We start from the raw sequence: 253,903 nt of genomic DNA, 5'->3' as shown, positions 1-253,903 counted from the left end.
CCTCCATCCACCTTCTCTCCCAGGACGGCAACAAGGAGGGAAAATGAAAGCATGTTGAGCGACAGGCAATGCTGCACTCCAAGAATGAGAGGCATGTCCTGAAATCTACTTTAATTAACCTCTGAACAACAAACCCCTCTGTACACACACACACGTGCCTTTTTGTATAGGCCTGTAGGGTGTAGCAACATTATTAACCATTTAATTACACTATATAAACAGCATGTAACATGTTAATTAATGACATTTAGCCATTTTTAAGGTTGACATTTTTTTAACCTTTAGACCAGAGATACTCAACTTGCTTTGCTTGGTGGCCACTTTTGCAAAATGACAGGAGGCCAGGGGCCAGTCACAGCAGCTCCATACATGCTTCCAGGATCTCAGGACATTTCTAGGATTTAAGGACATTTCTAGGATTTCAGGATGTTTCTGGGACTTCAGGACATAAGGGCCTTATCTAGCACCTCTGTCTGGGGGTGCAGGAAGCTCTGTTTTGATGCTGTTTATGCACTCTGGCACCTTATGTATACTAAAAGTATAAGCCAGATTTAGCCTGCGGGCCGTAAGTTAAGTATCACTGCTTTTGACAAACCAGGGCTAGCTGTTTCCCCCCGTTTCCAGTCTTTGTGCGGAGCTAGTTTCACAAAATGTTGAAGTTTTTCTTCAGCAGTTTAATGTCTTACAGACCAGAACAGGTGGGGTATCTTATTCACGAGGAATTAAAGATCTAGTGTGTAGGATTTAGTGGCATCTAACAGCACATTCATTTCCAGTTTGCTTGTCTGACAATAGTCCTGAAGTACAATGAGACCTGGCAAGAGTAAGCCTCATCATACATGGCATTGTCTTTAAGAAGACGACCAACAATAGCCATATCAACAGCATATTTGAACAGCTTGAAATTACTGGCCATTTTATATGTGTAAAAGGAAAACAACAGTGGTGACAGTACAGAGCCTTGAGGTGCCCCAGTATTCAAAACAAGCTCTTCTGAGTACACTCTGTTCATTAAAGCTTAAATACAATGTAAGAGGCTACCTTTCACATTCATCTTTAAAAGTTGTTCTAAAAAGTTTCGATTTGTATAGTATTAACAGTTTAAATCAGAGAAAAGCAGCAAATTCTCATATTTTAGTAGCTTGAATCAGCAAATGCTTGGTGTTCTTAAATAATAAATAACTTAAAATGATTCACTGATTATCAAAATAAAATAAAAAGTAGATTTTTCCTACTCACATTGTTTCCTTAGAAGGATTTTTAGAGGCCTGGAGGGATGAATAACACAAGTTAAATCAACTAACTTTTTCAGCTCATCAACATAGATGAAACTTACTGTGAGCACTACATTCAACTAATTAAGGGCTGTTTTTGCCATGAAGCATGTTATTCCTCTGCTCTCCCATCAGCTAGTTTATTTTCTCTGAAATCCCCAGCAGACACAGGCTCTGCTCAGTCAGGAGAGTACTTTTGTGTGTTTGTCTTGCCAGTAAAAGAGGGTTAATGAGATCCTCTACGAGTGTATGCATGTGTGAATAACCTCGCATGCATATGTGCATATATCAAATCAGATCAGGCAGAGTTCTCCCTCTCTCTCTCACTCTCTCTCTGCATACTTTAGAGCATCTGAGCGACTCCCATTTGATGCATGCTGACGAGGTGGGTGTATCCAGCCCAGCCGCTCTGATGTTAGGAGGCAGCAACTCCTTCATCCTACTCAGTCTGCTCTCTACTCTCCCTGCTCTCCTGTTTCAGCCAGTCTGTCTGCCCTCTAGCGTAGTACTCTCCTTTCACTCACCGCTATTCATCACCATCCAGGATACATTTACACAAACCCACGCAGGTAGACAGAGCATTGTCCCAGTGGACTGAAGAGTTTGGCTGATAGATAACAGATATATTTACATTACCCTGGAAAGAATTAGAAAGTGGGGATCTGTAGCATTGCAGTTGAAGCTGAAGTTTGCTCCCCACTACGTTTTTTTTTTTTTTTTTGTCCTAAAGGATATCACACACAGCTGCAGAGGTAAGGGAAGAATAGATACAGTATGCACTTTTTTGCTGTTTTTTTCTATTTATTCCACTGTTTTGCTCTCATTTCTCCTTTCTCAGCTGTTTCTTGTGTGCCTCTCATGCTCTATTTTCATAATGCATCTGCTGTCAGTTATTGATTCATCATGTTTCGTTATTCTTTTTACTGTCTCTTTTTTTTCCATTTTTACAACTTTTCCTATTTATTATGCTTCTATCTGGTGCTCTATTTTGCTTTCTTTCTTCTTCTCCATCTCAATGCAGTTCATTTACAGGTCCCATATTGTAAGAGTAAGACTTCCATATCTCTATTTATAATAAAACGGGTATAGGTGCTATAAAAATACAGCGGAAGTATCAAAATGCTTAATCCACAGAGGATTGTACATGGTCTACATTTAGATTGTGCCCTTAAACAAGCCGTCAGGACTTCCGTGAAGTTATGATGTCACAACTACACTACATAAAAGTGGAAATGCTGACCAATCAAAGCAGACTGGGCTTTTTCAGGGGACGGGCTTAAAGAGACAAGCGCTAAAATGGAGCATTTTAGACAGAGAGTGTATAGATGTATATTCAAGCAGACAGTGTGAGGAAAATTAAGGTTTTTTTTTAAAAAAAAATTAAAGCATGTAAATATGTTCTAGTAGAAACCCCAAATACTAGTTTGAACCTGAAAATTAGCATCACATGGGATCTTTAAAATGTTTTTTTAAGCTGAATCTACAGTTTTTCAAACCAGCATACATTTATTTACATTCCAGCCATGCTGTGAAGACTTTTTATCATCTTTCTCTCTCTGTATGCTGATGTTTGTTTTTTTGCACTAAGCTTTGGAATCTTCTTGCATCCGTGTGGTTATCAGATGCTGGATGCTAGACATGCACATACATATTTGTGCACAATATGTACAAACAGACTGACAAAGGGAGTCTCTCTCTTTAAAATTATCTGCCTATTTGTCTTTTATGTCTATCAATACCAGTTGATCCCCTCCCTGAGGCAATTCGTCAGCTGGACCAGGTTTCACTAAAATTCCCCTCCGTCCTAAAAGACTAATGTCTTTCAGCTGGAGCCTGACACGTGCACATATGCATACAGTTACAATACACACGTTGTAGAAAAGCACGCTAACCAGGCAGTGGATGGAGCTGAGAAGGAATAGCAAGTGATGGCTGTTGTTTAGAATGATCATATATGCAACTTTTGCACGGTTGCTTCATAGCGATCTGCATGCATTCACGCTGCATCGATGCCTTCTCTCTCTTTCTAATGCAAAACCTCCCTGTCTCTCTCTATCTCTGCTATTTTCTGGTCTGTATGTATTCTCAGTTAGTCTTGGTCACTGCTTTGCTTGCCTGCCACAGAGCATTGTCCATGGTTGGTTGGTTAACCGCAGCTACACAACATTAAAAAGGCAAAGCGTCCCTGTTACATGGGGCATGTTTACAGGCTGTCACATTGTGTGTGACTGTGTTTTATGCTGCATTCACTGACATTAAGAACTCCCCATCCATACCCAGGTTAAAGGCCACATTGTTATTTACTCACACACACACACACACACACACACACACACACACACACAAACAGCCACAGTCTTCTGAGATATTGCTGACCCGCATTAGTGTACAGTCTCTAGCTGTGTGTGTGTGTTTATTTTTGTATATGTGTGTGTGCGTGTCTGCGTGATTTCCTCTGAGGTGCAGTGAGGTGACTCATAGCGGCTCACATGCTGGTGGCTGTTAGATGCATTCACTGTAATGATGCCATGATGTGTTATTTGCAAATAGGCACTGTCTGATGAAACAGTTTATCCGTAAAATGTCAACTTTTCAGGAAATGAAAACAAGCAAAATAGCCCTTTTTTCACTATCCATGAATTTTTAAGGATGGGTGTGCAATCTGAGAAGATTTTGTAATCCTAAATCTCAAATATTTTACTTAATACATAGCAGAGCTTGTAATGCTTTAATTACAGTTAAAAACACACAGGACACAGGATAAGTTTTAGTTCTGCAACCTCACTTCTGGATGCCACTAAATCCTATACGTTGAAAAGTGGCTCCGGGGACGGCAATGTCCGCCAGTTGGTCTGTCACTTTAGTCCAGACTGAAAGATCTCAACAACTGTTGAATGGATTAGCATTTAATTTGGGACACACATACATGGTCCGCAGAGGATGAGTCCTACTGACTGATGAATCCTGCTCTAGCTCCACTAGCACGTTGACATTTGTGGTTTTGAGTGAAACACATTCTCATGCTAACTCATCGTATATCACTACTTGTTCAGTGTCCTCCTGCATTTGTTGTTGACGTTCTGAGACGGTGTTTCAGTTCATGCCTGTTAACTGAATTGTGTCCTTTTCAAAATACTCTTCCCTTTTCACAGGAAATGTCCAGTTTCTGAATGTTAGATACATACAGTCTTTTTCAAAATACAAGCATGTGGTTAGGTTAAAGCAACAAAAGCACATGGTTAGGTTTAGAAAAAAACATCATGGTTTGGCTCAACATTCACAGAGGAAGCGAACAGCAGGCTCCTATGTGAAGGTCTGGGTTTTGTTGGACCCATCCACAGCCGTGAATGGTGGCTTTTGGCTTTGGTGTCTGGCACCAAATTCACTGACCAAGTGGTGATATAAGACGTGTTAGGAATGACAAAGGGCTGAAATGTCTCAACAAGTATTGGTATTAACATTCATGTCGTACTCAAACTGAACTAAAGTAACTTTAGATATCCCTGACTTTTCATCTTGTTCCATTGGATCAACTATTTAATTTGTCCAGTGGTTCATGAGCGAATCAGAATACTATTAACATTCCCATCAGCCTCAGTTGTATGTTAAATGCTTATCAGTAAATGTTAGTATGCCAACATGCTAAACTAAGACATTGTAGCTGTTAAACATCAGTATTTAGCATTGTTAGTGTGAGCATGTGAGGACCCTGATGTTAGCATTTATCTAAAAGCATCACTGTTCACATTACCTACAAGAGGGAAAACAAACAAGATTTTCTGGGGTAAACTATATATCATGAATAGTAAAGTAGTCCACTTTGGTCCTGCAGTGGAAACCAGACCATTAGGGACCAGGCCTTAGGTAGAACTGTATAGGAAAGGCTTAGCAGCTTAATCTGATGGAAAGTGTATTGAAGCACAGATACAGACAGACACACAAACACACACACACACACACGCACGCACGCACACACACACTGGGCCCACCCAGAGTCTGCAGCCACTCCAGTGAGCATCTTGGGATGACTGCTCTTATACAGAGTAGAGCACAGAACACTTGCTTCACTCTGAATAACTAAACACGCTGTGCCGTCACACTGAATAAACACGCCATGCTCTGCTCGTGTTTTCTGAGTTTGTGCGATTGTCACGATGCTAATTATTCTTACTCTAACGTCAGTTGTCGGCTAAGAAACAAACCACGTGGCACACGAAACGATTCCTTCACACACACATTGCAGTGATGCGTGTGTGTCTGGTGTGTCTAGAGCAGTCTGTTGCAGGTTGTTTTCTCACCAAGCAAGATGGGCAGTAATGTGTAATGTGCATGGTGTGTGTGTGTGTGTGTGTGTGTGTGTGTGTGTGTGAAGTTGGCTAGTGCTAGTCAATGCCAGCCTGTGCTCTGTCTGGACTGGCCACGTGCCCGGCGCTCCCATGTGGTTCTTATTCTCCAGACTTTCACATCCACTGACTCCTCCTAAGGCTTCTCTGAACCTGTAAATGCCTTTGTTGGCCCACACAGCGGGAGTGTGTTTGCGCACAAATGTGTGTGCCTAGCTGATTGCTGAAAGGGATAAAGGTGTTTGGTTTCTTACTGAACCAAATAACCCACTACAAAGACAAAACAAAACTAAAAAAGGAATGAATCTGTGAGGGTGTGTGAGTTTTCAAAAACACTACTTTGCAAGTGTGCATGAAATCGAGCCATGTAGGGCAACAATAGTTGGATTTTTTTTTTTTTTTATTGTTTTATCTCCACAGTTTAAAAAAAAAAGAGATGTTCTTTCACTGAACAAGTGGCAGAGCCTTGGCTAAGGAGCTTTAGGGCTTCTTAGCTGTGCTGTGGGAGGGAGAGGGACTCCCTAAACTCTCTGTCTGTGTCAGTCAAAGAAGCCAAAAACCCCTCGCTGTGAACACACACAGATACATGAGAGCCACGAGTCAGCAGGCTCGCACTCACACACACCAGCTGAGTGAACGCCTAGGGATAGCACTACTAATCTCATTCTCTGTTGACACACTATTCCTCAGCTGTGCCGTGCTTTCACAGCTCTCTCTCCCTCTCTCTCCATGTCGGTATCCTAAAGCTAGAGGTGTGCTCCTTCCTATCACTGTCAGCAGAAGGGTGAGTTCGCACAGTGCCGGTGGTGTGTGTGTGTGTGTGTGTGTGTGTGTGTGTGTGTGTGTGTGTGTGTGTGTGTGTGTGTGTGTGTGTGTGTGTGTGTGTGTGTGTGTATGCTTTGTGCCTGCAGCACATCTGCTCTCCAAACTACAGCTTCCCACAGAGTGCACGACTTTAAAAAACAGTGGGACTTTGCAAAAGTTCAACTTAAGTGGCTCTGTGGTCCTCAGGTGGTTTCCTGAGGATGGGTAGAAGTGAGAGGAGAAATTCTCAAAGTAGTTTCATTTATTGAATTCGCCAAATTCTGCGAATACATTCAAAACAAATCCATTTCAATCCACTTTATTAACTTTATGTTATAGCTTTTTCTTTCTGTCTTTATTCTTTCTTTTCCATCGATCATATGGTTTAAAGTATAAAATTAGAAATGTATGAATTCAGACAAATTGCAAAACTTACTGTAACTTTAATAAGAGATTGTCAACATCAGCACTTTGGCCCTTGACAATTCATGAGTTTGTTGTGGATGATGTTGATCCAGCCCATTTTTGGACAGCAGCCAACCAGCACTGAAGTCATTGCCAAGGTAGGCAGATTTCTTTCTTTGCCCTGAAAGCACATTTTGTGTTTAGAGGAATGTCGGCTGGCTTGGCTCTGTACACAGCACAGTCCTACTACAGTCTCTTTACCAATATAAGTCATTTAATTTAGTGTCACTCAAATGACCAACTGACTGATGACATGACATGTGACATCCCAGGGACCTTGCATTACTGTCCACAGTGTCTAACAACTACTGTGCAAGTTAAAGTTGATGATTTAACTTAATTTATTTTAGTTGCCTGAAAAGGAGCAGATTACTAATGATGGCAATTAACCTTTGACTGACGGTCCAAAATAATGCAATTCACCTGCTTTGTCACTGCGCTCAGAGTCACTCACAGACACCATCCATTGTATTAAATTTTTAATACAATAATGAGTCATCTCTTTTTGCTCACAGGCTTAGTTGTGTTTGGCTACAGGGCTAAATATATTCCTCCTGATCAACATCCCCCCATCAACCACTGGATTACCAAGCCTTTCAAAGGTACAGAGTGGTACAGGAATGAGTCCTAAAACCCAGAAATTTGTTTGAATATTAGCACTTCGCATTCCCTCATCTCGAAGTCAGTGTTTTTTTTTTTTGAATGGGTTTGTTGTAAGATACATGAAATAAAGTCTGTGGATAACATAAGCTTAAGCGGTGGACATTTTACGACATAAAATCCATCTGTAAATCCCCCACTTGTAAATTTTAAGCCTTTACATGTTGTGCAAGAAGACACTCCCTAAATGGGGCTACAGAGCGCCATCATATCAAACACAGCTTTACAGCCTCGTTATGGAGGTGACGTTGAAGGAATGCGGCCGCATTGTAGTACGTTTATAGCCGTTAGCTTTTTACTTTTAGCGATTGCATTTATGCTTTAAAATTCATAAAAGTGGAGTTTATTTTGAAGATTATCTTGCTGAACAAAATGTGCAACTGTCATAAACATTTGTTTACCACAAATCTTATTTCTGCAATAATCCAAAATATAAAGGAACAATCCCATACGCTGTTTGATGAGGAAACCAATGCAGCAACGCTAAGTTCTGCATTGGCCTACAAAAAACCCCCCAAAAAACATAATCCCTGCAGCACTCTAGACTACGGAAATATAGACTTATACAAAAGCAATTCCTCTCAGTCATCACCTATTTGCAGAGACCCTGACCTGCACCTGTATTTTCTCATTCTCTACGTATTTTTCTATGTCAGGGACGTTTCCAGCAAAGCGTGCAAGTGAGGTTGGGACTTTATAAAAAGGTGGCGAGGTGACAAACCATAAGCAGCATGCATCCAAAACAATGCTACGAAAATAATGGATACAGCAATGAAAAAAAGCAATTATCAGAAGAGGAATGCCGAGTTAACAAATTCTCATTCTCATTCCAAGCTCATTCCAAATCTATAGTGAATCTGAGGTTGGCTTCACTTTCTCCCATGCTGGCAGTACAGTTTTTAAACAGTAGCCATAATTCCTGCAAACTGGAGCTTTAAGCAGAATTTCTAAACACACCATATTGTATCCCTGGAAAGGCCCCAGCAGAGCACTACAGGTGGGCCATCAGTGAATAAAACCCCATTTTTTTCTGTTGTGTTGCACCGTGCCTTTGTTGTGTCCCATTTGTTGTATTGAACAGTGATGAGGAAGAGATGCAAAGCCTTTTTTTGTGATCTAGAGCCAAAAACTCCATCATTTCTTTCACATATTCTTTAAAACAACATTTCTCCTATTTTCTTGTTAGTGATGGAGATGATGTTGGAAACATCCTTCTTTATGATGTGACAGCAGCCTTGTGGAATTGGAAAAGAATGCTTTTAGTATTTCTTGTGTGACATCTTCTTTCACTTCCTTGTCAGAACAATACTGGAATGTCCCGCTGTGATCTGAAGGTGCTTCCAACTTTAGTTGAAATGTGGAAAAGGGGGTGTTACCGTGACAGTCAACAAACACCTCAAAGATGAACAGCATGTGAAATCGTCTTGTGACATCAGTCCAGTCTTTGAAAAACAGTTGGCTACGCTGTTTCCATTGTTACTGAGCTCAACAATAGTATGTGTGTTTTTGTGGAATGTCCATGGCGGATGCATGAGTGGGTGAGTGTAGCTCGACAAGGGTCACTGAGGTGGGCTGCAGTTCAACGCTGAGGGGAACTATAGCGATCAGAGGAACAAAACAAGCTGTTAGTGTTTCCCATGTTCTTAGACCTCTGGTAGGGTGGGGGAATCAAGCCTGGTTTTCACTTTCTAACAAAACCATATATTCAAAACTTTCCTCTCTTTTTAAGGCTGCAACAGTGATTTTGCAGGTTTAGGCCATTAACAATTCATCGTATATTTTTCACAATGCTGCCAGCCATTTCCCAAAGCATGCAAGTTTTCCTCTATTACCTTTTCATGGTAGGATTAAAACCCTTAAAACAGTATCTGGTGACAGCTAATGCTTGGATGCCGGGGGTATCCTTCAATGCATCAAAATAAGACAATTGTTAACATTCCCAAAACTGTCCAACCATGATGATTACATAATTAACTCCAGTATGGCCCTTTAAAGGACAGGGGTCAGATGCAGTTTCCAGTGAGTTCATATCTGAGTTCAGATCAGAGGCATCATTTAAACAACAATTTCTTCACGTAGAATTTAAAACAAAGTCCTGAACTGCAGCTGAGCCTGAAATTAGGAACCACAACCGGACGTTTCTCAAGTAGCAACGGTGAGGAACAATGGCTAGGTCCATCCTCACATTGTTTACCTACGTTGTATCCCCACCACTGCTCCTTAATGGGTTCCTGGCATTGACAGGCAGGAAAAAACAGAGTCTGTCGTGTGAGGAGTCGAGAGTGCACAGGGGAACGTGGGACTTCCTAATGGAACCTTCATCACCAAATACTGTCTTGTAATTGGCTGGCTGAACGTGAACTTCCTGTCTGAGTGTTGTTAGAAGTGACCACTCCCTGCAAAAAAGTCAAAAGATGTATTGAGTGAGTGAGAGTGTGTGTGTGTGTGTGTGTGTGAGAGAGAAACTGTTGTGTGTTTTGAACCTGAAATAACCTCTGGCTCTCTGAGTGTATATTTGAATATTTGAGATGCTTGTGTGTATATAAATATCGAATGCGGATACAGTGTTGTGCTCTTCTTACGAAGGTTGTGGAAGTGCTATTTCCTTGGCAGACTCCTCGAGTTCCTCTTCTAAACTCAACTCTTCTAAACATACTTTACTCACTGAAACATGTTGGATATCTGCTGCACTTTTATTGCACTGCAGTCTATTTATGAACGCTATTTTCCCACACTGCCTCACTGCTCAGTTTGCAAACACTCCTCTCCCTTTTTCTGCTGCTGGTCAGTATTACAGCATTTCACGTCCTGCTTTGACCTCAGCTTCCACCTGCAGGGTCTGATTATAAGTTTTCCCAATTGGTTTATTATCTTCACTCCCCCAGTCTCCACTGCGTTGCACTTTGGGGTGACAAGACCAGAGCCTAAACCTCAATTATCAACACTGTACATACTCCCCGTCCACATTATAAGTCTGTTCCATGTGAGTTTACTGACAGAAACACAAGTACACACACACTCAGTGACTGTTGCTTACTATCGGTATTGCCTCCTACTGCTCTTGCTGACAGCATGAGTGGCAAGGAGAGATTGTCGGTAAACCACAACTATGTGAGAGTGTAGAGGACTATGATTGTTGCTGTGGCTGCTGGACGACAGTGGGATGTCTGAGGAATTTAACAGTTGTATCAAACCATGTAGGTTTTGAAAATAGATCTTTTAGGACTGTAGTTCTTAAATTTGGTTAACAGACCAACCAAAGTAAAATAGCAGAGGGGACACATTAGGGCTGAAATAATCAGTCTGTTAATAGAATAGAAAATTAATCCGGCTTTTTTTTTGGATAACTAATTCATCATGTACGATGTTTCCCAAACATTTATTTATGGCAGTTGGCCACGATAACATCTGCCATCATGTATTAATTTGTTATTTTGGGAGCTTGACCATTGATTAGCAGTGGTACTGGGATATACAGTATACCGTACTGCACAACACTCTGGGAGCACAGAGTGTGCTCTGGGGCCAGATGGAGCAGCAGAACACCATGCGCTGTAAAAGTTAAACTTAATTGTGTTTGACGCCGGGTCTAAACGTTTTTTTCACTCGCCTCTGCAGCAGCTGCTCCTCTCATCTATCTGATCTGATCACCTCTGATTGGATGGATTGATAAATTATCCACCCTGTGACTTATACTTCATAAACTGCTGCTGAGGAAAAAAAAGAAATCATGAGACACATAATGATAAAAGGGACACTCACACAGAAAAACTACAACAAAAAACAAAATGGAAAATTTGCTGATCCCCACCTCCACCCCCACCATCAGCTATCACCAAACAAACTTTCAAATTCTGTGAGAAACACTGATGCAAGTTATATCTTCAGCAAAAGAATCAGAAATCAGAATCAGAAAAAGATTTATTGCCAGTTATAGTTAACACAATACGAGGAATTTGTTTTGGTGGGTTGGTGCAACATAAATATAGAGAAAGAAAACAGATAAAATAGAAGATACAAATATAAAATATAAAATATAAAAAGTACGAGTCTTACAGTGCAAAACAAAACAAGTAACACAAGTAACAGTTTAACAGTGCAAGAAACAGAACCATGGAATTAAAGTATATACAAGAATGGTTGGAGTGCAAGATATATATTGATATTTACATTGAAATTCACATTTATATAGGTTTGAGTGCATATGCCATATATTTGCTGTCAGGATATGATGAAAGTTTCAGCAGATATGACAAAACCTTATTTTTTTTATAAAAGTTACCTACAGCAGCTTTAAATGTTTCAGGAAAACTGCATGGATGGACAAGTAAGAGAAACAATTGACATCCTTTAGGAGGTTGGTAGAGCAAGTCAAAGATGTCTTAAGACAAATTTCTCAGGTGTATGAGTACTGAGTGTGTGATTAAACAAACAGAACTCACACACACGGGCACAGAAGCACAGAACTGTCCCTGAGAGCAGCCCAAATCTAAACAACCATCACCTGCAGAGCTGCAGCGCCAGCAGACTTGTGCTTCCTATCAGCAAGAGGCAAAACAGCAGCAGCTGTGTAGAATTGCAAATGTAGACATGTCGATGTGTGTGTCTCTTTCCTTAGCGCATGCATGTGTGTGTGTTTGAGGACTTAAGATTTTACATTTTAAACCTCTGAACTTCTGATGAGTCACGCACTGTTTCCATGTGCTGCTCCACATCGAAACTTCCTTGGTCTTCCTCTCAGAAAAGATTTAAACTATGACACCATTCATTTAAAGGTCATTTGAGATCCTGTTAGCTACTGGTGCTGAAGATTTGGCAATATTAATTCTTCTTGCGTGTGCATGTTTTTAAGTTGTTCTGAGAGGTTTTTTTTTTTTTTTAATTTATCAAAAGGCAAAATTTAAAGTTCTAATGTCTTCAAATTGTATTTGAGAATTGTGTCATCCTGATGGGCTTGTGTTTGGGCCTCTGGACACACTTGGTTGCACTTAGTGATGGTTTTTTATGCTTGTCTCTCACTCCAGCCCCCTTGAACTCATTCACAAGACAACGTCAACACATGCTTTCTCTATCTGACAACTCTTTTTTTTCCTATGAAATTTTTATGCCTCCCATCTGCGAGCCAAAGAGAAAATTGACTTCATGGCACTCTTCTCTGTCTCACACACACACACACACACACACTCACCTCTGTTGCTTCTAAGGTAGTTATTGCCTTCCCAGAGGTTAAAGCACACACATTTAAGATGTTAGAAGTAAAGAAGAGTACAAGAAAGGCAGAGATGAAACACAGATGAAAAGGAAGAAAAAAGATGATGAGATGACTGAGAGTGAGTGAAGGGGAGATAAAACATTTTTTTTGTCTAAAAGAGTGCATTTGTGCATGTGTGTGTTTGCATATGTGTGTGCAAAGCTTGTTTGATGTCCTTCTCATCTTTCAAACTGGCGGTGGTGAGATGGCTTGCACTAATGGGTTGCATGAAGCTCAGGAATGTAGATCAACAGATGAATGCCTCACTGCTGCGTATGACTGTGTGTCTGTGTGCTTGTGGTGTGAGAGTGAAAGCACACTGCACACGTATGCAGTGTTGGTGCACACACACACACAGACACACAAAAAGTTGCTTGTAAACTACCAGATTATGAGCTCTCAGAGGTGTGTGTGTGTGTGTGTGTGTGTGTGCGCGCATGTGTGCGTGCATGCCTGTGCGTGCGTGCGTGCACGTGTTTGCCTCAGTAAGAACCTTTCTCGTGTGAGTTGCAGAGTGTTTGGCCTCAGTGGAACTGCTGCCTGACCGAGATTTAATGAGCCCTGAACCTTGTCTGCTCCTCCACCTGTGAGTGTGTGTTTGTGCATTTCAGTTTCTCGCAGCTTGTTGTTGGAGCTTCTAAAACATTCGTTTCCCACCAGGGACCAGGCGGAATCTTTCTGAGTGTTTGCCCAGTGATTTTTGTTATGTACACACACACACACGCACATATCAGCAGTATTTCCAGTGACTGAATGTTGAGGAAACCCAATGTAATTATACCAGACAGGTAGAGTTTACGTAATTTTGTGTAAGAAATATGCTGCAGCAAATATGCTTAACAAGCAAAAAGTGGCAAAATATAAGATCATTAAAATATTTACATATACCAGGTGTGTCAATGGGAAAAATGTGTTAAACACAGTTTTAGGGAATAACTGTCTCTCTGTGGACAAATATTACAAAGTCTGTTTGCTTATAGATAGAAAGGCATTAGCTCACAACTGGGTTCTGCTGGCAGCAGGCGATAGGATCCAAATGTTAGTAAAAAGGCAGTTTACGGAGGGTAACACTTGGTGACAGGCAGTCAAGATCAGGCAAACAAACACAGCAGACTTGGCAGGCAGAACATACACAGCTGGCAGGCAACAGGTAAGACACAGGCAAACAAACAGAAATTGCTTGAAATCCAACAAAACCTGCTACTGTAGCAACATCAGCAAAATTTGACAATCTGTCAGTAGCTGAAAAGTTAAATCCATAACTGCGTTCTAATTGCTTCCTTTAAAATGTGCATTTCAAGAATGAATACATTACACAAGGCTGTCCCCCTTCAAGCAAATTTGAGAAATCTTCGCTGCATCCTTTTTAGCAACCCCAAATCCACTGTGCATCCTTTTGATGGAAGCAGCTCCTGACTACTACAGAGACTCAGAAAAAAAAGAGTCAGAGCTATAAGAGGAGAGAGAGGGAAGGCGCAGGTGTCATTGTGACACAATCAGACTAGATTGCAGCACTTGAACTGGCACACCCACCATGAATGACTCCAATCAGCAAGATTGTATCATCAGGGAGGCCTCTTGTGACTGTCAATCAGGGCCCGGCGTTTGAAGCCGTTCTTTTGAAACGCAGTTCCTGAACTGAATTATTGATGTTGCAAAACTGCTTTTAAGTATGTTGTTTTTTATTCCCCGACAGTGCGTCAAATGAATGCAAAGGGAATAATTGTACATTAAAAGATTTCCATTACAGTGAGCAATAATATGAAGAAAATGGGTATATTTTGGACTGGGTGAGTAGTTTAGAAGTAAGTCCATGGTATATATTCAAAAGTGTTTTATTAGGTGTACTCTCTTTTTTTAAGCCAACTGAAGATGATGCACTCTTGTTAATATTAATTTCATTATAAGATTATTTTACTTTTTAGTTTTTTAATTTGTAATATGGTTTTAAAATTGAGTACAAATTAATTCAATGTATTCTACCCAACACTGGGACCCATGGGCTTCTTCTTGTAAGGGCCCTGACACACCGAGCCGAAGTTCTTGTAAGGGCCCTAACCCATCAATGTCCCACCATCTGTGAGCATCTGCACTAGTTGGTCCTTGTGGGCTGTTTTTGGCCAATTCAGCACAATGAAAAACAGCTACAGTCAAGAGGTGTGAGATGGAGAAAACTTGTTATATTAAGTTGGATTTGAGCTCTTTAGCTAAAACGGTTCTTAATCATTTGTGATATTGTTCACTAGCACAATTCCATTATGTTGTGTTGTTAATGTAGAAACTGGCTAATAATGTCTTGAATCTGTCCTGATGGTCTTCCAGTGTTCCTTTTTGAATTACAAATAGAGACTACCACTGCTTGCTGGTACAAAGATTTATTTGCTATCATGCAGGTGCAGAATGTACATGCTAGTTTGCTGTTGGCTGTAAATTCATTGTAAATGGACCTGTACTTGTATCGCGACTTTCTAATCCTCCGACCACTCAAAGCGCTTTAACATGTCACGTTTACCCAGTCACACACTTTCACTGACGTCTGAGAAACCATACAATGTGCCACCTGCTACATGCGCTCACAGCAGCAATTTGGGATTCAGATACAGTATTTCAAATAATGGACAACCTGCTCTAGCCCTAGTCTTTGAGGTGTGTTCAAGTGCAACATTTTTGCCGACACACGCAACATGAGGCAACACAATACAGCAGCTTGCACACTTCATAAATGAGTGAAATTTGTGCTTTAAATTGTGGCAATACAGTAGTTGTAACAGCAGGCAGCTGTGCTGCAGTGCCATAGCAACAACAATGTCAGCGTCAACACCACAAGCATGCAAGATGCAGAAGTTCAGTGAGGTTGCCATCACATGTTGCTCACACATGCAGTGTGGCCCAGGCATTATGTTTGTAGAGCCTGGTCATACTGTCCAGAAGATGATTCCTTTAGTATGGTTATGAAGAATAAAGATTAAAATACAAAAATACAAAAACTGTGACAAAACCTCAGACTGGCCATCCTATCTACTTTCTATCTTCTTCTGGCCCCTGCAGCTCCAGAAGTTGCTGACACAGTGCCATTATCTCCCTGTTCTCCCCGGTAACTAAAATCCACAGACAGCTCTCCATGTCAGCCAATCAGATAACAGATAGCCCCTAATTTCTAGTCAGTGCTGCATGCCTTTCATCCCACTGCTAGAAAGCATTTTGCCAGACAGATAGGATCCCGCGGAGTGTTTACTGTGTGCAGCATCTGAGAAACGGACATAAGGAGGAAGAAGAAACAGAGGGACGATCTTGGGCTTGATTTTAAGGATGAAGAAATGAATGGAGGAGAAAATGAGTGAGGTAGGGAGAGAGATGAAAGCAGGAAAACAAATAATAAAGGATGGAGGGATGATGGAAGCAGAGAGACAGAAACCCTCTTTCAGCTCACCTCTCCCATGTCAGTTATAGGAAGGCCTGGTAGAGAGACATTAAATTAATGATTTAGTTTGAGCAGGAGAGAGAGAATGTCAGCAGGCATTCCAGAGGCCATGTTTCCCCCCCGCTATCTATCTTTCTGCCTGCATGTCTGCTCCCCAATCAGATATTTCTATCAGTCAGCAGTGGGTTCCTGAAACACTAAGCCATCTCTTTTCGCATCCAGCAAATCAGATGCAGAGAGATGGAGGAAGGGAATGCGGAGGGACAGGGAAAGATTGAGGGTAGAAAGGGGAAGAAAAAAAGCAAGATGGGAAGAAGATGAGAGGAGGCAGCAGTGATGGGCGAGAGGGGAGCAAGAATCTGCTAGAGCAGAATCTGCATCCCTGATATAATTGGCATCTCAAAAGAGGGTTTCGGTAGCAACACTACACTCACTCTTTGGAACGGATTTCATTGCACCGCAGTCATATTTCCTTAGCAACATTAGTGTCTTAATGAAATTCTGGTCTGAGCCCAGGCCAAGCCTCAGAGCAAATGAGTTTCTCCACCGCTACAATTTCTAGTTGTAGCCCACCACACATTTACAAACGGACAGAGAGGGTTTTCCTGTTCAAATTAGCCTGCTTGGTCAGCTGTCACTGTGAATTATGTTAACCATCGAGTGTAATAAATGTTTCCGATTTTCGTGGCAAGGGTGCAGATGTATTTGCAGTCTCATAGTGACTGGATGCATACAATAGCAACACAACAGAAAAGGGCAGTCACTGCAGAGCTCAATAAATATATAATCAATATTCAGCTCTGAAAGCAGTTTGGCTGCAATAAATAAAAAGCAATGAAGAAGTCAAAGTCAGGTCTACTGTAACTACTTTTACTGGATGTAAAAACTGAAAGCACTGAATTTATATGTCAGCTTGTCAAGATAATGCAGTTGGGAAGTTATTGCTTTTGAGCTTTGCAAAGACTACATACCTTTACATCTTTTTAAAATCCATTTAACCAATTTAACCAATTACATTGATGGCTTTTTTTGAGTAGTTTTGCAACTACTGGATGGATTGCTATGAAATTTGATAGACACTCATGTCCCCTTCAGGATAAATTGTAATGAGTACCAGGTCAAAATTTTGGTTTGTCCAATACTTCCCTTTAAAGACAAAGTAATCTGCAAAACTAACGCCATCCCCATCAGCCTCAGCTGTATTTTGTGTTTAGTGCTTATTAGACAATTTAGGCATGCTTACACGCTTTACTACAATGGTGAAAGTGGTAAACATTCAACATATCCTCATACAACTGTTACTATGATATGTAATGAATTAGTGCTCCACGACTGACGTAACATACTGTCCAGTACAGTTGCGTAGGTTCGGGGTTACGTTCAGGGAAAGAAACATGGTGATGATGTAGCTGAATACAATTCAAAGTTCACTTGGTTTCACACCAAACACCCATCTCCTGGGGAAAGGTCCTGTTGTTGTGGGACCCGACCCCTAACTCCTTACATTGACTTTCGGTCTTTATACTACTTCCTGCTTTACTGCCATCAGAGCATTGGTCATGTAATCGCAGCCTTCCTGATTCTATTGGTTATTTATGAACAACTGGCTCATAATTATGTGGGTTATATATGAATTGTGGTGTGTTTTATAGATACGTGTTCAAACAAAGCAATGTGGACTTGTTTTAAAATAACTGAGTATTTAGACAGTGACACATTTTTATTGTGTTGTCTCTACTAATCTGAATGGAAGAATTACTGTAAGGTCAACATTTAGCTTTAATATGAGTATGTTTACAATCATATTTGGGTGAATGGGGTGCGACTGTCCGAAATTTGGGGTCTGTGGATAAAAATGTGCATGATGGCTACTATCTAAAACCATTTAAACTGCTTTAAATAGGACTGCAGAGCCAAAAAGATACAAAACGTCACTATTCAAACATTACATATTGCACCGTATATTGCACCTGTCAACATAAACAACTGAAAAAACTTAAGAAATGTGAAAAATGGCTGTGGGCGCCATCAGGCCTGAGTGCATCACACTTTGCTCCTGCTGTGTGGTCATGCCTTCTCCCAGTAGAAAGCAAAAGCCAACACATGCTTTGCCAGCCTGCATCGTTGCACAAACACAAACCAATAGTGACCCACTGACGCTTTGTTTTTCTGTGTCATGATGCCACCGCTGTGCATTGTCTTGCAGCTGACTAAGCCGCTTCAGAGCTCTCTATGCAATGCGGCAATTTGGCGACAACCCAGAGCCCCAGATTTGTCCTAAACCATTTCAGTTAGGATGTTCATGCCAACTGTGGTTTAATACAGAGAGAAATAACTAGCCTGCATAACAAACCCAATTTTTGTCACCAGGATCAAGCAGATGGGTTGTGTTTAGTATGTCTTGTTTGGTCAAGTCCTGTTGTCTCTTTATCTGACTGTCTCACTGTTTTGCGCACTTATCTGGCACATCATCGTAGGTGACCATCTGTTTGTTTACTGGGAAAAGATGTAGGCTTTTTGAACAACCTGCAGCTCTATGTCTTCTGATCTGCCAGTAGATTTATGGTTAGTTTGGATCTTGTAAAAGGTATCAGTACAGTAAGTGTATGTTAAATCTGATGCTGAAAACATGATTCTCTCCCTCCTCCTCCTCCCTCTGAGCTCTAACATTATGCACATATACAGTACATGCATGCACAAATGGATGGAGAGCAGTCTACAGAAAAAAATCTCTCCCTGGCTCTTAGGTTATTTTTATCCTGACTGCTCGTAAGCAGTGTGTCTTCCATTTTACGTACCTCTGTCCCTTAGTGACTTTTCTTTTAAATCTCTCTCCCCTCTCTCTCTCTCTATCCGTCCATTCATCTGAGCTGTGTGAGAGTGAAGCTATGAGGGAAGAGATAAAAGCGGGATGTTTTCATCATAGACACACAGACATGCAGCTCTCTTAATGTAGTTTGTGTTTGTACAGTAGGCTACTGCCCTGAATGCACATGTTACTGTGTGTTTCTCTTGCATTCTGGCATTCACATGTTCCACCTCCTGATTAAACGCTGGTGAAAATAAAAGGCTTAATGTGCTGCCTACACTGGGAGAATTTCTAAATGTAAAAGTTGTGTTATTTATATGTGTGTGTGTGTGTGTGTGTGTGTGTGTGTGTGTGGGTGGTTGCATGCATGCGTATTACTGGATGTGAGTAAGAACATGAATACACTTTTTTTTTTTTTTTTTTTTTCAGCACCAAGCGGCACCTCTGAGGCTGAGAAATAAAGCCAACGCAAGGTGCCAAAAACTGCAGTTCCACTAATGGCCACTTGAGGGTGGCTCCAAGAGCAAGTCATTCCCCATAGATCCCCATGTTAAAATGCCAATTTTAAACAGAAATAAACATGCCTGTTTTCATCTCTATAGCTAAATTCTGCATTTATGACAACTGCATGTAAAGTTAACATATTTAAGGGCGGGGCCACTTGAGTGACAGGCTGTCTGCAAAGCATCGCTGCAGTCTGTGAGTCAGATCCACCACTTGCTCACCTATAGTTCCATCCTCTCTTTCAAATATGAGCACTTCTGGCTTCAGAAAGAAAACAAGATGATGACAGACAAAATGCTGTACTTGAGGATTAAAAATGCTAGTCCACAAAAAAATGGGTGACGTCACAATAGCTAAGTCCATTATTTTATACAGTCTATGGCTAGCACATGCACACACACACACACACACACACACACACACACACACACACACACACAGACAGACTACTAGACAATCAAGCCCTCTGCATTAGGGAGGACATATATTATAGTCTATAAAATGTCTGAAAACTGTTTTCAGCCAACTGAACTAATTGTTCAGCCAACAGTATTTTGGCAAGTTTGCTAGATGAATGATTAATTAAATATTGTCATCCATTGTTGTTTCAGTTAATCAACAAATTGATCGGCCGACTATTGGTTTTAACCATGCTATAAACAGCTCTTTTGTTTACTCATTTTATGGATACAAAGCTAATCACTATGGCAGCATTGGTTACAACAGCCAAAAATGTAAATGCTATTGTTATTTTTAAGATTAAAATGCATTGTCAGAATTAATTTGCTTTGTCAATGAGAAAATCCTGTCTGCAGCATCTTGAAACTGAATGAATTGTTGGAGGACTGGATGCAGTGCTGCTGAGTGGGGAGCGCGACGTCTCCAGGCCGAAGCCCAGTTGACTCTTGACATACAGCTTTGTACGGGGGGTTTAACGCAGTGTTGAATGGGAAGAGCGTAAACTGACAGGCAGAAAGAGCCCTCCTTTGATGGGATTAGCACAGTGGCAGACAGGGACTAGTGCTTTAGATTGATTAAAGTGTAATCCTGGTGGATAATCATGCCTCCTGATGTGACATGTGTGGCCAGCACCCTTCTGCAGCAGCTCTTTCTATCTTACACGCGTAAACATAAACAAATTGCGTCGTCATTCTGGCGCATTTGCCAGAATAAATGATGAAACTGTACATTTCTGTAAAGCAAGGATATGCAACATTTATACATTGTTATGTAACATGCGGTCAATGTGGTTATGTTGAGGCAAAAAAATTACTTGTTTATGGTTCAAAAGATTAGGTTTTGGCTTTGAGGTTCAGTGTGATGGATCTAGGGTGATATATTGGTAGAAATGGAATATAATATAATGAGTATGTTTTCTTTGGTATATAATCGCTTGTAAATAAGAATCATTGTGTTTTCATTACCTTGAAATAAGCAGTTCATATCTGCATAGTGGATAATTCAGCTCCTTGTAAAAACCTCCTGAACAATGAACACTGAAGGAATTCTAACCAAGAGTTCACAGATGGCACGTGGAAGACGTTTCAGCTGGTTGCAATTGGCAGTTCTCGCTACTTGATGCCATTAAATCCAACACACAGATGATTTAATATACTCATTTTTTTGGGGCACAATTGCTGCTGGAGACACAGCAACATTTTGCTAAAAACATTCACTGTTGGGGTATTGTTGGTCTTGAACAGCGGTCTATAGCCGTCTGCAGCCACCTCTCAATGACAAAGTCAGCTCATATACGCAATAGAACTATGTCCCTTTTGAAACATTGATATAATACTTACGAAATGTACAAATGTAATTTATCCATGGTTTGCAGAAATGCCCAATGCCAACATTTTCCTCTGGTGACTGGGCTGCTCGTGCTCACTGTGCTCACTCCATCTTATTTCTTTCTGATAATGTCTTTCCTTGACTGTAGCATCTTTGAAAAGGTCAGGAGGAATGGAGAGGAGATGGCAATGATGGGAAATGAACACTCTAGCTGTCATGTCATCTGTGTCTCATTGAAGATGTATTCGGAAGGTGTAAGGGTTGGTGTCGAGTCTTCACCATAGTGGATAAATAGGTCTCCTTCACTCCATGTTACTGTTTTGCCTTTTGTGTGAGTGACTCGCTGACTAACATAGAGAGACGCTTCATCCAAAATAACACTTTGAACATGTAATAGTTTACAGTGGATGGCAGTTTTTTATTTCAGACAGTCATGTGTCATTATCATCTTGCGCATTGACTGGCAGATGCATAATTTACACATCTACTAAAGGCAAAGAACTGTAGGATTTTCAGCAAAAAGGCTGTATACATGCTCAAGACATGATTATTCATTCAATTGTAAAAAATATTGAGAGAATGTCTTACATTGTCTTCGCATTTAAAATATTTTTTTCTTTTTGGCCATTATCTTCAACATGGTTTTTAGATTTTAATAAATCCCTTTTTATAAAGTCTGGTGGAAATCTGCAGCAGATTCAATTGTGTTCTCCAAGTGCAAGATTTTGGTCCAAATTTGGCTCATGACTATTGCTGCTTTTCACACACACCTCTCTTAACCCAACTTGAAATAGCAGAAATACATATGTTTTGGCCGATGGTGTCCACAGACCTCACGTCTGAACTTCTGCCTAAGTCTCGGATTTAAATCGTGAGACAAAATGGCAATCTAGACGAGAGGTCTGCAACCTGACCTGAGCGCTACGGATGCGGGTCGGGCTTTGTTTTTACATAATTAGGGCTCAGGCTCTGTGCTCTTTTTTTGGCTGCTCTAAAGTCTATGCTCCTTGCTGAAGCTCTGACCAAGTCATGTGACACACACACACATCCCGCCCTCATCAGTCCTGAGCTGTCAATCAGGTCGTACACACACAAAACACACACACACTTCCCTCTGCTTGTGACTTGTTGCAGTGTCAGCCATGGAAGAACTGAGGCACAAGAGAGAGAAAGGGGAGCTAATTAAAATCCCAAACGAGAGTGGGAAGGCTAGTCTGTGGGCGTACTTTGATGTGATTGTTAAGAGTGAGACCCGAGAGTACACAAGGAATGTGCATTGTCGCAGCTGCAATACGAATTTCAAATATGATAGCAAGAAGATCGGGACAAAATAAAATAAGCCGGTTTAGCTGCTGCTGCTACCGTGTGTGTGTGTGTGTGTGTGTGTGTGTGTGTGTGTGTGTGTGCGTGCGAATGCGTGTGTGTATCATTATTTCGTATATTCCGGTTTAGACTCGGGCGCCGACTTCAAATGTTGCATTACAGTCAGGTTTATTGTCGGGTTGGGCGTGTATGTCATGAGCAATTCATGGGCTCAAGCTTAATTTTCAAGCCTGTGCAAACCACTAAACTAGACTGTTTATCAGACTAGGAATTAAGCAGCAATATTTCTGTCACAACAAGCCAGTAAATACACAAAAATCATAATTAATACTGTTTATGCAGTGACAGCAAGCGGCAAACTCTGGGGCTGAAAAATGAAGCTGATACAGAAGTGTTAAAAACTGCAGTTTCTCAAATGGCCACTTGAGGCTGGCCCTTAAACTGAGTAAATCGTATGTTAAAATGCCAAACTTTGTGCAAAAATAAACATGTTTAAAGGGTGGTGCTAAAATGATTTTGGTCTCTTTAGCTAATTTCCCATGACAATTGTACAGGGGGTGCCATTAAATATAACTAAATAGGTGAGAAACTAGATTAATAAAGCTCTTGTTTTATTAAGGCTTAAAGTTATGCATAATTAAGGTTGCATATGCTTTGAGGGAGAGGTTGTCTGCATGGCATTACCAGTCTATGAGTCAGATCCTCTCCTCCTTTTTTGATAACTCCATCCTCTTATTTAAATACAGTCACCTTGAGTCAGTACTAGTTCCAAAAAATTGAGAGAGTGATGGCCAAAATGCCAAACTTGTGGCTTCAAAACAGGAGTCGACAAACTTGTACGTCTATTATTTTCATATAGTCTATGGGTGACAGTAATGCTGAAACTATTACTTAGTTAAGTTCAGTGTGTTAGTGTTTGAACATTAATCCATGACAACTTTAATAATCAATCAAAATTCCATTGATTTATCAGCAAAATTGCACCACAATTGCAGGTCTTCTTAGATGTTAGCATAAAATAGCATCAGGATTTGCTGTTTCATAAGAAACCTATTGTTGCTGTTTTATAAAACTGGTAAATATTTAGGGGTGATTAGTGAAAACAAACTATTGAAATTAATGTAATGAGCTTTTTCACTATTTCTGCCATCTAATAGACTTAATGATAAACTGATTAACCAAAAACAACCAGCAGATGCACTAATATTGAAAATGATCCTTAGTTTCAGTCCTAGGTGATAATAAATGACCTATTCAGGGTCTGCCCCAGCTGAGCAGTTTCTATTAGCACTAGCACAGTAAGGTTTGCAACTAAGGACACAGGATTCTTTCCAGTTATCCAAGCTTTGTTTCCGGATGTGTGAATCATGGGAACATTGTGCATGAGGGGCACTGACAGTATGGAAGTGAGGTCAACTCTCAGTACTTATTCAGGCATTATCATGATGGGAAATATAAGCTCTGAGCTCTGTAGAGTCTCTGAGATAGTCTGGAGTATGGGAACTCGCCTGCAGCTCAACAGAGAAGAGGGCTATTTATTTTAGATTCATATACCACATCCATGGTCTGGGTAAAGTCAGCTGTAATGTATTCGTCATGTTCTGAGGGAGATTAAAATGTGATTATGCTGGGTTTTGTGGCAACTGTGTAGTTTAGTTTTGAGTATGGGAACGCAGTTAGCAGTCTATAACGTAAGGTCTTTTATTCTCTTAATTGTTTATACTGGAATTTATGTGGTGGGTTGAAAGAGGCAACAGAAGAAATTGTAACAAAGTGGATTGTGAGAGAATAACAAAGAACAAAGAGTGGTAGTACATACTAGCAATTAGGAGAGGAAAAGCAAGGCGGAAGTACATAATACAACACCCAGGCTGTTTATTGCTGCCTCGCACAACAATCTCACAAACGTACTGGGTGTTTTTCATCTCACCTGTTCAAGCTGTTTCTCTCCCCGCTTTCTTTTTGCTCAAGGATTTCATAATACTCAAGTGGTGACATCTTATCCTGGCAGACAAAGCAGGGGACAGGAAAGGAAATCAATATTGAGAGAATAATACAAAGCCAAAGATACGGAATGATGCATGCTGGTATGTGTCAAGAGGAAGCAATAGAGATGTGGTTGACCCCGATTCTGCTGCTTTTCTGTGTTCACCGTGGAGAAAGATTTGGCCCTCTTGAGGCATATTTTGCGTGGTAACATATGGAGGCTTGTCAGCATGTCTACTGGTAGGTAGGTGGGTCTGTGGGGCTGTAGCAGTCTATTTGCTATTGCTTTTTCTTTCTTTTTGCATCACTTGCTGAAATTGTCCATCTTTAGATTTGTTTAACACTTGCTTTTTAAGGTTTTCTGTATCTCAAACTCATTTGCTGCATCTGTCTTTATCCCTCTTTTGGACACCCTGGTCTCACACATAGACAGAGTTCATCTTAAGCCATCTGCACTGCATGTCTCTGACCATCTGCTCTCTCAACCTCTTGACAGTGGTCTAAATGTTACTCTGTGCTTTCGATGGAGAGGCGCGCAGATTAAGCTTTTTTGACTTTGTTTTTTTTCCCCCCACGCATCACTCACAGTGTGTGGTGGTAAGAGACCACAAAGTAACAGATGGTTTTTCTCACATCAGCATCATGGAAAGAAGAGCAGAGTTTGATTTGAAGGGCACTTCCCTCAAGGTGATTTTCAAATAAACATACAGAGCAGGGATTTTATTGGCATGCTAATCCGTTGCATCCCGTGCTACAATTGACACACTGCACACTGCTGACTTAATAATGATTGATTTTGGGAAATCATGTCAGCCCTGTGATGGACTGGTCGCTTGTCCAGAGTGTCCTCGTTTCTCGCCCCCGAAGACCTTAAACAATGTGATCCATCCATCTGTACCCAGTTTTATATGATGGCTGTATAGATTGATGAGTGTGTCACATTGCTGTGCCCTGCTATCGTCACGATAAGACTGGATTTTGGGCACTACATTTTTATTTTCTGTGTGTCATATAGAGCAGTTTTTAATCATATAATGGCCTCTCATCTTTCGCTTTTTCTACATCTATCATAGTTATTATTGATTTGAACTTCATTGTTTCCGCATCATTTTATTTGGGTGGCATGATGTTGGTCACTTTCACTTTAGCAAGAGTTCAGCACTTTGGGGAATATGCTAATTCACCTCCTCTCTGAGAATTAGTTGATAAGATCATTATGCACTTTTACAGGCAACAACAGCTGGCCACAGACAGCGACTTCCTGGAAGCTTGTTGTAACATCCATGTTGCCACATTTTTGTGCCTGTGCTCATTAACCATATCTGGCAACACGGACTACAGCAAGATATGTTATAGAAGTGTTGGGTGGAAGGATAAAATGCTGTCCTTTACATTTCTGTTTGTCTATGGATTCGACAAACATCAGATACAATGTGTTGATTAGCAAACTTTAAAGGAACCATTTGTAAGATTTTTGGAAATTTAGCAACACGTTGTGAGGACTACCAGTTGCAACCAGGAGCTTCTCTCAGTTCAAATGAATTTAGTGTCCATTGTTCTGGAGATTTTAGAGCCAAATTATCTGCAGATGTCTCTTCCTCTCCAAAACAAATAGACCAGGTGATTTAAACTGGTAAAAACATGGATTACAGAAGTTTCATGTTACAAATCAGTGCTTCTCCAACACTGGTCATAAACGGGCAGCTAGCCTCACACTTGCTCATGTGTGCTCATCCTTTTTTCTCTAATAATTTAAGATAAAGACGTCCAGGAGGTTTTTAGCAGGAGCCTAATTATCTGCACGTCTCTTCCTCTGGTAAAACTGGTAAAACCCCTTAATAAAGTGCTTTTCCAAAGCTCTCATCAGAGAGGGGCCTCTAACTACAAAAAGACCCTGTCTAGAGTCAGTGTTTGGTTTGTCGGTTCTGTGCTCCTATAGAAACATGGTTGTGCGACATGGCGAGGACCTGCTTCCTATGTAGATATAAATGGTTCATAGATAATGAAAACACAATGAACCTGCTTTTTAGGTGATTATACACCAAAGAAAACATACTAAATATATTCAATTTATGCCGATATATATTCCACCAAATCCTTTATTCTGGACCTTTGAGAGGTCCTGGTAGACTGATTTTTGAATGCTGGACAGAGCCAGGCTAGCTGTTTTCCCCTGCCTCCAGCCTTTAAGATAAACCACTCTATTCACTTCCTGGCTCTAATTCTGTACTTCATGCACAGACATGAGATAACTTTAATTTCCTAAAATGTTGAACTACTTCTTTAAGACTGTCAGGTAATCCTATAAGTCCAGCAATAAATGCAAAATGGTTGTCCCTGCAGTCTCAAACGTTCTAAGATTTGTGTGCTTCTCTTCATTTCGAATCAAATTAAATACCTAATTGGAAGACATCACTTTGGGCTACAGGGAGCTGTGATGGGCACTTGTCATTGTATGACATTTTATAAGCTAAACAATTAATCAATTAGTTCCTTGCTGCGCAGATTGATTAAAATTTGGTTGAAGTAGTCTCACTGTGAGCTGGTATTAACTATACACTATTTTTGGCTATAGTGGAAATGGGAATAATTGGACATCCGTCTTTTTGATTTATTTAAATCTTTTTTAAACTCTCATGTTTCAAGATTCGATCTCCCTTGACTCCCTTGTCCCCTTCACTTATTCTCTTCATCCTGACAAGTGTGAAGGCCCAGAAAAAGCTCTCAGCTCTGCAACCAGCCCTCCCTGATGTAGGTGGCATCCTTATTTTCACTGGCTTGCAAAGCTGTGATTTCAAAGTGGCTCTTACATCTCTGGCAAGTTGACAGCCAATCCATGTATTTCCCAAGTCAGTAGTTCAGCACGGAAGGAGAACGAGAGCTGAACAGCATGAAGTTGTCATGGTGTTGTGGCCACAGTGAGAGAGAGGAGCAGCAGGTAAAGAGCTGAGGCTGAAAGCAAAAAGAGCAAGTGTACACTCAGCTCAGGAGCTAAAATAAGACAGGCAGGAAACAAACATGGCTTTATTCCATCAACTGAAGAGAGACTTTCAGTTATGGACCTTTGAAGAGCAGGGGAATCCCACTGAGGTGACCAGCTCCCAGAATCTCTGGTTCTGCCAGTTTCCTGTTTGTGGTTTCTCTTCCCTCTACCGTATGATCATGACCTTAGAACACGCTCTTTGACAAACAGAAAACCATCCAGAATACACTTTGGTAGAGACAAAAACAAGTTGAGGAAATAACTTAAGCTCTGTAGTCCATTGAGAACTGCCACTAAGTTGCTCTTGAGCTAAGACCTTAAATCCTAGCTGTACCAGCAAAGCTGTCCATTGACCAAACTGTAGAACGCTGTGGTTTTACTGGAAAGCATCCAGGTATATATGACTGAAATAGTATGACTATTTAAAGACATATTTCACTGCTGGAAAAATGGTATTTTCATGAAACTAAGCTGTGTATGGAGTAGAAAGATGCAAGTACTTTTGAAATTGATGCTATATGACCAGAGAAAACAGAGAAAAAGGGCTGTTGCCCTTCACTTTTGTCCAAAAGAGTGGAAAACTTGCAAATTCCAGAATGTGCTGCACCCCGACATGACAAAAATTGCTTTTGCTGATAGGTGACATAATACGAGCATGGCCACTTTAAAACAGGAAACAATATGGTGGGCAGCTGTAAACAAACAGTCTTGAATTACAGTTTAACAGAGATGCATCTCTGAATACATCTTTTTTTTATCCATCAATTTTACAATATAGGGAACACTTTGTTGGCTGCTTCTTGTTCACAAATTCTTGTATTACAGCCAAACAGTGCACTAAAAGATGTTCAGAAGACATTTTAGGCAGAAAATAGACAATAGAGTAACAGAATCTTGGTTTATATTTGATCAGTATTCCCTAGTTTCACAGTTTAATCATAGTTTAGTCAGAGTTTGAGAGGAAAAAGAAAGGGGCATCCTTTTCTCAAGCTCTTCTCAAGTTCGAACAACATCCATTGTGTGTCATCCAGCAGATTTGAGCTAAGAGATGGAACAGGGAGATCTGGGCGCTGGTAACACAGAAGGAAGTTTACTCTAGTTCATTTACACGTACTGCCCAAATTCTTATGATACAAAGCTGGTTGGGAATCTGTAAAGCATCTCTTTGACTGTCCAGTGAGGTAGAAAGCATACATGTTTAGCCAAAACCCTGCATTATGAATTTACATTGATTTTCTTCACATTTGCACTTATTTTTCACATTTTGTCCTGCACTCTCAGACACTTGAAGTCCCATTAAATCCATGCTAGAATTTCTCATTTGAATAATCTTGATTTTTGGTAATACAAAATACCCTAGAGCAAATGAAATTCAAATCAGGGAGGAACACGCATGAGCGAATGCTCCGAGCCAGCACAGAGGGTTGTCCAAACACAGCCAAGTTTTCACAGAGCATGGCCTGTTCTTTTCCCATTTGAGTGCCTTCTGCCACTGCCTCTTTTTGGAAAGCAAAATGACTTCATCAGTCTTCTCCTTGGCTGCCAGAACTCTATAATTTCAACTGTATAAAATGGTCGTTTCCTTGCACATATAAAAGTTACGTTTTAAGATGGGTTATCAAAGCTAAGGCCGGTGTGTTACTTTCTCTTTGTTGGAATTAGCAAGTACATCAGGAATCAGTGAAATGTTTTAGATATAATCACCTAACCAAGGCACTACATATATATTTATTAGCTCTGTTTACTTCAATGCAAGGATGTCAAATTATAAAATGTTCTTCCTCACATCCAATTCCCCTCGTCTTTCATCTACATCTTTCATAAACATCTGAAGTGCCTTGAAGCGGTGTGTCTGCCAGCCAGCCTTTTATTTAAGAGTCCTCTCTGTTGCCCAAACAAAGTCTGTGTTTTTAAATGAGTTTCCTCCGGGCCAAACCCTATTGTGTTCTCTCCATTTGAATTTTCTAGCTTTCATTCTGTGTCAATGTACAGTCGACTGACCCAGTGCCTGTGCCCTGGTCTGACTGTGGCCTTCTTCAGGATAGTCTTACAAAACAGTCTTACAAAACACATCTTCTGTTCTCTCTCTCTCTCCCTCTCTCTCTCTCTCTCTCTATATATATATATATATATATATATATATACATTACATACAGTTATATATTTTAATGTGTGAGTATGTGAGTGTGTTTGAGAAAGTTGGAAAGTTTTTTGTTATTGAGAGACAGCAAATCTTGTATGTGGACATGCAATGGCAATAAAGGCATTAATTCATTCATTTTTAGTGGTTACAGTCACAGCAGCTGAATGAATGGAAATCATGAATGGAATGAATATATATATATATATATATATTTATATTATATTTTTTTTTTTTTTTTTTATTTATATTTTTATTTTATTTATTTATTTATTTTTTTTCCAGAATGGGGGCTTGATTCTCAGACGTTCCAATCGATTGCACTCCACCCCATTCGCCCAATTTCAAATTCTTTGTCTCCAAACAAGTGGTAAATCTAACTGCAGACTTCAGAACATCCCTTCAGGATGAGAAACATCAAAGAGGCTACCTCACTGTTTTTTACAGTCAGTGTTGCAGGATTCCCTCTTGGGATCCAGCAGCAGTGAGGCAGTGTTGCAAACATGTAAGAAGTCGCTGAATCTTCACATCAAGTACGCGTCTGTGTCACTTTTGAATCTTTCCCCTTTGTCCCACAGTGAACCTAAATACATTTCCATTTCATTTCACCAGAGAGCTGTTTAAACCTATTTCAAGAAGCTGGTAATTTGGGAAGCTTTGGAAACAAAACGATGCTTGGGAAAGGAGTTTTTTCACTCTGCTCTCTCTCTCACTGGTTTTGACTGGCTGACACAGATATCTGTGCAGCTGAGGTGACGAGGAGGGATTGGAAGATGTAGGTGTCTGTCTTTTTTCTCTCACATGGAGAAAGCATTAGGGTATTAGGAACACAACATTTATGAAGTCACTAAACTTTATAGTAGTAGTGTAAAGCCCCTTTCCCAATTCACAAAAATCTACTAACATCTGGCTTTTTAATGTAATGGGAAAGATTGTAACTGGCATTCACACCCGGGTCAAATGACTGCTATAGTCACAGGTAGTAATGGAAACACAACATCTGGGTGAATGTGCTAATTGAAACACCTTTGCCAGCTATTTGAAATGACACACCGCCAAAAAATACCACCCATCTCTGTCCAAGCAGAGTCCGTGCCAAATTTGAAAGAGACTGAATAAGCAAGAGATACATATCAAGAAGTAACCACAGTTAAGTTTCCAAAGGCCTCCATGCTGCTGTATACTGTTTACTAACCAGTTTTCCAGCTGGCCAAGCCATCAAACTTGAAAAGAAAGAAAAAAAAATAGGACACACAGAAAGGCATACTCGCCTGCTTCAGAAGCCTGTACACAGCTCTAGTTTACTGGCAATGGGAAAGGACCAAATAGGACATATTTAGCAGGTTCACCCACATCTAAGAAACTTGCATATATGTACTAATTTTGGTAGAAAAGGGACTGGTTTACCATTAATATGCACAAAAAAGACACAGTATCAAATTCTATACAGAGTTTCTCCCACACTTTAAAATATAAATATAAAATAATGTGTATACAGTTTTACATTCTTGAACCGTCCTCTGCAGCCATCTTTGCATTGACTTTTAACCTTTGTCCTGATGCTTTGTGTTTTGACTTCCTGCGCTGTGTGATTGTACTGTCACACTGTTTGCTCCAAGTGATTAATTCTCAAATTGCCCATCATAATGTTATACTGAAAGAATATGTAAAATTGAATAATGCTTAGATAAAATGACAATTAGATGGACTAAATTATGTTAAACAACAAAAATCTACTTAGATTGGGGGTCTTTATTTTGATATGCATGTCGTTTTTTGCATCATTAATGTTAAATGTCCTGCCCAAATGGTCTTACGAGACAGATTATCAGTTTCCATTGTAGTCTATAAAGGTGAGAAACTAAGTTACAAGAAAACATGGAAAGAAAACATATGCTGTATGCCTTCATACTTGTAGGATGTATTAAACAGTCTAGTCTGCCTAATTTTCCAAGCTTTAGAAGTAAATTCAGCCCATACTTTGCCACTCAGTCTAACATCTTGTTTTCATCAGAACGAAATAATTCAGGATTTTTCATCATATAAGTATGGACGTACACTCAGAGCACAGACTAAGATGGTCATGAAGCTTGCAGAAGCGTGCACTGCTATGTCCTGCAAAACCACGCCCATCTGGGTGAAACCACATGTTTTTAGGGAGTTCCAAATCTTGATAGTAACTTGACCCTTGTTTCTTTCTGGCGAATCTTTTAATTCGACACTGACATAATTTATGTTTAAAATCCCTCATGTTGCTCTCTGTAAAGAAACACAGTATCCTCATGAGTATCTTCAGGATGTGTGTGTGTGTGTGTGTGTGTGTGTGTGTGTGTGTGTAGCAACCCAGAGATTAGTCACATGACCACTGCAGTGAATAATTAAGCAGGACTTCCATCATCAGGGTAAATGATGTACCCTCCATCCTCTGAGAACATACATTTATGTGTTTATACTTAATTGTGTGTGTGTGTGTGTGTGTGTGTGTGTGTGTCTGTGTGTCTGTTTGTCTGTGGATGAGTAAGAGGGAGAGAGAAAGAGAGAATGAAAGTGACCTTGGCAATCCTTTCTTTTCCCTATGTCTTATTTCTCCTTGAAGGAGGCGGTAAGTAGAGGAGTGGGAGACGGATTTCATTTGATATCTCCCCCCTGCTCAGGGAATACACCCTCCTTCCTCTCTCAGTCCGGCTATCTGTGAGTCTTTCTCTTTGGTTTACTGCAGAATAAAAGCTGCCCTTGGAATTAATGACTTGGATCTTCGTCTCCATTAACATGGAATTTACACATGATCTGCTCAGGGATCATGAATGGATTTTATGTGACTGTGTGACCTCTATGAAACCTTAAATTAGAATCAAGCAGAGATTAGTGCACTAAATTATATAATGACTTAGCATAATTTATATAAAAGTATACAAACCCTAATGCCTTGTCTAGCATGTTAAGAGCTGCTTTCCACTGGTGTATTCTCCTTGTTAACACAAACAGTAGAAATGCTTCAAGGAGACTTTCAACATCTTCCAAACTTCTTGATACTAATACTGTTGTTGGCTTTGACTGAGCTCGCCGCACCACTGGTGTTAAGAAAGCACAGATCAATATTTCCCCTTCTCTTCTTGTAGCTCTGACCAGGAGATAAGTTGGCTAGAAGCTAAGCCAGCCTGAACAAATTTGGGCCTCTCTCAGTGGTATAACTGCACCACGAACTTGTAATGCTGTGTGTCTCCATGTGATCAAATGAGTCAGAAATACCCAACCAATAATTATGAGATTAAGTGAATGTTCTGAGCCGTATATAAGCGGATCAGAAAAAATATTCCTTGTCTTGTTTTTGTGTTTCCGAACGGCATTATTTAACTGGTATTTTGCAGTTTTGTCCCTTTCTTCACTCAAGCGTTTCAAGTCTGAACCAGCAATTAGCTCAACAAGCACCACCTGTGCCAGCGAGTGTGACCCATTTAAAGGCCCCGCAGACCTACACAGGTGTTTTCATTTATTCTGGCTGATTAGACCTCTGCTCAGGTGGACATTGGGAAGAGCCAGGCTGGTATGTGAGGTCACCAAACTCCATTGCCTAATTAAAAAGGATGACAAGGCATGTGAAGAAAAGAGGTGATCTTTACAGGGCTAACGATTGTGCAAGCAGGTTTTGGTTCAGTGTTAGATTAAATGTTAAAATATAGTGTTTTAAAAACATATTTTAGTGTTGTTAATCTTTGGGAAGGTTATTGTGCACATTAGTAAATATAATATGGAAACACTAAGAGATTAGGTAGGGCAGGAATGGAGTTAAAAAGGATACATATATAGGTCAAGGACCAAGGAATTCAGAAGGGGGTTGATGTCATAGAGAGAGGATTAGGAAATTTAATGTCATAAATTAACCCACTCCGATACAGCAGAAAGATGACAATATGGATATTGTATAATCTCAGAGTAAACAGAAAAATAAAGAGAAGGTGTGGCCTAGATTATTCTTTCCACTAATTTTCATGGGAATTGACAGTTTGACATGTATTGTGTTTATAATCATGTGTTTCTAACTACATTATGGTGACAGAGATTAATGACAGTAAAGACGCTAAATAATTTATTGTTTCTAGAATGCTGCTGTTACCCTGCTAACATTGCTTCATCTCACAGTTTATGTTTACAAACCCCGTCCATGCTGTTTTAAGTCAAACCATGCAAGTGGATTTCATCCGGTCTGACCACACCATGATAAAAAATGCTAAAGGCATGATTTGCCCTGCCCAACAGGTGAAGCAAAACAGTTGGCTATCAATCACAGTCAGTACACAACCATGCTGTCCTCAAAAGATGTTTACTCTTACATAATCAGTGAAAACACCTGTGTGGGTGCAACATGGCTGTTTACAATCAAGATTTAAGATCAAGTGTTTTATTATTTAACTATCAGCAGTACGTGAGATACTTGTATTTAAAAGACAAAATGTTAAAAACCACTATAGATTTGTTGACCAAAGGCGTTATATTTTAATTTTGCATACTTTGTGTGACTGTGATTTGTCGATTTGTTTTTAGTGTCCTCATAAGACATCTTAAGAATAAATGCCCCTTCTGGTTGGGTTAGGTTTTGGAAAAGAATCTCGGTGTGATCAACGTGATGGTGTGACTTTAAGTAACTCCACATTCACTTGGTTTCAAACGGGACACAATCCTCAGTCTCTTGGGTTAAAATCCTTTGTTTGACTCATCCATCCACCCTGACTATCCTCCATACGCAGACTTTGTCGCTCTTTATGCTATGTAACTTCTTCCTTTGCTCTCAATAGCCTGCAATGCATAGGTCAAATGATCACAACTTCCTGGCTCATGATTATGTGGGTTATATACAAATTATAATGCATTAGGGTGGATGCTGAAATTATTTACTTTTAAAGTTACGCTGGCCCCTGAAACACTGGAGACCTCCTAATGGAAATATAAGAGAGAGTCCATTCCAAAGACAGCTTTAAAAATTTGAAATCACATCTTGTGTCTCTTGAAAGTGGAGGCACCTTCATATTAAATCTGTCCTGCTTAGATATGCACTTGCTCACTCACAAACACCTTAGATCAGTGTTTAGAAACCTTTTTGTAAACCCTTGTTTGACAGTTTCAATCTCTGCTTCTGATAACCTCATCAATCACCCTAATTGCATCCGGACTCTAATATGTAAATCTGTCTGGCAAGGGCTCAGTGTTTAGTTGTTTATCCAGGTTCTCACTAACAGTTGCCCTAAGGCTGTCTTCAACAATGAGAGCGCGTACTAACACATCTGCTGTACATCCATCATCACCATTTGTCCAAAACCCAAGTACCCATACGACAGAAGGTATCACTACAACAAATGACTGACTACGCATCCTTTTTTTTTTTTTTTTTTTTTTACTATGAATGGGGAAAAAGTGTTAAGTCTCCAACATGCCTAAAAGTTGCAAATTGAAAAGAAATATTCCACATCAGGAATAACAAAGTGCAACTAATGCAGCCAGAACCCTCTGACCAACACTTTCTTCATCTCAGTTCAGTGAGATGCAAAAGTGATGGATTATGCCACAGTCGCAACCGAGTGGAAAATCAATTTTTCCCTGAGAAAATGTTTCTCTTACATACATTATCATATTTCACGCTACATGACACAGGCTGAGATGTTTTATTTTCAGATTTTCGATTTCGCTCACGGCAAAGCAGAAACGGGCGCGTGATTAAAAAAGTGGGAGTTGGTTAACGAGGTGAGAAAAAATAGTACTTCAAAGCCACAGCCGGGTGGTACAGAATTGGTAAAGAGGTTTTTTTTCTGCTCATTAGGAAAGAGGGACTGTGAAAGAGAGAAGAGTAAAACTTGGGGTTGTTTACATTTGCACTACACACAGAGTTAGGGCTTCTACCTGGATGTTGAATTACATCAGGGGGTGCTGGTCTGAAATCTGTTTACATTTCCAGAAATGATCTTTTAACAAATATCTCTCAGTGGACATACACAATAATTAATCTCCTTAAAATAGACTAAAATAAGAACCATTTACTCAGTATATGAAGATCTGAAAATCAGGCAATTAGCAAAACAAACCAGCATTGCATTGGCACTGCTTACAAGAAAATATCAGAAACAGATTTAGAGAATGAATCAGTAACAGAAAATAAATTGGAATGAAATGAGAATACTAATTGGCTGAGTGTCTCCATGGAGTCAGAATGGATAAATGCCAGAATCCATAAATAAACTTGTTTTTCTAAGGCTTCCAACCAGATGATGAATGTAATCTCTGTTTTACAGGTGTGGTTAAGAATAAGTACACTATAAGTAATACTTCTTTATTTAAAAAAAAAGTTTTATGCAAATTTTTTGCTATTAATCCTTCTTAGGGTGGGAAATTTGAACTGGCCAACATGTAAAAAATGATGATTTGCTTTAATGATGTGGATTGTTTTTGTTTTTTTGTTTGTTTTTAATATGACCAGCGTGGTGGGGGGTGTGACTCCACTGCTCGCAAAAATAAGTCTGATTGTAAAGAATTCTATGAGAAAATGGCCCTACTTCTCACTGAATTTATTAAGTAAGTGAAAGTATGTTCCCAATGTTTTTATGGTCTCAATCGCTAGGTTCAAGCCTTCATCAATGTAGCATGATGTTAATTTTGTAAATCATGGTCCATTGAGTCTCAAAAAGACAGTGAGGCAGGATATGTTTAAGGCATGGCTACCTTGTAATTGACAATAAGACTTCACTGTGATGTCCTTTGATTTCTAGTCAGATTTAATCCTCGTTCCTCCATAGCTCCACCCTTTCGTCCAAATATGGTCACTTCCTCTACTTCCAAATAAAGAAGACACCAAACTCGAGGCTTCAAAATGGTAGCCCACAAACCAACAGTTGACATCATGTCGCCGTCCTCCACTTCTTTTATACAGTCATTAAAATGAAATGTTAAACAAATACACCTGGAACCAGCAGCTCCTACCAGCAGCGTTCTCATTCCACTGCAATGACTCAACTTCCCAAAAGCAATCACTTTTCAGCTATTATAAACATATATAGAATAAAATAAATTCATGGCATTTTATCCTATCACATATCATACTGTAAGAGCAAACATGTAAAGCATTCCAGGGGCTACAGCACACGTTTGGCAAGCGTCAGTATGCTTCAAGCCCTTAACCTTTATCTAACAGGATATGCATATCCAGCGTGCTTGAGAAAGATAACCTGACATGTTCATTGCTACACAAATGGCAAGGCATTGTCTCAGACGATTGTCTCTGCTGTGAAATATTTACTTTGGCACTGAAGAAACTGGGAGTGCTGGGAGTTTTCCACATAAACATGCAGGGGTTTCTGCCTCAACCCTCTTCTCTCTATGTGTCTTTAAGCAGGGATAAAGTCTTTGGTCTGTTCTCTAGCTGGAATTTTAAGGTACTTATCTATTCCCAGCTCACCCCGTGGTTACTGCAGCGATAGATGGCTTCTGTTAGTCAGTGAGAGACAGAATGAGGTGAGTTGAATGGGGCTTTAGCTACACAGAGGTAGATACCCCCAAAAAGATGTTGTTTTGATAAATCTGGGGTCTATGAGAATTTGGGATGCAGCTGCAGCAAAAAGGGAGATGGGGAGGTTGAAATGATGTCCCCATTGTTCAACTTAGCATGTCCCAGATCTTTAACATCTGTGAGCACATGTGTTTGTTTGTGCATGTACTGTATGCTCTCAAGCTGCGGTAAATGTGGGTTATGTGTGCGCCTCCATGTTTGTGTGCAATTTTTGAAAAACTGTATCCACCCACTCACACGGCATCTGACAGACAGACAGATGGATGCACAGCAGTCGCAGCATCTCTCCAGTATCTCTGGGGAGAGCAAACTACAGTGCTGTTGATATGAAAATCAAGTTGCTACATTTTGCGGCAGGGCTGGGCCAGGACTGAGCAGGACCCAGTGAAAATGCTTACAGCGCAAGATCAAAAGAAAGCACTTAAGAAAAAAACTCTGGTTAATTAAAACGATTGTGGGGACGTGATCAGAAAGACAAAAAGTGTAGCGAAGCGGCACTTTCTACAGAGAAATGAGTCCCCTTGAAATCCTCTAGAAAATAAAAAATATACCTCGCTGACAACCCGGCTAATGATTTATCTTGTCTGGCAGCAAGAGGGAATGAAAATTAAAAGCCCTGTTGTCAAAATGAGTCCAAGCTGTGTACTACAGGCAGGTCCAATAATCAACACCCCCTCATCAGCATCTTGTCTGCCTGTCATTTCTCCTTCCTGTCCCTCTTTAGTATGTGGTTTCATCTCCTCTCTCTTTACTTTGATTTATTTCACTTCTCTTCAAGCTCCTTGTGTTTCCCTATTTTATCTGACTGATGTCCCTTGATACTCTTCTTTCAAAATGTCCTAATTGCTTGCTCACTCATGTTTCCCCATCATCCCTCTCTCTCACTATGGTCTCATTTGAAAGTAGCACAGTGAAGTTCATCAGCACATCTTTGCAAAATAGCAGACAGTCTCACTCCCAGCTCATCAAATACCAAGGCTTGGTCAGTGCCCTGGGCGGCAGACACCAAAGCACAGAAGCACCCTTAGGGGTGGTACTACGTGTAGCGGCTGTTTCTAAAGCTGAGGACAACTACAGTAGCATAAATAATAGAAGCAAAGGGCAGGTGAGAGAGGAGGTGGATGGGTCAAAAAACACTGGACATTCACCAGTGCGTCCGCTGTTCTTTTCTCATGTAAACATGCATACATTGTAGCCAAATCATTAAATCCACTGACAGATGGAAGTGAATAACATTAATCATTTTGTTACAGTGCAATGTTCTGCTGGGAAACCTTGGGTCCAGGCATTCCTGTGCATGCCACATACTGTGCACAACCCATGCAAACACCATTACAGACCAAGTACATCCCCCATCCCTTCATGGAAGCAGCACTCTCTGATAGCAGTTACCCCCGAGCAGGACAATGCAACATGGAAAACTGCAAAAACTGTTAAGGAATGGCCAGACAGAGTTCAAGGTATTGACCTCACCTCACAACCCTCACAAGTCAAAAGATCTGCCGTCAACGCCCTAAGGCCATAAACCCAGAGGTCTTTTGACCATGTCTCGACAGGTCAGAAACCCCATCATAGATGGGACTTGGTTCTGACATGTTGAGGCCCAAATACAGGACCTCTGGGGTACCAGTTTGTCCAACAGATACTGGATCAGATTGAGATCTGGGGAATATGCAAGCCAGATCAACGCCCTGAGCGCTATGTTATGTTCCTTTGAGCCATTCCTGAGCGCTTTCTGTGGTATTCCATGGTGCGTTGGGCCATTGCCATTTAGGAGTGTCATTGCCATTGGCCTGAAAGCATATGGCTGCGTGAAGCATTTCAAGTGGCATCCACATGAGTACAGCTCCCAAGGCTTCCCAGCAGAATATTGCATTGTGACAAGATAATGCTATTCACTTCACCACTCAGTGGTTTTAATGTTTTTGCTGATTGGTGTATGTCATGTGACATTAGATTATGTTAGTGAAAACCATACTTATTTTAGGTCAACCATCATGTTTCTTTCTAAACTTATGCTTTTGTTGTCTTAACTTAAGAAAGTAGACCTAAAAATGAAGTCCTTTACTTGTGTTATAAGTTAATTTTAAAAAGAGACTGCATGCATTTAGTGAGGAGAAACTGTACATTTCCTGTGAAAACAGAATTGTATTTTGAAAAGACATAATGCATGTCACAAGCATGAATTGAAACACTGTCCCTAAACGTCCAAAACTGACACAGGCGGGTACCCTGGGCATCATATTTTGATGTGTAGGGCCATCAACCCTCAGTTTTTGATGTTGGGATGAGAATGTGCTGGAAATAGGCATTGGCTTGTAACATAGGCTTGGTGACTTGCAAAGTACAATGCTGGCCAAATGGGAAGAACAGAGTTAGCAATGTTCACAGATTCTTCTACAAGTAAAATGCTCAATCCCATGGCAACCTTAGTCACACCATAAAAATATCCAAAGTAGCTTATTTTGTTGTGTTAAGTATGTTGTCCTATTTGTAGAAGTTCCTTAACAAGTGACACCAGATCTAAATGGAGAATTGGTTATCTGAAATTAGCTGAATGGATTTTAGTAGAGTTAATATTGCATTTTGTAGCTGCTGGTGATAATGCCTTTGCAGCCATATTGCCTGTGATTTATTGACACTGCGGTAGATCCTTTTTGCCAAGTTAATAAGCTATGATAGCCTCCTCGGTTTTGGACTCTCCAGCTCTCTGTTCCCTTGTAGATCAACCTATTGTGTTTCCCCTTTCCTCTCTTTATTTCAGCTGTTTGATGCTCTCTGCTGGTTTTTCAACCTTTCCTAATTGCTCCTACCTCCTATCATCACCTTCTTGCTCTTTGTCTGCACCTCCTTCTGATGCTCCTTCAGCCTCGCCCATTTCCCTGTTAGCACCATTGTAATATATCTGTACATAAGAATGGCCAGTCAACATCTGCATCACCACATCTATGGTGTTAAACCCAGCAGGGCCTCATTCCTCACACCTGTCCAGTCTCCCGCTGCTACTCTTTGTGCAGTCCTTCTGCCTGCAGCGCTCTGCTGTATTTAGTGTGCTTCCCAGTGTGGCAAGACAGATAATGGAAAAAAGAGAGCAAAAGCGAGAAAGAAATACAGGTGGAGAGAGGAGGAGGCTGAAGAAATGAAAGGGTTCAGCCCCGACTCTCTTCTCTGTAGCCGCAGGCAGCTGTATTGCTCTACAATGCCAATAAACAAACCTCTCCCCTTTGGTCGCACTTCATCTTCAAGATTAGTTTGACACTCCAGCTTTTTTAAGATAGGGAACCATGGAGAGTGTCAGGGAAGATAAGAGAGCGGGTGTGACACACGAAAAAGGGCTGTGAGCCAGACTTGAACCCTTGATTTCACAAGCACATGGTAGAAGCTCAGCCAGCTGATTCACCGGCGCCGCCTCCTTCTACATCTCATACGTGTTTTCTCCAGTTTTTTCCGTCATCGTTCCTGAAAATCTCTCCTCTCCTCTCGCTTCTTAAAAACACTGAGTAGGAGTAAAATGCCTGAGACCACATTCTTTTTGTTTGCTCATAACTGGAACTAGACCAGAAACAAATTCCCTCAAAAGGCAGTTTATTTACCCAAAGAAATTACTTCCATTGTTATCAGCAATTATGCAAATCCCCTAAGCCATTTCCAACATGTGGCCCCAGTTTTAAAAAAGATAAAAAAATCACAGCATTTTGTTTGAATTATAAAGATTTATGTACATGCTATCTTGTGGTTTTCCCTTTTTAACTCAAAGAAAAACATTACACTCAAACAAAGGACTCCCCTAGGGTAGATAAAGATGGCTCTGCTCTGTGTGAGCAGTACTCACTGGTCTGGACTAGGAGAGACATGAGTATGTGTTGTATGAAATAATGTTCATCTTTAAATCTTTTTATGATTAACATCACATCTGAATTATGTGAGACCTTTTTTTGGTGACCGTCACCTTTTGTTGTAGTACATGTCAAATTTTTCCACATGTAATACATTACTCTCACAACAAGATGCCCAACCAAATAGATTTAACCCCTTTAGCATTAAACAGACCTCTGACCCAGGATACCCCCCCACCACTGCCTCCCATTATCACTTATGTAAGGAGAGATTCCTGAGAATTGTTCAGACAAGGTTGTGACCCCATGTAGCTTCCCGTCAGACTCAACAAATTGCCTGTGCTGAGAGAGCCGAGGCAGCCTCCTGGGTAACACTGCTGTTTTCCACTCGTACAGTGTGGCACAGACTGAGCTCAAATGTGCCCACAGACTGTTGGACAAATGTAAAGGAAATCAGAGACAAACATGAAAATTCTTTACATTCCTATTTGGGCTTAACCCAGCAGCTTTGTGTTTGTTGTCCTGTTTTTAATTATTTGAAAGTGAATTTCTTGGGTGTTATGATTTGTATTTGTTATTTCTAACATTTTATAAATGGGTCCAGACCTTTGAATTCACCCACTAAACCAAGTTGACTTATTTGTCTGGCATCATGACATGAAATAGTTGTTCCTTGGTTTAAAATAAAACGATCCAGTGAATGCCGGGGAGGGGCAAACGGTTAGCCAATCAGCGACTCAGGCAGGACTAACACCGCTGTCAAACTGATGTCAAATACTGTCAAGCTTTGTACTGGAACCAGAGATTTAAATGCCACATATAAAAAAAAAAACACTAACCTTTTTATGTCACCTCTCTTCCCTTCTTTTCTTCCTACATCAAAAACAAACACTCTCTGTGGTCTCTCTTATGGGTTGAAAATCTAGCTGTTCCACTTAGTACTCCCCCTAGAGGCCTGGAAGACTTCTGTTGCATTTATTTTAGGGGATTTTGAGTTTTTGACTGTGCATTGTTTCTGTATTTGCAGTGTGTTTGTGATATATTTGTTTTGGCCTTTTTGCAGTCTGTTTTTTCTTCATTTACTGCACCTTTCCCTTTGGTTTATTTGTTTTTAGATTTTGGTATGAGTTTTTGTCAATCCAATCCATGACAAAACTCGACACTAAGAGCAAGTGATGCAGCATAAAGAGCTAGAAAGACTGCCTATGGGTGAGAGTGAGGGCAGGTGGAAGGGTCAAGCAAAACCGGACTTTCTTCCAGTAGATCAAAGTTTGTGTCTAGTGTGAAACTAAAAGTCAATGTTGTTTTAATGTAACATTAGGCACTTAACGCATGGATTGTTGCCCACTGATAACGCTCACATGATGTATTAATGTCGCATTATGTTACATAACAATATTACTTATTTTAACCCAAAACATAATCCTCTTTCAAAACCTAACCTAGATGTTTTGTTAGCTGAACTAAATTGGGACTGTTACATACATACGTAAATCATGTGTTACAGTGTGTTTCTGCTGTGAGCCACATAGATGTGCTAAAGGATGCCCACTATGTCACTCTCAGATGCTGAGGGGGATGACAAAGTGTTGGTAAATGAAGAACTAAGATTGAGAGCAGGTTATTGAAACGTGTTTGCCCCTGCTGGCCACTGTACGGGTCTGCTTGGCAGAGCATTTTCCAAATCTTTACAGTGTATTGTAAGCAATGAGTAAACTGGTATCATACAAACATAAGTTTAACACCCAGGTTAAAAATACAGGAATTTTCTTTCAACCATGCCTATTATCATGAGCATTTCACACTGTTAACACGACTGCCAACCATTTTGCAAAGCATATATTTACAGATTGATTTCCCACCTTCCAGCAGCTTACTTCTATCTCATAAGATTACAAAAATCAATGTACAAAGACTTGAAACCTGCTTTTAATGGTCAATCAATCAAAGCTAGCATTTAGTCAGCTATAGTTATACTATCATCATGCTGCAGCAGGCCTGTTCCGATCTCTCCCATTGCTTCCCATTTCTGCCTGTATATCATTGCATTTGTTTATGCATAGCTTACAACTCTCCCCTTATAGACTGGAGGGTGAGACACATTAGTTGTCTACTCTGGTCGTTGTTTAGGCTTCGGTAGCTTTAGGGTTGATTCATGGTTGGGAATAAACCATGAATAAAGAGAGAAATACGAGATGTACCGTGCCTTTGCGAAGACAATAAAACATAGATAAAATAACAGGCACATAAACATTATCTCTCGCTCTACTTTGTTTCACTCCCTTGCTGCTCTGTAGCTGTGGTTTCTTGGCTGTAGTGATTATTAGTGATATTAGAGTGCAGGCTGTAGTCTGTGTAGTCTCTCGCCCCCACAGGTCAGCACAGTTCAGCCCTACAGGAAGAGGCTGTCTGTGGGAGAGTGCAGACCAAAGCCACAATCAGGTTTTGCTTCGCCATGCTTCACCCACACTTAATGATAAAACTGTTTCTCTCTATCTCTGTCTTTCCTCCCATGCTTTTGTTTAGATGCATTCTCTTTTTTTCCTCGCTTTTCTCTTTCCAAATCAGATCATCACCAGGGAAAGACAGAGATTGAGATCAAACTGAGTGACACTGGCTGATAAATAAAAACAAAATTTGTTTAAGAAGACAATAAGAAACTGATGCTGAAGTTCTACTCTCGCTATCAGCTGCTGGTAAAGTGCCTCCTTCCAAAATCAATGAAAGCTGATCACATTGTGTGCACACTGCAGATGCATTGTTTCACACCTGATGGAAACGTGCATGCTCAAAAATGGGCCAGATTAAATCCCTGAAGACTGCATTTCCACCTCTATCTAGTGCAGCGAACCAACAAGGAAATAGATTTTGTTGTTTTATGGTTTATTGAGTCAAACAAAACAAGTCACAAAAATTCACACAAACTTTCATGCCCACTTACAGACAGGCCTGTGTTTTAAAGTGACAAATCCGATCCAAAGCGCAAATTATTTCAGGCGCCTGAATCAAGTTTGCTATGGCATAACAGTTTCTTGAGCAAAACAAACAGTGAAAAGCACCAAAGCTGTTGTTTTGCACACTATTTGCTATAGTACAGATGCATTTTCCCTCTGCTCTTCTTTCAAGACAAGCTGCTCTGTGGCAGCTAGAATGACACATTGTCACGTTTAGTAGAATTTGTGGGTTACAGTGACTCCTCTGGGGCTCCGATGAGAGTCAGAAATGACAAACCAGGGAAATGTGACAATATGAAATATAAAGGAATGCATCTGGACAAGTCTGAATGCATATTAATCTTGGCATTCATAGGAGAAACTAGAATTAAGTCTCACTGTCTTAAAAGTGTCCACTCTTTTTGTTTCACATTTGTCTGTCTGAGCTTGCAAGTCAACAAGGAGGACTTTGTTCTATACATTCATTTCGCCTGCCTCTCATCCTCCATATTGACATAGTGACTACACCTATATGTCTATATGTAGAGTAGAGAATATAGATGGACAGTGTGTAATTACTGAAGTAGTACAAGTAATATTCCTTTGGTTTTAGGGAAAAGTAAGGACAGCACACATTAGTCTGTGTATACTTTTATAATGCATTTCTCACAACTTAATGTATGCAAACCACAGACTTTAAAAATAATGGATGCGACCACCTCAACATCACTTATTGGTTTGTGGAGCATTTTGAAGTCTTGAGTTCTGCATTTTAATCATAAACATCTTGCTTTTTTTTGCCAAAAGTGACAATATTTAGCTCTGGATGTTGCAGCTTGATGCAAACATACAAAAAATGCTCCAAGTTCTGGATCAATAAGCAGTCTTCCATAGTTAAGACTAAATATTCTTTTTGTCTCACTTTCTCGTGATTTCTATGTTTCTCATGCACACTCAAACACACATACTTGCGCACAGTGTTCACCAAAGCTCAGGTCATTTCTGCTTGAGCTGTGCAGTGAGGTGTGTGCTGTGGTCAGTTCAGTGGGCGTCTGTTTCAACGTATAAACAGTCCTTTCCCTGCCAGAGGCCTTATCAGCAACTGGCCTTCCTCAGGATGTCTGCCAGCCACACACACAAAAATTTACAGTACACACACACACACACACACACACACACACACACACACACACTCAGTGGAAAATCCTGGTCATAGCTTGATTTGCTGTTTTTTCCATCTTAAAACCGTTTTAGTAATGGATATTTGCTGTTACAGTTACAGAGGTATTTCTTGAGAGATCAGGTAAACCCTGAAAATAGTGGATTTAGTCTGGGTCCAATCTCACAGCCATTATGCATCTTGTAGATATTAGGAAAAAAAATATCCCAGAGGAACTGTCAATAGTTTTCTTTTGGATAGTGGGTTGTTTTCTTCCTGCAGTAAATGGAGAAATTCCCATTTACTGCTCAGTCCACATCTCAAATGTCAAAAGTCAAACTTCTACTCCTAACTGAATTTCTGACAAAATTTCAACATTCAGAAAGTTCTAAAGCCATGCCATATTCTTGCTTCTCCATTCCCCATTTGGGATACACAAAGTAACCCACTCTCACATACACACAGCTAAAAATTTGATCCAGGAGAGGCTGTTTTTCAAAGCCTAAATCATGTGAGGAGAACGTGCAGGCAACACTTTTTCAAAGTGTATCTCCGTGTCTGTATATGCATCTTCCTTGCAGGAATGACAAAACCAAGCAATGAAAACAAAGAAAAAATGTAGCACTAGTTCTTTGTTTTGTCAGGGATGATAGCCAATGATATCATGTCTGTCGGTGGTGCAAGGTAAGACTAGACTATATATGGTCTTGAATGTTTAACTTCCAGAAAGAGATATTTGATACCATGTGCATATAAAAGCAATGATGTATTGCCTCAGTAATACACAACCTATGTTTCAAATATTGAAAAAATGATGCCTGTATAAATAAAATCAGTTTTACAGATGTGGTAAGCCAACATATTTGCTTGATAACGTAGATCACCAGAGGAATGTCTGTTCAAAACATATACAGTATTTAGCTTGATGAATGAGGCACACTGTAAAACTATGAAAAGAATGGCAAGCCTAAACATTGATGTATTGCCACATAGGGTTTAACTGAAATGTTATGAAGCCCCAGGCAAAACATGGTCTCATTGATGAATGATTACACATTACTAGTACTAAATGAGGATAGTTTCTAAAAGAAATGCTGAATTTGAGTAAAACTGGATTTTAATTTTTATCTCACCATGTGTGTTTTTTTCAGTTTATTAAACAGGCACTCCCTGATTATGACCTTTCATATTTTAAAAACCCAACTCATAATTTCATTTGGCAAATGGGGGTGCGCAGACAAATCAGAATGCTTGTGCTTTAGTGTATTTAGTTCATTTTGGGAATAAAACTTTTTTTTTCCCAGAAGGCTTCAAGCTGTTGGATTTGATGTTGTTTGAAAGCTGTGAGCTTTGCCAGTAAAAACAGTTTGATTTTTTTCACACTTGCATCCACTCAGACACACTGTACATGTACACACACACACACACACACACACACACACACACACACACACACACACACACCGCAGGCTACACTTGCACAGATAATTGTGTGTTGCAACACTTGGCATAAATCTCAAGCTGCCAGTGAACTTGAAACTGTAACAATAGCACACCAAATTATGTTACCAGACACCGAAGGTATTTAAAATGATTAGTAGGAGAGTATTTCTTTCAGTATTATGAAAGATCAGATTAATTGCTTTTCCAAGAAAAAAGATCATTTGAAAAAAATGCAGGCAAAGTCAAAATATTTGACAACATAACCTGATTTCAGGTGAGTTGAAGAAATAGTAGGAGCAAAACTTAGGCTGATGCTGAGTGATGACGGTCCCTGGCAGTGGCCACAGCCATTTGTTATGATCACATTCTGCATATTACAAATACTTTATTTTCTTTGTACTCCCATGATTATAAAAACAGTCTGCATATGACTTGAAGTTGTTATACTGAAATGTATGTTTATGAGCTGTGGAGTGCTGCAGTTAAACATTTTTAGGTTTTCACACACAGCCAGACACATTCTAACACATGCTTTTGCAGAATCCTGGGGTGCCAGACTTTGCATAACACTGCCTGTTGTTATTTTAACATTTTAACTGTGTTTCTGCCCACAATTGAGCAGTGAGACTGCTGATATACAGCAATACACTTCCAGAGTTAATGTTCTGTTTCAGACAAGCAACAAAAGATCTCTGCCACCAGGATTTCGGACCCTGCCATCCCCGGCCACCTGACTGTCCATACAGTGTACCCTTAGACTTTTTCTTGTAGTTATAACAGGAGCACAGAGAAATCGGGTGGTATTAATATAGACAATATTATAGAGAAAAAAAACATGTACAGATTAAATTTAGGTGGGTGGTCAACAAAATATTGGACTTTAATATGGTAGACAGTTTGTTTTCCATTTCAACCTTGTCTTTTTGTAAGGCACCACAATTGTTCCATAGTCTCAACCATGTGGTTTTTATTGTAACCATGACAGCAAAGGTCTTCTAACCTTAACTTGGTGCTTATTTGAAACCAAAACTGTGATCTTTCCCTAAACCTATATCTAATCAAACCATAGCGACAGAGTTGTCAGCTCAGAAAACATATTTATTTTCCAACAGTGATTTGTAACAGGTTTGAAAGGCGCAGAAAAATTATGCTGTCCTGTTGATGGAGGCATCAGTATGGCAACATGTGGATTCTTTAGCCTACTAAGCACACCAGGTCTAATGAGCCTGGCCACGAGACACTCACTTGCAAGTTCTCCACAAAGGCCTCACTCCCAAAAGGGGGGCCCGATCTCCAGGCAAAGTTACTCTTTCCCAGGTTTTGTAGCTTTGATCACTCTCAGGTCAACAATTAACTTTGGCGAAAGAGCTTGTTGGATGGTCAAATGACATCTGAAACCCCCTCCTCCTACAATTTTTCAGACATTGAAATTGTGCAGGCAGTGTGTATTTTTGTAATTTTCTGAATCTGACAAGTATGCTCACTTTATGCAGTGACTGACCAGCTGAGCAGAGGTGAGAAAGCACACAGGATGTGAACCCAGCTCTGTTTTCCCATTCTTTACATAAATTACTTCCATCACTGTTGGTATGTACAAACATATGCAACGCTATGAATGCCTCTGGGAAAGATGTGTGCTGTCATTCCCATATTCAAATGATTATCTCATCAGTAATGGCCAGCTTTTCACCCTGCCTTCGAGTCCAGCCATTCAGAACAACTGCAAACATTTTCTCCTTCAGGGCCCAAAAAACTCCAAGCTAACAGTCAGCCGGCCATCGGTCAATGCCGGGCCATCATGAGCGTCACCGACAGAACGTAGTGCTTGTCATGTGTCGTGCACTGTTGATCTTTGGCAGCTTTTCTTCAGATGATTTAGTATGTTGAATTGGTATCAGAGACAGCGGAGTCTATCGAAACTTGTCAAACTTGTCCCAATTAGATTATTCTTTTAGTAATTCAGCTCTTAGGCAGAAATGCGGCCAAAAATGAGTTTCCTCCGTAGGGTGGCTGGGCTCTCTCTTAGAGATAGGGTGAGAAGCTCGGTCATTCGGGAGGAGCTCGAGTAGAGCCGCTGCTCCTCCGCGTTGAGAAGAGCCAGATGAGGTGGCTCTGGCATCTAATTAGGATGCCTCCAGGACGCCTCCCTGGTGAGGTGTTCAGGGCACGTCCCACCGGTAGGAGGCCCCGGGGAAGACCCAGGACACGCTGGAGAGACTATGTCTCACAGCTGGCCTGGGAACGCCTCGGGGTCCCCCGGAAAGAGCTGGACGAAGTGGCCGGGGAGAGGTTAAGTCTGGGCTTCCCTGCTTAGGCTGCTGCCCCCGCAACCTGACCCCGGATAAGCGGAAGAAAATGGATGGATGGATTGATGGCAGAAATGCTTCATAATGCTATTGTACCAACAGTAAATATGCTTTGTTCTTTCAACATCAGGCTGTGTTGTTAATGTGCCAACTGGCTAACTAGCATCTTAAATCTGTCCTGCTGGTCTTCCCATTTCCCTTTTGAAAGACTGATACAGACTACTGCTATCTGCTGGCATGGTTAAATTCCTCTCATGCAGTCACATAACGTATATGCTGGTTGGCCGCCGGCTGCAGTCTTGCTAGTTTATTCAAGTGCAACTTTTTGGCTAACTTAGATGCCGTGAGGTGATACAACGGTCGGCTTTTGTTGTCAGTAGTTCTTTGATGTTGGTTTGTTGTGTCTGGACCATAAGATGTGGCCAAAAGACATACTACAAACTACTTCATTTCAAGCCTCACCCAACCTTTAGGCATGTTGCCTTGCCTTGGGAAACCCTTCCAGGAGCTGTTTACCCAAAGGTCTCCAGGGTCATGTGGTCATGTGAATCCCTCCGCCATGATCACTTTCAGTCTAATACCCTGTGGCTGTAGGACCAAACCACCATTCAATTTCATGCTCCATATTCCCGATCTCAAGACAAAGAGATACTTTAGGCAGAATCTTACCCCACACCACTGTTTGATTCAGAGACCACTATTTTGACATTTTCATTCCTTTTAACATAAGAACAAGCAAGACGGGACAGACATTGTCTAACCTCGGCACGCAGGGAAAAAGACAAGAGAAGAGTGAGACTCTAGACATCCTCGGGGTCTGAGGTGCGATCTGATCCCTCCTGACAGGAGACGGTTCATGTGATCGGCAAGAGGGAAGCTTAACCCTCTAGGCCACATTACACCCTCTTTCAGTCCGCTGCTTTAGATGAAAGGATGTGAGCTGATTTTATGCAGAATGTTGGACACATAGGGTTAGGGGAGGATTTAGCCTCAGATGTGAACATTGTCTAAGTTTGTGTCTGACAAGAGGTTCTCTGTGCAAGTCTTCAGAAAGAAAGTAACATCTTCTTTTATCAGTTTTATAATAATGAGCAGGAAGCGTTCTGAAAGCTCCTTCCAAGCTAGTGCTGAAGGACTTTATTTAATTTATGTTCCTCTTATTAAATGTGTATTGGATTCCGTTGTTACTGTACTACAGTCCTATTTATGTGCCATATGGTGTTCGCTCGATCAACCCCACCACACACTCACAGACATCCTCACATGTTCTGCTTCCCGTACTCTTATTTAGCCATTATTACAAACGGCATCATCAAAGTAAACAAAGTAATTTATGACACAATTAAAGTGCAAATTAGCAGTTCGGCTATCAGCAGTGCGAGTGTCAACGTCTCTCTCCTCTGTCTTAATTAAAATGAACCCTGGGGCCTCAGAAACATCCATTCAGATGGGTTTTATTTAGACGCCTGGCATTGCTGCAGCTACACCATATATCTGTGTGAATATTTCATGTGCTCTGTATATCCCTGCACTCACATGGCATGTCAAGCCAAAGTGTGGAGGCTATATTTTAGTGTGCTTTGCTGCCGAGCCATTTAAGGTGGATGTTTGCTTTTAAAATGTGTTCCACACACTCTGAGAGGGGAATTGGCTTTGGTGGTCTGAGGGATCGGTGCAGGAGCAAGATAAGAGATAGGAACTATTAGCCTGGGCAGTTAGCCTATTTAAAGACTGTTAATTATTTACCTCATTTACACTACAGAGCCGAATGGTCCAGCCAGGGTTTACTCATTAGACTGCTTTCTGTTATTGAGATGAACAGAGCTAACTAGGGGGTTTACTCTTTAAATTTCACAGAGATTATACCTCAGTGAAGCTAGTTTTGATGCTTCTAAAAAGCACTTTTGATGTTGTGTGGAGCTCAACCTGGTCAAAGCTGGCCTCATGTGGCCCTGTGGCAGCACAGCGGGGAGCTAACTTAAAGTCCTCCAGTAATAATTAGACTGGTGCATGGTGGGAGTTCACTGCGGGGCAGGTCTCGTGCCTGTGGGCTAAATACACATACACATGCACATACCACAGAAACACAGCAGATGCATGAATGAACACAGGTCTGTGCACAAAAAAGTTTTAATTCACCAGGGTTCCTGCATATTTTGATTACCAAAATTTCAAAACTTGTCCAGGACTTTTCAAGGACCCATAATGCGTTTTATCTTCTTACCCCACTTGCCCAGCATTTTTCAACCAAGCTATTTTCACACATAATTTCAGCTAGCTGACATACATAAAGGGAGAGACGAGCGTAGGGAGAAAATTACCAAACATCTTCAGCTGCAGAAAATACATTTGCAGTTGTGTTACATTTCATGGAAGGTTATCCCCACAGAAGATTACTGTAACAATTACATTACACGCAACAAAATTCCATGACTTTCCCAAGACTTTCAATGTTTTTTACTAGGGCTGTCAGCAGGAACGCATTAATCGCGTTAATCACGCGTTGTGATTAAGGTCTGTAATTAATGTGTTATCTTTTTAAGCGCAATAATTGGGCCGACAATTCCATCTTTAAGAGGCTGTACCAGGCTGAGTTTTAAAGCTAGAGTTAATGATACTGGTGTCATATGACCCAATGAATCCAGTGGTACTAAGAATGTCATACTAGATTCTCAGAAAGGGGTTGAAATTCAAAAGTTAGGGTAAATTTTGGTAATGGAACAATGCGGGTGTCCCTTGACCTCTCACCTTAAGTATCTGAATGAAAATGGGTTCTGTGGGTACCCATGAGTCTCCCCTTCACAGACATGCCCACTTAGTGCCACTCCCATGAAGGTTTTTGCTGTAATTTGATTCCTAATCACTACAATCTGGTAGGAATTACTGTATTCACCAATATGGACTTCAAACTGTTTTGAAATGCAAAATAATGGAATTGAAAACATTAAAAATTAAAAAAATGCTATTTATCACGATTAACAGCTGAAATTCTGTGATGAATCACAAAAAAATAATCTAGTTTAAACTAGTTTTGACTAATTCCATGATTTTTTTTCAGGCCAGGAAAATGTGATTATGAAATTCCATGACTTTTCCAGGTTTTCCATGATGGGGGGAACCCTGATACACACAATTACACACAGGACTGCTTTACTTCAAGTCTCCCTTGTGGTGATTTGCACTTCAGGAAATCTCTTGCTATAGACACGCTCACATCTACAAACTCGAAGCTGCTGCACTATCAACACAGAGAGTGGTTGCTGATTACCATGTTTGTGTGTGCGTTCTCCGATGAGCCCATTTATCTTTTAGGGTGTTATTTTTTTTTCTGGGCCAGTCGGTTGCAGTGGGCAGGCTGGTGAATCTATCATACTAAGAGAGCCAGAGAGCGTCTTTTCTTCCCTCCACCCCTCAGCACCATCTCTGCCAACACCTCCACCCCTTTCCCACCCTCCACCCTCCACCCTCCTCTTTTCATTTTTTTGTCTCTTTCCCTGCTGAGGTTAAAAGAAAGACAGGGTCAGTAGCACTCACAGAAAGAGGAAGGACACGAGGTGAGTGGAGCTGCATGGCAGGTGAGAAGCAAAACACCCTATGAGAATTCACTTATTTTTCTGACTCATCTTCCCATTTTTGCCTTGTTTGCCCGTGTCCTCTCATTATTTTCTTTTTTCTCTCATGAGCAATTTGCTCTCTTTATCCACCATAATTCCATTTTCTTTACCTCCCATTGCTCATCTTCTCTGAACCACCTCACCTCTCTTTTCTCACTCCCTCTTTCCCAGCCTATTTTTGCAGGGTAGAACATGGGTCACATGTTTTTGCCTGGGATGTGTGACATAGAGTGTGAAGAGACAGTGTGTGTGTGTGTTTGCATGAATGTGTAAGTGCATGAGAGAGAGAGAGAGGCAGCATGGTGTTTTTCTATCCGCAGAATGTTAGCACTGCTCACACAGCTTTGGCAGCTGACACAATGCGGGAGGAATAAATGGGCAGGCCAAGTCAATCAGGCAACACACATGCATGCATTCAGACGTTCACACACACACACACACACACACACACACACACACACACACACACATACATGCAACACAGTGAAATGAGTATTGAGCGACTCCGTGGCATTCAGCCAACTCTTTTTTTACAGAAGCGGTATCTGAATGCGTCTGATCTATGTTCTCCTACATGTATGTGTGTTTGTGTGTGTGTGTGTGTGTGTGCACGCGGTGGCGCGAGTGGAAGTTGAGCTGGGTGGCTGTCATCATGTGTAGATCAATAGAGTGTGAATTTAGAAGTGATGATTTCTTCCCAGAGTGGTCCTGCCTGCTCTGCAGACTGTGCTGCACAGCCGTCGCCTGCCTGGCTTCACACTCTGTTGGTGTCAGGCGGGCTCTTTATCACCAGGGGGTGTGTGACTGTGAGGGGGTATAAATTGTGTTTGTGTGTGCCTTCATGCAAAAATGTCTTATTTCATGTTTGCCCGACTCTGTTAGAAATTCCTGATTGCATGTGTGTGTATGTGTGTCATCTGTTTTGGCTGTGTAAGTAGAAAGCAGTAATTAATGAGCAGGGGGACTCAAATTTATTTATAATCCACGTTTCCGTGAGAGTGTTTTGATACATCAGCCAAAACTTTCTGTACATTTAAATATTTTATCCATGTTTGGTGTTTGTGTGTGTGAGTTGTTTTTACCTGTCATGGTGAGGAGAGGGGGATGTAATGTGACATGGCAGCACTGTAAGTGATCTACTTGTTTGTTGCAACGTACAGCACACCTCTCTTTCCCTTCCTTTTTCTCCCCATATCTGCCATCCTTGGCTGCACATCTTCCTCTGCCAATGTCTTGTCTATTTCTCACATTTTTTCACCACCACTTTCTCCTCTTTTTTTCCCTCTATCTCTCTGCCATTCCTTACTCTGCCACCCATCTCCAACTGTCACCGCTCATTTTATCACTTGTCACCACCCTTTTCAACCCATTTTAACATCTGCTAATGTTGACACAGGAATAGTCCGATACCCCCACATGCTAATTAGCGGTAGCAGTTACTTTACCATCCTCATTAACTTCCATGAGCGGAAGTAGCCTTAGTGCTAACGTAGCTGCAGCTAGAAGGGGTTGGCTGTGCGCTCCGATGAATAATAGATGGTGTGTCACTTCCCTTATCGCTAATGAAAGCAGGCAGCTGCTGCTTGTGCTGGAATACCATGAGGGCATGAGGAGAGCCGCCTGAGAAAGGAAGATGCTTTCACTGTGTACGGAGGGATGAAGCGATTGAGCGATAGGCTGATAAGAAAACAGTTGCAGGGAGGGCATGGCATAAGGGTTATCTGTGCTTTGACAGACGAGGCAGAAGCAGGACAAGGGTGGTGACGCTACAGTCATGTCGAAGCTAATGCAGATAAAGTTAAAATCTATTTTAGACTTCAATCTACACTATTTCTACCACCAGGAACAGCCTTTTCAAAACACTCTCCAAAATGATAAAAAAATTTAAAAGAATGTCCACTCCCCTCCAGTGATCACTCACTTTGTATTTAAAAATCGTTCCAACACTTATCCCAGGTTTTATATGACTAAGTATAAAACTGGTGATTTGATTGATGGTTTTTAATGTCCAGATATAGCCACCTCAGTTTGCAGGGACCACTTATGAACCACAGGTAAATCACTGTCTAAAGGCCCAGACTGGGAGATTCATTCAGATTTTAATTTCAATTATGATTTTGGCCCACAATTCTCAAAACAAAATAATGAAAGAGACTCATTGTGTTGTATTGAATTAAATATCTTTGTCATTGGAGTCTGGTTGCTTTAAGGACTGTCTGACAGCAAGATAAAGTTGTAAAAATGGTCTGAATTTAGCAAAGAGATGTTTAGTTGGTATTATTTTTAACTGGCTAAAATATATTTTGCTAATTCTTATGACATAATGTATTTAAAATTTATTTCACTTTTATTTATTTATTCTCATTTATTCCCATGTTTTCCAGGCTAATTGTATTTAATGTTAAAAGAAATTCAGTTCAAAAGAAATACCCCAGTTAGCCAAGGAATAATTGTGTTAAATAATTGTTAAATAATAGGGATATCAATTGAAATAATATTGATTATTACTTTTGCCATGATCGAGTAGTTCTAGCCCAGACACACCAGACCAACATCATAGAAATAGCGGTGAAGAAACCAACTGTTGGGTTGTGTCACGTTGCCTCTGTCTCAACTAAAAAGTTGAACATAAACATACCAAAAAAACACACCGCAAACTACAACTGATGGCCAAATAGCATGTATGTTCTGCATCTGCGTGAGAGGAAATAACTTTCCGTACCAGCAGATGGCGCTACTTGCCATTCAAAAAGGGAAACAGGAGGACTGTCTTGATGCTAGTTGGACAGTTAGTACACTGACAAAAAAATCCAATGTTGAAAGAACGAAGCAGATTAACTGTGCATCAGTGAACAATAACATGAATCATTAGGAGTTGTTTCTGCTAGGGAACTCAATAGCTAAAGAAAAATGATCTTACCTTACATACATGTATGTTAATATACAAGTTTGCCAATCAAAGTAATTTCATCCACCAATGAACTTTCTCCGACACCAATTCAACATGCTGAATCATCAGGAAAAAAACGCCAACAAGGGCCAACGGCGTGGTGCAAATACTAGGGTGACAGATGTTCACCTACGGCCCAATACTGACCGACAGCCCACTGGTGGCTTGGTGTGTCAGAGCCTTTGTGCTCAGCCATACGACAACAAACTCACAGTGTGTCAATGGGAACCCTTGCAGCGTGTGCTCCACAACAATTTATTGAAATACGGAATAAATAATCACAGAAAGGAGCATAACATAACTGTACTCTTTTGAGAAAAAGCAGGGCTTTTGCTTTTCATTCATTTTTATGGCAGTCTTTCACCTTTTAAGCTTCTTATTCAGCTGTAATCTGATAAACACAATTTTGACTGTTAAAGTTTATTTAATTTATCCTAGCAGCAGTGTGGTGTAATTCTGAGCAGTGATCGGTGCCCAGTACAGCCTTGCTGAAAGGTTGAACATCAAGGTGCAAATTGATTTACTGTTGACGTGTGAAGGCCTTTTGTGAACATACCTTGACATATTTAAGCCACCCCAAGTGGTCCAAATGCTGGCCGGATTTAGATGCGGTTCTATTTACACTTGGGTGTCTGTATACACAGTCGTGTGGACAAGAAATTCAGGGGATCAGGTGTATTCAGAGTACGTTCTCAAGGTTATTCTTTCAGAATACCTATCACATCAATGCAAAGCAACAGAATATTTGGCAGCAGTATAACCAGATCCTTCCATGTTGAATCAAAAGGTACATCGAAGGTCACCCTCCACATGCTTCCTGTACATTCTTTGGCATCTTTCTAAATGCAAGTGGAATCCTTGGGTCCTGCAGTGTTTGATGTCCTTACAGCTAATTTCCTTATGTGGCAGCAGAGGAAACTCGCAATTGAATAGAAAGATAGACTTAAAATGCCATCAATTTGTGCCTTTTGGTTTCTTTTTTTGTATAAGCATAGGTTCCTTTTGTTTGCCCTGAGCTTAGAAAGAAAATTCCTATTCAGTAACGGAACATAGTGTTTGATGTAAGCTGAACTAAAGCAGTAATAATAGAGTTTTTCAACACATAGATGACTTTTTTTGTCTCTTTTGGGCTCTACAAATAATTGATAACCAGCAAATGACTAGAGGTAGCCAGCTTTTTACTTTTGCTTTTATTACTATTGTACTTTGAGGACAACATGTGCTTATCACACTTTGATTAAAATTCATTTTCCACTCAAAGATCGGCTCTCTAGAAAAGTATTCAGCACAGCCCATTATCTTAATTTGCAGCTCCTCATGGAAAAAGCAGCCTGAACTGACCTACAATAAAGCAGTAGTCTGCTTGCTTGAGCCCCGCAGGATAATTTTGCCACTGTTTAATGAAGCCCATAGACAGAAGTTCCCTCTCTCATTTTCTCTCTGGGGTTGTTAGCCAGATGTTGTGTAGCAAAAAGGAAACAATCTGGCCCCTTGTGAATACTGGCACTGTCATACTGGACGAGACTAGATCATACTGGATTAGGACTGGAAAGAAAAGGTCTGGATGATGAACCAGAATGAGCTACAGTGAAGAAGATTAAAGCCAAATTGGCCCAGAGGATGTATTATATTAGTACTGTTGTAATGTACTCTACATAGACAGAGATAATCTTAGACTGGAGTGAGACTGTGCTCAAATGTCTTGTAGAGCAGAGGGATTGATCTGTTCCTGCAGAGCACACACAGAATAAGTACTGAGATATCCAATAAATGTCTCCTGGTTCTGTCTGCATGATATGGACAGCAACAGCATAACCCATTTCATCTGGTTCAATCAGAAACTTTCCAGTTCCCAGTTGTCTTGTTAGTGAATTTTCTCAGCTTGCTGCTCTAAAGCATCTCCATGCTGTAGTGTGTCATTATGTAAAATTGTCATCCACACCTGCAACTCACTAGATTGAACTAATTGCACTGTCAGCTGTGGCTCTCACTCCCACTTGTATTATAAGAAATGTGTCTTTAATGGGATCCAGATGAGTACATAATGGATGATAAACATCGGATTTAATGTAACCTCCTGAAAAAAAAGGAACAGCTTTCATGATGTGACACTAAATCCTTTCAAAGAAAAGCTTTACGGAAAATTCTAAAACCTAACAGCAAAAGTACAAGAATATGTACAATGAAAAAATAATAATATAATTCTAAAGCTAGCTAAAATTAGCCACCTTAAACTACTGGTCAAACACAGCAGCTGAGGCTGAAAAATGAAGCCAGTGCCAAATTGCCAAAAACTGCAATTGTTTGACAGGCAACTTGATCTCCATAGGTAATTTGCCCCTTCATGGCAGCTGTACAGCAGGTGAATTATTAAATAACTCAACAGTTTTCATTTTATTAAGGCTTAATGTTAGGCATAATAAAGGACAGGTCGCTTTGAGTGTCAGGCTGTCTGCCAATAATGTCCTCGGCTTCTCAGTTAGATCCACCCCTCGCTCCACCACAGTGCTAGTAACTTCTGGTTCCAAAACACCAAGATGGCATTGGCTGCAATGTAGAACTTTAGGCCTCAGAACAGGAGTCCCCAAACCAGATGGTGACATGCCAGTATTTATACATTTTCTAAATTATGTTCCCAATTTAGAGAAAAATAAATGATAAAGAAGGCTATGCTTTATGGCATAGCTACCTTGTGACTCCCTACCACAGCATAGTATTGCGTATCCTACACAGCTCCACCTATTTGTCCTAATATGGCACTTTTGGCCCCAAAGAAACAAGATAGTGAAGCCCATAAATGCTAAATTTGAGTCTTCAAAAAGGTAGTCCACTTACTAAAGTGTGATGTCATGGTGGCTACATCTACTTCTTTTATACAGTGTGTACGTACACAAGACCAGTAAGGCGCTGCTGCAAAGTGCATTGAATTGAGCAATGGAGCATATTATTGCAGAGTTATTCAAGTAATACTGTGTGGTTTCCTCTTATCAAAGTTGCAAAGTTGTCTTGTTTTAATGTCTTGTTTTAATGGTATGAAATAGCACAGGACAGATTTGGGTTGTGTGCTCCTGAGCAGGTGTATAGAGGTAGGTGTAATCCATGAGATCCTATTTGCACATGCTGCTTGTTTCTGTTTACTGATACACCCCCTTCTCCCATTTAAATGTAGCTGATGAGACTGACAACCAACAACAAAACAAAAAACAAATACAGAACAACCAAAAAACTATCCACTTTACTGTAGTAATGTCAAGAGAGAGGTCTAGGGTAAGGGTTAAGGTTAGAGTGTGAGGGTTAACCCAAGGTCTTGACAACAAACACAGTTGTGATCCTGATTGGCTTTAAACAATTACTCTCCTAATTCGAATGAGGTAAGCCTGCTTAGTGAAAGCTTTTAAATCCTGTAAACTTCCCTGATTCAGTAAATGAATCCGTAATGGATATCAAAACAAAACCAATTCACTGAAGTTAGAAACTGCTGTAAAAACAGCTAAATTTTTTAATCCAGTAACTTTAAATTTAGAAATGTCCTCAAGTAGCTTTAAATGTTAATAAGGCACATTTAAACACCTAAATTAGGTTGCAAAGTAATCTTTGAGTCAGGTGCCCCATGAGATGCTACCTTCCGCTGCTTTCTTGAAATTGCACTCCTGTAAGATTGTGCAGCACAAGGCATTTAACCAAAATGTTCAGTACTTTGCATATGTGTGTGTCTTTATCTGTGTTTGTCCCCACATGTGCTCTTGCTTGAATGTTTCTCTCAGGCTGAGACCCAGCATATTAAGTCCAACTGTTCTGCCTTCGTTCTCAAGGTAGTACATGGGTAAATAGAGATTGCCAGTCCCATGTCAGAGCTGTGATAAGGACTTGGGGACCTGTTATTGTTGCTGTCTTTTCTATTCCTCTCTCCTCTATTGCTGTTTGCAGCTCCCCACTGTTGCTTTCACATCGCTAATGAACACTCATGTTTAGAACGGCAGCCGGTGCACAGTGCTCAAGTGTGTTCGTATGAGAGACTGTAATGCATTCATGCATACCTTTTTTATTTATTTAATGAAATGAGTACGAGACAGAAAATGACAGAATGAGAGCTGGAAGAGAGGGAAACATAACGGCAAAGCTGCTCTGCATGTCTGTGATACGAGTGTGCAGCTGCCACTCCCATCTCTGCCTCTTTTCTTACTTTCTCACCCGCTTTCTCTCTTCCAACCGCCCACCTCCTGTCCCCTGCTCGCGCTCTCCAGTCCTATTTCCTGTTGGCCTGTCTTCTGTGTAAGCCTGCTCTGTGTCACAGTATCAGACTAATTCAATCTCCAGTACACAGGCACTCCAATGTAATGACCCATGACATTCAATTAATGCTTTCCCCCCTTTTCTTGGTAGGTTGGGTCAGCAGTAATTTTCTGAGAATGTGTGTTTGTCTGGTGTGTGTGGGTTTATATATAATTTAAAAATGCTTGGCAGTCAGTGTAACCTTAACTTCTATCGTAACATGCTTGATTTGTACAAATAGCAGTTTTCCCCATTGGCTGTATGACATTTTACAATACCACATTGAGTATTTAGTTGATTCAATGGGTCTCTATTCCAAAAATACCCAAAAAAAAAACAACAACATTACTTAAGCTGAAGTTTCCATGCTGATGACATATGAAAACCCCTGGCTGTCAGTATGAGCTTATTTACTGTACTCTTATTATTCCTGTCTTCCGGGCTTCACATTAACCGATGTCGTCGCCTCTCGACCAGCTGTCATAGTTATTGGATTGCTGATGACAGATTACTGCATGTCCTTTAAGGGGTTATGTCGTGCGTGTGCGAGACTGTTCAAAAACAGTGACTCAACCAGACACACACATACATACTGTAATCACACACACATTAACACTGACAAAGAGAGTGACTAAATGGGTGCTGACACACGCAAACACAGTTTTGGACACACATGCCCGTGGCTTCCTTTTAGCCTTGTTTAGCCTGTGGCAAATACTGTCAATTTGGATTAACAAGGCCTTTATGAGCTTTTAGCTCATAGTCATTATGACTGTAATCCAGTGTGGATCATGCATCACCAAGGGCTTCCAATATTTAATCACCAGCCTAACCTGGATGATCCACTAGTTACCATGCTGCAATAACACTGCATATACAAACTTATGCCTTTGGCAGTAGATGTTTATAGAATGATAATATGGTTAATTTTATAAGGTAATCATCCATATTACCTTGCTGAATATCACCAAATGCAGCATGATTTCTCTGTTGCCCTGAGGCCTTTCATTAGTTATACAAGCATTAAAGCTAAAGTAGGTAGTTTTTGGGGCTTGTGTTGTAAAGGAGCAAGGGGTGGATCTGATTGCAAGCTGAGGACACTTTCTTCAGACAGTCTGTCACTCAAGCCACCCGCCATTAAATATGCGTAAATTATGTCCTTAATAAAATGTAAATGGGTGAGTTATAAAAAATAAAATAAAAAATCACTTCCTGTACAGTTGTCATAAATGTTTAAAACAGCTACAGAGACCAAAAGCATTTTCATACAAACACGTTTATTTCTGCTGTGAAGTTAGGCTCTGATTGGCTGTTTGCATTCAGGCATTGTGGATTCTTGCAAATGCAATTAGGAGCATTAGGAGAAGCCACAGGAACAGGATTTTATGAGACTATGTATCTCAAGACATTTTCAGCAAATAAGTTATTTTTTGTTTTATAAAAGTTACCTAGTGTAAGTTTAAGAGTGACTTCCCCCTAATCAAAGGGGGAAACTTTAAACAATCTTGACAACTGCAGTGTGGGTAAGGCTAGGACTCTTTCCAAGCTGTTCTGATTGTTACTGTGCCATTTTTTTCCCTACAGCATCATCTTTTTTGTTGCTTCGACCCCTACTTGTTACTTTCTATCATACATTTGCCAAACTCAAACCCAAACTTTCATTCATCGTTCTCCACTTATTCTCCACCCTATCTCCATTCTTTATTCTCTCCCCCCTACTTTATATCTCAGCTCCCCCTCTTTCTGTCCCCTCTCCATTCTCTCCTACTCTACCTCTGTCTCTACGTTTCGGTAATGATCTAATTAAGGAGGGTTTTGTTGCCTGCCCACTGTGTATAATTGCCAGCGGGGTCTGCCTGTACTTCACTCAGCAATTACGAGCAGCATTCTTCTGCTCCCAAATCGCCTAATTAAGCCTTAAGGACAGCGGGCCAATCATAGTCACATTAAGCATCAGGAGGAGTCAGGAATGCCTGTGCTCCCCTCACTCCTGGGACATGCAGAAGTAGTGGATTGAAGAATGGTTGCCATGGTTGCAATCACATGGTGTCAGATCCTGTGCCGAGGCTGTCAGTCAGTTGATCTGTTTGCCTCTCGCTCGATGTGTTCTTGTATGTCTGTTCATCTGTAACGGAGACAACATTTGTGCTCCAGGTCACCAGCTCTTTTCATTATTAAGGCTCTATCTATAAAGACGGTATAGGGGCCAAATAGAGCTTGTTATAGTTCCTGTTTGGGCCCTGGGTGGACTGGCTGTCATTTTGATTGATTGCATTGCCAGCTTGTGTATTGCTTGCCTTGCAATATGTCTCCACTCAGCACTGTACAACACAGAGCTTACCTACTGGCCAGGACTATGAACTACAAACTTTTCTATATTAGCAAAGAACTTTACAGTACAAGCACACAAAAATAATGCAATGGATGCCTTATTGCATTCATAATCAATTACAGTAGTTCTCTGTCACTAATATGCTCTCATCCCAAGTTGTCACATATTGCTGCTTTGTTAGCAGACTTTTGCGTTTACATATTACGCTCTAGGTATCTCCTGCATCTGCTGAGGACATTCTGGGACGCTGCAGCCAATGCTAGGATGTCAACAAAAGCACATGGTTAACTTTAGGCAACAAAAGCACATAGTTAAGATTTGGCAAGAAAAGCATACAGCAACCAACGTTGGGATGCAGCAAAAGCATGTAGATAGGATTAGGCAACAAAAGCACGTTATTTGGTTTTGAAAAACACATCACAGTTTGGCCAGACTTTCATACGGGAAGTGAACACTGTCCATTTGTTGGACACAGCCACCGCACCTCCCACCCACCCTATAGCGGTCTTACCAGGAGCATTTCAACCTGACTGCAGCCAGTGGCGTATCATAACACTGCAAAAGGTTCTGTCCAGCTGCGTTCTCAACTAACACCGCCCGTCAGCTTATCTATCAAACTGCCACAAAAGGCAACTTTTGATGTTGTTGTCTGACACCAATATCACTGACAAAGCAAGGATATTTGACTGCTTCGTAATGAGGATGGGCAGTGGTCCCAAGCTTTAGAGTGTGGGTGACTTTTAGAGATCCAGTTTGGTACAGGTTCAGTTGAAAATTGATTCAGAAACGACTGAACTGCTACAAAGAAAAGGCCAACTAGTATGTTCAGTATTTATGCATTAGACTTGTTCTTAGTGTCACAAACTTCTTGTCGGAAGATACAATGTGGAGGTGTGTGTTCCCATTCTTTAGAGACTTCAAAACAGCCATTTCAAATAGGAAAATCGCCTCTGTAGAAACAGTGTTTCCATATTCCCACTAGACCTCTATCATCTTTGAGTGTAAAAAATGGCATCAAAATAGGAGAGCAAATGACATATGACAGAGACAACACCATTAAAGCAATATGACCTGCACTGTTGCAATATTCTATCTATTTGCAGTACAATATAGCATCAGTCATAACAACAGGCACTTGTGCACTAGCAGATATTTTTCTCCAGTGACACAAATCTGCATGGAACTTGCATGAATAATGTGTGCCTATTTGCTAAATAGCCTTAAAGTTGACATTTGTCCGTATGGGCTCAAGTGTTCATTTAATATGGATTTGAGCTGTGCAGCTCACTCAAATCTGGCCAAATTGCCCAGCTTTTATTAGTAGTATTGGATATTTTATTAGGAAGCTTTACATAAGCCCTTAAAAGTTCTGACTCCCCTTGCTGAATTGTTTTCCATCTCACTTAGCTCTACTCCTTAGTAAGCTCATTGTAAAAAAGGGGCGACTGGCTCTGGTTTCTTGGCTTCTCCAAGTGGAACAAATGATACATGGTGGCACCAAATGGAACGTGTTCCCTTCTGTGGGTCTGTCCAGGGTTGTGTTGACTTTAAATGCCTCAGCAAGGCAAATCAAATTAAGTTAATGGACACAATGGAATTACCTTTCCCCTCATTGCACTATTAATATTTACTGTTACTTGGTATACCTTTTTAATGTTGTCTTCAGGAAAGTAGCTGAGCCTGCACAATAATTAAGTGCATATTTACCTCCTTTTTCTATTACATTTAAAGTCACAGCTGCATAGGAGCCAAATAATTGAAATGCCTTTCCACACCCCAGTACAACCATCTGGACTGTTAGTACTGCAGCCCTGCTGTACACGGAACTATTTGTCAGTATACAGTATAAAAATGTGCTGTTTTAACACTGTGTGATTAAAATATTGCTACATGTAAATAATATTTGGTTTATCTAAATACCATTGCAAATTGCTTAAGTTAGTTTTGACAGCAGTCAGCATATTTTGTACAGTTTTTGTCCCCTGGCAATCCAGCAAAGGCCGGAGGATGGTCTTGCATAACTTATTGAATATCTTATCTCAGAGAGGCAAATATTTGCTCTCTTGTTATATGAGTTGTCTTATTTCAGTTGCTGCACTGAACCAATGAAAATATTCAGTGAATCTTTGAGAACAAGAAACTTAAACAAAAGAAACCTTCGGGCTGTTTGAGGCTGCACAATTTTTGGAACCTAATCCGCAAGGACCAGACACTGTTTTCTGATTTCACACATCTGTCATTCTACTGTAAAACATTAGAGTTGGCAGAACGTTGAATACAGTTATGTTCAGAAGACATTGATGGATAATATTTCAGTTTCTCACACATCTCTCTCATTTCTGTTTTATCCAGGCTGCCAGCTCCAACTGTAGCAAACACAAGTCGATGACTGAGAACTCTGTGTCCCATGATGGACAAGAAAAGTGGTGAGTGTCACTAAAAGCGTTTAAACAAACAATCTCCTTGATACTAGCTTCATCTGCCACAAATCAGATTTGTCTTACTTTTCTACAACTCCAAGTACAGCAGTTAATCCTGTACAATCAGACTGTCCATTACACAATACAATAAAGACTTAAAGGGTTAAACATTTAACTTCCTAATCCTCTGTGTGGCCAGAAGCAATGAAGGCTTTATTTCCTTCAGGTGATAACCGTCCCCTGTCTCATACGGTATTCATAAGTTGACACAGCATGAGCAGCGTTTTGCATGCTGATTAGTTTGTTTTGGCGCAATCACTGCATGATAATTACTTCCCAGTAAGTGATATGGTTTTACATAATGAAGCACCATGTGTGAAGCACAGTGCAGCCTGTCTGTACAAGTGATAAAAAGGAGTAACAATGCTGATGATAATCTGTGAATTGGTTCATGTTCATTTTATCAAGCAATTGAATGTCTCAATACATTTTCGTTGTATAATTCCAGCTATTATTATTGTCTTCGTTGTTATTTCTAATAGTAGAAGGAGGAGAAGCATTGATTAACTGATTGATTTTTATGTTAATTCCTTATAGCCAACGGCTTTCAGACCAACGCCAGTGAGGGCGGTGTTCAGAGGAAGCAGCTGCCCTACTCAGTGGAAACTCCCTATGGCTTCCACCTGGACCTTGACTTCCTCAAGTATGTTGACGATATTGAAAAAGGCAATACCATCAAAAGGGTCCACATTCAGCGAAGAGTCAAGGGACCGCCAAAATTCAGCACTCTGCCCAGAAATTTTAGCCTTCCTGGGCATGGGGTTAGGCCGGTACCCAAGGAAAAGGACAGCACATGGTCTGGGACGTCCACCCTGGGGCCCAAGCCGAAATCACGGGTGACAGAAGTCCAACAGATCTTCGACTTTAAGGCAAGTGAAGGGGGAACTCCGAGCCAAAGCAGCAGGGGTACAACCGGTCAAGTAGCTGGCTACGTTTCAGCCAAGCCCAGAGAGGAAGTAGGAGCTGGAGCTCGGGATGTTGAAGACAAAAATGTGGAGAATCAAAGCCGTCCGAATCTGCTACGAGCATCAAGCATGCCCATCACCCTACAGCAACGGAAAGGTTCTGATTCAAGCAGTCCAGACCGTGTTGTGGGAACACCAGAGAGTGGATCAACAGAGAATGTGTTCCGTGCTTCACCGGACATCACAGAGAGACGGTGTGTTCCCCAGGATCGGACGGGGCTTCACCAACAGATTACTGTGGCACTCAAGCGAGTCAGAGAGCTGGAAGAGCAGGTCAAAACCATCCCAGAACTAAAGGCTCAGATCTGCTCACTGAGGGAGGAGAGAGAGAGGCTCCTGCTTCAGCTCCAAGCCCAAGCCAAAGCTCAAGCCCAGGTTTCCACATCCTCCTCTACAACAGCAACACATTCTGACTCTGGGACACGTGTTCAGCCACAAGGACACAGACCCACAGAAGGGCTCAACTTAGCTCTGATGACTCAACCCACTGGAGGTTTAGAAGCTTCAGAGCGTGTGCCAACAAAGCCAGTAACAGAGAAAGGGAGACAAAGTGTTACAGAGAAAAGTAAAGTGTTACAAAAAGAGAGCGGGTTGTCAGAGCAAGAATCGGAGAGACATGCGCAGCTGTCAGAAAAATCAGACAAACAAAAAGAGAGTCCACTGGAGCATGCAGTGAGAAAACTATCACAGGACATTGCAGGGCAGGAATTAACATCACTTAGGGTGGCTATAAAAGACGCAGAGACAAGCAGTATTCAAGATGGTGATGCAGCAAAAGGCGGAAAAGTTGAGGACCCAGACAGTATGCAGAATCTGCAGGAGAAGCTAATGATACTGGAGGCTAAACTTACTCAGGCTAAACAAGACTTGGAGAGAACAAATACTCTTTTGAAAGAGCAAATAAATGAGAACAAGGTAAAAGAGGAAAAAATACTACAACTGAGTGACGGAATGAGAGTGGAGGTGTGTTCTCCAGAGGCACACAGCAGGCCAAGAAGAGAGAGTATTGACACAGGGACAGAGACAGAAAAAGTAGATTTTGCCAATCAGGAGACAGAGACAGAATCGCCTGGTACAGTAGATCAGGGAACCGATACAGATAGAATCTGTATTGAGGTGTGCGTACCCAAACCAATGGCTGGAAGTTCAGATCAAGGCACAGAGGCTAATGAAGTTGACACATATGGACAGGTGACAGAGACGGGAGCAGAGGTAGCTGCTGTGAGCCCACCAAGACCCAGAGCCAACAGCATGGAACGGGGCACAGTAACTGAGAGGATCGCCACTCAAGATCAGATGACCGAGACGCCCCTAGCAGAAAGGGTAAACCAAGTCACAGAAACAGAGGGAGAAACAGTAACAGATCATCCACAGAGACCGAGGGCAAGCAGTGTAGAACGGGGCACAGTGACAGAGAGAGTGGACACTGTGGACAGGGTGACAGAGACATTGGAAGCACAGAGGACAGACCAGCAGACTGAGACAGATGTAGAAAGACGACAAGAAAGCAATCCAGCCAGAGGAGCAGAAGAAGAGAGTGAAATGAGAGAAAGTGTGGACAGTGAAAGAGTAGAGGATGTAAGTACTGTGGTCTGTGAAAGAGTGGAAGATAAGGAAGCAAATGAAAGCATTCAAAGACATAGTGAAGACAGTGGAAGTGTGAAAGTTGTCACACAGGGTACAATTACAGAGAGCAGAGCTGATCAAACTGTAGTTCTGGATATTGTAAGTCAGGGTGAAGGCCGTATCAGTCCACTTGCTGCAGCAGAAGAAAGCACAGAATCGAAGCTTGAAATGGTTACAGCACAGAAAGACTCTGAAAAAAAAGAAACGAAACCCCCAAAAAGTGAAGTAACAGAAATTGTTGAAACCCAGCAGATTGCAGTTGAGACTGTGGAGAAAAAACAAAAAGCAGAAGATGAGACTGTGTGTGCAGCAATCAAAGAAACTGTGGTCACTGACACGGTTGTAGTAACAGCAGCAGCAGATAACACAACTATGAAGACAGTAGCTCCTGTGCGACCCCAGAGAGGCCGAAAGCTCTCAGCAGAGCAGGCGCAGCCATCACCTTCTCAGCTTCAGACTGCACCTGTGCGTCCTCGTAGGGGATCCAGTGAAACTCAAGCCCAGCAGCCCCAGGTGCAGGGTCCACCTGTACCTGCATCTTTTGAGGCCCAAACTCCAACACCTCTCTCTGAACCACAGACAAAACAGCAAGCTCCATCTCTTTCTCAGGTTGAGGACGACACCCTAGCAAAGAGGCCTCCTGGAGAGTCTAGTGAGAAACAGTCTCAATCACAACCTCAGACTGGGACTCAGGGCCCGCCTCCAGGCTCCAGAGAGGTCCAAGCCCGTCCCAAAACTATTCAAGCGCAGTCTCGTTCTCAAAGCACTGCAACTCGGCGGGACTCCAAAGAGCTTAAAGCATCACAGAGAGGATCCAGTGTATCACAACCTCCTAGTCGTGGATCAGGAGAAGTCCAGACCCGCCCAACTCGTCAGGGGTCAAGCGACACCCAACCTCAGTCTCAGGGCTCTCGTAGAAGTTCCAGTGAGACTCAACCCCCTCACAAGGATGCCAGCGAGACACAATCACTGCGTAGAGGCTCCAGTGAAACAGCCCAGCGCCGTGGTTCAAATGAAGCCCAGGCCTCACGGCGGGGCGCTGGTGAGGCTCAGCCTTCTCGCAGAGGCTCCGGTGAAACAGCCCAACGTCGTGATTCAAGCGAAGCCCAGACCTCGCGCCGAGGCTCTAGTGAAGCCCAGGCCTCTCGTCGAGGCTCCAGTGAGTCACCAACATCGCCTGCGGCTTTGGGACAAGTCGTAACACGGTTAACAGGGCTTTTGGGCGAGCAGTGGGCGCAGCTGGGGAGCAGCTCTGGAACTCAACAGACGGCCAGCCAGCAGGAAAGCCCCAACACACAGAAACAGACGGCAGGGAAAAGAGCAGAGGCAGGGAAAGGAGCATCAGCCAAGCCTGCGGGGAAGGCAGTCCCCGCAGCAACGACAGGGAAACCAGCAGGGAAGCCTGGTCCTTCCAAAATGAGCACTATTCAAAGTCAACTGGTCAGCTCCCTCAGTGTCCTCTCTGCCTTCTACTCACCAGGCCAGAAAGCAGCTGCCGCCAGCAAACAGCAAGAACAAGGTAGGCCTGTGGTTCCGTTTGTACCCCACGGTTTATACTGTATACACAATTGTGCATCTGTCTGTCATACACCTGCTTACCTTTTGTAATGGACGCAATGAGCTGAATCCATTCCACTCTATTCACAGCTCCTACTCTCCATGACACTTAATTACAGCATGTTCCTTCTGATCACTGCCAAGAAGTCTCATGATTAATGTGTTCGTATACAACTCAGTAGCCTTGGATATTAATTTCCCCTCCATACTTCTCTCCCTTGAACAAAAAGGCCGACAGGAGCAGTTAAACATTGACAGAATGGTTTGACATATTTCTGTGGTGTCACTTGTGTAGAGCTTTTCATGTAGAACATTTATTCCTGCAAACTTCTCAGCTGATGTAAGACACAAACAATTACAATCAAACTGACAATAAGATGGTGTCATTATTGTTCTTAGTTTATTTCCACTGCAATCTGAAACCACACTGGTCCTGTTCTGTCATTCATAAATATACTACTGATGTGCTTCCAAATCACGCCTTTTGGTGCTTCTTTCAACAGCACTATGTCAAAACAAGGATTATTGTGTATCTGACTCTTAAAATATGCAGTAATAGTATTTAGGTTGATGTACGAGTAAGGGCTCATTTATGCTTAATGTCAGATATGTATAAAGACATGGATGGAGCCTTTTGTCTGTATTCCTCATCCATTTTGTCCAAATCTGTGCGCGTTTTCTTGAAGATTACAGATACAGACCACACAGAGCAGTATCACCAGAGACTGTATGGGCAGTGTCCAAATGAGTTATAAACTATTGGAGATAACGAAGACATTTTAAAAAATGGCAGAACAAAAAAATCTGTTGTAGTGTGTTTACTGCCCTCCCAGTCTACAGCCATCTATAATGCTGTCATTTAAAAGGTATAATAAAACAACATCCTCCACCGTCGCCTCTTTGTTGTTGTCGGAAACTTTTGACACTATCCTTTAGAGCCATCTTTTGACTATACTTGTGCCATCATAAATGACACATAAAAGTATAAGGTCAGTGACATTTGCAACGTTTAAATTGGATGTACGTATTTTCATACGTAAAGGGAGTACAAATGAGCCCTGACGAGTATATCTTTGTAGGATATATCCATCCTTGGACTTGGACACAGTCCCTGTGTCTAGATATCAGTTTGATTCTGCAGTTGAAGTAGAAAAAAGTCAGGAAAAAAGATTTTATTTCCCTCTTGTCAGAAATATAATATCTGCTACTCTTGTAGGTATGTTGGTATTTAATTATTCACTTCTCTGTCGGTAGTCCAATGACTGTGAGTGATATGGACTGTAATTTTGAGCCAATTATTTTTAGTGGACTATTTGAAAAGAAAATGTCTAGTTGGCCCTCTAGTCCATAGTTATATCTACTCTATTCATTATATTTTCTTTTTTGATTACTGTCAATCTGCTGCTATCATCTTCTTTTGAAGCTTCTCTCTAATAGTGATCAAGGTTTAACTGAATGCACCCCGTCAGTACTTCATCATTTGTAGAAATCAGTTTGTTCAGTTTCACTGCACAACACAAGTGTAAGATATTCAAGTAGTGCCCTCTTTTATATTTAAAAATGCTTAGAATTCAATTTCATTTACAAGGTTTCCCACACATTCATTAATTTGTGGCAGCCCACAACGATTAAAATATCTGCCACCACAAATTGATTTGATATTATTGGAGCTGGACCAAAGTGAAACTTAACCGTTGCGCTGAGTCTAAATGCACCTGATCATCAATCTGATCAGCTTTGACCTGATCAACAGATCAATTTTCCACCCCACTAATCTCCTCAAACTCAACTCAAACTCAAAATTAGAAGCATTATCTGTGAAAACTGCAGGACAATATCGTCATCTATGGTGGCAGCACAACACACACTGTGTTTTAAAGATACAGTATATAAGATACAGTATATACTGGCTGTCATATAGTAGGTGGGCAGATAAAGTACTTATTCTTGCTTCACACAGTACAGACAAACACACACCCACACTCATACTGGCAAGTGCACATATATGCATACAAGCACTTACTTACAGTACACAGTCAAATGGACACTCAAGCACAGACCCTCACACACCCTCACACACATCAAACGGACAATTCCTTTCTTCCCCCCTTGATGTCTCACTGCTCTGTTTCTGGCCCAGGAGCTGAAGCACAGAAACCCTCTGCTATCACATCACATATTTTATGTTCCGAGTTCATTTAAAGTTCAGTGTTGGGAGTACAGAATTCTAGATTGGTTTTAAGTTATTTGTGTTTGCATGCATGCCTGGATATATAGTATTCTCTTTGTGGTTTCTCTCTATATCTTTGCCATCTGAGGTTCCCAGCCTGTCTTCCTTAAAATATATCAGTGTTTTACTTCTACAAATATTGGAAACCACCACTGCTGACAACCTTCACTCATCCCAGCCATCAGAGACTTGAGTTGAGCTTTAGAGATTTGTATGGATGAGTGAAGCATCTCAGTATAACTGATAAAGTGAGAGAAGGTTAAATTACACAATTGTTCTATTTTTTAGAAGATGGTAAGAGGATGTATTTAAATGCCAAATATGTTTTAAACTTCCTCTCTCCCAGTCACCACCTCCTGAGAGGAAGAGGATCTAAAAGCATTCTTCTTCTTAGATGGTGGTCGCTTGGATCTTTTCAGTCGGTGGTTTCTGGCTCAAAGCCACATGTGTTATGTCCCTGCATAAAACATTACAGAGCCTCTGCACCATGTCTCGCTGTCAGGCACAACTAAGACAGCCGTACTGGGCTTAGAGCCAAGGAGAGTCAGCAAAGGAGCCCATGCAGAATCGATTATAGGGCAGTTACAAACATAAGCAGGCCTTACAATGTCAAGGTTGTACATTGTCATCATGGCCTTTAATCTTGACTTGTGTACATCACCCTGGAAATGCTTTGTGTGGTCCTGAACAAAGTAAAAATAGATGCAATGGTCAGTTGATTTGATCAGATATATTTCCTTTTTCTTCTTGAGAGTGTAATTGCCATAATTTCTTTCTTGAATGACATAACACATGTGGCTTTGAGCCAGAAACCACCGACTGAAAAGATCCAAGCGACCACCATCTAAGAAGAAGAATGCTTTTAGATGTGTGTGTGTGTGTGTGTGTGTCTGTAGGTTTATATATACACATACATATATATGTCTATTGTATGTCAGTCGATCTTCACTCATAACCCCCCTTTTATCCCCTTTTTAATTTTCTTTTTTTGTTAAATTGTGTTATTGTGTTTTCTCAGTGGTCTGCTGTCTTCACTTTTATTCTATGTCTTCGTGTTACTTTAGATAATCTCTTTTGTCTGTTTATATGTACCTACACTTGCCTTCACTGGTTCTGTTATTACTGCATTTTACAATAAAGGAAAGTAAAACAATAAATGAATAAAAAATAATGACTTCATGGCACTCCTAGTAAGACAAATAATTTTTTGACAACGTCATACCATACACTCACATTGTTTTTACTGTTGTCTGTGTATGGAATATATACATACTTATGTAATCCTTTAAAATGTAATGAGCTCACACTGACAACTCTTTGTGAGACACTCCTAATAAAGAAAAATTGCGTTTCTTGACAGTGTCGTACAGTGTCGCGTGCTCACAAAGCTTGTATAGTCATCTGTTTATGTGGAGTATACAGATGAGGCCCTGCAGCGTCCTTCTTCTCATCATCTGCATTATATGATGAGCTATATTTGCTTGTAATTGCATCCAGAGGTTCTTTAATATCAACCAGCCTTGAATGTTTTCATAGAGAGACACATACATTCACACACTGACACACAGAGGTACACACTGAAACAAGACATACTGTATACATTTGCATAGACATACAGGCAACATGTGCAAACCATTATTGTCTGTAGTCTCATGAGCTACCATTATCAGTGTGATGTATTGCTTTCACTCAGCCTTTAGACTTAAACAGTTACTCTGCTGTTTTCATTGGCTTTGCTGGATATATATGATGGCGAAAAATAGAGCAATTCTTCAGAAATCTTTCATCCCTCTATAGTTGAAAGATTAAGAATTTATTTTGATTTAGGGAAATGTTATATATGACTCTGGCAGTAAATGAGTTTACATAAAATATAGCATTGGTAGGTGTGTAGACAAGTTTTTCTGTAGTCCATTCAATCACAGAGCTTTTTATTGGCATAGTCTTAGAGAGCAGGTAGCATGCTTGAACAAAAATGCAGACAACCAAGAGGCAGCTGGACAAACAAATAAGATACATTTCGAAAAGCTTATATTTCCACAATCAGGCACAGGAAAAAAGGTAACACCACTCAAATCCAAAAATGAAGATGAACTGACAAAGAATTATGGAACTTGGCAGGTGTTAGTAGGGAGACACTAATTAGAGAAGTCAAAACAGATGATTGGACAACAGGACTAGAAAAAAACTGGCGGGAAAACACAAGGAAAGGAGGTGGAGTGATTTTAAATGAGTGACGTGAATAACAAACTAAAACAGGAAACATGACTGAAAGATAGAACTTCAGAAAAAACAGGACCTCAAGAAGAAATCAGGGCAGATCATGACACTTATTGCATTAACTTGACAGCTAGGTAACAACACAAAGTGTTCAGAATGAAGACAACTCACTTTCGGCAATAGTTTCCTGTATCTGTGTTATGTGGTTTCCCAACAATTTGCCCCTTTAGGATACTAGTGGCAAGTCTTGAGTCTATTCCAAATGGGAGAAGTAAATGTGATCCCAGATTATGACCAATTTTTTTAGCCCCATAGTCACAAATGTTAAAATGCAACCATTTTTACAAGCCACATAACTCAATTGAGATGCTAAAATGGCATATTTTAGATGGATAAATCTTTCAAGGCCTGTCTCTTTCTCTGAAAACACTCTTTTGACATATGGCAACAACTGATATGATCTTGTACTGGGCTGATGTCAAATATTAAGCTAACAGATAAAACTGAGCAAGAGAAATAAGAAGCAAACATAAATGCTTGCATCCACACCATGTTCAAAAGTGATGTGGAGGTATGTGGGCGGAGAGATGCCCATGCCCATTTAAGAGACCGGAACTATACCATTTCATACAAATGACACAGCATGTAATGCATCATCTTTTATTATAGACAATCTTTGGTAACAAAGATGTATGTGGAACTCATAAGTTGGTCCAAAATCTCCAGTAGGTGTTCAGTTGGGGTTACAATAGATCTGCTAATTGCAAAGACCATATACGTTTTACATCATTTTCATACATAATATTCCTTTCTCTATTCATTCTTTCGGTTTTTATTCCTAAATTTGTCACCAATCTGCAAGTTCCTTGTTATACAGTCATCAACAGCAAGTGCAAATGTGGTTAAAGTGAGTGCCAAATCATGCCTCTAGCAATGGCTCAAGGTGTCATATCATGATGTCTCTGTAAACTTAATTAAGCAGTTTTATGACGTAAACTTAGTCATGCCTTAAAAACAGGGGTGGTCGATCTTAAATGTACATATGAGCCACTGACAAACAACCTACTGCGTTCTGTGTTTAGGTATGAGAATGTGTCAGAAATGATACAGAATATGAATTTTTACAAACCAAAACAAACAGAAATTCCACAAAGGCTTCATGAATTTTTCCAACCCTCCCTTTTTCTTTCATTTCTGTCTCTCCCTCTCTCTGTCCTCCTCTTCACCAGGTCTCAAATCTATTATGAAGAAAAATGGCGTTGCTGACAAGCAGGGGAACAAGGGAGCCAAGAAAAACCTCAAGTTTGTTGGGGTGAACGGAGGGTAAAAATTTCTTTTTAATCAGCGTCCAATCTCTCTATGTGATTGATATCTTTGTGTGGGTTGCAGTGTGTTTTTGCGCACTTTGATTTGTGTATCTGTGAATGTTTTGTTTCTTTCCTTTGTGGACATTTGTGCAGAATGTAATATTCTATTTTTATCCTGATTTAATTAAAAGGATTCCTTCAAAAACAGGGATTACATATATTCAATTTGCAGAGTTGTCAGATTTAAAGTGTTATATTCTGCAAAGTGGCTTCAGTTGGATTAGCCAGTTAGCCAGAAAACTGTGGAAAATGACTGCAGGTAATCCTTAGAGGACCTGGATTTGGTTTTGTAGAAAAAGCAGAGGATCCAAAAATAAAAACATTAAACAGTATAATGAAAGTAGAGTATACACTTAAACTAAAAATAACGTACATCAAAAATATTTGAAAAATGCTCAGAACTATTGTTCACCTGAGCCTCACTTGTGGAATTTTGTTCTTATTATTCATGGATAATTTTAGCCTGATAAATGTGTTCATTCTTATATTTTAATAATCCACTGGCAGCAGCTTGGATTTTCAAGCAGCACTATCCTCCATCCTGTTATATCCTACCACCTGTCTCAGAAAAAAATTAGTACAAATAAGTTGTAAACTGAGTTGTCTGAGTTTGATCACGGTGGCTATGAACAAAATCCAGCTGTGCCTCACACATCAGCTTCATGCTGTTAACTGTGAAGGCTCATTTGAAGACACTGCCCTGAGTTTGACCTCACCACTGCTACTGGGAGTGTGAATGTGAGTGCGTATGAATATATGTTGTACATTATGTGATGTGTGTGCATATTTTTTGCATTGATGATTCCTCAGTTCTTTGTGCCAGTGTGCTCATGTCAGCAATTGATGGTGCTGGATGCAATGTGTGTGTTTGTGTGTGTGCTCGTAAAAGCTGATGAATTTTAAGTAAGCAGATGGTTGTGGTTGGAAGAACAAAGGTGCGTCTCAAAGCAGGGAGATTATTCTTTCTGGCTGGTGTGATTATAGTTAGCTGTCTAGTGTTACAGTTATAACATGAAGCACCTGTGTACACACAAACACTAACACACACACACACACACACACACACACACACACTTACATAAATGCCCTGAACGCTTACCCTAACCTTAACCATAACTGTTACATGCATGATCTTTACCCCAACGCTAAACCTACAACCAAGTCGAGTCCTGAAATAAAAAATTGGTTAACCTTGTTGGGACCAGATGTCGTCCCCAGATGGAAGTGGGTCCTCACACTGTGACTGTGGAGACAGATTTTTGTCTGGAGTCATATTCATACTAATTACCTCATTTGTGCGTACAACACCCGGCAGTGATCCACTTCTCTGTCAAAGCAGCAGCAGCCAAGACATTTAAGAGCTTGCTGGTTATTTTTCTCTGACTAATTTCGCAGGACAGTTCACCCCCTAATCTTAAATGCATATTTGTCTTCTTGCTTGTAGTGCTATTTGTCAGTCTAAATTGTGTTGGTGTGGGTTGCCAAGTGTGGTAGATATCGGCCATAGGGATGTGTGCCTTGTCTTGAATATAATGGAACTAAATTGCACTTGGCTTGTGGTGCTCAAAGTGCCAAAAAATATTTTTGAAAAACTCAACAGCAGTGTCTCTTTCTAGAAATCATGACCCAATTACTGAAGTTTGTCCGCAGACTTTATTGTGCACAGTTTCATATAGAACCTATTTTATTTCAACCAAACTACACATGCCAACTGTATCAGTGATTTCAAGGCTCATGAAAGCACAGATTGTAAACATTAATGGCACTCTCATTGGCTGAGCTCTAACATTAGCTAGACCTGTGATGTCAGGTGAGCTAGCATAAATGCATGCTTCCTTCTACATGGGGACTGGTTGGCGGCTGAAGTTTGGTAGAAAGAAAATAGTCCCTCAATGAAAGCGCTCACAACAAGGTCTGTGGATTATCTTGAGTAAAAAGGTCATGATTTCTAGGACTAGACATTTTTGTTGAGTTTCTCAAATGTATTTTTGTGTCGTTTTGAGCACCAATAAACAAGTGCAATTTAGTTCCATTACATTTAACAGAGGGCCGACATCTCTACGACTAATATCTCCAACACTCACACACAAGCAACTCACACCACTCTTTAATCCATTTCTTAATGTGTGCTCATTTTGTGTGAGTTCCCAAAGGTGGCAAAGCTATGAAATGAATCATGACAATGACCAAATGTTTGATAATAACACCATGCACATACCTAATGATACATTTGTTTCTCATTATCTCAAAACAATATTTCTATTGTTCTTAATAGCTTGTTTTTGAAAGTCGTATCTACAATGCCTCGGCGGAATTACCTCCTGCATATCAAGGAAATGGTTGCCATTAGGAGATTTGTTTTATTCCTGCTCTTTCATTCCTGAGCTCCACTGTTTTACGACCTGCTCGCCTTTGCTATGTTTTATCAGAACTGTGCTGAGGTCTATTCCTTCCTCCCCGTTTTAGAATTATCTGTAAACATAACCTAAAAGCCAGAACAAATAATAAATTATCATCATGGTACTGTAAGGACCTGCTCCTTATATAACCGTGTATGTATGTAGAAGATGGCAAGTTTGTCTCTTCTGAGTTTTTAACCCCTGATCTAGACAACAAATATCTCTCCATTTCAATGTTACAGATGCTATTTATACAGAAACAAACATGACAGACAACAATATTTTCTTGGGCTATCTTAAGTCTTCTGCCCACACCAGGAAGTGGGCTGCTGTTTGCATTTCTTCTCCTTGGATGGTCTAACCTATCTTTGCTCTCCCTTGAGCTCCTCTGGAATTCAGGGAATGCTGTGGCCCCTGAACGCCTCTTGTGGTGTGGTGTCTCAGTGTGTGTGTGTGTGTGTGTGTGTGTGTGTGTGTCTACAAATAAGAATGAATCCTTGGCATTCAATGTAAGACTTATCTGATCACTGGCCTCACAGAGGGTCCTTCATGATACATCCCAATGATCACACACATGCACACACACACGCACACACCTGCAGCCTCCACTGCTCTAAACATATCAGCCCTTCCTCTCCGAACAAGGATGGGTTTTGTCCAAGGTTGCGTATGAGAGTGTGCAAACATGCCTATGGATTTTCATGTATATGTTTAACTGTGTGAAGGATGTTTTGGATATGTGGGCCAAGGTTGTGTTAGACAAGTATCTTTTTCATGCCAAGCTGGAGGTCCAGAGGGTAACAAGCTGTTAGTATTTATCTAGCTTTAGCCTGTGTTGACTTTACCATTTTCATCTTCATTTTTACCTGCTTAGGGTTTTTCACTGATGTGGCTGCTTCTGTATATATGACATTTCTGTAAACATCTTTATGTCAAATACGTCAAATGTTCCAAAGCCCATAACTAAATATTGTCTGTATTGTGTAATTTAAAAGGTGGAATTCTGTTCAGCTAAAAAGTATTTTCTCACTGTCACTTACAGACATTCACAGGCTAGAGTATTTCATGGTGTTATTATATATGGTGTAATGTGGATGATTTTGGCATTAAAAACTGTCTACTTGACTGTTTCTGCCTTCAGCTATGAGACGACATCCAGCGAGGAGTCCAGTGGAGATGAGAAGTCAAAGGTGGAAGTGGAGGAGGAGGACAGCTCAGAACCAGAGGTAGAGAAGGAGAAGGAGACGGAGCCTCAGCCGACAGAGAAGCCTGAGGAGGAAACGGAGAGTCAGCAGAAGGATGCAGAGGTCGCAGCTGAGGGAGGAGGTGCTGTGGCTGCAGAGAAGGAGGGCGAAAGAGGCTTGCTGGATCCAGAGGGCACCCAGGAGCTCCCAGAACAAGAGGCTGAAGGGTGAGACAGACAGTAAAACTTAATTTGCAGTTGTTGTTGTTGTCAGGGTTGTTGTCAGGGTTTAAACCACTGCTACGCAGAGATGCATGTAGCCGCTGTAGGCTATGCCGTAGAGATATGACATGAGTACCTAATGAACTGTAACTGATCAGCATGGACCGCTTTCTGTTGCTGGTAGAGATTGCTGATGTCATATTCAGTAGCTCATATCATAAAGTAAATTGGAATTACTACCACAGGGGTGTATACGTCTGTGCACCATTGAAGTTGCACATACAGTTTACAACCATGTCTGCCCTCTATGTCTGTAGGATATGAATTTTTGAATTATAGCCAAAAACATGCTTTGTGAGGTCACAATGACCCTGACCTTTGCCCTTTGATCACTGTATCTTACTTAAGTCATTCTTGAGTCTGAGTGATCTTTGTGGCAAATTTAAAGTGAAAGTTTGTGCAGAATTTGAAAAAAAAATCGCTCAAGGTGTTCTTGAGATATCACATTATCAAGAATGGGACAGCTAAGGTCTAGGTGCCCCTGAAATTTAAGCTATGACCACCAAAATTTAAACATTAATTATTGAGTCTAAGACAATGTTTGTGCCAAATTCGAAAAAAATTCTCTCAAGGTGTTTTTGAGATATCACACTCAATTCACAGTGACCTTGACCTTTGACCTATGACCACCAAATTGCATTGAGTCCAAGTGAAAGTTTGCGCCAATTTCCTCAAGGTATTTTTACCATATCGTTTTCACAACACTGGGACAGAGGAACAACCCAAAAACATTTTGCCTATGTCCTCAGCTATCCCCAGCGCAGTGGCACCTTGAATGAATGTAAACACTGTTAATGTAGGGGATATATTCAAAAAATAATCATACAGTCATAGAGATGACAGTTTGACGTGATGTCGGGAAGCACAAGTGAGTGCTTTGTTATATGTCCCACCTACATACTGTGTCTGAGACAGACAGGTGCTGAATGATGCTTCAATATACAGTGGGCCTCGCACGCACACACACACACACACACATACAGAAATCCAATTAAAACATGCCGACTTACACTTTTATATAGTCCTGCTTACCTCTTCATATCTTGCACGCTCACACACTATGAGTCCCACATAAATAAGCTTTGCACAAGCACACACAACTGACACACACTTTGGTATAAGCTGCTGTCAGTCTAATCGAGGTCTCAGACAGACACACAGACACACTTCATTCCCTAAAGTGCCAGTGGTCTGGGACAAAAAGTATATAACCAACAGTGTTGTCCTCCCCTGTCACTGACTGATCACTGTCTCAGGTATGTGGACAGGGCTGAGGGCCTCGGGCTCAGACTGTAGAAGGGGCCCCTGGGAGAAGGCAGGACCTATATTAACCCATCACTCAGCATCTGTCTTATCTTATGGGCTTGTAGGTGTGGAGTATAGAACACAGTGAGAGTGTGATCCGCTCCGGCTTAGTGTAGCTTGAGGTGTAGTATGACTGTGCGTGATAGATGAGCAGCGTTTGCGCTTGGTGGATATTATTGGGCAGTGAATCAGTGTGAACTGTTGCTGTTGAGGATCGCATGTGTCATCAGTATGTCAGACTGTTGACTGATGAGTGTGAGTGCTGCAAAGGCCTGCGAGATATCTTTTATGTTTTGTTTTCACTCCAGACAGAATTTACACAAGAACCAAAGTAGCCGTCTCTTGGCCCTTTGTTACGCAGACACTGAACGTGAAAAAACAGTTAAGAAAACAAATGTGGAATGTGCTGAGTTAAATTTAGATGTTTTTTCACTTCCAAATCTGTTTAAAAGTTCTCCACTAAAAACATATTTTTGAATTGACCTAGGAAGCACCAAGAAAAGATTGTTTCTGATTTTACTATCATTTGGTCTTTGTCTGAAGGGAGAAAGTTGACCAGGGGTTTATAGATGCCTGCCTCTACGTAAAAGACCGCATGGAGGAAGTTTCTTCTCCAGATAAAGAAATGGTAAGAATTTATTTTTCCCAGGTTAGGGGATAGGGGTTGGGGGTAAATTCGTCAACCCTGTGGAATGGTGATTTAGGCAACAAAAGTGGATAGTTAGGTTTAGGCAACAAAAGTGAGTAGTTGAGTTAAAGCCTCTGGGAACCAAAATCACCAAAAACTTTCTTGATATGTAATTTATGGTCTAACATGCATAATAAAAAGCATAAAAAAATATAACACATCAGCCTCAATACAATTTTGAAATATTGTCATTTTAGTTTTTTCATGGTTCCCTGAAGCTGGGTTGATCTGGGTGTGGTTAAAGTATCTGGTTTGGTTTAGGCAACAAAAGTGGGTGGTTTAGGTTAGGGGACGGATGTTAGGGGTTGGGTTTTAATTCATCAAAGCTGTAGATTATCCCATGAGTTTTCTTAAAATCTGACCTGACTGCAAAGTTAAAGCTCATGGTTATTGGTCTGTTCTCTACACTGCACTACAACTATAGGCTTTTGTAATATGTGTTTCTTATTATAAAGCTGCAAAAATGACGCCCACTCCACATTCTAAATTCGGCTTCCAAAACACTGATAAAAATGATCTGTTTAGGGAAAAAGCTTCTGGTTATTTGTTGATGTTCTGCTAGAGCTCTTTGACTCCACGGAGCAGAATAATGTAGCTTACAGTGCCGTTCCTCAGGCTGAAAATGCAAGCTGCTCAGCAGCCCAAACAGTAAAAATGATGTTGAGGGAACAGTAAAACTGCTGCCACAGGCAGCTTTTTCATTTATATCTTTTTCTCTCTCACCGCAGCGTCAGGTTTTAGTGGTGCTCTACCAGGAGTGGTTCAAGATCTCCAGTCAGAAAGACTCTCAGGCCGATACCGTCAGATTATACCTGCGACAAGTGGGCTTGACCACACCCACTCTCCTGCCATATGTAGTTAACTTGACCGACGGCAATGGAAACATGGCCCTCCACTACAGTGTGTCACATTCAAACTTCCCTGTGGTCAAACTGCTGCTTGATACTGGTAAGATGCAAACACACATAGCTGAATGCACAATAGAAGAGCATAAATACAATCAGAAAAACAAAAAGCACAATATGACTTAATAAAATGTTTTGTTTGTGTGTTCAGGTCTATGTGAGACAGACAATGTGAACAAAGCAGGCTATACTCCAGTGATGCTCGCTGCACTGACGGCTGCTGAGAGCCCTGATGAACTGGAGGTGGCACAACAACTGTTGAGACTGGGTGACGTCAATGCGTGCTCCAGACAGGTACTATATATGCTTGCGGGTCCACTAAATTTCCTGCATATCAGAAGATTTGTGTGGTGTTGTTGTTGTACAGAAAGTTGTTTTCTCAGGCGCAGTAAGTCTGGGAATTTAATAAATCCTCATGGGAAATCAAGGCTTGTTAGAAATCTTTTACAAGTGGGTCACTTTACAGGAATAAAAATTGTTTTTTCCTCAGCAGCAAGGCCATCTATAGTGCAAACCGAACTAAATTAATAAATGGGAGTGAACAGCATGTTAGGCTAGGAAAGCTGTTTCCTCCCCCGTCCTCTACCTTGCATCTCTTTATCTCTTTATCTCCCCCTCCTACCTTCCCTCTCACTGTTTAATTCTAATTCCCTGTATCTCTCACTCTTTCTCTAGGCGGGCCAGACGGCACTCATGCTTGCGGTGAGCCATGGCCGCGTTGCCATGGTGAAGCTGCTCCTAGGCTGCGGTACGGATGTAAATGCCCAGGACCGCGAGGGCTCCACGGCCCTGATGTGCGCCTGCGAACACGGACACACGAACATTGCTCGTATGCTGCTGGAGACGGGACGCTGTGACACCAGCCTCACAGATAAGGTACACTGTTCAACTGTAATGTTGAAATTACACCCTCAGCTGGGCTGATGTAAGATTGTTTCACCTCTCATGCCAGACAGTCTCTCTCTAGGATGTCTACATTTTTGTCCTCAGGACTGTCGTTTCTTGTACCTGGACATAAATTGCTGCATTTGTTGTTTACGGCACTTCGAGCATGCAGTCCCTTGGGTGAATTGTTGCCGTAGTGTGTTGCCAGGGTTGAAATATATCACAATGGTGTATATAAATAACAGAATGCAGCTCAGCCCAGACATGTTATGCTTACTTACAGACCTGTATCTTAATACTGCAGAGACAAAAAAGAGGTGTTCTCTGTAAGAAAACACATGGCTTCATAATGGGTTTACATTTAACCCTCACACTAGCATGTGATTATATGTGCAGTGTCAAGAAACTTATCCATACCGAGGGGAAGCTCAAGGCAGAAGCCTGAGACCTCTTTTCTGTGCTTCTGTCTTTAGATTCATTTGGACCACGCTGACTCTTTCATAAGGGCTCATCCTTTACTGAGATGCTAGAGATCACTGCCTCATTTCAACATCTAGTTATTAGCTGCTCGCACTTCATGAATGGTCTTAAGGCTCCTAGTTCCAGGCACATGCATACTGTAGAATATTACAAATACGGGTTTAGCTGGTACCTGGCCCATACCTAGTAGATGGATTTTTTTCTTAAGGTATATTATTGATCTCGCTCTGAATTGATGATTCTCCTCTGCAGTCTGAGGTGTCCTGTCAGAGAATGGCCATATTACAAGTCTTGCACTTGCTCCTTGAAAATGATCTTGTAAACACTGTTGATACACCGCTGCTACTGTTCATGTAACATTTCATAAGCCCCACCTCAACATCTGCATCCAACTGTGGGCTTTGTTTTCAGTTTCCCAAAGGACACAAGTATTGTCACTCCTTATTAAACACAACATGTCGCTGCTTCCACCGTTACTATGACATTACAGCACTATTTTTCCTACCCATTCTCACGGGATGGGACTCAAGAGGACACCTGTCCTCAATGATAAACCAAAATCATGAGGAGTCAGCCGATAGGTTGGTAGGTAGGTAGATATGTAGACAGACAGACAGACAGATAGACGGACAGATAAACAGATAGATAGATAGATAGATAGATAGATAGATAGATAGATAGATAGATAGAAATCAGCTCTATTTGACATTAAGCATATCAATGATTCAGAGTATGGGCAGGGATTGTCTGTACACAGTTCTCAACATGGAGATAGATGAGCCGGCAGCTATCAGCTAACAGTACTAACAGCATGAACAGTGCTAATAACAGCAACAGTGCTGACAAAGCTAATGATGTTACCCTGAAACCAGCTGTGGGGGAGTTCCACCCCAAAACACCTGTCTGACCAATCCCAAGTAGTCCCATTGAATGTGAGCACATGGATTGGCTGTCACAGCTGTCAATCATAGCGGAACATCCCCTTCTTATAGAATTGAATAACTAATTAAAACCAAACTTCTCATAAAAACAATCACTTGAACAAACACCATATCCCCCTCACTAACATGGAGGGGCAGGCTTTATGACCTATATTGCAGTCCCACACCAGGGGGCGATTGAGATTGAGAAGCTACACTTAAGGGGAACTGTCATGTTGTCTATATTTATATATGGTCTATGGTTAAAACAAGCTGTTGTTAACAATACCAGCACTAGGTAAGTTGGCCACTGTTTGCAATATCTATGGATAACAACATTAGAGAGTATGTGGTGCATACAAACATCGCATCAACATGTCCACACATAAAAGTTTGACAGTGCAGTGTGTACGCCTGATTTAATGAGACTGAAATAAGACAGATGTGCTGATAAACAGAATATAATGACAACGTTCACAACTATTAATGTGCGGAACAGGCATATTGGATTTTGAGGTTGATGACATTCATCTGACTTTCAGAAATCAAACTTCAGGGGGCGTTTCAGTAAAATTTCCAACTTCACAGTGAAGACTGAATGCACTTTAAAATAGCCAGTGGGATACACACAGGGAATCACATGTACTACATGCACACGTGGCCAGACTACCAAACAAAACAAAGAGAGGTAAAACAGAGAAGCTCGGATTACAACACACACAAAGGTAGCGTGACTTCATTCTCCACTGAGAACGCCGTTACTCCATAATATCATTAAAAAAGCAAAAGTTATTTGCCGCTATATTAATATTCTGAATGTTATAAAGAGCTCCTTAAGATGTATTTTACTGTACCACTTGTATGATTGAGATGAATCTATATACAGTCATATCCTGCAATCATAACTCAACCATCTGCCTCGGGTAGATAATTTGCTGAGTGGCTCCATGACAACTCATGAGCGCACACTATATTTAGTGGTGGCTGGGGACAAACATAATCTCAAAACTGAGAAAATAAGCAGCTCTGGGAAGCAATTTGAAATCATATGCAAGCAAGTCAAGCAGTTCCACAGGTTTGTGAAATTTACACAAAGTATCATACAGAGCATTCACATTGTTTAGAGACATCTGTGTTCCCAAGAGACATGAGGTCCCTCTTAGTATGCGGCCTTGTCTGTTCCAGTTTGCTGTAATGTGTAGTATCAAGCCTTTGATAAGAAGAATAAATAGGAAACACCAGGGCACTCTGTGAGAATAACGCAGGAAGTTAGAAGCAGCATCACAGAGAACTGCCAGTGCATTCAGCGGAGAAAACATTAAAGGTGCTCCAATTAGGATTTTAGGGTCGACACTGATCACTGATCACAGTCTATTTGAAGCCTTCTATTTTTCATGTAGCACCTTATTTCCTAACAATTCTTAACAAATTCCCAGTAATGTTACTGATTGATGTCTGAATCAAGAACACAACCCATCTTAAACTATATAGACTTGGATGTATTATTCTTATTTTTAATATCTGCTAGTACAGCATGACCTGTTTTTATACACGAGTATCATGGCTTTCATGTGAGACAGCTACACATATCTGAGCTGTAAACAGCAACTGAAAAGCAAACCAACAAACAGCATCGCCAATGCTGGCAAATCTACAGGCAAATATCTACAACACAACCACCGCCACAGTTGTTTTTTGTCAGTCAAAGCAGTGACACCAAAATCATCAGGCTAAAATAGCCAGATCTCTGTAATGCATGTACATCATTTTTTTAATTGGTTGTATATCCTGTATATGAATGTGCAGATGCAACAAATGTTGGTCCACTAAAGCATAATATTTTCTGATTTATACAGGTGTTATTTTTGCAGCATTCGTGTTGGTGCTGGGTAAAGATTTTACAATGTTGTTATATTAAAGTGCCAGAGTTTTTTTTTTTTTACCAATGTTTAGGTCTTGTATGGGATCAGACATTTCCTTAATTTCTCTTTTCATCATACAAAACCTCCCCCGGCTTATTATTTATCCCTGGTTTATTGCACAGGCAATTTCTGCAAAATGTAAAGAAGCTTATCAGAGGATTTTATCATAATCTCTGCAGCACATTTTGATGTGTAATTTGGGAACAAAATTGTTGGATCAGGTTTATAGAAATGTGACAAATCATAATCTCATCTGGCATTTCAAGAAGGAAAAAAAAAGCTAAAAATTATTGCCAGATACTAAACTCAGCTCTTCTAGTGTAGTATTGCCCCAGCATCAGGGCAGGTGCATTTTATATATATATGCACACGCAAATTCAAATTACTAGTGAAAGAGCAACACTGCCACTGTCAGGATACAAGGAGTCACTGCAATGATCTCTGATGTGAATCTGTGACATTTTCTTTCTGTTTCCCCCCAGAATGGACAGACAGCGCTGTCGGTGGCAGAGGCAGCCTCCCACCAAGAAATAGTTGACCTTCTGAAGGCCCACGCTGAGACCCAAGCCTCTGAGCCCTCGTCTATATCAGACCTCCTCTGAGCCAGATCGACCGTGTTTACTGCTTAAAACTGCTCCAGCTTGCCCACCCCAAACCTTCAGTTTTCAACACTCTGCACACCATCAAAGAGAGAAAATGTTAAATTAAAGACATGTTGACACCATGAAAGACGCTGTATGACCAGTGGAAAAAGTGGAACTACATAAAAACTTCTGAGACTGGAGTGTCCAGCAATGTACGCCCACATTTTCTCTTCCACATCTCTGCCAACATGCCCCGTGGGTGTTTATGGATATGCTGCATCAACCACTCAGTGGACAGACAACAAAGGGGCCCCAGTTGGATTGATGATAAGACGTTGCCATGGTGACAAGCTTGATTGACATGATACTACATAGGGGACGGGGTGAGAATATAAAGAAGGAGCAGGGGTGGACAGACAGGCAAGTGGATGAAGAGATACTTTGAAGAACTGCTGCTTCTTACCATCAACTAGCTTTTCAAGCAAAATACTAAGCACATGATCTACCTTTCAAATATATTAGATACATTATTTCTATTTTTTTTTCCGTCATGACATCACGACGTTATTCTTTTCATATGTGGACATAAGCCATTATTGAGAACATAGTATATGTAGAATGTTATTCTAACAGATTATAATCATAAACAAACACAGAAACTGTATTTTCTACTGCACTTTTTTTATTGTGTTTGTGTACAGTAAATAGTCTGCGCAAATATCGATGTCCACAAGAAACTATATATCTCCAAAAGCGTGATTAGAAAATTGAATAATAGAATAGAACTTCCCATCATTCATTGGATATTTGATAATGTTAAATGCATTGTTTTTGCCATAGTAATGATGTTTTTCACATATGGGACATGGGTGAATATCATCTGTGAAATTATTGAAAAACAAATGGCTTAGTTGGAGATAAAATGTTTCTGTTGGACACAAGAGAAATGATTTTTATAACCACAGTATAACCAGATTATTACAGAAAGACAAACGTCTTCTAATGAGAAGATTGTACTGTTCAGAAGGTGCTGCATGCCAATACACAGTTACTCCCCCTACTGGCTGTCTTATAGTACTAAACAACAGTATGTTGTAATACTGTCTGTTCTCATGATTAACATATCTCCCTCTCTTTCTTCGTCCCTCAGTAATATATGTCTTGTTCGCCTGCTCCTTTCAAAGCAAATCCTGTATGCAACTGCTACGAAATGCACAATGAATGTCAGGCTGGCTGTGATACATTCCAAGTAAACTATGTAGCAAGTCTAACTATACTGGCATGGATCAAGGGACTAACAGAAACACAGGCCGTCTGTGAATATGTCAGACATAGAGTCTGGATATTTTTATTATGTGTGACTAAGACACTTAATCTCAAGAACATCTTGATTACAAAGATCTGCCTTTCTTCAAGTTTAACACTTTGGTCTTGTCTCAAGGCACTCGTATTTCAAAAGGGTAAAGATGTTAAAATGGAAAGCAAAGGGTTGTACATGGCTTGCAGTCCTAAAAGAAGCAATATAAATGAAACTCTACCTTTTCAATCAGGAATTAGGTAGGGGGAGTGGCTTTCGTCTAGCCTTAATCAAATGCCAATCCTACATTTTAGAGATGTGTTCCAGGGAGTGTGGTGTTTTTCTTCTGTTCACACCCATATTCCTAAAGTATCTTAAAACAGGAGCACTGGTATGATCAAATGTTTACAACTCAACAGACCCCCTTCAGTGACCCCTGCAGAAATCCCCAAAATGTCCAGCATGTCAGGAAATTTACAGGAAACACAGGGATCAATAGTTTTAACTGCACATGCATCTGGAGGAAAAAGTCGGCACTTAAATGAAAGCTTTAAAGGGGTACTCCAGCAAGTTAGTATTGCACTTATATAATATAAAGGTATGATATAATATACAGGCAGGGGGACCTCAGAGGTCAAAATGGAAGCAGCAGAGGTTGAAATATCCCAACTTTTAGTCCTCTATATGTGTACAGCTCCATAATAACTGGATACTCCGATTCCCATAATGCCTATCTGTGGTGTCACTGTGCTTGACCCCTCTTGCCTGTTAAATACCGATGTCTTTAAAGAGCCATACTCTCAGTTTGTAACACAGGCTTTCTGTTATGAACATAATCTACAACACAAGATAACCCTGATGCATGTTACTTTGTCTGACTTTAGGAAGCTCCTCCAGGGAAGACATAGAGAGGCAAAGCACCTGTCCTCCTGATGTACCCCATGGGACCTTATTTCACAAAAAAATATGTACAGTAGTCATTGGCAAAAGACAAATATATATATATATTTTGAATCACATTTGAACGGTGCCATGAATAACACATATGTCAATTTAAGAGAAAATTTGCAAGTCAAGATAGTCGCAGTCTGAAGTAAGTTTGTTGTGGTACCATTTTGTTTTGTGTGGAACCACATCTCTAATCTCACACAGTATACATCACCAACACCAGCGATGTAAGCTAACATTGCTGACTTGCCAGCTAGCTATGTAGCTTAGCTATGTTTCGCGCACAAATGTCTTGCATAATGTCTCGTATCTACTTTTGCGACTTTTTCTTTTTATCAGTGGGAAGTAAAAGAACGAGCAAAGGTGCTTGTGTAAGTACATTAGGAATCTTCTCAGTCTTACACTTCAACACAGGGCTGGACTGGGAATCTGGCACACCGGGTATTTTCCCGGTGGGCTGACAGACTTTGGAACCAATGCAAATGCATGTATTTTTTGTTTTTTTGTACAAAGACCAGCCCACAACACAGGGGCTGCGGCCCATTGGTGCATTTTCTATACAGACAGTCGGCCGGACCAATCAGAACCTGTTACTAAAGTGTCCTCACACCTCCCCCTGCTGTCCTCTGTATCTCCTGCTAAGAGAATCAGAGTGTGACAGAGTCAGGCGTATGTTGAGAGAGCGAAAAATGGAAAAGCAAAAATGAGAGAAAGGAGACGGATTAAACATAAACACAGAGTATTGGTGGGTTGTGTTCCACCAATTGTGAGGGGCCGGTTCAGGCCCAAACTGCCAGGGCTGATTTTTTGTCCCAGTCCAGCCCTGCTTCAACAGTTTTACTACAAATTGCAACTTTTTTAATTTGCAAAATTATCTGTTATTCATCGCCTCAGCTAGGATAGGCTACAACATCCCTCACGAACCTTACGAGGACAAGCAGTAACGGACAATGAATAAATGAATCTTTTATTCATGGCGCAATTCAAATGGGATCAAAAATTATTTGTATCCCACCATTAACTACCACACATACTTTTTATTTAAAAAAAATAAGGTCCCATTGTGGTCCACTGGAAGGGGAGGGATTTTGCATCTCTATTAGATAATTTTTTCTGTTTCATGGGGTTTGCTAGGGGTAACTGAAGGTGAAACTTAAAGGGGAATACCACTCATTTTAATAACTGCCATATTTGTGGTCTATGATGGTCCAGTCTGCATTTACAGCCAGAAAATAAATAACTTTCTCAAGAGTCAAAATGATGGTCCAAGACTTGGATCACAATGAACTCTGAGAGTCTTCAGTATCTGTTTCTTAGTGACAAATCAAAAGTCTCAGCTCTTATTAGTTTTAGAAAGATGGAATCCAAATTTATTGGTTTACTTCAGTCTTAATAAATTTATATGTATGCCTTCAGTGACTTCTAAGCTAAATTTAACTCTTTTTTCTGAGCTGTGATCTGACCACTGATGCTGCACCAGTGCTCTCTCTTTCCCAGACACTTTATTAATATGGGTGCTAATAAAGGACTATATTGAGTGAAATAAAGACAGACCTCTGATATTAAAAATCTTGAATACATAGTATATATATATATATATATATATATATATATATATACAGTGGCTGTATTATATATATACACAGTGGCTGTATTTACTCAGCAACAATGGGGATTTTTCAACATTGCTCAGTAATCAGATCGTCATGTGCTGAGTCACAAAGTAGCAGAGATTATTTCAACGATGAGGCTGCGCTAACACAGGATCAGAAAGAATTTATTTTAACTCTGCGCAGCACATCTGATCATTATTGGTGGTCTGTATATATTAAGGGGCAGGAATAAGTGTAGCTTTCCACATGTCAGACAGCTAAAGGATGATCCGATCTGTGCTGTGCCAAATATCTGGTATATCTGGTCTTCCGTGCCTGTGTATTAAGTCTTAAAGTAAATCGCATCCATATGTTTAATCCAGTGTGACCCAGATGTAATATGGTTTCACAACTGGCTCAACACCAAAGAAGTGAAATCAGATCTGTTTCACATGGGGTTAAATATATAGTTTTATCTGTTCCTGTAAATTTACCCAAATATGTGTACATACAGTATTGTGAAAAATATATTACAAGTATTGTCTGACAGTTGGCTCTAAAAATGATATAAGTATTTATTCAAAAATGCTATATTTTTTAACACATATAGTATACTTATGTATGCATGGACAAATATTCCAGTGATTTTATTGGAGGGGAATGACTGAAGATTATGCTGAGAGTTTCCCTGATGATGTGATTATTCAGCTTATCTCTGACTGGTTGGGTGGTGTAGTACATGTGTGATTTTGACAAGGTTGTGGATTGTGTCATGTGCCCTTTAATGCTACCTTTGACTTTTGTGAGTGGGGGGGGTGTGAAGCAGATTCGACACTGACTAAAACTATTCAGGCAACGTCTCCTCTTGTTTGGATACCTATCTGCAAATCCAAGTCTAAGTACATGACAGAGTCAAATGTAAAAACCTGTACCTCTCTGTAATATTCCTTGTACAATGGGCTTATATGTTGCAAACCAGAGAACTACTTCTACATAAATAAATAAATATGGAGATTTAAAACTTAGCTCATGTTGTTCTCAATCATTTCTAACAGGAAACAGCAGCTACTGCAACAGAAAGATGTATGTATTAATTTACACATATTTCGCCTTGTCTTTCACTACACAAAATGCTTTAAAGGGATAGCTGTTGTTTTTTTTTTTAATCAGGTCTATATGAGATAGCCTACTTATAGTCACTGTATTACAATTCAATACAACAACTAGAGGCAATTAGCTGTTAAAACTACAAAACAAACCCACACAAAAAACACACATAGCAGCATTCACAACATAGAACCAGGCAAGTGCACCAGGAGCCAAGGATAAGAAAAAAGTGCATACAGTAAAATATAAACCACACCGTACACGGTGTATAACACAGGGAATTTAGAAGTCTTGATGGCTAAAACAGATAAAAGATTTTGAATGGCAGTTTGTTTTGCAAGCAGGTAATGCATAAAGACGCCCTGATGGAAACAGAGAAAACTCTCCTGCAAGAACAGGATTCATCTGGGAGGCCAGGATACTTAGTGCCTTCCTTAGGATTTGATTGTTACATTAGGCAGTGAGGTCTCTCTGTTTCACTCCAAGGATTTTATAACAGATTTTTAAAATACTGTTCAGGCTGTTCCTTTCTTTAACTGTCGGGCTCTGAAACCAGCAAAAAGAAAAACTTAAAAGACTCTCAATAAGAAACTGATAAAAAAAACGACATGGCCCGACAGAGAAGGAGCTTAGTTTGCAGAGAGGATGAATTCTCTGCTGCCAATGCTTTAAAACAGCCTCAGTATTCACATCAAATTTCAGATGGTCATCAAAGAAAGTGTCCAAGTATTAATAAGGCGAGACAATTTCCACCTTTTCACTGTGTATGATGCTCTGTGCTACAGTAAATGGCGGTCGGTGTGCTGCTTGTTTGCAGGAACAGACGGGACCGGCACCCTATATGCTCAGTTATGCACTGTAAAATGTATTTTAGCCACTTAAAATAAGGCTGTTCAAAATATCAGTGTATGGACAAAATGGATTGACTGCATATAAAACTACTATGACAAGACTTCACAAGAGAAACCTGTTCATAATGTAAATTTTGACATTCCTCCCAGTTTGTTTTTGTTCTGTAATGTACTGTATATAGTAATGTTGTTTTTCTTGTTGTTTTTTTAAAGGGATATAGTGTACAATGCTCAAAGCAATAGAAAATTGCATCATAAAAATTCAACCTCTTGAACACTTTTCTAAACCCAGAAAGGAGACTATGTGTCCATATTTTGTGTGACATTACATTTACAAATGTATTGTTTGTAAATTTTTCAAATAGTGTTGTTTGCAAACTAATTTGCTTTTTATTACATACAACGTGTATAGCACTGTTAATTTTTTTTTATATTTTCCTGCACAGGGGTCACAGATGTAAATTAGCAAATTTGCTGACTCTGGCTCAACAGTTGTCTTCTGCATGCATCCTGTTAAATTCACTAATAAACTTTAAAAAAAAAAAAAAAAAAAGGCAGTTCAAACAAAGAAATGAAAACAGCTGTGGCTATTTGCACTCAAGATAAACATCAACACTCCACCTGCAAGACAACTCTGTGTTTGCAGTGAACATTTCTCTCAAGAGGATTATAAGATAAAAACACCGCCAAACAAGCGAAAGAGACACAAAAACAGTGCTTTCCCCGACCGCCTACAAATAAATGAAACAACTAACCAAACAACCAGTGAAGCGTGAAGCGCTGGCATCCTCTCATTCAGAAAAAGATGCGTTTACTATTCACCCTATCATTTTAAATACAGGCCCGAGGAATGGGGAAATTTTAGGGTGGCTCATCCAAAAGTTGGGCTGGTGCCTAGGGATACAGATGAGTTTGAGAAAATGTAAAGGCAAAGAAATGGGCTGTCTGACAGCAAGGTAAATATATATATATATATATATATATATATATATACATACATATGTTGGCCTTTTTATAAATGGTTTAAAATATGTTTTGCTGTCACCCAAGTCCACAGCAAGTGGGCTACACTGACTAGATGAGTACCTCATATGAGTGAGTAATAATACTTCAATAAAGTATTTTTTGGGAGTATGTTGACTTTACACGAGTTTTTATATTTCTGTCAACTTTCACTTTAACTTTTTATTTTCTAAACAAAATGTAAAGGCTGCTTTTTCTCTACTAAGCATTTCAGTTACTACAAAATGAGAAAGGAAGGAAGGAATTGATGGGTGAATGAAGGAATGGGAGGGAAGAAAAAATGGATTTTGATCTTTAAATCCGTATAAAATAAACTTTTACTTCTTCAAGTGTATTATAGGCACCATTTTTTATTTTTTATTTTTTGTCACAAAGGAGTAAATGTCATTCTCAAAATTTTGACTGCTTGCTTTTTTTAACAGCATTGACTAGTACTTTTACTTTCAATACTTAAAGCGATTTAATATTTAAAATGACTTTTGATACTTAACTACAGTAAATATCAGTTATTTTTAAGACATTGACTAAAGTAATATTTTCTAATAGGTGACTTTAACTTCTACCAAAGTCACTTTCTGGTAAGATATCTGTACTTTTACTCATGTGTGGCTTTCAGATACTTCACCCACCACTGCATCATACAACCCTACTTCAAAAAAACCCAATCAGTGGTGAGTATATAGCTCTAATTTACAGTATGGAGACAAAAGTTACTGATTGTTCCTTGAAGCTTTATGCAAAAACTACATGTTAGACTATGCACATTTTTAAGTCAAATGTGTGTGTCAACATTGATTTGAAAAATACCAATAATTGAACATTTGAGAGAAAATAATATCTTGATGTGTGAGATCTAACAAGAACTGAGGTGACATTTAGTGGTTAGTGCCCGTAAATGATTATGTTTAAACTCTGGAAAAGTCTTCTGTCACACTATCTGCTGATATTCCTCAAAACAGCTGTTTTTTCGTAAAAGAGTCCTCTGGATGCTGATGTGCATGTGCACGCTTTGCTCCAAAACCATTTTATGGTGCAATGAAACGCAATGAGCAGCAGATGGTGGTATTACTGTGTGGTAAGAACACCAGCTGAGAATAGCAGTCCTTCTTGTCCTGGATGACTGAGAAGCTTTTTAAACATAAGAACTGAGAACTGCTTCTCAGCCAAGAGTGTATGAAGACAGTAATTAGAAAATATAAGCCCTTAAGCAGAGGCAGAAAGATATTTCATAAGTTTAAGTAGGCTACCAGTGCCACAGTAAAGAAATACCATCACAAGTCAAAGTCCTGTATTAACAGTACACTTCAGTAAAAGTACAAAAGTCCCGACAACAAAGTGTATGTACCAAAAGTAAACGTACTCATACAAAATGCCCTCTGTCAGTATTATTACATTACTGGCAGGGATGGAAAGAAAACTAATATATTGAACTAAAGCAAAAGTACTCCTACTTGTGTTAAAAGGTTCTCAGACAAAAGTAAATATGTATTTCTGGAGTATTTTTTTCAGGGGCTCACAATGATGTGTTACTACTGTTAACGAAAGAACAACTTTCGGTAACATTAAAAATGGCTTGAAATTACAACACACTTTGGAACAACATGATGTCCAAACCAACAGTGAGTTCCTTCTCTGTAGACAAACTATTCAGCCTGTAGAAACCTTTGTCAATTTTTAATATACAGCCAACGTCCTCAGTATAGCTGCAAATATACTCTTGCTAGAATTAACCACAAAAAGAGAGACAAACCTCTAACATCTAAAGAAAAATCACCATCAATCACTAAAAGTTTGTGGACACCATGGCAGGTGCAGCATCATATAAGGCCACGTAAATTAAACAGCTTGTCACGTCTGCGAGAATCAGGAGTGTAATAAAGCTTCAGCAAAGCAAACACAGACATGAACAATATGAACTCCACAGCAAATGCAACCAGGAAAAACACAGCAAAATGCGCACGGATAATGCCTTTGTTGATGTTCTTACCTGGAGAGTGAGTTCAATGCGTTTGTTTTGCTCACCTGCCTGAATGCACCAGCAAGTCCTCCTCAATCTGATCCAGGTCCAATGCGCGCTCACTCTCAGAGCATGATAAAACTAGTCCACTGTGCTCCTCAAATTTAAGCTGAAAAGGGGTCTAAAAAAACTTAAGTTAAAGTTCCTCTGTCAACACAGGAGTCACTGCTGGAAGATCCACCATGAGCATGTTAGCATTTAGCCAGGCAAAACACCGCAGGTGTGTTCTTCTTCTTCTTGCTTATTAATGTAGGGTGGCAAGTAATGTTCAAGATGCATTACCGCCACCAACTATGCAGGGGGCACTTAGCATGCTGGCTGGGTGGTGCATTAAATTTCTATGTAGGCGTAGGCCTGCGATGCGCCGAGTGGGCGGAGTCTGCACACCATTTGTCAGGTATGACAGTGAGCAGGTCCGCCTAAATTTGAGCGGCTTAAACAGCTTCACCACAACCACCTGTCCAACACAAACAAACAAAGGGAGAGAAGAGTGATGAATGTTCAGTCTTAAATAAAAAATACATTGTGAAAATTACACTCCATATAGGCAATTTTTTGTCAACTAAGAAAGCCACCATGGCTTTTGTCCTGTAAACTGACTATTTTAAAAAAGTAACAATTACATTGATGCTGCTTGCCCACACAAAAATTACTTTGTTATAGTGAATGTAATCGGTTACATACACCCCTGGTACTAAGTTACATTCCACCACTGCCACTATTTGAGTTTTTCTCCCAGCTTTAAAACACACACCACCATGATTTAAGGTGCAGCAGTAATAGCATCACAATTTACTAAGATGATGATCTTGATCAAAGTGGTGATGTATGAACATTATAAACATGTTCTCTGCTTCAACACATCTGTCCTTTCTCAAGCATCAAGTTCTTTCAGCTGCAGTAGCCAGCATGGACAATTAGGAGTGCCTATCATTAGATAACCTTGATCATTATGCCACATTAACAGCTTGATTTCCTAAGGGACTACATATGAATGGAAACACCTGCTATCAATAGACTTTGTATCCTTCTTTCTCAAGTATTTCTTTTGTTCTGGCAGTTGCTTGTGCATATTGAGGACTTAGTTTAGGCAGATTTAAAAAAAAAAAAAAAAAAAAATCAAATTAATTAGAGCTGCAAATCTGCCTTGTGATTTGTTCAGTCGACTGTCACCGGCTTGTCAGATTTTAAAGTTGCACAAGATAAAATATTTCTGTAAAAATACACCTATTATATCTGTCAAAGTAAAAAAGTGGGGTTGTGATACAGAAGACTGTCTATTTTCTACTAATGAAAAAAGAAGCATTGTCCTCTTCTAAACCTTTGAAACTTGAATAAATTGGCTTGTTTTCTTTTAAAAAATAATGGGAAAAAGAGAATAAGCAACATGAAAAGAAATTACTCAAAAATTATCAAGAAATTAGTAAAAAGAACAAGAAAATTACCTGAAAATTAGCACACACAAAAAAAGAAAAAGAAAAGTAAGACACAAAAACAAACAAGGACATCATTTGGAAAAATAAGTGCTTAAAATAATAAGAATAATGTAACATAATTTTCAATATATAACTGTGATCATTTTAGTTTAGTTTTCGAGACATTTTCCCTCATTCCCTTTTTAACAATTTTCAGGAAATTTGCAGGAAATTTCTTGTTAAGATGATCGGTGCCTTTTTTTGAAAGGCATCTTAACGCAACACAAGAAAAGTGATGTCGATCCAAGCTTCAAAGGGTTAAGTGTCAGTTTGTAGCTATAAAAGGGAATTTAGAGAGAAAAAGAAAACTTAAATCAACCAAGGTTCACTCACCAACATTGCAAAAAAAAAAAAAATCAAGCTATAAGGCACACAAATGAAGAAATTCAAGTCTATAGAGCGTGCAGTTTAGTATAATAATTTCTGCATTATTAAAATGTTGTAAACATTTACATTCTGTTTCTTTCATGTTCCTTTATCATCCATACAGAAATGTGAACATGCCAGATGCAACTGTAAGACACTCGGTATAAAAAACACATTGAGCCAACTGGACCAGCTCCTCTATACAAAGATAATTTGAAAATCAAAAGATGTCTGTGGGTTTTTATTTGTTATATTAAGTTTGTTGTTATTACTATTCTTCATAAACACACTATCTACACATTTTTTTCATTTTTTACAATGATTAAAAAACTTTATTGAATGATTTGATTGATTAAAACATACTGGAAATTCGTTTTTTTGGGGGGGTTTTTTTACAGGAAACAGATGGCCGTTAATCACAAACTGAGAGGAGGAGAGTGATTTGCTCTTAACTGAAGTGGATGATGTGTTAGTGCTGTTTTTGAGTCGTTTTGGCAGCAGTAATTATATACACACAATACACAGTGGTGTGCATGTACACTCAGAAACATGTGGACGCAGAAACACACAAGGCAATCTCGTATTTCCCTTTGCACACTCTTAGTATTCTGAGGATTGCAGAGGAGAGCATAATGAGTAAAATTGATGTTATTCTCTCCTCATCAGCTACTGTTTGGATGCCAGGGGATTGTAAAGATGAAGGCCTAACAGGCGGGTTGCAAATCAGATTTGTGGTACTTTGGGGTCTGAACATCCTCACCTGTCCCAGCAGGTAGACATTTTAATTAAATTCATTTCTCACATACATATGCAAAAATAACATCAGCAGCACAAAAGGGGTAAAATATTTGTTTTGTTGTTTTTGTGTAATTGTACCTTACACGTTTATGTCCCTGTTGCTGTGCCACAGACACCATTTAGGTGGGAAATAAGCCCATCACAGGGAGTGAAGAGTGAGCCCATTACAGGCATCCACTTTACGTGGTGTATGGATGCCCTCAAACTCAACTCACACTGGGCTCCGGTGCCAGCCAATTACACTGATATACAGCGCTCAAATTTTGTGTGATGTTCACCCGCACACATGCAAACACACACTGAGACACTGGCTTCTTATTCAAAATGTGAATAACAGTAATCCCCTCATCATACAAGTACTTAACACATATATATAGAGGAAGAGGGAACAGAGCAGGAGGGCGATATAGAATGAACACACACACACTTACACACAAGTGCTCCTAATCTGAATTGCAGATGTTTTTTGTGGCCTTCCTGTCTGCCAGCACCATCATGATGAGCCGTCCTCGTTAGCATGGAGACTTTTAGCCGTAATTATCTGGTAATGGCACTTAGCCCATCAGCTCCTCCTCTAGTGTGTTCCAGTGCAGGCACACACACACAGACACACACACTAAGACACAAACACACATGCTGGCATGCATGCAGACAGACAGACACACACAGCTGGACAGAAATCCATGAATGCAGACAAAGAGAAGCAGACAAACAGACACACAAACATAGACAGGCAAACATTAGCAGCCAGCTCACACACACACACACACACACACACACACACACACACACACACACACATACACATAGCTTAACAGAAATCCATGAGCAGATACACAATGACAAACACAGACAGGCACACACCAAGCAAACACACATACAGTGTGCCATATCCCCACTCCTCCGTCTGCCCCCATGGCTAATCTGTGCAACTTATTATCCAGGAGATAATAGGAACTGTCATCCGTGAGGCAGAGGAGGGAGGGAGGCAGAGAGGCAGAGGGGTGGCCGAGTGTTCGCTGCATTTTTAAACAGAAAGAGACTTTATTGCAATAACTTTACGAGGCCAGATGTGGCAAATTAACCGATGTGGCTCCTTTCACAAAGTCGAAACATCTTATCACTGCAAGAAAAAAGGGTGCCACAGTGAGAAAGTGTTACAAAGGGAGGAGCAAAAAGTGCTGATAGAGGTAAAATGAAATGGACCAAGAAAGAGACAGAAGGTGAGAGGGAGAATGTAGGAGGGATAAAATGTAGAGAAAGAGCTGATGCAAATGGAAAGAACTGAAGGAGGTGGAGGGAGAGACTGAGTGTTAATTTGCTTTTAACCATCACATTTTATTGCACTGGTTGTGAAACACTTCAATTGTTAATTCTGTGAAATTGTTCACACACAGGAGCGCCATAAACCGGCATCTCCTCCGCAAAGCTCTCAGAGGCAACACAAAGGCAGGGAGGAAGGTAATGACAGAAAGGGAGAAGTAATGAAAATGGGGAATAAGAGGAGGAATAATGAAGAATGTTTAAAGGGAATTACTACAGCAAACATAAGCATAGACTCTGCTTTATGTCAGTTTGCTTTACAGAAAGTGCTGTGCCCTGAAAACACAATGTCGGATTAATCTTTCTTGGATGATGTGGCCAAGCAGATTGGCAGCCTGCTTGGGTTTCATTGTGTTGCTGCACTAACAGTTTTAATGGCAGTAACATTAATGTAGTTGGTTCCTCCAGTCAGCAGGGGCAGCAGAGCATGAAACTGACAGTATATGACAGGACTGTGTAGGCAGCTGTGTCTTAATACCATACTAATTCAATGCAAGTATTACTTTGTTTACAAAGGATTAAGTATAGGCCTATTCAGATGTCATTTACACACTGCGTACACCCGATTTGTAAGTGCTCTTTCAGTGTAGTCTACATTGAATTGATCTGCAAAGTATTACACAAAATAAAAAATGAAATCATGGTTGGGGTTGAAACAATTCCAGGTGAATAACACAAAACAAAAACAGCATAGAGAATTTATGGAAAATATGTTAAAACAATTGTTCTATTAAACAGCTGCAAAGTTAAACCTCATGGAATATTAGTATTCGTTTTAAGGCATGTTTCTGGATAAATGACGAATGTGTGAATCAAATATTTGCTCTCCTTTCAGCTCTGTTTATGTCTCCAGCTCCTGAGGGAAGCAGCTCTTCAGCTGCTAAATGCTCCACTATGTTCACCTGCTAGTGGCTAACCTTGTGTCTTGTTGGTGCAGGCAGTAAAAAAAAGTTTGAGAGTAAAGTTGATATTAACTTAACTTATGTTGTGACGTTGATGACCAGAATTCAATGTCAGGACGATGTCTGATGCCAAGGTCGATTTGATTCGGCATACTGACGACAGATGACGATAAGTTGGTAGTTTCAAGTTGTTCTGTTAAGTGACCAAGCTTCAACGTAATGTTGTGTAATTGTTGACATACTTTCTTTGTGCCATAAATTGAGCCTTCATTTTCATGGGAGATCAAACCCGGTGATATAGAACTAGTGAACAGTTTGCTCAAAGCCATTCAATTTAAACGCTGATGGCTTTATTACTGCTCGTATCTTCATACAATGATTCGTCTGATGTCTTTGGAATTAACGCACGTAGTGGTTAGATTAGGTTTAGAGAAAGAATCACTGTTGGGCATTTTCATGTTAAGTGCTTAAGTGCTGTGACAATATGCACATACGTAACTTTAAATACTCAAAGTTGACGCTCTGTGTCACAAAGGACATGGACACCAGTCTGCTGGGTCGAAGTCCTGTGTTTGTTTGACCCATTCATCCTTGGACTCATCTGTTCATGGACTTTGTTGGTCTTTATACCATGTCACCTGATGTAGCAGAGGGTCACATGCACATAACCCTCTGTCTCCCGATTATTTGGGTTAAATATGAATAATAATGCATTATATTTCGTGCGCAGAAGTATAAACAACGAATGAGACCAGCCTGCTTTATTCTACAGCCTTTATATTGTACAGTCAACATTTACTTGATGATGAGCTAAAGCAAAAAACTTCATTTCCAATTTAATTGATAAATCACAAGCATTGTCACTATACATCAGATTAAAATAATTGTTTTTCAACCCATTGCAAAGACACGAAACCTTTCATACTCTAAACAACAAATTGAAATGCTCACCCAAAGAGGAGGAGATGAGCGCACCGGGGTCAGCTGTGCTGCACCATAATAATTTTCATAAGTAGAGTTGTCATGCCAGACTCCCATAATATTTTATTCATTTTTAAGTGACAGGTGGAGAGTGAAGGTTTTCTGCACTTAGCCACCTGGATGCCCCATGAAATCCAAATGTTAACTAATAGAGTCCGACATTAGCTCCATTTAGCAGAGGAGAGGAAAATAGTTGGAGGGAGAGGTTGATGAGCATGGCTAGATTGCCACCACAGTGCTGTGAAAGTGGATTGTTGTAGATGTCCTCCTTTTTCTCACCGTTTCAGAAATTGGAACCAGCAAAAAAGGACTAGTTGAGATAGGAAGGCATCCCTGAAAATTGAGATAATACCAGTCTCTGCAAAATCATGCGCAACAGTGAAAAAATCCACAGCAAACCCCTTGTTCAGTGCTGTGACAGCTTTTTAATGCCTTATCTTTTTAAATTAGGGACACATTTTTATTTAAAGGAAGAACTATTAAGGTGCCAGCTGACAGTTTAATTTTAGAACAGTGTTTTCAGCATGTTGTCTTCTGCAGAATAACAGGCAACCGTCGTCTCACTGACATAAATAGTGCCACAGTCAAGTGTTTCAAATCAGTTCCAAAGGCAATCAGTCAGCTTGAACATAGAAATAGAGTCCATAGAGAGGCCATTATTAACTGTCTCTAGTGTTGCAGGGCTTTCTTAGCTATGAATGGCTTCTCTATGGACTCTGTTTCTATAGTCAGGTGGTTTATCTGCCCTAAGAACTAATTTAATGACTCTTCACTTTAGAATTTCTATAATTTCTAAATCAAAAAATGGGGAAATGGCTCCTGAAAACCGCTCAAAACACAATTATTGCAACAATAAGAGAAAGACCCAAAATTAGATGGAATAGCTTAAATTTGCCGTAGTCTGCTCAGACTCATGAGTATAGCCCATAACACCATAACCCACCACGACTTAGTTATCATGAATATTCAATGAAACCTTTAACTTTTGTGACGCCCCTGGAGATGACAGTTCAGGGCGCTGGCAGGGCTGAATCTTCAATGAAGAGCAACAGCAACTCTGGAACAATGGGCAAGCCAAAGAGGACCCATATCCTCAGCCAACTCTCCCCGACGACTCATCCATCAACACCCCCCCCCCCCCCCATTTACTGTCAGTCCCCTCAATTCTCCAGAGACTACACACGTCTCCCATCACCTGCTACATTTTTCCCATGGTTACACTGTCAGCCCATTCTACAATTCCACCTTCTACTGTTACTTGTCTGGTCTTTTTCTCTGAAGAGTACTGTGGACACTCAGGGTGTCGGTCACTGTTTTGTTTTTCTGATGTCAGAATCACCCGTATGTCCTTGTGAAATCATTCAGCAAAGCACCTTCTGTGAGCACAAAAGCATATGCCCCTACTAACTCAAATCTTAAACGATTTATTTTTGGTGTCAGAATTAAGGTTATTAGTATAAAGAGCAAGACAGGTGCCCTTCCTCTGAGTGAATCAGGTGCTCTGCTGAAGAGCTCATCATTATCATCTTATGACCTAGGTAAACACCACTCAAAACAAAACATTTCAATACTATTTTTCATGAGTGTTCAGCAACTTTGTGTCAAATGACTTGTTTTTGCTCCAAAGCTAAAACTCACTAATCCTCAATTATATCAAATACAAGACAGGTGTGTGCCCTCTTAGTGGATTAGTTTGGCATAGTGACTCTCAAAAACACACAAAACAATCTCATCATCCACAATTTACCAGTTTAATTCGACAAGCCATCAAGGATTGTTCATATTTATTGTTTGGTATTTTCTGTGTTGGATGTTAATATTACTAGAGGATATACAAATATATATATTTTAGGCTACTTGCTTTAAAAATAACCTGGCTACATCAACTCATGCTTAATTTAGTAAAACCCTATGAGAAAAGCAACAGTTTTAGATGCACAGGGACAGCATGTTAATTTACACTCTTTACATGAATAATGTCTTTTAGGCTAGATTCAGGTAACAAAGGCACATATCTAGGTTTAGAAAAAAAGTGGTTTGGCTTAAGATAAGTGCATTTGTTGCTAAAGTAATGCCACATGACATACATCAGTAGCATGGTAAGCTACACATGCTAGCACATGACATTGTTGCAAAATAACTAATTTGACTTTTAGTTTAACACAGGACACAAACAATGGTCTCTGAAAGTCCAGAGTTTGTTTAACCAAAACACTTCTTTTTTTTAAGACGTTTGGCATTTTGCAGATGCTACCTTGGCTTACAGTCTTACAAGAAAGATTATTTACTTGAGCTTAAAGTCAGTAAAATGCTTTTGAAATGTGATTAATGATAACAAATTGAAACACAAAACAAATGCTGTATTAATACTCTCGACACATGTCTCAAATGTGTGATGAGCTACTTTAAACTCCATATTTTCTTGATTAAAAAACAAGGCAAAATCCAGATGTAAGACAGAGAGACAAATAAGTTGGACAGTTTTTATAAATTTAATATATCAATATATAGAGATATTTATCAACAGCTTGATTTCATAGAAACGTGAGTGAGACCATTTTGGCATACAGTACAGATATTCCATGTAAGTACAGAAGTTGCTAAGTTTTTAACTCCCACCCACCCCGTCCCTCATCAACCCACCAGTCAACCCCCCCCCCGCCCTTCCGCAGACACAGAACACATAAAAACAGAAAAAGTAAAAGTATACAGGAGCACAAAACAAGGCACCAATAAATTAAAATGATAACCCCTCTTTTTTTTAAAAACACACAACAATAAAATCTATTCAACAGAATTAAATACAGTATGAACACTAAAAATCTGCAACGCTGTTAAAAAGCAAATAAACAACAACAACAAACAAATGGAACAGACAGGAGAAAAAGTCAAATAAAAACACTTTGGCAGATTATTAATTTTTAGTTACAATCAAGTAGTAAATAAATCCAGTGCTCTTGTGTACAAATAAATTCATATATAGTCTACACTCCTTTTTACCCCAGAGGTTTATGTACATCTTTTTTACAGATACATTTAAAACATTATCAAAAGTTTTTTGCTGTATGAAAACGTATTTACAAGTCATGATTCAAAACCATTGGACTGTACCATTGAACACCCCCCCTCCCCTTTTATTTCTGCCCCTCCTAACAACGTTATCTCTTTACACAGTGCAGAAGGCTTCTTGAAAAGTTTTGTGCAACAAACAGCGTAAAAAATGCCTGTCGTATGGCTGTGGAATGGCCGGAGCCGTGGATGGTTTTTGAGATTTCCTTGCAGGCAATGACACATCAGCAACATTTTGAGGAAATGACAGGTAGACAGTTTTGCAAAAATGGGAGCCAATATGTTTCTTAGATTTGCAGTGATTTTCTCCCACCTCAGTCACTGTTGAAGGAAAACAATCTGTGACAATACTGTTATCAAAAATGTTGGCCGTCTATATCATCATTCCAACCCATTAAGAGATTTACACACCTAGTTCCGCAACTTCCCCATTGCTGTTTTCTCCCCCAACTTTTATTTTACACTGACTGGTAGAAAAATGTAGGCGACCAAACAATGCCCTTCAAGTAATCAAACATCAAGATCAAATATGAAACTGAGAATGGTTTGGCAAGGAGAGAGAGCAACAACTACTACTCACAGACTAATAAAACACATGATAAGAAGAGGAACCAGTTGAAGGAAAGTCACTGGGTCAACAAGAGCTAATGCAAGTTAAGGAGAGTCAGTGAGGGTTCTTTCCACAGTCCGAAATTGTAGCTGGGGGTTGGGGGGGGGCTGCTTATCCTGGGTAAGCATGCTTTACGCCTGTTCGCTGGTTCACCATCAAAAGTTTTTTGTCAAGCTCTGGGGGTTTCCTTGTTATTTGGGGAATTCCAGGTCATTTCCTTCCAGTGTTGTCTTCCAGTGTGTGCGTGTCTGTCTACCCAAAGACTGATAGCCCTTGCCAAAGGAAAGATGTTGATGGCAAAGATGAAGATGGGAGGACAAGAGGCTTTGCTCTCTAGATTAAAACTCAACAACCACGAAAAAACTTGAGGCCTCACAGCTGGCATTACTTTTGATACATGAGGAAATGAAGTGGTGGAGAGATGTGAGTGATGTTAGAAAGCAGTCAAGTGGATCTTGGTTAAAAGCAGCATGGGTCAGATTCTCTGCTCAGAAAAGACGGGAAGCAACCAATTAGAAGAGCGAAGTGAGGAAGAGAAGGACATGCGACGGGACAGTTAAAAACAGAGAGCACAAATCAGAAGCACTGTAATTACAGCGTACAGTTATATTGGATTATGGGTTATCACAGCTGTTAGTATTTGCTATGATGAGCCAATGATGTAATATCGTTCCAATAAAATAAACCAGACACAACCTTTTCATGGATGTTTTGACATCATTAAGTTGTGACAGTAACCTGCCAACTTTGCATTAGGATTTGTTAGGAATATCCCAATACTTAATGAATTTATGATTCAAATCTATAGATGAATAGACCTACACAACATAGAAATTTTTACTGAGCAGGTGTGTACGTACCCTACGCAAAAGTGTATGTCGCGATCATAGACTGTGCATAAAGATGGACAACATGTCTTCACTTCCTCCCACTGTACAAATAATAAGACAAAATATTCCAGACACAGATGCTGCCGATTTCATTATTTGGAGCCAGAGTCTGGGTACTAGCGATCGGGAAGTAGAGTACACCGACTAACACACAAGACTGACAATGTTGACGTCATAGCCATTTTTTATAGCATCAAGTAACCAATCCTAAAAAAAAACACTCGAACAAACATCAGCATGATAAGAACTCCCTAAAACGACAGAAACTATCATCAGGAGTTTTTAGTTTGGCCCATGTCCTATCCACTAACATGGAAGGAGCAGCAAATATGGGTTTCCTAGGATAGCAAAGGAATGGCCTGTCTTACTCTGCCTCTGACTGGCTTATCTGGACATTCCTTCCTAACCAGTCCCACTCCTCTTGCCTAAACCTAACCAATCCAACCAAACAAAGACAACCAGTATTAGGGAGAGTAGAGCTATCCTAGGATTTACAAATTTGTGGCAGGGTTCATGGCCTTTACTGCAGCTTCACTTTTCAGGAGCTGCCATATCATCCATCTTTATATACAGTCATCGGTTTAAATGAAGAACCAAGATTGTGTTGCACCAGCTGTTTGTACATCCATCATTAAGTTTGTGTGAAGACCTTCTGAAGTCCATAGAAACAGCTACTGTAGTTTCAAACTAGTGATTCATTAGTGGGATTTAACCATTAAAAGGAAGGAGGAGGAGGAGGAGGAATGTGTTAGCTAGTTAAGACTAACATAACTTACAACACAAATTACTGAGAAATATCTGCAGAGTTGTCATAGCAACAGCAATCAATTACTCAAACAGGAAGTCACAAAATTAACTATTTTTAAGAAGTAAAAGAAATGTTTTAAACCTAACTCAGCCATTTTTTTCTTCCATTCCAGCATAACAAATTGCTAGCGCAAACACAAAGAAAACAGGCCTATAAAACAGGCATAAAGTTTTACAGGGCACATCGCTCGCTGCTTATATTAGATTTAAATCACAATGTTATATATTGCCTTGCTTGGAGTATCGCACTATACTAAACTGTAGCCCTGTATCGTGATATGTATCGTACAGTCAGGCTCTTGCCAATACACAGCTCTTTTCAACATGAGGCAGAACACCAAAATTGATCCTGTTCTTTTGGAGCTGACTGATATTACAACTATGGTCATGTTTCCATCAGGTCATGATTAGCCGCTAAATTATGAAAAATATGAATCAAGAATGTCTAGACAGCAAACTGTCAAAGCATATCCTCTATTAACAGTATAATTACTACCTGCTATATGATGAATGACAAGATTCCCTTTCTGGACTTTCTCAGTGTCCTTCAGTGGAGACGGCTGCTCCCAAGGTGGCCAACAATGTGGACCAGCCAATCTGTCTTCACACTGTAGCTATAATAACTTTTCTACAATGCCACGCTCAGTCACCTCAATAAATAAGCAATTTATTCTCCTAACTGCAACGTTCCCCGTATGGAACTCCATTAGACCTGCAGCAAACATGGACATGAAGGGAAAGTATGTGGAGTGCAGAGCTGGCTGAGCCCAGGGTTCAATTTAGCAGGCGGTTTGTGATTTATTTAATCTAAAATTCACATCTGACCTGTTTCATCTTTCTTGGAATCTTACATCATCTTCAACTTTACTTTAGGAAGTAAAAATGGAAAATCAAAATCATAAAAATGACCATAAAATATACAAAAAATGCAGCTGTACCTATTTAAACGGTTCCCTACATGTCACTGCTATTTTCTGCCCCCAAAAAACAAACACAGAAGCAAGCTACCAAACCAGTCTGGGATCACACTGAGCTGAGTCACAGTCTTCCCCACCATGTAATGCATTTTATTTTTTATCTGTGCAAGGTTAAGATGAAGGGAGACAGCCTCTCCCTTGTGCTCAATCCTCCTTCATTAGATAGACACAGGGGAGTGCAGTGCCGGAGAGGACTATAATTTACCTGTCTAGCATGCCACTTGTCACATACAGAACATACAAATCCCCCACGGTGTATCATAAACTGAGAGTGCCATCCTTCTGAGGGAGGTGAGTGGGAATGACTGTCAGAATACTGCGACATAACATCAGCAGAAATCCGGCAAAATAAATGGCCCACTATTCATCTTCCGAGCACAAACCCATTCGCTTGTGGTTAAGTCTGAATCCTGGCAGTCATTTCCTGCCTACCTTTGTCTGTTTCTGTCTTCCTCCCCTGTGGTTACCCGAGCATCCACACTGAGCAAACACTTCCAGGAAACAGTGAGAACTATGAATAATAACTACCATTAATCAACTGTTTGCCTGTATGCACATACTGTCTGTATAGTGTAAGATGAATACATATGCTGCGTCTATTCTGAGCCGACGTTGGAAGACTTTTAATGTTTGCATTCTACACTTGTTTTTGCTTCAAAAAAGACAGTGTGACAGACAGAAGCAGCTCAACTGTGATGCAGCATTGTTCAAATTTGTTAAAAAATGGAAGACCAGTGATGTAGTTATAATTTGTACAATGTATACCTTATATAATGCATAATGAGTGTGCCTAACACCTTTGAGATGCCCCTGTCTTGAGACCAAATGGTAGCTATAACGACTTGTAACAGTGATCATATTAACTTGTCATAACGGCCTCTGGTAATTCACAACTACAACACATTATGTGCAATTATTGCAATAGCCACTGAGCATGATTTCCATCTGATTTGATGGGCTGGAAGCATGTCTGTGGCAAGCCAATGGAAGATCAGCTCCTTACGCTGGTTTACATGCTTCCTCTCTATCCAGCTTTCAAATCAAATCAGTGTTCGGCTCAGTCAGCCTCGACGTATTACTCATCTGCTCATACAAAACAGGGACGCTAACAACCACGCTGAACAGTCAGTGACAGCGGAAAGTGATTCCTTCCAAATATGGGCTCTTTTTCGACAGCCTCTCATCCAGAAAACACACAGCCACGTTGTTAAAAAAGGGAGGGATGAGAAATGGAGAAGTTATGATGCCAAGAAAAACCAAAAGCAGAGCTGTGAAACTGCTGGAACACAGGGATTGATGTGAAGTTATGAAACCATGTTATGTCAAATCAAAGGAAAAGTGATGTTTTGGGAGCATTACCCATAAGAGTTACCCAAAAGTAATGCAAAAAAGCATACTTTCAGTTGTCTTTTGCCAATAAAATTTGTGTCAGTAGATCAATTAAAGGCTTACTATGCAGGATTTGTCACTTAGAGTTTGTAAGCATTCAAACGTGGCCAACGGTGGTCAATGTAAGTCTGTACACGACTCAGAATTATTCCAGTTGAATAAGATTTGGTCATTCAGTACTATTATTCATTGTATTTTCATTTTTTTCCCCTCATATCAGGTTTTAAAGTTGAGTGACATTCAGAGTGAATACGCTAACCCAGCTTATGACAGAAATGTGCAACAACATTTTTGCTGACGCTAGATACTAAACAAAAGCCAGAGACTATGTAGTATCAAGTTTCTGTGAGCTGTAAATTCATCACTACCAAGCAGAAGGTGTTTCCCCTCTCTTCCTCTGCCTGCGTGTCTGCAGCTCCCTGTACCAAAGAGTAGCGTGAAACTCAAGAGCACTCAATCCACCGCAAAATCTGGGGACCAAATTATTACAGTACACAGTACAGCACACCGACTAGCAAAAAACACTAAAAACGACTGCTTGACTTGAAGCAATCTCATTCGACGATGTCTCCGACTGATGATTAAAATCTTCGACTTTCAAGGAGTAACCCGAGTCAAGTGAGCTTGAGAGTAAAGAGAGGGAGCAACGTTACTGAGAACGAAGTGGTGAATCAGAGAATTACAACGTAATTTTCTGATCGTTTCACTGCAGTTTCGATCTAAAGCACAAATGAACACATGTTCACCTCTGCACAACTTGCAGTGAGGTGCTGTATTTCAGGACTTGTGTGAATTCAGCTAAAGCTTGTGTCTGTGGCTCAACCTTGGTCTCGATCGAACAAACACAGACCTGCAGATCGCATCCACAGAGCAGAAAAGAGAGACAGCTGGTCGCTACATTTTTATAGTCTGTTTATATAGAGTCCCAAACCTTCGCTGCTATTGGCTGGGGGCTACAAACCGCTACACAAAGGTTGACACATGGAAACATCCTGAACAAACCAAAATAAGGTGCCACACACAGAGGGATTTCTTGTGTTTGTCGATATATTCTTTTTCTTTAAGGAAAATCCTGCATACTTTGCCTTTAATCAGTGAAAGAAAATACACACCTCTTTACATGTTCCTCTCCCATATTCTGTGTCAAGATATGTTAAGGGACTGTACAGCATATTTGACAATTTCTTCCCATATTTTCTATTTCATAAACCTTAAATTAGGTTTCAAATGGATCTTTGTTTTTATACTGCAGCAATCAAACAAAAAAACTGAGAGCTATTTTTTTTCCTCATGCTTCATTTTCTGAGACTTCATTTCTACAGGATTCCACGACAGCATGTGCAACTACACAGTTAAATGTACACAGATCCAGATAACATGATAAATATATTGTATTTTGAATTTCTGAAATAAAAATGCAAAATAAATCATATTTTTTGTGTATCTATGCTCCATTGTAAAGGTTGAAAATCACAGAACTCAGTACCTCAAAGCACCGGTTTTATATTTCAAACCAGTCACACAAAGATGCTTTGTGACACTCTACCTTCTAGAAATTAAGCTTTACTTCTGATATATTGACGGTGGCAGTCACAAACACAAACAAAAAGTCAGAAACAGGTGTGAGTCCTAACACCCACAGCGAATGAACAAACAATCCCAAGTTCATTATCGACTGTGCGCATACCTCTGATACCAGGAGAGAGGATTACCCATAATCCTTTGCCTTTCTGCCCTGCTGCCTTTTGCCCTGAGGCACTACCCTCTGGTGGCACAAATCCCCCCCCCCTTTTTTTTGTAAAAAAAAAAGCACCCTTTCTAACTCTTTCACCCCGAAATCACCTCCAAACATGCAGACAACCCCATCATTTTTTTCTCTGTCTCCATTCCCCTTGGCTATATTTAGCTCTGCCTGCCTACATACAGTATGTCAAGGGGCGAACGGTGTGAAAAAAGATGACATCGCCCTGTTTTAAAATCTGTTATGTCAACTGAAGATGCAAAGGGAGCTATGAAGAAAAATCACGTCCTTGCCTACTACTGTATGTCCTTGCAAACTTGAAACGATCTGACTGTGCACTGAGAGATTACATATTTACAACACAAATAAATAAAATGAGGAATTAAAAACATGCTGGCTTTTCCCACTGTACGGTGGCCAGACAGCAGCCTTCTATGTACAATGTGCACTGAGACGGCCAAATGAGGTTAGTTTGAACAAAATCATCAAAGCAGCATTTTAACACACCACTACAGCTAACAAGAGGCAGAGAGAGAGGAGCAGAGTGGAGCAGAGGCTACTAATGAACTAGCACTAAGGGAAGTAGTAGTGGTAGTAATGTTACTCCAGTGGAGAAAGTGGGGGGGGTTTACAAGATGTACATGTCATCCCCTGCTCCGCAAAAAGTGGGGGAGGCAAAATGAGGACTCCTTCTCTTTCTCCTCTGCGTTGTACTGGCCTCATTGTAGTGGTGTAGAGGCTGTGGTGAGAGGAGGGGCCAGGATGGGATTTTGGGAGGGGGGGGTTCAGGCTGCATCTACCTCCCCCCTTCCTCAGGGATAGCCATCATCCTCCAGACTGAGTGCCACGCGCTGCAAACAGCAGATAAAAAGACTGTTACCACAAGTAGGCTGGTGACGGAGAGAGAGAGAGAGAGAGAGAGAAGTGAGATACACAACAAGAGATGGACAGAGAATGAAGAAATCAGGAGAAAAAGAGAGAGAGCACCCAGAAGAGATATTCATATAGAATCCATTCTCCTGCTCCTTCCTTACTTCTCCCTCCTGACCTTCCCCTTCTCCTCTTTCCTACCCCCCCGCAGTTCATTCCCTCCTTCTCTGGCTGCTCCTATACGAGGAATGCAGGATGCTTGCCTACGGCTGAAAATGTCTGGCCCACATAATGCCAACCTGATTTCTCTGGTTGTCTGAGTTGCCACAAAAGGGAAAGAAAGAGAGAGGAAAGGAAAAAAGAGGACAGGAGAGGAAGAAGACAGAATTAAAAAGACAATAAAAGAGATTTTTGCAGATGTAAAAAATAAAACCAGGATAGAAGAGAGCAACTCTGCAGCCCGCCACTGAGGGCGGTTGTTAATTCGACCTTGAATCTTAATATGACTCAGTCGTGCACCTGTTTCCTGTGTGTGTGTGTGTGTGTATGTGAGTGTGCGTCTCCAGCCTGTCATCGTGCCAATGATACCCAGAATTCTTTGCCTCCTTTCTCTCCAGAGCAACACAAAGAAATCTGTGTTACCATGCCAACCGATCAAAGCGCTAGACTCCCACCCCTCCATAATCCTTTTTGGCTGTCCTTCCCCGCTCCGTTTTCCAATACCAAAAACGACGAATATATTCAATAAATGTCAGAAGTGTCCTATACGTTTAAGTGCAGAATGTGCAAATAACAGCTGGCGTTGTTTTGGGAATAAGTGATTCTCAAAATTGCATCAATGGGAAATCAACAGTCTGCAACTGTTGTGCAACTGAAATGTGGAGAATCACTGTTTCTGCACTCGAGGCAGAATAAGTTGATAAATTCTTTTGGACTGTCCTTGTTTCTGGTTTGTGCTCTCCTTTTTATCCTCCATGTCTTATTTACACTGTAAAGTAAAAACAACATAAGAGCAATGTCATGATGTTATGGTCCACTCCAAAAATCCAATTTATTTGCAGAATGCAGAATGCTCTGCGGTCTTTTCAGTCAAATGTCTGACTATAAAGCTCTTTCCCCTCAAAGGCATCTCAAAATCATTTTTGTTCTCCAAAGAAATCGAGGCCACCGTGGAGGTTGCCCATCATGCATCTCTGCTTTATATAAACTAGCTGCCTTCAAGACAGCAGTAATTATTTAAGCCCCGGTGCCCTTTTAATGTTTGGATGATCCTTTGTTGTCATTTCTAGCAGCAAACATAACATCCACAACATTCCTCCCTGACAAGGATGCTACCTGGTGGCACATTTTCCATAGTCGAGTTGAAAACTTTTGCATCAGCTGCTTCTGTAAACAAAGATGATATGTGTCTGTGCATAAGGAGGAAACGGGGGCCTCGTAAGAAACATATGTTGCCCAGGAACAGATCAAACACTTCAATCACCAGAAAAACGAACACAATGTACACAGAGAAGAGATGGCAGGTTGGCGACAAGGATGCGATGGTGATAAACGTGTGCTGTATGATTATGGTCATGAAGGTGACATAAATGTGATGCACTCGTGGAGGGCTTATCTGTGTGTGTTTTCAGTGATTACAGCAAAAATGATGTGTGAGAATTTGGGCATGTGCAAGCCTGTTCTTTCTTTCCACCAGGCCTACATGTACAACAAACGGGCTTTTCAAAAATTCCTGCCCATCCTCCCATATCCCAAATATTCCCTCCTTTCCTCCTCAGCATCTCTCATTTGCCGCTGGAGAGCATCGGTGCCCCTGAGTACCAGTGAGAGTTGCTGTCTGTGACACCGCCCCCCAGAGGAAGCGCTATGAAGGGCTGACTGTGGCTACCACTCACTGCTGGGTACACGTGGCCGATGGACTCGCTGTGTCGCCCGATGTGGATTTCGTCGTCGTCGTCCTCTGTGGTTTTGCGGTACACAGGGTTGTCGAAGTTCATGCTCTTGGTGTTCTTGCGCCGCCAGTTGCGCCAAACCAGGTAGCCGCCGGTGCAGAGTAATCCAATGACCACTGTGGCAAGGATAGGGACTGCATGTGTTTAACACACACACAACAACAACACACGGCGGGAGCGTTAACACAGCCCAGGGGACACAGAGCGGCGCTTTAAGCACTCACACACAAACACGCCTCGCACACTTTCCTTCATGTACTGAGGGCTCATTATTTTGTCTTTATTTTTCAAAATGGTATATAATTGAATGCATAATGGTACGAAAGGTTTTTAAAGGAACTAAATGAAGAGGAAGAAGTGGTGAACTCCCAGATGCTGTTAGCATAACAGGACTACAAGGATGTAAGGATATCATTTGCGACAAGAACACTTTTGTTCTGATCATGTTGTTTAAAATGATCTTAAAGCTCTGAATGTACTTAACCAGTTTGTTTGTTGTTCTCTTTACTCTCTAATATGAAGAGAATATGTTCAACAGTCGTCAACCTAAGAGGACTTTATTTACTGCAGCTTAACTGTAGTGATCAGCGTCTTCTTGCAGAGGAAAGCAAACCAAGTTTTGATGCATGAGGGCATTCTATCAGGATTTCAGATAGTGTTTTTCATTGGAGGTCAGCCACCCCACCAAAAACAAAGACCACCTCTGCTATATGTATATATATATATATATGAGTCCAAGTGGATGTCTGTGCTAAATTTGAAGAAAATCTCCCACGGTTTTCTTAAGATATCGTGAGAATGGGACGGACAGCCCAAAAACACAATGCCTGCTGCCACGGCTATTGCCGACGTGGAGGTATTAAAGTTGTGTTTGGAACAAAATATCAACCTTCAGGGAGGAGCAGATGTATTATTTTTATGCAAAAAAATCAATCCATATAGTCAATAGGTGTAGCTCCGTTACAACATTTCCTTTAGGAAATCCTGTACATCCAAAAGCTTTTTAAATTTTGATGTATTTTTGTAGTGGAACTGGTAAAAAAGAACTTAATCTGAAAATAATGAGCCCTCATACTGTATATATACACATTCTATTACATTTCCTTCTAAGTCTCAGTCTTACAGAATGATCAAAAACACACAAAATCATAAATGCACATGCACAATTGCAACAATGAATGCCTGCATGCACCATCACACACATATTTTCTACCCCATATCCACAACAGACACACATAGATACATGCATACACAAAGGCTGAACCACATGGAAACTTTAAATCTTGCATTCAGGCCCAGAAGGCAGTGTTTAGGGTTTGGGTTATTATTTTTATTATTTATTTATTTTCTATAAAAGCCCTGCAAGGTTGCACACATTATCAAACGCATTATTCTCATGTTACATTTGGGCTATGATTTACAATTTTGCACTAGCCTGGGCAAATAAAATTAAGCACAAACTGCAGACTGCCTGACTCTATTGTTTTTGGAGGAGGTTAAGAGAGGAGAAAGGACAGGGGAGAAGAAGAAGGAAGGAGAGAGAGAGAAAAGGGTGAGTGGAGGATTTGAGATAAGCTCTGTCTCTCGTCTCTCATTACCATATCAGCATGACTGCGTAGCTGCCCTTTAGGACCTGAGTGTGTGCGTAATGCATGTATGAGTCTATGTGTGTGAAGAGACCTACAGCCAAACCAGAGGTGTGTCAATGAGGAGTGATAAAACAAGTGTGTGTGGGGGGTGTGTTTTCGTGTGTGTATGCCCACGTCCATAGATGTGTCTGCATCCCCTGTGGAGGCCCCATCTAATTGCTCTTTTGTTGGATAGGCACTTGAGATCCCTGTGCGACTGGGCTGGAAACCCCAGATCCTCCTTTGTTCTTTTCTAAATGCTCACTGGTTTAAAAAAAACCATCAGCTTTTGTCTCATTTAGAAAATTTTCACTCCAATTAGAGAGCGACATAACAGCCTGACTTTGGCTAAATACCGATAATCATTGTTGGGCTGTTTCCCCTTGTGGAGCTGCGGGTGGGTGTGGTGCGTTAACGGATATGAGCGGAGAGCTGGGGTGCAGAAATCTGGCCCCTTGTGGACCTTCAACAATAATTAACGTTTCAAAGCTGCCAAAAAATGCAGAATGGGGGGATTTATGGCAGCAATGAATGGCAGAAGGACAGAATTAGGGATGGAGCGAAAAGGGTTAACAGTCTCGGGGGCTGTTTTAATGAGCTGATATCACAATCGTTGGGAATGAAAAGGGAAAAAAAAATGCTTTATGATGTTTTAGAGCCCCCATAATTTATCAAAGTATTCAATATTAGGGATGAAAGAGATCTCAATTAGTGACATATGCTGCTGCTATACGGTCATTTGCACATTCAGCTGATTTCTCAGCTAAGTTATGCATGAAAATCTTAAATATTTCCATAAAATTAGGGATTTTCATTTTAATTAAAGCTAATAGAATAGATTAACTTACTGAGGTGGTTGGATTGTAAAAAATTGCATTCTTTTTCTATTTTATCTGTATTGCGTAGTATGGTGGCCTTCAACCCTATACAGACGATAATGTCATCTCTCAGGTCAAAATTTTCCACTGCCCCAAGCCAAAAACACAATCTTATCTTGTTAAGCCCCTTTCCCCCGTATTCAAAATCTGATTCCAGCATCTGTGTAACACACTCTGAGTCCACTGGGTCAAAAAAAAAATAGGTCAGAGCTGTGGATTGATTGCAGTGTGAGCTTACTGTACGATCAGAGCAGAGAACATGAGCTTAATGTTATAACAGCTGGTCAAATGTGATGACAAAACATGAACTGAATTTCCCATTTGCTCCAAATCTCATTAATAATGACATAATGTGCACATTACAAAGGCTTCGCCATCGCCGGCTGACGAGCTCACTGGCCCGTAATGGCTTTTTCTAGCCGTAGGCCAGGAAGCCATTGTTGGATAATACCACAGCTCAGTACATTTTCTCAGTTACTAAACTATTATTTTGTGCTCAGACATTTACTGAGGCCGGCATAGGGTCCACATGTTCAAAAGCCACACAACTGTTCCTGTTAAATCTAAAATAATACTCCTTTTTAATCAGCCAGGTGGGAGCAAAAACTCTCAAAAGAAGCACACACACATGCAAGTACACATACATACATATTGTAAAACACAACATCCACACACAGCATGCAGGACTTTGAGCGACAGGCAGAGACGGAGAAGCGAGGAGGGAAAAGCAGGCGGGCAGAAAGCGGAGGCAACACAGTGAGAAAGTCAAGAGTACTCACCGATAGGAATGACTATCCCCAGAACAGCTACTGTGATGTTGTTACCTATGAGGTAGTGATCACTCGCAGCTGAGATGAAGAAGAAAGAGAGAAATAAAACTAAGCAAAAAGTTTCATTCCACCACAACACCCTCCCCAAAGGCCTTGCTAGAGAGAAACACAAGTATGAAGCATCTTGCTGGCAAAATATATATTTGCATAAAATAAGGGCAGAGAATCCATCTGATTTCACTTTGGACTTCTGACTTTGTGTGCATGTGTAAATGAAATGCAGATGAATCATACCAGGGTGCCATATAAATGCAGGAAGTAATGTATCAGAATTTGCACCAATAAAATTCAAAAACAAATGTTGATTTAGGGAGGTAATACATCTTTCGGTGAAAGATTGAAACATGGTAAACAGTCCAGCTGACCTTGAGAGTGAATTCAAATGCACGACTTTGTGTTGCAAGTCTCTTTTTTTTGTCTACATATTGTGCCATAATGTAACATTTATTCTAGACATGCTTTGTATCCCCACTCCCCTTCAACTCTCACCCCAACAGGTCGGCGTGCAGTGTGACATTAATCCTGCTCCCCACCCTCCTATTAGCAGCAGGCTAGCCATTAGCCAAAGTGTGATCAGATGGCTATAATGAAGTCTAGTGAGGAAGATTAACAGAGGCGATCACAGCCCTGGCCCTGCATACTGATTGGCTCATTCTAGAAAGACAGTGTAGTTGGATGCATGGAAAAAGATGGAAGATGGAAGGTGATGGATGAAAAATACAATAAGGACATATTTTCTTTCATATATGCAATCATACTGAGGATAAACTGCTTTTAGATAAATGCGCACACACAAGCACGTACACACACAGACAAAGACATACTGTAACTTAAAGAGGCACAGCAGGTGACGCAACTTAAAGTGTCTGGGCCCTGAGTCAGCACAAGTATGAATTTGGCTTTTCTCAAAGTATGAGTGACGTCCAATGGGTCCTAAGACTCTAAAAGGCGGATTAATAGAATCTTATTAAAGCAGCAGTTATGAAAGAAGCAATCCCGGAAAGTGAAGGCAGAGAGAGAGAGAGAGAGGGAGAAAGTGAGAAAAAGGGGGGAAAAAAGAAAAAAAAAGGCTCAATTTCATTAAGACTATTATTGCTGGAGGGATTTTAAGTTCAAAAAGAATTTGCTGTTTGCTTGGATGAAAATGTTCCTATTTATATCACTATAATATTTTTAATATAACCCTCCCATAATGTGTAGGTTACCTACAGTTTATACAGTAGATTATATTAAAGTCACCATATAAGTATCAAAATATTAACTCCACACACTGTTAGTCATACCACAATGACATATATTTTTGCAGAAAATTAATAAGGGAATCCAAAATAACTCTTTAAATCACTATTCACACAATAACACAAAGTTATTGAGGCAGAAATAGTAAAGCAGGTCTCATGTTCAGCGAGGTAAATGACTGTTTTTGTGAATAGAGTCAGCCATGAAAAGAGGAGATGAAGATGTAGCAATATTGTATCAATACATGGGCATCAAGATTTGATTTTCTATTGTATAAATAATAAGTATCATAAATACAATTAAAACTTTTGTAATATTCAACTAGAATAATTGAATCGATTGCTTTTTGCAGGCTAATAGCCACAATTTGCTTTAATAAAAATGACTAAAATGAGATGAACAGACTGAAAAGTTTTCCATTTGAGACATAGTTTGCAGTTTAAAACAGTTTAAAAAGAGTAATATATATTGCAATGCACAGCAATATATGTTATGTGATTCCCAACCCTAATGAAAACCAAGCAAAACCTAATTCAGTCTTCATATGGGAACCTGACTGACCTAAAAAAAAAAAAGAGAACCTATCCTTTTAAGTGCAAGGCAGCATGTTCTAGTCTTGCCCAATGTGGCTGAGAGATTGATGAATAATTACTGACATCATGAGTAAAGGTTCAAATTTGTAAGAGCATACATGCATGTGAGCCTTGTGTACCAGCTGTGGTTTATCTTTTATTCTTGAAACTTCTGGTTCTTCCTCCCTCCACCATGCCCGCTGCAGTGCCGCACATGTGTAACAGCTGATGCCGGCACACTTGACAGTGTGCACTGAGTTGAAAATGATAACACATGGCCCGTGGGTTTGGAGATGCGTCTTGTTCATGCCCCATTTTCCCATCCGTGTCTGCTCCACCTCTCATCTGGAGCACTTGTGGTGTGGCGAGGAGGCTGACAACTTCAGAGACTAGAGGAAACATGTTCTTGCTTCTTAGTAACTCTGGAAAAACCCAGGCCCCCAAAAGTGAAGCTACTAGCAACCATTCTCTTTAATTCCCAGAAAATCACTTTCTCTCCTGCCTGTTTTCCATCCCATCTTTTCTCATCCCTGTAAATGCTGTTTTCACTCCCAACAGTGTGTCATCTTCGTCCCATCCTCCCTGTTCGAGTGCTGGACTGTCATGTTCCTTTTAGTGCTCTGCTTATTCTTTTTCCTCTATGGCCTTTTTATTGCCTCTCACTGTACCTTCTCATTTAACAATCCTTAGTTTTACTCCTCGCTCTTTATCTCGTTCATTTCCCTGTCCTCCCTGTGTGTCTAACTCTTCCTTTTACTCTTACTCTCTCACACTAACTTTCATCATCCTTCCTTTCTCCTTTCCCCCTAGCCTGTGTAGTTTTTTTCAATCTCAGCTCTCTCTAGCTTCTCGATATAATGAGAAATGTCTCTGATGTAAATGCAAAATTGTCAAATCTGAGTTCAAACACAGTACAGCAGCTTGCAATCTTTCTGACTTGTCACTTTTATATCCTTCTACTTCTGTTGCTCCATCTTTAATTATCTTCTGAGAAGTAGGCTATGTCATTGAAGTATAAGACATTAGCTGCGGGTTCTTCTTAAGTGTGTCAATAACGCCATGTTACTACACTTTTGTTGTCTGAATGAATTGTTGTATCTCTTTCTTTTATTTTTCTTTTTTCTGTCTTTCTTAATGTTTGTAATGTCTGTTGCCTGCCAGATGACTACAGATGTAAATTAGCAGTCCTACGAATGCTGGCATATTAACATTTGTATGTTATACTGATGTTCATTTAAATGCTTTAAATCCTTTTAAATAAACATGACATTAAATTAAACATTGTTTTAAGGAAAGCACGATTTGGATTTGGATACTGATAACTGATAATTACCTGCTTTTCATGGCCAAAATCGATAATATAACTCATAATATCCCCTTTTTTAATTTTAAAAGAACCTGCAGTTCATGCACAACTGAAGGTAGTGCCCTTGACCGGCTATTGGCCCCTCAGAAGAGCCACATGGGAAGGGTTTTAAATCATAATCTTGGAAATGGGACGCAACTTGTTGTGTCTATAATCGTTTGGTTGAAACAGTTTGCTATAAGTAACTGATATATTGTTGAAATACCATTAGTTAGCTTAAAGTAATGAATAAACTGTTGAAATAGTTAGCTAAATTTTAACCGACAAATGGTTAAAATAGTATTGGTCTGCTATAAGTAACAGATCAGCAGTTGAAACATCCGGCAGTGCTGTTTACACAGTGGCAATTTCTCTGAAATGCTTGTTATAAAAAAATTACGTAGTCCTTTGTGTAAGATTAAGATTGCCCAATTAATTTGGACATTTTTAATATAAATTATATAGTGTTCCATAGCCCTGACCTCAACAAATGTAACCATCACGATTGTTAACACAACAAAAACAATGAACAGTTCTGACTCTTTAAATGTTCATTTATTGGTTCTTGTGAAATAGATTGAAATAGATAAATGAATCTTCCTAAACATATGTTGGTTTTTATGGAGCATTTTGCCTAAGAATTGAAATTGAATGCTTCAACATAATCTGTCAGAACAGACTTGTCAACAAGTTATACACAAGTATTGAAACAGAAAGTTTCACCATGGAGAAACTAGGAGACTACTGCTGTCGGTGTGTGAGCTCTGCACTAGGGACAGTGGATGAGTCTGCCTGCACACACAGTGACAGGGCTAACTGTAGGATCACATGGCTAGTTACCTAATTATTATTAATGCAAACCAACTTTAAAGGTTGCGCCACCTACTGTGTCGGGGTGTGTAAATGCTGCCCTTGTTAATTAAATGAAAGCAGTTTGGTGTTGTATTATCTGCAATATTTATCAGTTATAATACCATTATCCAAATTATACATATTAATATGAATTTTGCATTATTGACCAATGTTTCATGTGTCTGATATATACTGTGCATCTCTACTTGTTTTACTCTTGCCTTAGTCTGAAAAGGGTGATGCAATGGCACTGGAGCTAGTTGAACATACATAAAGAAATGCACACATCCACTTTATCTCAATAAAAGGCAAGTCAGTACTCAAAAAGATAACTTATTCTGAGTATTTTTTGTTATCTTTCTACCATTATAAGAAACAAATGACTTGAGGACAAATAAGTGCCTCTGCAGTTTGACAGTTACTACTATCTGATGTAAATGGCTCTATGTAGCGAAGGCAACAAAAATCCAAGCAAAAAACTTAAGTAACTGATTTCTGCCACTAAAATTACACTGTAGCATGTAGTGTTCAGCACAGTGATTTATCAATTTTGCTTTTTGGTGCTCTCAAGGATTTTTCTCCCCCTTCAAGATACAATTTAAGTCTCAGTGTGGCTTTGTAAAGCATTGTAACTGCTGTTATATTCTGCTGTCATTGTTTGTCTGGGCGACAAACTGTAAAGCGGTATTTTTCTGGCGAGCCAGTAAAGCATGATTGGTGCAAGAACCAAGAATGCTGCCAGTTTTGAGACAGAAAGAGCAAAAGAGAGGTGGAGAGAGTAAAAAAAAACAAAAAAGCAAAGAGAGTGAGAGAGGCTGTCAGAAAGTGAGGATGAGTGATGAGAGGTGGAAGGTGAGAATGGAGGGGACTGTCGTTTGTTAGCTCTGACAGCTCTGTTACACGCTGCTCACGGGGGAACGACAGCAAGCAGACCGAGAGGCACACCAGTGAGTATAGTGTGTATTGGTGTGTGCGAGAGAGAAAAGCAGAGGACATACAGTAGATAGACAGATGGTCAGACAAAGAAACGATGGGGAAGAGAAGCCAGAGAGAGGGGAAACTGATGTAAGTAGTGGTTTTCAGCTCCCTGCTGCTTTAATGGCAGGTGGTAACGGCAGTGATGGCAGCAGGGTATTTCACGCACAGAAACACACACACACACACACACACACACACACAGTTTGCATACACTCAACTACAACTCACATTCCTATGCACAAATGATACTTACCTCTGTGGGAGAGGTTGGCATTATTTTCTCTCTGAATGCTGTTAGGTGCCACTGGACCCAACAGGGGTGTGTGTGTGGATGTGGACGTCTGACCCGTGCTGCTGAAACTGGTCGTCTCTGTGTTCATGGCAGCCGGGGTCCGTGGCCGCTCCGTAGAGGTTCTTCTCGGGGTCTGAGGAGGGGCCGGTGTCGTCAGGCGTCTAGTTGTGGGCCTGAGTGTTGTGGCAGCAGAGGTGGTGGTTGTGGTGGTGGTAGTGGTAGAGGGAGCCGTGGTGGTGGATACAGTTGTGCTGGTTGTTGTAGTGCTGGTTGTAGTGCTTGTGGTAGGAGTTGTGGTTGTAGTTGGAGCAACTGTTGTGGTTGTTCTGGGTCGAACTGCACAGGAGAGACAGGACAAAAATCTTAAGTACTCAGGCTTTTACTTGAAAATGCTTAAAGCCAGCAAGTACATCCACAACATGAACTGAGAAGAATATAAGATGCTCCCAACTACCTAGACTTTCAATTAGGGCTGGGAGATAAATGAAAATAATAATAAGGATATTTTCTGGTATAAGTATAGAAGTATATAACTATATGGAAAATGTGTGCAAAATGATATTGTTGGGTAATTTAAAGAATATGGTCTCTGGCTTATTCTAAGGTAACAAAAGCACATATAGACCCCAGGGCCTCTACCAAGGCTGGTGTGTGTTGTGTTGTTGCTGTGTGTTGTATTTTCATTGTACCAATTTCTAGCTTGAGGCTAATCAGGCCTCCATGTTCCTTTCCCTTCAGTACTGAAGTGTGACTCTACAGCTACCAAGGCTAACAAACCCCTGTTTTGTAATAGAAAGGAAGGGCATGTCATCTTTCACGTTTACCACCTTTTTAAAAAGTCATGTTTTCGTTTGTTGCTTGAACAGGGACAGAAATGATAAACGTTGTAGTAAAAGGAGCATGATGAACTGTAAGGCATCAAACTCAAACTGACTGGCATTTTCTCATCACCTCTAACTCTGTCTCTTGTTACTTTTAGTGTATCCATATTGCATATAACACATGACTAGGTCGCCACTGCCATACCTTTCTATCTGTGTAATCAGATAACCAAATGACAGCTTAAAAAAAGTGATTTGATTGGGATTTCTACATACATGTCTTTAATTATTATGGTAGCTGCAAAACTAATACAGCCTTTCTTCAATATAGACATAAAGCAAAGAGGAACATAATGCAAGGGGCCATTTTTTATCAACTTTAATAAGAGCTCAGCAGAAATATTTGCACTGCAATAAGAAGTCCAGAAATTGTGAGTGCATATTCTCTCTCTCTCTCTCTATGTGCACATTCAATGGCCATGTTTGCTCTTTCTCAGAGGGATTCTCTGAAAGGTGGCCTACATACATCATCATCTTTTGTCTGTCTTAGCTCCTTTCTCCAGTCCTCACCTGTGCAAACAGTGAGGGTCTAATAAGGATAACAACTTAACAAATGTGGTGACTGTAGAGGCTGGGGACTGGCTGAGTGGGGGAAATAGGGTCGGTGAGATAATGAAGGTGTGCTGGGAACACAGGTAAGCCGGGAGAATTGTCGAGCTGCTACATTAAGCACAGGTAACAATTTTTCTGAAGGAAGTGGCTTTTGAATCAATCGTAATTAAAGATTCAGTGTGTAGGATTTAGGGGGATGTACTGGCAGAAATGGTAAATAACGTATACATGTTTTTTGAAGTGTAGAATTATTTGAGAATTGTTGTGTTTTCGTTATCTTAGAATGAGCTATTTATAACTACACAGACAGCAGGCCCTCACCTATGGAGATTGCCATGGTTTTACACCATGCTTGTACACTAGTCCAAAAGGGACAAACCAGACACTGGCTGTAGATAGTTAGCAGCCCCTCCGTGATGACAGCATTAGAAAAAACACTGATTCTTTACCATGAAACTGCTTTATTAGGCGTTTTTGCCTGTTAAATAATTGAGTCAATTTATTTTGGCAAGAAAGAGACCTTTGCGGATAATTTGGTTCCCAATATAAACATCCTGAGCATCTGGATCAGAAATAAGATGGGCACACATTAAATTATCAGAGGAAATAGGTGAGCACACATTAGCTGGTGCTGATCACTTGGCAAATTGCAGGCAGACTGAAAAAGCATAGGAGAAACACACTGATCTGTACTGTGAAACTGCTTTTTTAAAACAATGTTTTACCATTTTAAATCGCCTTATTTTTGGAGAGGAAGAGACCTCTGTGGATAATCCAGCTCTCAGTAAAAATCTCCCGTACAATGAACACTGAGGGAATTCTGAACAGGACAATTTTCAGCTGGTTGCAATCTGCTATCTTCACCACTAGAGGGCACTACATCCTCAGAAATCTTACACAATGTTCCTTAAATACAATAATATTTGAACATTTTGAATTATTGAAGGCTGATGTGGATAAAAACTGCACAGACTACTATGCTATGATTTGAGACAAATATAAATATAAATGGTTACGAACATAACAATTTTATCATGAGTGAGAGTAGACAAATTCACCAATAAGAAGATTATACTTTAGACAATTGGGTTTGCATTTAATATAGTAAGAATTTACGGTGAATATTCAGCAGATTCCCTCAAATGTTACACATCAGAGTGGCGGCATGTGGGATTACCAGTATAGGAAGCTACAACTCTAGCACTGAAAACTATAAAGAAATAAGTTGTTCTTGGTCTAGCTGTGGTGAGAGCAGAACCTAAATCAAAATTGAAATGACTGGCCAAGATTCAAGTTATATGAGGCTGAAATATAACCTGTGAGTATTTCGCTCAGCCTGTAATGGCATTATAAATGTTTCCCACAGTCACCCAAGTATAAGGCTGGCCATCACCAATATACTGAATAGTTTAAATTGGAACATTTCTATAAAGGTATGTATAAATACTAATTATGAGGTGAATTCTTTTTAGCAGTGCTGAAAGAGCGAAACCAGTTAAATATCTGTACGGCCTAGCACTCCATCATGTCACTGTGATTACAGCAATGTAGACCTCCATGTGACATTCCTCAGCACAATCCTTTTAATTAAGTGCGCTCCTGGTCTCTTGTGATTTATGGTTTCAGAGTGTGACCGACTTACCTATAGCACAGCGCCTCATGTCTGGTCCCAGCTCCATGCCGTCAGGACAGGCACAGGTATACTTGGGAGAATGGTCTGTGATTTGCGGGGCCTTCAGACAGAGGTATTCACAGCCACCATTAGGCAGACTGCCCATGTTACAGGTATCTGGGGCTGGAGGGACACAAAAAGATATAAAAAGAGGATTAAAAAGGGTTTGGGCTTGCATTTTCTCTTACAAATTCAATAAAGGATACATTTTACTTTATGTGTTTTGCAGCCTTACATCTACATCGATAATGATGTATCGAAAACTTTCAGTCATGACACTGAATAAACTTTACGTGCTTCCTGCCCATGAAATCTTATCAATCAATCAATCAATCAATCAATCAATCAATCAATCAATCAAACTTTTTTCTAAAGCAGCTTTTTTACAGATTAGTGCAGTTCTAATTGCGTAATACAGTATTTGACTGACAAGCTGACAATCAGACAGAACACAGTAGGCTGTAAAAACAGACCAGAGCACATGTGACAATAAAAATGATTAAAATGTAATAAAATAGATTTGAAAGTACTAATAATGGTAATAGTAAAGTGGTGGTGAAACAGGGAGAATAATAATAAAATAAATATAAACAGCAAAATAATATTGATACTCAAAATAATATAGGTAAATAAGAGCTAGTAAAAAAAAGTAATACTAATAATATTAATACTACTACTACTAATAATAATAATAACAACAATAATAATGTATTTTTAAAAAAAATCTAAAATATGTCTGGAAATACACGTTAGGATGAATTCTACATATGTGCCTATTCTTAAAAAAAGACAACCCAAAAAACCCCATTCATATCATATAGGTCGTATGCACAAACAGTATATAACCTACATGATAGGCCAACTCTTACCCATGAGTCACTATGCAATCAATAGAGCTATCTAACAGTAATTGGCCAATTAGCTGTATTATTATTTTGTAACTATAATGCAAGTGACTCTGACACACCATCCACTTAAAGAAACCACCAGCCAAAGTGCAGATGGTGAGGTTAATGCAGCTAGCTATACTACAATTGCTCCTAACCTAGCAGCTACAGGCAAGCACAAACAAGAGAAGACCCAAAATAAACAAACAAAAGAAAAAAAAATATTCAGGGATTTATCTCAAGCCCCACTCAGTTTTTTCGAGGTAGTAGGAGCTCCCTGTTCCGTCTCTCTTTCAGCTCAGAGGTCTTTGGCCTAAAAACATTGAAGACCACTGGTAAATAATGTCTAAACCATTCTTATTCAAAATGTTGGTAGAATAGGTTGGTCTTTAGTTCACGTTTTAAAGATTTTAACACTTCCAGCAGCTCTCAGACTGTTTAAGCAACTCGGTGCATACATGCAATAACTAAAAGCTGCTTCACCAAAGGTTTTAGTTCTGCACTTTGGAACAAACTAACCCATGTCAGCTCCAGGGTGATGAGCACAGAGGTTTACATGAACTGCAGACCTGAATACTTAAGAGAAAAAGGCTATTAAGAATTGAAGACAGTACCCCAGTTTTGTGTCTCAGTCAGCATCAAAAGAGTTCCAGTAATTCTGAGCGAAGTTCAAGCCGGTGCTGGTGTGAACAATATTTTTAAATACAGACATAACTTCTGAGTGTAAATTCTAGCACAAAACACAAACATGTGTCTTGACAAAAAATCTAAATATCTTCTAAAATTATGTTGTTTTATTAATATTACACTTGTGTGGTCAGAATGGATTCATTTTTAAAAGTTTCGAAATATGGTGTGCTATTAGAGGTAACACTGGACCCCATTGAGAAACACCATGTCAGAACACAGTGGAAGCCCAGCAACAAAGTTGTAGTAGACAGTATCAGATAACATAACAATACTTTTATTTATTTATTTTTATTTCATCTTTTTAAAGGATGTTTTATCTATTTTATTTCCCTTTATTTGTGATTTGATTCATTTCATTGTTTTTATTGTTTTTGGTCTACTTCTTTGTATTATTTAATATTGACATTATTTGTCCTCTGGTTTTATTTCTACTCTAAATCTACCCTAGTTTCTTCTTGCTTGTGTTTCACGATTGTATCGCTATCTGTGTATCCCATTTCTGCTTTGCTTTGCTTGTCAAAGCACTTTGTAAACTCAGTTTTTAAAGGTGCTATATAAATGAAGTTATTAATATTATTATTAGAATAATGACCTACAACCTATTATTCTTATTACCCGATAGCCTTCTGCAAAACATTACATAGCTGTTGGAACCAACTTGCTAAGTATTATTTAGGGACCTATATTTATGCCACAGCCTATTTTTGAATAAAGTGATGCTTAGGTTAAGGCTGGGGTGTCTAAACTTTCTTTTTTTTATTTCAATCTCTGCACTCAAATGAAAAATTTACAAGTAGTTTTCCCAACCGAAGACTCAGCGTCATGGAAAAATATTGCTACTCTTGTCATGTGGGGAAGAATTAGGTCAGGTCGCGGTCGATTCTGCCTCCTGACTTGTGCGTAGTTTTAAAGAGCAGCACATCAGAGGAAACAGCACCATCGCTCACTACACACAGGGAGATTCTAATAAGATGGGAATACACTCGTACTTGGTGTACAGTATCTCAGCATTGCAAGTATGTAATAAGAACAGCTATCTAAATGAAAGTACTAATATCTAATACATCTACCTTCATTGTTAAAAAGAAATTAAGCTCTTTGCATAAACGGTAGTCTTTGAAATGCCATGACACATCATGACTACACATTTCAATTTTGGGCAGCATTGGGTGGAAGAAGAGGAAGAAGAAGAAGAAGAAGAAGAAGAAGAAATGATATTAGGAACTGAGAAGGAAAAAGAAAGCAGCAGAAGAGAGACTGAGATAAAATTTTTCAAAAAATTATGTCATTCTGAAAGTGCAATCGCTCCAGTGTCCCCTTCTCCTCATCTGCACTGCTTCCCTTAGGTTTAGAATGAGAACGAAAACATGGAGCCTAGGCTTCAAAGCACAGCTGTATGGTCAAAAAATAAATAGATCAATAATGAAAGAGGCACAACAAGACAGGATAGGAAAAGAGGCTCTTTTGAGGAAGTGTGTCAGAAAATGAAGACGTTCAAATGTGGCTCCAGCCCTTTCAATAATTGTGGAGGTGTACCGTGACAACCAATCATTAAATGGTGATCTTCCCTTTTGGGTTTTGTTTAGATTAGCACATTTTCTGACAGGATGAATGGATATGAAAAGCAAGCAGTCAAACAAAAGACCTTGCAAACTTCTTCACTCAAGGTCACATTTTATTTGAGTATCTCACTTATCAGTACTGCTGGTATCTTCACAGGGCAGCTACAGTTTATTCACGATATCTTCATTTAGCCTAGTTAGGCCTGGTTTGTGTTATGTCTTGCTTTTGTTGGCATTTTGGGAAAGAAAAAAAACATGCTTAATTCTGTGATATCTCTTTGAGCAGAACTCTTGATTTATTAATGAGAGAATGCAATTAGCTCCCCACTGGCACTCAGACAAGACTGCTTTGAGCGCTGAGTGAGGGGAGAAAACAAAGCATGAAAACACAGACTCACACGAGCAAATTGCTTGTACACACTGTCAAACACACAAACGCAGACATGCTCAGCTTGCACGCACACATGCAGGTGTTTCGTTCGCACACCTGGGGAAGCATCCATCTCCGGAAAAACACTACATCAAAACACATCATTTGAAACGCACAGCACACACATCAATCTAATCACACACACGAGGTTATTTGTTTATTATCTCAGACAGTTTTAATAAGTGGATCCTTTGGTCTATACATGGATTATTCAAGGCTTTGTTACCAGAAAGTGGGATGTTGAAAGGATTTTTTGGGACAGACAACAGACAAGCACTGAACAAACATTCACACACACTCACACAGGTGTTTTTTTTTTACTAGACCTGCGCTCCGGGTGAAGCTGTAGTGCTGCAGTTCATTAGATAGCCTCTAGAGGCTGGCTCCAAACAGAATCAATCCCCATAGACACCTATGTTAAAATGCCCAACTTTACAGCAGAGATAAACATCTTCACAGACTGCTGCCAAAAATGCTTTTGGTCCCTATATCTAATGTCAACATTCATGACAATTGTACGGGAGTACATTTTTATATGAGTCACCTATTTAAATTCTTTTTGGGCTTAAAATGATGCATAATTAAGGGCGTTCACGCTTTGAGTAACCAAGCTAGCTGTTAGCTTTAGGGTTAGCTCCACCCCCGCATCCAAATATAGTCACTTCTGGCTCTAAAAATCCAAGATGTCTACTGTCAAAATGCCACACGTAAAGGGGGTTAAAACCAAGCTTCCAGGAAGTGCATCAGGCTCTGATGCAAATTTTACATCGTGGCCACAAAGTGGAATTACACTGTCCGGGTCAGCCACTTGATGCCCACTGGCCCAGAAAGACATTTTCCCATTGACTTACATCAGGAAAGAGATGTCTGTAAATCAGTAAATTGTTTTTTGTGAGAGTTCAGTCCCCTCGTGAAATGACTCATTTCACTATTCAAATTAAGCCATCCAGTTTGATAACATTTGGAAAGTCCAAAGAAGCCAAAAGCCTAGCCATTTAAATTAGCAAGGTGCTGAGGAAGAAGTCAGTCACTCTGCAAGTGGAAGTTACCCACTCAGGCACACTCGGCCATGCTCAGCTGCAATGATTCTCTAGTATGCACGCCTTATGGGCCAGTAGATCTGGGTATTCTGCACTGATTCTACTTCCGCAAAAAGAGCTATTTTACGCAAATAAGCAGCTTTCATAGGAATGAATGGGCCCCGCCTCCATGGCTGTATCCAGACTTCCAATAGTACATCCATGGTCAACACTGGAGTCAGCAAACTAATGGGTGACTTCACAGTGGCAACATCTATTATGGCACCAATGAGAATAGTACATTAGCAACCATTGTCAGAGCCCTTAATGCCCAATATGCAATGAAAATCTGTTACCTGTAGCTTCTAATCTAATCGGTTTTCTGTGTCTTTAATCATGCTGCCCTTGAAACAAACGAACCAAAATGTTCATGTGTCATCATTCGTGTATGTCCTACCCTTAGGCTGCCTCTGTTCGTGAAACACCACCAGGTCCAGAGGGTTGTTGAGGTGCTCTGCCACTTTTGCCACATCGTGTCCCGTCAGTCGGTTGGCACTGTATATCGCTTCATCCTCCAAGTCTGTCCAATAAACACGATCCTGGACAGAAAAATAGAAAGAACGTTTGAAGGAATACATACATACATGCATACAATTAGGTGTAATATCTGAAAAGCAAATCTCTACTACTAATCAGATTCCTCAGAGACACGTGATTATTTTTAGGTTCTGTTGATTTACAGTTTACTTAAAAGGACAGACTAATCTTACGGAGATGTTTTATGCCTGGGGTAACTTTAATTCAATTTTTAATTAAAGGCATATGAGAAATGACAGGTTTGAAGGCAAAAACATTATTTATTGAAGTAAGGTTAAAAGCACTGCATTTTAATCAAGGAGACGTTTAAAGACACTGAATACGTTATAATGGGGAGTGTGCTATTTTAACTGTATCCTCTGACACTTAGCATGCAGCACGAAATCCTGACAGTCAATTAATGCTGAACAAATAAACTGTCACTATTTTTGCCATCATAGACCACTCCTTGCATTTTGTGATATCTCAACACAACCAGCAATTAAAGATCACAAAGTGATAAAGATTGTAATAATGAAAATAAAACATTTTTTTCTTTGATAAAATGTCAGGGGATACACAGCTTTAAAACACTAAAGTGGCATTTTGACTAATAAAAATGGAGGAGGCTGTAGTCTCTATTTGTATCGGTTTTCACATCAGGGACCCAGGCCCAGGTCTGAGTACACTTTACTGTGAAGTCCACTGTGAACACAGTGTGCATACTCAGGTTTGGTGCATTGACCCATGCCCGGGTCCACTTGAAAAGGTGGTCTCAGTTCATGTGTACTTGGCTATTTACCGCGAGTAGCACTTGGTGAGTTGAGTTGCAAAGGCATATCTCAGCGCCACCGGTTATGCGCCACGGCCATGGTTGATAAGGTATATAGTATGGTGAGAAGGTCATCCTCAACATTTTGTCCATAGTATAAACCATAATAGCCATAATGAGAAGTTGGATTATACTGGTATGAATCAAATACACCTAATATTAACACATCCTAAGTCATTGATTGGAATTTTTATTTAACAGATTTAATAAAACAGAAGACTTTTGGCATCCTATGTAGATGGTTTACACCAGAGGTAAAATAACTCCTACTTAGCACACGGTGGATAAACACAATAAAAATAGGCTTTTAACTGTAGAACACATTATTTTTAACTCTTTAACAGGCCTATCCTTTTGAGAAAAACATCAGGACTCATCAACTGTCGTAAAAGCTTCAAACAACTCCAGTTTATGCTTCGTGCCAAAGCAGGAAATACTGAGATATTTGGCTCATCGTACAATCCCAGCTGGCCATCAGTGTCACTGGACACTGATATTTGTCTGAATTTCAGTTGTGAAGTCACATGACCAAAATTCCACGTCAGGACAACATCTTATGCCAACCTCAATTTGATGTAGCATAACAGATGACGTTGATATATTGTTGGTTTTAAGTTGTGTTGTTAAATAACAAAAATCCAGTATCTTTCTAATGTCTCGTGCCAATGTCATCTTGACATAGAATAGAAAAATTTAGTTGTCATGTAATTATGCATTCACTGTCCGTAACTGCTCGTCCTCTTAGGGGTTGCAAAATCCAAATCCGAAAAAAACCATAATGTTTACATCTACACAACGTGAAAATCTAATGTTGTCAGACATTTAAAATATCTACATGGTTTTCATTCTAAATAAACTGTAACAACTGTCCAATGTAAGAGGCCAATGTCTCTCTGATGTCATATTGACGTTTGGTGCTAACTGGGATTTGTTTGTAGCAAAGCTGTATTAAGGAGAACTAGAGGGGCCTAAAATACATCTGGGTGGTATCAGAAAAAAATCATATAGGTTCTTTTAGAGGGCATATGCAATAGGTGGAAGGGCCTGTTGCAGCACTAAAAAACAAGAAATACATGACTACTGGGCGAGCAGAAAAATCTACACCTTACTGATTCTCCATAAAGTCCGTTCTGTAAAAAAAAGATCTGCCCCTGTTTCCTTGGAAATCATAAAAAAGAATATTGCCAGCCCTGACCCGTGAGATCTCCTCTCCTCTTCACTTTAGTTTTCTGTTTTTCAATTTCTCTTCCTCTCTCTTCGTCCTAATTCTCTTTAGTGATACAGTATAACAGGATGCACGGCACAAGCGGTTATGACACTTGGTTTCCATAGCAACTGCAGCATGCTACATCTGCAGACACACATCAATTAAGAAAAGCACAATAAAAGAAAGCAAGAGAAAATACACAGAGGCATTGAGATGATAGAAAGGTTAAAACAGGATAAGGAGACAATTCAGGAGGTGAGTGTGAGATGGAAACAGGAGTTGTGGCTCATGTATGGAGTTTTTTCACTAAGCTGAGGTCATGTTAACAGTTGTATGATCTTTTTGAAGGGCAAAGACCAATGATTTGTCTGGTGTGAGTATATATGTATTTGTGTATCTCTGTGTGTGGTTCAGTCACAACTGTAATCCATGCTCTCCATTTGTGCGGGTTATCAGCGGACTTAACCTTTCCCTCACTTTCTCCTTTTCCATCTTTCTCCATCGCTCCATCTTCCCCTCACTCAGACTCAGATAACCTTTACTTATATGACAGTAGTGGTGAAACAATGAAAGACAAATATCAGCCATGTTGATAAAACAATACTCAAATATATCATTCCATCTCTCCCTTTGCTTTTCTGTCTCTGTGGATATCTTTATCGGCCTCTGTCTGTCTCCGTTTTTCTCTTTCAATTTCTCTACTGTCAGTCTCTGCATCTGTCACTTTTTCCTCACAATGAAAGCTTCAAACAGCAATGCAGACCTGAGAAGGTCATTGCTCTTTATTGTAAGATCAAGGTGAGTCTTCCGTGTGTTGAAGGATAGGCTAGAAGTCACACATGACACATGTGCACGCAAACGCTCTGCTGAACACACGGCATTGCATCACTTCAGTCAGAGCTGTCTGTGTGTGTCTGCCGATGTCAAGGGGATGAGACTACATCTAAATGGATGTGAAGTCTTTTAAGGGTCAAGGGGAGAACAGCCCTTGATGATTTTGTCATGATTGTGTCCTAAAAACCTTCTGAAAAATGCGGGGCTCTTTTTGAAATCACATCTGCCTGATGCGCTTCTGGTGCCTCCTTCACGCGTAGATGTCATGCCAGAAAATTACAAATGAAAGCTCAAACAAAGCCGACCCACTCGACTTTTGAAGCCTTTGATTGTTTGGGTTTGATTTGTATTTCTTTGTTGTATCAGCCCGAGTTATGAAAAAATAATGTGGGCTTGGTGTTCAATCTGTAGGAATCAAATGATGTTAGGAGACATTTTGTGTTAATCTCCACTAAGCTGCAGAAGAGTATTAAAGCCTTTTCACATGCATGATGCACCCACACAGGTGTTTCCAGTTATTTTAGCTGATTAGACCTCTAATCTGGACTGTGGGAGTGGACAGATAGGGCTTGAATGACAATTTTCTCCCTTGTCTGTTAAATCTGTGGTCGTGCATGCTCCAGTCTCAATATTCACCTCAAACCTCATTAATTTAATTTACCTCTGAGTGTATGATGAATTCATGAATGTGTGTCCTGTTTCAGTGTGAGTACCAACCAGCAAGCTCATACAGTCTACTATTTTCTTTATTGTCACAGACGGACTTTTGATATTGTATCCTTTCTATTTGGCGCTTAGTGCAATTTGAAATATGAATTTAATTGCCTGGCTGGGCTTTAAAACGGCAAGAGACTGAACATACACCTTGACAGTCCTGACCTTTGAGGGGACGGAGAGTTGGAGAGGCCAAAATAGTGGACGTTATTGCAGCAGTTGTGTTGCATCATTAACTTGTATTTAACCTCTTGTGTCAGAGGTAAAAATGTTTCAAAAAAGACAGTTGTGATACAAAGGTGGGTGGTTCAAATATGTCTTTGAAAAAACTGTGAAGTAATTGTTCCATTAATGATCAACAAAGCTAACAAGCTAGTGAGTTTGTAAAAAGACCGTTAGTATGTCAGTTACATCTGAAGGTTTTATTTCTGTCTTAATTAGCTTTTTATTCAAAAAACTGGCATGAAATGGTGAAAAACATGCTCTAGTTTTGCTTCTGCTGGCAAAGCAAATTTGCATTTTTTGCATAAGAAGTTCAACTTTTTGTGAAGGCTGACAGGCAAAGTCATAGCCTCAACCAATAGCAAAGAAGGGTGTGTGAAGGAGACTATATAGTGTTTGACCAATTGATGCTATATGATATTGGCCAATAAAAATACAAAGTGCCCAACATGGGAGATGCAGCGTGGCGGGCAGTGAGTCAAGAGATAGGCATGGAACGTAAGAAAATGGTAAATGTACTGACAGAATCACATTTTTTGGTATTTATTAGCCAGCTAGCAAACAGTAGCTTTAGCATTAGCAATCCACCTCTCTGAGTGCATTACAACCAGCACTGCCCACACTCAGCATGAGAAGAGGTCTAATCAAATAGAATAAATAAAAACAACAGTGTGGGTGTGCAGGGCCTTTGGAAGCTGTTTAAATCCTCCTATGGTGTTGAGTTAAAGGTAAAAGGGCTAATTTGTGCCTTACACCATTATTTTTCTTGCTTCCTGACTGTGTTTATTTCCACTGCCAACCTCATCTCATCTTCCCCTCTTAGAGCAGATAAAAAGTAATAAAAGTAATGCAATGATACTAAAGCCAGAGAAAGAGGAAACATTAATCTCCACAGGCCTCTGCAATCTACATTTCCTCAGGGTTCGGTGTCTGGGCAGGGGGTGGACACTGACTGGAAGGGTTTATATGTATGTGTTTGGTGGTGGCGTGTTCAGACTGTGATATAGAAACCCCGTGTCTTTCCTCTACCGTGTTAAGATACTTTAGCACATCAGTATTGATGTGACGTTTGCAGATGGTATGCTCAAGTGGATTTACTTTAAAATTCACTGTGTACCAGTCAGAGATGTGAGGGGCTGTACAGGGCATAACAGACACTACATTTGTGAAACCTCATATCTCTCACATACTCAAAAGAGCTCTTGTTTGGGCATGTATAGAAAAGAAATGCCTGTGAGTGCTGCTTATATGCTTGATGGATGATGTGATATAATTGAAGTGCATGTGAGGAAAGGTTAATATAATGGAACATCCCCATTTGCAATAATTGCCCACAATTGTTACAAAGTTTTACATATGACCCTGAACATGTTATATTTATGGTTTTCCCTTTTCAACTATTGCATGGACTATTAGTAAAGTAAATTATTTCTGTGTTAAGACTGAATATATCTTTCATCTAAAGGCAACTAATGATTATTTTAAGTAGAATTAGTCATTTTGGTCCATAAAATGTCAGAAAGTAGAGCAAACGCTACAGCCAGAGGTGATGTACTCATACAGCTTGTTGTGGTTCCCCTAAAGGATATTTCCAGCAGCAAAGTGCATGAGTTTTATTTTCCGCCACCTGACGATATTTAGTGCGTCCACTGACACACGAAGGGCATTAGAAACATATTTGTACACAATCGTAGATGTGAAATTATGCTTTATGAAATGCTTCCCATAGCCCATATGCTGTTACAATCATTGCCACATAAGGGAGCAGATGGAACATTTGACATTTCAATCAGTGTTGTGACTCCAATATTGCTCATAAAACAAATCGCTGTTAAGAAGCGGAACACAGATCCAAGTTCCCTGCAAAAAAGTTGTATCCAAGTTGTAACTGAGTGACAACAAAACCTAACATGGTCTTAGTTGAGCCTGGTCTCCCCTAATCAACCAGTCGCAGAGGCAAAACAACTCATATCAGTGAGAAATACAGATGAGAAAGAGCATATCAAGATGCCAACATGGCTGTGTGGGCACAATACAGGACAAAACAAAATTAAATGTATGTGATTGTGTGTCTGCACTCAGGACAGGCAGGTGAGCTGGCCAACAGATTTGCAGTAAACCATGAATACAGCATTAAATGATCAGAGACAGCTACAGTTTGTCAGAGCAGCCAGACCAGTGAGGCTACTTTAGCAGCCACCAGAGAAATTTCTTTGCATGTTTTGTGTCATTTGATCAGCTCTTCTGATTGGCCTTCAAACTATTTAGCACGAACATTTGTGGTCAATCAGGACAGGATTAAGTTTATTAATCCCCAAAGGGGAAACTCATTGACCAACAAGACGTAAGACAAGTGCAGTACAAGAATAAATGTAGCACCAGGCATAGAAAAAGTGCAATAGTCCACCACAACAACAATAGTAAAATGCTAAAAGTATCCATACAACTGCCTCTGAAGATAATAAATACATTTAAAAAAATAAATAAAATTAAATGCTATTAAGGATGTGCAATTATGCAAAGTGAAAAATTAGCCATGCCACCCCTGGCAATGTGCCATATTGCTACAGCAATCAACACAAGCAACAAACGCAATCTATAATGACAATAACTATTATACCATAACAGTGACAGTAAAATCAACACCGATAAATTTATTGGAGCACCCTTGGGGTGTTCAATTGATAATCCTTGCTCATCCCCTACTCTGGCTGCTTAAAGAGGAGATAGCAAGTTAATTGCGTATCAGGAGATTTGGAAATGGCAGCGACACTAATCATTTCACTCAGTGCAGCGCCACTACTTAATACATACACAGTAAACACTGGTATGTTTTATATCACCTACTGTACAGACTCTAAACACATCTTGTTCACTATCATCATCACTGTGTCATGTGACAAAAAAATAAACATAAAAACAAAAATCACATTTAAGAAGCTGGCACCAGGGAATTGGTTTGGCAATTTTTCTTGAAAAATTGCTAAAATGATTAGCTGAATGATTGATTCAATGATTTCAAAATAGACAATTAATTAAACTGTCAATTAATTGATTAATCAATTATTGCAGCAGCAGTCAACCTCATTTTACAGTGATTAAAATCTGCAAGTCTGTATGCATCTGCTCATCTGCTTTTACGTACCTTTCCAGTAACACACAACCAAACCTCGTCAAAAATACCCAATGGTTTTGTGATCACAGCCAATCTAGTACTAATAAGTCAGAAGTGCAGTATAAAAATTGTCCTAAATGACCGATCCATTCTTCTTTTTTATCAACCTCCTTATGTCAATAAATGTTGCACCATTAACTGGTCCAAGGGATGGCATGTTACACAACTGAGCTAAACAGGGCGCAGTGAGCAGCTCAACACAGACTCAGACCCAGAGTCAAAAACGTTCCCTTGCGGCTCATTTCCCAGATAAGACACAAACTAAATTAAACGGACAAAAAAAAAGGTTCACAACTCGTTCCAGGCAACTCCACAAAAAACAAACTTCCCATTATCGGCCTGTTGGGACCAGGACAATCTGCTGCACCGCTAAAGGATTTTTAATTTGGTCTGTATCATAACCAGAACAGAACAAAGACCAGAGGAGCTGTAGGCTATTAATCTCCAGGGATTAACTTTCACTGCTTGCCTGAAACGTTGGTTTTCTTCTTTCTTCTTTTTTTTTTTTTTTTTACACACACATCCCAGCACACATGCAGCCACACTCAGCTGGACATGATGGATGTCCCCGCTTCCCTTTGCTTCTCATCACCACAGTGTGTGCAGCAAAGAGAGGAATGGAGGAAGCTCTTCCTACTGATCACATTTAACCTCCCCTCTTTCTCGCCCTCATTCTCTGCTCTGCTCTCCTCGGCTTCTCTTTTTCACCTTCCACATCATCTACACTTGATGGGCTCTAACAGACCGACTCACTGCGGCCTCAATAAATACACACAAATTAGTTTCATCGATTGCTAAGCTCTGCTGTGACTCTACGCTGGTCAGCCCTTGAAAACACGATTCCTTTTCTGGGTTTATCTCGCTACTATACTTTTAAAACATCTCCATCTTTCGTTTCTTCTCAGTCAATCTCTCAGACAAAGACGTTAACCAAATATAAACATCTCCAGATAAAAATAACAGCAAAAACAAACATCCAGGGCTCAAATTTGGCTAAGAGAAAATCTAAAAATACACTACCAAGATGGGAATCAACAAACAAGATATGCATAGTGTCACCCACAAGGCAGAGATAAGAGAAACCTATTTTTCTGTGTGTATCTTTTGGAGGTCAAATAAGGACGTTTACATCTTGTTTGCCTTTCAGGTAGAGACCTCATACAAGCACTGCCAATTTTTTAAAAGCAATGCATGCCAAGTCCCAAAGAGGGAAATTGAAAATAAACACATACTTGTTATGTATTCTGAGGTTATCATTCTTTTCTTTTTAACTAGTGCAGTGCCCCTTCAAAACATGGCTGGCTGGACTGCTTTGCCTGTGGAATTGCTGCTTGCAGCTGTTTCGGGAACCACTCGTACAAACGACCAACTCTTGACACTACATTCCCTTTGTGTCCTGAACAATAACACTTGGGCCCAAACACCTATAGACTTAATATGACCACAGATATGAAAAATATTGAATGATGTTGCTATTCTAATTTATTGCACCCTGCAATAACATAAAAAAGGGCCCCCAAAGCAAAAAAAAAAAAAAAGCATCTCAGCTGTGTACTACTTACTGAGTGCTTTTACCTCAGAAGAAAGCATGGTACTACTACACTTACTTGACAGAGAAATGTTTCTGGTTATATTGCAGATTCAGATTTACAAACAAAAAATATAACAATTAAAATATGATGCATTTTTATTCAATGAACTTTTAAACCTCATATCAGAGTTGAACGCTCCACCTTAAACGGATGTTAGATAACATTCATTATATTTCCAGTTAGAAAAAGGGTGAAAAGCAAAATAAAGATGGCTTTTGTCTGTGGTCCTGTACAGTTATTGAAGTGTTAGTTGCATATTGGTCGCTTGTTTGGCATAACCACCGCAGTTATAAAATAAAGCACGAATTTAATAAGCAGAGGTATTTTAAAAGTGAGAACTTTGTTGTTAGAATTTAGTATGGCAAAGAAAAAAAACACACCTAAGTTGTAGCTACTAGCAGTCAAACAATACTAGCAAAATACATTTAGCAGACATGCTAGACTCAGGCTGCAGACCTTTCTTATTCAAAATTTATCAAAAATATTGAATGTGTTCAAATTGCACCAAATTTATCACTGCACATCCACTGGTCCTCGTCAATCAACCCGCGGACACACATACAGACACATCCAGTTAGATATTGTTTAATTATGCTGCTCAAGCAAACTGGTTTAAAATGGATTTTACCGCCATTATTTGTGTCTTTTATAACCTGGATGTTTTCTTTAAGATAAGATACTTCGATTAAGATACTTCTATCTGACTGAACCAGTCAATAAAAATATATTTTTATAAGGTGAAACCTTAGCGGTGCTCTTGTATATTTCAAGTAATAAAATGCTCGACTGTGCTTGACTTCTGGTGGATTATACCCTTGCACGACTGCAAGTAGAGTCTTTGTGACTTGCTTTTCACAACATGTTGGAATAATAATAAACTAAAAGCAACATAAAAGCAATAGCTACCTTGAAGGAAGGAAACAAACATAAAAGCATCCAGTGTGCTCTTGAAAATGGTTAGGACTAAAGAAGTACAATATAAGCTATCTGTGGTTAATGGGATAATACATGACAGCATGTTGTGGTGAGTTTTACTTCATGTGCAGTAATACAGAGAGATTTAAACCCTTGAAATAGTGTTGGGTGGATTGATTCTGTGGCTTGAATTTATTTATTTAACTTCCATACCTCAAACACAGTGAGGGCAAATGGGTGTCCCAGGTGGTGATGGGAGGACAGCAGCACTTTGCGGTTGTCTCCATTCAGATCCACACTGGACAGAAGGTGCAGCTTAGAGTCCACCCAGTAGAGACGCCTGTTTGACAAGTCTGAGAAGATTGAGGAGGAAACGAGGAGGAGAGAGAACAAAACCAAGGAGGAAAAGAAAAAAGGGGAGAGAGGGAGGGAGAGGGAGAAATAGAGGCAAATGGAGAGAGAGAGAGAGAGAGGTCACTCCATGAGAAAAGGCCTAGGGTGAGAGGTATATGAATGTAATGGCCCAGTGGTCACACCATCAATCTTCTTTGACGTGACGGCTGAGGCCCTGCGCTGAGAAAACACAGATGTGATTGTAATATTGCCGGTTGACTTCTTTGCGGGGGAAAATGTATGTGCCCTTGAGCTAATTGATTAGTCTTGCTGGGCTTATGTTAAAGGAACACTTTGCTGTTTTACAAATCTATCACCATGTATCAGTCCCTGATGCTGGTTTACTTCAGGACTCCATGTTTGTACTCTTTCTATGGAGCACAAAGTAATGCTGTGATTGACTTGAACATTTAGATGAGGGATTCCATCAGCAAGGGACATAATCCAATTATGGCTTTGCATGAGGAAGTTAACCAAGTATTTTTACATTTCTTTACTTTCAAATTAGGCACTTCTATAAATAATTTATTACAAAAATGTATACAAAGTAAACAAGAATGCTTTAGAGTTAAAAAAAAAGCCTGTGAAGTTGCAGTCACAATTTACTACCAGTCTGTCCAGACTCATATGTATCCATGATAGTGGACAATTATTCAAATAGCAAAGTTGCTGCAAAGAAGCTATGAATTCTAAAAAATGTGACTGCACAGAAGAAGTATGGGTAACTCCCAAAACGTGTTTTGTGGGGGCACCGTGACCTTGACCTTTGGTCACCAAATTTTAATCATTTCATCTGTGTGGATGTGGAAGTGGATGTTTGTGCCAAATTTCAGGAAATTCACTTAAGGTGATCTTGAGACATCATGCCCACAAGCATTTGACAGGTGCAAGTTCAGAGTGACCTTGACCTTTGACCACCAAAATCAAATCGATTCATCGTTGACTTCAAGTAGACGTTTATGACAAATTTAAAAAACTTCCTCCAAGGCGTTCTTGAGATATCATGTTCACAAGATTGGGACTGATGGCGGGAAAAGCCAAAAACATAATGGCTGTGGCTATTGTAGGTACAGAAGCAAAACAAACAATAAAATCTGTTTCTTATATATTAAATCATACTTAATGGAGTCTGACATCTTTGAAAAAAATCAAAAAATAATTAAGAAGGCCTTAAGTATCCACAATAATTTGGTTTCTGAATTTTTAAAATTTTTTAAAAATCTTCTTTTAAAGGTGAATTACTTGAAAAAAATATTATTTTCTTGGACTACATTGGCTGAATTTATACATTTTTGTCAACATTAACTGGTAAAAACCCACATTGTTGCAATAATAGCAGTAACAAAACTGTTCCTTTTTGATATTATAAGAAAGTCATGTCAATTTAAAAAAAGCAGGCATTCACAGTATGTAATAGGCAAGTTAGCTGATTAAACTTAAAAGGGAACTGATTTAACACTGTCATGCCAAAAAAAAACCCAAAACAAAACAGGAAACACCACAGTGATTTTCATTCACAACTTCACCTCCTGACTCAGACAATCAACTGTTCTGTTCGCCGCTCTGCATGAAATCAATGACCAAGGGGAAAAAAAAAAATAAATCCAGCCACAGCAGTCTGGCCAACTCTCTCATTCGCCTTACTCTAAAAAATAATTTGTTTTCATACAGATGTAGTGACACCTCAATTCCACAGAGTGTGGCGACTGCGTGCCTCTCTTTCTCCTCAGGCAAGGGCAGCTGAGAGAAATTGGCTGGTGCTGTGGAGGGAGTTGAAAGGGATGATGGGAGGTATTGACGGCGCAGAGCGTCTGGCTTATTAATTCGGAGACCCGTGTTCGCTGGCTTGATTGATGAGAGCCAGACACAAACTGAGCTATAACAATAAGAGCTACTCAGAGGTTGCAGCACCCCTTGACTGTTTTCCTCTATAAGCTCCTTCTGTTTGTCTCTTTTTGTTTCTTTCCCTCTATCTCTCTTGTTGTCTCTTTCTTTGTGTTGTATTTACTTATATTTTTCTCTCACTCCAAAAGCAATATAACTTTGTTTATAAAAACATCCTGGTATAATCTTAAAGTTTTCTCTGCCCTCTTCAATGAGCCTTGCATGTTCAAAGTTGCATCTTTTCTGTCCTTACCCAGGGTGATTCCATTGGGCCACTCAATGTGTTCAGACACCAAAACTTGTCTGTCCACTCCGTTCATCCCAGCCTTCTCAATTTTGGCCTGACCTCCCCAGTCTGACCAGTACATAAACCTGTGGAAAGACACAAACCAATTAGACACAAACAGGTACAATTCAGTAAAAAAAAGACAAAAAAGAGCCAATTTTCAAGAGACGTAAATCAGTTTTCATGTGCAATGTTATAGTCAGAGTTTAGAGAACAATTAATATGTGACTGGATCTACTGTGGCCTACCACACAATGTCCCTGTCTGACTCTCCATCTCATTTTCTCTACAAAATCAAACAGTTTGAAAACAGGTCTTGAAAACACTAGAGGAAAGTAGATACATGTGCTGGTAGTAGAGTAGAGACTTGGACCACTTTTAAATGTGTGTGTTAAAGCTAGGCTCCATTTGCATGTAATTCATGCTGGTCTAGCTTTGTAGGGTTATGAATAGAGTCCTTCTGGGAACTCAAGACATCCGAAACAAAGAGACTAGAGGCAGAAAGAATAGATGAGAGTCGTGTCGTATCCCCTTATAATTGTTGAACCGCTTAATCTAACAGATGGGTGCAGCACTACATATAGTGTTTGTATGGTGTAAATAAAAAACATGCTTTTAGACAAAATGTCTGTTCTTCATAACAACATTGGGTTTTCCGCCATTCATATACTGATGTCCAAAGGCTCGTCCAGCCACCCTCTCACTCCCGCTGCTCCCATCCTTCCCCTTCGCTCCTTTGCCACTTCTCTGTCCATCTGTCCAACACTTCTCCCACTCACCCTTGGTGTGGATCCACTGCGATGGCCCGCGGCTCGCTCAGCTCGGTGGCTATCAGCACTTTTCTCTTCCTGCCGTCTCCTGTTGCAACAGAGACGCTCTTGTTGCCAGAGTCGGTCCAGTAGATGTTCTTGTGGACCCAGTCGACGGCCAGGCCCTCGGGGGAGTGGAGCGACTCGATGAGAGTCACCTGCTGCGACGAGTCACTGGCCTTGTTGATGTAAGCACTGGCAAATGGTAGAGAAGAGAAGTAAACCATGAAATACCCAATAATTTAGGAACAGGCAGAGAAAAGTATACTTTGCAAGATTTGAGGCTGTATATTCTGGTCTCCCTTCCTTGTGAACAAAGACTTGAGTGTAGTACGTGCCTCAGCTACCAATGGTTGCACATGCTGGGGAATGTGTATTCTTTACTCTAGATAATGCTATGTCAGGGGCACTTAAAGCTGACACCTCTATAGCAAACCGTAGGCCTTCCACCAAACAGCACCTCCCAGGGAGAGAGGGTCCTTCTTTATCTATCAGCAGCTTACAAAACAACCTGCCGCTCTATCTGTTTTTGTCACTCCCCCCCTCTGTGTCTTTCTGTTTCTTGTCTTCTCAATCTCTCTCCATTTTCCTCTTGCTGTCTGTCCATTCTTCAGTCCCTTTATTTTTCTACCTTCCACAACATCTTAAGATGTATAAAACAGGACAATGCAAGACAACCTTGGAAGATTTGCAAATGCAATGTTCCAACGCACACCCCGTTGTCATATTACAAAACCGAACCAGAATAGATTACGTACGGATGGTAGAAGAGGCTTTACTAAAGGCTGGTGGAATAGTTGCAAAGAATTTTGAGTAGGAGATGAATATGCGAGGGACTTGGAAGCAGCTTGTGCTGATAATTGGCTGTGTTTCTTTTTTGCCACCACAGACATCTTTATCTATGGGGGGAAAGTTAACCTGCTGGCATCTCATGATGGATAAGCTAGGGCTTCTCTCTTGTGTCCCAGGGTTTATAACAGAGATGTAACACCTGTCTCTCACCAAGGGTGCAAATTAAAGTGAGGGCTGAAACACAGAGGACGTGAAGGAAATCCCTTATGTTGCTTGTGCAACAGTCTATATAGGAACTGTAGATGACTGAAATAAACACCACACTGTGACATGTATTTTTTCCTGTGTTGCAACATACTTTATACGGATTTTTAGATCCAAATCTTCAGATACAATACTGGGATGAACAGGTTGGAGGGATGAACAGAGGGCAGACTGGAGTAAGAAATAAGACAAAGACTGATGAGTCCAAGACCACTGAGCAGATTGCATCTTTAATTGGCTATATTATTGTTTGCAACAGACATCTCCATCACAGCGAGAATTTAACAAGTCATCGACCCGTAGCTTGCTAATCACTATTAATTAGCCTGGAAAACCACACCGTTGCAGTGAGGAACAATGAGGATGAATCATTTTCAAATACACAGCTATTTCTGTTTGGTAAACTGCTCCTTTTGAGAGGGAGAAGTACTGCACTGGAAAGTAAGATGCTTGATAAAAGGTGATCCGTCGTGTTAAGATTCCGGGGCTTCAGCTTTAAAATAGGAAAACATTCTTGGAACATTACATATGAGCAGCCAAGTAATAAAATGATACAATAAATAACCAAAAAATCGCTGCTGCCGCTCGCATCCAACTCCATGGGAACAGGTTTACCACTATATTTGGTCACATTAGATCAAAAAGCCTCGGAAATATGTGTTTAACTTTAAAGGCAGCCTAATAATAATAATGATGAGTTGACATCTTGTTTCGCTTCATTATTTCAGTCTGATTTTGTATTCGTGTTTGCCGATGATTCTACTGATTACCCTAAACAATCAGTGTACGCTCCCCACTAAAGTCATCTTCAGTCAACACAGAAGTTGCTGTCAGAGAGTTAATCTAGGGAAGTGGACCCAGGCACGATGAATAGAGGAAAAGGATGGAAATATGTGTGACTTTGAAGAGGGCCTTATATTAAAGTCAAAAGGAGTGGATGATCTAAAAGGTACTTGTATACTGAGAGTTTTGGATTGTATGACAGTCCTTAAAAGTTCTATCATGCAACAGAAAATCTGAAACATAAATAGATTGAGGTGGAGGCATGCTATTATGGTTTGGGGTGAACTGGGAACAACTCCAACTTTACCAATTACTTTTTGCTGTACATATTAAGTGTTTGTGTGTGTTCACTTGCTGCTTTCAAAGTAGAGTTCATCATGATGAATGGGTTAATTTGTCCTTCTCTGTCACAAGCCCTTGAATGTATCTCTGAGTTTGTGTGGTAGTGCACATGTGTGCCTGTGTGCGTATGCAGGTGAATAATGGAGGTGATTATTGAGGCAGTGAAATTAGAGAGAGCATATGGCTCAGCTGAGATGATAGAAGGCTCCTCCCACTACCTGCCAGCCATCAGGGTGACACACACGCACACACACACAGTTATAATATACCGTCACAATGTGTATTTGTGTGTGTGGATATACTGTATGTGTGTGAAGGACAAACAGCTCCACCTTTTACTGACAGATGACACAGCCCTCCAGGTGTGACTGACACACACACACACACGCACACACACACACACACACACACACACACACAAACTCCCACGCGTGCACTCACTACCCCCAGGTATGTCTGTCTCTGTACCAGAAGGTGTGACAGGTTGAAGCAGACAAGATGGATGGGTAGAGGAGAAACAGGATGACAGAGTGGCTGAAGATCGAGGAGAGAGCATTATCCAAAACTCCAAAGTCCAAATTCTGTATAGTGCCTCTTGTGATTCTATATTGGCTAGACAAAAATTATACAATTCATATATACATTGTGTACATGTGTATACCTGTATATTTTACGATGATATAGATCACACCAGAACATCTTGTTGGTGGAAACGTCAACATCCAGGGCCACGGCGTTCTTTAGGGTAGGGACTACCTGTGTGTATTCACTCTTCAGCAGGTCAATGCGACGGATCTCATGGCGGTTGGTGAACATCAGATATGGACTCTTTCCTGATGGAGAGGGAAAGACATTACTTTCAAGATCATTTGCTGCTATTTATTTATAACTTGACATCAGCGAGGTCAAACTGATAGACCAGAAAAATCTCAGGAGATGTGTGGTGACCCCTGATGGCCATTAACCTACTATTGCACCCTCAAAGGAGTACATTTATCATTCTTAACCCACTCTCTTCTAGACAGAGGCTATTTGCAATACTGTCAGTCTCAAGTGTGCTAGTGTATATGTGAAAAAGGAAACATTTGCCCATCTTGACAATGACACATAAATTGTAGCGCACATCCCAAACATGTATTTGAAAGGTGAACCTTCATATCTGCATCTTGGCTTATGTAAAGCAATCATCACTGTTCCTGAGCCCGACACAGACAAGGTCACATTGACTTCATTTCTGTGCTGCTCACTGGCAGTACAATTTGATGGTATTACATGATGTTGTGTGTACCAGGTCAACAAGACCTGGACATTGTCGACTTGATATAAAAAAAGTCTTAAAAAGTGATGCTGACATGGAATGTCACTTCAACACTGGCCATGCAAACTCTTGCTCAAAGAAAAATTCAATTCAACCACACCAGTAGTTTACGTAAATGAACTGTGAAAAACTTGCAAATTGACCAAATCTCCCTGTTCATCTTTCTCAAACTCAGATCAAATAGTAAACCTAGGTATTGCCGATCAAATATAATCCAAGATTGTCTTACTGCATTGCCTCTTTCTAACCTAAAATGTCTTTGGAAACATATTTAAGTGCACTGTTTGGTTGTATGATGAGAATGTGAAAAGGCAGTGGGCGTGGAACTGTTTTCTGTACAGCGGAGGCTGAAAAATGTTTTTTTTTCAGAGACATATTTTAGCTGACGTTTTGACTGCAAGACAATATTGTTACTGCCATTATGTTTCCTGTGTCAACAAAATGAACAAGCTTGCAATACATCGCCCACCAGCAACAGCATTAATTGGTCAGTTACGGTGCAGTGCATTCTGGTGATTGTTGTCTACCTCTTGAGCAAAAGCAGCCATTTTCTCCAGTCATGTAGCACCAATGTTGAAAGTATTTGTATCTCTCTAGAGGCTATTTTCATGAAAAGACCATATTTTCAGTGGTAAAATACTCTAAGGCTGAAAATCAATCAGTGCGCTCCAGCCCCTTTCCCCCCTTCACATGTCCGTCAGCAGTATTGTTAAAAACCTACACATACTGTTATCTACAAAGCTACCATGGGTGGTGTTGAGTGTTGATTTTTATTCCCAAGAGGGAACAAAATGTAAGATAACCGAGGTCTTGTTTTGCAGTTGTACTATTTAGGTCTTTAACACATGCATTTTTGATGATGTGAGCATAAATAAATCATCCAAAAAAACACTTTTAAAGGAAATATATTCTGCAAACACGGGCAGTGCTTTTTGACACAACATAATGCTGTTCACTTAATTATTCACACAATTATACTCTGCAGAGAAAAGCATCACATTCATTATGCAAGGTGGGCCCAACTGAAAGCAAAGACGGCTTAAAAAGGACACATCTATTAAAAGAGTCTAGTGTGTGAGTGTGTGACCTGCTGCTGAATAAAGTAATAAAGCACAATGTGCAGGTGGAAAAAGTAGCCCAACGACTAGACATGACACATCGTTCTATTTTTAGTACAACGGCTTGTCAAAAGTGTGTTTCTGGGTTCTCTTCCTCAGGTGCATACAGTATGTGCTCTTGGCTAGCACATCAGTTACCCGGGGCACATTTTTCAGCTGGCTGAAGGTGAGCATGAGTCAAGCATTTGAATAATTCTCATGCAGCTGACAAGGTCAACTTCATTTTAAGCGGATACACACACAAAAAATACCAGGGTTTGTGCACTAGCCTGCACCTCAAGCCTCCCCTCGCATTGCCAGACCTTTGACTGGACACATCTCGAAAGATGTGGTAAATCAACATCAGCTTGCTGTGTCAGAAGACAGGTCAACATCAGGCATGGGAATCATGTAACTCCAGCCTTTTCTGAGGTGTGTTTGCAAGTTGTTTTATTTGTTGTAGCTCTTTACAACAACTCATCACAAGAACAAAGCAGGCATGCCTAATTGCATCTTGGTCAAAACTTGCCATTTTCAGTGTGTAGTTTGGAGGCTGTTGATTCCTATAGCAAAGGGGATTTTAAAAACTGAAACACACAGATAGCTGAAGGGAGGGAGACTTGTTAATTGATGGCAGGATTATAGCCACAGTATATATCTGTTGAGTCAAACTACCTCACACCCAAATCCAGCCACACCTTTACTTCTAAACCATCAATATCATTCATCAAACTATACTCCAAAACTTTCCATGTACTTTAGCTAAACAGTTCTACTTTGCCCTAGATCTGTCTTTCTGCCTGGTTTCCTCGCTGTCTCTATATTTTGCTCTCTTTCAAACAAAAACACGCATCCATCTCATTCTCCCGCTTATTTCCTTTATCTTCACTTTTCTCTGTCATGTTACTCTCCACTCTACACTGTCCAGTAAAGCAGAAATGCCACGCAACGAGACAAAGTTTGGCAACACAATCGCACTGGTGCACACACAGAGCCGACCATCCCTCAATAGGTTTCCTTAGCCGCGGTTTAATACGGCCTACTGCACAGGGAGAAATATATTACATTTCTACTACTGTTTGGATCCAATCATTTTCCTCTGACTACAAGGTTTGAAACCATCAATTTCACCTGCTGAGAGCGAGAGAGAAGAAAGAAAAAAAGAGACAGGCACAAGCAAATGTGATGGATGCAGGTAGAGTTGTGGAGAAATGAAGAGTAAGAGGATGTAATTGGGGAGGAAGCGAGAAGGAAAAGACATTAACAGATCAAATGACGGCAGGGGAAAGAAAGTCAGAGTAGAAGAGAGAAAGAGAATCGAGAAAGACAGGATGAGAAAAAGAGAGTGAGAACATTTGGAGGTATGTATAATAAGGACAGAGACAGATCTAACTTTTCTTTCATCAATCCCCCTGACTCACTCTTTCAAGACAACATCTCTTATCCCTCATCACTGTCGTCGCAGCAATATGTCGCCCTCGCAGTGAAAAACAGCTGAGTCACTGTTTTCTTCGGGCCATGACATGAGAGATGTCATCAAAAAGTGTAATACTATCTTTCCTCTCCTCCCTGGCAGAGCAACAGTCAGCTTTCTTAACAAGAGCAGGGTCCCCTAGATATATTTTAATCTGTATTGCCAGTTCAGGGCCGTTCTGCCCCGTTAGCCAATTAAGATAATGCAGTGAAAAGATAAATACAGAGCTGGGAAAATGCCGTCAGGCCCTGCGGAAGCATTGATTTGAATTGCACCAAAGCAGATGTTGATATTGTGGATGCAAAGTGAGAGGAGCCATAAAGACCGACGGAAAGGTCAGAAATAAATATGAATTTCTGCAGGATGATAGGGATGTTTAGTTGAAGCCGGTGTGATGGCGATGGCGGTGCAGATAAGGTTATTAGGATGATGTTATGTCTGGAAGTAGACACACGTGACTGGGTCAGCCACGTGTTAAGACATACAGACCATGCTATATAATGAATAGATGCTGCAGCAGGGAGCAAAAACAAACGGATGAAAAGTCAAAAAGTCAACCGTCTTGCTGGCATTCCTCATGACAAAGCAAGTTATATAACTCTTCATTATTTCTGTGGTGGACAGCCAGACTGGAAAAAAAATGTCGCATTTTCTTCAAATAATATGTGCACCTAAATTTTGCAGTTCACCATTAGGAATTTGAAATAGACATAGATGATAAATGTAAAAATTTGGAGTCTGGATTAATGTTAGCAACATTCCCACAGGAAGACAGAATAAAATGTTATGTGCTTGTCTATTAAAAGCCCCAAACTGCAGGAAAAACTTCTGAGATGAGATTTGACAGTGTTCCACAACATCTCGGTCCCATGGCAAAATCTTTTGACAATGGGGAAAATCTGACCACTGCTTTAAACCCATTTTGAAAAGTGTGTGCTCAAACTGTCAAGGGTGGAAAAAACTGCTCTTGGCACTGTGGTTAAGCCCGCAGTACACTGTAGACGAGGGAGAGAACAAGGAACAAGAGAAGGAAACAAGAGCAAAAACAGAAAGCAAGACTTCGGTCCACAGGCAGTTTGTAAATTTCCTCAGCATCGTTGTGACAGCGTGGCCTGCTTTTATCAACCGGTTTGTGTGTGTACCTGTAATGTATTCCAGGCTGTCATGTCTTTCTTGTCCTTATCCCGTCTCCTGGCTGTAAATTTCACAACATTTTATTTGACTACCTTAAGATGTCATTACTGACATTGCCCCCAAAAACCACTGCTACTAAATTTGTTAAAAAATGACAATTTAAAATAAAAACTAGGCTACCAGTTGCAAAGTTTGCCTTGTATTTTTCAATTTGTATAAAGGCAATGCTAATGAAAGGTAGTAAGCAGAGAAAGGGAGTGAGTGTTCATTGTTTTGTGTGACACCTCATATCTGCAGCATAGCTAGTATTTGGTGGTTTAGCAACCCTGAATTTTGTTGAATCCAGCAACCCCGGCAGTAACAAAACCCCGCAGTTGCCGTTACAGATTTCCTCCATGTCTGTTCAAACTCACGCTAAGCCATTACAGTTGACAATGCTTCAAATATGGAAGTTGCTGTAAAGAAACTACAAGTTCTAAAATGTGTAAGCTTCACACACATCTTCCCTCGGGAGCACAGAAGATCTATACAATCACCACAGTTTCAAGATGGCATTCAAGATTAGTGTCACCAATTCAGTATCTGACCAGATGTCTTCCCTTCTGTTTCTGAGTCATGAGGAGTTGAATAATGGTCAGAAAAGTGTTTTTTCATAGAACATCATGATGCCACAGTGCAGCTATTCTTTGACCTTTTGGATACAAAATGTCATAATGTCATCATGTTATCCAATTTGATTTTTTTTGTCATAATTGTGTGTGAATTCTTGAGTTATTGCCAAAAACATGTTTTTTTTTAAGGTCACACTGACCTTGACCATTGACCATCAAATTCTAATCAGTTCATCATTGAGTCCAAGTGGATGTTTGTGCCAATTTTAAGACATTCCCACAAGGCATTCTTAAGATATCGCATTCACAAGAATGGGGCGGACACCAGAAAAAACATACCTGCTCTATGCTGAGAAATGAGGGACAGGTGTTATTTATGCTTTAATATTTTCATCACTCTCGTGGTCTTGGCCCTGCCAACTTCAATTTTGCATCAAGTCTAATTTATGTATGACACACGACCAAACAGCACAAGAAACTGCCGTCTGTGTGGATCCATTGTTCTCGTACATACACTAAACTCCCACACTTCTTCTCTCTCTCTCTTACACACAATAATAATAACTCAAGTTGACGACTCACTGAGTGGCATCACACCCATAAAGGTGTAAACACAAAAGCAATGAATGCAATTAGTGTAGAGCAAGGCTTTCTTCAGAGGACTTAATGGACGCTGCCATGTACTCATACAAACACAAACACACACTCACAAATACCAGCTTAGAAGAGCTAACGCTTTATGGCTTCAATCTGGGACCCTACTTTTAATTAGCATTGCTAGTGTAGCAGTTACACTGAAATTAATCTGCAGAGCCTGAAACCATGCGTTAGGAATAATGCACTCTGTGTACATCGGAGAAAGAGCAAAGGTTATTATCTGCTTGCACTGACTTGCACAACAAACACAAGTAGAAAATGCAGGGAAAACAAAGCATCGCGTGCAACTTGAGGGGGACATTGTTCTTTGCTGTGTGCCTCCGAGAAAGAAGCACAAATAACAGCCTGAACGTCAATGTCTGCAAATGACATTGGCACGTGTCACATCTCATTACAGAATGTGACACTTCTTGCCAGTATCTGTGCGTGAACATTGACGTGACTCCTTGAAATAACTATGTGCTCATTTGTGTGACCAGAATCCCAAACTGTACACGCATGCTGATTTCTGTGGCACATGTGTGATTAGGCGTATGTACAGTATGCGCGTCTAGGAATAAGTTCACAGGCAAACATGGCTTCATTAACTCTGCATTACATCAGCCTCACGAAGCAAACATCTCTGTGTTTATGGTCCCACATCTATTTGTGCCTCTGAATAAATAAACCTCAACATAAACAATAATCCCGTCACATTTTCCGCCTCTTCCTTCTGATGCTGTCTCCTTTGGCACGCTATAACGTGCTATAATCAACAGCGCGGACGCCTCTCTGCATTACCTCAATGAGCCGAGAGATATTCATACAATGCATCCATCCATCCATTTGTCTTTTTCCCTCCTCTGCTTGCCTATCCTCCCTTCTAATAAATGTCTTGGCCTCTGACAAGGACTGTTTGCGCTGCAGAACAGTAATAAAGATTCACACGAAGAGGCATGAAGCAATCAATGGTGGTTTTTATGCCACTTAGCTTAAGAGTGAGGGCCTGTTTGCTGCTTTAAGCTCTCTCATTACCAGACCAGTTCACCCTATAATGACTCAACCGAAGACCGATGGCAGCAATCTTTAGTAACACTATTTTCTGTCTCTTGTCCCACAAAAAAAGTAATTTGCTGTGTAACTCAATCAGTTAATGGTTCCATTCCCAGTTTATGTGAAGCGGTAGTTGCAAGGCATTAACACTACCGGGGCAAGATTTATGTTTCCTGCAGAATTTATAATGTATATAAAGCACTGATTATACCTACTAAACTTTGTCTTTTGTTTTACATTCGGCCTTTTATTTGTTATAACTGGAAACTAGAATTACTGCTTAATAGTTGTATGCCTCAATATGCACAAAAACAGTTTACATCCATGCCTCTGAAAACATGGATACTTCACAAATATCTTCCACTCAGCCGCACAGAAGTTCTTTCCAATCAGCAAAGATTCAAGATGAGCACCCAAGATTAGTGTCACCAATTCAGTATCTGACCAAATGTCTCCCCTTCTGTTCCTGAGTTATAGTGTTGAATAATGGCCAGAACGTTTTGATGGCACAGTGAAGTTGAGCTTTGAACTTTTGGAAATAAAGTGTTCTCACTTCACCATTTTATCCTTTAAGATATTTGTGTGAATTTTTTTTTATCATAATTAGTGTATGAATTCTTGGGTTATGGCAAAATCTCGTTTTGTAAGGTCACAGTAACCTCAACCTTTGACCTTCAACCACTAAATTCGAATCACTTTATCTTTGAGTCCAAATGTATGTTTGTGCCAAATCAGAAGAAATTCCCTGAAGGTATTAAAGATGTTGCATTCACAAGAATAACATGGATGCAAGGTCATAGTGACCTTGACATTTGACTACCAAAATCTAATCGACTCATTGTTGTGTCCAAGTGGATGTTTGTGCCAAATTAAAAAAATAAATAAAATAAAAATCCCTCAAGGCATTATTGAGATACCACACATATGAGAATGTGATGGACAAACCTATGTACAGACATACAAATGGATATATGGACGGACCTACAGACAGAAGGACAGATAGATGGACGAGCCGAAAAAATAATGCCTATGGCTAGGCTATTTCCGACGTAGAGGCATAAAAAATAGAGTTCTGCATTACCAAAAGCACTGAAATTCTGCTTCTAGTACTGCTAGATGTAAAATATATATCAACTTTTATCACAACATCACTACACATCAGAAGCTCTAATTTGTCAGTGGTAGCTGTAAACGTTATCTGCAGCTGTTTAAACGTTTGTTGACAGACAGCGTTGTTATCAGAAAAGCCAGCTGTAACAGACTAAGGATGGGGGGGACTGATTGAAAACACCCAGAATTCAAAGGGAACTTTTTCAAAAGGTAGTCTGAGGTGCAGCTAACAAGCCACAGTTACATCTTCACTTCAGGACTTTGGCGGACCATTTTCCACTAAAAACCTTTCCTGGTGCAGCTTTGAGAACAAGATTTTATTTTCATTCACACCACTGCTCCGAGTGTTTACCCAGGCCAACGAGGGGTACAGACCCTGCTTGTGTCCTATAGTGAGTGGGCAGACCCCCTCCCCACGCAACATCCTTTCCTGGACACTCCAGGGAGAGCAGAGGCAGCTGGCTGCAAACTTTTCATTAGTGAGAACTGCAGAAAAAGGTGGCAAATATTTATCTTTGCACAGATTGCTGTGCGAGGCCTGCATACAAAGCGAGCTTCTCGTTTCACAGAATCCCACAATGTGAGAATAGTGTGGGATGTGCCGCGGTAGCTAGGGGTGTTGGAATGGGAGAGTAATTGGTGTATATGTAAGAGCTGGTCTCGACGTGTGATTCCTTGCCAGTACATGTGTGTCCATGCTGTTATTTTTGTGAGAACATCCATCTATGACCCTGTGTGTCTTCACCTGAACAAGTGTGTGTATGCGTGTGTGTGTAATAAATGGCTCACCCACTGCCTTGCAGGTCTTAGAGGCAGGGTCCATCTCGTAGCCTTCGTAGCATTCGCACTTATAATCTCCTTTGTAGTTGATGCAGATCTGACTGCAGGCGTCTGGGTTCTCACACTCATCTATGTCTGTGGAGAACATTGCATACAGATCAAAACAACACTATAGAGACGAACACAAAGTGATTTTTGTCTGAAGAGTGAGAAATAAGAGAAGTACATTTTCTGTATCTTGCGTGTTAACAATCTTTCTCAAAAGAATGTTCACTTCAAATAAAGATTCTTCTAATGGGGTTTCTGGGATTTCTATCTATCTGGCCGAGGGTGTCAACAGACAGGATTAGATCTTGCTTTGAGAAATGTGCATGCTTGGTACTTGTGAAGTAAAAATCAAATTGTGAGTAACCCAGTTAAATTATATTTGCACAGATCAGTACTGAGACCATCATTGCTTTTTAAGTATTTTAGAAGTTTCTTTTAGAAAATCTTTAAAATCTATCTATCTATATTATCTGCCAGAGAGGATGTGGTGGCTGAACATGTTTCATGTGCTTTGCTGGATTGGACTTGTCTATATTTTTATGTATATTGTATCCACAGTATATGTCACCCGTACACTGCACCGATATATTGTCCTTGATACTTCGTTGATGGGACAAAGGCGGCACATTTAAACAGATAATCCAAAAAGGACTTTAAAACGGCAGTACAACATTTTGGGAAATGCTTGTTTGCTAGCAAACAAACAGCCTGATGAGAAGATCAATACCAATTTGATCTCACCGAGATCAGGATTTGGGATGTGTTTAGTCAGGCTTAACACCAAGACATGAAGCAGGGGAAACTTCTTCCCAGGCTCCCTACACAGTTAACAAATTGCTGTTAAGCAACTTTAAAGCAGTCCTAAATATGCTTTTTATCTTGTTAATTTAACTTTTTTAGGAGGAGAAATGCTAAAAATCTGGCTGTGTGATTTCAGAAGATTCCAAAATTTGAGCAATTTTTTCATAACTGTTTATTCATCTCGCAAGCAACTCTGTGCCACACAGATATGAAAACAATATTACTATCACCGATGGTAGTAGGTTGTTAAAACATACCATAAGAAGCTAAATAAACAGTCTTATCTTTTGTGTTTACTATAGGGCCTGACAGCCACACTACAATTACAATAACACCCAGCGGTTGTTGGTCACAGTATAACCTATGCTGAATCTCTACATTTCACATTCTGTAGGGCAAAATTTGCAAAGACTGGACTGGCACCATGAATTGTGCATTGCTTGCAACCTCTATCTACCCCATGTTAAGGTCCAATTCACTAAAGGTATTGTGCTCATATAATTACAGTGCAGTTGCTTTATTGCTGTTTTGTCATACCTGTATATTTCTTCTGCTCTTCCATTAGACTATAAAATGTAACAAATTAATATGTGCATTTAAGGAAGTAATGTACTTAGTAATGTTGAATGTGGACATGAAAATCCCAAAAGTATGATAAGTATGTGAACTTTATTGTGAACATCTCCTCTGTGTTGTATGTTCTATGTGTTGTTTTTGTGTTGAATGAATGAAAAGTTCAAAAAATCCATGACGATGCAAACACATTCATAAAGTTTTGCAGCTGAGTGCAACTTGCCTGTTTTTGTGTCTCAATGCAGTTATCCATGTGGCAAAGTATAAATGTTACCTTTATGCGGTGGCAGAGAAAAGAAAACTGAAACTTTCCTTGCAGTTGAGATGGTGGTGGTAAATGGTGGTAATGGACCTGCACTTGTAAATGACCTTTCTAGTCTTCAAAGCTCTTTAACACCACGTGACATTCACCCATTCACAGACTGGTGGTTGATGCCAACCAACAAGGTCCCACCTACTACCCAGCTTGAATGCAACATCGCGCCAATAGTACAGCCACAGGGAGCTATATGGGGTTCAGTATCTTGTGGACTGGAGAAGCCTGGGACTGATCCGCCAATCTTCTGATTAGTGGATGACCTGCTCTACCACACATAGCCATCCCAGGTGCAGAGAGGCATTCCTCAAAACTTAAGGCATTCTGGTAAATCCGAGCATGACACCCCTTATAAATGCACTTCAGTAATCGCAGACTATTAGCACTGATCTTTGGGAATTGGACTATTTTTGCAATGAGGCTCATTTGCATAGAAAGAGGCCAATTTTGCGTCAAAAGTATGCTTAATTCAAATACATGCAAATAGCACAAGAGCACCATGAAGCTATTTGCTTGATTGCACAGTTCGTGGTGCATTTCACCCTTTGCAGGTGCTTTAAAAATGACATGGTTTCATTTTGTCTTATTTGTGCAGTAAGAAAAAAATGAATTTGCCCCTACGTGGATTAAATAAAGAGGATACAAAATTAAAATGCGTCTGCTTCGGAGTGGTTGAAATAAAGTGTTTTTGCAGCAGTGTATCCCTGCTTCAGGTCATGCTCCACACTTCATGCTTTATTAAACACAGATAGATTACATGACTCAACTCAAAAAGAAGCAAATCTCCCAGTATGTCAAAATGTTCGTTTTACCTTAAGATGATCAATAGTTGGAGTAGAAACTCTGTGAAACTCATGGAGCTCTCATGGCATGTAACAGAGCTTAATAAAACATGATGAAACATGAGGGGAATAAAAAAAGCACTATAGATTGCACCAGCTGAGGCCCAGACAAGATGTCATTGGATATTAGTCATGGTCCTCTGCATTAAAGCGATAGTTTTGTTGCTTAACTTCATATTTCTTTACCTCCACAAGTCTTTTTGTCCAGGAGTTTGTACCCAGACGGACAGTCACACTCATAACCAATTCTGCGGTCCCTGCAGATGTGGGAGCAGCCGCCATTGTTGTCCGCACACTCATTCATGCCTGTAGAAAGAGGGACAGCGGGAGGACGGACAGAAGATGGGACAGGCACAAACGGGGAGGGAAGTTAAGAGGACTGATGAAATACCTCCAGCAGGTTATTGGACAGGACAATTCAGCCTGGATAAAACACAAAGAAAAAGTTGCACAGAAACCAAAACACCTAAAGTTTGTGCACTGCATTTATTATCCCGCCAGTTTTGAAAAGTTAGTCCTGTTAAGTGTGTCTGTGTACACAAGAACTTTCCATTGAAAAGATAAGACAATGAGCTTAAAAGCAGCAAAAAAAGACACAACTGTGTGTAGGTGTAGGTGTGTGTGTGTGTGTGTTTGCAGTATAGTCATAGGCCTGTTTGTGTGTTTTCATGGCCTATAGTCACAGTCTTAGCCAAATGCACCTGGAATTAATCCATTCTCCAACAGGGAGCCTGGCCATGTGTACCAGTTTGTTTCTTTTTTTGGCAATTTTCTTTTTTGTTTCAGTATTTCAGAACAGCAGAACAGATTGGACTCCCTCTTAGTCAGGCTTTCTTTATGCTCTCTCCTTTTTGTATCCGTTTCTGCACCTCCATTTATTCCTTTGTCTTTCAACTACCCTTCAGGGAGTACAGAGAGAGATCGCTGCAGAAAGCTAAAGCTGGTACTTCATTACCGGTTTACATTAAAGATTTAAGCTTCAAGGCTACAGGTTCTGCTGTGAGACAGTGAGAGTAAAAGGGAGAGAGGGGAAGAAAGAGACTGTAATAGAAATGGAGAGAGACTGACAGAGAGATACAGAAGGATGTAAAGACTTACAAAGATGTTGGACTGAAGTTCAGGTTGTAAATTACACCATAGCCAGGGTAGTCTATCCAATAACAACAAATCAACTCGGTATCAACATAGCATTAAAAAAAGCAAATAAAAGCAATTGAAAACATGGAAACTTTTTCAACTGATTGTTATCTAGCAGGATACCTAGAGAATAAACTTTAGGCCAAAATTATGTGGACAGTCTGGACATTTGAAACAACTTATTTTTAACTTATTGTTTTAACTTTTCAAATTTTTGAAAATAGTATTGTTTTTATTAGTTGATTTTGATATATAAAATCTGTGGATAGAAATCTTAGCACAGCATGAATACAGTTTTAGACACTTCCAATTTTGGGTCAGTTTGGGAGTTTTTTTTTTCCTTTTCAGGACAGACAAAAATGTTATTTAGAGTTTGAGGAAAACTCCACAAGCCTGCACAGAGTCCTGACCTCAACACCGTCCAACACTTGAGCTTGAATGCCAACTGTGAGCAGAGCCTTACTGCCTAACATAAGTGACTGAGCTCTCTAATGCTATTGTAGATGACTCAATGAGAGCAAATCCCTGCAGCAAAGTTCCAAAATCTTGTGGAAAGCCCTGTCACAAGTGTACATACCCACAGTTTTAGGATGAGATGTTGAAAATTATGGATGAAATGTCCGTATACACTTGGCCATATAGCAAAACTTGACTTCAATGAACCCTGATGAGTTTTCACCGCCAGTAAAATGTTGTTTTTTTTAATGACTAAAATGTGTTTGTGTTAATGTGTTTTGCATCCTTACTTAATTTCTATACTTTTTCATTGATTAACAGTTAGCAATTATAATGTTGCAAGACAGTTAGCAATGTGCCAACAATTTGTGTCAAAATAAAATCAGTATTTTTGACCAAATACCTTGCCATAGTTATTGAATGTAGGGTTAAATATATGTGCCTTTACAAATTATTTTCACAATGAGATTTTTGATAAATAATCATAAGTCATATGGATGTAAAGACTGGCTAAAGAAAAATAACTGAACATCTAAAACAGTTGGGTAATTTCAGAAAATTACATCACTTTACTGTAATGCAGCCTTTAAAACCAGAATTCTAATTACATTACATTACATTCACCAGACTGAGATGGAGGTGAGGTCACAATGACTTTGACCTTTGACCACCAAAACTGGAACACTTTATCATTGAGACTAAGTGGAAGAAGGTGCTATACTTAAAAATTAAATTCCTATAATTCTAATATTGTGTTCACAAGAATGTGGCGAACAGACATACGAAAGTACAGACGGATGGCCGTATGGACATATAGCAGCCAACCCAAAACCTAATGGCTCCAGCCAGGGCTATCAAGGCATAACAAGACAACAGTTATGATATTATAGTATCCAAACTCTAAGCATGGATCTAGTCTCATATCACTATATCAATATATCCATATATTACACTGCCTGACATCAAACGCAGAGAAATAGAAGTAAATAAAAATGGTTTAAAAAAGAGATGAGATTGCAAATGCTTTATGTTTTAGGAAATGCATTCAAAGTGTTTGTTAGACCTCAAGGATACACACAGTGCATTTTACTGACTAACACTGAAGGTAAATATCACTTCATTTTGAACCATTTGACACCGTTTTGGCCTGACCTTGGAACGCACATTGTCATTGTTGCAGATAATGGCAGTTGTCTGTTATAGCTAAAACAAAGAGGAGGCGCAGGTTTGCCTTGTGACACGCTGAGCATCATGTTTAACATTAATGATATGGTTACGGGGCAATCTCATTACAGTGTATATCAACCTGCCTCCAGATCAGAGCTAGCTGAAAGGGCAGCACTCTCGCATATCATTTTATACCCATGTGACCAACTTGAGAACACTCTACTTCAGAGCACGGTCGTGAGTGAACCACAGTTCCCTTAAGAGACTTCTGCTTGCACTTAAGTAGTGTTTCACCAAAAGTTATAGACTTTATTAACAGGTATGTTTTCTCTCAGCTGCCTCACTCTGTTTGCAGCTGGATTGCACTGCTTGTGATGTAAGATCCATGACTAAAGCTCGCTAAGTGGTAATTATCTGTGGTGTGTGGATAATCTGTGTGGTTCCTTATGGCTAATGTAGTCTACTCACGTTTTCCCGACTAAGATCGTACTAGAGGGCAGAGTCGCCTGGCTCTTTGATCATAACAAGGCAGTTGAGAAATGTCCTGATTTACCCTGCCTTGATCAAATGAAGCTCCTTTTACTTAGACGAGTGACCACCCACATTAGAGGCAGCTGAAGTATGAGCGTGTGCATCGGCGCTATTAGACCAGCGTGTATGTACATCCATGTATGCCTGAGGTGGTATAAGAGCTAATGAGTATCTGAGTATGTAGATGTATGAAGAGAAGCAGAGACTAATTAGCTTACCGCACTCCTTCATGGGTTCATCAGACCAGTCCTTGCAGTCTTTCACATTGTCGCACACCTTGCTGCTGTCGATACACTCCCCGTTCTTACAGCGGAACTTTCGTGGCCCGTCGCACTTTGTTGCTGTAGTAGAGACACAAAGTTAAAGGCTGAGTGATTTCCTACTGAACTACATCCCTTTACAGCTAAAAACACACACTATTCAGGGACTTTAGTGATGTTTAAAACAAATCCTGCACACTTGAACCAAATCAGTATTCTGCAACGAAAAACTTAATCCCACCAAGATGTGAATTGCTAACATGATTTGTAAGGCAGATAATTCCAGAGTGAGAATGAAAATTTCTTCTTTATTTTTTGTTTATAAAAGTAGTTTGGTATGTGCAGTACTGTAATTGGGATGTCTTTGCAAACAATAATGTAAATTTTGTTGTAGTTTGCATAGATATTCAGCAAGGAACTTGACTGTTTTTGCTTGTAGTAAAAGCTTAAGTGATTAGTTATAGCTACCTACTACACAATCACTGATAATAGAAACTTGGTGGAGCTCATTAAGGGCAATATAAAAATATCTTGAGATGTCCCTAAGAAAGCATTAAAGTTCTTCAAAGACCATTATTTACTGAAAGTAAGGTTTAATTAGACTATATTTAAAGGTCCAGCACGTAGTATTTAGTGGCATCTAGTGGTGATGGGGAATGTAACCAACTTAACAATTCTCTACTAAATCTCTCCATTTAGAAGCATGTAGAGACTCTTCAGCGGCCTTCAGGTAATGTGAAAACCCGAACGATGTGTTTACTTTGTACAACAAAATGTCTATAAAGGTTTTCAAGACTTCAAGACGAAGGAAATGTGAGCGCAAAACTGCTCACTCATTTCTAGATCTAAGTACTCATACCCGGGCAACGCTATATAGTTATGAAAAAATTCTGCTGATAGATCCCCCTGTATCCTACACATGGCACTTTTGGCTATGGCTTGTAACAATTATGCCACATTATTTTTTAAACTTGCCTTTCTCTCTCTCTTTCTCGCTCTCTCTCTCTCTCTCTCACACACACAGACACACACACACAGATATACTGTACATATATACTGTAGATTTGTGTGTGTGCATGTGTGTGTTTATGTGTGTGAGTGAGTGAAATAACAGCAGGCTCTAAAAGATAATATGAAAATAGCTAATTTAGGTGTCACTTTTATGTGCAGCATGTTTCATATCAGCCATGGTATGTGACTGAAACACAAACAGGCACAACTGTACAGTACAAGACAGGTATCCACCAAATAAAGACACATACTGTACTGTGCCCTTTTTGGAAACTACGACGAGTAAAAAATCAATTTCAGGTTCACAGCTGCACTTCAAAACACCAGCTTCAAGATAAAGTTCACTGTCAGGCAGAGTGTGTAATGATGACCTTGAGCTTTTTTCTGTGTGCCACAATATGTAAACTCAAGGTGATTTGGATGCCATATGCAGTAAAAATATCACTGTTGTTTGCAAACACGAATAATGCTCCCTACTTTCCACAATAACGTTTCGCTGTGAACAATTCTTGTACACATCAAAGGCAATTCAAGGCAGAAACATACGTACAATCTGTGAATACTTTAACATTGTAGCCTCTTGCGCTTCCATTACTTGATATCATGTTGCTTTAGCATTGCATAACTTATTCTTCAAACAGTTTCTCATGAGGCCGATTCAACGAGTGCAGCCAACTGCAGCCATCTGTGCTACTCTCTACCATATCCCCTGTGAATCTTCTTAGTGGTATTAAAGTTGTAATTGGATGGATTTTCAGGGTGAATCAAGTGTGACAAAACAAGGAAAAAAATGCACAATGAAGTTGAATTACCACTTTCCTAAGCAGTAAAATATGGAATTTGAATCTTAACACGGCTTCAAGATGAAAAATTACCATTGTACTTCCTGTTTTAGGTTCATAACTGAAAATAAATACAGGTGTGTATTGCATGTTGAATGTCCCACACTCTCACCAGTCACTTACCGTTGACACAGCCAGCTTCATCACTGTAGTCAGGACAGTCGTGAACTTTATTACACTGTTTGGTGCCGTGGATACAGGATCCATCACCACACTGGAACTCATCAGGTCGACATGTGAGCAGGGCTGTGGGACACAAATCACACACAGAGTTAACTGTTAGAGTTATATCTTTATTAGTATGAAAATGTCATCTATTTGTCTTATCTTTGAAAAGATGAAGAGCTGATAACGTGAGACAGTATTACAAAATCACAGATGGAGAAATAAACCCTCTATAGCATCCATAGATTTCCATTTTAATTTAATCAAAGTAAGACAACACACAGACATAAAAACACAACATTTAGCCCTTCATTTCTCTGACTCAATTGTTTCTATGAAGATGTGTATTTGCTTCCCGTGTCTGTTTTGCCTGTTTAATCAGGCCATCTTGGAGTGCATTCCAATCCAACAGTAATCAGTCACTCACAACTCTTACCTGCACAGAAAAAGCCCCAATGGAAATGAAAACCAGGCAAAACCAGGTATTCATTCACTGTCTTAGAAAAAACGCACACCCAGTGACCTATTGAGTATGTGTGTATGTGCAAGTGTGTATGAGCATTTGTTTGTGCTTGCTCTAACGGCGGAGGGCAGGTTTATTTAACTCATTCGTCTTTTTAACTGGCTGTTTAATTATTCATGTGTTGTGTTTTGGACTGGCTCTGCCAAGGGAATGGAGGCAGACATGATCAATGGCTGTGGAGCAACCACAAAAATGCATGGCACACAATCACTATATCAGGAAATATGGAATAAAACAGAGCCACACACACCAAGTTTAGCAGTTTTACACCAAGTGAGCAGACATCCACAGCAACCCAATCATCAGAATAAATGTTGGCATCTTATGTCTCTGAAAACCACTGATATGTAACATTTGTACATTATTATGTAGCAGCATGTTGAAATGTTTCTTTACATTTGAGCAATACTGTGGTTAACGCATGGTAATGTTTAGGCACAAAAAACACCTGATTATGGATAGGAATGTTGTTATATGTTGTTTGGTTGCCACCTAACCTAAAGTCATGTCGGGGTGTTGCCCATCAATGCTTTCCAGCTCTTTTTAAGGAGGATCTAAAGGAATTCTCAGGCCAAATGAGATAAATATTTGCTCCAGCGTGTTTTGGCTCTACCCCAGGGCCTCCTTCCAGTTGGACATGTCTGAAACACCTCTAATGACAGGAACGCCTTGCTAGTTTGAATGGCGGTCTAAAAAATTTAATCTTGTGACTCTTTTAGACTTTACAAATGTTATTAAACCGGTTGGTTTACATCCAGACAGGGATAGAAGACGTTTCGCAGGTTTTGATGCTCACAACAAAATATTTACTGATTTACAGACTCTTTCCTCATGTTAGCAAATGGGGTGAAGTCTTTCTGGGCCAGTTACATCACGTGACTGACTCAAATGCTGTTATTCCACTTTCGGCCACTATTCAAATTTTGCATCAGCGCATGACGCACTTCCTGGGGGCTTGGTTGAAGCCAACAAACCCACATCATCTGCAAAGAGCAGAGATACAATTCTGAGATGCCCAAACTGGACACTCTTCTCCCTCCCCCTGCTGAGCCTTAGGATTATTTCTATGAACATCACTAACAGAATCAAGGGCAAAGTGCTGCTGATTTCTCCTTAAAAAACTACTGGTTTTACAGTTTGTTGGTCTCAAACAGTGGTTTACAGTAATCTGGAGCTTGGCAGCCATTTTGTACATGCCACACAACGTTGATAGGATACAAAAGTGATGAACAAATGTGAGGTATCAGTGGTTTGCAAAAACATACAATGCAAACATTTTTCTATCCCGACTGGGCTGTCGACAGAAGTTCTTAACGTCGTGTGGCTGAGCAGACAAATGCAGACACATGAAATGACCTACCTCACTGAAATTCATGTATGCAGCAAGATGAGCGCACATTTTTATGAACATGCAGTAAAGCTGACTCAGACATTTGATGCTCAAACAAAAAATAAAGATAAACACATTAATGCTAAAATCAACGAAGTGTGTAAGACATAATCCTGTGCCATCACGAAATGTGCTGATTCTTTCAGCCAAATGATTGGGATCTGAGCTCAGCTAATTATGATAAATCCCCAGGATGAATAGCAATAATAACGGATTGCCATCTGCAGAAATGTTGGCAGAAGGGAAAGGAGGGAACCAACTAGAGAAACGATTTGACCATTCCTCATTTACATTAACCTCCTGTCACCCTGCTCGCAGTCACTTGTCTCAGCATGTCTGTGAAATAACACAGGATTATTGAGACAGATGTTTCAAATAAGATGGGAGATAATAACCCGGGGACGGGTCTGTGGGAATGAGCGAAGCTTGGCGGAATAGAAGAGGAGGAGAGAACAAACTCGAGATATGAAATGATTCGCACATTTCTAATTTACATTGAAATGTTGCACCTACCTCAGCTGAGCCCTGCTCTCTCATTTACATTACACAGACAGCTAAAACTATCACATCGTGCTTGACACAAACCCTCCAACCGCCCACCTTTATTCACAGTGTGGTGAGCATGCACACAGTCCCCATCAAATACATGCAGCGCACACAGCTCCTGTCACATCATATCTCTTAAATAGTGAACATGGATATTGAGACAGATGACTTCACTGGCTCATGTAGACAAGGCAAGACCACTTCACTTGCTGTCACTCTGTCAGGAGTCATTGCTATTCAGTTATGCTACTGGATTTGTTTTTCTTTGTGTAGACATATTGTGTACTTCATTCTTCAAATTATACACAAATGCAGCCCTGAAACATAGACTTTGAAAACAGAACCTTGAACTTTTCCTATATCATAAATTATTTCTTTAGTAGTAAGGCTAACATGCTCAGCTATTTAATTAGCTTAATATTCTGTAGCCAAAACTAAAGAGTAAAAATGCTTTAGGTCATCCCCTTCAAACAGTATTACTCTATTAAACAGGTTCAGTGGTTATCAGCATCATAGCTACAGGACAGAAGGCCCCTGCCACTCTGACTAGTATGTTTAGAATGATGTTAGTTATTCAAAAGGAATATTTTCGTGTTGCGTCCACATGTATATGAGTTGACATTGTCATCAGGAGGTGGAGGGGACGGTTGAAAGTGTGACATCTAAGCAAAACAGCCGCCAAGCTGCAGACCACTGTAGAGCACAGATTGAGGCCAACAAACAAGAAACACCAGTAGAAATAAAGGCATTTTAACATTTTAAAAGGGTGCCTTGGAGTTTCCTTTTTGATTGTTACACCAGTTGTTCATTAGGGAAACATTGAGGCATTTCCGGCAATTTGGTGCCCCCAACCTTAGGGGTTTTAACAACACATCGAGCCATCCAGCGCCATTTGGATCCCCAAAAGTAACACATTGCCGCTTCCATTGGGGCATCATCCCCTAAAATGAGTGTTATTTCATCATGTAATCATTTCCAGCAGCATTTGTGCTCTAGACATAAGGTGAAAACCATGCTGGACATATTAGCTGATGTAGGAGGAGCTTTCTAACCTTTGTTTATAATGTCTATACCACTACTACTTTAATGGAGTGATAATATTCAAAATGGGTGTCTAGGAAGTTACAAGTAAGGACAAAAACCGTAGCAGGGTCAATTATTTCAGAAACATATTTAGTCAGTTTCACATAAGTAAAGGTAAGAATAAAGAGGTAATGAACAGTATAGCCCATAGAGCTAAAATGAGCATAACTGAGTTAATTTCTGTTAGCATTACAAACCATGAAGCATGTGTGTGACATTGTTCTGGGAAACATGGAACATTATTATGTTTCTTTCTATCAGACAAGAGGAAATGGACAAAGGAACAAAGATTTGATGACCAGGGAAGTTTAAGTGTAAATGCTATGACTGTGGTGCTCATTTGCATGCTGTTTCTAACCTTGTTGTCATATGATATTCACATGACAGTTATGCATTATGCAGTGCACACCTACATAGTTATTTGCACCTGAAAGACAATAAATAGTAATGACCTGTTGGCCTTGAGAAATTGCATCTGGAAATGGGAGGTTTTTGAGGAATATTATTATTCAGTGAGTGTGACGTACAAATTGTCACAGCTACTTGTACTGTGGTATGTTTTGGTAATTAATTTTAAAGTGACTACATCAGACTTGAGTGCTTTTAAGTACTGGACCAACCCTCCACGACTGTAGGATTATTTCATAATTTTATTTGCATGTACATAAAAATCTGTGTGTAAGAGAATGTATGATCTCTGTGTACGCATGTACCTGTGAAAGTGTGTGTGTGTCTGTTTGTGAGTGTGTGGCAGCGCAGTGTGCTTGTATCATGTCATATGCACGAGGCTGCTGTCATCTCCCTGAGTGGTGTGTGGGAGTGTGAAGAGGAGACCAGATGGGGGTCTCGCTTGATGAAGGACCTTCACCTCCCACACGAACACACTCACTCACATAACAAACACATATGGTCAAACACACTCAAGAGTTTCTCCCTCTGCTTCTACAGATCACATGGTTGCATGGCAACCATCATCATGATAAAGTTAGCATTGATCTTTCTTCAATCATGTGGCGGCACAATGAGATTTGTCTCGCAGTCTTTGTTCACAATACATGGCATGTCACCCTTTGAAGTGTTTTCAGTGGTGGTGAGCCACACACATTACTATTGTTCCACAACATGCCTTATTATTGGTATGCATTAATTGCCTTCATTAAAGCCTACGGCTGGTAATAACTTTTTATCATTTATCATGAAATTAATTTTTAAGAACCCCAACCAACCATGAATTTAGCCTCTAAACAAGTACTGTGTGTAGCTTTTGTGCCATGGAACAGATATATTATTAAATCTGAAGTAACATGTCTGGGCATTATTCTGGATTGAGACTAAAATTTTATTTCACACATAAAGAAGGTGACTAAATCACGTCTTTTTTTCCACATAAGAAGCATTGCAAAGGCAAGGCCATTAACGCTGAAAATCTTATTCATGCTTTTATTTCAAAAAGGTTAGATTATTGCAATGCTCATTTTAGTGGCCTCCTGAAACAGTCGATTGGACAATTTGAACTTATCCAGAATTGTGCTGCGAGACTTCTAATCAAAACGAGGAAGAAAGCACATTACCCCGCTTTTAGCTACATTCCACCAGCTCCAAGTATATTTCAGAAAAGATTTTAAGTTACTTCTACTTGTTATTCAAGCATTTACTAGCATGGGACTGGCCTACATTGCAGAGTCTCTGTTGTTCTATAATCCTTCACGAGCTCTCAGATCCTCAGCTGCTAGCTTTTCAAATACACACGATATATGTACAAAAAAGTAGGCAGCACAGCTTCCGTTATATGCGCTCCAAAATTATAGAATACCTTTCAAAAAGCAACAAGAGATGCAGGCTCAGTGAATATTTTTAAATGACAGCTAAAAACCTATTAATTGTGTCTGGCTTTTAACAAATGTTAATCTTAAAATGATTATTTTATATCAATTTTCCAATTTTTAATATTTATAGTGGTCTATGCACTTTTTTACCCTTACTTTTACATCTTGTTCATCACTGCATTGTCTTTTTATTGTCTAACTTTGAGCTACATCCCATGTTTGTAAAGTGCTCTATAAATAAAGTTTATTATGATAATGATGATTATTATTACTATTACATAAAATAACCAAAACATTGCGATTGGATAACATATTCATTCATTACGTTGTTAATCTCAATTACTGGCAAAACTGTGTCCCTGAACATGAACACTGACTTCAAGGATACTCTGCAGAGCCGATGCAGTTACGGCATTGTTTCAGAGTAAACTGCACTGGCACAATGTTTGTTTTAATCAGGAAATATGTCAATGGACTCTTTTATGTTTTTCTTTGTGTGTGACAACACTGGCATTATTTGGCACTGGAGAAATGCAATATCATGCTGTGGCAACACAGAAAATTACTGCTGATTGGATAAATTTGGTCTCTGAAGGGTTTCTTGATAATAATTAAAATGACAGCAGCATTCATCTTTAGAAGTCCATTCAGTTACACACTCATTTACACACTCATTTACCCACCCACTCACCAGTCCATCCACATAAATACAATATATCCACAGATGACTTACGACAGTTTGCTTCATCCGACTTATCCTTGCAGTCCGCGTCTCCATCACACTTCCAGTTCATATGAACACACTCCCCGCTCCCGCACTGGAACTCGCCCACCGGGCAGCGAGGTTTCTGGGGCTCTGTCCTCCGGCTGCAGCGCTCCATGGACTCGTCAGACTTGTCCTTACAGTCCGGGTCGCCATCACAACTCCACAGGGCGGGTATGCACTCAGAGTCATTGCAGCGGAATTCGTGCTGGCCGCAGGTGGGAGCCGTGCACTTTTCCTCGTCACTGTTGTCCCCGCAGTCATTGTCGCCATCACATACAAAGATTGGCGCCACACACTTTCCATTGCGGCACTGGAAATCTTTCGAGGGGCAGGCCTTGGCATCTACAGCACGAAAAGATAAAAAATAGAAGTTATCATTTTGAGAGACAATGTTTCTTTCATTTTATTATCATTATTGATTATGAATAATCGACCATAAATCTAATGATTCTCATTAAAGAAGCTTTTTTAAAGTAGAGTGAATTCAGGAAACTTAATTGAACTGTCAAACAAGGCCATCCACTTTAAGTTTACAACTTTAGTGCATGAGAGAGAAGCTGAGAGGAAATGTGAGTTAGAGGACAGATATAGTTGACTTATCACTGTATATACAGTATTCAAACTCCTTGAGGGAGTAGGAATATATGCAGCAATACATCTTCCACTCCTTCCCTGGAGATGGAATGAAAGACAGTGTTGGTGTTGAAATTTTGAGTTAATGAGCAGCGGGCAATTCCAGATGTTCCTCATTTGCTCTGGGGCTTTTGCTCACTGCTGAGAGTGAAAGAAAGAGTTTGATCTAAAGTCAAACTGGTGACTGTGCGGTGCTGAGGAGCACCTCTCTAAAAGCATACACTCTTTAGTAGTCAGACAGAGAGAAGTGCAGCAGCTGGAGGAACAAAAAGAGGATGAGCAGTAAGTGTTCAAGTAAACGGGATAAAGAGCCAGGGGGGGAAAAAAAGCAGTATCTCATGGGAAAAGCATATTCTACAACACTGAATATAAATAAACATGGTCTCAACAGCAACCACAACATATCTAAAATATCCTTTAACCCTTTGAACCCTTGGCAAATTGATTTGATTTCTTTCAAAAACATGGAAAGAAGGCAGTGAGCACCTTGAAAAGTAATAACTTGAAAATTAACAAGAAAACAGTAAAAAAAACCCAACCAAACAAAAAAAGTACAAGAAAATTACCTGAAAAGTAGCAAATTGAAAGTAAAAAAAAACTGGCAACAAACAAAATAAGAATTGACCACAAAAAAGTGATTAAAAATATTATAATTTTCTGTAACATCATTTAAAATATGTAATTATGGGAATAGTTATAGTCATAATAATTTCACCTAGCTTTTTCTTGCCAGACATTTTTCCAGAGTTTTTTTATTTTTCTATTTTTTAAAACAAATGTACTAATTTCTTGCAATTTGTGGAACATTTCTTACGAAGTTGTTCACTGTCTCTTTTCCCATGTTTTTGAACCACCTTGCGCAGGGTTCAAAGGTTTAAATACTTGTGAAAAATGTCTGAAAGCAGCACAAGAAAAGTGATATTGATCCAGGTTTCAAAGGGTTAAACACCGAATGCAACTATTTTTCCACAGAAACACATTACATAAATGTGATATTGTACCACATTAAGCACAAGGTCGACAGCATATGTGCGGCAGAAGTCCAGTGTGTGGAAGCAGGTGTATAATGAGCAGAGTGGGGGCGCAGCAGCAGGTGTCTGCTGCAGTGCAGAGCCCCCCACCATGACTGTTTCTGTGTGTATATATGTGTGGCAATGTTTGTACAGAAATACTTGTGGAGTATATGTATGTGTATAATTGCCTGTGCATTTGTTTATTTCTTCTCCTACAGTATCTCAAGACTTCAGGGAAATGATGAAACTATGATGAATAATATTTGAACTTTTTATGCATCTGTGAAGGTGTGTTGCTGCAGTTTTCTTGGCAAACTGTATGTTTCCTTTTTGCCATATCCTAGCACTGACAGTATCTAATACCAGCCAGGTTGGACAAATCAATTTGAATCATGTATTTCATGAAAACACTTGTCCTTTGATGTAACTCTCTTCTCTGGGCGACTGACATAACTGCTTCACTCTCTCTCTCTCTCTCTTTTACCTACCCACACAGTGCGCCAAAGGGACTCATTATGATAATAGGCTATTGGATTCCCTGCTAGCTATTACTGCTAGCATGCTAATCATCCCCACTCAGATCTAAGTAATTTAATTAACATGAGCACATAAACAACATCAGCAGCAGCCCGGCAGAAGCTCAGGTGGTTTGGGGGTCACGTAGGGTGTTTGTGCAAACAAATACTGGGTGAAGTTAAAAAAGTGATTATTTTACAAACTTTCCGCACAAACAGCAAGAGGCTTTTTGCTTATGGAAATTATAAACATATTTTGCTTCATCCCAGAGGGTGATGATGTGTTGCTAGTCGGACTAAACACCTTTTGTTTTTTATGCTTTAAAGAGTTTTTCATTAAAGCAGCAAGCTTGGTCAGCCAGGTGTGTTGGCTATAAACAGCAGGGCTGGGATAAGAAGCTTGTTAGTATGGTTCCCACTGGGATATTGAGCTACAAAAAAAAAAAAGATAGTTTGCACTTACTACCTTTATTTCTTTACAGGAACAGGCAGGTGGCTTGCAGTTCATTGAATTTATGTCTCATGGATAAAAACAACTTTAGCTTGGGTTTAAAATTCACAGCAACACGGGCTGTATTAAACCCATTCATCCACAACATCCTACAAGAGTTACAAGAGGTAGGCAAGGCATCTATTCTTGTTTTTTAGGTTTTCCCATCATCCCTAGATCCCAACACATTTCAGCTATTTTTGATAACATGATGCCAAAGCCTGGTAAATGTGAAAACACAGAGTAGCAATATACAGTTGGGCAAACAAAAGTCATATTTGGGTTAAAAATGGCTTTTTCCACAATAGTTGTTGAACCTTTTGGATTTATGGTACTTTTAAGTTTTTGGCTCAGCAGAACTTCTGATTGATCCTTGGCAATATAAATTAATAGCCTAACCAAGGTCAGGATTACCATGGGAAACGGACAAATCTGCACGCTTATTTTTCATTTGCTCTGGCAGATGCATTCGGTCCCTCTCTCAAACAATGAAACAGATTTTCACCTGCTACTTCTTGGGCAGGCAAGTTTATCTGATATGGGGCAGGTTTGATACAATGATTGACAGAGCAGCATCACCTGTCTCTGTTCTGTTCAGCATATCCCACCAGGCCAATTAAAGTCTGATTAATCTCTTGGTACTGCTGATCAAATATGAATAAAAATTCTGTCATTGCATTACCTATTTATTGTTTCAAACATTTTAGAAACCAATTTTAATGTACCCCATTGCTGTAATTTGAGAAAGCTTGTGACCAGACAGCCATCTCTTCCCTGCCCGGAAATAGACCAAGCACAGATCCAACTTGAATGTGTCACTCAATGCTACATCACACGGTTGGCTGTAGGTTGTGTTTCATTGCTCCGATTGGTTGTAGGTCACATTTTTATTTCTCTGATTGTTTGAAAGTCTATCAAATTGTGTCCAGAGGCATTTTGGTCTGTGCCTGTTGATAACACTGGCTGGAAATCAGGACTTTCCAGACTGCTAATGCCAGGGCAGTTCAGGGTTATTCTTGACTTTAAACCTGATCTTTAACAAGGAATAAATCTATAATTGTTAAACTATTGCCCTTTAAAAAATTATGTTGCACTGTCTGATTAATCAAAGATCTGCTGAAACAATTTAAAGAAAATGCCATTGTTGAGTCAAATTTTAGTATCTATTGTATCCAGTGGTGTAGTGGTAGTTGATGAGGTGGGCGCATTACTAAGTAGATGAGTGGGTTACGGAGGAAGAAGTGGGTATACTCTCCTGTACAATGTTTTTTTGGCTGTTGGGTGGATATACTGCAAACAGCCAGAAAAAGAGATGGGTATTCCTTGTATAACCATGTCTACCCTCCGCTGTACCACTGACTGTATCTCAGATCACTACTATTACTGAAGTGAAGAGTCTTTAAATATGATCCCATAGATGAGAATGAAGATGAAGATGATGCCACCTGCCCAATCTCTACAGCTCTGCTCTCCGTGCATGTTATTTTTACCCCCTTGGGTTCACTAAATGAGATAAACATATTTAAATCCTTTTACTTCTTCTATCTTCTGCCAAGAAACCCTACAAGTTTTACTGCTGGTTGTGCTGAAAGAAAAGTATACTATTCCTGTTTTTTGCAATCAAGTAATTTCCCTTTGTCTTGCTGGGTAAATCCAGGAGATTTAATTTGAAGCAAGACGTCTTGCAAATGGAAAAACACTCTGCAAAATACTTAAAATGGGGAAATTTACCTTATTACTTCTGAATAATTTACTGATGTCAAAATACAATATCTGACATACATTAGGCCATATTTTCCAAGGTAAACTTCCCAAATCAAACAGAGCATAGGGACACATCCGGTGTGTGTTACTTCAATCCCTAAATCCTATCACCTAGCTATCTGTCAAAGCTGGCACACGCCAAGAAGAATTCAGCTGATCATTCCGTGAAGGCGGTCTCTTGGTTAACACAGGCCAAAACCAATACTTACAAACAAAGAAGGGGGAGATTGGAGAGGAGACAGAGAAGCACATGGGGTGGTAGATCCATTGATAGATTTGAGAGTAGAAATGTCCTTTCCCACCAAATGAGACCCATACTGAGAACAGCAGAGAGGCAGATTTAATAGCAGATAACAGCAGAGAGGATAGATGGTCAGATGTTGTAGGTGATAGATTAGAAATGGTGGGATAACATTAAAAAAATGAACTAATTCACATCACATTGGAATTAAAAAAAAATTAGTAGCTTGTTTAAGTTGCTTACATACGATGTCTCAAAGATCCTACTAAATATTAGATTTAACGAAAAAATAAATCAAAGAAAGCCTTAAAAATGAGTAAGGGTGCGAATTTACACAGCTGGACTCCTGACAGTTAATTAAAGACATCCATCCCATAGATTATTCTACCAATTACAATTTTAAATAGGTAATCAGTAATTTGTAACTGATTACATCTTGACAGTAACCTTCCCCACCTGCAGGTGATTGTGTTTAACTTGGGGTCAAAGCTTTCTATCCATCCATCCCCAGACCCTCCACTGGACAGCTAATAGATAGAGCAGGGAGATAGGGCACAGCTCATTGACCTTGATCTGAAGGACAATTGAACTCTCGTCCAGCACAGACTACTCTCTAAAGCAAGCAGCTATGCATCCACACAGACACATATACACTCCTACATTACAGACAGCGGACTGTCCCTGAATCTCTGCATACAGTCATTTGGAAAAATAAAAATATACTACATAATGTAATTTTAAGGTATTTTACCATAATATAGTGTATATATATATATATATATATATATTCTTAATCTTTTACCAAATGATTGTTTGTTTTATGCAAAGACTTTCTTTTTTTTAATTTATAATTGAATCTCAGTGGTATCAATATTTAAACATTTCTGTGTGATAGAAAATATAAGGAAAATCATAATTGCCACTTTAGGAAAAGATATGCATTCTCTCAGAAACACATTTCAACAGAGGCACACACACACACACACACACACACACACACACACACACACACACACACACACACACACACACACACACACACAGGTTGATATTAAAACCTGATTGGGGACACTACACACACATACATGCACACACACCTCTCTCTATGAGCCAGTGGGTTTACTATTTCTGGAGCGTGGAATCCAATCAGACTCTGGTCTAACATGTCAGCCACTGAGCCGTGGTGTAGGAGCACGTAAATGTGTGCACGAGCATACACTCACGCGTTCCCCCACAAACATACCCCTGTCACATACTTTAGTTCACCAGGTGCACTAGCAGAAAAGCAAGCTAAAGTTCACAGTTCAGCTCCAACAACCAGATATGGAAATAAAACATTAACTTCACAGCACTGCGTAAAATGCAGCATTTAACCCGGAAACAGAAACACGTCGGCTCTACAATGTGCTGAAAAACAGACAGTAACAGCTGAAGGCATTTTAGTGGAGAGTAGGCTTAATGGGCTGTATAGTAGACAAGCGACATGTTCATCTACTCTGTAAAATATCAATATGTATGCCTTATCTTTCACACAGGAGCATCAATAAAAAACAAATCCGTGTTGAGTCAAGCATGCCTTGTACTGTCAGATACACAAGGATAATTGCAAACAAATCACCAACTATATTCATGAGGATTGATGGGGAAAAAAATATTCCAAAAGAGGAGGGAGAATTTCTCTTCAATTATTCACCATTTATTAAAATCCCAGCCCAAACTGCATCCAACACTTCAGTGCGTGTTTTCATCAGGGCTGTGCAGGATGAGTACCCACTGCCTCAAAACATGATTTTCACATGGAGATGGGCAGAGCACCAGACCGAGGAGTTTTTCATACTTCTGCTGGTTTGAGAGAAACTTGAGACCGGTGTTGTTGCATGACCTGTCACTTTGCACACTCTGTTCTCCACTGAAAACCTAACCTGGTAAAGCAGGATCCCCTTCACCAAAACAAAAGCAAAATGTCAAGTACTCGAAAAAAGCTACGCTAAATTAGGTCAGGTCACTTTATTGGAACCCGTAGGGAAATTTGGCTTAAAGCAGATGAGACATCCATCGTGACACACATTTTACAAACACCATAAGCAATAGAGAGATGAGATAAGTATTCAAGGCTCTAATAATCACTAAACTAAACTAAAATAAACTAAAATAAAGTAATACATTGATTATGGAACCTTGCATACTTAGCTACAGGTAATGCAATTTTCAACAAAAGTGCCAGTATTAAAAAATGTAAAGAAGGACTGCAATAGAGGAGTGATGGTAATGCATTGTAAATTTGGGCAAATTATCATTACGTTTTTCTTTGGATTGTCTTTAATTTTGGATGACAATCCTCTTCATGCTCTATGACAACTGACAAATAGAAACTAACAGTGAAATATAAAATTATTTCCTAAATGGCAAGAAAGCTCTCTGTCAAGATCTCACTAATGATGGCTGGCTGGAGAATTATAGGGAGCGGAATTTTTAAGGTGAAATCAGTGCGCAATTACTTGATAACACCTCTTTTTAGGGGGACCAAGTAACAAAATTACAGGGTGCCAGCTTTAAACTTCATAAATGTAACGTTGAAATTACTAGGCATTTCACATAATTTTCATGCACTCCGCAGCTCCACAGCGCTCAGGCACATCTACATGTATTGAGTTAGTATTTTGAGAACAGTTAGCTAATGTAGCATTTGCTATGTATGAGGCACCATTACCCTTGATATCATTAAAACAGCAGGAAGGAGAGTGCCAGAGGCATTGGCATCCCCGCGTCTGTAACAAGATGGTTGTGTGTTGCACTGGTCTAGAAATGTTAGCCTTCCACTTAGACGGGGGCTAAACGCTAAGGAGCTGAGGAGGAAGACAAGAGGGAGGAGAAGCAGTTTTAGATCATACTGTTGATGGAATGGATTCTGCAGGAAGGCCAGAGGGGCCCTGAGTGTGTGTGTGTGAGTGTGTGTGTGTGTGTGTGTGTGTGTGTGGACAGACATAGACAGGCTTGACATGCAGTTTCTCTCCAGGGTTTTAACAAAGTGTTTATCAGTGCTTTAGCTATATTAGACCTTTGAAGCATCAGCGCAGAAGGATGGCAGTACACACACACACACACAGACACACACACACACACACACACACACATACTCATGACCACCACCAGACAGACAGGCCCTAAGCCCTCAGCTCTTCGACTTTCTGTAACATAAAAGTGATCCTCTTTTCCTAATGGAATAGATAGACAGACAGTAAGGAGGTTTGAAATTCAGAATAGATTTATCATCACTGGCTGACAAACAGAAGGCGGCTTCACAAGAGATTCACTTTCCAACAGCTTGGCCAAATGGGGTTTACCAGGCACAGAGCCGACACTGTATGGTCGGAGCATTGGTGGAAAAGCATCATCTAACATGTCAGTCATCTCTTTAAGTAAGAAAATGAAAAAAAAGAAGAAATATCATAGTAGATGCTAGTGCAGATAGAGATATTTTGAACTACATGTTCACTAGAAGCACAAATGTCTAATACTAGAACAATTATATTACTTAACTCACTCACTCTGACATTATGAGGATTTTCCTCAGAGAAATCTGCTAACTTTTCATAATAAAACAAAGCCTTGGGTCCTTGAGTATTAAAACTGATGCCTGCTGATTCAGTGAGCAACTTATTTTTTATCGTTTTGTCTCTCAAATGTTATTAGTTTGTACATAATTTGGTTTTAATAATTTCAACTCAGCCAGCACAGCAGAAAACGCTGAGAGAAATGAAATAGAAAGGAGATGCACGAGTAAACATATCTGCAGGGATGAAAGGTGAGCTTTAATGTGGTTTTGCATTTGCTATAACCTAACGGTAGCATTGAATTTGTGGATGCACATATTTTATCTGACGTTAGATGTCCACAGTAGTCTACATCCTACGGTTGTTTTTTATATGCTGAGCTTCCACAATTAATCAAAGATGTTGGTGTTGGCCATTGTTGAAATGAGCTTCCTTAAATCAATAAACAGGGATGGCACCATGTACTCAAAACACCAGGTGGTTCCTGAGTAGCTGGCCATACCACGATTGTTTAAAAATTCAGCTAAAAACCCAGTGTTTTATTTTCCGGTGTTTAGGGTTACCCTGCATATTACGATGTGGCTGTGGACATAAAAAATTTAACATGTTGGAAATATTAACATATCAAAAAGGGAGACAAGTTAACCATTAGTTTTAGCTATGCACCAATTGTAAAAGTATTTTTGTTGTTGTTGATTGTTTGTTTTTTCGTTGTTGTTATTTAATTCCCCTTGTGTGCAAAAAACCCCCAAGAACTAAACTGTTTTAAAAAATCATTAAGCCCTTCATTACACTACCTTTGAAAGAGAAGAAATACAACCATATACACATTTGTGAAACAACCCATAAAATCACCTTTCACATGAAGAACATTTTAAAAAATGTTTCAAAAGCCCTTTTACAATATATATCATAATTCCCTCATTATCTGTTTATTATTGCTGTGTAAACATCAACAAATTCCTCCCTTAAACTACTGTATTCAATCAAGTTTATCACAAAAAAATGGCATGTTGCAAAATTATATATGAACACATCATGACAATGTTACAATTTTCTTCGCTTAACACTGATTTTTAATAAATAGAGCTTGAACGCATCAACACAAATATGTTTTTCACAATGTAGCATCATCAGGTGTGTGTCTCTTGATAGCACGTTGCTAGTGAGTTTACTGCATCCCAGGGGGAAATCTCATTCATCTCATCCAAAAAACATTTTCTATTGTCCCGGGACGATGAAGGGACATTAGTTTCGAGCCCTGCTTTACAGCCTGTGCAAAATTGATGTGACAGAATGGAAAAGCATCGACTGCCATCTTGTTTGCTACCAGGCCAATCGCAAACCAACAGGGCAAATACCGGCCGATAGCAATGTGCTGCTGATAAATTGGTATATCCCTTGACTAAAAAAAAATGTCTTCATCTGTATTAAATTTGACAAACCCTTGTCCAAATCAGGTAAAAACAAGTCTACATTTACACATTTTGCTTTTCTGAGCCCAGCATGCAACTGCATCACTATAAATAATAAACCGAAGGAAATAAATAAATAACAAAAACATACCCTCACAGCATTTCAACTTCATCTTCCAAATATAAAGGTTCTATCCACCAGTGCTGGTTAGATTGTCTTCTCTCAGAGTAAAAACATGTCAAACTGAGTGTGAAGAGCCACTGAAAATAAGACCTCAATGTAGTGTGGCAGCAGAGTCTGGGGAATCCAAGGAAATGGCAGCTTAGATGAGGAGAAAAACGGCACAAAATTCACTGAGAGACTGAAACTCTCTGTGTAACCTGATTGGTATACACCAGGGAGAGACTTTCTCTTAACCACCGTCATGATGAGTAGGGACTATGGGGATTGCACATATATATACATACATACACACACACACACACATACACACACACACACACACACACACAGTATGCTGAATAGGCCAGGATATTTCAATAGCTCAATCACTATACCATCTGACAGCAGCTTAGACTTGAATATTAACTGCCTCACCAGCAATCACAGTAGATCGAATCTATGTGTGTGTGTGTGTGTGAGATGAATGTCCATGTGCGTCTCTGTAGACATGTAGGCGTGTGTATTGAAATAATGTGCATTGTGGATGCCATTGGTCAAAAAACATTTCATATTTCATGTAATTTCAGCTATTAAATGCATGTTGGCTGTCATTCCACCCTTGTGGCATGCACACACAACATACAAAGACACACACGCACATGCACATGCACGCACGTACGCGCGCGCACACACACACACACACACATTGTGTACGCTTGTCTGGAAAATAATTGCATTCCCTCTGATAATTGTGAGGTAGTAAATCTATGAATACATTAAAATAGGTCATTGTGATTTAGTGTGATGATTACATCTCCACAATAAACATGTTTTTTTTTTTTTTTTACCGTGCATGATAATGATATAATTAACATTTGGGATGACCTCATCATGACAGATTTGTTGTTCTTCATGTTGATCACTCTCCACAGCTAAAACCATATTTCTTACTCTGAGTTACAGCGTGTTACTTGTAATAACGGCTAAAGCTTAATGAGAGACACATAGTTTCAACCTATTAGCCTATTAGCAAGCTGGGGTCTGTTTTGTCTGTATTTCAGATCGCGTCTGTTCAGGAATATTAAACAGAGGTAAAGAGGTGTGTATTATTTTTTGATTTGACAAACTATTTGCATGAGCAGTCACTATTATAAAGGACACTGTCTGTATGCGGACTGTCATGTGTAGGTGAACTCATGGTGCCAGAGAGACCTGCTATAACATCATTCTCTGAAAAACATATCTACACTGGAAATGAAGTCAGTGTCACAATATGCAACCAAGGGCTATCTGTAGCTAGCTAAAACAATAGACTCAGTATATCAAAATATTAATTCTAGCACCTTGGTGCAGAGCCCTGAAGGGCAAAAAAATGTTCCAACATTGAAGCCAACGGTGGAAACTCCATCAGACTGCAACACAAACACAAATATTCTCTCTGTTTCAAGCCTCGTATATTTGGAACACCTTTTAAAGAAGGAAAACAAAAATATGTGAACAAACTTCAAGTTTTGGGCTCTTGCAATCCATTCACAGCACCCCCTCAGTATTTCAGCCTCTATAACAGCTTATTTCCAGGATGAAATTGTACAAAAATACAGACAGCCATTTTTGATGTGGATGGATCAATAATGCTGCTGTTTGGGAGGTGAAAGACAAAAAAGTCTTTATTGCCAAAGCAAAGGTGAGTGCGCATTAGTTGACATTAGCTAGCAAAATGTTGATTTGTGCACCTGATTGAAGAGAAACTTTTCTGAATTTTAGCAAAACTAACCACAAACTTGACAAATAAAAAACTGTCTGCCTCTCTCAGTGTCCCCTCTCCTATCTTTGCTTATTTTGAAGAAATTATTTCACCAAATGCAGACCCACAGGAAGCCCACCGAACTTTGAATCCAAACTGTGTAAATACAACTTCCAGGTCTGTCGTGTGGCATTAAGCCCTGAAAGACTTTTCCCATAGACTTGCATTGGGAAAAAGAAGTCTGGAAATCAGTGAATTCAGTGTTTTGGGGCATCACAACCCACACAAATAACATTGCAAAAGCCTTGAAGAGCCAGATGATTAAAAAGTCTCATTCAAGTTAGAGGAGCGCTAAACCAGAGGTAGCCAGCACAACTGGGGTAAGTCTAAGCAATTTAACATCTGGGAAGAAACTTTTTTGGCTTCACACACGGCCCCGCATTGAACACTGTATCCCGTTCTCTTTAAACCTCCATAACTGAACAGCAAGAAGTAAAATACTTTATAATATACAACAATTTTATCAAATCACCAGATAAGATCATCATCTGACCTAACAAAGATCAAAACCCAGCCTTGCATAGCTTAATTAGCCTCAACCTCTACAGTTCATTTGGCCAAATTAACAACTTGAGAATCAGGATCACACAGTTCTCCCATTCTTCCCTCTGATGCCTCATGTCTTATTGCCTGTGTCAACTTTTGTCTTCTAAAAGGCTCCATTTTTCAATTTGACAGCTCATAAAAACTTGGTTCTTTAGCCCATTCGTAGGGCTTCCCACTACACAATAACTTTTGGACATTTTTCTGTTGTTTGCTAGTAGATAGAAGTGACAAGGAGGCACCATCATGGAATAAAAGGTCAATGGGGAGAAGGAACAGTTTCTTATCTTTTAAAAGAAACTAAAAAAGAAATCTGTATAAAAGTCTACTGTGGGAGAAAGCTTTTTAGAAAACTTGCTGCAGGTTACTGGCCAGTAAAACAGCAAATCTAACAGATCCTTCCCCCCTGACTTTTTTTACGTGCTGTTGCATGCCCCCTAATTTCACATTGGTCAATTTTCAGAAAAGCAGGCTTCCGTGTCGTCTCCATGTCATTCTCATATAGTATGTGTGAATTTATGTGTGTGAGTGTGGAGGGGAAAGGACAAGGTTGGGGGGTTGAAAGAGGAGTGAGTAATGTTCTTAAAGCTATCATTGGAAGAAAACGGTCTGCCTGAGTCGAAAGCGAGTGCAATCGCCTCTGGGTGCGTAGCGAGCCTGTTTGTGTGCTGGCGCTCCATTACATTACACCTACGCACACAGTGAGAGCAGTCAGAGGATTATAAATGAAGGAGAACGTAATGGGAAGAAACTGTGAGACAAGAGGCTACCACTCTACGTCTATGCAGTCCCCTCTTCTAGTAGAAATGTGAGTGAAGCAAGATAAAAGAGGCAAAGCCATTATACACACAAATGTTGGCACACATGCACTCACATACTACATACTGTATTTCTGATGTGGGTGGACTCTCCTTCGTCCTTTTGATCTGTTATCAAATAATGGAATAGAGGTTACATTTACTGTAGCCCACAGCGAGCTGGACTAAAGAAGATATAAATTGCATGTGAGTAGATGCCTGGAGGAGGGGATGTGCGGCTCATGTGTGTACAGTTCGTATCTCACTGTGTTCACTTAAGTTGTTTCCTCAGTCTAGAAAGCACTTGAGCTTTCAACAAACTTATTTCTTCACTTACAAACATTTTAGATGTGCCACTGTATTTACTCCCCTCCTTCTACTTCCTACCAGAATAACGCACATACAGCACACATAAAAACGCACACACACTGTCTCCCTCTCCTCCGCCCCTCTCTGCCCTGCTATAAAACACAAGCTAACATATCCCTACTGGGCATCGATCCAGCAGCGACTTGCTGTAATGTAGCACAGCAGCTCAGGCTGATGTGAAAAGAGCAACAGGTCCCCAGGGCCTGCAGGAGCCTCTCTGAGTACTGTCTGTCTCTCTGTCTGTCTCTCTGTCTGTCTCTCTGTCCGTCTCTCTGCCTGTCTCTCTGCCTGTCTCTCTGCCCACCCATTTGTCTGTTTGTGTTTCTCACAGCTTATTTGCCAAAAGAAAATGTTGAAATTGTATGTTTTTGCAAATCATTGATATATGATATTTGTACGTTTCATATATATCAAATTAATATTACTAAAGTGATGTTGACACCTAGGCGAGACTTGACAAGCTGCAGACCACTGCTCAAGACCAGCAAACAGCAGAGCTAGGTGATATTTTGCAAAACATTGGTGACCTTTCCAGTCATAATTGTGCCACTAAAATTGGGTGGTTTTTAATAAGACAGCAGATGTTTTTTTTAGCAAAGCATCTGTAGCATTTCCAGCCGTGATTGTGCAACCAAAACAGGATTATTTGTTTTTTATGTAATGTGCGGTAATTCTGGTTATGACTCTGAAGCCAAATGCGGGTGATTTTTAGTGAGAAATTGGAGGCATTCCCAGCTGTAATTGTGCCTCCAACACCTCAAATTTTAAGCCAACCATGATCTTTTCCTAACCATATTCAAGTGATTCTTATGTCATAACCAGAGCACATGATAATGTACAAATTTAACATGTGTGTGGTTTGCAGTAACATTAATTGCCAACATCTATCCTGGCGATTAGGTTGATTTGCATCTTCCTGTTCTAACCAACATCCTGCTGAAAGAGCAAAAACAGACTGACTGCATCCAAGTGAAGTAAAGCAAAGACAGACAAAAAAGGCACCAAAAAGGTACCATGTAAAGAGGTAGGAGGACCATCACATTCATATTCACAGCAAAGTCAAAGTTTCACAATCACAGCATTTTTTTGAATGACCGAACAGAAAAACTTGCATGCAGAAAGGATTCGGCCATGGGTCAAACCTGAATCTGTTGTATATTCAAAGTATTAAACAAGACAACATGTTTCAGTGTTACATCCAGCGCAGCAATTCAAAGAAGAGCAAAATTAAAAAGCACAGTTTTGTTAAGATATGTGGTTAACTACAAAGATTTCAAAACCGATTTCACAGTTTCAAAGCCTGCTAAATGAAAGCGGCTCAGTCCACTGCTGGATGCCTGAATCCAGTTTTGATAAGACTTTTAACTAATAGACATCTTGACACTGGCCAACAAAGCAAAATGCTTTTTACGTGCTTATGAGGTAAACGATGTAAGATTGAAACAACATTATTCAGCATACTTCTGTCAAAGGGACATAAAACGTATTTAAATTGTTTGTGGAAGATTTTAAATGGCCCCAGCAATTTAGTAGTCCTTTTGCTTTCATCTTTCCAAATGAGACCCAATGGGACAGATTAACAGTATGTCAAAGCATAAAGTTTAAGTGGAAGATAAAGTTTGTATGTGGTTGCTGATCTGATAAAGGTAACATGTATATAAGCAAACAGAACTTGACACATTGACATGATTAGAGTCATTTCATAACTGTCTAAGGAATTGATATCAGCCCCAAGGATTTCTCGGGCTGTTTTTGTGATCATTGCGGTCTGAAATGCCTGATTTCAAGACAGCTTTACTAAAAGATTGTGATGTAAATTTGAGATATTTTCAGGCTTTTTTTGTTTTTTTTATTTGCAATGAAATTGTGGGAGAAAATTTAAATTTCCCACAGAATAAGAATCTGTTTTTCATGGTGGAGTTTGAGGAGCTTAATGATCAGCTGTTGCTGCTTTTTGACACAGCACTGACAGGCCAGAGGTCTCTGTGAAGAACTCTCATCCTGCTCACTCTGTCCAGTTTACATGAGCAAACACAGCAGCTTACATCTGACACTGCGCTGTTAAATGGCCTTAACAATCTAATACTGGCACCAAAACGGCTTGACGTTGTCATTAAATCCATTAACAAAAATTTGCTAACATTAGCCGTGTGATGTTAACAGTTATCCCAGCTCTACAATATTTTTTTAAAAAAATTAGATTTGCTGTAAATTTGCAAAGAAAGAAAGAAAATGCAAGGTCAACCAGGATTCACAGGGTTTGGCTGAATGTGTGTTAATTGTTGCAGTTAATACAATCTTAGTAATGTAACATCCTGGAAAAACTGAGAAATAGACAACCTGACTGTAATGCACCTAAACTGATGCTAGCAATGGTTTAGCACATACACATGAAGTTACTGGAGAGAGGGAGAAGATGCAGAGCGTGAGTAAGAACAAAGACAAACTATATGGATAAAACCACAGAAAGTTGCAGTCCACTTTTGTTTTTCCCAGGGCTGTTATGACACAAACAAGACAAATGTAATTAATAGATTGGGGAATTTGTTCTCTCACTTGTAGGTAATTTAATTAAGTCTTAATTCCAACACTGACACACATCTTCTAGTTTCTATTAACAGGCATTTGTGATGCAATGAGAGGAAAGGGCAAAATCACCTAATCCTGGTGTCTGTTCTAATTTAAGTGTGCGTGATCTTATTAGGTTTGTGGAAATGTAAACTTCTCTGGTGCTCAACCTTAAGCAAGCTGGATCATTCCTGCGCTGGCTGAATCAGCATCTCAACAGGCCACACACACACACACACACACACACACACACACACACACACACACACACACACACACACACTTACAAAGGCACGCACACACGCTGTATTAATTTAAACAGTCCAATTTGTTGAAATTAAAAGTTGATTGGTAAGAAGGTAAGAAAAACTTTTCAATTATGTTTTGCTTTAAATCTTCACGGCGTCTGTGTGCCTAAATGAACGCGATCTCGCATTAACATAAATTAAAGGCTCATAAACTTTCTTCAGAGGCCTCCTCTAAATGTAATAAAGAACCTCTCTTCCTGGATCCATGTTTTATTCAACATTTGGATATGCTCAATTAGCAGCCCTAATTAACGCTTGCCGTACTCCAATCGTAGCAGACGTTGGAGAGAGGGAGGGCGAGCAGAGGAGATCACAGGTGGAGGAAGAGGGTGGTGGAGGGTGGAGGCATGGTATTGAAGGGGGCAGGGGTGAAAGCAGCAGATTTCAAAAGTATGTTTTAAAGGGTTAATTAATTAAATAAATGTCTGTATGTGGATGGTATAGTACTGCTTACCTCCTACACTGCAGTTTGTACATAATAGATTAAATATTGTTTATGCAACCATTCATCAGCATGCCATTTATTTAGTCTGGAACACACAGGCTTCTCCAATTATTTCTGTTTTTTTCCAAAGACCTTTCAAATATGACCGCTTATTAAAGACCTAAATGGTGGCGTGCATTGCAGCGATGTTGACATTTCCATAAAGCCAGTGCAGCACCACAGTTCATACAGTACTCTGCTTCCAAACTACCATCAGACTGCTTTGTCACGTAGCTGTGCTTTGTTATCTGTAGACACAACACTCATTTGTTTCTTTGTTATGGCTGTAACATGAAGAATAAATCAATTTCCAAAGAATAATAAATATAACAGCAACAGCATGATTAGGTTTTATGCCACCCAAACCCTATTCTGTTTTAATAAATACACAGAGTGCAGAGTGACAGGAGAGAAAGATGGATAAACCTGATATGTCATTTTGTTTATAATATGCTGTTTGTTTCTCATTTGCAAACATTTGTATCACTCTTCTCCTTAGTCTGAGCTTCCCCGACACTTTTAAACCAATAAAGCACAATATTATGTTTTTATTTATTTATTTATTTATTTTTAAATCATTTTTATTATTTATTGAACTACTTTTGTCATAGTGTAATGGGGCAAACCTAATTTGGTGGATTACCTTTGGTTCATCCAAAAACAAAAGCTATCTCATGCAGCCCAATATAGAAAGAAAAGGTGGTGAGTCCAATATGCAGGAAATAGGGGCATACATTAGCAGAAACATAATATTCATAACTACTTTTTCATTAGTGTATAGTTACCTCAAAATCAATACAGTAGCCCAAAACAGAAAAGCTAAACACTTGGTCTAGACAGAGCCATTCACATTTTCATGTTGGCTTCAACCTCAACACTAGATGTCACTAAATCCTACACACTGGACCTTTAAACTGTGGAATAAATTTAAAAAAAAGAAAAAGAAACCAGGAGCTAATGGATCCATCGAGTGGCCTTTGAAGTGGACTTTTATGCGTGAACTCCAATAACACAGGTCCTTCTCTAAGGATCAGATGAACTTAATATTCACTGAAAGCACCTTCATCTTTAAATGATAGATCAAAAGCTGATCTCTACAGGTTATTAGAACAGCACGACTCCAATAACACACACACACACACACACACACACACACACACACACACACACACACACACACACACACACACACACACTCAAAGGTTTAGGCAGGAAATCAATTATCATCAAGACCCCTATGAAATATTTCACAGCTGTATTAACCACTCTATTTCACACTGCAATAAGGGATAAAGGCTCACACAGGTCAGACAGATGAAAGGCAATAGAAAAATACATATGGTGTCTTATTGCCCTCCCAGTGAGTACGCAGGGATTAAAAGAGAATAAAAGAGTGTAGGTACCTGTGATGGGCAAAGAAGAGAAGAGAGAAAGCGTTCTTGTTTATATTGTACATCAGGGAGATGGTATGTGAACAATAGCAGCTCAGGTTACGTGACTAAATCAACAGCGGCAGTTGTGTTCATTAGGTTGTGGCCACAAACTCCCTAATGTGATCACTCTGTGTACCAGCAGCCTACACTCTAAGAAATAACAGGCAGAATGAAGATAAATGAACGACACAGAGAAACATTCAGAGAAAGTGAGGACAGCAGCTGAGGGAGCAGAGCCAATGTGAAGACAGCAAGGGGAGTGAAGACATTTCTTTCCACCTGTCAAGAAAATCTCAATGACACTTATGAAATGTAGAAAAATTTAGATAAAATATGCATTTAATGTGTTTTGGGTTGGTTGGGTTGAAGCAAATATTGTAATAAGCTTTCTAAATGTCAAAAACATTTATATTAACAAAACTGAATTTTTTCAAGAGCTGTTTATTATAAAGATATCACAACTTTTGACATGCTTGGGATTGTGCCAAACCTGAATTATTCATTTTGTCCTCCAATGCTATCTGTCTCGATCCAAATAAAAAGCCGGTGCTTCTGACACGTGTAACACTCTATCTAAATGTGTTCATATTTCATTTTATTTAATCTAAATTAAAAATAATTGTTCATAAAATGCTAAAAATTACGGATTAAAATCTAATGAACAGTATGAATAAAGAGACATTAGATGGGAGAGAAGAAGTATAGAAGTACGACGATAAGATGAACCATCTCTATTGTGTCTTTTACAGCATCCGCTGGACAGACAATGTACTTACAATGTACCTCGTTTAACAGAATGGTAAGCTTGTGGTTTCAGAGCAACACATGATAAACAACAGCAATAACATAAAGGTGCTGTATTACTCTGGAAAACATTATCAAGTCTCATTCCCAGGTCATCAAATACAGACACTTTCTGGCCCAGACAAAACAAACTGACGTTAAATAACTAGCAGTAACAAAAGCAGACTGTTACAGCAACTCATTTCACCCAATTCCAGGCCAAAAAGTTGCACATGAACACACCATGATGACTACAGCCAAGGGCCAACCAACATATGTTCTGCACCTGCATGAGAGGAAATAACTCTCCATACCAGCAGGCGGCTGTAACACATTTAAAAAGGGAATTCAGAAGACCGTCATGATGCTCGTTAGCACATTAACAACAAGATCTACAATTCACCTAACTTGCTAGATGTCTTGTACTCCTTAACTGGAAGACAGTCGCTTGTTTGTGTGCATATCCCTTAACAGATACTGTCAGTAATTGTGCCTTTATTTATAGATGTATTCATTTCTTTTATCTTATGTATACATTTAAATGTATACTTGTATTCCACTGATGGCCTGTAATTTTCAGGAACTATTTGCCCCTTATGTTACATATCATTTTGCATTGTTGTAATTTTTATACTGTAAAATCAGTAAAAAGAATTGAATAATTAACAGCAAAATCCAATGTTGAAAGAACAAAGCATATATTCTGTGTGCCAGTGTGAACAATAACACAAACCATCAGGAACTGGGCTGCTAAAGAGCTCATTGGCTAAAGATAAATAATCTTACCTTATGTAGCAATTTTGTTTTGATCACTCTCTCTTGACTTAATCTCTTTGTTTACTTCTCCCACTTCTGTTTCTCTTCTCGTGCGCTGAGCTGAACAGCCAACAGGCTTCGCTGGTTCTGATGCCAATTCAACAGGCTGAATCGGCAGAAATAAACAGATAAGGGCTGACCACGACCAACAGCGAAGGACACACCGCAGCAACAAGGACAACAGACACTCACCGAAGGCCCAACACTGACCAACCATCAACCACTGGCTTGATGTGTTAAGGCCTTCAGGTTGGAAATTCAGCCAACTAAGGTGTCTGTTTTGGACCACCTGAGAATGAGACTTTTCTCCATGTATTTCTGTGCCTGTATCCATGTTTATTAGTTTCACTCACAGTGACAGGCCAGAGGTCTCTGTGAAGAAGAGATGTAGCCTATTAATTCTATAGTTGTAGACTGAGTGAATGAACCAATGTCCTTCTCATAAAGACCTGCGCGCACACCCACACACACACACGTTACACATTCGTATCTTTCTGCTTTAAATTACTTTTAGTTATTGTTGACATATATATTCTGCTATCAGTTTGCCATTATTTTCATCTTGTCACTTCATTCTGTGCGTTCATTTTTGTGTTTTTTTTTTAATGTGTAAATTTAAACTTGTTTTTGAGCTTCAAATGAGCACATTCAGTTTGTTTTGCCTCTTCCTGCACTATGTACTGGGTTGTTTTTGTCATTTTTTGCACTTCAAATTCTGGAAAATAAGAAAAATCAGAAACAATCAACTGTCTTTCGCCAGAGTTACAAACCCCAGCTTTAAAAATAGTATTTAAATCAATGCTTTGTTTTTTTTTTGCAGATTTTTGTGGTTAGAATATCATGCTGACCCCAGGGTGTTCAAAGTGATGAGATTGCACACTTGAAAAAAAAAAATAATTAAAATTTGGATATCATTTTATCTAAATTGCCTCTGCAATCAGTAATGTTCATTAAAAAATGGTAGTTTCACTTCCTATTTTACATATCTTTTGCTGTGCACATAAAGGAAATGAAGTCCAGAAGCAGTCTTACAGTGTGTTTGTTCATGTATGTGTGTGTCTTTAATTATGCATGCATGTGCACATCTTTACACTGTGCATATGTGCATTTTGTGCATCACCTTAAGCATGAAAATGTATGAATGTCATGCCTGAGGGATGAAAGCAACATTACAGAAACTGAGATGCTACACGCACGCACGCACGCACGCACGCACGCACGCACGCACACACGCACGCACGCACGCACGCACACTTGCAGCCTTGTAGTTCTATTCTTATGAGGACTCTCCTGTGCTGAATTCAATCTCTCTTTTACACTGCAACTGGCCAAAATTACTTCACCCTCACTCCACAGAAATGCAATCTCTCTGAAGTTCTGAAGTCATACTTTGAAGCGTTCACAAAGACACCAATATACAGATGTTCATACAGAAATTGTCCTTACATATACATTTAAAGTGGTTTGTTTTTCTATCTGGCAGAACACAGGTTTAGCAAAGGCAAAAAATACATGCAATCTATATATATTCTTGGGAAAAATGCTGTGTGTGCATGTGTGTGTTTCAGCACGTGTCACACGTTTAAAATCAATAACGCTGTCGGCCAGATGTTTACGCTGATGAAAATCAGTGCCCTTTATACAGCTTTAATGCAAGCTGTGAGAATGTATGCTTGACAATGTGATGTGAGTGTATATGAAAAAGCATTGTGGAGTGTGTGTGTGTGTGTGTGTGTGTGTGTGTGTGTGTGTGTGTGTGTGGCTGATTCACAAAGCTCTATAGGTTTTCTGTATCATAATCTATTCCACATTCTCAGGAAACAAAAACATAAATATTTCTATTTTCAGGTGATTATATACTAAAGAGAAGATACTTATCATATCAAATTCAATTTCTGCCAATATATCCCCCTAAATTCTCCACACTGGACATATAAGAGTGATACTATGGGCTCTATCTTGTGTGGGTACAGACCCACATATACACACACATGACTTATAAAAGTAATATTATAGCTATTTGCAACTCATTCATACAGTGCGAGTGCAACATGCGTCTTAAACTATGAAAAAACTATAAGTGTGCCACCACACCCTCTGCACACAGTGCATGACGCACAGTGCCAGTATTGGCATCTATTTGCTTTGGCGTGACTTTTTGAGCATCAGTCAGTCTCTGTAAACACAGAGCAAACTGCAGGTGTATATGACACATCTTCAAAGATAAACTTTCAAGATACATAACTGGTTTCCCCAGTAAAATGCAACTGGCCCAACTCTCCCAGTCTGCAGAGTGACCTGGTTTCTCCATTTCGAGCAACAGCCAAAAACAAGAAAATGATGGAGGGGAGAAAAAACAGATCACGTTTGACATCTCTAGACACATAACACAGAAAAAATATGTGAAGAGGTGAAACATATTACTTTTTTGGCAGCTATGACATCAGGTTAAAAATACTCCTGGCTGCACTTCGGACCAGATTTTAACTGAACCCTTAAATATGCGACGACCCCGGTGACAGACTAGGAAGTGTAGAGGAAACTTCTACGCCTACTTCATACTGGCTAAAAGCCATGATTCCCAAGGTTCAGCTTTTTTTTAAGGATATTTTTAGACCTGAACTTAAGATTGATCATCACCCCAGGGTGTGAGTGAAACGTCTGTCGAAACACATCATGCAACGCAGTTATTACTGAAGCATGACTACATTTCAAGAAATATTATCTCACGGGACCTTAAGCTTTTCAAGTTATTTCTCCTCTCTTTCTCTCCTGTTTTCATCTCCCACATCACAATTTTCCATCTTCATTTTTTATTAGAATTTTTTTCTCTGTTCACCTCTGCTATCCCTGTCTCCTTTTTAATCTTCACCATTTTTAACTGTAGGAGAGTTTTCAGGGTCAGTTTATTCAGTGCTTTGTGCACTTCAAATAGCTTATGACTTTATAAATCCTTCCAAAATCATTTTAAAAACTGGAAAAAAATACTGAAGGACCCTTTCAATAATAACAAATGATTAAATCAAGGACAGTATTTGTAGATATGCTTGATATACCCTCAAACAAGGACTCTGTACTGAGAACAGTGGATTAACCAATGATTAAACCTGCAGCAAAACTCACCTTTCTATCAGTGACAGGAAATGTACACAACATCAGCTGACTCAAAGCTTCAAGGGTAGACTTTTTACTTTCAGGCCTCTCAGACTTTTGACTGAAGAAATGAAAATAAAGTTCAAATGAAGCTCAAAATGGAAACTGTTCAATCCTTTTTGTCCTCTCAGTGCTTTTCTGTCTCTCTTCATGCCACATTTCCACCACCCACCACAAACTTACCTGCAGCGCACTGCTCCTCATCTGCCCCGTTCTCGCAATCTCTCTCTCCGTCGCATCGCCATGACAACGAAACGCATTTGCTGGCAGCCCCTCCACAATCAAACTTCTCTGGTGGACAGGTCTGTCGGCCTGTTGTGAGGGGGTGGAGGTGAAAAACAGCAAGAGAGAGAGAGAGACAGAGCACAGAGTGGTGAGGCAGGGCAGGGAGAAGGAAAATGGGTAGCAGATGATAAAGTTGATGGGGAATGGATGGAAGAGATGCAGGAAGCAAAGAGGATAGAGAAGGACAGGGAGAGTAAAATGAGAGAAGAAGTAGGGAGGAGGCAAAAGATAGAGAGAGAAGGGACAGCCAGTCAATGAAACAGTTTGATAACTTAGTTATCTTGTTGCTCCAATCGATTCGCCCTCAAAGGGCTGCAATTAAACTAGACACACAGTGACAGAGGAACAAAGAACCAGAGCACTGTCAGACAGACACAAAGCCAGGACAACACACACAGACACACACACAGACACACACACAGACACACACACACACACACACACACACACACACACACACACACACACACACACACACACTCAAAACACTCAAATCAAGATATGAAACACATGAGCACTTTGTATGCACTTGCAGCCATGTAGATACTAGGGATGCTTATTTTAGTTACAGATTCATCAGTAATTATTTTGATTAAGCTCAAAGTGAACTCCAGCTGCTTTTTTTTTTTATCAACCAACCTAAGCTTGGTTTGAGTGACTGCAATGATATACTAGAATGACTGCCTTCATCTAATCAGTTCATACTATAAAGCGGATGTTTGTGCCACATTTGAAGAAATTCCCTCAAGGTGTTCACGAGATATCCGTTCACGAAAATAACATGAACAAGGTCACAGCGATCTTTGGCAACCAAAATCTAATCCTTTAATTTTTGAGTCCAAGTGGGCCAAATTTGAAAAAAATCCCTTGAGGCATTTTTGAGATATTGGGTTCATAAACATGGGACGAAGGGATGGATGAAGAACCCAAAAACATTATATCTTCGCTATTGCTGACGCAGTCATAAAATCTGAGAAAATCAGTAAATGCTCACATTTGAAAAGTTGGAAAAAATGGCTGTTTGGCATTTTGGCTTGATTAATGACTTGCACTACTGATTACTTATCAAAATTATCCTAAAAAATTTATCAAGTCATCAGTTCAGCACACAAACACAACACATCTAAAACAGAAATACACTACAATACAGACTGTATTCTATGATGGGTTTTTAAATGTAAATCAGTGAACAAAACGTGAATGAAACGACAAATCACTGGGTACAGTTTGTCAAACACAACTGGACACACACACACACACACACACACACACTCACACTGCATGTGAGTGAGAAAGTGGTCCCTCTTGGTAAAAGCCCATTACAGTGGAGAAGGCCATTGTTCCTACATGTGTAGCCCGTGGGGTTGGTACAGGGAGGAAAAATACAGCCGTCCAATACATCAAATTTACACTGAGTCCCCACAGCAAATCCCTGTCCCTTCTTCTTACAAACCACTACACTCTTTCACCCTTCCCCTTACCTCCCTCCTCAATCTCTCTCTCTCTCTCTCTCGCTCACACACACACACACACACACACACACTCAAACCTCACAGGAACGCTAGCCCCAGATTACATTACAGCGCTGTGTCAAACTCAACTCTATCAATTATACATATTTGACCACCAGCATCTTGGCAACCGGCCTGAGTGTTTGTGTGTGTGTGTGTGTGTGTGTGTGTGTGTGTGTTGCAGCCACAGATCAATAGTACCTGTGGGACTTGCCTATTTCAGTCTCATTCTCTATTTATTCATCTACTATTTCTTTATTCTTATTTTTTATCTTTAACAGTTCTGAATAAATTGCTGCCATTCAAAGGCTGCCCCTTGTGGAGGGGACGCTTGGGACTTCCAGTCTTGCCAGGAGTGATTGCCAGTATTTTCTCCAACTGTGCAGTCCACATTGCCAGGTTCTACACTACTGAAAAGTGGCAGCATTTTATTTGTCTATAGAACTGGACAGGTTTGGGGTTTGGATTCCTCTCCTCTCCTGTCTTTTGCTGGTGCTGATCTTTTGGATGATCCCCGCTGGCCTTTAAAGAATAAAAGCCCTCTGCTAATCGCATTTAAGAAAGTGAAAGAGCAAGTACTGTGTGTGTGTGTGTGTGTGTGTGTGTGTGTGTGTTGTGTTGTGTTTTTGATGCACAAAATGCAGCTCCTCTGGTCAATGTGATGCTGTGAATATGAATATCAACGGAATGTGTGTGTAGGTGTGTTAATGAGAGATAGGAGACCACTGACTTGTCTGACATCTGGTTCATTTTAATGTGTGTTGTCGTGCGTTTTAGAAATACTATATACTGTAGAAAGTACTGGTCTCATGTTTCACACTATTTACTTTCAGAAGTGTGTGTGTTTGTGTGGGTCAGCAGAGTCCTAGGGCTACTGTCGGAGACTTTCTCACTCTAACCCACACAGAAATACACCCCCGCAGGGGTTCAGTCCACTAAGTGTGTGACTGACAGCTGAGTTAAAAGGATGTAATTTGTCTGACTGACCATTTCGGGCCCTGGTAGTTGAGGGGGGTGGAGTCATGGATCAGGTGCCAATCAAATGACAGAATACAGACGAGCAAGAACAACAGAGAACTCCATTTACATTGATTATGACAAAAATCAATTGGATGAATTTCACCCCAAGGGTAATATTCACTAAATGCAAAGGACAGTTCCAATTTCCTATTATTATATGTTTAAGCAATAATTTGTGACTATTAAAATGTCTACTCAGTTGCTCTCAATTGGCCTTTGATATTATTCAATAGCAGTTCTGCCCATACAATCATAAAGTCTATAAAAAGGCTTTTCTATTTGCTGCCTCAGTCAGCCACAGTATTGCAGCCCATTCACAGAGAAAATTGCTATGTGCAAAACCAAGAGATGTGGTTCACATTGCCAGAAAAAGGAGCAGTTTGCTTGGAACAAACAGGAGTGGTTGTACATGAAGGTAATTAGCATTATCAACAACAGCCACCGAGTCTGCACAGACAAAGAAAAAAACATGCCAACTAAAGGGAGACAATCTGGTATGTCTGAAAATAAATGAGAAAAATCACATTTAAACATCACTGGGTTACAAATTTAGTACCAGGACAATCAAAAGCAAAGAGAAGAGGTTTAAAGCTTTTTCTAATCAAGGCTGTTGGTGTCTGACTTTGCCAATCCAGATGGTAATGGTGTTGATAATTAAGTTGTATTTGCAGTTATATACTGTCTCCCGACTTTTGAAAGTCAGTGCTTAGCACAGATTTGCCCTCTCTGTTTGTTCTCTACTCACTAAATGCTGACAGGTGTATCCCGCAGCAGTCCAGGCACTGAGGAGCATTGATGGACTTATTGACAGTAAGCTGGGGACACATCTGTGCCTGCAGAGATATTGCCGACTATGATCATATACCAGGCCAAGTGCAGTATATCGACTAAAACTCCTGCTGCAGAAAGCTGTCATGTAAAGGTTGCATCTTTACGCAGTGTATACAGTATAAAAGTAAGAGGTATTGAATAGGTTATTAGAGTGAGTTAGGTTATCTATTTTTTTTGCCATCAGGTAAGTAAAAAATTAAAAATACTGTATTAGTTTCAGTGGTAGGCTTAAAGATTTGTAATAGAAATGTGGATTCTGAAGATTTGAGATTTTGAAGATTTTGAAATTTAAGATTTACTTAAACAGAAACACAACAATGAAAGAAGACAAAGAGTGTGGGTGAGACTAAGAAACAACTAGGGGCTTATCAGGAATCTCACCTCAAAAAGGATAATAATCAAAAACAATACTCATGTAATCAAGAATGCACACAAAGTCATCTGACAAAAAAGTCATTAAAAGATGCATGAATGATATAACATTAAAAAAGGCTATTGAAACCTCAAAAATGTATTTCTAAAACTCTTTAATCACTTTTAAGGCCTACTATTTAAACAGTGGAAGCACAAGTAGAGAGGTAGAAGGTGGGATGGAGATAACATTTTGTAAATCCTGCACTGTTTGGCAGTATTTTCAGTAAGTTGTTGTAATGTTTTGGAGGATAATGCGTAATTTTCATAATGCGTGGTGTAAAATGTCATACATTTTAGCAGAATTTAAAATAAAATTTGGTTTCATAAAAATGTGATTAACAAATATAAATGATAAATTTCAACATTTTGTTCAGTCAAAGTGCATCCTCATTGGCTAAATTGTGCTCAATTTAGACTGTTTTCTGAATGTTTTCTTACTTTTGGACTAGTCTGTGTTAACCTCCTGCTTAAATGGCATGAAAATAAGTTAGGTAAGAACATCCCTACTTTGTACACAAAAATATAGTCGATGTATCCTGTGAACAAAATTGTACACACATGTTATTGCAGGCAGGCACACTCACACACATTCATACATAGACAGAACTACTTGTAGCCATAAATCCTTTTCTCAGCTGCCCGTCATAGGCGTTTAACTTAATTCACTATTCTCCTGACTTTGTATTGAATGAATATTTCATGGGCTATAAAACTCCTGGGGCACAGAGACAAACACGGGGCCGTTAGCAGCCAGCTAACTCGCTTGCTGCCAAGGCCTGCAGCGAATAACAGCTGAGGAACTGATGCTAGCCATGCTCCAGTGGAGCTGCTTGGTGGCGAGCAATGAGAAATGCTGGTTGGACATGGCAGCTCCCAGGTGGGTGTATGCATTATCGAATGAGTGTAAAACAGGGTCAAGCTGAGCATGTGCGGTCAGCGATTGTATCCAGGTCACTCTGAGGTAAAGCAAACAAATAAACATGTATACAATTGGCTGGATGACCAAGTCAGGCTTTCTCCCTCAACTTAAATTTCAGTGACATACACAGGCACATGAACCTCAATAAATTCAGCCCAATACCTTTTTATTGAAACTGTAACCTATGCATATATTCATCTCACAGTCGCCCTGGGTGAGCACTAATTTGCATCTGCATGTGAGGCTGTTCTGTTCTCAGTATGATGAGGCATTAAAAAGATGTAATACACACACTATTACAGCTCAGCTTTTTAGTTTCCTAAAACATTAATGTAAAGTGAGTGAAATTTCTCTAATACATACAGAATGGCTGCCATGGTGGATCAAGATGCTGGCGAGCAGCGTTGTGAAAAGATGCAAAGGAAAACTGCATAGAATCATCATTATGACATGAAAAACAGGGAACACTCTGCCAATCCAATGCTCGATTACCCCACTAATGACTTGATGTTTACATTAAATCTATTTAAAAAAACACCAAAGTGATTATCTTCTGTGTTTGATACAGCATGCAATTAGCTAAATGTTGCAAATCCGATTCACTGAACTCGTTCTTTTTTTTTTGTTTGTTTTGTTTTTTAAAAGATTTTTACAAATTGTATTAATAGAAGCTCATTTTCAAAGAGTAAGTTAAAGGAATATTTCATATTTTTTGGGGGTGGGGTTTTAGAATGTACTTATCTTTAGACAGTATAATTCTCTCAGTAGACGGCAGTCGGCACGCCCCCAGTTTGAAGAAGCAGACATGGAAGCTATGCAATGTACTGCTGTCAGCAATTACACATATTTAAGCCACTTAAAGAAAAAACACAAAAAAAAAACAAACATAAAAACTGACTGAAACAGCAGTGGGCCAGCAGCTCCCATGTCCGACAGGCAAAAATGTTTTTGTAAATGGAGTCTGGTGGCTTTTTATTCAGGCATGGATGGAGAACTGAAGCTGGTAATGGCTTTCCCGTTGGAATGGGCTGCCTGACATTAAGGTAAAGCTGTGAAAATACTTTCAATATAGCATACAATTAGGTTAAGATTGATTTTTTTATATGGGATTATTTTAGGTGGCTAAAATAAGTTTGGTTGCTGACTCTTCCACAGCAATACATTACTTAGTTTCCATGTCGGACCCTCGCACATTTCTCCAATCTGGCAGTGTGCTGACTCACATCTACTACATGTAACACACTGAATATGTTCCCAATACAACCCAATGTCAAGAAATATGAACTATCCCTTTAATTGGCACACATGGAATTTGCATCGGCTATAGGTATAAATACAAAGATTTATGTTGTTGATGATCTGGTCAACTGTACCTGTCCTGTGCATATATGAACTAGATCTTAATGAAATTATATGGTTTTCTTGGATTTTATTTGGGAAAAAAGATCTCTGTCCTTCAAAAATAAGCTTTCTTTCCTAAAATTCTTGTTCTTAGTATTTTGGATTTTGTGTGGATTTTAAATGGGCTCTGCTGGACCTGAGGTCAGAAAACTCATTTGGCACATAGGGGGACGTTGCAGTCTTTTAATTCAAACAAGTCCACAACCAGAATTGGTACAGACTTGTTATTCTCCTCACATGGCCTGCCTAAGTGTCTATTATGAGTAGGGTATAGGGGTGGACCGAGCACGGCGCTGTATGCTAATGAACTTTTGATTAACTACCTTCTTAATTTCCCTTCACAAGGAGGGAGGGGATTGGAGCATTGTAACGTGGCACTACGTCCACTCTCCAGCTGCCTGCCTAGCATCAAAGCTAGCCTCCCAGGTGATTGATTCAGATGGCCTGTAGCCCCGCAGGCTAATGCTAAGGTAATTTATTTATCATGAGCAGTGTGCATGAGGCCAGGAGGTAATCTAAGTAATTCTAAAGTCACTGACACGCCACGTCAAAACAAAGGCACATGGGAGGAGCGTATGTGATAATATGGCACATGTTGAATGGAAGCTTACAGATGATTTACCCCATACCACCATCATACAGTAGTGGCATGAAAATAAAATGCTTAAAGGTACATTGAATTCTCCTGCACCCCAGACAGCACACTGCTGATTGATGAAGTACCATCGCTCAATGTCTTTTTATGCAAACACCTGAGAACAATGTCTCATCACATTGGTGGAATATTATGAATGCCCAAAACTCAGCACTGCTGTGAATACCAATTGCACTCTTACACAATTGAACTCCAATGCAAAGTACATAACGTATTGAAGGTTTCATTAAAAAAACATAGAAGTGCTAGAACTCTCTTTTAAATGACTACCATGTCTAATATCTAATTTTTCCATTTATTAACTATTAACTTGTGAGAATTTCTACAAACACAACATGAATGTTGTGAGTGCCAGAGGCACCACAAATACTGAGCAGGATAATGTATGTTATAATGAATGTAAGTAAGAGAAAGTCACAACATTTATTCCTTGCATGTATCTGACACATCATCAATTAAGTCTAACTAACAGGGGGTCCATAACAGCTGATCGTCTGTGAAATAGCATAATTAAACTCAAGTTTCAGCTATGAGGTTGCACCATAAATTGGCGAGTGGCCTGCTTGAGAATAGTAAACTTTTATCGCTTGGCTAATCTGCAGTAAAAACAAGGCCAAGCCATCCTTTGAATCAATACACCATCATGCACTGAGCTGACTCAGTCTGTTTATATTGAGACCATATGAAATTTCAGCTCTTAAATTTCAGACAATTTATTTTATGCCAGGAAATAAACACTGGCATTTCTCAAAATCATATTTTTTTATTTTAATTGTTATTTTTAGCCTCAGTGACCTGGATTAACCTGGATTCATGGACAATACATGAGAAAATAAAGATGGAGATAGACGAGTAAGAAGTAGGGATGCACCGTTTTATTGGTCTCATAAGATGACATCCACCAATGCAGGGTTTCCCACAAATTCATTTATTTGTGGCTGCCCGCCATAATGTAAACATGAGGCACAACAATTTGTTTTCTATTTTTGGAGCCAGACTATTCATACACTGTTTGAATATATATGCCATTTAGTTTCTCAATGCACCACACTCTCGGAGCGCAGTGTGTACTCAGAGCACAGTGATGTGAAACTTAACTGTTCATTGCACTGGGTCTAATCTGCTGAAGAAAATTAAACTCTTTAAGACATCCTCCTGCCCTTCTGCTTGAGTATAGATATAGGACACAGAACATTACCATAATGACACAAAGGGACAGACACACATGAAAAAAGTTTGCTGATCCCCCCCCCTCCGTCAGCTATCACCACGTATAGATTCTGATTTTTTGGGAAATATTGGAATAGTAGTGGCTGATGTTTTTTGATGTTTTGATGTTTGTCAAATAAATTTCGCGAGGGCTAAAAGGCAAGGCTTGTGACTAACAACTTCACATCATCCCCAGGACAATAGAAATTGTATTTTGGACAGAGATTTTCCCTGTGACGCAGTTGGGATTAAAGTATGCAGTAAACTCTTGTTAACATTAGCTGTTAGCAGTTGATGGCTGGAACTAAGTACTGAAGGAGGTGGGATTAATATTAATAATAATTTAATTACATTGTGCTGTGTTCAAGGTCTATTCAGTAAAAAAATTGTATCTAGTGAAGGTAAACTGTAACATTCTCATGGCGTGTTCAGATGTGATCTTTTAAAATGTAGTTTTTGGTGAGAAATGTGACTTTTTAGGATACATTTTCTGTCAAAAAGAAATATGAGAAAGTATAGTAAAGAGGCCTTTGAAGCAGTTTTTCATTTAAAATCTTTTTCATGTGAAAGAAGGTTATTTTAAAGGTTATTCCATGAATGCGTATGATTAAATTTGTGTCATTCAAAGATAGTGTTTTGAAGTACTGAATTACTTTAACACAGTTAAGTTGTTTATATATAATAATTAGTAGATTTATTTGTTTTCCTGGCACAAAAAGGGGAAATAAATAATGACAAAAACAAAATAAACAACAACATTTATATCAGCTATCTGCCCTGCACTTGCCCAGAATTTTACTATCAGTGCATTGCGAGGGAGGAGGAAATAAGAGTAGAAAAAATAAACAACGTGAGATGTCAGAGGGGGAGGTGAGGTCAGATATTGGTCACTGAAGGGAGAATATCAGTGCGGGGACGAACTAGGACCAAGACAATTAGAGCAAGATATTGCAGAGACACACTCAAAGAGGGAGAGACGGAGAGGTATTGGGCTGGAATCTGATCAACTCGGGCTTCTTGTGACCTGAGGGCCAACAAATGCACAAGGACCAGACATAACATTCTCCTTTGGTCACTCAGCTCTTACAAATTTCTGCAAACTCTACACCGAGTGACACAGATACTGAACATAAGCATGCACACAAATACACAACCAAAAGCACACAGACATGAAATTATGTACTGCAAATCCCCTCATGTTATGCTGTTATCCATTAAGAGATTCAGATTGCTTTCAGTAGTCCATAATAAATATGTTGCTCTAATTTCAGTGTCTGCAATTTCATTCAAATAAATGGAAGCTTGCTGCGGGTGAATAGTTAATCTCTTTCAGGAGTTGCGTCGCATGCCGTATGAATGCAAGCTTTTCTTATGAGCTTTAACCTTTAGAGGAGAGGAAAAGACTGCGGCAGACAAAGGACAGGAGGCAGGGGAGCCTTAAGCTCGCAGAGCTCACGAATATATCAATGATTCATACAAGACCAGAGATGTATGGATCAGCCAATTATTCGGCTTGTAAAGACTTCGCAAGTCTAATGGTTTGATTGGTTGCAGTGGGTAATATCATCATGGTGATGCTCATTAGCCTCGTTCCAAACAGTGGTCTTATTTCCACAGGCTTGTTAAGCAAAGTTTAGGGTTGTAACGATTTGTGTATGTGAGTGTGCCCATCAGGAACACCTTCCTTACTAAAGCTAACCTCTGGACAGGCAACATAAGAGTTTACACAGTACTAAAATATACTGTTTCTTTTCTTTATTGTTTGATATTTGGCCTATTGTTTTATATGCACAGTACAACTAAAATTCTGAGTCAATTAACAGAGATATAATCAACAGTTTTCATAACTGATTGTTTTTCAAGCAAGAGTAGTTGGTTCCAGCTTATCAGATGAGAGGATTTGTTTCTTTCCTTTGTCATATACTGTTGTGAAATGAATATCTTTGGGTTTTGAACTTTTGGTCGAATGAAACAAGACATTTAAAGATGTCATCTTTGACTCAGAATTTGTAATAGGCATTTATCACTATTTTTTTGCAATTCATAGACAAATGATTAAATGATTCCCTCTTAAAAAAAAGAAGAAAGATCTATGATCAACAAAGTATTCATAAAATGCAGCCTTCATACACAAGTGTTCTTTTGTTTAGTGGTTTACCTCCTTCAGTTTGTGCAGAGATTAGTTTGCCTGAACAACACTAAATGTCCACTGTACTTAACCTTTAAAAAAATAAATACAAAATCCATCCCTGCCCTGCACACAGTTTCTAAAAAAGGCAGAATTTTCTCCTTGAACCTTAATCCATCATTTGACATGAAGCTTGCCTCGGAGGGTTAGTGTGAGCTGTCAAATTACAAAGATGGATAAAACAAGTTGAAGGACCCGCATGACATATAAACCAAACTTCACAGGTCAATGACGATTTCCTTTCACAGAGTCAACTCAGTCTACAAAGCAACACGTCATTCACAATGTGCAGAAAGAGAATGCTTTCTCCAGCGTACACTCATTCCATGGTCACAATTAGTTCATGAGTTATTTGGAGACAGAAAAAGAGCATGTGTATGTGTGTGTGTGTGAGTAAGCATGTTGTGCACAGCAGTCATAATTATTGTATGCATGAGTTAAAGTGGGTATGTTTCTATGTACTGTAAGTGTAAGGATGGTTGCATATATTTGTGTATGCATGACAGAGCTTGTGTGTTTGGTTGTTTATAAGAGTGGCTGCATATTATATGTGTGAATGCATGAGTTTGTGTATTTTGCATATCCTCACATTACACACTGAGAACTGGAGCATGATGTTTCATGGCCATGTAAAATTAGAAAAGCTATGTGATGAGAGGGAGTTAACAAGACCAAAAACTGATTAATATTTTTTTTTAGAACTGGGTAAGGAATGCCAAATAACCAAGAGAACTTGGTAAACAATAATAGTGTTATAATCGAAATGAAGTTTTCACCTTAACTAGATTAAAAGGTACAAGGTGCAATTAGAAACTGTTCTATCTTGAGCATGTTACAACTCAAAGCATCAGGGTTTCCCACACATTCATTTATTTATGGCAGCCCACAACGACTGATACATTTGCCTCCACAAATAGATTTTCTATTTATGGAGCTGGACTGTTCATTAGGAGTGCTGTTGTAATATTTATATCGTTCGGTAATTCATTGCATTATACTCTCACAGAGCAGTACCTACTCTGGGCAGGACATCAGGTGCAGTGAAAGTGAAACTTAACTGTTCGTTCTGTTGGAAACTAAAAGTTTGCATTTACTTGCAGCAGCTTTTCCTTGCATCTATCGATATGATCTGAACAGCTCTAAACAGATTAACAGACCAATTATTAACCCTGTGAGTCACAAAAGAAGAAAAAAGAACTTGAGAGCTCCGCCTGCGTTACATTCACGGACACTCAAAAACCTCAGAATTTAAATGATGTCCTCAACTTTCAAAATAAGTTTTAAATACTCAGGGATGTTTCCAACAAATTGGTACATAACACCTTTCTGTGTACTTTTTGATTCTTAAGTATTGTTCAGTTGGTGGTCCCCTTGGCACGGAATGTAAACGAGTACTTCAGACTTGGAGGTCAAGGCTGACCCGCTAAGTCTCGCCTTGAATGTTGCCGTAGCGCAAACCCCCCACCCTCACCCCCCATGTCCTTCAGAAGTGAAATCCAATTTACAGAAAGGGCGTATGTGGTTAATATCAGATTACATTTTAAATGAAGGTTAGTGTTGATTAGTGGCTTTCATTGGAACACTGATCTCCTATTACTGCAGCCCTGATGTAGTGAGAGAGGGGGAGTATGCTGCAGAGAGAAAGATCAAAGTCAAGAGAAAGGAGAGGAAGAAATGATCAGAGAGAGCAGGTGCACAGAGAAGAGGAAGTGTGGGATGGTGACAAAACAAGCCAGGAAAATAAAAGCCATGCAGCGGAGTAACACAGGGAACTTGTGACAGCACTGAAAAAGTCAGATGTTCAAAGTAGATTCTAAGATGCTCAACAGAAATGATGTCGCCATTAAAATATTGTGAAGGTTTTTTGCAAATTTCTAAAAGCTTGGCAAAATACTGTGTGAATCAGCGCGAGTGAATGAATACCTTTTAGGATTCTAAAAAGCTGCTGCTGATGAGACTGCAGCAAATACACCAACAACAACTGAGTAGCAACATGACACAAACACTTTCTTCACAATAGAAAAAGCAGAAGCAGGTACCATAACGTAAAGCTCTATTAAAGGTCTTTATGCATCCGCCACTATTTTGCAAATGTCTGGCACTTCCACTCCAGGACGTTTTATGCACAAAATGTATCCATAGGGTCATTTTATATGACTGAGATTTCTCATGTGTCTCTAAGCTGGTGCAATTTGTTTTTTCCGGGGGTCTGAAGTAGATTCTGCAGCAAAGTGAAACTAGAGTGCCCTCTCTCTCTCTCCCTTAGTGTGTATCTATCTCTCTCTCAAGGCTGTGTGAAGAAGAAGGGGCTTGTTAAATGTGGAACCATTAACGCAGTCTAGACTACGGGTCTGTCAGTGCCGTGGGGGGAAGAAATACAGCGTGACACCAGTGCTCTCATAGGAAATTGCCACTTTCTTCCAACAGGCCCCTCTTAATGGTTGTTTAGTAGACGACACATTGGGCATTAAAAATACTGCCAGTGGCTAGTGCCACATCTCAGCTAATGATTGCAGGAGAGGGAGGCAGACAAAAGAAAGGAGAGGGAGCGGGAGAGGTTGGGATGCACGGAGTGAACTCAACAGCAAACCCTGAGCTTGTTTCCTCTGTGGCAGTTTATTCAAAGGCTGGGTTGGGACACAAAGGAAGCGGGGTGAAATTTGAAACAGGCAGCCAAATTATGTGGAGAGCGTAGTTGACTTTTGAAAGCTCCTGAATGCTCTTGTCTAATATTATAAGAAATCAACTGGCTGTGTGGAGTTGCCTTTCAAAGTCATTGCCATGTAAGGTGAACTCATTAAATGATATGCTTTAGCAAGTTTTGTGTTGTTAAAAAACAGCGGATTTTGATTTATTCTGGTGAAACAATTTCCTGCACAATTTATATGAGTAGAATGAAAATGTGGAATCCAACAGACTCAGGCCTGTATGGGTCACATGCTAACGCAACATCAGCATTAGAAGAGTTGACTTTAGAGCTGCTGAAGCTCATGTTACGTGGGGAATTAAACTGTAAGGTAGCACTGTGCTGTTCTCAGTGGTCAAGACAATAATACTAAAAATAACTTTATGAGCTAGTTGAATGTTGTTGCAACGGTATAATGTATCTGTATGCATTAGTGGCCAGTCTTGTCTTTCTTCTCTACTACTACTACTTCTTCTAGCTGATGGCAGGTGGCAACTACTGTTTAAGGTGTATTACTGCCCCCCTCTATGGGAGTATGGGTAATATAATTAAACCGAAGATTTATCAAACATTTATTATATCATTATCAAGGAAAGTTATATCAAGATAATTATCGTTATCGTTTTATCGCACAGCTTTAGGTTTAACCAATAAATTAAAAAAGCATTCCATTTCCATGTGTCAGTGCTGGAGCCCATGGTAGTGTGCATTCTCAGACACCTAATTGGGGAAAAGTTGACTATGAAAAGTGGAATTTCTCCTTTAAGGTCTACTTGTTTTTTGACCACCCGCTTTCTTTTTACTGCTTTCTTTCAGCCGTAGCCTACATGACTGGATCAGTTTGCCTGTCTGACTGCTTTGTTGTTGCTGACCTGCCTGTTGACCCAATAAAGACTGTTTTTATTACACCTGGTTTGTCTTGAGTCTGCTTTTAGATACCACATCTGTCACCCGATGATACAATTTAGGAAGATGAGAAGAAAATTAAAGTAAAATGAAAAAGCTCCAATTTTTTTTTAGTCTTAGTAAAAGCAATCCCATCAGGCTGTTGCAGCTCCACAAGACGTCCTTTGAGAGCAACAACATATTGACCACCAATCAATCGTAAGCAGCCAAGAGCAAGGGTCACTAATTGAACGGAAGAATGGAATTGACTAGAAAAATCACATGGTGGTGGTTGCTGCGTTGATGTTTTTTCCTGTTTGATTGCCATGTACAATGTAAACACGGAAGCATCTTTGCTGTAGCTATTTCAAGTCCATACTACCATAACACAGCAGCCTTAATGTTCTCTGATATCAGAAATGATTCATTAAATGTACTGTACCACTTAAACTATGAGATTTTCACTGTGAGGCTTATGGGAGTTACATCATTAATGATCACTTACAGCCTCTGATAAATAACTGTTTAAGTTTTCTCATATATTTGCTATTCCCCACAGGACTTCTTAGGCTTAGTTTTTTTCTGTGTCTTAATTACAGAATTATATGACAAGTAACATGCATGTGCAAATGTGCTTTTTTAATGTCTGGGGTGTTTCCTGTTGTGTATGTTGTTGTTAGGTGACTATTCTGTATCTTCCTTAAGAGATCAATACACTTTCACTTATTACTGATATAAATCAAGGTAAAGACATTTGCGGTTAATGACATGCCACGAGATAGCAAGATAAGCAGAACAATGCACATGAGGGCTCGAGATGATGGGCTTACAATATGAGGTGAGAGAGAGAAAGACAGAGAGATGACCTTTGATGTTATTTTTTCCTAACAACTTCTAAAGTGACATTACACTTATTGTCAGTATTGTATCTTGAATTATTTACGAACCAGATTTTACAAGCAAACACACACACACACACTGATGAGAGTGCGTCGGGAGACAACTGCTAAAAGCTGGATTGGCAGACAGCAGGGGTAAAGGAAAATATTGATACCGCACAGTATCACAAAATTTTTGAGCGGATATATTGCATCAATACATTTTTTTTCATTATATAAATGATCAATATTCCAGATACAAATTAAAATTTTTGTAGCCTACTAGAATAGTGAATAAAATCAATAGTTAGTCTACATAATACAACTTACTGCAATAGAAATAATTGAAGTCGGATAAACAGACCAAAAACTTTAACATATTAGATAAAAAAGATGCTAAAAAAGTTTTCCTATTAGGGACAAATTCTGCATTTGAAAAACGATAATAAATTGCAATATGCCACAATATTTTTTATCTCAACACTCAGCATATCGCATTAGGTTTAAAATTGCAGTAATATTGTATAACTTCTATTATTTCTAGGAAGCTTTCTTTGTTTCACTCAGACTCACCCTGGGTTTGGGTCTGCAGCTGCCTGCACTAAAGAACAGTGTGAAAGCGGATAGCACTCAGTCTGCAGCTACTTCTGGGTACCAAAACGTCCCTAACAGTACACTGAACCAACAAAAAAAAAAAGACTACTTGAGTTGAAGAATGAGGGATCTCCAACTGAGATTTTGAATCTTCAACTGTAAGGGGGCACTGGTACTTTTTCTATAACCTTAACCACACAAAGCATGACCTGGAAATAGTAGCTTGACCTAAAAAAATCCAACTCAAGGTCAACTTACTAACTTAGCTTTCAACCATATCCCACTGTCTACATATTGTCAAAAGTAAAATTTTAAGCCAATTAAGACAGTCTTAAAAGTGCTATGGATAACAACATTACACACTGTGGTCGAACGTCAACAGATCCATCTCGATGACAATGGATCAAACACTCTGCTAATGCTGTTCATGACATACAATGGGAAGCCCTGGGAAAAGCTAGTAGGTAGACTTCTATTTTTTAAAAGTTTTGTCAAGAGGTTTAATTATCTTCTTTATAGTTTTCACCTCAGTAATGCTTTAATTACTGTATGAGAAAGAAATCGAAACAGTCAGTAATGATTTGATATGAGCTCTATAAATCAAGGCTACACAAAATGGGAGAGGAATCCTGCTGTGATGAGAGGCTCTGCTTTGACAGTTTGTGCCTTTAAAGAATGGGTTTCATCAGATGGAATGAAATAAGTAGTAATGAGCCTAGTAGATTTAATGTCTAAAATGAGACAAACCATAACCACGGTGTCCAAAAATGGCCTGCATTCTGTATATATATCTGTGTACACATGACTGGTCCTGTGAAACTTATCAGCCTGGTGCACAGACATGAAACAGCTGCATATTCAGTATGTTCATCCTTGTATTACTGAGTACCTGACTACAGGGTCCCTTTCTCAAATTGAGGCGTGTCAAGTTATCACAGCCTTCACTGATAAGTGTGTAATTCAAACCTGAAGTGTGCAATAATTCACAACATGAAAAAGATTTAGTAGGAGAAATGTTGAAGTGCGTGCAGTCACAGTAATGCTCAGCCAATCAAAGTAACTCAGAGCCTTGAGTTTGGTGTCGGTCACACAGCCTGCTGCCTTGATTAAACAGGGCTCACGGTGGTTGAGCCTGTAACTCACATCCAGAGCTGCTGACAATCAAAGAAAAAAAACTTTTGAACTCTTTTTTTTTAAAACCTCATAAATGTACGTTCACCCATCGATTGTACTCGCCACAGAAACTGACCGAAACTGAGCACTGCAAGCTGAGAAACTGTTATGCATCATTTGATCATTTTGACAGCTTGAATCACACCAAACTATCTAATAGATGAAAAGAAAGGGAATGATTGAAACTAAGGAAGGTCGGGATGTGTGTTTGGGTTTTGTGCAGTTGCGCTGATGTATGTGTGTGTGTGTGTGTGTGTGTGTGTGTGTGTGTGTGTGTGTGTGTGCTGGAGCTGGTGTGTGAATCGTGGCCAGTGAGTGAAATTCAGCTCAGGGCAACAGAGCTTTCCATTAAAAGAACATGCTGCAAGAGACTAGAGACAAATTAGACGACTCTGAAATGAAGTAGAAGATCAGAGTGAACTCAGAATGCTCAGTCACACACACACACACACACACACACACACAACTTATACAACTTATATAAGAGTGTGTGTCCTTTTTCTGAGTGTTTCTTTGCATCTGTTTGAATGTGTTTGTATAACTACATGTGCCTCTTTTGATGGCAGGGTCACTGACTTTCTATTTGATTGAATATGAGCCACAGGTAAAGAGAGACAGACAGACAGAGAGACAGACAGAGAGAGGGAGGGGCCACCAGGGAAATTACGTCTGGCGCTGCCGCTGCCTCAAGCATGAAATTGAAGCGATCCGACAATGCAACTCACCGGATCCTTCCCCTTCATATTCCAAAATAATTAACTAGCACAACCTCCTGACTCCATGCTATAATCCGCTGACCTGTCTATTGTCTCAGCACACACAGACAAGGATAAAAGCCACCTCGGTACACAGGAGCAGGTGGAACTGATGACAGCAGGGACACAAAGACAAAGAGATAGGGGGATAAAAGTTTAAGTTTCAACTTTAGTTGACACCAAAGGACAGCTGGCTTCACAGTCATCATGTTACACTGATACCTTGGGCCAGTGCTGAATAATTGAACACAAGGAGCAACCTCCAGGGCTGACAAATGAAGCCAACATGGAAGTGCCAAAAACTGCAGTGCCTCTTATGGCCATTTGAGGCTGCCTCTAACACAGAATATATACTCTTTGACACCCATGTTAAAATGCCCAACATTACAGCACAAATAAACATGTTAAAAACCTGGTACAAAAAAAAAGTTTTTCTCCCTATGGTTAATTCCCCATCCATGACAATTGTACAGGGGCCGAATTTTCATATAACTCACACGTTTACATTTTATTAAGGCTTAAAGTTGTACATAATTAAGTGCTGGCCACTTTGAGTGACAGGCTAGTGGCAGTGAACCACTGGACGATGTCATGGTTGCTTCATCCATTTTTTTTACAGTCTATACTTAAACATTGGGTTTCTTTTTAATAAAACTGACCAATGTGATAAAATTGCAAATTCATGACTTTTTCATATAAATGCAATAATCTACATTATATAGAATTAACTTAACCATTTGACAAAACAAGCTGCTCACCACCAACAAAAAACACTTTCATGCTTAAAAATGGTTACAAAAAAGGTATTCATGAAAATAAATTTAACAACCATGCTTAAGTGCTTAATGCTAAAATTAGTATGTTTTTTTTTTCTCACAATAGCAATGCTAACATGTTTAAAATAGTATGGTCTCTGACAGCACTTCGGTTTAGCATGTAAGCGCTAACTGTAGGGTCATCAAAGTCAATAGGCATCATTCTCCGGGGACCTAAATTTGATGGAAATCCATCCAAGAATTAGCTTCTAAAATATTTCAGTCTGAACCTAAGTACTGAAATTGCTATTAGTAGAGTCAAGCTGATAACATGGCTAAAACATAGTAGTTTTACAACCAAACGGAATATCACAGCAGGTATTAAAGCATACTAAAACATGAATAACAGGCATTACAAGAGCAAGCAGTTCAGAGAGTGTTGAGTTACAGCATGAAGACAAAGAGCAATCATTGTCAGCAACTTCCTGCAATCATGATTGAACACACTTCCTCCTCCCTATATAAACACTCAGAGGGCCCAAGAATAAAGCTGCAATACCTGCTGTCATGTCCGTCCCTACTTTTTAGAGGCCCTGGGCAGGATTGGGTTTGGATGTCTCCCTCACTGGCACACATTCACATGGCCCTGAACCAACTTGTGCATTGTAAATATTAGTTTAAGCACAAATAATGTGTAAAGACTAAAGTGAGACCCATTGGCAGTATCACTATGTTTAAACAGACTGCAGTAAACACAGTAATTTGTCTATTACTTCCTAACCGATAAATGTTTTTAATAACTGCAGGATCTTGGGAGTGCTTATTGTGCAGGGTACAGTTAATTACTTACTTTGTCTACCTAAATGTTTTTTTAATAGTATTGTTTTGTCACTATTTCTTGACAAATATAGCACAAAATGTTACCCATTTTTGTTTGGGAAGTCCAATTTTTATCTTGTTATTGTCTCTTGTTTGTTTAAAAAGAAAAAAATATTCTAGGCCAGGGGGCCCTGAACGATGGCTTATATTGCTTAATGGACTAGCTTTGCTTGCTTTACTAAGCTGTATAAGGCTAGTAGCAGTTGTTCACTTTCAATATTTTCGCTACAGTTTTCTCCTCCGTAGTACTTCAATTACCACATGAGAAAGAAATTGAAGAAGTGAGTAATGATTCGATATGAGCTCTATAAATCAAGGCTACACAAAGTGGGAGAGGAGTCCTGCTGTGATGAGAGGCTCTGCTCTGACAGTTTGTGTCTTTAGATGAATGGGTTTCATCAGATGAAGTGGAATTAAGTAGCAAAGTTTGAAATCGTGGCAGTTTTAATGCCCTGCAGTGTTGGTAAAAAGATCTAATCAGGCAATCATTAAAAACACCTAAACACATCAACATTGACTATGGTGTAATACTACCTTCTTCTTTACATTACCTGATTCATTTGATTCCATCTTATACCAATACAAGAACTTTTTTTTGAGTGTAGGTGCTGAGTTTTAGGGCCCTGCAAGAATAGAGTTTAGTTTGTGGCACAGTCCAATTTAAACATCAAGGAAATAAATACTGATCCTCACATCAAAGAACAAAATTGCCTCTCATTCTTTGGAATAAATGAAAATCTAACCGCTTTCACATTATAATAGAGGACCCAAAGGGGATAGTAAGACTGTTGTTTTCTCAGTTTTATCTCAAAATGTTCTACCATGTGTGACTTGAGATTACGTGAATTCTAAAGTTATCAAAATTTCTTATTAATGTTTGTCTTTTTTCCCTCCCATTATGTTTCACAATGAGTTTGGAGGCTTCTCAGCACAGCTTTTGTCAACATGCCTCTGAGTATGAAATATGCCCGAGTAGACTTGTTATGATTAGATTTCTTACGTTGATGGTACAAGACTTTTATGTTATGAATATAAAACATCCTCCAAAAAAACACAGCTTAAGTGCTATTGAGTAGTTTTCTCACTAAATCGAAAATTTTGAAGCATCACTTGGACTGGCGAGGGGGGGATTGTAAAGAGAGTGTCACATGTTGGTCCAATATGTGGCTGAGTGACTTGTTGCAATTCAACAACCTTTATCTACACAGAGACACTTGGGTGGCAAGAAGGGCTCTTTTTTTTCCCTGGAGTGGAGATATGTGGCAGCAGAGCCGAAAGAGTGTGCACACATAGAGATGGATTTCAAACAACACTTGAGAGTGGAAACAGCTCCACTAATCAGCACTGATTGTCAAACCGCAGGATCTTGCTGATGCCACTCAGAGTAAATGGATGCTGACTTTGTAATGTCTAGACCCCAGAAAAACAGACCTTTGATGTCTGGCACGCAGATTATGAACATGGGCGCCCCACAGCATAGCAATTTATGTAAATTCAATAGTTATGTGAAACTATACAGATGACTCAATGATGAGTCATTTCTTTGGAAACACATAATTGTGTGAAGTTCTTCAGCATTCATTATCAGGTACGATTTCCCGGATTCGTAACAAAAGCACCCTTAAAAGGAACTATTGAGTGCGAAACAACAATGAGAGTGCTTCAGAAGTTGTAATGAATATTTATTTGCTTAATGACTTTTTTCTTTATTCTACTTTTGAAAAGTAAAAATTGGTGCTCTGCCTCAAGTTTAACTCACCAAAATAAACAAGAATTGTCGCTTTGTAGCTGTGTACCTCTGCGAACCAGTCAAGTTGCAGTTACAGTTTACATCTCCCCACTGGCAGCACAGACGATCTATACAATCAGCAAAGTTTCAAGGTGGGCACCAGAGATTAGTGTCACCAATTCAGTATCTGACTAAATGTCTCCCCTTCTGTTCCTGAGCTTTGGGGTTGCATGATGGTATGGAATAAAACATGTTTTTGCAGAACATTATGATGTGAAAGCGAAGTTGGTCTTTGACCTCTGGGAGATAAAATTACATGACTTCACAATTTTATTCTTTTAGTCATTTGTGTTAAATTCTGGCATGATTATCATATGAATTCTTAAATCAAGATTAAAAAAAAGTTTTGTGAGGGCTTAGTGGCTTTAACCTCTGACCACCAAATTCTAATCAATTTATTCTTGAGTCCACATGGACAATTGTGTCAAATTTGAGGAAATTCCCTTATCGTGTTCCTGAGGTATCTCGTTCACTAGAATGACACAGACACAAGGTCACACTGACCTTTAACTTTGACTTACAAATTCCAATCAGATCATCCTTGGGTCCATGTGGAAATTTGTTCCAAATTTGAAGAAAATCCCTCAAGGCATTCTGGAGATTCATAAGAATTGGACAGACAGACGGATGGACAGACAACTCAAAGATATTATGGCTCCGGCCACAACTATTGCTGGCATGGAAACATTTAGAAAAGAAAAAAAACAACTTGATTTTGTTTCCTGTGTTAAATTTTTATTAAGTCCATGTCCTAAAATAAGGCTTTACACTGCCAACTTATCCAAGTTTGCAAGTTTTAAGTGTGTTTTCATTGAAGTGAAAAGTTCACTAAACTTGAGCCTGTTTAAAGTTTGGAAAATGATAAATCAAGAAAGACAAATCAAGTCCAAATAGTTGGGCTGCTTGTTTGTTGTTGGCTTGTTTATTTTAATAAATTATTGTCTTCTATTTAGAAATGCAGGGACTCTACGAATCACGCTCCTGCACCTCCTACTGAGGGATGATGTCTGCATTTAGGATCAGTGAAGAACATTGTGTGCAGACACATGCATCACCTGATCGAGTATTTTCTCCAGAATCCCCTCTAGGCCCAGATTCATTTTCAGATGTGTAATTACAGACAACTCCTGAGGAGCCTGTGTGTGTGTGTGTGTGTGTGTGTGTGTGTGTGTGTGTGTGTGTGTGTGTGTGTGTGTGTGTGTGTGGTTTCAGAGGCGTCATCTGAGGTCCATAGTTAATCAGCAGTCTTGGGGATCAGCCCATCGATTCCCTCCCAGGGAAATCAATTCAATCAAAGGCATTACTTAAACTGAACTCAGATCAGAAAGTGGAGGACAAACAGCAGGGATAACTAAGAGCACGGAGAAAAGAATGTGATACAAGATGGTACTCTGGTAGAGAGAGATTCAGAGGGTGTCAGGACACATTAAGGGGCAGAAACATAGACGTGTCTGTATGACTTTACAAGGAGTCATCGAATGGTTTGCACCCATGGGAGATAATGGGCTGACATATTACACAGTGTTCTCATCGCCATCATCAAAACACCCAAGGAGGAAATATCTTTTGGAAGAGATTTGTAGAAAGTATGCCCAAGACCACTGCATGTCTCCCCCTCTCTCTCTCCCCCTTTCACACTCACACTGTCCTGTCAATTAAAGGCAATAAAAGCCACAAAAAAATAATCTTTAAAAAAAAAAAAAGTAAGAGTTAAAATATTGAATGTTCTTTGCACATTTCCATCACTCAAGTAATATATTTAAGTAATGTCATATTATTGTTACATTACATACTTATTTTATGCCAAAACAGTATTTTTTTTCCAAACCTAACCAGGTAGTTTCATTCCCGAAAATATCCAGGAGCGTTTCACAACCTTAACCAGGTTACATTGTATTTAGGCTGTGTGTCACATAGAGACGCAAAGGGGTGTCCCGTCCGTCGCCATGAGACGCTGAAGGGCATCTGACATTTTATTTCACCACTTGTCACTTTAACATGTGCTCATGGCATGACTTTTTCTGATAACACTTCATATTTCAGGACTCAAATCAACTGAATAATCTGACAGTATAAGTTTCTTAATACTGTATATATACCTCAATAGAAAATTGCTTTCCCCATATTGTTCAACTCAAGTAATATTATATTATTATCTCTCTTATTATCTCTATTATATTAAATATCTCACATAATGCAAATACACCTTTGAAAAGCATGCCCACATTCTGTTGCATGCATCCAAACACACAGACAGCTGTGAGGATCAATGTGGCTGAGAAAGTTGGACAGAGTCTGACCTTGATTAGACATAATGAGACTTAACCACAAGTCCACTAATCTGATGAAATGACTTACAGATTCACCTTGTGATGAATACTAAACACAAGCATTGACTCTAGCTTCATACACACGCGTTGTGGGAACACACTCGTACCCTTCATAGGCATGTGCCCGTACACACACACACACACACACACACACACACACACACACACACACACACACACACACACGCGCGCACACACACGCGCGCACACACACGCGCGCACACACACATACATGCGAACATGAATAATAGGGGACTATCTAAGTGTACTATCCAAGAGGGAACCTTTATTAGCAGTCATTTTAAAAATACAAAACTAGAATTGAAAATTTACTTTTGAGGTCTTCTTTCACAATATTACTGCAAATGTGATTTTTACAATTTTTTAAAGAAATTGCCAAGAGGGGACCTGAAGCCTTGAGCGACGTCTGCCTATCAAAGGGGGGGACATCCATATACTGCAGTCAAACTGGTTTATCCTGGTTCTCTCTCACCTATAGAGTGCTTCTTTTTCACTAAAACTTCATTTGTATCTTTAAAAATGGGTATGTAAACTTTATTGCTTGCAATATATCAACATTTTTTGTGATAATAAATATTACAGAAATAATACTTGCCAAAGCAAAGTATATCTTTTAAAGAAGGCTCCCATAATCCTGTGAATTCAGTTTTATCTTACTATTTAGTGTTAATAACTTTATTGTTGTCTTTGTTTTATATATGTATATATATATATGTATATTTAGACCAGACCAATTGTAACTACCAATGTATCACCAAAAATTCAGAAAAATAAATCTATAAACGAGTAACATTATACATAAAATGATCAGCAATATAATTACTTATTTTAATAAATAACATATTTATTTTAATTAATTAATCACTATAAAATGATTTAACACAAGTCTGTGACTAGACCTTAAAAGCTGTTTGCTTCCAAAAGAAAGAAATCAAACTGTGACATGACAGATGAGCTCAGGTCCAGAGAAGTCAGTGGCGTTTCTGGATTTTGTTGAATCTGGCTTTCACTTAGCATAGTAGAGTCTTAAATTGCATTTATAGATGCAGTGATGAACTGTGTTCACTGTCAGTGGTTTTCAGTGTCCCCAAGCTCATTTTGTGATATCATGTTGGTATTTAATGCAGTGCAGCTTTATGGGTCAAAGGTCATGGCCATTCATTTTTGGTTTTTAGCCTTGTCCCTTTTATGCAGAGATTTCTCAAGGTTCTCTAAATCTTTTCATGCTATTATGGCAGATAGTTAATGGATTTGAACAGCAAATATCTTGTTTTGTAATGTATTCCTTTGTGTTCACAATAGTTTTTCAGTGATGGATGAAACACCTGTGTTTGTTAGTGTATTTTAGCATTATCTAATCTAGACCCCATTCAAAGATGTTTGTTTTTTTAATGACTACAGTCTGTAACACATACTACACACACTGGCATGCAGCATTGTCACAGTGCACAGAGAGTGTGCGTGAAGTGAAAGGCACATAATAAATGTTACGATAAGTTCACAATGACACTCAGCTTTACAGGACTTTACATTCCAGTATTGTAAACTGAAACTTTTCTTTAGCACTTAAAGTTTAACTGGTATGTTAGTGTTTTTTGATGGGCATTGAAATGGTGATGAGCCACCAACAACTCATCTCAAAACCATCACAACAGGATACACATCTATGAATGGGCCTTCATAAGTCGACTTCTGTTTGTACTCTTTGAACTTTGCACTCTAAAAAGAAAAAAAAAATGTCCACACTCCATTTCCTTTTGTAAGAAAACTAAAAAAAGGAGTTTTAAATTAAAATTATGTAACATCAAACTTTGACTTGACCTTTAAAATTGTTCAATTTCCAAAATACTTACCTGACCAGTTTTCACAAGTAGTGAATGTCAATCAAGTTTTCAATATACTTGTGTTCTCAGTCTGTACTTAAAGAAATGCAACTTGTTTGTTGGTGCACATTACAGAAGAAGGTCCACCCTTGAGTAGGATATAATGACATGAGTCCACTGTTGGCTGGTACATAATGTCACAAGTTCCTTCTTAGATAGCACAGAGTGACGTTCACACTCAACCATGTAAAGCACATACAAACATATTTAATAATACTTGTGAAAAAAAAATCTCATCTGAATAATGTTACATTTCTTCTTCAAATATGATTTGTTAGTATGTTTGTGTAACAGAATATAAAGGCTCAACTTTAGTGGCTGGCTTAACCTTTTTATGGCTTGATACTGTATTAATGGGAAATTATGCCCATTTCTAAAATACATACATATTATTTCTATGATCTAAGGCAGTCTAAAAACATTAGTAAACATGGGCAACTCGCTCCCATATCCAAAAACTGGAGTGCTTGTGATGTCATTTGATATAAAGTGTAGAGTTGCTCCATTGATATGAAATTGTGAAAGATTTTCTAGATGACACTGAGAACAGCCAGAACAATGTTATAAGTATATGGGAACATTTTCTGTTACAGAACTGACAACACCAATATAATAAAGTTCATTTGGGTTTAAGGGATAACAAACATTCTGTTGGTCCCCAAAATTAGGCTCTCGATGAGCAGAAGGAGCAGCTCCAGACTTTATACTTCATGACATTACAAGTCTGGAGACTTCTTTCTCTAGTGTCTAGATCAGAGATATCACACATACTGGCTGATCCCTTGGCCATGGAAAAAACATACTGGAATTCCTACTTTAGATGTTCACCTTTACAATGAAGGGTTTCCCAGAAAGGACCAAAACGATATAAAGGTCAGCAACAGTATTTGCTGATTAATCATAAAAATAGATTTATTATCAGACTTTTACTGGAAATTCCCATTAAGAGTTATTACAAGCACAGGATCTCTTTTACAATGTATGTGCGTGCTTTCAATTTATATGCATAAGAATGCATTTTCTTTGTCGATCAACATTACAGAAAAAAGGGCCACACATATAGAATAAAGCGACGGTGGTCCCAAGTTGGCTGGTACATAATGACACAAGTTCCCTTTTGGATAGGACAGAGTGATATTCACACTCCACCATAGATTAATGAAAAAGAAATAGAAAGGTGCATTTTGTAAAGAGAAAAATATCTAATACAAAAATGTATCTATTCAGTAAAGCTTCTCATTGTTTAGTAAATTGGCACCAGAAATGTTGCCATTGTAGCTTTTTAAAATAAAGGCTATATAATGTGAACACAATTATAACTTGTCTTAATATTCACTGTGACGTGACAGATGAGCTCAGGTCCGGGGAAGTTGGCAGTGTTTCTGGATTTTGCTGATATCTGGCTTTCACTTTGCATAGTTAAGTCTTAATTTGCATTTATAGATACAGTGATAAACTGTGTCCACTGTCAGTGGTTTTTAGTGTCCCCGAGCTCATTTTGTGATATCCTTCAGTCATGTTGGTATTTAATGCAGTGCAGCTTTATGGGTCAAAGGTCATGGCCATTCATTTTTGTTTTTTAGCCTTGTCTCTTTTATGTATTTCTCAAGGCTCCTTTTCATGCTATTATGATAGGTAATGGATTTGAACACCAAATATCTTGTTTTGTAATGTGTTCCATTGTGTTCAAAATGAATAGTTTTTTAGTGATGGATGATAAACACCTGTGTTTGTAAGTGTATTTTAGCATTATCTAATCTAGACCCCATTCAAAGATGTTTGTTTTTTAATGACTACAGTCTGTAACATATACTACACACACTGGCATGCAGCATTGTCACAGTGCACAAAGAGTGTGCATGAAGTGAAAGGCACATAATAAATAATATAATAATACGATAAGTTCACAATGACACTCAGCTTTACAGGACTTTAAATTCCAGTATTGTGAACTAAAACCTTTCTTTAGCACTTAAAGTTTAACTGGTATGTTAGTGTTTTTGATGGGCATTGAAATGGTGATGAGCCACCAACACCTCATCTCAAAACATCACAGCAGGATACACATCTATGAATGGGCCTTCACTAGTTGTCTTCTGTTGACCCCATTCAAAGAGGTTTGTGCAACCCAGAACTAAGTTTTTATTATTGTTATATCTATTTTTTGGTTGTTTTTGATAACTATAGTTGGTAACACATAGAGTTGTAAATTAGTTGGCAAATACAGGGCTGGTATACAGCATTGTCACTGCGGCACAGAGAGTGTGCATGAAGGCATGTGAGATTGCTAAAATAAGTTTACATTGACACTCAGCTTTACAGGTCTTTACATTCCAGTGTTGTCAACTGAAACAACTCTTTAGCACTTAAAGTTTAACTAATGTTAATGTGTTTCTGATGGCCATTGCGTTAAAAATTCAGACAAACAGAGCCACTGAGAGCCAAGATGCCCTACTGCTTTAGAGGGCCACTTAATAAATAATTACCTTTCAATTATTTCAGTGATATTACATACATGTGGTTATTATGTCACTTCCCAGCAGATGTTTCTTCATGTGAAAAACATGTTTAACTCCTTTTTTTGAATAGCTTGTAGTCAATTGTGCAATTGACGACAAATGTGAAATTCTGCTTGTATTTCTACTCTTTACAGTTTAACATTATCTTACCCAACATCCACTTGTTTAACACAGGAAAGAGGAAAAAGCCATGTTTCAGTCAGATACAACATCTAGGATATGAGAAGTAAGCAACCCTGAAGCCCAATGTGTAATGTCCTCACGACCATAACGACCATCGTCAGCTAGAAGAAACCATCCCCCGCACTGCAGGGAATCAAGGCCTGACAGATTTTCACAGGCTGACTTGCAGAGAATCAAACCCCTCACCCACTGCAGGTCACTCACTTCTCAGTGGCAGCAGTCTCCACTGTTCAACACTCAAAGTTAGGATCTGAGAATCATATGGGTGCTGGTCACTCCACCTCTTCAGTGTAGAAGAAATTACATATTTTTGTCCACTTCATCAACTGAAGGCCAAGTAAATATAAAAAATATATCTATAAAAACTGTGTGTGAATGTAATAAAGACAGATTGCTTTCTAAAGAATGCACAAAGCCACTGAATCAAATGTACATAGATCATACAGAGATGAATAACATTTTTTTTCACACACATATGAATACTCGGCCTCTTTTAGGGATGCATCTTACTCCATAAATGTGGTAATTTTACGTGTCGGTATCATCTTTCTGAAGCTGGCAATACTGTATTATAGGCATCATTAATAATTTGTTAACTGACTGTTAATTATACTTTTGTCAATACTCCTTGATAACCAATGAAGAAATGATAACTAATTAACTTTACCCATTATAAGTAATGTTATAGATTGTTATTTTATTAGTCAAATACCAAGACTTATACAGTCTTGTATAAATACATAAACTAAGTATTAATGGTTTCCAACTAATTTGTAAACCTTTGTAAAAACAAAAAAAGTAAATTATACAATATAAATATCTCTTGGATAGATAGACCAAATATTTATAACACTTTGTTAACTATTAATAGTTGGTTTGAAAACTGTTTATAAACATTGTTTGGATGGTTTCTATAAAGTTGAAACTGCTAATGGTAATAAACTGTTAAACTGTTAACAAATACCATGTAGCAGATCTTGAAATACTATTTGGAAGACCATTATAAAGTTGCAGTTGCTATTTAAATCTTTTGAGTCACTTAATAAATAATGTCTTTCTAAGCACTTTGTAAGGTATACATACACGTTTGCCCTTCATTAAATTTTTAAATAGGTTACAAAAGTTGCAAAACAACAATAACCCACTACATTTATCTTTGGCTCAAAGTTGCATGTCAACATTGACTTTCTGTTCATATATGTGTTTAAAATGATAATCACACAATCAGGACACAAACATGTACTCTTTATGTAGTTCACCTATAAAACATTTAAAAGGGCCAAATTAGTTTTACTCCATACAATCAATAACCATTGACAACATTTTAACTATCTAAATAATGTTTGTAGATGCTTTACAGAGTATCTAATTCTGTAGTATTGTTTTACCTCTTTAGTTAAAACAGAACCTTTTATTATAATTAGAATAATGAAATGTAAACTTGAGGCAATAACCTGTGCAACATCAAAATGGTATGTCATGAAATAACAGATGTAATCATTAGGTAACTGAATATGTTCAACTACTTAAATATCCATAATAGTACAAGTTTTGAAGAAAAAAAAAAAACAGTATTTAAAATGGGAATTAAAGTGGAGAATTGTATGCCTACTCCGTACAATTTCAGGGTGTTCTTCCCAATAATCCAGGGATGTTGTACTAACCAAGATAAGCAGTGTGTGCTACTTGTTAAACCCAGGATGGGGGAATAAGCCACGTTTCAGTCAGTCTAAATCAGATACAGCATCTTGGATATGAGAAGTTAGCAACCCTTTAGCTCAATGTGTCATGTGCTAACGACCATCGTCAGCTAGAAGAAACCATCCCCCGCACTGCAGGGAATCAAGGCCTGACAGATTTTCACAGACTGACTTGCACAGAGTCAAACCCCTCACTCACTGCAGGTCACTCACTTCTCAGTGGCAGCAGTTTCCACTGTTCAACATTCAAAGTTAGGATCTGAGAATCATATGGGTGCTGGTCACTCCACCTCTTCAGTGTAGAGGAAATTACACATATTTTTGTCAGCTTCATCAACTGAAGGCTCATAAATCTAACAATATATCTATAACACCATGTGATTGCTTACTTAATAATGCAGAGCACCACTGAATCAAATGTTTAACATCTTAGAGAGATGAACAACAATTTTTTCACAAACAAATGAATATTTAACCTCCTTTAGGGATGCATTTCGCTCCATAAATGTGCTGGTAATTTTACATGTCAGTGTCATCTTTCCTAAGCTGGCTGTTAACAGACTGTTAATTTCACTTTTGTCAATACTACTTGATAACTAATAAATAAATTGCAACTACTGATGGTACGCTGATACACTGATACACTACTGATGGTATATTGTTAAACTGTTAAAAAAATACCATGTAGTGGATCTTGACATATTATTTGGGAGGCCATTTTAAAGTTGCATTTGCTGTTTTAAATCTTACAGTCACTTAAAAAATGCTTGTTTCTCAGCGCTGTGTTAAGCATGCATACACGTTTGCCCCCATTAAATGTTTTATAGGTTAGAAAACTATTTATTTTCATATATAAGTTCAAACTGATTTATGACCAAACCTTTTAAATTTATATCACTGCAGCTCAAATGAAAAGGGTTCAGGAGGTGAAAAATGGACTACATAAATTCAACATTACAGATCAATAACAAAACCTATGTTACAGAACTACAATAATCCACCATGTTTTTTCTTTGGCTCAATGTTGCATTCTGACATTTTATTTCTGTTTCCTGAATATGTTTAACATGATGATCAGACGATCACTCTTACTCTTTAGTTTTGTTTTACTCCTATAGTTGAAACCAAACCTTTTATTATGATTAGAACAATTAAATGTTAACTTGGCACAATAAACTATGTAACATCACAATGGTTTGCCATGAAATTCATGTAATTATTAGGTGATTAAATATGTTCAAATATTTAACTATCCAGTAAAAAAAAGTACTACTTTTGTATCAGTATTCAAGCTAGTGGGAATTTGAGTGGAGAATTATATGCCCAATCTGTAAACTTTTAGGATGTTCTTCCCAATAATCCAGAGATGTTGTACCAGCTAAAATAAGCACTGTGTGCCACTTGCTTAACCCAGGACAGGGGACAGACCCATGTCTCAGGCAGTCAGAGTTGGATGTAACATTCTAGCTAATATAAATTAGCATCTCTGAAGCTTAATGTGGAATGGCCTATTGACCATCGTCAACAACAAAGAAACCAACCCCCACACTGCAGAGAATCAAGGCCTGGCACAGAGCTGCACACGCTGACCCCTCACCCTCTCCAAGTCACTCATTTCTCAGAGGCAACCTTAAAGGCACATGGGTGCTGGACACTCCACTCAGTCAATGTGGAGGATTGTTTAATGCTTACATCATAAACTAAAAACCCTTTAAGGAATTTGAAATTCTTCATATAAACCAAAACTGTGTTGAATAATAATAAGTCCCTCTGGTCACTGCAGCATGCACACAGAGAGATGGCAAATCATTTAATCCAATACAAAATGAGTAGTCAGCCTCTGTTAAAGACACAATCCATAAATGTGCTGGTAATTTTGCATGCCAGTACACCCATTTTTAAAACTCTCAGTTCCCTCTCCTACAACAGAAGACTTTAAAGGTCGTACACAGCAGACAATCCAATCCAAATCTCTCAGCGTTATTTTTTTATTTTACTTGAAAGTGAATCCTATTTTGATCCTAGTTCTGCAGTTTTTGTATTGTTGGCTGTTTTATATTTCTTTAGTTGTTTTATTAGTTGTAGTTGTTTTGGTTTTCTTGAGATCTAGTAATGTGTATATACAATTTTGTCTGTCTAATGCAGATTTAAGATTAATTTAAAACATTGGAGAAAATATAAAACAAAACAAAACAAAACAAAACAAGAAGTGTCATTTTGTACAGGCCAAGAGGGGACAAAGTGTGGACTGACTTTCCTTTTTTAGAATTTAAAGTTAAAGTACAGCCAAAAGTACAGCCAAAAACCTATAGAATTTGAAATAGTTCATCTCAGCAGTTGAACAGAGGGTTTCAGAGGTTAATCATTCCTCTAACTGACTTATCCCTGTAACTGAGACAAACTGATTGCTCACAAAACCTCCCATATTATAAATACCATTAAAGATTGCTCTAGTCATTTATATCATGATGGGTTGTCAATGTGTTTTCAACACAAGGTAAAAAGGAGCACACTCTTAAACAGCAACTCAAAAACTTATTCAGGTGCACGATTCAAAAAGCAATGTACGAAAAAACTAAAATGATATTTCTATCTCCAATTTCCTAAAAAAATAAATAATTTTATTATTACATTTTTGTAAGATTATTTTCTTTGAACAATAATGCATCTAACTTCTTTTTTTCCTATTCTTTGTCATTTATCCATGTTGAAATGGGAATGTCACTCTATACTATATATCTAAGATGGAACTTGTGTCATTATATACCAGCCAACAGTGGACTCATGTCACTTTATACAACTCAAGTGTGGACCTCTTTTCTGTAATGTGGAGCGACAAATAAAATGGATTCCTATAGATGGGCACACATACATTGGATTTCAACCATAACATTAAATGCCAAATTCAGCTGATTCCTGTGAATTCTGGGAGACCCTGCAATTTTGTCAAATCACTGCAACTATACAGAATTCTTAACTATTTAAACCGGTTAAAATCTGATTTTCACTGTATGTCTGCCCACAACTAATCCACTCAGTTCCTCAGTTGCCCTCTAAGTATTTCTTAGTGGCTCTGATGTTTTACAAAGAAGACTTTGGACCAGCAAAGCTATTTTTAAATTATTTGCTTCATTTTATGCAAATATTGGCTCTGAAAAGGCATCATTCAATGATGATGAAACTTTATTCCTTTTTTAAAAAAAAATAATAACATTTTTGTTTTAATATTCTTTTCCCAATAGAAAAAAAAACTTTAAATCCTCAAAAATAAAACCTAAAACTTGCATGGCATTTTTTTTGCTTGTAAAAACTGTTAAATGGAAGTTTTGAGTACGTCCATCCATATTCTCAAGTGATGCTAGCCACGCAAGATGTATGCAGATGTGCCTCGTGCTGTCTGGCTGTCTACTGACGTATAATAACAATGCCGCTGGCTCTGTCCGGCTATGTTCTCATCTCACATCATCCTGCCATGATCCAGATTGATGCAGGTATGCCAAAAGCACTGACAGAGGGAATGTATTTGAAAAGTTAACAATGAGAATGGACTGGGGTAGCTCCCTTTTTAAACACAGTGTCAAGCTATAAAATGGTAAAGACATCCACAACGGCTGAGCCTTTATATTCAGTTACAAAAATACATACTTACAGATCCTTTTAGAAGCAAAAAAAAATTACATGATTTAGTTTAGATATATTTACAAGTAACTTGTGTCATTATGTACCAGCCAACTGTGGACCCCTGTTGCTTTATACTACACAAGTGTGGACCTCTTTTGCCTGTAGAGTAGATCAGCAAATAAAATGCATTCCTGTGATTATAGAGAAACAAAACATATGTACATTGTAAGATTGACAGAAATTGTGTGTGTGTGTGTGTGTGTGTGTGTGTGTGTGTGTGTGTGTGTGTGTGTGTGTGTGTGTGTGTGTGTGGTTTCAGAGGCGTCATCTGAGGTCCATAGTTAATCAGCAGTCTTGGGGATCAGCCCATCGATTCCCTCCCAGGGAAATCAATTCAATCAAAGGCATTACTTAAACTGAACTCAGATCAGAAAGTGGAGGACAAACAGCAGGGATAACTAAGAGCACGGAGAAAAGAATGTGATACAAGATGGTACTCTGGTAGAGAGAGATTCAGAGGGTGTCAGGACACATTAAGGGGCAGAAACATAGACGTGTCTGTATGACTTTAACAAGGAGTCATCGAATGGTTTGCACCCATGGGAGATAATGGGCTGACATATTACACAGTGTTCTCATCGCCATCATCAAAACACCAAAGGAGGAAATATCTTTTGGAAGAGATTTGTAGAAAGTATGCCCAAGACCACTGCATGTCTCCCCCTCTCTCTCTCCCTCTTTCACACTCACACTGTCCTGTCAATTAAAGGCAATAAAAGCCACAAAAAATAATCTTTAAAAAAAAAAAGTAAGAGTTAAAAAATTGAATGTTCTTTGCACATTTCCATCACTCAAGTAATATATTTAAGTAATGTCATATTATTGTTACATTACATACTTATTTTATGCCAAAACAGTATTTTTTCCAAACCTAACCAGGTAGTTTCATTCCTGAAAATATCCAGGAGCGTTTCACAACCTTAACCAGGTTACATTGTATTTAGGCTGTGTGTCACATAGAGACGCAAAGGGGTGTCCCGTCCGTCGCCATGAGACGCTGAAGGGCATCTGACATTTTATTTCACCACTTGTCACTTTAACATGTGCTCATGGCATGACTTTTTCTGATAACACTTCATATTTCAGGACTCAAATCAACTGAATAATCTGACAGTATAAGTTTCTTAATACTGTATATATACCTCAATAGAAAATTGCTTTCCCCATATTGTTCAACTCAAGTAATATTTTAAATATCTCACATAATGCAAATACACCTTTGAAAAGCATGCCCACATTCTGTTGCATGCATCCAAACACACAGACAGCTGTGAGGATCAATGTGGCTGAGAAAGTTGGACAGAGTCTGACCTTGATTAGACATAATGAGACTTAACCACAAGTCCACTAATCTGATGAAATGACTTACAGATTCACCTTGTGATGAATACTAAACACAAGCATTGACTCTAGCTTCATACACACGCGTTGTGGGAACACACTCGTACCCTTCATAGGCATGTGCCCGTACACACACACACGCACGCACGCACGCACGCACGCACGCACGCACGCACGCACGCACGCACGCACGCACGCACGCGCACGCACACACACACACACACACACACACACACACACACACACACACACACACACACACACATGTCCTTGGCCTATCCCAATCAGACTTATTACTTTGAGAATCTTCAAAGGCCTCTTTGATCACCTCTTTGAAAATCATCTTAATAAAAATTGCAAATAGGAGCTGGCCTGTAGATACAGCCATATGGAAGGTTTTGTGATAAGACAGAAGTGGGAAGAGTGACCTCCAACAGTTCTGTCCTGTGACTTATCTTTGGAGGAAACACTGGTTATGTGGGAGTTTAATATGTAAATCCCTGTAAATTGCCAGTGAATTTTATGGTATTTCTGGATCCTACACCTCTTGCCTGACAAGTTTCAACTCTGCTGTTCAACAACTTCATTATGATGTTGACAAAGCACCATATAACTACTGAATCCTAATGAGAGGACTTCCAAACTCCACCAATCTGGTCAGTGTGAAATACCAATTAAATCTATTGTAACCCATATCAAACAGAATTCTGTTTTGTGTTAATTAGAAGATGAAACACAAACCAAGTTTGAAGGCTCATCAGACGAGACACTGCAAAGCTCTTGATTCTGCTTTGAGGTGGGATTTTACCCTCAGAAAGTTGACAGCCAAACTTATCGTGGCATTGGCATTACTAAGGTAGCTGCGGTAAGATTTCTTTTTTCAATGGTACCCCGCCAAGACAGTTGTCTGGATGAAAAACATGTGTTTTGTTTTTGTCAGTCTGAACATGACCTTCACAAACACTTAGTCCAAGAAAGCTGCTTTGAAAATGCAACAGAACAAGGAATCGACTTATAAAAAAAAGGAGAAAAATGACCGCGGAGGACAGTTTTGTTAGCTTTAAAATGGATCACCTTCACTGAATAGTATAGTAGTTAGTTAGTTTCAGCAGTTTTAGTACTTGGGGCACTGTCTTTTCAAATATCATGAATTTATCTCCTCTCACCCAAGCCTTGCTCAAAGCCATCAGCATCCACACCTCTTCTTCTCTCTTAAACCCATATGTGAAACACAACTATGCATACAGTACACATTTTAGAATTATTTTTCAAGTTTCTTTCTTATTCCATCATTGACAAACTTTTTCAAAGCCGCTGAAGACTCCAAGCCTCCATTCTCTTTGAGTTTTTTCTACTTTTTGCTGTAGACCCTGTCTTACCATGAAACTAAAGCAGATACTAAAATAAAAAAAGTTCAAAAGTTCACTTGCAGAGCTATTTTGTAGCTCCTGAAAGCACATTTTTGTCAGAATAATAATGTATCCTCTGTGTTTACACCTTTCACAGCCTTTTAAACTTCCAGCAACAGCCCTTTGCTTATCACTTCACACTTCAGTCTCATTATCACTCACTTTCTGACTTTCATCCTTTAACCCAACATACAAACACACAAATGCTCTCTCTGCCTCACCGCACACTCATCACTCCTTTGTGGCTCAGTTCCCCTGCTGTGAATAGTGGGTTACCTCTGCGGATTAAAAAATCCAGTAATCACAGTAGGCAGTGTTCCATTTTTCATAATTGTGGCAGCGAGCGACCTCAGCACCTGCCAACCCATTTTATACAAGAGTGTAACAGGTGAGGTCTGTTTACAGGCGTTGGCCCATTTTTCATAATCCCATTGGTTATTGCTGAAAACACAAACTTTAAAAAAATTAAATATGCTAATGTTTATGAATATTACAGTGTTGGACAAATGGTCTGACCCTCACATACACTACTCCTAATCCTAACTATTAATATTGCTTTAAATGTGCACTTAATATTTGAACAATTTAACATGTCATTTATGAAAAGTCTTTTCTGTGTTACACTCTATTTTGTGATAAATGGGGGGGGGTTATTATTTCTAACTTTTTTTCATGCATGCTCCATGAGAAATAATGAAAGAGGCAGACATCTTGTCCACTCTTCTGCCCTTCATGGCCGTGATCAAACCACATGGATGTCCTCAACTGATGGTGCAGCCAACAACAAAAAAAGGCAACTGAAAGCGATTTTCTGAGGCAATGTGCAAGAAAGAAGGTTGGCACAGCGGCTGGAGCGCAGCAAAATGTGACACGCTGAGACCGAGCAACCTTGGGATGCGTAACGCCGGAGGAATCATGTGTGTGTCAGTGTGTTTGTGTGTCTGTGTAAGGAGGTCTACTAGTTTTAACACAAATTGTATGACTGTAAAAGAGACAAGAGCACTTACATCATATGCTGGTGTGCATATATGTTTTGGAAAATTGGTGTATTTCTGTAGACTTTCATTTCATTATGCATGAAAGAACAAACGTACTCTTACAAACACACACACTTAAGACTTGTAGCTGCTAGCACATTTGAGACATACTAAATGTGTGTGCGTGTCCTGACCTCCCTGACTGTGTGTCTATGGCTGTCCTTACTGTCTGTTTGCATGTTTGCCTTTGTGGCATCGTTTGTCTGTGGTTGTGTTTGCACGGGTACTTACTGCAGATTGCATCAGCCTCATCTGAACCGTCTGCACACTCCGGTTCTCCGTCACAGCGCCACCTTGCAGGGACGCATTGTCCATTTGAACAGGCAAAGTCTGTGGTTGCACACGTTTTCTTTGCTGTGGAGACAAAGATAACATGCAACATTACTGTATGGCTCAAAGAACTGTTAAGAATTGAAGCCTCTCTCTATTGGTCATATACTGCATATAAAAGTTGAATAGTGAATTAACTCATTCCCAGTTCTGTCCACTGGACTGTATAACATATTTAATGGGAGCACACAGAGTTATGTCCGACTAGACACGAGAACATCTACAGAAACTGGACACAATGACTGACAAATGATGAAAATGTTAAAATTTAAATATTTCATACTAAGCAGACCAAATTTGACTTGTTTTGACATTTGACAGCAGTTTAAAAAAAAAAGACATTTAATGCCATTCTTTTAGCTTGAAATGTAATGACTTTCCAAAAAAAGACCCAAAATGCAAAATAAATAAATAAATAAATAAATATCCTGTACTTTGTGCAGGAGCTACACATTTTTGTACAATGAGGCTGCTCAATAAACCACCAGAACCAAACCCAAAAATAAACTCTCCCTGCTCTCTGAATCGATAATTAAGAATTAATCCCTAATTTATTATTGTCAGTCAGGCTATTTATAGATTCTTAATAGATCTGCAGTTCAAAATTTGGTAGATACACTTGTTATGACATTCTTGGGCTGGGTTAGAAATCAACCCGGACATACTGTGAAGGAATAAAAATTGAAAAGTATATAAGGGTTGAAGCAGTAAGTGCTTTGGAAACAAAGTCTGGTAATCCACTTAACAAGGCGACAAGGCTAGGCAATTAAAATTTAACTTAAGTCAAGAATAATTCCTGAGCACGGACTGTAAACCAATTTTAGTTTAACCATCAGTGTGATTGTGTGCAACTTGAAACAGGAGACATGAGTGAACAAGAGGCGCTTGTTTAGCTAGCCTTTGTTAGTGTCTGTTCTTTGAGGTAGAATAAGTGGATCAAGGCTATTAGTCAGGTGAGACTTTGGAAGTTTCTTAGCCATATCGAGTCGCTCACTTGATGGGCATACAAAGATCCAGCATGGATGAAAGAGCCTCCAGTCTCCTGCTGAATCCATACTGATGTTCTACATTTTGGAATACATCATTTGAATACTTTCATGAGGATCTAATTTGTTACATTATTTCAGTATTTTAGGTAGTTAGATTTACTTGTCAAATATGACTCATGAAGAATTTAAGTTTCATAAAGTTGGGCATTGTAAAATATTACATTTGACAACCTGGAACAGATTGAAAGTATTATCTGACTAATAAATCCAGTAAAAGAGCTTATAGGCGGATGCTCTGGTGCAGGAGCAGAGTTTTCTATCAGAGCAATTTGTTTTTAGACAAATCTAATCAGTAGCGCTTTGACAGCTCAAGTAGTTTGCAAGAGTGCCTTGGGTATATGGAGTATGTCATATGTGAGCAGAGCAGCTACCCTTCAGATGTCTACCTGAACTGTCTGGTTCAGAGGTTTTGTTCCATCTTAACCATCCCATGATCCACCTTCAGGGCCCAGCCCTGTCTGTGCAGAACCGGGTCTGGCTCTGTGTAGCGGTTTCGTGATAGCCTATGGACAGATTTTGTGCAGTCGTTTTCTCCAAGCATGGGGAAAATTGAAGCACTTGAGTCTGTCACGGGCAGAGGCAAAAAAAATCCCTCTCCTTGACAGCGAGAGCCACTGAACAAGAGAAAGCACTCCCTTGCCGTGTTAGCGATGCCTTGCCTCGCCGTGATGAAATATACTGTACAAAGAAGAGGTCTGACAAATGGCAAGAAAGTGTGTGTGCATGTGTGAAAAAGAGCAACTGTGACTGCTACTGTTCCATTTTCTTTCACATGAGCCTGGTGTTAAACCACCTCACTGACCCTTAGTTTAATCCAGCTGAAAATGTTGGTTGGCAGAGCGTAGGGCTAAATCAGTGAAATGTATAGGCGATGATACTGTATGGAGCAACAGCTAATTAAATCATATTTTTTCCAACTAAAGCTCCCTATCCTCTAATCACCTGTGATGACAGCATGCGCAGCTTCCGTGTGAGATTGATTTCTAAGATGGGAGAAAAACAAACTAACATGAAACCAAGAGAGAGGCAATGAAGTCCCCATCAGTTTGCATGAACAGTGATAACAGCAATTATTCCCTTGATAAGTGAACAAAACACAACATCCACTCTGCTAGTACATATACACTATTGCACTTTTACTCAGAACAATTTGTCTGAAAATTTGCAAAATCTCTTTGTTACTGTGTTGAGGTTTGGTCTGAAGTGCAACAGCTAAACTAGAATTGCCGCCTAGTGGCTGTAAGCCTCTACAAACCAGTCAAGTTGCACTTGTAGTTTACATCCATGTCTGTGAAAACACGAATGCATCATCTTCCCCCTGACAGCACAGGAGATCTCAAAAACCAGCAAAATTTCAAGGTGGACACCCAAGATTGGTGTCACCAATTCTGACCAAATGTCTCCCCGCTTGTTCCATAGTTTTTATTTTGAATAATAGCCAATTGTGTTTTTGCAGAACATTATGATGTCACAGTGAAGTTGATCTTTTGGAAATATAATTCTATCAGTTTATCCTTTCAGAGATTTTTGGGAAAATTTGTCATGATTAGTGTTTGAATTCTTGAGTTATGGCCAAAAACATGTTTTGATGTCACAGTGATCTTGACTTCTGATCACCAGTTTCTGATTGAAAAGGTCACTGGCCTTTGACTTATGACCACTAAAATACTTCATCCTTGAGTCCAAGTGAACATTTGTGCCAATATGAAGAAGTCCCCTCAAGGTCTTCTGAGGATATCACGTTTACAAGAATTAGACGGACGAGGTCACAGTGACCTTGACCTTTGAACTTTGACCACCAAAGTCTTACCAGTCCAATGTCGAGTCCAAGTGGACATTTGTCCTAATTTTAAAGAAATTCCCTAAAGGCTTTTTCCTGAGAGACTACATTCACGAGCATGGCATGGACGGACAACCTGAAAACTTAACACCTCTAGCCACGGCTGTCGTTGGTGCTGAGATGTAAAAATGCCGCTTTACAACAACGACATGCTCTCAAAGTTAGAGGAAGTAAAACAAAAATCTAAAATCCCTTTTGCTTTGCCAAGAATTTAGCAGGACGGCATTAGCGCACTGATTTAAACTGCTGCACTACACAAGGAATCAGTCCAACCCTGGCGCTGTGTTATATACAGTCCCATTCCACTTAGCAAGAGAAGAGCTAGCCAGCTTATTAGCTTGTTGTTTATGTGTGTAGCCTTGGATGTCCTATGGTGGGAGGTAAAAGGCAGTGTTATGACTGATGGCACAAGTGGGAGCCATAATAATGAAGTACATGCGAGAGGGACTGACAGCATCTCAGCTGTGGGGACCAGTGCTTTCTATATGTACATCTAAATGCATTGATATGGATGACAATGTATGGCTGATTGAAGAAAAGATCAAGACAAGCACATATTCACCAGTGCAGAGTATTGATTTTAAGGGTAAAAAAAAAAAAGAAAAGAAAAAGGGGGGCTTAAAGACATGAGAGGGATGTAATTGAAGAAGGTGTAGGCCTAGAATAAATGAAAAGCATGTCCCTGGGGAGAAGTCAGAGCCAAAGACAAAGGTAAAGAGAAAAAGGAGGTGTAGGGAATATGGGTACAGAAACCAAAGGCAAAAGGGGAAGAGGCCATTGAGGTCTCGTGTAATGACATCTGTCTTCACACAGGACTGAATAAATCCTTTTCCTTCCGACCAGCATGTTAGCATAAATCCCATCTCTTCCCGTCCATCTTCCCTGCTTCTCTCATCATTCCCTCAATCTCAGCCCGATAACAGAGCCAGCTGTAGCCACACACAGAGCATGCACTGGGCAGTCAAATACACAATGCACACTGGAGATCACAACAAAGCTGATATCAGACACCCACAAATAACAGTTTTCCTTCGCCCTCATATCATATCTCCTATCCAAATCCTGTCCAGAAGCAGCTTGTTTAATTCAGTTGGGGATGCAAAATGGTGCAGGTGACATACTGGCTTACAACATGTCACACTCAAGAGGATTAATTAAAATGCAGAAGCCAGCAAACCGTAAGCCTATCAATTTCAGCCCTCTCTGTAACTTGCATTTTTCTTATCTGGAGGACAAAAGGGAAAATAACACGATTCACCTTGGCCCCGTCTTATTCTGGGGGCCAAAGGCATTGCAACAACTCTTCCTCAGTGGGCAAAGAAAATATTCTTTTAATTAACCTCCGGTTGAATGACGTTACTAGCACATTTATTCAACAGTAGCAAAGATAAGAAAGAGACATAACAATGGGAGCAGCCATTTGAGCAATCTAGGGCAAGTGCAGGACAGGTTTTGTTGAACATCTCATGATAAGTGGACATTTTTAATCATCTGTTGAATAAAGATTCACAATTACAGAACGTGGATGTTCAGTATGAAGACTTTACTTTGAAAATGACATCCCCACTATAAGAAAAAAATGGTAATATTTCTAAAAAGCACATTATGGAAAGCTATTATCATCTATCTTGAAACTGAGAATTACATTTATGAGAGTGCAGTCGTTTGGAGTTTTCAACACTGAATGAATAGTGAGTCATTCATTGCAAGGAAATTTTCCCACAAATGGGTATACAGTGGATTTTGGAAAGAAAGCTTTGATGTAATGAAATAAGCATGCAAATAAAAGTCATTTTTCAGCTGCCACAGGCACGGAAACTGACACCAGGGATGAAAAAAAGCAACAACACCACCAAAAGAAAGAGATGAACAATACATTTAAAAGTTCACACATCCCACGACACAGATCTACTCCTAATGGTGGCCAAATGCATATAGAGACCAGAAATTAGAAAATATGTGAACATTCGCACAGTCACGTTATAGAAAATGTGGAAAAAATCTGCACATACAAAGATTTTCCCATGCCTCTCAAGAGTTGCTGATCCACACACAAGCAGCCGCTTACATTTACATTCTGATGCATTGCGACCTGTCATATACGAGTGTCATCCATATGGAACAGCCTAAACCTGCCTTATGAGGTGTGTGAATGAATGTGCAGAAGACAAACAAGGAAACCATACACACATATATATACTGTGCACACATGCACGCACACCCTTACCTACCAACCACCCCTGCTCCTAGATTTGAAGCATTTTGTTTTTTTAGTCCTCTATCCCCAATGGAAAAAAGTGATTAATATTTATGTGAAATAGCAGATGGACCAGAAGCGCTCTAGCTTGCTCACAAGGTGATTTTATTCACATTCTTGAGTCATGACTAACTTTGTGCACTTTTGAGTTGCCACGTCAGTTTTTTCATTTTTTATATATCATTCCTGCACTGTGCTTATATGGTGGTTACCGCTGATATCGGGACAGCGGCGTCATGGAAGCATATCGCCCACCCTCCTTCACCAAAGCTGTGCTAATAATATACAGTACTGATTTTGAACAATCTTAGTATAAAAATGTACCATAGGTGTTCTAATTATTAAGGCTGACACCTTCTGGTCGATTGGTTGGGCAACATGCTCTTGTCCAACCAAATCTCATTGGTCAGACAATCGCTGATGTTGTTTTCATACTGTCCGTTTCCACCAAAACATTTTTTCCCAGCACTTTCACAAACATGATTGTGATGTTTGGTGTTTGTGGTTATGTCCCGCCCCTACTCCACTATGAATGGATGGCTAGGTAAAAAGTGATGGTGACGAGCGCTGTGTTTCATATTGAAAAATTTCCTTTACTCTAATTTATTAAATTCTCAATACAATGTCAATTTTGACATTGAGTGTCAGATTTGTGATTATGGACTTATTTTGCAAAGTCTTCAAAAAAACAAACAAACTGCAATTTAAGGTTGCATTATAGTGCTTCTGAGAGAGATCAAATCAAACCAGAGCCCTTTTTGGAGCTGCATGACGGCTTACGTCAGCTTTTGGGTTACAGAAAGTAAACCTCTTTAAAGAGTAGTAACATTATGTTTTTTTATGAAATTGTGGACCCCAGAGTTAAAACACAGAGTTTGCTCTCCACGGGTAAGCGCTAATGTTGAGCCCTGTAAAAAACGCTTAAGGGGACACACAATGCTAACAGTGCACTCTGCATTGTGGCTGATTTAGTTAATCTAGAAATAACATGCTGAGTTTTCTCACCCTTAATTGACCATTCAACTTGTTGAAGATTAGGTAGAATTTCAGTCCACCGAGATTTTTTATGTGTTGTCACGTCGGCTTCATTTGGCCAAGTGCATGCAGGTGACCATGTGGGAATGTTTAGAGTCCACTTAAGAGGTTCAACTACTGTCCACCTTTGCTATAGACAGTGTGTGTTAATCTTCCACTGACATTCAACTAATGTCACGCTCTGCAGACCCCCATGATCAATGAGTATGCTGACCCAATCAAGTTCATATGACCTCAATCCCTCCCGCACAATACACACACATGCTGGCCACCTCTTAGGATTCTTTACCACACACTCCTGACAACATGATTTGGGATGCTATTGTTTGACCTGGGAACAGGTGAAGGTCAGCGTCCTTCTTCAAGTCATTCAATTTACACACCTCATTACACACACGCAAACACGCACAGAGTGAAAGAGAAATGGAAATAAAACATCCAACAGCACAGTAATAGCTAAGGGAACATTGTCGCCTCTAATTAGGATTTGTTGACTGCAGTCCCTGAAATGTTGATTTGCTCCAATAACACAGGTCTGAAACAACCGCTGCGGTAGTGAGATTATTTACCAGCCTTCAGTCAGAGACACTGACACCTTTTAATCTGCTTAAGTTCCAAGTGGAAGAGAACAAAGCTTTGCTGGCCAGCCTTTGAATCGGTAAAAGCAGATTGTTTATTGAGATGCAGATACTGTAAAAATAACAAAAGCTTTTTTCAAGTTCATTTTAGGACGGTTCTCTGTTCGCTTTTTATTATGATAGTCTAGTAAATTCTGATACAATACAAGGAGAATTTCTGTCTTACTGTACCCAAGCAGATTGACTACTGAAATGCTTTTACAGTCAGTGTTTATTGCCCAACGATAGCGATTGGATGTGTTCCCAGACTAACAGTAAAGACATTACCTATAACAACAGACACCAGCAGTTTGTGTGGAGTGTGCCTCTGTACAGTATATGTGCAAGGGACTGGTGGTACAGAGAATCATCTTCAGTAAACATCTCCATTATGAACCAGGAAGAACCTGCAGACAATCTCCTTATTGTAAAATTTACATACATTTGACTTAATATTGGGGCTGGGTATTGTTAAAAAAAAAATACAACACCAGTACTGATAATAGTACCCTTAAAGAAATACTGATATCAATAGAGTACTTCATTCAATACCCATCATGTGAATGGAATGGTGTGCAGTATAACCATAATTTCAAAAGTTATCGGCTCACTCAACTACCAACTCCTTCAAATACACCACAGTTGACTTTAAAACACCACAAACTGTATGGATAGCTGTTGCTGCAGGAGTGTGAGCTCCATGCCAGGGACAGTTGTGAGAAACCACCCAGGCACATATACCTTAAAGGTATTGACTAACAATTAATTTTTTTTTTATTTACCATTTTCCATGTCTTTGACTTGATAGACATTCTACCACCTTTGAATTCTAACTTTATCAAACTGTTCTTGAATTTAGTAACAAATACTCATCAATAAAATATGACTTTTTGTATTTGCTACATATTTTATTCTAACCCAAACCCTGGAAAACCAACTCTTATCCTACTTCTACCATAAACCAAAAACTATGATTTGTCCTGACCAGGGCTCGTAAATTGAACAAGCTAGAGAAATTTGGTTTAAAATATAATCCAGCAGGAATTCACCACATTACTTGTGAGAAAACTGGAGAAAAGCCGAAACTGACCCAGTCTGTTTTGTGTACATGACAAAAAACCACAGACAACACTGTGGTAAACATGTCACACCGCTCAGGTATTCCGTTACTTAAGAGTCTATTCCAAGTCTTTTGAGCTATTCATGCATAAAAATAAAGTCCATCTGTAGAGCCAAACCAACCAAATGCAAGTGACAGAAATAGACAAAGACCTTCATCAGTGAGGGTTGAAATAATCTCTGCTGTCGCTTCTGTAGAGTAAAGATGAAAAGCCTGGTTAATGCTAAATAAAGATTGTTTTAGTGAGCTGTTGATATGAAAATCAAAATTGTTCTGCCTCAGGCTTTTCTAGCTCATTGTGAAGACCTGTATTTACTTCCCATATTATTCTAAGGAATTCATGAAACTCACTAAAAGTTTAAACGGTTTTAATTAATAACTCGTTTTTTGACAAGTGGAATCTAACTGTATTTTCAAGACTTAATAAGGACATTGTGACTTTATGCTTTGCACAGCCAGGTGTAGTGCACACACACATCCGTCTCAGACACCATATATTGAAGACAAACAGCAGAGAATAGCAGTCTCGTACTGTAAACAAATCTAAGGAGGACTCTAAAAGCAAGTACAAGTGAGCAAAGGGAGAAAAATGAGAGACTGAAAGAAAATAGAGCTAGAGAGAATGGAGAAAGACAAAGCGTGGGAGAAAGAGGAGAGGAAATAGATGGTCCTCCACATTGTTGTGATCGGCTAAAGAGCTAAAGAACGCAATGTGTCAGTGGAGGGAAAGAGGCAGTTAATCAGCGAGTGGAGGTCGAACCACCACTGTGAGGGAGTGGAGAATACTCCATGAATCGTATGTGTGTCTGAGGATGTGTGAGCGAGAGACAGAGGGAAGGATGGAGTAAAGTAGACAAGTATAATATTGGTCTTTTGAGGTGATTAAAGGCCTGTCCAGTTTCCCGATAATCAGTTGAAGACAGAGAGATATCGTGGAAAAAGGTCCAGAATACAACAGGAGCACAGTGCTACCAAAAAGATGGCCCAATAATTGCAAAGTGACAGACAGCAGGGATGGAATGGGTGTAGCACTTTGTCCATCCGTAATGCGTTTGAACTTTCTGACTTTTTCATTCAAGTAGCTTGAATACCAACTACAGTGGTCCACTCACAAAGAGGAAAAACAAAGAAATAATCAACACTTGATCCGCCCATTGAAAGATTGGAAATAAAAGGCCAACTCAAGTGTCAGCTAAACATTCTTAACTGCCAAAGCAAAGTTCCATTAACTTTTCAAAGCCAAACTAGCAAAATTGTAACCTAAATCTGTGACTACAATGGGCAATAAAGGCCCAGGGTGTAGGGCGGAATATTGACTTGAATGGAATACAATATAATCAGTGTGTTTCCTTGGTGTATATTCACTTTAAAATAAGAACTGTTGCAATTGTTTTCCCTTACAAAGAGCAGTTACCCACAGAGGGAGCTGGTCCTTGTCCACAGAGATTGCCATGTTGCACTGCTATATTTCTCATCACAGTTAGCAGCTACTCTGCAACCAGTGTTGGGAATTACAGATTTTTTATGATACTGCTTTTTTCAGTATTTTACTACTTTAAATCACCACGTCCATTTCTTGTGGAGAGGAAGAGACCTCTGCAGATTATACAGATCCTGGTAAAAACCTCCTAAACAATGAAAACTTTAAGTTTCAGGTGACTGCAATTGTCATTCCTCACCACTAGATGCCTCTAAATCCCCCTAAATCTTACACACTGGACCTTTAAGCATTTATGTTCCATACCATCAGAGAGGAATGACTGAATACTGTAAGTGTAACATTAACTTGGGTATAAAGTGTAATCCAAAAATCTAAGGTAGTGCCTATGCACCTGCATTTGAACGCACATGGTCTCATACATTTTTGTATATGATTGTGAGAGTCAGATGCGCAAACTACAAAGGCAGGCGTGTGAAGAGAACTCATGGACCAGCAATCCAGACAGCTGGCTAGATCAAATACACTATATATTATGCTCCTCACAGCACATCAAATACCACCTACCAGTTCAAAGAAGCTTGTTACCATTTCATGATCTCCCTCTCTGGACACTGAAGAGTTGAGCCTGTAGGGCAAGATGCCGTCTCCAGATTTTTGAGACAAAAACACGATTGAAGCAGGAATGGGGGGTTACCAGAGTTTGGCAGGAGTCGGAGTACAGAGACCTGGGTGATGGTTGCATCATGTGGTAAAGGAGGGATCACCTGAAGTTCTATGTGATGGAGATGAAAGAGATGGAGGCAAACTTTGGAAAACTGAGATCCTTAATTCATATTTATATTCACTGGGACCTTCAGAAAGGCTAGAAAGTAAGCCAAAAAACTCACATCTTCAAATTTGTTGTGGTGAATGAAACATGTTGTGGTGAAATCAGAGAAGGGAGTGCAAAGAGACAATAAATTGTTCCAGGATGCTGGTTTTGTCCATACTGATTATGAATAGTTAGTAGTAAATTGAATGACAATTTTACTATGAATACTTAAGATACTGTGTGCTATATACTTTGTATACTGAAAGTGTCATAGTGTTTCTTTTACATTGCTTCATATTGTTTTTTTTGCTGGCTATTACCATTTTTTTCAACACTACTGTTACCTCTTGTTATAGCATTGAAAACCTTGAAGCCATATTGTCGCCTGTTCAAACTGTTTAGACTTTATACATATTCTTACTATGTACAGTATAAAGCCTTGATGTTGTACTATAAATAACTGTATGTTATGACTGTTTACTGTGCTGTGCAGCTACACTATGCCTCATCTTAACTTATATGATGTAATTATATACTAAAAAAATATGATAGTATGTTTGGCAATGCTCTATAAATACCAAGAAAACACTGGTGTACAGAGCAATATTTGTCCTTTTTTTGGTAATCTTAGTGTTAACCATTTCTCTCTGTGTCTTATTAAGTAGTCTATCAACTGTGAACTCCTTCATTTTCCAACCCCCTACAGAAATGTTTTGCAAGCAGGTGTTGTCCTGCTTTAGCAAAATAATTAGCTTAAATTACGTTCACAAATGAAGAACCAATGAAACAATGCAGAACGTGGCGAACGCATCACACAGCAGCTATATGAAGAGGAATTCTGAAGGGCCTGGAATAAATAATATCAAGGCAACTGAAAAGGCTTCGAAGAAGTAGCGCTTGTCAGCTTCAACTTTTAAACAACTACTTCCCCGAGGTAAATCTCCCTCCTGTGTGTATCTATAAGAGTGTGTGCTCATGAATCTGTTTATACCTCTGTTTACTCTTTTCAAGAAAACAGACTGCACCACTCTCTCTGTCTTTCAAGCTGTCAGAGAAATGTGAAGAGCCTTTTCTGTGATGGGGGATTAACGTTAATAGGAGCTGAAGAGAGAGTGTGGTGCAGAATAAAGCTATACATTTTGAATTACTTTACAATTAACTTTTAAGTTGCTGAGAAAACAGCATTTTTGAATAGCCCAAATAAATACACAGCCTGCATGCTGCAGATCAGCACAGTGAAACACCCTGTTCATCCTGCAACCTGCTCTCTCTTTGATCACACTGCTGAGAATAATTAGGCATGCCCTCTGAGTCAACCATGTTTGCTTGACACCTTTACCAAATATTAGAGCTCTAAAATGACAGCTTAATTCCTGTTTGTCCAAGTGGACATTTTCTTCCTCTATTACCTGTCTGACATACATATCCCAAGAGTCTGGGGTGCATCATTTTCAAACCAGCCTGGTCAGTTGATCAAAGACGGAGCCAAGACTTTGATTTAAAGACAGATTTTTTAGTTTTCCCTGCAAAAAAAGGCCCTTCTGTCATTTACCAATGACTTGGCAACTTATGCAGTTTCCTCATTAGTTTGGCAGGTTGAAGGGAAAAATCACTCTAAGCATGTTAAACCATTGTCCTCTTGGCTCTGTGTTGTTCCCAGATCCCTGGATTTTAACTCCCAGAACGACGGCATTTGCACCAGCCACACGCAAAAGCCTAAGACCTCCCAAATCCTGTCACGTCCCGGGTCCCCGATCCTCGTTCCCCCTTACATAAGCGGGGCATTACAGCTCCGCAAAGCAGCTTAGAAGTGGAGGGGAACAAGCATGACAATAGGAGAAGAAAAAAAAAAGAAGGAGAAGAGAAAGGAATAAAGATACAGAGCCACAGTGATGATCAAAGACAGAATCAGAAATAAATCAGACATAATGGGAAGAAATTGCTTGTCAGGAGATGAAAAGTATCAGTCTTTTTTTAATTCTCCTTTTATGTTAGGGCTCTCCATACACATAATCTATCTCTTTATCTCTTCTCTTTCTTTTCTTTCCATTTACCAACCCTGTGTCCCGCCAACCCGCCCTACGTTAATTCTTCTGTTTATCAATCAAACACATGAGCAACAAAGGCAATCATTCCAATAATTGAAACTCATACAGCTGCTATAATTACAGCTTACAGCCCACTGTCATCACACATACTTCAGAAATTCCTCCTAAAATGTAATAAATAATACTAGCATTTCTTTTCTTTCTGTCTTCTTTCCCTCTAACCTTCTTTCGGACGTTGTGTGCCCGCAAGGCTCTTAGCCCGCTCTTGAGACAAACAAACGTGAGTGTGTTTGTTGTTCTGAGGGTGAGTGGATATCTCGTCAGAGAGATCAGAGAGCAGTCGCTTTGTACGCCACGCTGTGTTAGCTTCAGAGACTGCTAATTAAGTAGCAGCACAAAAGGGGCCACTGTGGAAGCACACTGCGAGGGTGAAACCAACAGGGCCAGGCCTGTTTTTGTTTTTACACCAACAAGCCTATCAGTCCTTCAAATGATGGTGACAATGAGCAGCACCGCAGACCAGGTCACATTCATCTGATTCAGTCTATTATAAGAAAATCAGAACTTAAAAAAAGTAAGTCTGTGCTATGGTGTTTGGAATAGGATGAATGTAAAAGTAATACATATTTCCATATAAATGACTGTCAGCTTCTACTATTCAACATCATCATACTTCCTGTCAATGTAGCCAATTCATGGAATATTTTACACTTGTCGACATTACATGCAGTGTTCAATATGACCCCCCCCCCCAACAAAAAAAAAAATTACACTTGTACAAAGATTTTTCAGTACTGCTTCATCAACAGAAAATCCAAAGCACACTATGTGACGGGAGTGAACGTACTGTTTGATCAAACGTTAAGGAAGAGAACAGTATCAACACAGCAACAAGCAATTTAGAGAAATGACTACTTGGCACTATAAGATAAACACAGATAAATTAGAAAAACGTTTTCTATGAGACGACAAGATTAAAGATACTTTAATATTCTGTTGCATTTTCTTGTATTCAGATCTTTATTTTTTACAGTGGAAACCACTCATAGTGGTAACGTTTAAAGTGATCAACAAGATGGATCAAAAAGTTTGGGACAGTGTCTGCAGTTTAAATAATTTTCTTTTCAAATAGTCTGCTTTCAGTGTTCATTTGGGGTCTTTCAATACATAACAATGCAGGAAAAACAACTTAAAACTATGGTAATCACTTCTTTCTATTTTTTTTAACTTTAATCCCATGATACTTTGCCTTGCGGTAACCCATCTGCTTCCAGCTGCCTACCTGAGGCTGGTGCTGCGTGCACGCTGAAATCACTGGGAAAAGAATTTGATTTTCTCTAAATAAAAAACAAAGTGTCCTTGAAGATTATGGCTGCTAGTCATGGAGCAAGAAAACAAATGCTCAGCTGCATCATGCCCACATAATGACATTTGAGACGGCCAGTAAAATTCAGTAAATAAAGAAGGTGACAATGTCATTACTTTATATTCATGTAAAAAATATACACATGTCGATTAGATGGTAATTTGTATTAGAAATAAAGAAGTATAAGAAAAATCTGCTGTTATGTTCACCCACTTAAGGTGATCAGTTTGACTTTGACAGTCATTACCACTACTATAATTCATACACACAGAATCATCGAGACAGCAGACGGTAAAACAGATATTATGTTAATGGAAAAAAACAGGTGAGGCTGGCAGACGATATTAGCAATGGTGACAGTATACGGCATTGCTATACAAAGTTAATATTTTTACTTTTTGATTCCATGTGAACGCTGCCTGATTGGTTTCCACTGTAGTATCACATTGATTTAAATAATGCTAAATAGCATGTGAATGCCGTTTGGTATTTAAAGATATGTTTAAAGAACTGTAACGACAGTGTCTGGCTTTACAAAATAAAAGACATTACAAAAGGTTTGTGGGCATTTTAATGGGTATGTGACGGTATTCTTTTCAAAGATCTCATGAGACTCTATGAGGTCATATCCTTCTGCTTCAGTACCTCTCATTAGAAGTGACATATGCGCAGAGAAACCTCACTGCTCATGTACTGTCTCTCCCTCACACACCCGCACACGCACACACACACAACAAATCCCGCTAACAGCAGGCCATCTGGGTGACATCCGGCTCTCAGACTTGACCTGCATTGATTTATTAAACGCTCAGACACTGATACCAGCCCATGTTACTCACAGAAATACTTGCACATGCACACACAGACAGACACACACTTCACCCCCTCCCCCATGTCCCACCCGACACTCCAATCTCATCAGACGCTCACTTTCCTGGACAGGGTCATCGTTTTAATGATATCAGCTATCAATCTTTAAGCCCACTCCTCCCCAGTCCCCACACATGTAAAACCTATATGACTCTTTATTCACTGGGGTGCTGTCAGTGCAGTTTGACTGATGTCATCATGGGAAATTATGAAGTAGCTGGACACTGTTTCGTTGATTTTGAGGGGTCTGTTTTGTTGAATGGATACTGTTTAATCATAAATGTTTTATTTGTTTTGGAGAGCGGATTCAGCAGCTAAATCATGTTATAATGCTATGGCTCTGGGAGTTCTGAAAATACCGTACATAAACAGTTCCTTTTCCCTTTCATTGCTTCATATTGTTTAGGTTTCTTACTCATGATGCTATTTGTGTGAAGATGTTGTGTTTATGTTGGTTTAAAAAAGCAAACACACCCTCAACACAATGGGAAGAGAAAAATGCCTTTTTTGCAGAGTATTAACAAGGCCAGCTTCCAGTCTGCCTCCAGAGGTCAGGAGCCTCTTTGTGTGGTGTACACACACACAGACCCACACACACATACACACATCACATAAATGTCCCATTGGGGCCATAAAACCTGTGTGATGCATTGGGGGAGGGGATATACAGTACTATATAAAACCTCAGTTAGTCCGACCCTTTGTGGTTAGCCTGCGTACACACACACACACACACACACACACACACAATAATGTGTGTTCTGTGTGTGCATGTCTATCCTGAACATGCATGAAGAAGTGGTAGATACTGAATCCAGCCTCAAACCCACAGATGTGTGCTTCCGGATAACAATGTAAACATACATCTTAAAATGGTTAATCCGTTTATCAGCTTCTCTTTATCAAAACAAAATTGCTAAATGATTAATAACCTTGATGATTACGGCAATTTAATTTTCAATTACGAACCTGTGGCAATGACACGTTCCAAACCCAAATTACTATGCTTGTGGCAGCCACACACAAGAGGCAAAATAAAAATTTATAAACACCGTTCTGTAATTACTAGCGAGTGACTGACTGACTGACAAGCAGGAACATGCGAGATTTCAGCAGCTCCCTCCAAAAAAACATAAAGAAAAAGCTTTTCACTAGCAAACAACGTTCCTGCTGGCTGCATGAATCGCCGCTCGCTGTGAGCCTTGTAATTCTCCTCCCGCGGCCCTGCGCTTCCACCATCGCCATTCAAGTCCCCAACCGCACACATGCAGCGTGCTGCTGGTCGGTCCACATGACAAATTACTACTGGGCTTATTATCAAAAATCAGCACCCGCCAGAGGGAGTGGTTGGGGAAGAGGGGGAGAGAGGAATAGGGGTGCGGTTGGGATTCCAACAAAGCCTGAGCATCTGCAGACAAAAGAGAAGGACAAATTTATCCGGCTGCTGACAAGCAAAAAGAATTCATTTCAATTACAAATGGCTGCTGCTCGGAAACAACAAAGAGCCCCACAAAGGTCACCAGGAGTTGGAGCATGTGTGCGTCTGTGTGCATTTACTTGTACAGTGGTGTACAGATTCCGCATACTTATTTGTCTTTCCGTTTAAAAGAAGGTAGAAGAGAATATAGCTAATATTTGGTGACAAAGACACAAACAAAAAAACCCCAACCTGCTGCTTTGCATTGCATAGAGCCTCCAGAGCCGATGGCGGAATGTGATTATTTTTTGTGACACACTGACCCCGCCTCTCTCCGTGTTCTGCTGCGCTCTCAGCAAAACAAAACGCTGTACACAGCCTTTCGCCTTTTGTCTTTCCTGCCACGCTCATTCGTTCTACGTTCCTTATCCGCTCCTATTCTCCACCCTTCCCCTCCTGCCTCCCTCGCTCGCTCCCACCTTCACGCGCATTTTCCCGCCCCCTTTTCCCTTTGGCAAACAGCCAGTTGTCCCTTCCTTTGTCTGCTTTGTTGGTGATCGCTGATTAGAAAAATAAATTTAAAAAACACCTACTTGATGAAAGGATTGTTGCCTGAGATCAGAGTAAATAAGAAACTCCCACTGGGAAAAGCTTCAATGTGACAAAAACATCTGAATTGAGGCTGTAATAGAATAGTGACAGATAAATATTTGAGTTTGTGTCTATAGATATGTGTTGAAAATGGTAATAGAAGACAAGTTTCAGGACACATGACAAGGATTGGGTTTTTTGTGGGTCTGTATGTTGCTAAAAGATAAAAAATGTCTGTGAAAAACAGACTTGAATTCATTTCTCTCATAGAACCTCTCCTATGTGACAATGACAATTAAACGATAAGGAATATGTTCATGACTTCTGAGTCTTACTTAAAGGTGCAATATTGTAAAAAGTTAGACATTCAAGTCTTTTTTTATTATAAAGCAGGTATACATGTGATATAAATACTTTGATGATATCAAAGCTCTCAGTCCACAGCAAAATGCACACAGCCCGTATTCAGAAACTGTGCCTCTAAACGAGCTGTCAGTCAATTTTGTGATGTCACAGCTATACTATATGAAGGTGGGAATTGCCACTACAGTAACGTTACAGTTATTTCCAGGTTGCAATGACACCGAAATGTGGATCAATCAGAGCAGACTGGGCTTTTTTCAGGAGGGTACTTCAGACAGGTGCTAAAACGGAGCGTTTCAAACAGAAAGCGAATACAAGTGTTCCAGCAGTACAGACAGTATGCGGAAAAATAAGGGTTTTTTGAACATTAAAAGCATGTTACATGGTCTAGTAGACACCCAAAATATAAGTATGAACCTGAAAAGTGCATCATATGGGAACTTTAAGAGAGAAGAACTGATAAAGAACACAAGATCACCACTTCCACTGAGCACAGTTGAGTTCAATTCAAGAAAGAGAGTAAATAACAAAAAGTAACAGTTTTCTAAGATGGCTCACAGATGTTAATGCCTCAAACGGACTTCAAGGATAATAACTTTCTTTCAAAGTGATAATGATTGTTTTGATAACCTTTTTCCATTTCTTTGTTCCTGGAGGTGTTAAGCACAAAGTCAGCAAGGCTAGAAGTCTCTTTCAAGGCAACTTGCTTCTGTTGGTTTTTGCACAACATTAAAAGAAAACTTCTGTTGTGCGATATTAACTGTCAACGTAAACATGAAGCCTTCCTTCCAGATTCTGCTTCATATCCGTTTGAGCATCACATTCATCTCCGCATTCTGTCAATCACCAGCTTGGTGAAACAGGAGACTCCACCGAGCAAATAATCCCAGAAAAGCATGCTACCACACAAACTGAACAGTCACATCTATGCCTGCTTATTTTAAGGCATCTTTATTTAAGGACTGTTGTTAATATCAGGCTAGGTTTGACATCATAAAGTTGAACAATGAAAAGCAAATAAATGATGATAAAACTGTCCTAATATACTGTATATGGCATGCATTGCACAATGTTTACGGTAAAAAAATAGCACAGATAAAGAGATGTAAATGTGTTCTGTCCTTTAAAGTATTTGTTAAATAAGTCAAAGTGACTCTTCCACAGCGCGGCCAAAGGCAGGTCAGCACTGTGACTCACTAATAACAAAGCTTCCTCTGTAGAGCTCTGCCACTGGTGTCTCAAGCAGGTTTACACTGTCAAAGTAATCATGTTTTCTCAGCTAATCCCTTTAAAGGCCTACATGTCCCATCATCATCGACTGCATGAATGAAATTACACAATGACTAAGCTCTTTTCATTGGCCCAAAGCTGCTTGATTTGAGAACATTAGGAGGGAGGAAAGAAAGGGATGTGGTAGGAACCATTTGACACAGCCTTTGTTGCGGCTTATGAATCATCATACTTTGTAAGCTGGCCAAATGAGCTCGACTGTCGGGTATAATCTCATGACATCTCAACTTTGAATGGAGGGGAGCCTGCTGGGAGCAGCCTGTGGTTACTTAATTCTAAATATATGTTGGGATTTGACTTTGAAATCTCAAGATTACTAAATGATAAACTACTATGGTGGCCAATTATGACTATGTCAAATGTTCATTCCCTAAATTTTAATTTGCAATGGTCTGGATAAAGGAAAGATATATTGATGCCTGTAGAGCATTGACTGACAAATTTACACACAATCCACCAATGAATAAGCTTTTGCTGGTATGTGGGTGAAGAATTTTCACTGTAATTCAGACATTTTGGAACAAAGTTCTCATAAGTCAATAAACTGACACAAGTAAGTTGCTACCACACCACTCAAGCTTTGAGTAAATACTGAAGTTAGCTCTGGTGTCTACGGGTATCAGAAACTTAAAGGGGAACCTTACTTTTTTTCCAAATTCAAAAACTTAGAGTGCTAAAACTAAAATTTGCAATGTCAAAGCACATAAACTCTAGAGCAGAAATTAGAACACAACAAAAGAATACAGCTCCTTTTTGTATAAAAAGGAAACGAACATGTTGTGGGGGCACAAACTCAAAATTCTATTCATCATCTATTGAGTAGATCCAGACTTTATACTTAATAATATCACAAGTTTGAGACTTACTTCTTTGGTTTCTGACTTTGAGAGAGAGAGTAGCTCAGCAAATATTGGCTGAACTTCCCTAGGCTGTGGAAATAACATAATGAATTTCTTAATTTTGGGGGTGTTCAAGTGCAAGTATGAAGTATGAAGACAGTATTAGGTTCAGAGGTTGGTTTAAAGATTTGTAACATCAAAAATATATCGTCACGCAAAAGAGCTTAACTCATTTTGATAAAAATAAAATAAAAGATGGATAAATTAAATGAGATCGAATGTTTGTGGCAAGACTGCACAAATTCAAATTTTATGATTTTTAAAGCCCAATATTTCATTTTCAAAGAATCATTTAAGACATTTTAGATGTTTTGAGTACCTGTATACACACTCAAAATAGTCTTATATATAAAGTTTCATCGAAGTATTTAGTTCTGTGCAAAGTGACAAATAGGTTCCCTCTGCCTTTTACTACACCAACGTTCACTATGGTTGAGAGGAAGCCAAACACTTTAAATTTCTTGTTTATTGTGCAGTTGTGTTGCTTCTGTTTTGCTGATTGTGTTCTTGTGAATGTTTCCTGTTCAAGTCTCTCTTGGAAAAGACATCTTATCTCAATGAGACAGCCTGATTAAAAGAAGATTACGTAAACAAAAAAAGCATATAAGGTGCCGAACACAAAATGGGTAGTTTGGGGGATGTGCTGCATTTCCAGTCAAAGGAGTCAGCTCTGTATATTTCCTGTGTTTGAATTCTAAGCAACCACTAAAGTGAAAGAGAGTGAGTGCCATTATTGAGCAATACTCACACATCCACAAGAATATTGAATGGTTATCTTGTTCAAAGAGTTGGTAAAATATTACTAATAGCTACTCTGATATCTGCAGGCATCTGCAGATTCAACAAAGTCCAGGCATTCACATTTTTCTTCTTTTAGTTCCTGTCTTGTGGGTAAATAACTTACCACAGACAATTAGAAATATTTTTTTTGTCCTATGTTTTCAACAATATTTTCAGTGAATTAATTCAGGAGATGCTTGGAATTAAACTTGCAAACACGCCATCCCTCTGTCTGCTTTTTCTTCAGATTACAAAATTACCTGCAAAACAGTAACACAAAGCAAACCAGTGAGGACGTAACCATAGATGTGCATAATTTGGACAGAAGTGACCCAAAGTTACCTTTCCCTGTGTGGTTCTTTTTAATCATCGTGGGTATCGGGGGCACGTTTGTGAAATAAGCGCTTTCCCATTTCCTCCTCCTGCATGCTTCCCAGTCACCTAGGTGTATCCACGGATACCCCTGGCCACCGGAATACAAATACAACCCAGGCACTCGCCTCTAAAACCCATTACCACACACACACACACACGCTGTCTTCTCTCCCGTTTCACTGTCTCCCACAACATCCCCCTTCATTAACAGTTTCCCCGTTTCAACAGTCACAGGGGACTATTTGTTCAGTTTTAATAAACGGGACAGTGGGAATCCTTTCCTCCATTTGCTCTTCAAAGATTATGCATAATTTACAAAGTGGGATGCATAATGTGCATTTAAGATAACAAGAAGTGGTTGTCATTTGTTTCTCCTATTCATATACTAAAGTGGAGACTGATGATGTGTCTGCAAACTGCCTGGGGTTGACACGGACACACACTTTTTCTGCATCTGTTTCATCTGTCTGATTTTAGGTGTGTGTATGTGTGTGTGTGTTGAGGGTGGGGGGTGCCCTTGGATCGCTTTGAAAAACCCCAGAGAGGGGGTTGATGAAAGGACTCCCAGCAGGTGCTCTTGGCCACACAACACAATGGTGGAATAGCTGCTGGCCGAAGCAGACGAAAAGTAGTGCCAGGAGGGTGGAGGGTGAAGGGCAGAGGGTGGGTGCCGGTTGGTGGTGGGGTGGGCAGGTTTTGGAGCGAGCAGTGTGCGGGCACGGCTTTTCGATGGCGGCAAACAAAGCCGACCTCTTCATAGCCATCCAGAGATGCAAATTGCTCTTCATCAAAGTTTCACACTCGGCTTCCAGCGAACAAAATGGAAATGCCGGCTCCTTGGCTGGAACTGTCAGAAACACCCCCGTCCTCTGTCCTCTTTCACCGTTCTTAACTGGCAGTTCGTAGATGGACAGCAAGGTGAGCACACACATCCACTCACAACACAGTTGCACAAATACTAGGCATGTGCATCCACAGTTAACACTCTCACACACACCTCCAAGCACACCTTTCTTTCCCCTGGAAGTTTTTTGATCCAGTATCCCACTGGGAAGCTTGCAATGATTCCTGGCTGGGCAACAGCCATCAAAGACATCCCTGCTGGAGGGTTATTTAAACCTGATCAGCCTCATCCCAAAGGCACAAACAGGAAAGACAAGGTGTTTCTATGTGTGGGAAAAGAGAGACAAAGAAAGGATGTGGTTCCGTGGCTAGGTGTGCGTACAAGAGATGCCTTTAATATTTCAGGTGCTTTATTTTCTTCTCTTCCCTTCCTCACATCCTCTCTTTTTGCCACCAGCTACTGAAAGGGAAGGATGGCCTGAACTCTCTGGATTGGTGCGATAACAGCAGAGCTTTAACCTCGTACAGGACCGTCTTTCATTATTCTGGTGATGACTGAATGCTTTTTTTAAAAAACGTAGGCTGAGCAAACGGGTCAAATACACCACATTAGCATTTTTGGAAAGTGTCCCTGGATGGCGATGATGTTTTCTAATTCCTCTGTGTGTGTTTGTGTGAGCATGTTTGTGTTCTGTACAGCTTTTGCCAGGCACTAGGGGGGTTTTGTTGAACCCGTTTGACCACCCAAAACCCTGGCTAGCCGGTAAGCTGATCTAAGCTTTACACATGGATTCTTTCTGGGGGTGAAGGAGGGGCAAGTGAGTGGAATAACATCCACCTTATAATACAAATTACCATTATGAGGCCTTCTTGATTTTAAGGGGTGACAACTTTTAAAATACATATACAGTTAGCCTTCTCAGAATTTCATTCAGTTCTGTGAATAAAACTACATGAAATTATTTTTTAAAGTTTCATATTAAAGGTATAAACTTTAAAAAGAGAGCCCCCTGCTAAACAGCCTCATCCTGCATTAGAAAAGTACGCAGTTTAACAACAGAAGAACTAATGGCACAACAGCCAAGTGTCAACAAGAAGAAAACACTGAAATTGTCAAAAAAGAAGCCTAATAAGTTTATGTCAGATTAGTGTATGATGTATGAAAGTTGAAAAAAAATAATAATACAGTGGACAAAGAATCATAAAATGTTAAATATCAGGAAAACTAAATAAACTGTGCTCAAAATGAATCTAAATCGGTCATTTTACACAAATCCTGAAGTTATTGCATTGACAATATGAGTTAATCAGTCACAGTGTTGTTCTGTACTATTTTTGTTATGCTTTGAACAAATGATAAAATATCTATAAAATGTCAATCAGGGGTTGTCACCCATAGAAGCACTGATCTACAGCATGATGTATTCGGGAGTTAAAGTTTGTCCATTTACATGGGAACAAGGGTGATGAAATCTAAAGTACAGTTGACAAGAGGGGGAAGATGCTCCAGGGCCAACAGCTGCATAGAGATTTATCGTTCTTTTCAGAGGATGGTATGTGTGTAAGTCATAGATTCTTCAGTCCGAGAATCTATTGAGTCCCAGGAGCTAAAGCCAGGAAGTAACTAAAATCTCCTTTGGAGCATTTGGTTTTGTGTTTTGGTTGTTTCACAAGAACTGCAAAGATTAGGCAAATTAGGCAGAAAGCAAAGTCTTGGGTAATTCACGTGATGAGACAACAACAGGGGCTGAGGTCTTCATGTCTTCTGTGTAATTTACTTCTGTGCAAAAGTGTAACACCTCTTCCTAACATATACACAAGGAAAAATTTAAGGAGATTTTCCAGCCAACGGCCAGCCTAAGGAATGCTTTCTGTTGCTCTGAAAATAGGTTTGGGGTGCACAAGGTTTCCAAAAAATAAAGAAATAGAGCCAGCCTTTGTGGGAAGACACTGAACCAATCGTACATTCTGTTAGGAGGAGGTCTAGAAGTAGAAAAGCAGGGATAAAAAATTAAAAGGTTGTTTAAGATCTCCAAAGTTTAGCATCCCTTTGTCTGCTTTAGTGTGTAACCGCACTGAAATGATTAACACATAAAGTTTAGTTTCTCTCTGCTTTCTTTTTCTCTTTTATCTCCCTTTTACATAGTTCTCGTGGTCGCTTATGCAACTGATACATAATATTCACTAACATTACTCAAACTTCTCTTCCCCGGTCCTGATATTGACAGAACTATCAGTGCTTGCTTGCAGTCAAATGAAACCAGTCCACCCTGACAGAACATCACCATACAACCATTACTACCTTAGGGGAAGAGACCTTTTCAGACCCAGGAACCAAAAGTTCAACAAGGTTACATTGGTCGAAATTGCCCGTAGTAAAACTGCTGCAGTCCAAAATGTTGATATGCATGATATACTGTAGGACAATGCTGAAAAAGGGTCAACAATTTAATCCAGTTCTTTTCTGCCCAGTTAAGACCCTGGAAGTTACAGTATCGGGACTGGCCCTTCAGCGTGTACTCAACACAACACACGTGCTATAATATACACCTCATCTCTGTCGGGAAAAGAGTCTGGCTCTCAGCAGATAATAAGTAAGAGCAATATGGGGCCGACCATTTATCATATGTCTCCTGTTATTTTCAACCATCCTTGACTGAATAGAGTCTGCATATGAAGGAGGCCTTGCTCATTAGTATTCTTTGGAGTCCGTACGAACAGACAGGCCCGCGATCAGAATGCAAGGAAGTCTTCTTTCAGGCGGTGAAGGAGTGAGGGTGAGGGGGACGAGACAGCGGAGGCCTGTCTGCCATGTAAACAAAGCTTTAAAGATCGCATTTACAATGCTGCACAGTTTTGAAAGAAGAGCCAGCAGGGCAAAGACAAAGTCTCCCCTTCGTTTAATTTGAGGTGTTTAAGATCTTTGGTAGAGTAAAAATTTGTTTATGGACCTTTTTTTGGTACAGAGTAAATGTTCCTCAAATTGAATACTCCTTCTTTTTGCTGAAAGAATATGAGCTGTGAAAAGTTGCATCTGCACATGTCAAAAAGAACAAAATAGACTGAAGGAAACTGTTTTGACAGCAGGGACAGGTTGACAAAAAGTGAGCTTTTCCAAAGAGTGAAGAAAAGCAGACACATATCTTTGTAAGAAAAGTTAGCGAAACTGGTCAAGAAACAGACGATATCTACGCAGTCAAAGATCAAAAGATACTCAATTTACAATGACATAAAGGATGTGTGGGAAAACCTAAAAATGTAAGCAATTAATTGGTCATCAAATTTTTGACTTTTTCTGCTTATCAGCTAATTTACAATTTGTTTCAGAGCTATTGAACTTCATCCTATTTTAATTATCTTAAAAGCTAATGACACAGTTTTAGTCTGTAGTACTACAATAGTAGAAAATCCACTAATATGACATTTTACTGTGAGTCATACATCCAAATACTATACATCCTGATTTTCCTTCAAAACTGTATGATCCACAGTGATCCAATTCAATCCGATAACAGCCAGCAGTCATGAAATAACATCAAATAGGGTTGACGATATATTGAAATGAGCTTTATATTACAGAGAAAAAGATGAAAACACACACAAAACAATCCATTTCATTGTTTGAATGTTAATGTAAAAAGCTGACAACTTCCTTCCAATGCAAAACATTCCTCCATACTTCATTTCATTGAATACATAATGGCCCTGCAATATTCCCAACGCTCTCCTCGCCCTCCCTTCTGTCCCTCTCTCTTTGTATCCATCTTCTTCTGTCCATCTTCTCTTTCTCTCTCTCCCTGCCCACTAAACAACCTCTTTTTGTGGTCCATGTCATTGGTATTGCATGGCCAGGGCCTTTCAGACCTGACGGATAAGGGGCCCATAGGAGCCGACTGGGCCCTGATAAAGGTATGGCGGATGGGAGTGAGTGTGGGCTGTGGCCCATTTAGCCCTCCAGAGGAATAATTTACAGCTCTGCCACAGTTGATTTCCCTCACTACAACCAAAGGCACTCAGAGACTGGCCATAGCACCATGGCTCACTGGCAGAGAGCTGAGCAAAGCAACATACAATCACACACAAAGGAGCTGAGAGGGAGAGAAGAGGGGAAGGCAATGGTTTGAATTATTGAACATTTATTATAAAGTGGGAAAAACAGTACTCTAATGGGGGAGATGGGGGTTGCGGTAGTGTGTGAACCAAATGGCAGTGTTAGTGTGTTTGCGTGTG

At 39.6% G+C, this 253,903-nt stretch overlaps 2 protein-coding genes across 2 annotated transcripts; one reads left to right on the top strand and one right to left on the bottom strand.

Annotated features, from left to right (window-relative positions):
* The first annotated feature begins 1,748 nt into the window (after positions 1–1,748).
* On the top strand, positions 1,749–86,671 carry kank4 (KN motif and ankyrin repeat domains 4). The gene is made up of 10 exons (XM_042512409.1): positions 1,749–2,026; positions 64,501–64,574; positions 65,166–68,738; positions 74,456–74,549; positions 78,134–78,403; positions 80,306–80,390; positions 81,179–81,398; positions 81,507–81,649; positions 82,031–82,231; positions 86,045–86,671. The coding sequence occupies exons 2-10, from the start codon at positions 64,556–64,558 to the stop codon at positions 86,162–86,164; spliced, it is 4,725 nt and encodes a 1,574-aa protein (XP_042368343.1). The 5' UTR covers positions 1,749–2,026; positions 64,501–64,555; the 3' UTR covers positions 86,165–86,671.
* Positions 86,672–106,337: 19,666 nt separating this feature from the next.
* lrp8 (low density lipoprotein receptor-related protein 8, apolipoprotein e receptor) lies at positions 106,338–238,032 on the bottom strand. Its single transcript, XM_042513439.1, has 18 exons — positions 237,981–238,032; positions 228,563–228,685; positions 191,584–191,712; positions 168,522–168,896; positions 162,379–162,501; positions 160,361–160,483; positions 157,038–157,157; positions 154,281–154,406; positions 145,720–145,891; positions 142,848–143,072; positions 142,036–142,154; positions 139,719–139,858; positions 129,896–130,037; positions 124,821–124,973; positions 121,707–122,081; positions 116,417–116,485; positions 113,075–113,265; positions 106,338–111,160 (listed from the first exon to the last, which is right to left on the bottom strand). Exons 1-18 carry the CDS (start codon positions 238,030–238,032, stop codon positions 111,122–111,124), a joined length of 2,796 nt encoding a protein of 931 aa, XP_042369373.1. The 3' UTR covers positions 106,338–111,121.
* Between the last annotated feature and the right edge of the window lie 15,871 nt (positions 238,033–253,903).

This window comes from Plectropomus leopardus, chromosome 3, assembly GCF_008729295.1.
Source record: "Plectropomus leopardus isolate mb chromosome 3, YSFRI_Pleo_2.0, whole genome shotgun sequence".
NCBI classification, from domain to species: domain Eukaryota; kingdom Metazoa; phylum Chordata; class Actinopteri; order Perciformes; family Serranidae; genus Plectropomus; species Plectropomus leopardus.
This window is presented reverse-complemented; position numbering and strand designations above follow the sequence as displayed.

Excerpts from the sequence above, each read along its gene's own strand:
- lrp8 (XM_042513439.1), bottom strand. The coding sequence starts at position 238,032 with ATGGCAATCTCTGTGGACAAGGACCAGCTCCCTCTGTGGGTAACTGCT. Across the intron at positions 157,158-160,360 it reads TGAACCCATGAAGGAGTGCG|GCATGAATGAGTGTGCGGAC; the intron begins GTAAGCTAATTA and ends CTCTTTCTACAG. Across the intron at positions 154,407-157,037 it reads GGACAAAAAGACTTGTGGAG|ACATAGATGAGTGTGAGAAC; the intron begins GTAAAGAAATAT and ends TGTTCTCCACAG.
- kank4 (XM_042512409.1), top strand. Across the intron at positions 68,739-74,455 it reads CAGCAAACAGCAAGAACAAG|GTCTCAAATCTATTATGAAG; the intron begins GTAGGCCTGTGG and ends CCTCTTCACCAG. Across the intron at positions 80,391-81,178 it reads CTTCTCCAGATAAAGAAATG|CGTCAGGTTTTAGTGGTGCT; the intron begins GTAAGAATTTAT and ends CTCTCACCGCAG.